This window comes from Poecilia mexicana, unplaced genomic scaffold (assembly GCF_051168715.1).
Source record: "Poecilia mexicana isolate PSO_F unplaced genomic scaffold, ASM5116871v1 scaffold_6, whole genome shotgun sequence".
Lineage (NCBI taxonomy): Eukaryota > Metazoa > Chordata > Actinopteri > Cyprinodontiformes > Poeciliidae > Poecilia > Poecilia mexicana.
This window is the reverse complement of record NW_028263375.1, coordinates 33,638,480-33,893,757: the sequence shown is the minus strand read 5'-3', so window position 1 is coordinate 33,893,757 and position 255,278 is coordinate 33,638,480. Positions and strand designations below refer to the sequence as shown.

General features: G+C 39.5%; 5 protein-coding genes and 3 long non-coding RNA genes across 23 annotated transcripts; 6 read left to right on the top strand and 2 right to left on the bottom strand.

The window, feature by feature from the left end:
* Window positions 1-22,987: 22,987 nt before the first annotated feature.
* LOC148159541 (uncharacterized) lies at window positions 22,988-23,588 on the top strand. The gene is made up of 2 exons (XR_015763159.1): window positions 22,988-23,099; window positions 23,488-23,588. It is a non-coding gene; the product is annotated as an uncharacterized LOC148159541 (long non-coding RNA).
* Window positions 23,589-35,048: 11,460 nt separating this feature from the next.
* Window positions 35,049-35,715, top strand: LOC148159540 (uncharacterized). The gene is made up of 2 exons (XR_015763158.1): window positions 35,049-35,419; window positions 35,510-35,715. It is a non-coding gene; the product is annotated as an uncharacterized LOC148159540 (long non-coding RNA).
* A 3,472-nt stretch (window positions 35,716-39,187) lies between these two features.
* ripor1 (RHO family interacting cell polarization regulator 1) lies at window positions 39,188-105,599 on the top strand. Of its 5 annotated transcripts, none has more exons than XM_088006665.1 (25): window positions 39,188-39,435; window positions 67,241-67,364; window positions 68,254-68,406; window positions 70,187-70,265; window positions 70,370-70,393; window positions 70,506-70,559; window positions 72,357-72,506; window positions 72,638-72,701; window positions 73,352-73,395; window positions 75,432-75,557; window positions 75,678-75,826; window positions 75,964-76,072; window positions 76,663-76,776; window positions 79,009-79,131; window positions 81,016-81,167; window positions 81,301-81,940; window positions 85,589-85,719; window positions 87,910-88,027; window positions 89,269-89,404; window positions 90,668-90,817; window positions 90,908-91,063; window positions 91,471-91,667; window positions 92,034-92,117; window positions 101,855-101,945; window positions 102,543-105,599. In XM_088006665.1, exons 2-25 carry the CDS (start codon window positions 67,267-67,269, stop codon window positions 102,638-102,640), a joined length of 3,240 nt encoding a protein of 1,079 aa, XP_087862791.1. In that variant the 5' UTR covers window positions 39,188-39,435; window positions 67,241-67,266; the 3' UTR covers window positions 102,641-105,599. The 5 variants fall into 5 exon arrangements, 4 of the variants coding, with proteins under 4 accessions (XP_087862791.1, XP_087862792.1, XP_087862790.1 ...); XM_088006666.1 differs by lacking the exon at window positions 39,188-39,435 and adding an exon at window positions 50,234-50,445; XM_088006664.1 differs by lacking the exon at window positions 39,188-39,435 and adding an exon at window positions 61,001-61,621.
* A 125-nt stretch (window positions 105,600-105,724) lies between these two features.
* LOC148159539 (uncharacterized) lies at window positions 105,725-109,734 on the bottom strand. The gene is made up of 2 exons (XR_015763116.1): window positions 108,666-109,734; window positions 105,725-106,262 (listed from the first exon to the last, which is right to left on the bottom strand). It is a non-coding gene; the product is annotated as an uncharacterized LOC148159539 (long non-coding RNA).
* A 1,260-nt stretch (window positions 109,735-110,994) lies between these two features.
* Window positions 110,995-124,856, top strand: LOC106905205 (transcriptional repressor CTCF-like). Of its 4 annotated transcripts, XM_088006663.1 has the most exons (17): window positions 110,995-111,261; window positions 113,032-113,035; window positions 114,060-114,236; window positions 114,313-114,455; window positions 114,561-114,671; window positions 114,761-114,940; window positions 116,845-117,057; window positions 117,126-117,288; window positions 117,659-117,829; window positions 119,316-119,449; window positions 119,530-119,650; window positions 119,886-120,035; window positions 120,110-120,270; window positions 121,232-121,414; window positions 121,497-121,629; window positions 121,706-121,924; window positions 122,436-124,856. In XM_088006663.1, the coding sequence occupies exons 1-17, from the start codon at window positions 111,010-111,012 to the stop codon at window positions 122,678-122,680; spliced, it is 2,760 nt and encodes a 919-aa protein (XP_087862789.1). In that variant the 5' UTR covers window positions 110,995-111,009; the 3' UTR covers window positions 122,681-124,856. The 4 variants fall into 4 exon arrangements, with proteins under 4 accessions (XP_087862789.1, XP_087862788.1, XP_087862786.1 ...); XM_088006662.1 differs by lacking the exon at window positions 113,032-113,035 and having other exon boundaries at window positions 111,122-111,261; window positions 121,709-121,924; XM_088006660.1 differs by lacking the exon at window positions 113,032-113,035 and having other exon boundaries at window positions 111,122-111,261; window positions 122,439-124,856.
* Window positions 124,857-128,358: 3,502 nt separating this feature from the next.
* carmil2 (capping protein regulator and myosin 1 linker 2) lies at window positions 128,359-189,649 on the top strand. 2 transcript variants are annotated; one of them, XM_088006658.1, is made up of 41 exons: window positions 128,359-128,627; window positions 131,985-132,088; window positions 136,871-136,921; window positions 137,825-137,884; window positions 138,459-138,580; window positions 139,214-139,311; window positions 139,553-139,623; window positions 139,727-139,800; window positions 139,877-139,952; window positions 140,842-140,930; window positions 141,520-141,614; window positions 141,806-141,892; window positions 142,136-142,245; window positions 142,563-142,640; window positions 145,139-145,215; window positions 149,381-149,485; window positions 150,474-150,543; window positions 150,656-150,737; window positions 151,885-151,981; window positions 153,441-153,495; window positions 154,226-154,398; window positions 155,573-155,641; window positions 157,724-157,817; window positions 157,984-158,070; window positions 158,713-158,841; window positions 159,054-159,170; window positions 159,384-159,559; window positions 160,470-160,557; window positions 161,176-161,265; window positions 161,383-161,449; window positions 162,712-163,232; window positions 171,834-171,937; window positions 174,828-175,668; window positions 176,490-176,594; window positions 177,848-177,884; window positions 182,636-182,704; window positions 182,881-183,119; window positions 184,819-184,954; window positions 185,669-185,758; window positions 185,856-185,942; window positions 186,031-189,649. In XM_088006658.1, exons 1-41 carry the CDS (start codon window positions 128,600-128,602, stop codon window positions 186,495-186,497), a joined length of 5,415 nt encoding a protein of 1,804 aa, XP_087862784.1. In that variant the 5' UTR covers window positions 128,359-128,599; the 3' UTR covers window positions 186,498-189,649. The 2 variants fall into 2 exon arrangements, with proteins under 2 accessions (XP_087862784.1, XP_087862783.1); XM_088006657.1 differs by having other exon boundaries at window positions 176,490-176,603.
* Window positions 189,650-192,169: 2,520 nt separating this feature from the next.
* On the bottom strand, window positions 192,170-221,655 carry ric8a (RIC8 guanine nucleotide exchange factor A). The gene is made up of 14 exons (XM_014971970.2): window positions 221,518-221,655; window positions 211,825-211,872; window positions 209,976-210,183; window positions 208,420-208,574; window positions 208,259-208,339; window positions 207,704-207,803; window positions 205,739-205,926; window positions 205,325-205,419; window positions 205,086-205,236; window positions 199,692-199,787; window positions 199,458-199,602; window positions 198,481-198,625; window positions 194,393-194,512; window positions 192,170-192,913 (listed from the first exon to the last, which is right to left on the bottom strand). Exons 1-14 carry the CDS (start codon window positions 221,599-221,601, stop codon window positions 192,772-192,774), a joined length of 1,758 nt encoding a protein of 585 aa, XP_014827456.2. The 5' UTR covers window positions 221,602-221,655; the 3' UTR covers window positions 192,170-192,771.
* Window positions 221,656-223,348: 1,693 nt separating this feature from the next.
* On the top strand, window positions 223,349-253,969 carry ppp6r3 (protein phosphatase 6, regulatory subunit 3). 8 transcript variants are annotated; one of them, XM_088006653.1, is made up of 25 exons: window positions 223,349-223,567; window positions 224,757-224,882; window positions 227,485-227,718; window positions 227,958-228,144; window positions 229,711-229,848; window positions 230,010-230,075; window positions 230,155-230,267; window positions 230,897-231,010; window positions 231,102-231,228; window positions 231,329-231,481; window positions 232,215-232,364; window positions 234,437-234,501; window positions 234,592-234,707; window positions 235,495-235,580; window positions 235,681-235,767; window positions 237,629-237,708; window positions 239,249-239,303; window positions 242,406-242,536; window positions 242,766-242,881; window positions 243,042-243,252; window positions 243,352-243,449; window positions 243,540-243,735; window positions 252,259-252,357; window positions 252,987-253,058; window positions 253,623-253,969. In XM_088006653.1, the coding sequence occupies exons 3-25, from the start codon at window positions 227,492-227,494 to the stop codon at window positions 253,672-253,674; spliced, it is 2,739 nt and encodes a 912-aa protein (XP_087862779.1). In that variant the 5' UTR covers window positions 223,349-223,567; window positions 224,757-224,882; window positions 227,485-227,491; the 3' UTR covers window positions 253,675-253,969. The 8 variants fall into 8 exon arrangements, with proteins under 8 accessions (XP_087862779.1, XP_087862781.1, XP_087862782.1 ...); XM_088006655.1 differs by having other exon boundaries at window positions 237,611-237,708; window positions 243,597-243,735; XM_088006656.1 differs by having other exon boundaries at window positions 237,569-237,708; window positions 243,156-243,252.
* The last annotated feature ends 1,309 nt before the right edge of the window (window positions 253,970-255,278 follow it).

Genomic DNA, 255,278 nt, shown 5'->3' with positions numbered 1-255,278 from the left:
AAAATTCAAGTATAAAACTTAACATTCAAAGGCAAAAACAGGTTCCATTACAATAAACAATCCAGAGTTACTGAATCAAAACTTCCTGTTAGCATGGCGGCTAGCTGATTACTGCTAGCTCTGAGTGGCTGTTTCTGACTGAGTGGAGTAATTATGCTGAACAGGGAGGAGATCGATTATTTTTTTCAGAGATTATCTGTCTCATGTTAGGACAGCGAAAGTTTTAATACGTATATAAACTTTATTTTTTTAAGTTATATGCTGCAGCTTTAAGCAGAGGTTCGGTGTGAGAGTCACTAGGTGGAGCAGAAGCGGCGCTCCGTCTGAAATATTACTACCTGTAGCGTAGCTATGCTAGCACTTCTTCATGCTAATAGCATCAGGCTAGTGTCTTTCCACATAGCTGAATTTCTTGTGATTAAGGTAACTGTTTGACAACCTGAGTTTGTAGCCCCTTGCAGCGGCAGCAGCTCAGGCTTTTGTGTAATTATTGTCCCAGAAGCTGTTCTAGGCCCCAAGATAATAATAGCCTTCTTATATTATGAATTGTTAAAAAGCCCAGGTCCTCAAATGATAAATTATTATAGCAATGTAATAATTAATTTAAGTCGCACTTTTCAGAAACACAAAGTAATTTTTTTTTTACCTGTACTACAAGGCTGGAATGGAAGAGGTGGGTTAGCAGCAGGATACACAGCGTGGATGGTGTGAAATCACATTAAGCTTTGATGCTGCTTCTAATGAAGTCAAAACTTCATTGAGGAGCATCTTGTTAAAAGCTCATCAATTCTGAAATTATTCAAATTTTTGGGATTACTGTAAAACTTTAATTGTTGATTCATGTTCAATATTTGGATTAAGTTTGATGCAGGAGGAACAATTAAAGAAAAAAAAATAACAGCAAAGAGAGCCAACAATCTGTCCTTGGGTGCGTTCACACTGCAGCCTGAAGTGACTCAATTCCGATTTTTTGGCATTTCCGATTTTTTTGCCGGGCCGTTCACACTGCCAGTAAATGCGACCTGCATGCGTTCTGCAGTGTAAACGGGCAAACGACCTGAAAGTGTCCCGCATGCGCAGTAGAGGGCGCAATATCATCAGCATTCTCAGTGTTCTGCCAACTGCCATAAAAAGAAGAAGTGCTCAGTGTTTGCGGAAGTAAACATGGAGGCTAATGGTGGAGCTTAGCTTACATATTTGAAGTTGTTATCCAGCTGGAGCAGCATATTAACAACTTAATCCCTATATAGTCCGTCATGGTTGTTGTTTTTCTTCCCACTTGTGCTCATCAGGACGCAGAATAGTGAGATTTGTTGAGAAACAGTGACGTTCAGTTCGGATGAAGGCGACCTGGACGTTAGGTCGCATTTGAATTGGATACGTATCGGATATGGGTCAGATTCGAAAAAGAATCCGACCTGTGCTGTTCACACTGCCATGAAAAGATCGGATACAGGTCGCATTACGTCAAAAAAATTGGAATTGAGTCACTTCAGGCTGCAGTGTGAACGCACCCTTTGATAGGATCTTCATGTCCAAATTTTAAGCACAATCATTTGGAAATACTCAAGAGAAGAATAGTTCATCAGATTTTGGTTAGTATAAGATGTAACTACATGTATGTCCATGCATGGATAGTGTGTGTCTGCGTGTGCGTGCGTGTGTGTACTGTTTCACACTCATATGTAGAGCAGCTGGTCATTAGAAATGTGTGAACTGAAGAAACAACACAGATGATAATAACGGCACAAGCTGGCTCATTAAAGATCGAAAAGAACAACAGGCACAGACAATACACATATTGTCTCATCTACCTGTTTGTGATCATAAAGCTGGTGTGAAATTACAAAAGACAATTAAACCTGATAAGCTGAATGATGTAAGCACCTACAAAATCTCTGTCAAAATCACTGACCCTCACATCACATTCTTTTTCTGCAGTTGATCGGACAGCACAGGTAGACTGAAGGATACGTGTAGCAAGTAGTGAACAGATGTTCATTAGAAAGGTGTTATCAAAAATAATAGTAATCAACTTCTTTGAACAATTACCACATTAAGAGTTTTTTAATTAACTGAATTGTTACAGATGATGGATTTTAAAACAAACCATAAGTTTCATTTTATCTATTACCATGTTGAACATAAAGGTGCATCTTTATTTTCACAGAAAAAGCACCAAGCCACTAAATAAACAAAAGTAAACTGACCAATGCCTTTTAGATTTAGGATGGGCATGTGCCCACCCCCACACATGTCAGGATAAAATATGACAACAAAAGCAGCAACACTTCAGTCATAGCAGGATTAGTGTATGGAAAGAGATGAGTCAGACTTTATTTTTCTGTGTTTTCTGAATGCCATTCTCATGCTGGTGTTTTACAAAACAAACATTAAAGTTATCCTGTCACTCTGCCTTTCAGATCTTCTGCAGTAAGCCTAAAATATTGTAAAAACTCTACATTCCTATGGCACTAATTAACACGCTATTATTACATATTTAGCTGCACAGTTTGGTCTTTTTTTGGAATAAACACACACAACACACACCTACAAAAAAACCCTATCCTTTAGATGTGAGGAGAGGTTTAAAAGGATGACCCCTGCCCTGAGGTGAAACACCCGGGCTGGCACTGAGCTGGGATGTCCCTTCTTCAACCTCAGCACCAGGGAAAAAACTACAAACCCCATCATCTCTCTAACTGGAATTCCACTAAAACAGTTTGCTGAACTTCAACAGGAATCTATGAGGGAAACCTCACTTTCAAACATCAAAGAGGGGTAGGAGGCAAGATCCAAACGATTACCTCCTAAAGTGACCCAGAAAACTAAAAACATGCCAAAAGTTCTTATTGTCGATGATGGGGCAGTAAATGGAAGCAGAAATTTCTGCAACACCAAGAGGTTGAAGGTAATCTGTTTCCGCCATAACATGGTGACTGATACCACAGTTACTGGTCATCTGACGGCTTAGTCTTATAATTCGTGTTGGAGCTCATGATATTGCCAAACAAACCTGCTGGACACGATCAGAAATCTCAAAATAAAGGTATTTTTCAGTGAACCGTGACAGTTGTACGTGGAGAGGAGAGGTAGAACAGACCACAGGCATAAAGAGTAGACCCAAAATTGGCTGCTTGGGTGCAGGACATACGGCGGCCATCTTGGATTGGTCGTCCCTCCTATTTGGCTAATCCGAAACAGCAGAAGATGCGTCAGCACTGTGAGATATTTTTGATCAAATCGACGGACTATTGACGTTAGGGTTCGGGGGATAACTTTTTACAAGTAACAAATGTATTATTATTTATATTTCATGAATAGAATATTACTATACTGTACAATTATCTGTAGTGCTTGGCCTACTTTCAGGGTTCAGCTCCTGCTATGAAGGTTAGCCAAGATTTTGTAAATCTTAAAAGGTTTTAATTATTCCCTAACAATGACTTAGATTATCTGACACAAGAGAGCCACCTTAGAAATAAAACATTATATATATTGTTATAAGTAAGTAAACTTTATTTATATTGCACCTTTCACAGACATAAAAATCACAAAGTGCTTTACAAAAATGGAAATAATAAAAGAATCTAAAATCAATTAACAAAATTAACCGAAAGCCAGTCCGAAGAGATAAGTCTTGAGACTTTTTTTAAATGCGTCAGTTGACTCGGAGCAGCGCATTGATAGAGGGAGATGTTCCAGAGCCTCGGGGCCTCCACCTGAAATGCTCTGTCACCATGAGTTTTAAAATGAGTTCTGGGAACCGACAGAAGCATCTGATTAGAAGACCTCAGAGTCCTAGACGGACAGAGAGGCTTCAAAAGGTCTGTCGCTTTGACCGGCGGAGGCTCTGCGTTCAGGAAGGAGGCGAGGCAAGAGAATGTAGTTGAGGTAGGTTTATTTAGGAGCTCCAGGTCACAGTTACACCAACACCCTTTTTCCAGTGAAAACAAAGAAGCTGAGGCAAGTTCCAACACTTAACCAGGTAAAGGGGTGATCAAAAAAAGACAAACAAGAAACAAACACTACTTACACAAACCTAGCAAACAATAAATGATCCAACAAATATTTACATGCATGCAAATTATTAAAACTAAACTAATCTAAGGTCAATCAAAAGTAAATATAACTAAATATAAATCCTCAGAGTATTACCCCTCTTAATGGAAGATGGTATGCTCCAGGAGCATTTGTCTCCCTTTCTGCTCCACCTTCCTGAGACACACCCAGAAAGGCAAGTACTCAAACAATTAACTCAAATTGAACCAATCTAAATCAGAAACAAACTGACATCTTCCCCCATATTCTCTGAACAGGAAAGATCGCCAGTCTCCCTACCCAAAAAGAATGTTCACTAAATGTCACAATGTAACAGAAATAAAGAACTGATACAAAACACATTTAGACTGTAAATAAATAACATAATATCAATAATCAATATGGGATGGAACCAGTGGTCTCCATCACAAGGTCCAATATATATTTGGGAGCCTCACCATGAAGTGCTTTAAAAGTTAAAACCAAAATTTTAAAATGAATCCTACAATACACCGGGAGTCAATGCAGAGAGGCCGGAACAGGAGTTATGTGATCTGTTCTGTGGGTTCTAGTTAAAAATCTGGCTGCAGCGTTTTGCACAGACTGAAGGGAAGCCATGGAGGACTTACCTATCCCTACTAAAAGGCCGTTACAGTAGTCTAAACGAGAAGAAATTAAAGTATGGAAAATCATTTCCAATTCCTTCTGTGATAAAATAGCCCGCAGCTTCAAAATATTCCTTAAATGGTAAAAACAGTTGTGAACTAACAATTTGCAATGATTGTCCAATGACAGAGAACTGTCAAAGAGAACACCCAGATTTCTCAGGCTATTTTTGTTCGAACAATTTAAAAACTTAAGATGCTTCCAGATTTCCATGATTTTATCATCAGGAGCTACGATAAGTGTCTCAGTCTTACCTGCATTTAACTGCAGGTGGTTGTCATTCAGCCAGATTTTAAAGTCAGACAGGCAGTTACTGAGTTTAGTCAATTTATAAAATTCAGAAGATCGAAATGAACAATATATTTGAATATCATCAGCATACACATGGTATGAGACGTTACTGTAGCGATTTAAAATAAAGCCCAAAAACTAAACCTTGAGGCATCCCACAGGACAGCTGAGCAACATCAGAGTGAACACTGTTCATAAAAACAGTAAAAGACCTATCAGATAAATAAGAGTTAAACCAGTTTAAAACAGTGCCAGAAATATCCAAAAGATCTCTTAATCTGTTAAGAACAGTGTGATCCACAGTGTCAAAAGCTGAAGTCAGGTCCAGAATCAGCTCCCATCAACACTTTACTAGAAACTTTTAATCATGCTGTTTCTGTGGAATGCAGTCTACGAAAACCAGATTGAAAATTGTCCATAAGGTCATTTTCCTCAAGAAAAAAGTTCAGTTGTTGCGCCACAACCTTGTCAGGAATCTTTGACATAAAAGGAAGTTTAGAGATAGGTCTGTAGTTTTCAGGCAGAGAGGAATCCAAGTTGGGCTTTTTTAGCAGAGGACAGATAGTAGCAGTTTGTAAACATTGAGGAACAAATCCGGAACAAAGAGACGAATTTATCAAGCTGACTACACTGGGACCAATGCAATTAAAAAAGAGATGTTGGGAAAACATCCAGTGGACTCGATGACAGTGTCATATGCTTCAAAAGATCAGTGATATCATTAATGGACACTGAGTAAAAGAGGACCGTCTCAGAGGTCAGAGGTCGAGGCTCCAGACAGTGGGAAAGTGACAGCGAGATACTGGCTCTGATGTTGGCAACTTTATCCATAAAAAATTTTACAAACCGCTTACAATCAGCATATGTAAAAGCACTTTGAAATGAACACAGTGGAGAAACAATGTTCTTAATTGTGTCGAATAAGATTTTTTTATAATTATATTATTATATTACAGTAGTATTATAGCAAAGTTTATACAGTTGGCAAAGACTACACACAGAATGGCAAAGTAGGTAGCAGCTTTAACAGAGCTAGTCCAATAAGCAGCAGCTTTATTCTGTGAAATTCAAGATATTCCATGTCCATGGTAGTTGCTGGACAGTCTTAAGTGTTCTTCTAAGAAAATAAAACCATCTTATATTATTATCATCTCTCCAAAAACATATTTGACCACATCTGATTGGTGTGTGCCTGTCATGCTGTCCAAGACAATCCTTGGCAACATACATAGTGATACATCGTCTTTAAATTATAAAGTTTTATGTATTTTTTTTTTTTTTTTTTTACAATGTGGTGTCTTCCCATTGTGCTTTCAGCTTTGTTAAATTGTTTCTTTTATTCATTTTCCTTTGGGATTATAAAAGTATTTTTGAATGTATTTCTCAAAATTGACACAATTGTACATGATCAGAGAGGTGACAGTTGAATTTGAATCATTATGAAGAAATAGCACCACAGCAGTGGCCCATCTGGGACCATTAGTGTGTCTAAACTGTTCCACTTTAGCTCTGAAACATTGCTGAGAACATGCTACATTTAAAGGATAATAATTAACAGGCAAAGTTGTATGCAGATATTTTGGTAACACTTTATTTGAAGGGGGTTGAATAAGACTGTCATGACACTGTCATAAACATGACATAACACCTGTCATGAACATGAATAAGTCTTCATGAATATTTATGACTGTTGTCATAAAGCGTCATTCTGTAAATTATGACACTTTTAATACAAAGTTGACATTATTCAAAATGTCTTTGTTATGACAACTTGACAGAACCAAGAAATCATTACTGATATAATTTTTTTATAAAAGTATTGCTGATTGCACTTTAAAAATGAGGTAACTTTATGTTATTAAAGGTAAAGTTTAAACAGTAATGATTTCTTGGGTAATGTCAAGTTGTCATATCAAAGACATTTTGAATAATGTCAACTTTGTATTAAAAGTGTCATAATTTACCGAATGACGCTTTATGACAACAGTCATAAATATTCATGAAGGCTTATTTATGTTCATGACAGGTGTTATGTCATGTTTATGACAGTGTCATGACAGTCTTATTCAACCCCCTTCAAATAAAGTGTTACCGATATTTTTACAGTTTCTTTCTGCTCTATGGAAGTACAATATCTATACCCAATTGTGTACCTGTTTTACTGTTTCAGGTAGATTACTTTGCAGTGGATCAGAAATCTTGCCAGGACTTTCTGCTTTTCTCCCCTTAACTGGACCCTTCATCCCAACAGTCTGTGCTAAATACAAAATTTGTGTCCTGCGTACAGCTGTTTTTCTCTCAAAAAAAAAAGAAAAACAAGATTTTTGATTTAACAAACAGTAACAGAAACAAACTAAATTACATTTTTAGATTACTTTTTTATCTTTTCAGCTAAAGATGTTCACATCTGAGCAATGATTGTTAAAACTTGTAGTATCTGAATTGGCAGCAATGAGGGATGTTTTGTATGATCTTACATCTGCAATCTCTAGTACGGTTTTACATCTAACTGGATGATTTGAACAATGATTAAAGGAGAGCTTCAGCCTTTAACTAAAACCACAGGATGACCTGTCACTGCCTCTGATACTATTTCTCCACAAACAAAGCCTTGACATATTTCCAGTAATATCACACTATATTTCTGAGTTGACACTGTACGCCAGTGAGCACACAAGTCCAACTTGATTATGTGTGCTGCCATGAAAGTGTTAGCAGTGGACTGGGTGTCATGGATGTGTCAATGCGTGTGCTGAAGCAGAAATGTGTGCCGTGTGTATGTATTCATGCATGCAATGAATTAATTTCTAAGTGTGTGTGTATTCAAGCATATACTGTGTTAACGTAAGTGTGTGTGAAGTCAAGTGTAGATGAAGTTCATACAAACTTAGCTGAGAAAGGACAACTTAAGCTCCTCAGATCAGCAGCAGCAGCAAGAAAACTTAATATTAGATGCCCATATTAAGAAATATCTTGACTGTTGAAATGACTGTATAAAGTCTACACTTGAAATATTGTCAAGGTATTAGTACAATAATAGCATGCATATTGCTCAAACTTTTTTTATATTATTTTACATCACAGCTACAAGCTCCAGTGTATTTTATTGGGATTTAATGTCTTAGATAGACGGTGGCATTTAATGTATGCACAAGTTAATATGCTGAGGTGTAAAATACAGTATCAACTCCATACTATACTCCTCCTTCAGGAAGTCATCACAACACCGCTCCTCTTTTTGACAACATTTGTACCTAACTCACTGCCGGCAGTCTTAGGTGAGAGTTAGACACCGTCCAGACTGGGCTTTGCCACCAATTTTGTTCATTACCTTTACAGTTAGAATTTCAAGGTGCAGCCAAGGTGTTGAGGGAATCCATTTTGGTGGCCTTAGAATCGCGTCTCTGCTTTTTGCAGATGCTGTGGTCCTACTGGCTTCATGTAATGAACTTATCTGTACATCACAGTGGTCAAAGCTCTCCATGTCAAACAAAAAAAATGTTTCAGATAATGCTCAGTGATTAAAAATTATTATAAAATACATGCCTTGTGTCCAGTGATCTGACTGCTTTGGAAATGAAGCAGCAATGAGAAATGGATGAATGGTATACTAGCTGTTTATTGATTGCATTACATCAAGATTGCATCTGTCATCAAACTAAGCAGGTTGGATTGATAGATTATTAATCATGTCTCCCATTCCATCCCCGTTAGAGGTCAGTCCCACAACCAGGTGGCCAGGCACCCACCCCCAGAACTGCCCAGCACTAAGGAAGGAGGAGCCCCCCAAAAAAGACTCCCAATTAATTATGGATTCTAAATGAAATTTGTAGGTATCAAAGTATCTGAACATATCAAGAGCACAAAAGTGCTCTGTTGCCTTCTGACACTGTATTTCTCCCTATTGTCTTGACCTTGGTAGGTGGAGTCAACCTGAGTTTCAACATTATTTTTTTTATTTCATGAGAATGTGTTCACAAAAAGAGCTCCAGAGTGGCATAATTTGATTAGCCACAGCTAATCTGTTACAGCAAGAAGGTTCTGCTCCATGTCTTTCTGCATGGAGTTTACTTGCATGTTCTCCCTGCATGTGTGGGTTTTCTCCAGGTAGTCTGGCTTCCTCCTACAGTCCAAAACATGACTGTCAGGTTTATTGGTCTCTCTAAATTCTCCTTAGGTGTTAGAGTTTGTGTGTGCACATGACTGTCTGTCCTGTCTGTCTCTGTGTTGCCTGATGACCTGTCCAGAGTGATCCCACCACTTCCCTGCTGACCGCTGGAAATAGGCACCAGCTCCCCTTGAGGCCCCACAGGGGATGAGTGTGTAGAATGATGGAACAGTGTCAGATTTAATTTTCTCATGAGGTCAGTTACATTGGAATTCATGAGAGCAGCTATCCATTTTTGACTTCAGTGACTACAAGCATCAGCTCACAGCTAGGCTCAGTGAAGTTTAGTTTTAAAGACTTGAAGGAGGAGTAACTTCCCACACATCACTTACATTCAACATCTCAAAAGTAGACAATACACTGAAGGGAGTGTCCTCTAAAGCAGGACTGGTGGTAGAGCTGGTTTTAACTGACTTCATAAAAAAGAAGAGGGAAAAAATATGTTGTCACATCACTTCATCAGTAAAAGTAAATGTTTGATCTGCTTCTCTTTATGACTGTGATACATGGAGCTACAGTAGCTTACCTTCATATCACATCCATTATTTCAGTGGTCTTGATGTCTAAAGCATATTGATACCATTTTAAATTTATAGCATTGTTTTGCTACCATGAGTAAATGTGTTGATAACTGAGCTTGTGGTTTCCTAAAGTTAAGGGCCTATTTTTTAGTTTTTTTAGTTTTTTTGTTATTTTGAGCCCCTAAAGCTCTGTAGAAAATAATACAGATCAAGCTACATCTTACAGAGAAACATAAGTTCTTACTGGCTGGTCTAATTGGTTTACTACATCTGAAAGATGGTTATGAGCTGCAATTATAAACCACCAGAGTCTAATTTGGTTGGCAGCTTGTTATTGTGAGTCCTCTAGGAATTAGTGGTGAGCATAATACTCATCAGAAACCACAAATTTAAAGAGACTCATTTTCTTCATCTAAGCCACAAGAGAACTCCCAAAAAAAGTGAAAATAGGTATCCAAAACATTTATTTCCATTCATCAGTTTAATCATAAACATGTTAGGAACAAATGCTATTTAATATCCCAGGTTCAAGAGGAGTAACAATGGGGAATGTCTGAGGATTGCTGATTTTTTTCCAGGACTACATAGACACTTTGATGAGAAGGTGCATGTTCACAAACAAAGCTATATTTGCACATTTGTTTAATTGAGGCCAAGCACTCATCATTTGATTGGTCCTGGTCAAGTGTGGTAGTTACAGTGTAGAAGGTAATTTCACTATAAGAAAAACTACTATAATGCTACAAGAACAATGAACTTCAGCATCACTTAGTATATGCCTAAACTGAGATCATTTCTGATTTCAGTTATGTTTTTGGTAAAAGTCAAAATGTAGGTAATCGTCCAAATTTTTTGAATGAGGGGGAAAAAAAAGAATTAAATATTCTGTGGAATCTTTGGATTTGAGATCACAGAGATTTATTTTTCATCTGCAGGGAAAAAATTTAATTGATAACCAAGAGATGCTTCAAAAGGAGACAGACCAGTGGATGCAGAGATGTGGGAATTGTGTGGGCGCAGTTCCCCACCAGAATCAATCAATCAATCAATCAAATTTTATTTGTATAGCACATTTCAGCAGCAAGGCATTTCAAAGTGCTTTACATAATTAAAATAAAAACAGCATGTAATAAACAGTGAGAAAGAGAAAGAGATTTAAAAACATAATTAAAACGTAAACAGTGAGAAAGAGAAATAAAAAGCTGTAGAACTTTAGTTGAGACGCCGTCAACTGGGACTCCAACCCTTTGGACTTTAGTCAAAACGCCGTTTGACAAGGACTCCAACCTCTAACCAGAAGTGGCAGCTTTAATTCTAAAATCAATAGCAAAGTCCATGACTGTTCTTGCCCCCCGTCTTAGCATCCAGAGATAGTATCAGATTCTTGACTGAATGTATAAATTCAAGCAAAATTCTTTAAAAGAGAATGGAAATGGGCTTGACCCACTCCAAGGCTTTGCCTGAGAGAAGTCCAATTATACATAAGAATCTTAGAACCATCATGATGGAAACAATGAATGACGGCACAGGAGATAGAGACAATCTGGGAGTCTGGAGCAGGAGCTGGTGGTGGAGAAAGTTGATCTGGTTGGAGATTTTGTAAAAGGTGAGTTAACTGATCCAAACCTGATACTTGTTGATCAGAAAGATGTTCATGTGACTGGATGAGGGAGTTTTGTTCTGAAAGAACCCTCCCAAGAGTGTCTGCTAGGTCAGATTGGCTTGACTGTTAGGAGGCCCAAATTAACTCTGTCAGACTTGATTTTAACACTTTTAAAGTGTCTAAATGGGTCCACACGAGAAAGTGTTAATTTAACTCTTTTTGAAGAGTTATTACCTTAACTCTTATGTCTGAATGTTAACCGGCTTGATTTCCCCCTGACCCTCTGGTAACATTCAGCATGCTAAGCTAAATATGCTAACACCGAGTCGTGTGGCAAACATCCAAACGTGACGTCTATCTTACAGGTTGATCTCAACTCAAAATAATAGTCATATAAACCATCTCAGAAAAAAAAAATTACTTACCAAGCGTGGTAAACACCTCAGACATGTGGAAAGTAAATAGTCATGAAATTACTTGGCTTCTGTCGCTTCGCTTCGGTGGGAATCTGTGATTCTGGGGCGGAGTCAGTGAATTAACTCCTTCAGTGTTAGAGCCGCTGGTGGAGTTCAGAGTTAATAAGTCAAGAGTTATTGATTTTATTTTAACACCTCTAGATTTGATACGGAAACACTTTGTTTTAACACTGGATTTTAACTACTAATAATATACACCCCAGAGTTACATGAACAGAATGTGACTCTATAAGTGTAACATTAACTCTGCTTTTGCACAAAGTCTATTAACACCAAAACATTTAACACTTTTGAATTGGCTGTGAGGATGCAGTTTTGGGAAGTTGGGGGGCGCGAGAGTTAAAGTTTATTGAACAAACAATGAATATCTGTCCAGATCCAGATATTCACTTTCCCCTGTCCAAGGGAAGGGGAAAGTAGAAACACTGGAAGCAGAGTAGCTAAATGGTGAGAAATCAGAAGCCGGAAGTTGAATGTAAATTTGAGTGTAGATCTGATGAGTCCATCATGGAGTGGTGAGTGGAATCCAGGGTTTGAGTCTTTGTATGTGGAATATCTGAGCAAATGCTGAAGCAGGGAGCAGAGGGATGTCAGAATGATCAGGTGGGAGCTGTTAGATGGTGAGATTGTTGGAGGGCTTCACAGAATAGAATGGAGGAAGAGGAGCGGGGCTTTGCCAGTCCTTGGAACTGAACCAGAGATCTTTATAGAGAGTCTTGGAGGCACAAGGAGAAACCAAACCAAAGGCAGCACAAGGAGATCAACCAGGAAGCAGCTGACACATCCTTAAAGAAGACCACAAAAGGTAAGCTACAGGTCATCAAAAAAAAACTCAGCAAGTACAGAACCCAGTGGCTCAGAGTACCATTGAAGACAAACTCTCAGACATCAGAGAACTGGCAACTGGATCCCCTTAAGCTCTCGCTGATGAATCTGATGAATTGCAGGTGCATATGATTTCACAGCAGGTCCACCATCCGGTGAGCAGCAGCTCCCTGGCTCCCTCTGGTGAGAAACTGTGAGAAGTGGAAAGAAGACTGGAAACCCCACACAGGACAAAACCCCAGCACTTAAAGCAAGTTAAGTCGACATTCGACATTCATTGCGTTTTTCAAAATATATTTTTTTATTCGTCTGGTTTATTTATATGTCATGTTTTCAATAACTGTAAGTAGAAATCATCAAAATTAACAAATAACCATTTTCAGACATCCTTCTGAGTGTACTTAATCTATATAACATGTTTAACTTAGTGATAAAGTGAAACACATTCTGTATAAATGGGGTTCAATAATATTCTAATTTACTGAATGAGTCTGTATATAACATGGGTGTTTCCTGTATATTTGTATTTCTGCTCCTACTCTGATTTAAATCCTAAATAGCCTCAGGTTACCATATAGGTCTGCAGAGGCATGCTAATGAAACATTCATTTGATTGTGGGGTTACATCAGGAAAAAATCTGAAAATGGAGTTAGTGTCATCATCCTGAGAAATAAATCCAGCAACTAAATCAACTGTTCTCACTGAAACTGTTTTGTTAAACAAAAATGACAAATTTTCTGTTGCTCGGTGATTAAAAAATCTAACAGCCAAGCATGCTGAGAATGATTGACACAATGTGTCTGAGTCTCTACCTACATCGAAACACAGCTAATGAAGTGTAAACAATCATCTTTCCAGACCTTTACTATAAAAATGGAATTTGCACTTTATGAATTGTGTGACACAGATGCGCACACACCTCACATCTTCAGAAGGTGTAATTTGTCTGCTTCAGTAGTCAGGATGAATATTCACCATGACAGCTCCAAGAAAAGATACAAAGCAGAGCAGAGACAAATCGCTGTCATTACAGAAAGAAAGATCTGGTGTGTGGTCCTGCCTGCTTCACTTTTACCTGGTTCTGTCTTTTGGTCATCGTGATTTCTTAAAAAGGAGTGTTCAGTTTAAGTGACAGAAAAACTCACAATTTGGTTTGAGTCAAATTTGGTTCTCACGTCAACATAAAACAACATTTAGCTCTTGGGGTATCAAGAGCATATAAAATGATTAAATAAAGGTCTTAACATGGAGGTAAGCCACAAAATTAAAAATAGTAAGAATTCTAGACTTGGAATATATCACTCTGTGTGATGATTCTATACAATGAGCTTCCGTTTCTGAAATGACTGTCAAGAAAGATTACACTTTCACACAATATTCAAATTGTGTCACACAATTTGAATATTGTGTGAAAGATTATAAACACAGTTTGGCGCGTTAATGTCATTTTGAAACAGTTCCTGTATCGGTCACGTGACTTGCTGAAACCAATACGCACACCGACACAGTTTTGGTCTATGGGCTTCGGACCCATCACTAGACTAAAGCCTGTTATGATGACTTCAACACATTTCTTCAGACAGGTTGGTACGACTTTTAATGCTGTCCAAAAAATTTTCTATAAGCTGACTAATTTCTTTAGTAATTATTTCTGACTTTTTTATGCTTTATCTTGTAAACCAGGTGGGCAGAGTAATTTGAATGAATATGATGGTGACACACACAGGTGAGTCTGATTAGTTTTGCTCACACTACTTTTTAAAATATTTATTTATTATCCTAATGTTTCTGCTATATTTCTTATTTTTACTTCCAGGCTGGAAGTCTTCCTCCTTTATGTTGGAGAAAACAAGAGTAGCACCAAAGACACTTCACCATCAGGGATCACAATACCATCCATGGCCGCTTCCAATGAACTTTCAAAGCACACTTCACCTTCAGTGCAAAGTACCATGAATGTATGGCCTTTGTTGTATATTGCTATCAGTGTTGTTTGATATTTTGAAATAAAAGTAGATTACATACTGCAACTGGTGCTGGTGTTTTTGTAGATTCAAGTGGCATCTAATGTCTTTTAAAATGAATTTGGGGATTATTGATGGCCAATAGTTTCTGGGAAAAAAAATGTTTTAATTGCTCTAGTGGCTTTTATTTGGTAGTAAATTGACAAAAAAAAAGTGAGTAATGAGAAAAGGGGAAGACCGGGAAGTGAACCCACAACAGCCACATTGAAAACTAGAGCCTTCATATGTGGGTTGTGCTTAACCCCTGCGCCACCACAGCACACCCTGCCAGTAGTATTTTAAAACTCAGATTTCTATGTTGATACTTGACACCAGAGGTCTCATTCTTGCGGCCCACGGGCCAGTTGCAGCCCCCAGGACGATGTCTTGTGGCCCCCACCGTGATATCAAAGTATAATAGTGCGGCCCACAGGGTGAGCAGACCTCTGAAGGAAGTCCCGCCCGCCGTTCCTCATCATGGCTGACATTCGGTGTTAGGCTAAGCTACACTGACTTCAAGCACATGACGCTTGTAACAATAGTGCAGCGGATGATGGAACAGTCCAGTACTAGTTGCCCTTCCCTGCAGTCGCCATTCCGGTACTTTCTACTAGTGATGGGACATCTGAATCCAGGCTTCGAGGCTTGTACCGAGTATAAAGGGGGCATGTCCGATGAAGCCCCGCTTCGAGGCTTGTGTTGTTATAATATGTAGCCAAAATATAAGGGTTCAAAGCCAATTAGAAATCCAAGAAAAAGCGAATGCCCCAACAATGATACCACATGTGGTATCTTGCACTCCCAAGACACTAAAACAGGTGTCCCCAAACTTTTTCCTGCGAGGGCCACATAACTGTTCCCTTTTCTGGTCGGGGGCCGGTCTTAGTTTTTCGAGAAAGAAACCTTAGAAAACTTTTGTTGAGGGGGTGGGGGTGACTGGTACTTACTAGTATATATTTCATTGAGGGAAACTAAGTTTCATATCTGCTCAAGAGCCCCCCTGGTGGTTGAAGAAAAATCCACATATATATGAAAAAAAAAAACAACACTGAATGCTCTCTGGTATTGTTCAGGGGGCCGGACCAAATGAGGAGGCGGGCCAGATCCGGCATTGTTCAGGGGGCCGGACCAAATGAGGAGGCGGGCCGGATCCGGCCTGCGGGCCGTAGTTTGGGGACCCCTGCACTAAAACATCAAATGTCTTTATTGTCAAATCTGTCTATGACATAAAAGAAATCCCAACACAACACTGATGTTAAAAATATACCAGGATTAGATTGGCTACAAATCATTTTAATTATTAAAACATATGACATATTAAATATGGTTTCATTGATTCTCCTGTTACTAAACATGAGTTTGATGAAAACTTTGTGACAATATTGCATTTAGTAATTTTTGGAAGTATGATCCAACTGAGTGACAAGGCTGTTACAGTTTCACCAGCAGATGTCACTAGTGAGTAATGAATGAAGCATCGAGTAATGAACCTTTTTGCAAACCAAAGGGTTGGAAAGCTTCATTGCTTCATGAGGCTTAATTTGCCCATCACTACTTTCTGCCATTAACAAATGCCACAATCAAATGCAGAGAAAGGCGACTGCTAACCAGGCTGCTCGTCTTTTGCCGTGTGTTATGTCTTGTTATTGCATGATAAGGACAGCAGGGGGAGCTCTGACTATGTATATGATAAAATACGCGGTATGAAGAAGAAGAAGAAGAAGAGAGTATAGAGAGAACTGAAGCTGAGCTACGTGTGATGCCTGCTTATTTCACTATTTCAACATAGCATACCACAACACCGTGCTGTTGTGACAAGTAGAAGCGGTAATGACGTCACACGTCGAGACGTTCTCCATACATTGCTAGCTGGCTAATGACTTCTATAAAATGTAGAACAAGAGCGATGCCAAGTGGGATGCCAAGTGGAATAAGCTTAGGGTGCATTCACACTGCAGCCTAAAGTGACCCAATTCCGACTTTTTTTTTTTTTTACGTAATGCGACCTGTATCTGATCTTTTCATGACAGACTGAACAGCACAGGTCGGATTCTTTTCGAATCCGACCCATATCCGATACGTATCCGATTCAAATGCGATCTAACGTCCAGGCCGCATTCATCCGAACGGAACGTCACTGATACTCAACAAATTCTGCGTCCTGATACACGCAAGTGGGAAGTGGGAAGAACACTGAAAACGCTGACGCTATTGTGCCCTTTACTGCGCATGCGGGACACTTTCAGGTCGTTTGTCCGTTCAGACTGCAGAACACATACAGGTTGCACATGTGTGCCAGTGTGAACGGTCCGGCAAAAAGAATCCGATTTGACAAAAAATCGGAATTGGGTCACTTCAGGCTGCAGTGTGAACGCACCCTAAATTTTGTCACACCCTCATCAGGTCTTTGTCAAAGCCAAAGCCTGCAGTTCATGTATTGGAGAAATAATTAAATGTTGATGACATTTAAGGATATTTTTTAAATGTTACAAATGCCACAGTTATTTGGCCTCCATTAGCCTGATTACAGTAAAAAAAATCCCCATCACTATATGAATGATTCAATGTGTTTAAAAACTTTGTTTAAATCCTCAAGACTAGTCCTGCAGTTAAACTGGTGCCACAATGAAAGGCTTCCCCGAGAAAAGCAGCTGAAGCAAAGAAAGAAACTCATGATAGACATAACAGCATTTCTATTTCTATGCCACTTAAACTTTTAGTGAACAGCATGATGTGGATGTGAATATAACTAATACATATATAATGTATAATACATCCTCCTTAGCAGAGTGGTGTGTGTCTTCACTGTCAGGTGACACACTGAGGTTCAATGCCAGGCAGGTGATAAGCACACACAACTTTGTTTTGGTTAAATTTTATTTTAAAACAGAACGTTTTAGACAGCATCCCTCCAGATTGTAGATGATTGTGTCTTGAACATTTCTAAGCATCTCACTGTCTGAAAAATGTGGGCGTCCCTGCTGCACAGATTAGGTTCCATATATTCACAGAACCACAAGACTAATAAGAGAAGAACTCCACAGAATTGCAGGTATCACTGAAAGCAAAAATGTAGTTTGCATCACAGTTTGACACTTTAAGCACGATTCATTAACATATCTTTAGGTTCCCAGACATTGTCTGCATAGATGGTAGTCACATTCACTTCATTAATTAAAGGAGATGTTTTTTTTTTGTTTTGTTTTGTTTGTTTGTCTATGTTTTATATAGTGGTGGGATTATATTAAAAGTTTTCATTGAGCTAATTGCATGATGTGTAGTAAATTAACTGAAATCAATCATGTTTTAATTGTAAACCATGAATCAAAAATAAACATTTTCAATTGAAAATCTCTTTTTTTCTGATAAATTATTAAACGAATTGGCATTTGAGCTCAACAACAAGCAAATTTAACTGTTTTTATTCTACTATGTATGTTAAGTGAGTTTGAAGGAAATAAGGGGAGTGGGGTTAGGATTAGGGTTAGGTATGTGATGGTTAGGGTTAGGAAAATGGTAAAGGTAAGGTTTAGGCTGTAGAAATGAATGGAAGTCAATGGAAAGTCCCCACAAAGATAGCCACGTGTGTGTGTGTGTGTGTGTGTGTGTGTGTGTGTGTGTGTGTGTGTGTGTGTGTGTGCGTTTGTTTGTAATACCTTGTGGGGACGATTTTCCTGACATATACTACGTTGTGGGGACCAATTGATCCTTGTGGGGACCGGAGCCTGGTCCCCACAAGGGGAAACCCTGTTTTTGGGTCAGGGGTCAGAGTTAGGACTAAGGTATGAATTGAGTTTTGGTTAGGGTTAGGGTTAGGTATGTGATGGTTAGGGTTAGGAAAAGGGTAAAGGTCAGGTTTAGGCTGTAGAAATGAATGGAAGTCAATGGAAAGTCCCCACAAAGATAGCAACACAAATGTGTGTGTGTGTGTGTGTGTGTGTGTGTGCGCGCGCATGTATGCGTGCGCGTGTGTATGTGCCTCAAAGTTCAAGCAGCACATCACTGAGTGTTTAGAGTTTAGTCTTGCCTATAAAAAAAACAATCAAGATTACAACGCTGTCTTACAACAGCTACGTGTTTCCTTCACTTGAGATGATGGTGCCTTCAGGGACCTTTTCTTGTTGAGCTTTTTATCATGCTAACATTCATGTTCATGTGCTAACTGTGAATGCAAATACAAATGAGAAATAATTATCAAAAGACAACAGCCTTAGGACTTTTGTTTATTTATTTTGAACAGACAAAAAGTAAGAACAGCTATGAAAAAAATAAAACTAATTATCACACCTATTCATATGTAATTTTACACGATTTGGTCTAAAAGGAGCAGGTAGAAGATACAAGATCTTATCATTTCCTGCCCCTTTCATTCTCATAACCTACAAACTTTTAAATCTCCCACACCAGATAAACGCTTAAATTATTATTATTGAATGACACTTAAATGTCACATTCTCATTATTAAATGTACAATTATTTATACATTTCTAACATCAGCAATGGCATTTTTGGTCATTGAGGCACCCATCCTATACAACATATTTTCCAGTAAGCTAATTTTAAAACAGTTTTTTAAAAAAGGTTTATGGTTATAGATGAGCAAAGCAATATAAAAAATGAAGATCAACCTTGTTAGCTAACTGAGCATGAAACTGAGATTACAACTGGGGAAAAGTGCGTGAAGAAGAGGAGGAGTTTATAATTGTGTTTCTGACAGAAGGAGGGAGAGAGAGGAGAGTCAGAGTTGCTAATAGTGTGTGTGATGTTGGTATTGATCAGTCACACAGACGGAGAGGCAGGACGTGACATCATGACCTGTCACTGTTGCTAATCGAAACCTAATTCCCCGTCTCCCCATCTCATCATCATCATCACTATCACTATCATCACTTCAATTGTTATCAGGCACACACAAAAACACAGCTGTGATCAAAGTCCAGCAGCTGTTCTTTGTCTTGGTTTAATCATTGGAGGCAGTATTAACAGAGTATCAGAACTCTCCTATAGAAGACTACTAAGTTATTCTTTCAAGACAAATTTTTATCACTAACTGTTCTTCTGAACATGGTTCATTTTTGTTTTTGATCAGCTGCAACACCTTAAATGTCAGTTGAACATCAAAGAAGTTAAAGGTGCAGAACGTAACTTTTATAAGGAATATGTTTGTTTTTTTTAACATATTTATTAAAACTGTCACTATGTCATGACAGTTTATGAGACAGCTCATCTATGAAATGATTGATCTCCTCCACCTCCTCCCTGAGCTGATGTGGCCTTCTGAATTAAAACACCGCTCCCGACCAAAAACAACCAATCAGAGCCAGGAGGGTCTTAGGCTGTCACTCAATGTCATGTACTCACTGCTATATTTGCTAATGGTGGAGAAACAGTTATTGTTACAGGAAAACCACTTGTTCGCCATCACTGGTCGCTATGCTAATTAGCCTGAATATTCATAACAGGCTCTGCTGACAGGGAAAAGTTGCAGGTAGCAGAGAGCAAGACTGGTAAAGCAGAGGAACAAATGGTGCCACACAGGGGCGCGGTATAGGGGGGGGGAAGTGATGACAATTCTAGGAGCCCTGACCAACAGGGGCCCTCCACAATTTATTTATTTATTGTTCATAGAAATAAAAAAATTGGGGCCCTGTCAATTGCAAAATTAATCATATTGTATTTTTGAAGATTGTTTTTAGCAGTAAAAATTTAATGTTCCCACTCCCAGACCAAATAACACACATCCATATTTGCCCTGAACCCCCCTAGCTGCGTTAAATGGTTCGTTCCTGCTTGGAGCACTTCACCGTGACGCTGTTCAGCTGCAGTCAGTTGAAGACACGAACAACTGTGGCAGCTACTATGCTGCTAAGAAAAGTGATAAAGTCAAGTTTTCAAAAAAAAAAAAAAGACAAGAGTGTCAATTTATAACTCAGCTTTTCTCCGAGAGGTGGGTAGACTATATGAGATTATCAACCATTTAGCATAGTTGGCTTAGCTACAGACCACTGATTACCTCAATTTCACTAGCATTTAATGAATTAAGGGAAAAAAATACCAACATATTCATATATTTAACTTGTCCCTGTACCTTTTACCACTTAACAGATGAGTCAGTCAGCAGCAGCTCTAACCCATGTCCCTCCTGACCTGCCCTCTCCTAAGTGAAATTAAAGCTGCAGTATGTAACTTTTATAAAAATAATTTATTTTTCTCCACATATTTGTTAAAACTGTCATTATGTTGTAACATTATGGTATGAGAGGTAATCTGTGAAAAATTTATTTCCTCTGCCTTCTCCCAGTGCTAGAAACAACCAGTCAGTGGCAGGAGAGTTTTAGTGCTGTCAATCACAATCTCATGTGGCTCATCCTTCCTCCCTCTTGCTCTGTGCTATTCTGCAGCTAGCATAGCCTGTTGTAAATGCTTAGTCTAGTAAGCATAGCTACCAGTGATATCCTCCTGATTACCGGGAAAAAAAATATTGTCCAATCACCAACTTTTTAAAATCCCACAGTCTTTGTAAGGTAATAAAATATTTTATGCACTTACTTTGTCTCTTCCCATAAAATGTGTTATTACTGATGAACACCATTTTTATGAATTAGAAAAGGTACGTACAAAAGTCCCGCTCCTTCACATGTGGTATCATTGAAAAGCCCTAAATGTCCTCTCCAGATACCAAAAGGAATTAATTCAGTAGAATGCAGGGGGTGGGAGATATTCAAGTTTAGAAATGTCCTCTACAGAGGACAAAAATGAACTACTGGTAGTCAGGAGGATAGCAGATAAACAATTTTCCTGTAACAATAAGTTGTTTCTCCACCATTAGCACATTTAGCAGTGAGTGAATGAGGTTGATTGACAGCACTAAGAGTGTCCTACTGGTTCTGATTGTTTTTTTTGGTCAGAACGATGCATTTCTTTAGCTAGTAGTGGTAGTTCAGGGACGAGGTGGAGGAGATTGATTGTTTTCACAGACAAGACATGTCACGACATGGTGACAACTTTAACAAATATGGAGAAAACATTTTTTTATTAAAGTTATGTACTGCAGCTTAAATAAAATGCAACTACATAGCATTTTTTAGAAGTCTGGATTGCTTCATGTATATTTTGCACGTTGCTTTTGACTGTTGCTCATGGGGAGACATTTCATTAATCTAAAACTAATAGAAAAAGATTTAAGCAACCTACTTGCATACTGGATATGGACTGTATGCATACTGAATTTTACTCTTGCATGTAAAATTCATGTTCATGAGCAGTAAATATTGTACTAGTTATCAGTATTGTACCAAAGAAAGCAAGATAGTTGCAAGCCTTTGAAATTTTGATGCTTTTGATGGGTCAGATAGACTCAAATTGTAACAGCAGCTGAGTGAGGGGGGGTCCAATTTAATTTTTTGTCAGGGGGCCCAAGATTCCTGGCAGCACCCCTGGCATCACATGAGACTGTGGTTAGAACTGGGAGAAGGCAGAAGAGCTCGATTTTTTCACAGATTTTCTGTCTCATTCCACTCAACATGGTGACAGACTCAACAAATATGCAAAAAAATATTTTCTATAAAAATTACATTCTGCAGCTTTAATGAAGAAACAAAATATCATCAGAAAACACATGAGGTGAACACTACCAGCAGGTCAGTAGAGTTACAGAGAAAAAGTTGAAGTAGCACAGCAGAAGGGAAACAGCAACTAAATATGTCCAAATGAGAGGGATGGTTTAGAGAAGTATCTGCCTTACAAGACAAGAGAAGTACAGGCCAAGAGTTCAACCTCTCCATTACATGGCCACCAAATTCCTAATGCCATAAAAGCAGTGAATGAGTCAATCGGCACTTAGACGTACTGAAGACAAATTGCTGAAGTTAAAACCAAGCACCAGAATTCTCTTATCCCATAGAAATTAAAATGGATTCTCTCATCTTCTTTTTCCCTCCTAGGGTTTGTGTTAAGAATGATACAGATGAGAGATAAAATAGGAGTTCAGAGACAACTGTTCATTTAACCAGACTAACAGGATCAATCCCAATCTTGTTCTCAGAACAAAACTCTCCTTCTGGGATTATGTTGTCATACAAATTGATTGTTACTTTTAAGGGGCGTAGCCCATAAGTTATCAGCACTCACATTCACAATATGCATAAAATGTGTTGTCCATTTCCCTAATGACCGAGTATTTCTGTCTGTCTCTATGTTCTCACAGGGACTGTCAAAATGCATCGATTGCTTCAAATACAAACAAGGTCTTGAGTGCCATCTTCATGTTAATGGTTTAATCTGTATCAGATTCTAGATAAAAACATGTTTCATAGGTTGATACTAAAGTTGCGCTGCTCTTGTTCATCTTGCTGTTATGCATCTGTGACTATCATCTGACCATGTGTGGCCTATGCGGTTCTGGTGGCTTCTATTGGTGTGGCAATGAATGACAAGGAGCTGCTCAAGTTGGCATCAGCTGTTTCTTTAATTCTCCATCTGCATTTCACACAACGGGCATGGAGGTAAAGTCAGTCTCTGGCATAAAACAAGCTCCTCATCGGTGATCTTCATGGCTCTGAGGATTACCTATAATACAATAACCACAATAAAATAATTTAAAATTACAGTGATCGCATAGTGGATTTTGTTTTACAGTAAAAGAACAACCAGTGAGTGTCTTTTTCAGAGAAAATAAAGTAACTAATTCAAATGTTCTGAAAAATAAAATAAAATGCTGACATTTTATTTACTGGATGCCATTTTTATATTTTAGTTTATATAACATTGCATTTTAGAACAATGCAGAAACATAAATTAACCATATCATTGTATAAAACTCAGTCTCATGTTAACCATCTGCTACAGGAGATTTGGCAAAACATACCTGCATTTCACACAACTGGCATGGAGGTAAAGTCAGTCTGGGATAAACCAGCTCCTGCAAGGAGGAGCCAAAATGTTACCGCGTGGGAAATTCCCACTGCACTTTCCCACGAACTAAACATTCTCAAGCACGACAAAAACGACATAACAGAACTAGCGTGGCCCAGACCGAACATATTTCAACAATATGCAAAAACGAAAACCACAAACACACTTCACAAAATGCATAAATAATATTTCTTTATCACATGGCGGAGACACGTTACCTCGTCGGTGATCCTCATGGCTCTGAGGATTACCCATAATGCCCCGGTCTTTCTAGGGTGAATGCAATACAACTTTTTACCAGCAGATGGCAGCAGGGCCGAGCGCAAATCGTGACACCGCACCTACTAATGGCACTTCCGGTGGCAGGTGTCATTACGCGCCACAAGCATAGACATAATATAAGCATAGACGCCTCATGGACCACTCCGGCGCAGGAAATACGGCGGCCATCTTGGAGCGGTATACCCTCCTACTTTGCTCAATCAAAACAGCAGAAGATGCCTCAGCACTGAGGGATATTGTTGTTCTGGTCGATGGATTATTGATGCGAGGGCTCCACAGACAACATTTCACAAGTAAGATGGACATATTATTGTGTATATATTGTGATTAGAATATTACTTCACTGTATTTATGTCCACCGGCGAGATACCAGCTAATATTAGCTACAGTGCTTGGTGTAATACGGGTTCAGCCCCGCTATGAAGGCTAACTGAGATTCCGTAAATCTAAAAAAATGAATTATTCTCTAACATTGACTTAGATTATCTGACACAAGGGCCTAGAAATGAAACAATATAACACATATTATAAAACTTATATTATGTGTTATAACATTCACCGGCAAAGTCTACACAGGTGGTAAAGACTATTATTTATATTCTTTCACTCTGTCAAAAGTAAGATACATCCTAAATCTTCCGTTTTTGTTTTGAAGGTTTCCTAAAGACACGATGTGAGGAAGAAGAGAGAAAAATCTATAAAGAGAGACGGATTCACTGCAGCATGGATGAATCTCACATCGGATTTTGGACTCGTCGGCTGAAAAACACACACACACACACACACACTATATATATATATATATATATATATATATATATATATATATATATAAAAATTCCCTTCTCACCCTCCGTGGGTGGTCTCTTTCATCCTCTGAGCTCGGGTCCTCTACCAGAGGCCTGAGAGCTTGAGGGTTCTCCTCCAGTATCTTGGCTGTGCCTAGAACTGCACATTTCTGGACTGAGATGTCTGATGTTGTTCCTGGGATCTGTTTGAGCCACTGCTCCAGTTTGGGGGTGACTGCCCCGAGGGCCCCGATGACCACAGGCACCACTGTGGTCTTCACCTTCCAGGCCTTCTCCAGTTCCTCTCTGAGGCCCTGGTATTTCTCCAGTTTCTCATGCTCCTTTTTCCTGATGTTGTGGTCACTTGGTATTGCTACATCCACCACAACGGCTTTCCTCTGTTCTTTATCCACCTCCACAATGTCCGGTTGGTTCGCCATTACCATCTTGTCTGTCTGGATCTGGAAGTCCCACAGGATCTTAGCTCGGTCATTCTCCACCACCTTTGGGGGTGTTCCCCACTTTGACCTCGGGGCTTCCAGTCCATATTCGGCACAGATGTTCCTGTACACTATGCCCGCCACTTGGTTATGTCGTTCCATGTACGCTTTCCCTGCCAGCATCTTGCACCCTGCTGTTATGTGCTGGACTGTCTCAGAGGCCTCCTTGCACAACCTACACCTTGGGTCTTGTCTGGTGTGGTAGATCTGAGCCTCTATTGCTGTGGTGTTTAGGGCCTGTTCCTGGGCGGCCAGGATGAGGGCCTCTGTGCTGTCCTTGAGTCCAGCTTTCTCCAGCCATTGGTAGGATTTCCTGATATCAGCCACTTCAGTTATTTGTCGGTGGTACATCCCATGTAGGGGCTTGTCTTCCCATGATGGTTCCTCCAGCACCTCGTCCTCTGTTCCCCATTGTCTGAGACATTCGCTGAGCACATCGTCCATTGAGGCTTTGTCCTTGATGTATTTATGGATCTTGGATGTTTCATCCTGGACAGTGGCTCTCACACTCACTAGTCCTCTGCCTCCTTCCTTACGGCTTGTGTACAGTCTCAGGGTGCTGGATTTGGGGTGGAACCCTCCATGCATGGTTAGTAGCTTCCGAGTCTTAACGTCCGTGGCCTTTATCTCTTCCATTGGCCAGCTAATTATTCCGGCAGGGTATCTGATTACTGGTAAGGCATAGCTGTTTATTGCACGGATCTTGTTCTTGCCATTGAGCTGGCTTCTCAGGACTTGCCTTATTCGTTGGAGGTATTTGGCTGTGGCTCCTTTCCTTGTGACCTCATCGAGGTTGCCATTTGCTTGTGGTATTCCCAGGTACTTGTATTTGTGCTCTATGTCTGCTATCGTTCCCTCTGGGAGTGAGACCCCTTCTGTGCGGACGACCTTCCCTCTCTTTGTAACCATCCGGCCACACTTCTCTAGTCCGAATGACATCCCAATGTCAGTGCTGTAGATCCTGGTGGTGTGGATCAGTGAGTCGATTGTGGCCCCATTCTTGAGTTGGTATCCGTAGCCAGTCTTGTTGATGATTTGGCTAAGGGGGTTCAGGCCTATGCAGAACAGCAGTGGGGACAGAGCATCTCCTTGGTATATGCCACATTTGATGGACACTTGTGCAAGTGGTTTGCAGTTGGCTTCAAGGGTGGTTTTCCACAGCCCCATCGAGTCTGCAATGAAGGCTCTTAGAGTCCTGTTGATGTTGTACATCTTGTAATCAATCCAAGCGGTGCACAGGTTGGTGTGTCGGGTTTTGCAGTCTCGGGCGACTGTGTGGTCTACAAGGAGTTGGTGTTTGGCTCCTCTGCTATTTATGCCGATGCCCTTCTGTGCCGTGCTCATGTATTTATCCATGTGCCTGCTTATCTTAGCTGCTATGATGCCTGACATGAGCTTCCATGTTGTAGAGAGACAGGTTATCGGCCGATAGTTGGATGGGACTGAACCCTTTGAGAGATCCTTCTGGATCAGGATTGTGCGCCCTTCAGTTAGCCATTCAGGGTGAGTCCCATTCTGTAGCAGCTGGTTCAGTTGAGCTGCCAGTCGCTCATGGAGGGCAGTGAGTTTCTTTAGCCAGTAGGCATGGATCATGTCATCTGCCACAGTGATGGTTACCGGGGCTTGTTCAATGCCGGTTAATCCTCCTGGCTTCATTCTCTCTTGTGTATCTCTTTAGGCGGTTGGCCAAGGCTTGGAGCCTTTGTTTGGCAGTTTCGAGTGCTTCAGGTATGGGCATCTGGCTGTACTTCTTAGGTACTGGTCTTTTCATTGCACCTCTTTGGAGCTCTGACAGTTGGCTCACTTCCCTCCTTGTTATCTTGATCTTAGCCTCTAACCGTCTTTTCCATGATGGATATTGGCCCTCTTAGTTACAGACATCCAATCACATACCTTATTACTATCATGTGAACTATGACCCCTCGCATTGTACTGGAGGCTGTTTGTGTGCATGTGCGTCTATGAGTGCATGGCAGACAGAGAACAGTGAGTAATTATGCTGTCAATAAATGGTTTTATATTCCATCTGTGTGAAGGAGCTTTTCTTGGAGTTGAAAGCACTTTGTTGTGAGGTGGAGCACAGACAAACACTGTAATAAGATCGCTGACTGGAGAACAATGTGCAGTCAGAATAATGAGAAGAAATGACAGGGTAAAACCCCTCAACACACAATCGATAAGACTGCTGGCCAAGACACAGAGAGAAACAGATTATGACCTTTCTGTCTCCAGCCAGGCTGAGTGAGTACAGCACAGTGAAAAAGTATTAGCCCCCTGCAGATTTATGTTGTTTTGTGATTTCTTTTTCACTGAATGTGTCAGATTATTTAACAAATGTTAATATTACACAAAGATAACCTGAAAAATACTAAAAGTGGTTTTAAATAATTATTTCATGTACTAAGGATAAGGCTGTCCAAAACAATTTGCAGTATTTGAAAACAGTAATTGCCCCCCTTGTTGAATCATAAATAAACCATGATTAATCACTTTTTTGGAGAGCAAATCTTACTACTGACATACAGGCCAGATTAATTCTAATTGTTTAGAATGAAGATAGAACAAGTATTTTGTATCAAACCTCATTCAGGCCACGAGGTGTAAAAATATTGCTTATTATCAGTTTCAAAATAGTGGCCGAAAATAATCTGGCATAAAAACAAAAGAAAACAGTTAGAAGAGATCACTGATCACTTGACCACGAAGTTCTGACTTAGTGTTTAAAAAGTTTTTGACCTCTTGTTTGTTATTTATTTGTTTAGAGAAAGACGCTTGCTTCATTTTCTAAATTAACAAACCACTAGATGGCACTTAAGTATGACAATAAAATTATGATGCTTTAGTTTGTCTAAAGAAAAATATAATAAAATAAAAAAGACCTTACATAAAAATCTCCATTGATCTGAAATTGCCTCACTATTGGAAACAGTTTGTCAAGCAGATGCTCGCTACAGTCAATTTCCCTGTAGTTGTGTTTGGCTGCCATCTGCTGGCAAATCTACAGAAAACAATTAGAGAACCTGTGTGCAGTTCATCAATCCAGGGAGTATACCAGCAGATATTGTCTCTGTGCCAAAATAACTCATTGATAGAGAGAAAATGATGGAATAATTTTAAAGCAGTCTTCATATTTGTTAAAGCTGTCACCATGTTATGACTGTTTGCTATGAGACAGATAATCTGTGAAAAAAATCAATCTCCTCCACCTCCTCCCTGAAATACTATTGCTAGCTAAAGTAATGCGCCGTTCTGACCAAAAACAACCAATCAGAACCAGGAGGAGGGTCTTGGTGTTGTTAATCAACTTAATTCACTCACTTATAACTGTGTTAATGGTGGAGAAATAACTTATTGTTACAGGAAAACTGTCTATCTGCCATCATTGGTAGCTATGCTAACTAAACTGAGAATTCATGGTTTGAATCTGCAAGGCTCTGTGCTATTATGCAGCTAGCATAGCACAGAAAGAGGGGGAAGGAGGATGTGGAGCCACATGCGATTGTGATTGACAGTACTAAAACCCGCCTCCTGCCCCTGATTGTTTTTTTCTAGATAGCACTGGGAGAAGGCGAAGGAAATACTTTTCAACCATAACTGACTTTATAAATGTTAATTGGCTAGAGATGGATGGTTATTTTATAGTTGATCCACTGTCAGTTGTTGCCCAAGTGAAAAAAAAGCATACTTTAGTATATTTCAAACATACTTAAATTTGTGAAAGTACACTTTAAGTATACTAAGTATTAAGTGTACTACCTATAAGCAGTGTTGTGTTCAAGACCACCTAACCCGAGACCAAGACAAGACCTAGACCGAGGGGAGTCGAGACCGAGACAAGACCAAGACTTTTGGGGTCCGAGACCAAGTCAAGACCAAGACCGAGGGAAGTTGAGACCGAGTCAAGACCAGCTACAGCTACATGACACAATGAAATGTAAAATATGATCGAAATTGCTTCTCAAAATAATCTGAAAGATCCATATTCCCATAAAAACACCTAGATGTTAAATACTTAATACATTTTACCAATATTAAATATTCCATATCTGTGCTAAAATGTGTGATGGTCTCGTGCCATCCCTAAAAACATAACACCCTGGACATTTGCCCATATTGCTCATATAAGAAACCACCACTGTGCTGCATCATTAAACATAGCAATTGAGGCAATGCCCTGACGGTAAATAACGCTCAACTACGAACACTGACCAAGGAGCAACAAGTAAGAAGTAACCAAACAGAAGGCGCTCATCATGACTGTTTTCACTCTCTATCCCAGTACATGAAGACAGGTAGTCTGACACCATGGCAGACATTACAGCTGCCACTTTGAACAAAAACAATCAAAGAGCAATGTGCATGCTCTGCGTGCTCTTTCGTTCTTGTGCTTTAGTTATTTGTTAATTTAAATATCAACGTACATAATTAAATAAAATAATTATGCAGTGTACACAGAGCATTACAAGAACAAAGAACGGGTGTTCTGTCAGGTCAGATCGTCATACGCTTAGCACAAACTCACGGTGTTCTGTCAGATCAGCATAGATTGTCAGATAGTCGTATGCTTAGCTCAGACATTCATACGCTGTCATTATCATTTGATTTTATTTAATCAGCAACATAGAATCATGACGTAGATCATTATTAACAGTTGTATGGCATCCAGCTGCAGCCAGACCTGCTTTAAACACACTTTGAAACCACAACAACGCATGTATATCTATCTAGTTATCATATTATGTCATATTATAAACAATTTAAGGACTTATTTTCGTCATAACTTGTTGCGTATACTGAACTGACAACTCCACTGACGGTCGGACTTCTTAATGCGCATGCGCTGGCATGGTACTCACTGCATGTATGCTATCCTGACAGCGTATGGTAATCTGATAGAACAACGGCTATATCTGTCAGACACGTCATTACCATAAGATTTCATTTAATCAGCAACACAGAATCATGACGTAGATCGTCATACACTTTGTTATTAACAGTTGTATGGCATCCTGACTAAGCGTTTAAGTGAGTTTTACACGGGCGTGTGTTGTAGCTGACTGCAGCTGCAGCCAGACCTGCTTTAAATACACTTTGAAACCATGACAACACATGTATCTATATAGTTATCATTGAAAACAAGTTAATGACTTATTTTCGTCATAACTTGCTGCGTATGGTGAACTGACAACTCCTCTGACGGTCGGACTTCTTAATGCGCATGCGCGGGCATGCGTACTAACTGCATGTATGCTATTCTGACAGTGTATGGCTATCTGATAGAACAACGGCTCTCAGCGACACTCCAGTCCTATCTAATAAGTAAAGAGACGAGCAGATGAATCGTACTGTTCCTGAATGTCACCTCACTATATTGCAGACTTTTGGACACAGCACCGTTGTCCCATATATGCGACAAGTCAGTCAACACCTCCGCACAATAATTAAGCGCAGTGAGTGACAACTTCACAATGATTATGTGTCTTTGTACACAGCTAGCTGTACAGTGTACAGCTAGCTTTGCTAACATCACGTCAACGGATCTTACCTTCTTTGAGCTACTTTTCTAAGTGACGAAAAAAGTTAGACGTTGTTCCCACCGTCTGTGAAAGCGAAGCGATGCTGAGTTAGCTGTGGCCATCGGATTTCTTATGATTTATGCAGCGCTGTTATATTACTGACGATTAGACAAACATTTTCTGCCGCTGAGAGAAAACCACTGCGCATGTCTCAGAGCGCCGCGTGCGAGTGAAAGGTGGGGATGGGAGGGGGAGAGGGGAGAAACACGTAGTTGCTTGGATTTTAATCGGTGCGTTTTGCATCCACTGAAAACAAAGATGTTAACAAATAAACTGGACAGTATGCTGTACGTTTAGTGATATTTTCACAGCTGCGGTCTCGACTGGTCTTGAAATAAAATGCCGAGTCCTCAGCACCCGAGACCGAGACAAGACCGAGACCAAATGCGGTCGAGTCCGAGACGAGACCGAGACCATCAAAAAATGGTCTTAAGACCGGCCTCGAGACCAAGACCAATTTCGAGTACCACAACACTGCCTATAAGTATATCTTAAGTAAACTAAAAGTATACTTGTACCAATTTCGAAATTAGAACTTTAAACACACATAAGCATAATTGTACTAAAATACACTTTTAATATATTAAATAAAAGTATACTTTAAGTGAAGAAAATATATATTTGCCCAAGTCTAAATATACACTTGCTCAAGTATATTTAAAATATATTTTGTGTATATTTTAAAATATATGCTCAAAATAGAATTTTTTAAAATTCACTTAACACTACTTTAGATTGTTATTTTCAGTATGTTTTAAATTACATTTCAGTGTAAATTTTAGGCTAACAAAGTATGCCTTTTTTGATTTCCTTTATTTAACCAGGTGAACCCCGTTGAGATCCAGATCTCATTTTCAAGAGGGACCTGGGCAGAAGTCTGCAACACGCAGCAACCTGATTACAACTTAAAACGATAAGTACTGAACAATTAAAGATGGAAAGAACTACAGCGAAGAGGTCGCTAACTTGGCTAATCAATAACATAACTCGAACGCATGAAGACATGACTGAAGAGGAATTAAAGGACAGTTTCCACAAGATCAACAAAGAGGCTGAAAGAGTAATGGCAGCAAATGATGATCTGGAAGCAAGTCTCATTGCAGAAATGGATTCCGGGTGAAGATGAAGAAGCTGCATTGACTGAACAGCAGAAATCTGACATGGACAAAACTGCAAATGAATGTGAAGCAAAAGTGAAAGAAGTCAAAAGTTTAATCCAGGAGACCCTGTGGAGAACTTTTGGGAAAACTGAACTGTTAATTGCACTTCAAGTAGCAGAATCAGAATGTGAACATGTTGCCACTATTGCACCAGGAGTGGAAAAAGAGGCATATGACTTCACCCTCAGTTATCTGAAGGAACTTTTAAAGGCAGCAAAAGAAGTTCATTGTCGCTGGAAAAGATGGATTCCTCATGACTATCGGGATGAAATTCAAGATCGGCTGAGAGGATTGGAACTTAGTGTCCCAAAGTCCAGGACAGCAGAGTTCATTAATGCAAGATTAAAAGAAGGTGAAGAAAAAAAGGAGCAAATTGTAATGTCCCAAAATTATTCTTTACCCACCATCAAGTTAAAACCAACATCTCTCCCAAAGTTTCATGGAAATAAACGTGATTTTTACAGATGGAAAAGAGACTGGGAGGCACTTCAAAAACAAGGAGAACCAACTGGTTCACAGGAGGTGAAGAAAGTGCAATTACTGGACAGCCTAGATGATAAAATCACGAGAGACCTTCTCTTAACCTCTTACAGCTCTGCAGAAGATATTTTTCAAGTCCTTGAGAACCGCTATGGAAATCAGACAGCCATTGCGATTGAAATTGTGGAGGAGCTACAGAGAATTCCTGCAGTTAGGTCACCAGCCAAGAAGAATCGTGGAGTTGATTCAAGCTGTTGAAAAGGCTCTTAAGGATTTAAGTGACCTTGGAAATACTGGCGCCATCAAAAACCCTCTGGTGACAAAGCCAGTTGAGGCAAGCTTCCTGAAGCTTTAAAGAAGGAGTGGCTCATTTATGCAGCTGATAAAAGAAATGCTGTGGTACCAGAAAATCGGTTTGATCATCCTTGCATTTCTGAAGGATCAAGAAAACATTTATGAGCAACTAGAACAACTGAGAGAGGAGGAGTCAAGTAGATGAGAGACCCGAATGGAGCAAAGACACGCCGGAACTAAGTCAGTCAAAGAAGGTGATGACTTTGCAAGTTGTGTTGTCTGCAGTGATGGAAAGCACAGAAAAAGACTCTATTTCTGCAAACAATTCAGAACATTGACATTAACTGAGAAAAGAGCTGCTGTCAAGAAGGTGGGAGCATGCACCAAGTGTTTGGAAACACATGATAAATTATACTGCTTTTTTTCATAGTTAACATTTTTAACTGAATAAACATAAACATATATAATAATGACCTTTACATATAATCATAAACATTTCCACATATTGATAGGTACTTTTTCTCGAACCTACATAAAAAGACCACAGACAACGTATATGAATTTCATAGACAAGCTTTTGCAAAAGGAAAACTCTCCATCAACAACCTCATCAGCCGTTCACAGAGAGTTCTGATCTGCTTTCACGTGAGCTCCTTCTTTTATTGTCAAAGCAGAACAGCCAAAAGGGGCAGTCAGGAAGAACAACAAAGGTCGTAAAACATTTAACCTAAACAAACCAGCCAGGTGTGATATCTGATCTACGGTCTGAGCCCAGTTCAGCTCTAGGTCAAACTAACAATAAAGATGTAGATTAACATCTTAAGTTAGGAGGTATTCTGGTTGTTAAGGTCTGAGAAACACAGAGTTAACTGTTTCACATGGAGATGAAACAGACAGTTGCGACCTCCAGGTCAGTTTATACACACATAAGGAAGAGAGAACTTTAAACTCAAAATCACAATAATACTGATTAACATTAGACTGAATATGAACTAAAGTAATAATGATAATACCAAAAAATATCTAACACATATCATCTCCGATATCCACCGGACTCACAGTTGCGTGAATCAGCTGCTTGGGATTCCCCTCTGTTCCTACGTCACCGCGCTTTCTGATTGGCTACCTGTCACATTCAACAGGTTGTGTTCTCGTTCCCAGTCAGGGTAAACCCCACAGGCTGCGATAAAAAGGCCAAGACAACCCAAATTGGGTATATTCAGGATTTAGCGGGAACACCAACATGCAGAAGCCTTATCTGACGGTTCACGACCCCCCGGGCCGCAGCAAAATTTTCCAAGTCTTGACCAGTCCGTGGTAATAAAAAGGTTGGGGACCACTGCATATACAGAAGTATGTCTTTTAGTGCGTTTAATGTAATATGTAGGCATACTTTTTAAGTACCTAAAAAGTATGAATTGTTAAGTGCCTTAATAATCTTTCAATATTTATTAAAATTACATACAATAAAAAATTATAATCATGATGTAATGTTTAAAAAAGTACCCAATTAATTTTCAGATGTATGATTTAAGATCTATAATCAACTGCATTAGCTCCAGTTCACACTCCAGACCAGATGGTGGCGGTATTGCACACTTTCATTTTTTTTTTTAAACGCCATAAAGAGAAGAAAAAATTTGAACGCAGGGAACAGACGCTGTTCAATTTTGCCATTTTTACTTGCATAATATTGCCTGAAAAGTCGAGGGCCTTGACAGTAGTTACTAATTTTGGTAAATTCAAGCTGGTGACGTCCTAGTCCGAGTTAGACGACAACACAACTAGACAACAGCTGATGGAAATGAAATTGTGTCCCAAAAGGAGCCCGGAGAGACGAAGGATGCTAACGTGTTGCTAGCTAGCGGTAAGTTTGCTTATTAATTATCTTCATCTAATTATAAACAGTGCAGTAAAGATATATGTTGGTTTCATAAATAATTATTTTATCAATTTTATTGTGACTTTTATGATTATTACTATAGCAATCATTCAACTTCGTGTTATAAATGCATGGAGGCTCTGTTTGTTGCGACTTATATTTTTATTCATAAACTTAACCTGGTTTTAATTAAGCTCCGTATGACAGAGAGACTTTGATATTGTGAGGTTGTTGTTATAACTTGTTCATCAATGTTTTAATCTTCAACATATGTTTGCAGTCTAAGTAAATGAAAATGAAAGATGAAGCCAGAGAGATCAGGTGTTAGAAAACTTAAAGACTTTCCTGTCTCAGAAGAAGCTCTGGCTCCACCAGATCAACAACCAGCTCTGAGGATGAACCTCCACATCGTCTTCATGATGCAAGTTTGTTTTTGTTTTTTCAATGAGGAGCTAGCTACATTTTCAACAACAAAAACTGCTGTGTTACCAACACCAAGTGCTTAATAAACATGATTTGATTTAAAGACAACTGGACAGAATTTTTCTCCTTGTTAATCTAACATTTCTCCTTCATACATTTTATTTGTTGTTGGCTTTCAGGGCCTTGTGATGGACTGGTGACCTGTCCATGGTGAACCCTGCCTCTCATCTGATGGCTGCTGGAGATGGGCACCACCAGCCCCCCTCACCACCCTGCAAGGATCAGCGTGTTCAGATCATGGATGGAAAGATGTTAAGGTAGTTTGTCTCCTTAAGTCCACACTTAAAGCAGCTTCATAGTTAATGCCAACATCAGCTGAATTTATGATACTGCTGATTATTTATCTACTTCTAACATAAACAGGCAAAGACATCCAGAAATGTTTTTACCCCCCAGGCATCGGGTCCCAATCATCATCAGTTCTGATGATGTCACATACATGGCGAGTCCATAACGTCTTAAAATTGTAAGTATTATTTTTTTATTTGCCATTTTTCTGTACATGTTAAATACAAATGCTTTCTGTTTAATTGCTCTATTGTTCTTTTTTTTGTAGGTTTCTTTTTTGTAGGTGCAGTGAACGGGAATGTTCTGTCGTTGATCCTCACTTTCATTTTTTATTGTCACACTTAAGTTTTCATGTTCATTGTGTTCACTTTAGATGTGTAAACTGATCATTTATGTAAAGTTCATAAAGTTTTTAGTAAAATTGGACAATTTTAAAATGTCATTAATAAAACAAAATATTTGAATTACCTTGAACATCTTGTGTAATTAATCTTTCTATGTAATTGTAGCATAAAACAATGTAAGTACTGTAGTGTAATTATGTATGTAATGTACAAAGTAAAGACTTATGAGTAATTAAAATTGTACTTTATTAGCAATAGCAGTAAATCAAAAATAAAAATTAAGTATAATTTAAATACATTACTTATATATTAGTAGTAAAAAATATACTTTTAATATATATTATATTTAAAATATATTTTTTTATATAATTCTATGACAGAATTAGTACACTCAATATAAAAATGAAGCTGTTGAATACTACATTTAAAAGTATACTTTAAGTATACCAAGTACAACTTGAAGTTGTTCCAAAAAAGTATGGTGAAGTATACTAAGTATACTAAAAGTTGTAATTTTATACAACTTAAGTACTACTAAAGTATACGAAGTATAAAATTAGTTGTTCCAAAATAGTACAGTTCAGGTACATCAATCAAAGTATGCTAAAGTATGTCAAAATTTAGCATATTGTTTTTTTTTACTTGGGCGACCTCAACCATATGCAACCTTTGTGATAATAATTCAACATTGAATTAACATCTTTTGCCAACAGCGAAGCAGATGTGTGGTTGGGACATCCCACTCATGTAAATGGTGGGGGTGGACCGCTCCACTCCTTTTAGTACGTTGTAGATGTTTTCGTGTCAATATATCACACACACAGTCAGTGAGAATTGTTATGAACAAGTAAGAAAATGTACAGAAAGGAATCACCACCCACTAAACTCTACAGTGCTTAATTTAAATGTGACAGTAATAAAATGCTCTGACCCAGAGCTCTGATGAGGAGGAGAGGAGGGGAAGGGGTGCGGCAAAACAGCTGACATTGATTCAACATCGATCAGATGTTGATCAGACATCGGCATTTCAGTCATCAGATTTCAACCACAGAACAATGTTGATTCAGTGACAGTTTCAACGGTTTGATTGGATGGTTGTTTGATGGTTGATCCACCGTCATTTGTCGACTTCAACCAAAAATCAACAATTCTAACTATAATTTAACGTTGATATAACGTCGTGTTTTATCTGGGTTTATGCTGGTATGGTGGTTAGAGCTGCTGCTGACTGACTCGCCTGTTGTCAAGTGTGGTAAAAGGTACAGGGACAAGTTCAATATATGAATATCTCGGTATTTCTTTTCCTTAATTCATTAAATGCTACATTGGGAAACACTAGTCTGTAGCTAAGCTATCTATACTGAATGGTCGATAATCTCACATAGTCTACTCACCTCTTTTGGAGAAAAACTGGGTTACAAATTCACACTCTTGTCTTTTTCTCTTATCTATTTTTTTTCTTTTTTTTTTTGAAAACTTGACTTCATTATTTTTCTAGGCAGCATAGTAACTGCCACAGTCGTTCTTGTCTTGTACTGACTGCTACTGAAAACTTCACAGTCAAGTGCACCAAGCAGGAACGAACCATTTCATGCAGGTCTTCAGTGCAAATATAGATGTGTGCTTTTTGGTCTGGGAGGGGTAACATTCAATTTTTACTGCTAAAAACAATTTTAAAAAACACAGTAACAGTAATTGTAATGGCCCTGTTTTTTTTTTTTTGTTTTTTTTTTTTTTTTTGTGGAGGGCCCCCTGTCGCCAAGGGCCCTTAGAATTGTCATAACTTTCCCCACCCTATACCACACCCCTGCTTCCTGTTACAAGAAACATCTTATTAAAACTAAGAGTTTTCTTTAAACATGAATCTGTCAGGGATATCATTAATGTTGGGTTTAATTATCTGGTTTTTATCAGGTTTTAGGTTCTAAAATGATTCTAATGTAACTTTGAACGTATAAAAGTAGGGATTATACAAGAAGATAATAAAATGGAAAAGTCATGTAAGAATGAATGAATGAATGCTTTATTGTTGTTATTGTACCAAAGCACAACAACATATGTTTCAGTACAGCCCATCCAGAAGATGGGTGCCAGTGGCTGCCCTTTAGAAGAACTAGTTCTCCTCATGATTTGACGTCTGTGTCAGAAATAACATGAAAATGCTGTTTTCTGTATGAATCCTTCAGTCTCACATTGTTAACAAAAGTCCTGCTTACAATTTCCCACCAGTCATCTAGGGGACACAGCAGGAGCTGGTAAGATGATATTCTTGTATATTTTTTTGGGTTTTTATAATATGCCTCTGTGGGATGCATAAAGGACAACTCTGTAAAATAGCTGACTTAAATAAGTAAATACATTTATTAAGCAATAAATACATAATACAGATTAAACAAGCCCAAAAATTAAAGATTGATATTAGTCAATCTCAAAATTTTGAGACAAAGTCAATAAATATAATAAAGGTGATCACATGTTTTCCATTCCAACATAAGCATGTCATCACATACATGTTCTACATTGACATCTCATTTAGGTTCTTGGCCATATTGTCTCCCTGTGCCTCTGCAGTCCTTCTTGTCCCTTCAGGAGGACTGGATACATTGATAAACTTGTTTTTTGAAATCAGTGTCTTTTGTCCTGTGACCTGTTTCCTCATCATTCCAAAAAGTCCTTTGTGTGTCCAGACACTACATCACTCAAGGCACGAAAGCCTCAGCTTTGGTGTGTTACAAAGACATAAACATATAACCTGTTTTCAGATACTACAACATCAAAGCATTCAAAGGGTTATGGTGGCAGCATTATGCTGTGGGGATGCTTCCCTTCAACAGAGACAGACATGCTTAATGAAGATTATTGGACGGTGGATGGAGATAAAAACAGGATGATTCTGGGGAAGGCAAACTATTTGAGGCTCTCAAAGACTGAGCCTGAGGTGGAGGAGGAGGTCTACCTTCCAGCAGAACAACCATAAACATACACTACAGTGGAATGTTTTACATCAAACAATATTCATGTGCTAAAATGGCCTAGTCAAAGTCTAAACCCAACTGAACTGTTATGGCAAGACTTGAAAGCTATTGTTCAGAGATGCTTTCCATCAATAATCTGACAGAGCTTCAGCTGACTTGCAACAAGGAATAGTCAGACATTTCAGGCATTAGTAGAAGATGCAAAACTGGTAGAGACAGAGAAGAGAAGCTGGAGAAAGTGGTGTTTATTTAGTTCAGGATTTCATACTTTAATAATTCAACTAGATTAAAAAAAACAGTTTTTCATAAGTTTACAAGGATGCTTTTAATAAAATGTTTTATTTATTTATTTATTTATTTATTTATTTATTTATTTATTTTTAATTAAGTGACCACTTTAAATCAACTTAACTTTTTTCCATTCCACTGATGAATTTCAATGATCAAACTAACTGACCAGCTTTTGTTCGGATGTTTTTAGGTGAAGCTGATTGTTGGCTTTACAGGGCAGTGACGGTCACCTCATGTACCATTGAATAACTGAGCACCCGACAACCCTTGAAGCTGTTTTATTTTGAAAGAGCCTAAAGGAAGTTGATATGATGGGCGTGCTCTTTACTTTGTTTTAAATTCAGCGGTAATTGCGTGGAAGCGAGTATTTAGTCAGTGGAACTTGTAAAGCGGCAGACAGAAGAGGAGCGATCTGAAGCATCAGGACAGATCCGGGACAGCGGGGACAGATCCGGGACAGCGGGGACAGATCCGGGACAGCGGGGACAGATCCGGGACAGCGGGGACAGATCCGGGACAGCGGGGACAGATCCGGGACAGCGGGGACCGGACAGGAGGAGACAGCAGGTCATCGCTGCAGACATGTATGTTCCACCTTTCATTGTCATGGCAGTGTTTATATGAAAGCTGCCTGCTCCAGCTCTCTGTCAGGTCTGACGGACCGGATCTGCTGTTCTGTCTGTTTCTGGACGGAGCGGCTCCACCTGTTGTCCCGAACCGGGAGCCCAACATGTGCAGTCCTGCAGGGACAGCTCAGCCCATCATGTGGCTGTTTAAACCAAAGGAACAGCTGGTGTTTTACAGAACTGTGCTTCAGTTTGAAATTCTGTTTAACTTAAATATTCTTATTTATACATATAATGATGTTTATTTATTTAAATATATATCCAATTGTTTATAGTAATCAAACTTTTGAGATGTCCCTTAATGTCACACATGAATAGTCATACCACAGCTATTATTAGTCTGGCAGCATAATAACCTATTATGATTTATGGAGTGTCACAAGTTTTAAATCAGAAATGTTGTCATTACTGGAACATTTACAGAATGGTGACACACCAGTTTACTCACACTGGTATTCTAGTCATTCCAGATCCAGCTGGCTGTATGAATATGGCTCTGTGATTCTTGAGATAAGAGACAAGATGGGTTAAAATTTTCCCAAGAAATAATGTAATTATTCCTCAAGCTTATGTATTCAGATATGACAATTAATGTTTTGGAAATGTAAAGATGCTAAGGTGCAGGTTCCCAGCTGTAACATTTTTTTTAAAATTACATTTTTAATGGACCTGACCCAGAACTTTGTCAACACCATCTGAAAAAAATAAATATAAAATTATTTTTAATGAACCTATTAGTGATCGTTCTTCTCAGTTTTACAAACAAATGCTTCTCAAAAAACAAAAGAAATATTATTTAAAACAAAAAACAACATAAAATCCATCTGACGGAGTTGATACAGAACTGACAGTGGCAACACACTAGTGAGTAAAAAGAAATACTTGATACATGTAGAGTAATGCCATTTATGTAAAATACATTCAAATGAAGTAACTGCACACACTGCAAGAACCCGGGGTGAGGGGGGTGGGAATTTGACTAAGACTGAGACTAATAATGTCCTGTATCAGAACAATAATAGTGCTGCATCTTCAAACATAAGGAGTTTCACAGAAGGGTCTGCAGAGGAGCGACCATTTGGATACAGGGAGAATAAGATTTGGGGGAGAACTCAGCCTTTGAGAGTGCCAGAAAATGCTGCCCAGCCACACCCTCTGCTGCCATTCAGTCAGGAAGCTGGTGATCTGCTGACAGGTGGAGGCTGGCACTGTGAGCTCGGTGACCTTCTGGTTCAGGATGTCTGGGTTGCTGGTGTAGAAGACCACCAGCAACCCAGGATCCTGGTGTAAGTCTCATGGTGGTCGAGGATGAACTGCAGTCCCAAATTGACTGAATTATCCACCAACCTGTTTGCCTGGTAAGCAAACTGCAGGGGTCCTAGCAGGGGAACATATTTTTCAAGTTAACTGGACTTTCTCTGTCATTTAAACCAATCCTTATTATAGACTCTATGGGTCAGGGACAGTGGTGGGGACATCATGATAATTGAAAGAGTGAGGAGTGAGCAAAATATGGGTTAATCATAATTGCTGTTATAATATTTAACAAGGGTGTCCACATGTGCACTTGGCACCAGGACACCCTGGGCCACAGTTCAATGATCGGCTTTGTTGTTGTTTCATCGGATCTGCAGCCACATGTCTTGGACACTCGGGTGAAGAGAGGTGCAGAGTTGTCCACCCTATGGAGGAAACCGGATATCTGGGCTTTCCCTTAGAGATATGGTGAGAAGCTCAGTCAGCTGGAAGGGACTCAGAGTAGAGCCGTTGCTCCTTCATGTCAAGAGGAGCCAGTTGAGGTGGCTTGGGCATCTGGTTAAGATGCCTCCTGGAGCACCTGGTGAGGTGTTCCATGCACATCCCACCGGAAGGAGACCCCGGGGAAGACCCAGGACATGCTGGAGGGACTATGTTCCTTGGCTGGCCTGGGAATGCCTTGGGATTCCCCCGGAGGAGCTGCAACAAATGTCTGGGGAGAGGGAAGTCTGGGCCTACCTTCTTAGGCCCCGTTTACACGACAATGATCCAACGAAAATGGAAGTTTTGTTTAGTTTCTGTTCACACATTTACATGAAGACATTCTAATTACAATCTTTGTTTACACACGGTACACATCGAAAAGGTGTAATGCTCTTGCCACGCCACTAGTTGGTGCTAGATTCTTTGAATCTAAGTGCGCATGTGTTAAAAAAAAAAAAAAGATCTACTTGAAAGCGCTTGCGTTTCCCCATCAGGTACCGTTCCACCAGATATTGGGGAAAAACATGCACTGTGTGTGTCTGATTAGGGCGCACTTGAAAAAAAGTGGGATAACTTAGCTGAAACACGATGTTTGAGCTTTCGCGGTGTCCGTAGTTCTCTAGATAAGAGGCTGAACCTGTTATGATCGCTGAACAAGTACACGTGTATTTTGCCACCTGGGCTGTACGGAGCGGTGAAGAGACACTGAGGGAACCATATCTGATGAGGAGACACGAATTGCAGTAACACCAGCATTGTCAGTAGTTTCTTTTTCTTCTGTGGATTGTCGGAAGCAGTTTTGTGTCATACTATGCATGAGCTGGGGATTCTCTGACAGAAAAGATCCATTTATTCTATTTACAAGACATCGGAGACCAGTACGTTTTAGAAACATTGCACTCTGGAACCCGTTTTAAAACTGTGCCGTTGTCAGAGAAAACATTTGCCATTTTTGCATGAAATGGCAAATGTTTTGTTGTGTTTCGTACAAACACAATGAAACTCTTCAGTTTTCACCCGAAATTGTTGTTGTGTAAATGGGGCCTTAGGTTGCTGCCCCCACAACCCGGCCCCGGATAAGTGGAAGAAGATGGATGGATGGATGGATGGATGGATGGATGGATGGATGGATGGATGGATGGATATTCAACAACAATATGGCAACAATGCCATGTTGTCTAAAATATTGTCAATTCCTAAAAGGGAAGCAAAGCAGTCCTGACCAGATGATAATCTTGATTTCAGTGCAGAAGAGCAGCAACTCAACTCTAAACCCCTTTGGATGACAGAGCTTCTCATCCTCTCTAAGGCTGGATGCAGTCATCTTAGGAAGTTCATTTCAATCAAATGTATTCAGGATGTTGATCTTTCAGTCATGATCAACAAGGAATGACCTCCGGCTAAAATTAGGTTTGCAAAGTGTGGACAGTAGGTCCTCTGCATGGTGGAAATATGGACAGTCAGTACACACTGTTGATGCAGAAAGACAGTTTATAGAAAATATCAGCTACAACATGTCATTAAATACTCATGTTTATGCTTTCATTTTAATTTTATCGTAAACAAGACCACAAACATCCAGCAACTTTATTCAAAACCAGATTGGACCCTCCTATTGACTTACTTTGACTAAACAAAACAAGTGATTTTGAAGAAAGAGTCATTTGTCTCAGTCTTCTATTGCTGAGGACAGACAAACCCTGTTTTAGGATTAAGAAAGATGGAAATAACTAAGAAAATGTAGAAAATTGTTTGCCTTTCTTTTAATGAGGCAGATGTATGAGTTTCTGTTTGTGTTTCAGATTGTTTGCTTTGGTGATATATTGCACATTTTGTTTATCCTTGAGGAAGCAAAAAAAGATCGTCATATTATTTTAGTATTTTGATTTATGAAAACATTTAGATTGTAGTGGTCTTTCTTGTAAGTGAAATATAACTACTTGGTTTCCATGATAGGGTTTAATTTATTTAGAAATAGTTGGATTGTAGGACTCATGACTGTAGCCCTGTATCTAACACAACAATATAGAGATGCACAAACAGAATATCTTAACTAATTAAATTTTTTGAAGCGATTAATTTGTACCTCACAATAGCACAAAGCCCATTGGCCTAAAGCACCTTTTTAAATTTGCAAGTGTTTCATAACTTTTCAGTGACTCAAAGTGTCAGTCAACACTTCCTGACAATCTGGAAAAGATTTCTGAAATGTCAACATATTGCAACAGAAAAAAATGACCTCAACACATGTTTGAAATACTTTACATGCCAGTTTATTCAGACTTTTGAAAAGTTGGAGTAAGTCATTGTTCTTTGCTGCTGGGATTCCTACATGTGGCTCTGCAGTATGGAACCTACTTTATCTAAGCTCAAACTCATGTTATTCTGGTGGACAAAGGCAGACAGTTCTCCCTAAATAACGCCGTTGCTCATTACTCCAAGATGTCATGAGTCCAATAGTAGTGTCCTGATGGCAGGTGCAGATGTCATGTGATTGTGTAATGAGCTACAAGAAACCCACCATTTGTGTTTTAAAGCTGCAGTATGTAACTTGTGTTAAGCTATATTTGTTCAGACTGTCTGAACAAATATCTCCATGTTGTCCATAACTTGAGACAAATAATATGTGAAAAGATTTACCTCTTCCACCTCCTCTCTGATCTAGTGCTGTCTGAAAAAGCACTGCTCCAGACCAAAAACAACCAATCAGGGCCAGGTGGAGGGTCAATCTCATGTACACGCTGCTGAATGTGCTAAAGGTGGAGAAACAACTTGCCGGTACAGGAAAACTGTTTATCCTCTGTCCTGGCAGGATTTGCGGTGGGGAACCAGCTGCAGAGTAGCAGGGAGAAAGGGGGAGGGTCTGAATTGCGCATACACAAGTTTGACTGACAGCACTAAGGCCCTCCTCCTGGCTCTGATTGGTTGTTTCTGAATGACCTGTGTATTTGCACAGATGACAGCAGGTCCATAAGGAGAAGGCAGAGAAGTTTGATTCTTTTCACATATTGTCTGTCTCATGCAATACTGTCATGAAATAGCTATGATAGTTTTAACAAATTTACATAAATAATAATAATAATAATAATAATAATAATGTGTGTAGTTTTTTTTTTTTTTTACATGTGTTGCATACTGCAGCTTTGATGTGATCTCTGTAATTTTTTTTTTGAGCCCTGACCTACCCACCTCTTCCAAACTCAGTATAGACAGCTAGCCATGGCAACCAAGTGATATGACCAGCCAGCTTCAAGTGTGAAATCAGCTTGTCAGCTTCAGGTGTGGTTGTTTGAAGGCTTGTGATTGGCTGACATATGTTTTAGCTTTGCCCTACACTGCCCTCTATGGGTGTGACATGTTTAAAACAATGTTGAGTAATGTAATTCAGTCTGTGTGGATGAGTTTAGTTTATAGAAATTAATGTCTTCGCTACATTGTTTTAAAAAGATCCGGCTATGTGAGGACAAGGCTTCAGTCTGCTGAAGTCAGTCACTGTCAGATGCTTCAGCAGCTGCCTGGAACACCATCACTGACATTATATCAATGTTGATTCAACCATCATCTGTATGTCAACTTACATACATATTTGTGTTGATATTACATTGAATCAGTTAGGAATCAACGTTGATTCAACCATCATCTGAATGTGGATCTACATGCAGATTTGGGTTGATTTTATATTGAATGAAAGGTAAGGATTTATGTACATTTTTAGGTCTGATAGGTCTACATCAGACCTGTTATGACATGCCATTAAAAGTTTCTTCACTGGTGTTAAACACACTATGTTATTGGCAGATGATGGGTGTGTACAAAAGGTTAAAAATAACAACATGGGTTTGATATAACATTTTATTTAAGAGGGACAGATCTTTAAACATATTTGACTCCTTTTTGACTGTCAAAACAACAGTCTGCTGTCCACAGAAGAACAGAGTCCATGAGGTTAAGCTTTGTACTGTATGAACTAAGGAAACAGTACAAGTTGTGGTAACCCCAGTTTGACTCTGGTTGGCGTCACTTTGATTCCTTGCGATGTCTTCCTCTTGTTCTGGTGCATAATGAAGCCGCTTCTTGACAGTTTCATTGCAGTCCTCAAGAGGCAGCTTTTGGTCAAACTGCAGAGCAACAGCTGAAAAAAATAAAAGTGAGGAAGGTGCCGGTTAGAAATATGATAAACATTTGAAAAGTTCTGAAAGACATTGAAAAATTAAACAGTGTACTGGTTACAGGTCTGAGAACAAATACAAGCCATATAGTTCCCCATGTACACTCACTGTTAAATTAATATTTATTTTAATCTTTAATATTTATCTTAATGTTTACGTATACAACTACATTTACCCATCAAGCTGCAGTATAGTGTAGGATTTATGATATTGATATTAAAACAATATTTAAAATAAAGGGCTGTTTATCAGAAAACCTAACTGTAAAACTCAGGGAGGATCAGGTTTATTTAACACACCAGAGACAAATAAATAGAGCAAAGGGTGGTTTATACTCAAGTTGGAAAAATTATTTATAATTTATACAGAATAAACTTCCATCAAATAGCTGGTTCAATCTTCCATCAACTACAAATATTTCCAAATAAGTTGATTAAATTCCTTAAAAAGTGTCTATATGCTGATAAAGATCCCACACAAGCAATAATAGTCCAGTTCAGCTTAGTTACCAATCCAAGAATCAACAGACTGAATCAGTCATTAGCAGGTTTAGTTCAGTGTTTCACCTGCCTTACATGTTTTAAGTGTTTCCTTTCTGCCACACCTGGATTGAATCTGTGGATGATTAACAACCTTCTGCACTTCTTGATGGCTGCAGATGGTCATGCAGTCATCTAACTCAGCTGTCCTGGAACAGAGGCTCATCTAAGCATGTCCCTAAGCACATCATAATAAAAAGTCCACCACATGTTCTCCCAGACCAAACAATAGGCCCCGCCCTATTTTAAAAATTCAAATCCCACAAAATCTCGCAGGATTTCATACTTAGGCCAAGAGTGGTGGGTAGGATGAAAATAATACAAAAGGAGACATGACCTCAATTATTAAAAATATCTGTTTTGCCCCAAAATAACCAGGATTACTATGGGCACAAAACAATGCCCTTATTTTTCAATAAACACATTTAAGATCAAAGTAATATTGAAAAATTTACCATAGAATTGCTCAGAGTAGAATTCAATTCAGAAGCTGGTTGCAAACAAGCCAGCAGCAAAGTGGCTGTTTGGTTGGGACAAACCACTAGTATAAAAACGGGGGGGGGGTGGACAACTCCTAGTAGAGACTTGTAGATATTTTTGTGTTAACACATTATGCAGTCAGTAATATTTACAGACAAGTAAGAAAATGTACAGAAAGGAATCACAACCCACTGTTCTCAACATGTAGTGCTTAATTTGAAACATGATTAACCCCCACCTAGTAATAAAATGTTCTGACTAGGGCTGTTGTAAACGAATATTTTAGTAATCGAGTAATCTATCGATTATTCTTACGATTAATCGAGTAATCGGATAAAAAAAATTATAAAATGAAATATTGGTAAATCTGGCATAATACCGGTGTTACTATCAGATATCAATATCAGTCCAATTTTCCATATTTGAGCATCCCTAACAGTTGCTTTTTTGTAGTTTAGAAAACTAACCTGTAACAATAATAGCTCACTTTCTAAGTTAACCAGAAGAAAAGTTATAGAAAAATCTGAAATTATATTGAATTTAATAACAAATAGGCAGGCTCACAAATATGCTTATAAAAAATGTCTACAATCCAGCTTTTAGTTTATATATTCATCTTCAGTGAGTTTAATAGATTAATTAAACTCACCTTGCCACCTAACCTGTCACGCTTTGGGTTTGAAAATACGGGAAATGCCGCCTGGAGTGGGAGGAGAGGGCCAATGAACGAACGTAAGATGGGGTGGAGGGGAGGAAATAGACCAGCGGACTGACGAACCGTTAGACCGGGGGACGAACACGGGGGGGGAAGCAATACGGGATATTTACGACACCTTCACTGGTCACACTCAGAAACTCATCTACCAGCCATGTACGATGCGCTCCGCCACCCGTTTCTTCAGACCGGGATATGAAATTTATTGTGCGGTTCGTCGGTAAAGCTACATTTACACGGTAAGCATCAGCTACTCAGCCGCCCGCCCTGTTCAGGCTATCCGCTCACCTCAGCGCTCTTCCCGCCGTTCGCTTTCAACCAGCAGCCCCGGAGGAGAAATGCTGTCGTACTCCAGGCATTCCCCAGTCATTTTAAGAATGCTTATTGGTTCCCCAAAAACGATAAAAAAGTCGGGCATTATCATCAATCAATAAAATCCCCACGGGCCAATCTTGAAGATTGGACTTTATGCCGCTGAGACTTAGCTTTTGTCAACAACTCAGAGGCGGAAGTGAGAGCTCCGCGCAACGCAAATGAAATCCCGGCCGGAACACGGTGCGCTAACTAATAAAACATAAATTAACGAAGCTTCGAGGCAGGTAAATTTTCCTCGAGGAATTTTAGTAATCGAGGTACTCGAATCATTCGAGGAATCGTTTCAGCCCTAGTTCTGACCCAGAGCTCAAGGAGGGGGGGAGGGAAGAAGGGATGAGAGAGGGTAAAGAGGGGAAGGTTGGGAGGAGCGGCTGGGTGGGGGAGAGGTTTGGGAGGGAGTAGGGGGAGATGAGGAGATGAGGAGATGATGAGGGATCCAACAAACTGCCCATATTGCACACAATGGTAAATCAACGTTGAATTATAGTCAGAATGGTTGATATTTGGTTGAGGTTGACAACTGACGGTGGATCAACCATCAAACAACCATCCACCTCTAGCCAAGTAACCAATGTTGAAACTGTGTCATTGAATCAATGTTGTTTTGTGGTGGAAATCTAATGACTGAAATGCTGCATGCTTTCAGTTCAGCAAAACCCTGTTAATCAGATGTCAATTAAAATCATGTGTGCTGAATTAGGGACATGCCTAAAACTTGCAGGGCAGTGTGCCTGGTGGACCGGTGCTGAAAAACACTGGATTCGATATTTCAATCAATGGATGTTAATTGGCTAGAATTGAATGGTTGTTTGATGGTTGATTCAGCTTCTGTTGTTGATCTTAACCATAAATTCAACCTTTGTGATCATAATTCAACATTGAATTAACATCTTTTGGAAACAAGCCAACAGCGAAGTGGCTGTGTTTGGGCCATCCCATTCATGTAAACGGTAGGGGTGGACCACTCCACTCCTTGTAGTAAGTTGTAGATGTTTTCGTATCAATATATCACAGACAAACAGTCAGTAAGAATTTTTATTAACAAGTAAAAAAATTTACAGAAAGGAATCACCACTCACTATCCTCTACAGTGTTATTAAAAATGTGATAACCCCTGCTCAGTAATAAAATGCTCTGACCCAGAGCTCTGATGAGGAGAAGAGGAGGGGAAGAAGATGTGTGGCAAAACAGATGACATTGATCAGACTTCAGCATTTCATTCATTAGATTTCAACCACATAACAACACTGATTCATTGACACAGTTTCAACGGTTAGAATTGGATGGTTGTTTTATGGTTGATCCACCGTCAGTTGTCGACCTCAACCATACATGCAATCTTTGTGATAATAATTCAACATTGAGTTAACATCATGTGCTATCTGGGTAGTTCTTCCCCAAACCTTGTCCTCAATCAAACTGACCTGCGTATTTTCAGTTCAGCAAAACCCTGTTAATCAGACGTCAATTAATATCATGTGTGCTGAATTGGGGAAATGTCTAAAACTTGTAGGGTCTGGAGGACCAGTGCTGAAACACGCTGGATTCGACGTTGGCATTTCATTTATTTGATGTCAACCACAAAACAACATTGATTCAATGACACAGTTTCAACGTTAGTTAATTGGCGAGAGTTGGATGGTTGTTTGATGGTTGATTCACCGTCAGTTGTCGACCTCAACCAAAAATCAACAATTCTAACTATAATTCAACGTTGATTTAACGTCGTGTTTTATCTGGGATGTTTTGATCCAGGATGTGTATAGTATCAGTTCATCTTATCAAACTGGATGTTTGAGTCTCTGAGTGGCTGGTCACCTGTCAAAGCTGTTCAACCTGTTGCATCTCACCTCTAAATCAGCTTTTCAAGCTGTCCTGTTTAACGTTGCTGCAATAAAGATGAATGTTGTGTGGGCATTCTCACACTTGGGCAGAGTGTGAGAATTCTCCCCCACACCCTCCTGCATGCTGTTGCTTTCTCTGTGAAATGAACAGGAAGCCCATTTTTCTTTTTGGAAGGTCACAATGTCTGATTACCTATTTTTGCTAATGATCAAACCTGAGCTAACAAGCTGCCTGAATCAGATCCAGATGTGGATCAGGGGTCCCCAAGCTGCAGCCTGCGGGCTGGATCCGGCCCACCTCCTCATTTGGTCCGGCCCCCTGAACAATACCAGAGAGCATTCAGTGTTTTTTTTCATATATATGTGGATTTTTCTTCAACCACCAGGGGGGCTCTTGAGCAGATATGAAACTTAGTTTCCCTCAATGGAATATACAGTATACTAGTCAGTACCAGTCACTGTTTCGCTCACGGTTTTTTTTCCATTTGCATTCTGGGGAAAAATCTATCTACAAACGCGAATATGTCGTCTGCAGTAATCCAGCCCCCACCCGGTCCACAGTTTCACTCCCCCCCCTCCACCTCAACAAAAGTTTTCTAAGATTTCTTTCTCGAAAAACTAAGACCGGCCCTCGCAGGAAAAAGTTTGGGGACCTCTGATGTAGATCAAGTGGAACATGGACGGTTCGCTCCCAGGTGTGCAGACTTCATGCTACATGTGAACTGATTAGCTGTTTATTAGGATCAGAACCAAATGCTCAGCCTGTAGGACCACTTTGTTTTCCAGTTTTCTCTCTCTCTCTCTCTCTCTAGCAAATATTTACCAGTCTGACTAAGGTAATATTTGCTCTGCCAGTCAGCAGGTTGTGAGATTAAAGGACCCTTTCCAAAAGCATTTCAACCTGAATCATGGATTTTGCTGACATATAAGCTGTTACCAGCTCTATTTTGTACACATCTTCTGTGCTGGGCGTTTTTGCTGGTTGTACATGTGAAACCTTTAGGACACTGTTAGTTCACATGTGTAGCTTGTTGCCTGGGAGTGAGAGCAGCTGCTGGGAAAGAACGTTCTGGTCTGGAAAGAGTCTTCATTATAAAGTAGTTCAGGTAATCACAGAGTTTTACTACCTGCATGATTTTTAATCCCTTTTTATTTCCCATCCAGAGCATTGATGTTGCTTTCGGTTGTGTTCAGGATTCTAAGTGAGAAAAATCAGTTTTGCAGCTTCAGTGTCAGTGGATTTATTTTTAGCCTTTTCTTGTTAGGCTGAATAGTTGAAAACATATTTCAAAATCCTTTACTGACCTAGAAACACATCTTTGAAAACAATATTTTCAGATTTGAGCCTTCTTCTTAACTCCTCCAGCTCAGCGAATGGAGCTGGTAACAGTTTGACTTTTTACTCACTTTTTGGCAACTGTCTCAGTGGGGAGAAGATCTTAGGAGTTTCCTGCTTTGGATAAAAAAAATTAATGTTAAAATTTTCAGCAATCATGTAAAATACACAGTAATGAACAGGAAAATATTGCCTTTTGAAGTATGTTTGATTCCACTCTATCAGTTGAAGGGGATTTTGATCCTTTGTTGTCCATGCTTGTCCTTCCTTGATAATTTTTTGTTTTTCCTTGATTTGTTCCCTGGACAGAAGTGACCAAATGCTGCCTGTAATGAAGAGGTCTTCATTAATGGGACTGTTTTTATTTAAGTCACTCGTACAGTACTTTAAGGGCACCTTTTGCACTTTATTTACCACTGCACTTTAAGCATAATTTTGCACAGCAATAACCATTTGCACACAAGAAGTTTATCTATTTAATATTTTTTGAGTATTTTAATAATTAGCATGTAGCCTTTTGTTCCAGGTTAGGGTTGTAACAAGGCAGCATTTTGCAGCTGGATTTTCAGTGAGTAAAGCACTAAAGGTATATTCACCTCTAGAACAGCATCAGGAACATCTCCAAAGACACAACTGCAGCCTTAAACAGTCTCAGCTGTGAAAGACCAAACCACCTTTAATTCACAGCGGACTTCACCAATTTACAATTTACACCGATTTGAATAAAATGCATTTTCCAAATACAAACACACATTCTTATTTACTTTTTATAAATATTTTATGTTTTATCCTTACACCATAAGTACCATTATGAAACACCACAAAAACCACCACAAACAAACCATCCCCTCCCCCCCACCCGCTTTTCCTCTTTGCCTCCCCCTGATCCTAAATGGTGGAGAGGACACAGTACAGACAGGTGAGCTATTCTATCTTAGCTATCTTAGCACCTTCATACTTTAAACATTTGCTTAGGTTTTACTAAACAGTTTGCTCTGAGTAATGATTATCCTCCCTTCACAGACAACCACCTCACCTCTCAGTGTGGAGCAGCTGCACAGGATCCTGAACAATAGGCTACATGCTAATCATTAAAATACTCAATAAATATTCAATAAATAGTTAAAATATCTTTTGTACAAATTGCCTATTGATGTGTAAATCTATGCTTAAAGTGCAGTGCTAAATAAAGTGATAGTTGAAGTGCTAGTTTTAATAAAGAGCAAAAGGTGCTCTTAAAGTGCTATAGAAGTGACTTAATAGTCCCAGTAATAAGACCTCTTCATTACACTGCCACTTAGCCAAAAATAATATGGAAATTATTATTGTCAACCTGAATTTATGTTTAAAATCTCTTCTTTCAAGTCTAAATAGTAAATCTGCTCGATGGTGCCTCATCAATTCTAACATCATGAATGGAGATCAGTGTAATGAGTGAACATGGTGGTTGCAGTGAAGTATTAAAAAGTACCTACTGGCCATCTTGTAAGACAAACGAGTATAACACATGCAGGAGTATCTGTAAAAGCAAGTATGAAAAACAGTTGTTGAAGGACAGTAGAGTGGCTTTCAAAGAAAAGACATGATGTTATGTTGAATAGCAGACACTCAGTTGCTCTTTTAGAATGTTAAGAGAATAAAATCATTAACTTCTGGCTCATTATATTCTCTTGTGCTCCCAGATTCAATGATTCCATGATTTATGTTCTTAACAATAACCAGATCATCTTTGTTCTAATAATTTCTCTGTTTACTCATTTTCCTTTGTGATTAGGACTGCTGATCAAATATTTCTTCTCACTGCCATTATCTGATTGTCACAGTTTAAACAGCTCAGAAATTAAATTTGCATAAAATAAAAACTGTGTTAGTGCCTCATTAGCAGTGTTCTGGTCCTTGCTCTGTTCTGCATGTCCTTTTGAGTGGAAGTTAGCTAAGGTACTGTTGTAAAGAGACAACGTGTTTATATTTTTGAATGATCTGAACAGGAAGTGATTTTATCTTGACAAACTGAAGTAGCCCTTTTTGTAGTTGGGCAAGAGGTGAAGATTTTGGGAGAAGTTATTTTGTTCTATAATGAGCTGTCATTTAACAGTGTTAAGTTGTAGAGACATTGATTGGTCATTATAATGAAGCAAAAGCTAATATGGACATATTGTTAAAAGGCATTAGGAGTTCAAAGTTTGAAAATGACATTGGCTAATAGATCATGTGCTCCTCTCATGATCTATCCATGATCCATCAGAGCTTGAGTCAAGTCTCCAGTCTTTAGAGTGAAACTGAAGTCAAGTCTTTAAAGTACATCTTCTACTTTAAACACATGCTGAAGCTGTTGTATCATAACAGGTCTGAAATTCACATTTTTGGTGCAAAAATGGCCGATATTTCAAAATAAATGGTATTAGTACCTCCTCTACCTAGTCTGGTTACTGCTCCATTAATGATGTAGACAGAGGAAATCTTATGGACTGTGCAGTTAAAAACATTGAATCACCGATTTCCCAACCAAAGTGTGTTCATAAACCTGATCAGTAAAGCAGACACTGATTCTATGTTGTGTTGCCAATAACACACGTTTAACCTTCTGGTTGTCCCAACACATATGACAAGTTCAACACATTTGCATGTTACTGTACTAAACTCTGTAGTTTTATGTAAGAAAATGTAGCAAAGAGGGAGACACCTTGGAAGACTTTTACATTGAAAAATACTTACAGGAAATACTGATCTGTGTTACCTGGAAGGTTACATAATGACCAGAATTTTTTCATAGACAGTTAGGCTGGTTCCACCGCATTGTTCTCAGCAGAGCTGTTTTACCGTATCTGAATCACTCTGCCTGAGCATTGGCTAACAGGAAACACCTTGCTCATCTGGTCTCTTCTTCCTCCTTCATTTAGTCTCCTCTGCCTGTTTTGTTTTTCTTATAATTACAGTTCATCATTGGCAGTCGAGAAATGCATTTTCCTCTGATGTTTTTAGGCAGATGATTCTGGTTGGTAAGATTATGAGGAAAGATGAGGCTTTAGCTGGCCAATGCTAGTTCCTGGTTTCTTTTAGCTCAGTTCTGACTTCTTTTTAAGGAATACAAATAAAGTAAATTTTATGTATATAGCGCCTTTTGCAAATAAAAATTACAAAGTGCTTCACAGATAAAACAAGCTGAAAAACAAAGATAAACAGATAAAATGCAATGATACAAAATAAAACATCAAGTTACTTAGCTAAAAGTTTTTATTCATAATAATTTCTTCAAATGCTTTTTGAAAGAGTCAGTGAAGTCAGACCAACATAAAACCAGCAAGAGATTCTGCAACTGCCTGAAATGCCAGATCCCCACAATCTGACATATCAGATTGTGAAATGCCAAACTGCATTTGGAGTTTTAATCCAAATTCCTGGATGAAAACACCCTGCATTTGGATATAATACATGGTTCATGTTTACATTTCTAAGTGAAAGCACAAATCCCATTCCTATCTTTGATTTTTATTAAGCTTAAAAGAAGAAGCATCAAAATTCTGGTTGTCGATGTATTTACAGATGGAAAAGTTTTAAGATTTATGCAATTTCATGACGACAGAAAAGTAACTGTCCAGATCAAGCTGATCAAGGGAAAAGAGCATCACTTAGATTGAGGAAAAATTTGTTTCTGCAGCTGTAGCTTAATGGTGGACAACCGAAAAATGGGCTCTATAGTCTACTGTAGAGACTGTTGTTTGTCTTTGTCTTTGAAAATAACCATATTGTCACATAAAAACATGTGGTTTTTATGTGAGCATGCAGAGTTAATACTTAAAAATATGGCAGGTGAAGCTGATTAACTTTTGGTGAATAGCTAACAAACTCCAATCTACATGTTCCTGAAGAGATTAACTTTCTGCAAGTAGTAGAGTTGCCCTTGGTTGGTTGGTTCATTTAGAGCAGGGGCCTGGAACTCCAGTCCTCCAGGGCCAGTGTCCTGCAACGTTTACACTTCCCCTGTCCAACACTCCTCAAATGGCTGAATTACCTCCTGAGTATGGAGTCAAGTTCTCCAGAGTCCCGCTAATGACCTGAACATTTGACTCAGGAGTACTGAAGCAAACACATCTCCACTCCAGCCTCAAGGGCTGGAGTTGCCCACCCTTGGTTTAGAGCCAAACTGGTGTTTGTGTTGCATGTAGATCATATTGTGCTACTTTTCAGATTCTGGGAGTGCCCAACTAAGTGATGACCTCACCCACTAGAGCTTCAACTCAGCTGTAATGGAAAACCACCCAAACTGCTTAGAGTAGAATTGAACCAGGTCAAGCTATTACTAGATGCATTGGAAAAGAGCAATGGAGATCCTTGTTAGTACTTATAGATGTTGATGTGTGCTGCTGTAGAGACTGTTGTTTGTCTTTTGTCTTTGAAAATAACCATATTGTCTCTCTTTGTGGATTGATTGACATAATGTAGTACCAGGAATAAGACGGGTACTCAGGCTACAATAGATAAGCCAAGCAGTGTCCTGTTGTAGTGTTTAGAAGAAGCTTTATCAGGCTCGGGTCCAGGGCTAGGAGTGTGGAATGTTATAGAGAATTCCTCCTCTGTGGAGTTTCTCTCCCCCACAGGGAGAGCTGCTGTTATCTCTGAGGCCTGTTCTACCGACAGAAAGCTGTCCACTGCACACAGTTAATGCCTGTCCATCTATGTAGAAATCAGGGCCATGCAGAGACCTTTGGAGGGACAGGGGCTTAAAATTTAAAACGGACACAGAATAAGATCGAAAAACACAGTACAAAAACATAACAACAACCCATATTAAAGAAGATTCTAATATTTAATCAGATCATACTATGTCACTGCCATCATGTGGGAGGAATTCAAAGCAAATATAGTCTATATTTTCCCCGACAGGTATAAAGTTGCTGTTTCTGCTGCTGACAGAGCTGGAGGGCTGTGCTAATCTGAAACTGTAGTTATTAAAAAGACCAGAGGACAGAAGGTCACTCTTAATAACACGGTTATTAAGCATGTTATGAAATAAGAAAATTTGCTGCTATTTTACGAAATAAACTCTAATCTCCATAGCACCTTGGCTGCAGACTACTTTAAAGATCAAAAAATCTCAGAGGAGTTAACTTCATAATTTTTCAATGTTAGCACCTCTGAAATCTAAAATTGTAAGGTTAAGAGAGAAATTATTTTCATTAGATTTTGGCATCAACGAGATGTTGAGAAACATCCTTGCATTTAAGTTTAGTCAACTACTGTGACAGTGTCTTCACAGGTCTGCCTAAGAGAATCTTTCAGAGGTCTACTGAAGGTCAAGGGCTCCTATAAATGAGTGAATTGTAACACAGACCATAGATCTAAAACTTTAGCATTTGTTTATTGAGAATGACGATAAGCAAATGTCATTTAAATTTGATTTAATGGTTTCAACAGAAATAAAAAAAAAGAATTATACATTTAGGATTTAATTGGGAAGTTTACTTTGTAAAAATGCACAGAATCATCTTGATAGTTTGATTATTGTGTTATCATGGTTACAATCTGATGCTGTTACACTCAGCGAACTGTACCCTATAAGCGTCCGGGCGGGGTGGCGTGCACTTACACCGCTCAGTTCCCCACTGTCTGATCGTGACATCTGCCACACTCTTCCTAAGCGTCATGCTAAGACCCGGGAGGTTAAACCTGAACCAGGTCCAGATCATTTATGTTTTGCACCTGCCTTCTTAATGAGCTCCTCCCTCGTGCTCTCAGCCGTGTTGCTTCCCGCAAGCTCTGTTTTGATGCTGCCAGTTACATCATCAACAAACATTACCACAGTTAGCTGGTAGACTGCAGATTTTTATTGTGGGCCAAATTTCTATTGTTTCTAGCGTATTCTGCTTGCATCGTGCATTCCTAGTAGAGAGTGAAAAGGAATGGTGAGAGATCCCACACTGTAAAAAATTAAACATAGATTTTACGGTAAAATGCCGGTAGCTGGGGTTGCCGAAATTCCACCGTAAAACAAAAAACAGATTTTACCCATAATTATTTTTTACGGTTGAATTTCGGCAACCCCATCTGCCGGCGTTTTACCGTAAAACAAGAAAACAGATTTTACACGTAATTGTTTTTTACGGTTGAATTTCAGCAACCCCAACTGCCGGCGTTTTACCGTAAAACAAACCAAAAAAAATAAATACAAAATGTACCTGTATGTCATAATAGAGTCTAATTTCTTAACCCACCAAGCGGATAACAGAAATCAGTTACATAATTTTATTGTAAACACAAAACAATGACCAACAATCGTGTTCTGGGGAAAGTCTGCATTCTGGATCACCGAGCACTGGAATGTAAAAAAAGAGAGATGGTGAATTCAGGGGTCGTGGAAAATGACAGTGTCAGAATAAACGGACTGGTCTTACTTGGGTGGAGGAAGGTCTTGTCCGGGGGGAAGAATCACTGTGGTTACCGGGGTTTGGTTCAAGTGGAGGGTTGCTGCTTCACTGACGAAGAGGCTGTGGTGGAGGGTGAACAGGTAAGCTTTGGAGCACAGGAGGCGAGGAGTGAGTGAGACTGATGACAGGGTATCCAAGGAGGTTTGGTTTACTGCGGATGTGTCAGTGGAACTCTGGCAACCACAACGTCACGAGGAATAACCTGAGCAAGAGGCACAAGGAGATATCACTTGAGGTCCACAACAGGAGATCACAGTGAGAAGCACGAAGGGCTGGAGTACCACATCCTGGCTAACACTCTGGATCTGAAGTATCGGCAGCTCCATCCTCATACACTCCTCCAGATGATCTGATTAATTGCAGCTGTGCAGGAATCCAGGAGCCACCACAGGCCCTCAGGAGGGAACCGCTTCTTGGCACCCTCTGGTGGTAAAAGAGGGGGAAAGCAGCAAAAAGGAACCACTCCAACAACCCCGGTTCCCAACACCGTAAATTGTTTTTATCCCAGCTGCCGGCGTTTTACCATACAATCTGTGTTTTTTTTTTTTGTTTTGTTTTTTTTTACATTGTGGGGTTGCCAGAATTCCACCATAAAATGACAGTAAAATACTGGTTGTCAGTATTTTTACCGTATTTTGTAAAATATGGTAAAGTTCTGTTGACCAAAACTTCCAGTATTTTACTGTATTTTCTAAAATAAGTAAATGTCTGTCAACTACACCTGCCGGTATTTTACCATATTTCCTAAAATACGGTAAGATACCGGTAGCTGTGGTTTTGCTTTAGTAAAATTGACCATGTCCTTTTGGTAAATTAAAGATGCTGACGGTAGTGAAAAATTAGGTGGCATCGCCCTTTAGCCAACTTCACCTTCTTCCAAGCAGCAGGGCCTACCATACAGTCCTCTAAATGTATGACAAATCTATGTTCGACCTAAAATTAAACAATCCCAAATACATCATTTAATCAAACAATCTCATAATGATGGTGGCGTCGGTTGTAGGAGTTTGCCCTGCAATTGGTGGATTGCCAGTTTGATACCTGGTCTACCTTTGAGATTTTAGTTTGATATGTTAAAGTCATTATAGATTTAATTATTAAAAAACAAAGCAAAGTATCACACCAGCATTCTAATCTAATTACTTTTGCAATCTAGTTTATGGTTTTACATCATAGATATAAACATCAGCAAGGGGTGCTGTAGTGGCGCAGGGGTGAAGCACAACCCATTAATTGAGGCCTTAGTACTCATGCTGGTGGTCACAGGTTCAATTCCCAGTCTGGCAACATTTGCCACATGTCATCCCCCTCTCTCATAACCCTCTTTCCTTTTCAAATAAAGGCTACTATAGCCAACAAAACCTTTAAAAACTGACTAATTCTATTAATTTTAAGGTAATTAGCTGCAGGCAGTATTACAATATTTTTTTAATGAATTTTACAATTACTTAGATTTTTACAATAGATTTCTCTGTTTTCTACATTTCAAAATCACTTACAATATATGTTTATGGAGTTATTGTAATTCCATGGATTTTCTACAGTAATTAAGTGCTTTTTATATTACAGTCAGTAACCGTAACTATTTTACCATTTTTTGCCGTAAATTTACGGACTTATTTTACAGTGTTGACTGATGGTGATTCTATGTATATACGGTAATAAAATGTTTAGGATTTTACGGTCAGAAACTGTTGTATTTTACAATTTTTTACCGTGAAATTTATGGACTTTTTTTTACAGTACAGGGACCCTGCAGGAGAGAGTGACCTTTCACTATTATGAAAACTTATAAGAGACTTTGCAGTAAGCTTTTGTTTTACAGTTTTGTTACTTATAGATGTTGTTCTGAGCAGATTAAACTCCTTACTACAGCTTCTGATTTGTGTTCCTGTTTCACATGGAGCAGCTTAACATGTAGGGCTGACCTAATGGCACAGCTGCTTTGCATGCACTACCTGCTCAGCATAGGGCCAAGAACCAGTCAAACTGTAACTTCCACTTACAGTTTGACATATAAAATGATGCTGAATACAACCTGTCAGTTTGAGCTCTTTGAAATGAGTACATTGCAAACTACATGTTTATTACTGAATACCGGTACTGAAGTACAAAATGAAACATGATAATCATGTTTCATTTTCTACTTTACTTCAGGTGGTGTGTGGCTCTATCTGACCATGTTATAGTGACAACATGTTAGTAAGTAGCCTAGAGCACTCCAGTGACAGCTAAGCCGCTTACTGGCCAGCTGGAGATTAACTGGAAAGTCCCCATTTCATAGGGGTCCACAAACAGACACAACACATGCACACTCGCACAGAACCAGTCATGTAGGGCTTAGTAAGGCAGGAACAATCTGCCAGCTCAGTATCAAGCTTTTTGTACTCCTCTAGAATAAATAAAGTGATTGAATGGATCAGGGGTCTGCAACCTGGGGCCCCACAACCTCATTTGGCTTTTTGGGCCCTTTACAGAGGCTCCTAGCTTTGCATAAAAATATGTACAGAAAAATAATAAAAAATAGTTTATCACAAAAATATAATCTATTGTACAAATCATGGCCACAAATAGTACTGGGGTATTATTTATTTAATTAAATCAATTACTCTTTCTTGTTTCATTGGTTTAAAACAATCTCAAGTGACCTTATTCTGTTAAAATATTTTTTCTGTTCAAAACTTAGAAAGAGAAATGAAAATTATAGTTAGTTTAATCAAGCAAACTTTTTTAGATTTCAAATGTCAGAGGCTGCAGCATGTTTCTTCTAGGGGTCATGGATGTTTTGTGCCTCCATACAAACCCTACCAAACGTTTAACTCTTCCTGATGACAGAGTCAAAGGAAAGCCCAACAGATCTATATTAACATAATTTTGTTTTTGTTGTTAAACACTTTGATGCTTATTAACCACTGCCTGCAGGTATTTTATAGAGAGAAATGAGGAGACGAAACAGGAGGAGGTGATAAGGTACATACTTATAAGGTTGGCAACTTTTGTCAAACACAAATGTTTCTCCATAATTTTACTTCTCAAGCTGAATCTATGTTTAATGTTTAAAAATCGCATGACTTGTTGCCTCATCACTGGAAGGTAGTCAGTTCGATTATAGGCTGTGTGAAATTTGCATGTTGATGATGTGAGAGATAGTGAGGCAGGGTAGGGCTGTGGGGTGTATAAGCAGAAAAGCAATGTCCACAGTGTGGTCATTTTAAAAGTCCATAAAGTATGTATTATCAGCCATAACTGCAATATTAATATTAGATATCAATATTAGCTTGAATTTTATATTGGTGTACCAATGTTTTTAATAGAGGGCTTAGTTAAAAGTATGTTTAATACCTGCCTAGAGACTGTTACTTAAAAGTAGTTTATATTTATTAGATATTTTACAAAAACTGTTTCTAGAGGAAAAGAGCTGGTAGAGACATACACCAAAACACATAGCTGCAAATAAAGTGGAGGATAGTTTTCAAAGTGTTGATTCAGGTGGACTGAACATAAATACATGCCACACTTTTCAGGTTTATGATTGTTAAACACTATGTATCATTTTCTTTCCATTTCACCAATTCACAACAAAATTCACTTTTGTTGAACTCTAAGTGTTTATCCTGAATGACTATTTCTACCTTGATTTGGAGAGCTATTGTGTGTTGTCCATAAAACACACAACCAGTGTCCATCCAGTTGGATAAGAACTGACCTTTCTGTGGGCCACCATCCAGTCCTCCACAGAAAGGAAAATACAGCTCTTTATTTTAACATATTTTCTGTTATTTCTTTTAAACTTTTTACTCACCTCAAACATTTGATGTCAAAACCCCCAAATCATCTTTAAGCAACTCTGCACTGAACCTAATTTCAACATCTACCTACACAAAAACAGTTACTGTTATTGTCTATTTTTTTAATGCATATTTGTAAATTAGCATATTACAAAGCTCTCTCCAGAATTGTTCATTATATTTATCTTTCATTCTATTCTACTTTGTGTCCACAGTGTGTTTTAGCATTTCTATCAAAGGCAGAAATATAAGGGAATATGTCATTATATTGAAAACAATACATCCAGTTGAGAGAGGGAGGGACAGGAAAAAAAGAGTGATGTCAGCAGGGAAGAAGAGAAGGGAGGACTGCCTTGCTTTTTCCTGTCTCCAGCCCCCTCCTCCCTCCTCCTCTTATCAGCGTGCCAGAGAGAGAAAGGCGATCAGTAGGAGAAGGAGACGGATTAACAACTAGCACTGAAGCCATGGGACAAGATGAAATGAAAAAAAGCTGGGATTGACTGCAAAGAAGTGAAGGAAACAACACTTGTTTACTGACCAATACTTAAAGTCAGCAGATGCCAAGACGAGGGAAGAAGAAACCAAAAAAGGAAAGTAAAATTAGAGAAGAAGTTCAGGCATAAGGGTCAGTGCTAGCAGAGAGGAACTGGCGCTTGATCAGGAAACAGGTGGAGCCATTACAGAGAGACACCGGTATCCAGCATCACAACTACCATGTACAGTGGATATGGAGGTATGACCAACTCACTGAGACTGTCTGAAATGTCTAACTGTGTCTGCAGGTGTGTCTGTTGATGGCTTACAGGTCTGTATCTTATGAAGTGAGTTCCTTCCAAAAAGCTGAAATTCTAATTATTCAGAGGCCTGAAATGTCTTCTCATGGGACATTAAGAAGACATTTTATTGACTCAGTTGAATAGGTTGTCCCACTCTGGTCACATGGCTGTAAATGACGGTGCCACTGCCAGTACAAAGTCACAGCCTGGTTCTGTTCAGATCCAGATATACAGAATCTAAACAGATTTTATAATCTGTTTAGATTACAGATTGTGGTAATCTCACCACAACAGTGAGATATGATTCATCCAGTAACAACACTGACATGTAGAGAGCAGTAAAAGATTTTTGTCCCTCTATAAACACTGTGAAGATGGGGTCTAAAACTACTGACTGCAGGAAGGACAAGGGACACGGTGCAACGTCTCAACCTCATTTTGTTGTTCAGGAGAAGTTGGCTTTAGACTCAGATGTCCTCATGACAGAACAGTCCCAGACTTGTAGTTGTGTCCTGTGGACTAGGAGCTAGCATAATAATGATGTTGAAGACAGTTTCCAACATTTGAAGCTAATTTTCATTCTGATTTAAATAGCTTGTTAAATTTTGGCAGCAGAACAATTGAGCCGACTGTCGGGTAGCTTCTGTACACGTATAAAAAGAATCGAGTTTAAGGATCTGAACTTTAGGCCACTGAACTTTAGTCACTCACTCCATCGAAGTCGGCCCTCAGCCTGGACAAAGTTTAATTTCTGGTGTTTGATGATGATGGTATTTCTTGACTTGTTGGCTACGTTTGTCAGATCATTGTTTTCCTCCCTGGTAACTGATCAACCACCAGAACATCCAGCTGCTTCTCTGTCACCTGTTTGTCAGTCTGGATTTGAAAATCCAAACTTTTCATTTTGTTTCTAAATTATGGTGTCTTGTTTTGGCTTTGGACCCTCCAACAGATGTTACTGTATACCATAGCAACTTTTGTGTTTCCTGTAGATTTTTCCAGCCTCTATCATGCAGCTTCCAGCTTCAGGGCCTCCTGGACGGCCTGATCTGGGGTCCGGGATGCTGTGGTAGACCTTGATATGCTGCACTTCACTATGCTGTAGCTGCTACTCTGCTCATGTTGGAATTTTTCTTTTTTTGTCCTTTTCTTCCACATGCTATTAAATGAACCCCCTCCACACTTTCTCCATGTTCTTAGATAGATTATTTTTTATCACAGTATTTTTTTACCAGTGTATTTTTTTATACAGTTTCATAAAGAAAGCACAGTTTCTTTATGAAACTGTGTTCATAAGGAAAATACATTTTCTTTATGAAAACTGTATTTATATTTTAGTTATTTGGTTAGTGATGTGTTTGATCATTAAGCAATGAAATGATCTGTTTGATGTACTGATACACAAACAAAGCTTACTCTTCTTGTATTTCCTAATCTGGTTGTTTCATTTTCTGAAAATGCTGCAGGTTTTGTCTCTGTGACTCAGTTTAGCCAGAACTGAACTGAACTAATCTTTTTCCGGGCCCTGCCCCTCACAGGATGTTACTCCCCCTGGGATTTCCTTCTCCTAAAGGCAGTGACGTGAAGTGTTCCTTTTTTCAGCCAGTAGGTTTGGTCATTTGATGAAAGCTCTCCAGGTTGTTGTTTTTTTTTCAGTGGGTTATGCAGTAAATTTTTTTGGGAGGAGGGGAAGGTGGCATACCAGAATTGGCTGAGTTTTACGGTTGTCTGAAATTCTTTCGGTTTAATTCTGAGATTCAAAGCTACAAACAGCTGCTTATTTTAAACAACTTGTTCAGAAGATCTGATGGTTCCAGATCTATCAGAAAGGGTCTATATAGAACAAGATAGCTGTCAATAAAAGAAAGCAGAGGTTGTAACAGGTTTTTGTGTTTTTTGTGCAAAGACAACAACTTTGGATAGACACAGTCGACTAAGTGGATGGAAACCGTAGACCTGGGTGGGTCATTATTGTGCTGGCTAACACTGTGAGGGGTAGGAAGGTGTGTATATGTGTGTGTGATCAGAGGGGAGGAATGGTTATCCAGAAAAGTCTGGGAGAGAAAGGTCAGACTGTTCAAACAAAAGCTGTAGTGTCACATGCTCCATGAGCTCAGAGGCCTTCAGTGTGGCACATCCAGTGGTGATGTGGGATCATCAGGAGCTGTGACTGGAATCTGTTATCAATGGATAGAACTGATCAGGTATGTAACTCTGCAGTCTGTAACATATTTCACCTGAGATGACTTTACTCAGCTCTTAATGAAGTTGATAGGATTTGATTATTAACTGATTATTAACTGAAGTAAAACCACGCTCTGACCTAACTTTTTATTCTAATATTCTCATACAGCAGGCAAACAGTTTTTATGACACATAACTATGAGGAGATAAAGGAGGGAAGAGCCTAGTGTGACCAGCTCTTCTATCAACACTTCTTGCTGGTTCAGTTCATTCCACTTAAATGTGTTCACCTTGATAAACTTCCACTCCTCCTCTGTCACTTTGGTAGTTAAAATAGTCAACAAATAATTTTGTCCATCTTAAACATGTAATATTATTTCCAAGTTGGGAAGTGCAGCACGCATTGCTGTGTATATGTTAGGATTAGGTAGAAAGTTTGTTCTGATTGTCTCCTTAATGCAAACTACTTTTCTAAAAGGATCAGACGAACATTATGGTCCTGCTATAAAGAAGGTTTTTCCTTTAGTTTGAGCAGAGCAGAGCTGACCTTTTCTTGTCAGCCTTTTGGGCTATCTTCCTATGCTAGGTTTCCTGTCAAAGGAAGCAGTAACATCTGACTTCCTGTAGAGTTCTGACGTTTCCTGTGCTGTTAGTCAGCGTGTAAAGGCCCTCTGAGCACTTTAAGAGAACAGGACACCGGATAGTGGAAAGGACAAGGTCAGAAAACAGTGCTAGCTCTGAGAAAAAATATTTGCTGACTTAACGATTAAAAACGGAGAAATGTTCCACATGAAGAGTTTCAACCATGGTAGAACATCAACAAAAATACATTAAGGATTACCAGCTAGACGAAATGTAAGCAAAACACTTATTGAACCTTTTAAGGTTCCTTTAGGTCGTCATATTAAGACATTCTAGAATATAGATCACCTACATTGTTTTCTAATCAGTTATGTTTATGTACAACAACATATGCTACCATACAGTGCCTCAGAAGTACTCATACCTCTTGAACCTTTTCACATTTTGCCACATTACAACCAAAACATTTTGGGGGGATGCATGCGATAGGCTGTGCAAGATAAAAGCATAAGAAGTCCCATTTTAGTATACTATGTAGGAAACAGAGCAAAAATTGGAAAGAAGGCTCTGCAGGGCTTCCCCCAGAAAACCTGCTTAGCAGGTCCACCAGCGGCCCACGGTGTGTTTGTGTTAAGAATGATTAAAGTTACAGAAATCCGAAGGTGCACGAGCAGGCAGCATAATTTGGAAATAATAGCTTGCGAAACCAACAGGCTGGTACAGTTCTATATCGAGCTGGGACATTAGTCCTCTAATCCTGGAAATGTTCTTCAGGTGATAGAAGGTTGACTTTGTAACTGCCTTTATGTGACTCTGAAGGTTCAGGTCAGAGTCCATCTCTACACCCAGATTTCAGCCTGATCTATAGTTTCCAGCTGTAATAACTGAAACTCTGCATTGACTCAAGATCAGGAGTGTCAAACTCCAGTCCTCAAGGGCCACTGTCCTGCAGTTTTTAGATGTGCCACAGGTACAAAACACTGGAATGAAATGGCTTAATTACTTCCTTCTTGTGTAGATAACTTCTCCAGAGCCTTGCTAATGACCTAATTTTTCTATTCAGGTGGTGCAGCAGAGGATCATCTAAAGGTTGCAGGGCAGTGGCCCTCCAGGACTGGAGTTTGACACCTGTGCTCTAGATCGCTCCTCTTTAGGTCCAAAGACAATAACTCTAGTTTTCTTTCTGTTCAGCTGGAGAAAGTTGTGGGACATCCACACATTTAACTGTTCTACGCACCTGTTAGAATGTCAGATGCTTAGAAACCTTGAATGGGTTTGGAGTCACCTGGTGACATCGTAATGTAGAGCTGTGTATCACTTGCATAGCTATGGCAGCTAATCTTATTTCCCGCTATAACCTGAGCCAGTGGGATCTTACAGATATTAAATAAGAGAGGTCCAAGAATTGAGCCTTGGGGTTTCCCACATGTGACTTCTGTCCTTTCCTTTGGCGTTTTGACTAAAGTCCAAAGGGTTGGAGTCCCAGTTGACGGCGTCTCAACTAAAGTTCTACAGCTTTTTATTTCTCTTTCTCACTGTTTATTACATGCTGTTTTTATTTTAATTATGTAAAGCACTTTGAAATGCCTTGCTGCTGAAATGTGCTATAAAAATAAAATTTGATTGATTGATTCGATGAGAATTTTCCCATTGAAACAAATAAATCCTGTTCTTTATGTAAGATTCGAACCAGTCGAGTTCTGGACTGGAGAGTCTGACCCAACTCTCCAGTGGATCCAGTAATATGTCATGACCAACACTGAGGTCCAACAGAACCAGCACTGTGGTTCTTCCACAGTCTGTGTTTATATGAATGTCACTGAACACTTTGACGAGGGCAGTCTGTGGTAACCATGGAAACAAGACTGAAAGACGTCAAAGCGATTGGTTATAGTTAGAAAGCTATTTAACTGTTTAACATCCAGACAGCAGGAACTTGAGCTTAATTAATTTCTAATTTCTTGGTTATGTAGTTGAAAGTGAATCATTTTTTCTGCATTTGTTATGTTTGGGCATAGCATTGATACTGGGATAAGTGTGGATGTGCATATTAGGACCCGACAGTGAAACAAAGACACAGGTGATGTTAAATACATAGAGGTTAATTAAGGGGTAACGAGACAGCAGGAGACAATCAAAGGGAGACGGGACAACACAGACTCAATTAACCAGAAACATATGCATAAAAATCAAATCCTTACATAATGAGTTTTACAACATTTACGTTCAGCCCTATGGCTGAGTTGTCTTGCAGATCTAACTGTTTGTGCATTTCTCCATGGAGACTTCTTACCAGAACAAATCTCCATGTTGAGACTTATGTTGATATCATGCAAAACACTTTGAATTTCCTTGTTGCTGAAATGTGATATGCAGAAATTTTGCCTTGCCTTTTTTACTTTACACTTAGCGTTTTATATTATTTCTGTATTTTTTATACACTGCTCAAAAAAAATTAAAGGGAACACTCAAATAACACATCCTAGATCTGAATGAATGAAATATTCTCATTGAATACTTTGTTCTGTACAAAGTTTAATGTGCTGACAACAAAATCACCAATGGAAATCAAATTTATTAACCAATGGAGGCCTGGATTTGGAGCCACACACAAAATTAAAGTGAAATGTTCCCTTTATTTTTTTGAGCAGTATATATTTATGCAATAATCTCAGTTCATTATATTAAAAAGGGAAATGCATTTAAGTCATGTTTGAACGGATTAAAACTCTTCACTAAGTGCATGCAAAGAACTGATATCAAATGAAAATGGTGTGTAATTGTTTTTGTGTTTTGTCTGTTTAATGCAGGGAGTCCATCGCGAACTCTGTCCACCATGTCTCTGTCTGTCCGTCCAGTCAGACGCATCACATCCAGGTCCATCACTAGGAGCCAGAGCTTCACTGGAGTTAACACCCAGGAGAAGCCTTACAGGTACACACACACACACACACACACACACACACACACACACACACACACACACATGTTTGTGTTGCTATCTTTGTGGGGACTTTCCATTGACTTCCATTCATTTCTACAGCCTAAACCTTACCTTTACCCTTTTCCTAACCCTAACCATCACATACCTAACCCTAACCCTAACCAAAACTCAATTCATACCTTAGCCTTGACCCAAAAACAGGGTTTCCCCTCGTGGGGACCAGGCTCCGGTCCCCACAAGGAGCAATTGGTCCCCACAACATAGTATATGTCAGGAAAATCGTCCCCACAAGGTATTACAAACAAACGCACACACACACGTTTGCGTGGCTATCTTTGTGGGGACTTTCCATTGACTTCCATTCATTTCTACAGCATAAACCTTACCTTTACCCTTTTTCTAACCCTTACCATCACATACCTAACCCTAACCAAAACTCAATTCACACCTTAGTCCTAACTCTGACCCCTGACTCTAAAACAGGGTTTCCCCTTGTGGAGACCAGGCTTAGGTCCCCACAAAGAGCAATTGGTCCCCACAATGTAGTATGTGTCAGGAAAATCGTCCCCACAAGGTATTACAAATAAACGCACCTGCACAGTATTCAAATACAAGGCCACACACACATCTTGTTATCCTAACATTCCAAGACATGATGATGTTTATGACAAGATCAAAAGATGTTTTCTATCATTAAGCTGGGATTATGTTGGCATCCACTTGTATACTTGGCATATACTTGTATATTTTTACAAGTATGTTGTAAAAATATCAGAGATGTTTAATCTGCATATGAATTTATAATGGCAGGTTACTGATACTAGTTGATGGATTTAAAGATTAGGACATTCATCAGTTGTGTTTTTTCTGATGCTACAGGAACCTCTCGGTGTTCAGCACTCCTGGTATCTGCAGGAAGTCCAGCCGAGCAAGTGGACTCTTCACTATGTCTACCAAAGCCAACCCACCACCGAAAGTTCCTCAACCAGAGCGGCTGGATGAGGTCTACAATGCCCTGAAAAAAGGCCTCCAGTGAGTAGCTGTCATGATTTGGTGGTTTGAGAGGTGGTGAGGATTAATGCTGAGACCCAGGTTATGGTGATGATGATGAATTTAATAAAGAGAGCTCAAACACAGTCCAACACAGGCGCCACGGCAGAGAGTTAGCACACAGCTAATTACCGGTAGCAACTGAAAGAGAGGACTGAAAACGAGAGCTGAACCAACACAGGACTTTACAGTTCCACTGTGGTGGCAAGCAGACAAATGACATACGACGAGGATCCGACAAGAGACAAAGACAACAGGTGGGACTAAATACACAGGGAGGGTAATCAAGGAATGAGACACACCTGGGAAGCAATCAACGGGGAAGACGCAGAAACAGAGACTCAGGACAGAAACTGAACACAGAAAAACCTTACAATAAATACACAGAAATACGGATCATGACAGTAGCTGCTCCTGTAGAAGTATCAAACTGCAAAACTGTCTGTCAACATACCTGTTAAGGAATTAGAAAAATATTTTAAATCTCGTGGTTTTATCTTCAGGAGCATCACATCACTTTGCAAAATATAAACAAATTCCATCTTTCAATCTCATATTGATAAAATATAATTTTTAACAAAATCACTGGTGACACATTACATGTACCCCCTTACTGTTATCAGAGAGACCGTTATTAAACTTTAGAAATCAGTTGCTTTTTTTCTGTACATGGAATGAAGCCCCAAATTATTCCTTCCTGTGACAGATTTAGGTTTAAAGCAATATTTTGATTTGACCAACAAGTTGCTTCTGACTGGGAGTAATAATAATGTCCAGAGTTCAGATCTGAATCTGACAGAAATCTTGGGCAAAAGGTTACAGCATTGAAATTGAGCTATCCAGTGTGGGTCCTTAGGCAAGACCCTTTGAGTTATATAGCCTATGCATAACATGCCAGCTCAGACGTCGCCCGGCCAAACAAGGTCTGCATCAGGTGCTGGGGAACCAGAACACCTTTATGAAAAATGGGCTACTGGAACAAGACGGAAATGGGCGAGAGGTGAAAACCTGGATCTGTTGGAATGCTACTACTCAAGTAACCCTAGCCAGAGGGGCTACATGCAAAGACTGAGGGATGAATGGTTAGTTCGACATCCCCAGTCGACACTAACTGCCAAACAACTAGTAGCTCAGTGTTCCAACATCCGCAAACAGCAACTGCTGTCACAACTTGAGATTGACGAGGTACAACACAAATGCTACGGCAAGGGGAAGGAGCCTGGACGCCAGGTTAGAGGGGAGGTAAATACAACTACCTGCCCAGAGACTGGGTATATAGCCACAGTAATGAACGAACCATCAAAACTGAACGAGGCAGCAACTGACCTGAGAGAGAGAATCATGGCCCGAATGAACACCAGACAACCCCGACGCCAATTACAACGGCTGAGTGAAGTACCATCAGAAAGTCTCATTGAAGATGTGAATGCAGCATTGAGAACGATCCCTACCAACACCATAACAGAAACCAATGAGCTGATATACAACTCAGCATCAGTGATCCTTGAGATGCTTGGCTACAAGAGCAAACATGAGACCCAATACCCACCATGGAAAAGACGGTTAGAGGCTAAAATCAAGACAACAAGGAGGGAAGTGAGCCAACTGTCAGAGCTCCAAAGGGATGCAATGAAAAGACAATCAAACAATCAGCTGATTTTCATGAGGCTTGTTCCCATCAAATTAAACGCACAAAGCACATTTCAATAAACCTTTCTGTACTAGAGTTTATTTTCATTCTGATGGATTGTGTGTATTAAAGGTCTTACCTGCATGTTTATCAAATGGATTTGGAAAACATCAACAGACAGATTAGAGTGTCTAAGAGAAACTCCAGACTGGTATGTTCTGATCATTCTGCACACAAACTGACAATTCACTCTTCATGTCTTTAAATACAGCTCTGATGATTTCTGATGACTTGATGTTTTATTCTTTTCTTTAGGGTTTCCTTTATGAATTAGACAAGGTGAGCTAACAATATTTTCTTCTCCTGTTTCTAAACTGCATTATGTAATATGGTGATAAAATGGTTCAGTCAGTAAAGTGGTATGAATTTGCCTTTGCTTTTTCCCTGACAGCAAGTTAAGGTGATTGAGCGGTACATCACAAAGTTGGAGTTTCATCTCAGTAAGGTAAGAGCCACAAAATCCATCCTTTGTTGACCGGATACTCTTTGTTAATCCAGTCTGATTAGTCTCAGGTTAAAGCTCCTTTTGAAGGTGCTATAGGTGGAACGAATTCTGAAACTAAATGCTTCTGGCTAGTGTACTGTTGCACACTAACCAGAAGCACAGATATCTGGAAGGTTAATACAACAACAGCAGAGATATAATGTATCGTGGTGCTAAACCGTTCAGTGATTTATAAACTAACAGTATTTTAAAGTCTATTCTTTGAGCTAGAGGGAGCCAGTGTAGGGACTTTAAAACTGGTGTTATGTGCTCTATCTTCCTGGTTTTAGTGAGAACGCGAGCAGCAGCGTTCTGGATCAGCTGCAGCTGTTTGATTTTGTTAGTCAGACCTGTGAAGATACTGTTGCAGTAATCAATGCGAGTAAAGATAAACACATAGATGAGTTTCTCTAGATCTCGTTGAGACATCAGTCCTCTAATCCTGGAGATGTTCTTCAGATGGTAGAAGGCCGACTTTGTGACTATCTTAATGTGGCTCTGAAGGTTCAGGTCAGAGTCCATCACTACTCCCAGGTTTCGGGCTGATTGCTGGTTTTCAGTTGTAATAACTGAAGCTGAGCATTGATTCTAGTTTGTTCCTCTTTAGGTCCAAAGATAATAACTTCAGTTTTGTTTCTGTTCAGCCGGAGAAAGTTTTGGCACATCCACACATTTATCTGTTCTAAGCATCTATTCAGTGAACAGATGGGTTCAGGGTCACCTGGTGACATCGTGATGTAGAGCTGCGTATCATCTGCACAGTTATGGTAGCTGATCTTATTTCCTGTTATAACCTGAGCCAGTGGTAGCATATAGATATTAAATAGGAGGGGTCCTAGGATTGAACCTTGGGGTTCCCCACATGTGACCTTTGACCTCTTTGATGAGAAGTTTCCAATTGAAACAAAGAAATCCCTGTTCTTTATGTAAGATTCAAACTAGTTGAGCACTGGACCGGAGAGTCCGACCCTACTCTCCAGTCGATTCAGTAAAATTCAGTAAAATCAACAGTGTCAAAAGCTGCACTGAGGTCCAACAGAACCAGCACTGTGGTTCTCCATCTCTATAGATCTATTCCTTTAACTTGGGTAACTGGTTTTGTCAGTTAATCTATAGTTTTTTTTCTTGTAACATTGCATCATTTGTCATCATGAGTTGAAATTATAGTGTTTCCTTTTTAGATCATGTCTTACAAATGCTGAGTGTGGTTTTTTCTGGTCAGGCTCCTCTTGATGATGGTGTGATGATGTTGCAGGAAAAAGACTCTACATGCTGCAGACTTTGGTTGAACAGCAAAGCTTTTATTACAATATTGCAGCCTAAGTCTTGACCCAATCACAGTGAAGTCCCCCCCAATCATTGGACAGCACCCCATTTATAGGGTTCTGGCCAACACACTCTCTCCCCAAAGTTTACACTATCACATGCGTGTCTTCCTGATACAGGCACGTTCAGGTCACAGTGGCGGTATGCCTGCTAATGCATCTGGAGTCCATATATGAAACCTGTTTTTTAACTCATCGTCTCTTTTCTTGGCTGGTCCTCTTGCACATTGCCAAAAAAATTTCTCATGTGTGATCAGATACTACATGTATCTTTTATTTGTGATCACATGTCTATATACACACAGTTCTACCAGTTATAAATTCCCAAAATGAGCAACACTGAATGAATCTCTTGCTCTCCAAAGCCTCTTGATTGTTAATGTTTCTGCCAGAACAGAGCTTCTCTTCTGAGATTTGGGTATTCTCTTCTCAGGTTGAGGAGTTTTATGAAACCTACTGCCTGCACAGGAAACTGAGAGATGGAGCCCACAAGATAATGAAGGCATACACAGCCAACCCAGGAAGCAAGGAGGCTAAGGAAAGCCTGGGAGAGGCTTCTAAAGGATACAAGGAATGCACAGAGGTAAGATAAACTGAGTTTATTGCATATGAGGAGTCAGATATGACCTATATTATCAATGATGATGTTTTAAAGATAGCAGTTGTACTGTTCAAATAGTGCAGAAGTGAATAGATTATGCATTCTTTCTGCAGATTATGTGTGTGATGGAAAATGACTTTGAGAACCAGCTTGGAGAATTCCACATCAGATTGAAAGGTAATAAAATCTTCACCACCCTGTTGCATACCTACCTACATTTCTCTGGTCCACTCAGGTAAATAACACTGCAACATGACCTTCCTGCAGATCTGATACTGTAGTACACGGATCCTCCAGAGCGACCATCCTGCAGCTTTCAGATGCTTCCCTGCTCCAACACACCTGAATTAAATGAATGTTTCATTACCAGGCCTGTTCAGAGCTGATCCTGTCTGATGGAGTAAGGATGCATCTAACAGTTGCAGGACGGTAGCTCTCCAGGACTGGACTTGAGCAGCCCTGCTGTAGCATATGAACTTTGAGCTCCAGCTAAGCCAGATCTTCTTAAACATGTCAAAATCCTTTACCTCAAGAGCATCAAAACAATAGGAAAACTTATATGCCACATACATGCACCTCTGCTATATAAGTTACTAGAGTGCTTATTACTGATGAAGGCATTGCAGAAGCCTGAAGTGGCCCTAATGGCTGTGCTTTCATTCATTCAGATGAGTGCTATTTAATGACTTTGGGTGTGTGGTGGGGGCTCACAGAGTTTGTGTAGAAATATTCAGGTGATATTCTTTTTTTTAATGATGACAGTAATTCATAGATATGCTTTGGGTTTGGGGAATTTCTTTCAAGTTCTATGTCTTCTTGCTTTTCAGGTCTTGCAGGATTTGCCAGGTTGTGTGCAGGGGATCAGTATGAGGTTAGTCTGCACCTTCGTCTGTTTCAGCTAAATAACTTAATGTTTAAACTGGGGAAGATAAACAGAGTAATAGTTATATCACTGCAAGGAAAATAAAAAAATCTCTGACTTTAGCTGGTAATGTTTTAGGAGTGTAAGAAAGGATTTATTTTGCCAAGTTTTTAAGGAAGGACCAGCAGTGTGGACATTTTTGTTTTAGATGAAGCCAAAATTCATTGACTGTTTCTGGAAACTTACTGTTGTTGGAAATCTGCCTAGTGTTATTGCTGCTGAGTCATAATGGGTGGTTTTCCTGTACACGGAAAGCATTTTCCTTTAGCTCTGCATTGTGAACAGGGCAGCTGGTAAACAGCTTGGTTCTTTAGGGTTACTGCTGTTTTGTGAGTTTATCAGAAAATTTGCACACATTCTTTACATACATTTATTCTGTAGTTGACATGATATCGTTTACATGCAGATAGAATAGAATTAGAAAACATGTTTTAGGTTCTTTATATGTATAGATTTATTCACTGACATTACAGTTAAGCCAAAGGAACGGTTCAAACTAGACATCACATAGAAACTATGTGTGCTTGTAAAAATCTTCATAGTGGCTGACGACAAATAGCTTCTCCTCAAGTTCAGCAGTGAGTCTCATCTGTGCTACATCATGGCTGACTGCTGTATGGCAGCACCACTGGCTAAACATCAGAGCTGCTTCTGGAAGTGCTGTGGCAGGAGGTGTTAGCTTCTAGGAGTGGCTGAGGAGATCCTGATGCCACAGTGTGATGTCACTTCCTGCATCAGTGTGTCTAACCACACCTGAAACAGCACCTTGGAACAGTATGTTAAGAAGAAAAAATACATCCAAAGACAGCATATGGACCTTTGGATCACCTGCATCACGTTGACCAGCCAGCAGTCCAAACTTTCACATTAAGTCAACTTGGCCCAGAGTTGATGGAGCAGGTCCTGGAGCCGGTCTGCTACAGGAGAAGATGGAGTCACTGCATCCAGCTCTGCAGGGCTGTCTGACCTTACTGACATGAGGCCAGCAGCGTTTCCTGACATGCGTTTCAGCTGATGTTATAATCAGTGCAGTCACATGACCCTGAGACACATAGAATTTCTCTTCATTTCCACCAACCCAGCCTTAATACTTCCAGTGGGTGTGTAAACGTGGAAGACACTGAATGCTTTTGGTTTGATTTCTGTTTGGGGTTTTTAGACCAGTTTAGAGATATGTACATGACCTGGATTCCACTTCTGAAATGATGGGAACCTCTTTACAATGCTCTGAAACATTTGATCCAAGGTTTGTCATTACATCAGAACATCAGCTCTGCCTTGTTTGTATTTCTTCTGTTATCTCTGTTGTGGGTATAATTAGTTCTTATGTTTTCCAAGATGTAGCAAGTGTTTAAGGGAACATAAAACCATTTGATTGAATGACAGGAAAAACATTCAGTTTTGTTTTATTCAATTAAGTATTGAATAAATTAAGTAACTTTACAGGACAAAACAATCCAAGCCCATCTGCAGTCCAATAGAGACCAAGAAATCCCACTATAATTCTACTTAATATAGTTAAGTTCAAATTCAGTTTTCACAATTCAATCCCATCCATTCAGATGACAATACATTCTTTCATAAAAAGCCAGTCAGTAAAAAGAGTTCAGTTTGCTATAAAATTAGAACAAGCTTGGAGCAACGGTGGGGATAAAAATCTCCAAGGAGGAACCTGCACCAGAACCAGGCTCAGGATAACCAGCTGCCTTGTTTCACTAAAGGGAGACAAAGAGTAAAAAACATCTCAAGGGTCAGGAGAACATTCTATGATAGCTCAAAGTTAATGGTAGAAAGAGCTGGATATAAACATAAGCCTATAATAGCATAATTACAAAGAGAGCTCTGGATAATTTAAGCCAAATTTAACTATAAACTTGATCAAAAAGGAAAGCGTGTAAGCCAAGTCTTAAAAGTAGATAGGGTGACTGGCTAAAATAAAGTCTGCTTTTATGTGACATATGGAATGTTTCTGTGTGTGCCTTTAGATCTTTATGAAGTATGGCCGACAGCGCTGGAAACTACGGGGAAGGATAGAAATCAACGCCAAGCAGGTGTGGGACAGTGAAGAGACGGTGTTTCTCCCTCTCATTAACGAGTTCCTCTCTGTGAAGGTTGGTGACCGGAAATTAATGTTGCAACTCTGGGTAGCAGTGGTATTAGCTGCTCTAATCTTACAGTATCTACATCTAGACCTGAATGATTAACCCTGAATCATCTCTTTTGTTTCCTAGGTGACAGAACTGAAGAGCTTAGCCAATCACGTGGTCGTAGGGACTGTTTCCTGTGAAATGAAAGACCTGTTTGCTCCACTCACCCAGGTGGTAGCTGTGGATATAAATGATCTTGGCACTCTTAAACTTAGCCTTGAAGTCACCTGGAAGTAAGTTGAAAAAGTGAAAAAAACTACTGATGTATTCGGTAATTCATTTGAATCAGTTATTAATCTCTTTAACAAGGTCGTCTTCTTGGTTTTATATGTTTTGTTTGTCTCTCTAATTCTCATGATGTTCTCCTCAGTCCATTTGATAAAGATGACCAGGCCGCTCTTGTCAACAAAACACCAACAGTTTCATCAAACATCCTGAGACAACCAGGGACACCGCCTGCACGCAGTCAACCCTTCCCTGTAGGTTTTTCCCTTTTTTTAAATCGTTAGTCTCAAAATATTGTCTGGAACAGTTTATAGAAAATTATGAGGAAGAAGTGTCATAATGAAAACAACATTTTAAGAACATCCGGGGGCTTAAATCTCTATTTGGTTTGGTTCTGGTCCTCATTTCATCTAGACAAACTTGCTGAAGCGTTGATAGCAGAGCCATGTTGATCACATGGCTCTGACTTCCTGAAGGTGGAGTTTCAGAAAGAGCAGAGTTTCTTAAAGAGACAGAGGCCCAATTCCAAGATGTTTAATTACAAGATGTTTAATTAGACAAAAATGCTGAATACATTTGATATATTCAACATTTTTATAACAACTGAAGGTAACATAGTTACTTGATTTGGATATAAAAAAATTTGCTATGTGACTGGAAAATACATAATACTGCCCCTTTAAATAGGTTAAAGAAGCACCAACATGATTGTTAGTTAAATCATTTTTGCCAGCAGAAGTAAGACTCAAAGCAACGTCAGACAGACGTTGCTTTGAGTAAACAGCTGCTGACTGCTAACTGTTCCAACACTCTTTGCTCCACCTGCTGCATCTTGGATGTGCAGTCTCTGCCACGGTGTCCACCAAGGCAGCAGCACTGGCCTCTCATGGACATCTTCAGGGGAACACTTACCCAGAGCTGCCCCTGTCGGGACAATTCACCAGAAACACTCAGTGCAGTAAGTCCATAGAAAGCCCACCCTCAGAGCAGACACTAGTAGCCTTGTAGTATAGACTGAAGCTGCCAGTAACTGTAGTTATGATTGTTCAGCCCTTTATGGAGAGATGATAAATGGATAGGACATCCAGCTCCAGAGGGCTGCTTGTGACATATAACACTGAGTCAACAAAAACAAAAATGAAGAGATTTTTACTGAACAATTGTGCCTGGACATTGAGAGAATTGTAAGCGACAAGAAGAATTTAAACTAGCGGTTCTCAACGTGGGCGGTACCGCCCCCCAGGGGGCGTTCAGAGTACGGCAGGGGGCGCTGGCGGACATTTTTACAAAAGAGGGGCGCTGGGATGCCTTTGGTCGAAGGTAAACTTTACACCTTAAATGCACAACAATGCCAGTTTAGACTTTGAGCAACTTGGTAAAACTGTATTGTGTAACATTAAACCATGCTTGGCTGCAACTGTATTCTATTCAGTGTTTGTTAGCTTCTGTTAGCTTCTTGGCGCAGCTCCGTTCTCCTGCTACTGGTAGCTAAAATCACGATACCCTCGCTGTGTATCCCTCTGAAAAATGAACCCATTCAAATAAAGAAATCCCTCCATAGTGATACCACGATAGAGAGCGTTCATTTTATAGCGTTAACAACGGTGCTGTAAGTGGTCCGGTATGAAACGGGGGTAGAACAACACGGCACTTTTAAATTTCAATAATCAGAATGCAGAAATTGTTTCCGTTGTTTAAAAGGTTTATGTCAGTCTGCCTTTTCCCCATCGATACGCTTCCCGACCGCCCTGCACCTTAAGGGCTTAAAAAAAAAGACGCACACATTGCGCAAAACTCTGAAACAGGAGAAGCGGGACATAAAACGGAGCGACGAACTAGATGTGAATTATGGCATAAAAACAGAGAATCCGACGGTGAACAGTGAAAAATCAACACATGATGTGAAACATGACGATTAGGAGGCGCAGCAGGTGATGAGTGAAGATTAATGATGGTCAATAAATGATAAAATAAATCTAGCAACAGGAAAGAAACTAAAGTGGACATAGCAATAAACCAAGAGAGGATAATACTAATCAGATGAAAATGGAAATAAATGAAGAACAAAATGCAAGAATAAACTAAGAAACTAAAGTAAATGCAGAGGAATAAACTGGTATGGCAAGACCTTTCGATCAATAATTAATACAGAGGACTGTATGGCAAGAATAAACACACTATTTCCAGATAAAAAGTAAAATAATATTGTTGAAATGTCATGGGTTTGTTGAGACCACATCTAGTACTGAGAATAAATATATCTGACAGATCATAACAGTAAATAACTTATCACTTATTTATGTTTTTAATTAGATTTGATTAAGAACCAGATTTGTTCTTTGTAATTTCTGTCCAGTAAAACTATTAATCTATAAATCAATAGACAGGTCTATATGAAGATATAATCCATGTTTCTGTCTCATATTTGTATGGCATTAAAAGGAACTTTTGTTTTTCCACTGAAAGCTCTGGATTGCACAATAAATGCCATGTGGGTGAAGTTTTCTGGATGATGCTCTGATGTCCCATTCTCCTGAAGGCAGCACAGAGCTGCACCACCAGAAACCGACAGAAACACTGAAGAGAAGAAGAGCTATGATTAATGTAGTTACAGTTCTATCCATGTTTTAATGCTGCAGAGCTCAGTCGGTTTGCACATAGTTCAAAGTTTAAACTGGCATGTTGAACATCTTTTATCTGATCATTTTGTGGAAGATTTAACAACTAGAAAATGGCACAAAATAAGAATATTTTTCCACTCTGATTGGCTGCTGTTAGACCTACCGATTTTAACTGAATGTTCATTGCATTTTTTGTAGACGCCTGTGAAAATAATTTCTATTCCCATGGCTTTTTTGTTTTCTGGGAAATTATTTTTGATGATAAATACAAGCATAAAAATCAAAACATCTACAATAGTGATAGTAATATTAATGATGAAATAATGGTCAGTGCAAAGTAGCCTGCAAATTTTTTGGTAGGGGGCGGTGAGGGACTTGGATAAGGGCTAGGGGGGCGCTGTCCCAAAAAAGGTTGAGAAACACTGATTTAAACAGAAATATAAACCTAGTAGGAGCTGGTTGATAAAGGTGAGAACATGTGCTCCATCTCTGCAGAACTACTCAGTCCAGCTATACAGATGAAGCTGCACACATCAGACCAGCTTTCCAGCTCTGCTCTTCTCTTTCAGATCCGTGATGACAGTCCAGATGGGGAAGTACAAGAGCCACCCTGGTCAACCTCAGACTCATCTGATGACTCCTCTGGCCGTCAGTCGTCTGTGCCGGTGGAAACCAGCTCTCCACCTCTCACGGTAACACACCGAAGATTTTTATTGAAGTTTTCCAGGTCATGCTAGCTTTCACAGCAGTGTTAGGTTTAACATTTCTTTTACTAAAGAATTCATTATTATCATTAATTAATTTAGTTTTGAATCGTTTAAAAGTTGTTTTGTAACATAATGAAATGTACTGCACTATTTTAATTCTGTTTTCTATGATGAAACTAACTATAACTGAGAAAAGCAGGAAGAAATACCAAAGAACCAATCAGATTTAAGGCATGCAGATTCCTAATCTCTGGTTTATCTGGAGCTTTGACCTGTTGATGGTGGTTTTAGCTGAATTTGGCTTCTTTTAAGAACTGTAATGTGAGAATACAGACGTACAGATTATTTTTTCCTAACTTTCCTACCTAATAAGTTATTAGTTATTTCTATTAGAAGGAGAGATGTTAACAAAGGGAAAAATTGTCATGGTGTCTTAATTATAAAGGACTCAAATGCAGAGTGGCATTGAGGAAATGAAAAAATATGAACAAAGACAAAGACAACTCAAGATCCTAATAAAACAAATAACTATTGTGGTAGTCCCCCCCATTGTTGAAAAGGGGTGCTGTCATGCTGGATTTTAGTTTCTTGACCCACATGCAAGTTCACACATAAAACCAGAGAATACTGATCAGTGAAAGTTTAATGGAGGTTCTTTCCAAAAAATAAAATCTGATTGTGCTCCAGAGAACGGGTAGGCAGGTCAGCTCGGGTTCTGTTCGGAGAAGGGAGATATTAGTAGGGACCGGAGTTTGAGAGATCTTGATTGGTTTTGAGGGATAAGCTTACTGTCTCTTGGATGGTAGTTGCACGGAGGGAAAAGTCTAGGATCCGGGAGTGTACTGAAGACCAATGATGGAGCAGGGAGGAGAGCGGCAGGTAGAGATGTTCGGTCTTGGCAGGAAGCGATCTCTAAGTCCGGACTTAGTTCCTGGCTTGATTCCAACAGCTCGTCGGATTCAACAAGTGGGACCATCGAGCGATGAATGACTGCTCCAATGCTTCTTATAAGTCCACCAGCCAATTACTCGGAATCAGCTGCCGGTGCACCAGCCTGTCAGAACTCTCCCCCAAAGATCCTTTATAGGAAAGAGCACTCACACTAACCCAAATCCTAACAGGTGCAGGTTGGAGCGCCCCTGTGTTTTTTGGGGGGTTTTTTGTTGTTGTTTTTTCTGCCGATTCGAAGGGCATAACTTTGACTTGGCAGGAAATTTAATGTTTTTGATTGTTTATTCAATGTTGCATGACTCTGTGTTTTTGTGTTTAATGATGTAAAGCACTTTGAAATGCCTTGCTGCTGAAATGTGCTATACAAATAAAATTTGATTAATTGATTGATAGGCTGCAAAGCTGTATTGCATTAGTGATAAGTAGTATTATTTATCACTTATTGTAAACATCAATAAGTAATAATTATTGATGCTATTGGGAATCTTAGAGTTCAGAAGCTGAACTAATCAGCTAGTTGCCACTATAGTCAGAAGCCTAGCTACTTTACTGTAATCTATGTAGCCTTCCTGCTAGCTGCTGGAGGTCTAGCTCTCTCTTACTCTAGGCCCATCTAAATAAATAGCAGACAATTATCAGATAATAGCCTACTGGTTCTTTTAGAATAGCTTCTTGCATTTCTGTGATTCTTCTGAATTATTTAAACAGCTCTCTAATAGTGAAAATTGCTAACTTAGCTAGGGTGTATGCACTGTGGAGTATTATTGTTAAGTGCTGTCGTTTAGTTATGTGTTCACTGACCAGAAAAAGTTTCTGACTGGCTGGTAACCTGCAGGACCAATTCCGGCCAACAGCCCATTTCTATGAAGAACTGGTATTGACACTGACTGGTAACCACATGTCTGTTTGTTGCTCCAGGGTGTGTTAAGGACCTCAGGAATCGAACCTGCATCCTTTTCGTCTCCACAGCCCGAGGTTCACTATTCTCCTCCTCCAACTGAGATTCCCAATGGCAGTTCCACTTTAAAGGCTTCAGGCATCCAATTCCCATATGTAGCCCACAGCCCAAGGCATGTTTGATGTTTTTTTTGTTTGTTTGTTTGTTAGTATGTTTATTACTTGAACTTACATAAACCAGTCATTTAGGTAATGTGATGTGATCTTTGAATAATAATAAAAACTGACATAGTAACTACTTTGCAGTATGATGGAAGAGGAACCAGTAACAAATGGCCTTCTTGAGGAGCTGGATTTGGTGGGAACCATCAGCCCCAGCCCAGGACATGGGCAGTCTTACTCTCGCTCTCTGAGTCACATCAGTGAGAGTAGCACCGATGGGTTTGTGGATTCATCAGTTGGTGATTCAGGAGATTTAACCTCTCTGATGTCTGGGATCTCTATAAATGACATAGAGATCCCCTGTAGAAGATCGGAGCCAGCAAGCCCCTCCCTCATGCACACTGACATTCCACCAAGCCTCTGTGTTGTGGAGGAAATCCCAGATGTCAGTCCCATTCCTGACCCACTCATTCATCCACATGAAGAATCCTTTTTTCCCCAGTCTGAGAGGGATGAGCTAAGCAGATTTTATCCTGACTTAGAGTACACAAACCCATCCACAACCAGCAGAAATGGGACCTACAGAGCTCAAAAAGTGCTGGTGGAAGAGGACAGGCCATGTGTGGGAGCAAGCTGGTTACTTGGAGGGAGTGACAGTGTAGTGGACAGTGAGCTGGAGGATGCCCTGGAAATTCTTCTTTCCTCTCTGGATGATTATAGAGGACAGTTTCCTGAGTTGCAAACACTTGAACAAAACCTAAGGCTCCTGCAGGTAACTCTGAAGGTAAGCATGGAAAACTTGAACATGTCTGTAGAAATGAATAGGATACTGTAGCTGAGAACTGTATGCAGCAAAAAGTTTTAGTTTTTTCATCTAATTACACTTCCCTTTATTTAAAAATCTACACGACTTTTACTGCTCAAGTCTTCTTGGTTTCTTGTAAAAAGGTTTAAAAGGAAAACATGAATAAAGAAATAGAACAGAATCATTGATGATGAGTAGGCTTGGTCATAACAAACTAAATTACAATTTAAAATGTGCTTTCATTTTATTTATGGCGTTCCTTTGATCATTTCTCTTTTTACTGGGACCTTTTTACTGCTCCCATTGAAGTTATGGTGGAAGTTGACCAGAACCCACCAGCTGTTCTGGTGGGAGCTGATCATCAGAACTGGAGCAGAAGGAGTTCACAATGGAGACGGAAAGGTCCATTGAGCTCAATGTCTTCTGGACACTGAGCTCCAGGTTGTCACTGCTGCACCAGACCACCAGTCAATCCACCTCCGTCCAGTAATCAGACTCATCTCTGTCCAAGAAAAGCCGGATAAGGGTGGTGTTTTCTGCAAACTTGATCTGTTTCACAGACTGATGGCTGGAGGTGCAGCAGTTGGTATACAGAGCAGAGGTGAAAGTGCACAGCTTTGAGGGGAACCGAGTCTCTGAGATGTCCTTCCCCACCCGCATGTACTGCCTCCAATCCGACAGGAAGTTGGTGATCCACCTGCAGATGGAGTCAGGGAACACTGAGCTGAGCTTGACTTGGAGCAGATCTGGCCAGATTGTATTGAATGCAGAGCTGAAGTCCATCAACAGGATCCTGGGTTGGGCTCCTGGGGAGTCCAGATATTGCGAAATGAAATGAGAGGCCAAAGTGATAGCATCATCTGCAGACCTGCTGGCTCTCTAGGTGAACTCCAAAGGAGGAGGGCGATGATAGTTTTAAGATGGAAGAAGTCCAGTCCCTCCAGTATCTTCATGACTACAGATGTCAATGCCACCATGATCAACTGTAGTGGTTAAAACTTAAGTACTGCATTCACAACAGTTTGTTACAATCTCAAAACAATTCCAACTCAAAATTTAGAGCAGCTGAACTGACAATAATGTTTATCAGTTTTAAACCACTGTCATGTCTGAGTTGGGCATTGATTTACAAAAAAAGTTGATAGTTATTTATAACAATACAGACTCATGAGATGTTGAGACCGGAGATTTTTGCAGCACAAATGAAACATTTTATTTAGAAAAATCTGTAATCATTGTACAGTAACTTATTTCAGTCCAAGTTTGAATAGTCCATGTGTTGACATTTTAATGCTTTTCTAATGAGGTGCTGAAAACACTAGTATTCAAAATGATGTTTGAGGTTTTATAAATAGAACAAAATCCTTCAACTGTTTAGTTCACATTTGAGTAGAAATTGCAATTTTAACTACAAAGTAGTCTGGAGTATAGAGTAGCTGAAATGTTGCCACACAAGCAATTTATAGTTGTTGCAGAGAAGTTTTATCAGTTTTTCAGGGCAATCCATATAATGAATTATACTGTTCAGTCAGGTTTATTTGTATGGCACATTTCAGTAACAAGGCGGTCCAAAGTGCTTTACACCATAAAAATCATGGTAATCAATTATGAAGCCATCAATGGACGTTATATTTTGTCAAATGCCACCATTAAAATCATCAAGCAAATATTAGACTTAGACTTAGTCTTAGACTTATTTTATTGTCATTGCACAAAGAAACATAAGTAAAATTGGCAATGAAATGTCATCACTTGGCCACCGGAGCACACACAAAAACACAAGTGTGCCTATAATTAAATTATATGCAAATAATAATTACTATTTTCAAACAGTCTCAGAGAGTCTTCATGATGTGATTGTTGAACAATCTGATGGCCAGTCAGAGACAACTATTTCTGAGTCTGTCTGTTCTGCAGCGGATGCTACAGACTCTCCTCCCAGACGGTAACCGGATGAACAGACCATGGAGAGGATGGATGGAATCAGAGAGGATCTGGTTTGCTCTGGCTAAGCAGTGTTTGTGTGCAATAATCTGGATGGGGGGAGTGGAGCCCCAACGATCCTCTCTGCTGTCTTCACCACGCTTTGCAGAGACTTCCAGTCTTAGGCCTTTCAGCTCCCAGACCAGATGGAGATACTGCTGGTCAGCAGGCTCTCAACGGTTCCTCTGTAGAAGGTGGAGAGGATGGGAGGCGGGAGAGCAGCCCTTCTCACTCATCTCAGAAAGTGCAGGCGCTGCTGTGCCTTTTTCACCAGTGAAGCGATGTGAGGTGTCCAGCTGAGGTTGTGTGTAATGTGCACCTAATGTGCAAACCTGGGACAACAGTCGTGGGGCATCAGGGTAAACAGCAGGGGGCTCAGGTCACAGCTCTGTGGGGAGCCAGTGTTTAAAGAAATTATATCGGAGGTGTTATTACCCATATGGACAGACTGAGTTCTGTCTGTGAGGAAGTCCAGCAGCCAGTTGCACAGTGGAGTATTGAACCCCAGGGGGACCAGTTTGCATACCAAGTCCTGGGGGATGATCGTATTGAATAATGAGCTGAAGTCCAAAAATAGCATCCGTACGTGGGTGTTTCTTTTCTCCAGGTGTACCAGGCTCAGATGAAGAGCAGTGGAGATGGCATCCTCAGTAGAGCAGTTAGATTTGTATGCAATATAGCTTTATATATAGATTTATACACTATACAAATATACATCAAATATATTGATCAAATTCCAGTTATGGTTCTAAAACAACTCTAAGTAGGTGGATTTTAAACCTTTTAAGCCTTGATTTAAAGGAACTAAGTATTTCAGCAGTTTTCTGGAAGTTTGTTTCAGATTTCTGGTGCGTAGAAGCTGAATGCTGCTTCTCCATGTCTGGTTGTGGTTCTGGACATGCAGTGTAGTGCAGATGACTGAAGCTGCATGCTGACTTTAGATTTTTCCTCTAGGTTTTGTTTCTGTTCAGGTTGAGAAAATTATGGTACACATTTGTCAGTTCTAAGCATCTGTTCAGTGCTTAAATGGTTCAGTGTCACCTGGTGACATAATATAGAACTGTGTACCATCTATGTCATCATGGTAGCTAATTTTAATACTTATAACCTGAGTTAGGGGGAGCATGTATATGTTAAATACATGCTCTCCCTTCAGTTACCCCGCATGTGGCTTCTCTCAGCACCGATGAGAAGTTACCTGTTGACACAAAGAAATCTCTGTTCCTTTGGTAAGATTAGAATCAGTTAAGTCCTGGATCATAGAGTCCTACCCAACTCTCCAGTTGCTTCAATAGTATATCATGATCAACAGTGTTAAAAACTGCACTGAGGTCCAACAGAACCAGGACGTGGATCAATCCACTAATGCATTTTCCTTATAAACGCAGCACAATCTAAAGGGAACTAAAGAGGCTTTCAGAAACCACACATTTTCCTTTTGCTTTGCTTCAAGTTTTAAAATAAGTGAGCATTTGTCAATGCTATCACACATTTTGTCTGGGATTTTTGTGTTGTTAATTATTACTGAACTGACTGTTAAATTAAAATCAGAAGCTGTGTTGTTGATCAACTAACTGAAACATGGAAGCTTGTGTCATGATTCTGACTCTCTATGTGTGCATGTGTGTGTGTGTGTGTGTGTAGGGGAACAGTCACAGCCGTTCAGCCAGCTTGGCCAGCCTCTCAGTAGAATCAGCTTTGGGCAGCTTTGACTTTCTGTCTGACTGTGAGGAAGAGGAGGAGAAGATGAGTAGCAGGAAGATGAGGAATGGCAGGTCAGTAGACACATCACAATGTGACAACAACTCTGATTACGCTGGGTGATGCATAATGTTGCCAGAATCAATCTGCCACCTAGTGGATCTCAGGTATTTTATAACTGAAGCAGGTGTGGCATTAGTTTAAACATGAAAGCAGTTTATTTTAGAAGTACTTTGGAAATGTTTAGCAAATTCTGTCTTCAGTTTGCAGACTCTTCAAGTTAGTTCCATATTATTGTGCTCTGTTCAGTTCCTGGTACTGAACTGAACTTATGACGTCCTTATAATCAGTTCCATACTAATGGCTCCTTCCTAAAGAAAAACATTTCAGTGCCAAATCTTTGTAGCAGTGTGCTATAAAAGATGCAGTTATGTAGATTAATTTTCTGTCTTTTTGTGTTAATAATGGTCACAACTAAAGAAGAAAAGAGTTCAGCCATGATTCCTTTGCATTAAAATTGCCCCAGTTGCAAGAAAATCGCTGCTAAGAATGTTGCAGTGAAAGAACAATGTTTTGGATCGTCTGAACATGAGTGTCAAATTCACTTTCATTTCGGGCCACATCAAGATCACGAGTGTTCTAAAGCAGCTGGTTGTGGAAGAATGTATGGATAAAACTACCCATTAACAAACTATTAAAACGTTAATATCTATCTCTGCATTCGATGAGTATTTCTTAAAAATAAATATTGAGCATCCTTTCACATAAGTTATGGCAGGTCACTTTTGTGGCCCAGGCCTTGAGTTTGACACATGTGACCTAGAACTTTAGTATGAGACTTCAGGTCCTTGCAGAATCTGCAAGGACTTCAATAAAAGCTTCAGGATGTGTTGTTTCTACAGAGTTTCCTGATATTCAGGTTAAGGTCACCTTTGCTGTCCTGGCAGATGGAGTCTTGAACAAGAATGATTAAATGAAACCATGCTAATTTTGCAACCAAGTGCACAGCTGAATATAACCATAGTAGGATTATTTTGTGCAAATTATAAGATTGAAAAAAATCTCCTGAAACTATTGCTTATAATATCAGAGTTGCACTTAACTCTTTGTAGCTCCACCTAGTGTTTAAAAATAGAACTACAGGAGATAGTGCGTCTGAAGTGACGGCATAAAAGTCAAAATGTTGATATCAGAGCTTATTTGCAAAAAGATATCAAGCACAAATGCATGTTGGTATGAATTGTTCTGGAAGCATTGTGAGGTAAAGACATTTGGAAAACTGCCTTCTTAAAACAAGGGCCTTCTGTCCAAGACAAACTTGTGTGGGCAGCAGAAGGCTGGTGCAAACAATTTGTGTAGTTTTCCTGTTATTTGGGATATCTCCAAAATTATCTGGAAGAAATAATGCCAGAGTTACAAATGTAGCCTTCTACTCTGTCCCAGAACAGTGCAGTGATTAAAGCAATATAAAAACTTCCTTCTTCCTGTTCAGGCTCCATTTGGTCTTTTTCTATTTACCAGCATGGCAGCATGAGTCACAGGGTAGACATAGCTGACATATTAGATTACTAATATGTTGAACCTCCATACATTGGATGGTGAGGGTAACAGGTACAGGTGTAAAATCCAGACATCATTCTTACCTGCACCACTCATTCATAAAGATCAAATACGTTTTCAGGCTCCAAAGGTTACACACTCACTGCAGTGGTTTCTGGGTCTGCCAGGGGTCTCCTTTCAGTAGGAAATCTCTGGAAATCCTCTAAAGGAGCCATCCTGATCAGATTTCCAAAACACCTCAACTGACTTGTTTCAGTGAGGATGAGCAACAGCTCGACTCTGAGCCCCTCCATAAGGACTGTTTCAGCCCCTTGTATCCAGGATTTCTTCTATGGATCAGAATCCATAACTCCTGACCAGAGCCAGAAAGTAGATGTTCTGGTGCATTGAGAGCTCTTACCTTTTTAACTCAATTCTTTCCTTAATGACACACCAGAACAGTGGTTTGTCAATTTATATCAGGACATGTGGAACCTACTCCAGCTTTAAAACTCTCTGGAACATTGGTTGAAAACTAACCAAAGGTGTATTCATGTGCCGATTACTTTGTTTTGTTAGGGCTTCTTATTTTTATTGTACCATTGAGCTTAACAAAGAAGCGCAAAAATACTCAATATATGAGATTTGACCTATAGTAAACTATATCTCTTTAGTACTATAAAAACCATCTCACTTAGAATGTTCTGTGCTTTCTGTTCATATAGACGAGAGCATGGGGGCTGGGACAGTCCTCCCCTCCTCCATTCACCTCTCACCACCAGCTGTGCCACTCTGGACTCCTCCCTAGTGATCCATCTGAAGAACTGCACGACACAGCTTTTGGTATGTGTTCTGGACCTTTCACATTCCATTTTTACTGTATTTAGATGTTCAGGGCTTTGCTCTAGAAAGAGTGTTCCTGTAGATCAGGGGTCCCCAAACTACGGCCCGCAGGCCGGATCTGGCCCGCCACGTCATTTGGTCCGGCCCCGTGAACAATGCCGGATCCGGCCCGCCTCCTCATACCAGAGAGCATTCAGTGTTTTTTTTCAACCAACTCTTGAGCAGATGTGAAACTAACTTTCCCTCAATGGAATATATACTAGTCAGTCCCAGTCACCGTTTCACTCACGGTTTTTTCCATTTGCATTCTGGGTAAAAATCTATCTAAAAGCGCGAATGTGTCGTCGACCCCCACAATACCCCACCCCCCGCTCGACAGTTTCGAAGACAGAGCAGGGCACCCTCATCCCCCCCCCATCCCCCCGTCGACAAGAATTTTCTAAGGTTTCTTTCTCCAAAAACTAAGACCGGCCCCCGACCAGAGAAAGGAACAGCTATGTGGCCCTTGCAGGAAAACGTTTGGGGACCCCTGCTGTAGATACTACAGTATCGGTAACCATTAAAGATACTTTTGTCCTTATTACATCATGCAGAGTAAGACGGATTGCTTTGTTTATACACCATTACTAAATCAAGTAAAGCAGTCAAAAGACATGGTTTTAATTGGACAGAATGTGGATGGAACTCATACCTCAGATGTTTGTAAGGATCTGCAAGGAACTGCTAACTGTAAAACAGGCACTAAAGAGTTCAAGTGGTGGCCCGATGAGTGCAGCGATGGTGTTGCAGCCCTTGTGCTCCAGTGTTGGACTCAGTCAAACTGGTGAATAAAAATCAAAGATGCATAAAACAGCAGTTTCATATGAGTTTTCTTGTGGGTTTGTATGTGGCCAGGTACTGTCGAGTTTCGCCCTGCTTCATGCTATCGGATAATGAGACCACTATCAAACTCTGTACCCACTGGTGTGTCTTTAACATGAGGTCATGTTCCTGTTTAAACTGGATAAGTGTCTGTACCACCGTCCCCACACTGATGAGGCCGGTCAGATCAAATCATTCCTTCTGGGCTGAACTGTTTATGTTTGGATTTGTTATTTTAGAACATAAAGGTGATCAAGCATGCTCATTAGTCACTGTGTTAGTAAAAATAGATTCAGTTCAAACACCCCAGAGGGTTTTGCTTCTAAGATAATGTAATACCTGTTTTGCTCCTGGTTGGTCTTGGTGCGCTGTGTATTTAGCGTCTTGGCATGTTTGGTCCCCTGCGCTGTGGAGAGATGTACGCCTTAGACAAACTGCTGAGAGAGACACGTGTCTTTGAAATCATCCTTCGAATCGTCAGGGACAACCCCAACCGGCCCAGGCAGCCTGCTGAAGGTAAGTTATGGTGCGACCTTATGGGTTATAGCATCTGAACCAGGTTTAATTTTAAAGTTCCACACAGCAACTTCATGCCATGTGATCCGCCTCAAACCTGAGGCAAACTGTACTGATATCTATGAGTTGAGTCCATTTTTCCAGCTGCTAATGGGCTAACTGACAAATCCAAATCTGAAATACAGTAACACACAAACATTTTTAACAATGTATTTTTTTGTTTGTTTAATCATCTTAAAGATTGAAGTTGTTAATTGATGGTCAGTTTATATGCTTAATTCCTGATCCTGCAATTTTTCCCAAGACCTCTGTCCCCAAAGAGAACCATTGCTAGAATGGCTAGAACATCTCAGACAGGTGGGGAAAAATGATTGAGTGATAAACCATCAATTAGAATTTAGGTTGTTATTCAGTCTAAGGTTGAAGGTAATCAGCCAGGGAAGTCAATTCCCTCCAAAGCAGGTAAAATTTGCTTAGTGACCTCAAACCACAATTTAAACCAGCTGGTTTATTTTTCCTTGATACAAAAATCACTGCTAGGCACAGATGTCTAGCAAACACAAAACAAATTTCACTTTGTTTTATCACAGACAAGCTTTGATAATAAAGCATTCAGTCATATATTAAAATTCACTGATATTTATTGGTCATAATGAGTGTTTAAAGTGGACCCAAATGCAGCAGGCACTGCAAAACAAAGTGTTGCAATGGCCCAGTCAAAGTACAGCATCTCTGAATTAAATGCTGTAGTGGGACTTTCACAGAGCTATTTACAAACCTTAAAGCACTGAAGCAACAGTGAAAATAAGGGTGAGTTGAAATCTGCCTGCAGTGATCCGAGTGACTGCTAAAGTCAGTCAGAGAGCAACTGCTGATGGTTCTGCTGATAAAAATGGTTCTACAAGATTTTGAGTCACGGGTGTAAGACGTTTTGTGCCTGCCTTTTTATTATTTTTTTATTTTTTATATTTTTGGCTTTATCTTTTTTGACTGAATAATTGCTGGAATCTGTTGTCTATGGTGTTCCACCTGAAGACCCCTGGGAAAGACCAGGCTTTAAACCTTCAATTTGAAAGAGGGTGTACTTTCTTTTTTCAGTGTGTGCATGCTCTCTACATCTACATGAAGAACAAATATTTTGCATCTGGTTACATATACAATATCTAACCAGAACTTCCAGAGGACTAGCCTGGGTTCCTAATGGTTCCTTATTGTATTAAATTGGTCAGCTGACCTGCTGCTGTCTTGCTTCCTCTGTTCCAGTGATACCAGAGCTGGGCCACTGCTTCGGTGCCCTGTCCCTCTGGGAGCAGAGTACAGAGTGCGGCACTGTGTACTGTGTCTCTGTTGAGAACTTTCTCTCCACTCTGTCTACATCATACTCCAGCATGCCTCATGGAGGGTCAGATGCAGGTACAACATAATGCATGCAGAAAAGTCTATTTCAGTGTCTCTGTGCATGTTCTTACTGTGCTAAAAGCTGTTTTTTGGGGGGCGGGTTAGTGTTCTTGTACCTCGTTGAGCAAATTTTGGATCAGAGGTTACTACGACGAGGCAACACAGGCAAAGGAATTATCACAATGTTCCAGCTGTGGAGTTATTTGGAGTCTAACGGGATCACTGACATGGAGACACACATCTCTGAGCTAGCAGAAGAGGGTATGCGCACACACATACACACGCAGACATGCATGCTTGCTGACAAACAGACGATAAGTTAATAAGAGCAGCTTCATTGAATGTATAGTGATGGTATGTGAAATTGAATCTGAAAGGTCAACTAGTTTCTGAAAAAAGTGTTTACTTTATGCTATTGTTCCTCTCTAGATGTGTGGTAAGAAGACATTTGTCTTGGGCTGAGGCAAGTTAATTCTTGCCACAGTAAACTGAGATAACACCTACTTACCTAAAGCTCATAAAATAAAGTATCTGCCTGCTATCTTCTGAGATCTTGTTCATTCTGTGTGAAGCTCAGAGGAACCAGTAACTTTATCAAACACATTGACAAAGTTACATTCTGTATTAGAATAAAATTTCACAGTAAAATTGTATAACACTTTCCACAGTGTTCCTGGTGCAGAGCCTCAGATCCACTGACCTGAATGTGATTATGAATACTTTGAGACGGCCTCCTGAGCGCAGCCTGAGGAGAGGAGAGCTCCATGCTGTTGCCAACTTATTGAAAGATCCACGAGGCAAAGTGTCAACATCTGCCAGCACTTTACTGAGAGGCCTGACTGCTCAGCCCACACAGAGAGAACAGGTCTGTCTGTCTGTCTGTATGTAGTGGATGGATGGTCTGTAATGATTTTAGTGTATTTACTTCATGACCAGATTGTCAGAGAGACAGCAACCATTCTAACCACTGATAAATGATGCAGAAGATCATTTTAAATGTTAACTCAAATCATTTTGTGTTTGCTTTAAAATAATAGTTAATAATTAATGGCAGATAATGGAAGGACATCTAGTTTTTACTTCTTTTCACAATATACTGTAGAACTTAAAGAGAAAGTCAAAATTTGACAGAAATATACCACAAACTCTAATGGGTGAATGTCTAAATAAATACATACTGTAGACAGCATTGCCCAAACTGAACTCTCACTTTTGTGCTTTCTGTCCTCAGGCTTTGGTTCACTGCTTGGAGCTGCTGGAAGATGAAAACATAGACACCAGAGTGTGTGGATGTAAAGCTTTGGCATGTCTCAAGGTACAAGCATCGTGACCCTGACATGTAGAAGTCTTTGTTTCTAACCAAAAGACTCTACTGCACCCACTGCTTCTGCAAATGACTAGCAGTACACTGTGAAAAAAAAACTGCCTCAATTTATGGTAAAAAACTGGCAGCTGTGGTTGCCAGAATTTTACCGTCTTTATATGGTAAAATTCTGGCAACCAAAACTGCCAGTATTTTACTGTATATTAAAAATACGGTAAAATTCTGTTTCACCTTTGCTGACTTGCATATGGAGACTGGTACTTCAACCAGGCAGTGTGATCATTTCTGACTGAATATTCAATAATTCTTAAACCTTTGTTTGTTGTCAACAGGTGTGATCCTCTCTGCAACCAGACAAAATACATAAACAAAAGACATAAATAAAAACAAGACCTGGTGTTAGATAGATGACACAAGAACAACAACTCAATGCAGACAGTCAAACAGAAAAATTCCCCAAAAATTCAAAAACAAAGGGTTGATAAATTAAAGTGAAGATCCCTTATTTGGTGTGTATATCACCATCAATTGTTTAGATTTTAGCTTTATATCTTGTTATAATTCCATGTTCATGAGGAGTCATTTCCTCATGAAAACATGTTTGCGACAACCTCGAATCTCCATGGCAACCATTCAGTAGCGCTTCAATGCTTCCTCATGCAATGCGCCTCCCATTTATACAAAGCTCCGTTTGGAGCAGCAGTCCCCTGCTGAGCACCCCTCCCTTGCGCCTCCCCATCAGACTAAATATTAATTTGTCAAACCTGGGTCCATTACATGCATCTGACCTACTAGGCCATGAGCTCAGTTAGAAAATACCAGGCTTTGCCAGTAGGTGGCCCTTTACAAATGAAACTGAGTTATAAACACCAAATAATGTGGAAAAACATTGCACAAATCAGGACATGAAATAAAGGTAAACGTAAGTATTTCTATGGATGTTTTGATGGTGCCTGGAGCCCTTCTATGTTGTCTGGATTTCATTCCACAAATATGTTGCATTTTATGAATGAAATGTACACCTTCATTGTTTGGCAAGAGCATCTTTGGTTTTTTCTTCTTTTTTCAAATTCATATTTACGCTTTTGCTGTAATTTATTGACAGACCATGCCATGGTGATTCAGAAAGAAAAAGACAGAAATGGAGAGAACAAAAAAAAGTACCAAAGGAACCACAGGACAATCTCCTCATGGAAAACTGTATAGTGCTGTAGAAATTACATTACATTTTAATTTCCATCGTCATGCTGACAAAGGTTCCTCAGTGGGGTTAAGGAATGAAAAGTCGGGTGGGAGAACCTCGATGAGCATCGTGTTGTGGGTGGCAAACCATGTCCTGACGTTGGACTGATGGAAACTGGCAGATGTCCTCAGCCTCTTCTGACTCTTCTTCTCTCTGGCTGTTCACTCTGTCCAGATACTTGTTCATCAGTTCTCAGAAATGTAACATTGTGTTGTGTTCTGACTATATAGAGCATAATGTTGTCAACTGATGGTTCACAAGATGCACCTTCAATCTGTTTCAGAAAACTGGTTGATCGTTGGTTGAGCTAATGGTTCATACACTGACCTGTTAGAGAAACTCAGGACTCACTTGGGAGCAATTTACCAATTCAGGACAGATTTAGGAAAAATATCTAATATAAATTAATTAAAATATGATTGACATTATGACAACTTTAAGACTTATGCATGTTAAGACTTACACAATGAACTTATGCTGTTTGGGAAGTTGAGAATTCAACACAGACACGTTTAACATATTTTGATCAACACGATTAAAGCAAATTACAATGGGGGAAAAGCAGAGAAGTGCACATAATCAGTTACATGATGTACCAAAACTTGCAAAAGGAATGAGAAACTCATTTTTTGATGTGCAGAAGTGACAGTAATTTGAAGATTGAACAGGTAGTTTTAAGAATTTCAATTCTGTTCTGAGAAATGCACCCAAACTGAGAAAAACTGTAAAATATTAATATTTAAATTCTCTTATCTTAAAACCCTTCAACTGTCATGGACCCAGTGACTTTAGTGCAAGTATTTTTGGGGTGAGAGTCAAGAGGTCAAAAGAAAATATTAAATATTAGCTCTGATGCCAAGCTTTATACTTCCAAGTATTACCAAAGTATTGAAACAAAAGCTAACATGTTCTTCACAGATTTAACTTGCATGCATGAACATTTCACTCTCAAAGTAATTCAAATTAATTACTGAACCAAATTTCAAAAAGTTGCTTCTGCCATTAACAATAACTTTAAGCACATGTAGTCTAAAGTAGACCAGAAATATAATCTATGCAGCCGTTCCTACAGAAACATTAATGGAAGTGTTGCGTCTGGGAAAATTAAATGTTCCATATAGTAAAAATATCTAGCTGCAGTGCATATACATAAACAGCATGGCTCAGAAACTACACATTTCATTATCAGTTGGTAAACAGTTAGCTAACTTCAGTTAAAACCATGAAAGGGACTCACCTGTGATGCAGAGATGTGTTTCCTCCTCCTCCTCCTTCTGAACGCGCAGAAATAACAGAAACTTGATTTCAAAGACAGCAGCCGCATCCTGACAAGGACCAGGCCTACTGGGCTCTCAGCACCCTGAGCTAGCACCTGCTAGTTAGCAGCCTTAGCTAGCGCACAAAGGCTGCTAACCTGCTAGTTAGCAGCCTTAGCTAGCGCACTGTGACTTTACTGTGTTGAGTTCAGGACACCACAGTATCCTGAGCCACGCTCAACTACAGGAACAGAGTTAAAAGAATCTTGCTGCTGATGCTGAAGGATCAAGCAGCAATACAAACTAGATAATTGTTTGTTTACATGACAAATAACAGTCTCCATTTACTGTAAACCCTGCTATTTATCACAATAACAAAAATGAAAAACTCTCTGGACTATTCTCTACTAATAGCACAATATTTAAAACCAAGTGTGGGATTTGTGAAACTTCAATGAAGGGCGACTTCACAACTTTTATGATTTTGGATAACACTAGAATTGTTCTTTATTGAAGTTTCACAAATCAGATAAAGGTTTCACAAATCCCACACTTGGTTTTAAATATTCTGATATGAGTTGAGAATAATCTAGTCCAGATTTGAAGAGTCTAGGTGTTGCAGTTTTTTAGCTAAAGTAAATTAAAGATGCTGATGATAGTGAAGAATTAGGTGGAATTGCCCTTTAGCCATTTCCCAAATTGGAAGCAGCAATTGGAAACCAACTTCAGCTTCATCCAAGCAAGAGGGGCTAACATACAGTCCTCTTAATGTATAAGAAATCCATGGTTGGCATAAAATTAATCTCAAATGCATCATTTAATCAAATACTCTCATAAATGATGGTGGTGTTGGCTGTAGGAGTTTGCTTTGCAGTTGGTGGTTTGCCAGATTGATGCCTGGTCTACTGTTGAGATTTCAGTTTGGTGTATTAAAGGCATTGTTAAAAAAGAAACCAAAATATCACACTAGCATTCTGTTCTTTGTAAAAATTACTTTTGCAGCTTGTTTACAGTTTTACATTGTAGATATAAATATCAGCAAAATTTGTAATTTTGGCTGATTAGTACTGTTAAGTTTAGGGTAATTAACTGCTGGTAATATTACAATATTGTAAATATTTACAATATTTACAATATTTACTTTACAATTACTTATATTTTTACAATATATCTCTGTATGTTCTACATTCATGACTGTCAAAATTACTTAGGATATATGTTTATTGAGTTATGATAATTCCATGCATTTTCTACGGTAACAAAATGTTTTGGATATTACGGTCAGTAACTGTTGGTATTTCACAATTTTCTACCGTAAATTTACTGACTTTCTTTGCAGTTTCGACTTACGGTAGTCCATGTAATTTCTACAGTAATGAAATTGATAGGTACTTTTTCTCGACCACAGACAACGTATATGAATTTATTAGACAAAGCTTTTGCAAAAGGAGAACTCTCCATCAACAACTTCATCAGCCGTTCACAGAGAATTCTGATCTGCTTCTGCGTGAGCCCCTGTTTTATTGTCAAAGCAGAACAGCCAAAAGGGGCAGTCAGGAAGAACAACAAAGGTTGTAAAACTTCTAACCTAAACAAACCAGCCAGGTGTGATATCTGATCTACGGTCTGAGCCCAGTTCAAATCTCGGTCAAACTGTCAACAAAGAGGGAGGATAAACAAGAGACAAAATACGACTGCTCACAGGCAGTTAGGAGGTATTCTGGTTGATAAGAATTAAGGTCTGGGAAACACAGAGTTAACTGTTACACATGAAGATGAAACAGTCAGTCGTAACCTCCAGGTCAGTTTATACACACATAAGGAAGAGAACACTTTAAACTAAAAATCACAATAATACTGATTAACATTAGACTGAATATGAACTAAAGTAATAACAAAATGATAATACCAAAAATCTCTATCATTTCCCCCCTTTTTATCATTTTACTATGTGTGTAAACTTTATGCAAAAGCCAAGCATAGAAAAGAAAAGAAAAGAAAGAACCAATAAATGCAAGATTTTTTTTTTCTTCTAATCTAAACACAGAAAATACACAATGAATAAATGTAATATAATGAAATAAATGAAAAATAAAAGAAACAACAAAAAATCAAATGCAGGTTACTCATCTCTACAACCACTTGTTGTAGGAGTCATTCAGCAAATGAATTCATCTGTTTATTGATTACAGAACTTCACTGTTCAGAAAACCATCAGAACTCGAAACAAGTCATCTTCAGTTGTCTCATAAGATGCCTTTGCCAGCTGATAGTTGATAACAGTTGTGTTAATTGTTTTAAACATCATGCTTCGAAGGCATGGAAAAATGCAACCTATGAACAGGCAAAAAAGAATCAAAACACCCAGAATAGGTGTTTCAAGCTTCACCAGTAAATTCCACCATGGTCTGGAAGTGAGCCAAGAAAGAAAATCAAAAGGAGATGATCCTTGTGTTCCATTTTCTATGTAATGTTTAAGTTTCTCCAGTTCCTGTTTCATCAGGCACAAAAGTTCAGCACGTTTGGGCCAATGATTTTGCAGACCCCTCCCTGAGAGGCTGTGAGGAAGTCCAGTACAACACGGTTTTGCAGAACCATCTTTCTCAGTTCAGTCAGCTCTCTCACGGTGCCGTTGGCTGTGTACTGTTGATGAGTCGCAGTAATTCCTATCTGTTGATCTCAACGTGGCTTCGAATCTCACCTACTCCGACCCATAGAAAGATGCCTTGCATAAATTTTCCTCCTGAAGCAAGTTGTCACAGTCTGGGTTGTCCTTCCAGACTTTGCAGCCGGGGGTTGCCCTCTGACCCCTGCAGGCGATGCAATCGATGTAATCCGGTGTCGTGTCGTAGTAGGTGTAAACTTTGTTACACAAGTTCCAAGGTAGCATCCCAAGAGAAACGTGTCCGTTGTTGTAAACACAGCTCCTCAGAGATCCTGGTTTAGCTCCTGCTAAAGAAATGGTCTCTGGTATTTTCCATGTGGCTTGTGGAAAAGGTGGAAACGGAAGTACGTCATCCTCAAATGAACAGTTCATCGATCCAAAAAGTCCTTTTGTGGCATCTCCTGTCCGAAGTAGAACAGAAAAATCCTTTTTGCACCATTTGCATTTTCTTCTTTTCACGGGGACGCTGAGTCGTGGTTGTGTGCTCAGGCCATAGAGACACATCTGTTTGTCATCAGTGATGCTCTCTGGGTGCAGACCTGAGTTGTGTGTGGCGATTGGCAGCTGCGCACACACATAGCAGTTCACCTTGTTCTCCTCATGAGCAGTCCTGTTCATCAGCTGCCACTACAGGTTGGTTCTGTAGTCATGTGGGTGGAACTCAGGCTCGCTTCCTTCTCCAAACATCAGACATGCTGCAGTCACAGTGCAGTAGAAGATCCATCTATTTTATATTTCTTTTTCCATTATTTAAAATCAATTTTAGCTTCGAAAATTTTTATTTATTTAAATTTAGACCAGATTCATTGACTCCTAGGGAGTCCTATGAACTGGAGATCTTTTCAGTAGGCCAGCAATAAAAAATACCTTGTTGTGGTATTCTCCACTTCAACTCTTTCGAGTGGGAGAATCTTGCCTTTGCATCCACAAGAGGTTTGCTGTTTAGCCCCACTGTTTTATATGAGGTAAAATACTGAGCAGTATTTAAACCTCCAATCACTCTTTCACGCGCACACACACACATCAAAGCAGCAAGCAAACAGCAATATCAGCACAGTAATAACAGAACAGTAATAATAAGCTTCCTATCTACGTGAGGACTTACCCTTAAGAGGTGTCCTCTAAGTAAGGAGGCTCTCTAAGAGCCTTTCCTTTTGCCTTTAGTTGAAACTCTGTCAACTGGGACTCTAACCCTTATAACTTCTTTAGTCAAGCTGGTATCTGACAAGGACTCAAACCTTTTTTTTTTTTTTTTTTGAATACAGATTTTTAGTCAAAACGCTGTTTAACAAGGATTCTTAAACCTCAGAGTTTTAGTTAAAACGCTGTTTAACAAGGATACTCTAACCCCAGAGTTTTAGTTAAAACGCTGTTTAACAAGGATACTCCAACCCCAGAGTTTTAGTTAAAACGCTGTTTAACAAGGATTCTTAAACCTCAGAGTTTTAGTTAAAACGCTGTTTAACAAGGATACTCAAACCCCAGAGTTTTAGTCAAAACGCTGTTTAACAAGGATTCTTAAACCTCAGTTTTAGTTAAAACGCTGTTTAACAAGGATACTCCAACCCCAGAGTTTTAGTTAAAACGCTGTTTAACAAGGATTCTCAAACCTCTAAAATACTCATTTTAAAATTCACCTACGTTTCTGTAGTTTTCGGGTTGTCCAGTCGGATCTCGTCACTCCGCCGCTGGCAGACAAAGTCGGACCTACGTCGCTGGCCCAGCAAAGAATTTTGCTTCATGGGTCTTTCTTTCCAGGTCCAGTTGACTCTGGCCGTGCACGGATTCAGCGCGTCTTCCTCTGCCTGTCAGCGGGGGGTTGAGAGATCCCGGGCTTTCGGCACCAAATGATAGGTACTTTTTCTCGAACCTATATAAAAAGACCACAGACAACGTATATGAATTTTATAGACAAAGCTTTTGCAAAAGGAGAACTCTCCATCAACAACTTCATCAGCCGTTCACAGAGAATTCTGATCTGCTTCTGCGTGAGCCCCTGTTTTATTGTCAAAGCAGAACAGCCAAAAGGGGCAGTCAGGAAGAACAACAAAGGTCGTAAAACTTCTAACCTAAACAAACCAGCCAGGTGTGATATCTGATCTACGGTCTGAGCCCAGTTCAAATCTCGGTCAAACTGTCAACAAAGAGGGAGGATAAACAAGAGACAAAATACGACTGCTCACAGGCAGTTAGGAGGTATTCTGGTTGATAAGAATTAAGGTCTGGGAAACACAGAGTTAACTGTTACACATGAAGATGAAACAGTCAGTCGTAACCTCCAGGTCAGTTTATACACACATAAGGAAGAGAACACTTTAAACTAAAAATCACAATAATACTGATTAACATTAGACTGAATATGAACTAAAGTAATAACAAAATGATAATACCAAAAATCTCTATCAGAAATGTTTTTGAATATGACAGTTAAAAACTGTTGGTCTTTTACCGTAAATTTACTGACTTTTTTTTACAGTGTAGTCAGAATGAAGGAAACAAATTTCTGTTTATATTGCAGAATCTGAAAATACTCAGTAACTCTAATCAAGTTGAATGGCAAATGGCTTTGTACTCTTATAGCACCTTATATGTAGCAGCTGCCACGCACCAGCTCCACAGCGCCCTTTGACCCCCACTAGCAGGTAAAGTGGGTGGAGTATCTTTCCCAGCGACACAACAATAGAGGCAGGTGGAGCGGGGTTCGAACCAGCAACCCATCAATTGCAAGGCAAACTCCTACCACTGTTGCCCTAGCTCAACTATCAGACAATACAGCTTACAGCTTACAAAACATGATGAAATAAAACACATTTTGTGCAACATTAAACCCCGTCATATCTATGAAGTACAAGTATTCTATAGAATTGTGTTTTCGTCAACATAGCTGCACAATTTAGAAGAGTATGAAGTGTAAAGCCTTTGGTTTTCCTACAAAGAGACATCCTGAATATAACTGGATCTGGATCTGGATGGATGGACTAACCAGAACATCCCAATTACAAAGTCGAGTTACAAATTCGTCATCATCTTCCAGCTTTTATGTCTATTTATTGCTTTAGTTACCAACAAAAATGCTTTGAATTTTAAAACTTTTCTTATTGTGCTGGTATTTGATTTGAAAATATGTGATCAACTGCTATTGATTAATTACAGACCACAATAAATTAGATGTTTATTGGGGAGGTTTTTCCCATCCCACCCCTAATTTAAGTATGATGGGTGGATAAGTACTTTTCCACAGCACTGAAGGGTTTGGTCAAGTTCAAAGGTCAGTTGCACCTAGCAAGGTTACTAATAGCTGTCTCACTCCTGCAACACACATTTGCCTTTTTCACAAAACATTTCCATCATAAAGCTTCAGAGATGATTGTCTATATTGTGCCTCCTGCTATTTATAAATCATTTGAGCATGCTCACTATGGCGATGAGAGTTATTATGGATCCAGCTGGGTTGACTGAAGTGAACCTCAACTGGGTCAACACTGAACATTAAAGGAGTTTAAAACACCTCCCATTCTAAAGTAAAGCAAAACCTATCAGAGGCATGTGAATCTTATGTTTTCTGAGAACAAGCCACATCAGAACACCACTGGTGAAACATCCTGCCTCAGGCCAGCCTGTCCAGTCTCACAGCCCACAAAGTCTCGGTTTGGTTTTGTCTTTAGTTTCATAGCCAGTTGGTCTTATACACTGAAAAAACAATCATAGTACTAACTTAAGTGAATTGCTTCAATTAGTAACAAATAATTCCATTAAGTTTATTCAACTTAATTTAACTTGACAAATTTAAGTCAGTCTTACACAAATCATTTAGTTTAGTTCAGATAAAGAAGTAAACTAATTAAAGATATTTTTAAGGTGTTTTTGGCTCAGGTGGCCTTTATTTGAGAGTAGTTAGACAGGTAAGTGGGTAATGAAGGAGAGGGAAGACATGCAGCAAAGGTCATCTTGCCAGGAATCGAACCAACAATGGCCACATCAAGGACCAAGGCCTCGTCTGTTTGTTGTGCTCTGCCCCTGCCCACCACAGCACCCTGGTTGATACAGGATCTGTCCCTAGTGAAGTTTGCATCATGACGTCAGACGTAGGATATGAACTTAAATGTTTCAATTAAAGTCAAAGTAAAAAGTTCCTTCAAGTTCAAAATTTGTGACTTTTAAGTTAATTAAACACAAAAAAGTAAGCTGTCACCACTAAACCAGAAGAATTAAGTGAGATTAATGTATATAAGCTCAAAACTTGAGCTGCAGCCCAAATAAATGTTTTAGAATGTAGACCAGCTATAATCACTACATCTCAAAGCCAGCTTCCTGTTCTATAAGTCAATTGTTGTGGTGCTGTCACTCTCACTGGGTGTCTCAGATGAGTTGCATCAGCAAGTTGACATCAACCTGCTTTTCAGAATGACACAAAGACAACCAGCAGCTAAGTCCTGGCTTGAATTATTTTGTGAAACAGGCTTTTCTCTTGAACTTTAAACCTCACTGTCCCCACTCATTCCACTCATCCTCCATTACCACTCCTTTTCTTCCCAGTCATCCTTCTCTTTCTTTTTCCCTCCAGGCCAAAGAAAGCATTGAGCAGCTGGTGTATATTTGTCAGACAGACAAGGAAGATGTCCGAGATGCTGCCAAACAAGCACTGCTGACGCTGGGTAATTTGAACTATTATATACCCTGGAAGAAAGTTGTTTTGTTCCTACATGATTGCCTCAAGAGGCTTGTCAACTCTATAGATGAACATGAGGGAAAGATGAGCTGTTGAGCGCAAGAAGGATTCGAGTTACGTACAATCATAAAGAAAGAGTAGCTAACTTAAAAAATTAGATGATGTCCCTTTTCTGATAACTGTTTTCTCTCTCCCATATCAAATGATAGTGATTCTCTTTAATGGATAACAGGTTTCAAGATTTCTGAATCTCAATACTGGATCAGATCAAATAAGTCTTAGAATTTACAATGAGCTTTTATATTGTTGTAGTTTACCCATTTAGTTTTTTATTTGAACCATACATGGTATGCTGTGTGTCATACTTAAGGTGGAAAAAACTTGAAAATATCTGTCAAAATTTTACATAAGAAGAATTTGCCAGTTTGCCAAAGTTCCTACACATGTCTGCATCTTTCAGCACAGCTTTTGTTTGCTGTCTTTTAACTTTAACAGGAAATCTTCATAAGGATAACACAATAATTACGTCATAAATTCTTTACTTTGCTGTTCATTGTTGTATGTTATTTATTGTGTGAAACAGGTGAGGAAGGAAAGATGGCCTACAGACACGTGGAGATATCTCAGGACAGCTTGCCGAGACTCTTTGCTCCAGGAAGCATGGCCAGCACAGCCTTCTGACCAGACACAACCACTGACAGTCACAGCACACCAACAACATGCAACACTGTATCCACTGTGTCCATCTGCTAAAGTGGAGGACCAGTCGTAACTTAAACCTTTCTTTAGCAATCATCTATAGTTAGGAGTACTTCAAACAAATTTGCCACAAATGATGACATTTCTGAAGTATAAGTTAAATTAACAAAGAAATGAAGTTCAACATTCATTATTATACAGTATGAAGAACTTTAGAAAGTGTTACTCAAACAGACAGTTCCAGCACTGGCTGAAGAGCAAACATTCCCAAAATGCTGTATTAACTGTTCATATATCACTTTGTACTGGTCCAGTAAAGGCTCCATTCAGTAAGTTGTTGCTGCTCCTCTTGTCACCAAACGATCCACATCTGTAGGAAACCAGTTGTGGCCACAGAAGGCTGCAGATTTTTGACTGTTGCCTACAGACAGGACGTAACCATGACGAGAACTGACTCTACTCTTATGCCTTCTCCATGGAACCTGCATCATCTACTATCTGGAGTGAACATTTGAAACAGAACTGCTGTAGTCTGCAGAAAACAGCAGGCCTTCATTCCACTACTGGTGGTGTTAAAGTCAAACTACAGCCATTTCTGACGGAAAATACACACAAAATAATTACTGGGTATTAAAGCAGCTATTGAGAAATACTTTTTATACTGTTTCTTGTGGGGTTGCCTTAATTTTTGCTATAACTTCTCAGGAAAAGATGATTAGGACTGGTAGAAAGCTTTAGTGCAGCATTTTAGAAATGTATACCAACCGGCATGTACAACATCAGAATGTCTGAGTCACAGTTGGTGTTTAAGATCTGACTGACATCTGTCAGCTAGCAGGCAGTAAACGAGATAAGAGCAAAGACACAAGACTCACGATCAGCAGCCATATTTTGTTCAGTAGGAGCCAGGACTGAGGACTAGACTGTGGAGTAAAACACCTCCACAGAGTGGGGACCAGTGGTTGACCCGCTATAATGGCTATAAATATATTTATTTAATTCTTAAGATGCAGATAATTAAACAAATACAATTCAATTATGCTTTTTAACTGCACATATAAAATATTCCAAATATTCACAGGTCAGTAGTGGCCTACAGCAGAATGTTTAAAATGAAACTGGTGAGTTAACCAAGCTCAGGTTATGTCATCAGTAGTCACCCCTGCTCCCCTCCACAATTCTTTGTTCTGTTTATGAATATTTTTATCTCACTTATCCTGCTTTTGTTTCCACTCATCCACCTAATCTTTCTTCATGACCCCATTTGACCCCTTTCATTTTCCTCCTCCTCTTCCTTTCTGAAGGAAAGGAAGAGGAAAATCATCACAGAGACTGTGATGATTTTCTTCATCACAGTCTCTTATTCACACATACCATCCTCATCATCCTAGCCCATCATCCATACTTATGATCACACACATCCTCTTCATCCCTCTTTTAACCTCTCCTTCACAGCCACCTGTCATTATGACCCCTTTTAATCCAACTCCTCTTCCTCACCATTTTTTATATTCCTTTCTTCACATCCATCTTCCTCTACTCTCTTTATGACTAGATTTTTTTATGTGACTCCCCCAACCACTATTTGTGACCCATTTTAATTTGACTGGTTAACATCATCCAGCTTCAGGTTTGCCCAGCAAATAAACTGAATGTATAATGTGTTTTCATCCAGACATGTGATGTGTGGCTTATAATGATGTGAATTATTCTCCTTTTCAGAATTGTAATAAAAATAACTCATTCTGCCAAGGAGGCCTTTATGTTGAATGTTGCTATATTTGAAACAAATTGAAGGAGAGAATGCAGTAGATTCTGCTGTTGCAAAGTAGAGGATATTTTAAACAAGTGCCATAAAGTTTTAAATTATGCTTTTAAATGAAGCTACAATAGAAGTTTATGTTGAAGTTTATTGTTCTGTGAATACATGTTTTTGATTTGAGTTGAGCTTTATTTGACCAATTTCCTGTAAATGGTCTACTGAATAATAACTGTCCCAGATTACCGCCATTTGCAAACAGGGCAGGGCTTCAAAGAAAAGCTTCTATGTTGCTTCCTGTTACCTAACTGTTATAGGAATAATTATAATGAAGGAGCCTACTGAAACAGTCCAAAGCTGTATTACTGGTCCACACCAGTGTTTTACAAACCGTTTTAAAGTTTTGTGTGAAAATTATATATTTAGCTTTTATCATTTATAAATCTGACATTTATAAATTCTGACATTTTCTAAAGTGCGTTCATTAAATTAAGCAAATAAAAAAAGACATATCAGTCATTACATGAGTAATGAATGACATATAATCAGAATAACTGCAAAAATATAAGGGTGCTTCTTTCCTGTGAGGTGTTTTTATCTAAGCATTTGTAGATGTTTTTCCTATTCTCAGTAAATGATAAGGAATCGTTTCTTTTTATTTTGGAAGCTGGGATTTCTTTCCATTCTGAATGTTGACAAATTGCTGTAAGTTACAGAGTAATGATTGTTTTCTTTTAAGTCTGTATGTTGTATCTGTCACACACTGTCAGACTGACTGTATATGAACTGGATTGGGCCACACAGATTATTGCATCTTGACGAACTTTGTAACAACAGACTCACTAAAAATGCCAAACTGTGGAGCACCAGTCAACTCAGTTGCTTATCCTAAGTGCAATTTGTTTTGTTAATCTAATAGTAGCATTACTCTGCCTTTTCCTCTGCAATATCACTGCACTGTAAAGTATATTATTAATATTTTTGATAAATTATATAAGAAAAGACTGTTCTCACTTTGCCTGTTTTGTTTCTACTGAAATGGTTCTGATAACATAAAAACATTTATAGATTATAGAATTCCCTCATTTTATGCGCACTTTCATCAAGTTCATAACTGAATATATTCACACAGTAAAACTGCTTCCATGAAGTCATCAATAAATTATTTCAAAACATGATAAATGCAGTTCTTTTGTACTGTTCACCTGTTCAGTTTTGCTACTTAAAGTACTTGGTGTATTGATGCTGGCCTACAATCTGTTGCCAAAACATACTGCAATTTATTTTCAATCTCTTTTTTTTCCCCCTTTTTATCATTACTGCAACAAAATAACATGAAACAGTGTCCCAAATATTTTTTGTGCTAATTGCTCATTATTGTTACCACCATAGTTTTGTTAACAACTGAATCAGAAGAGTGCTGTGCGTTGCTTTCACGTCTTCCTAATTGTCAGAGTCTCTCAGTGGGAAAAATCTACTGGAACAATCCTACAGCTTATGGTCAGTGTCATGATCCGTAGTTTTCTGTGTTTATTTTTGAGTTGTTTCTGTGTTTATTGTTATCCTGTTTCCCTGTGAGTCTCTGTCTCTGCGTCTTCCCCATTGATTGTTCCCAGGTGTGTCTCGTTCCCTTGATTACCCTCCCTGTGTATTTAAACCCACCTGTTGTCTTTGTCTCTAGTCGGGTCCTTGTCGTTTGTACGTCCGTCTTACACTAGTTGTTGTTTGCCGTCGATGCGCTCCAGTTGAATTGTGAAGTCCTGGATGGCGTTAGCTCTCGTTTCCAGTCCTGTGTATCAGTTGCTACCGGTATTTAGCTGTGTGCTAATCTCTCTGCCGTGCTGCCTGTGTTACGTCAATCCGCGTTTCCCCATCAGATACGGTTCCCCCTTCGTCTTCTTGCCGCTCCGCCCCGCCCACGCGGCAAAATAGGCGCGTGCTCGTGATGAGCACTGAGAAAGCACGCGCGTGGCAAGCACGCGCTTGTTCGGCGCGCTTGTCTGAGGAACTACGGACACCGTGAAAGCTCAAACAACATGTTTCGGCAAACTTGTCACACTTTCTTCACGTTTTTGCGGGAAACTAATAGTAATAATACTAATAATTATAATAAATATAATAAATATAATAAATATATATGTTATACATATTATGATTATAATAAATAATATATATTTTATACATATATTATAATTATAATACATAATATATGTTATATATATATATATATATATATATATATATATATATATAATAATTATAATGCATAATATATGTTATAGTTATAATTATAATATATATATGTTGTATATATTATAATTATAATATGTTGTATATATTATAATTATAATAGATAGATAGATAGCATAATGCTATATGAATTAAAAACAGGGCAATGCAATTTAATGCTCAATATTACCCATCAGATACCGTTTTCCCTGTTTTACAGTGTGGGAACGCTATCTGATGGCCATAAATCTCCCTTCAGATACCGTTTCCTCTGTCTTAAAGTGGGGGAACGCTATCTGATGGCCATATTTCACCCATCAGATACCGTTTCCCCTGTTTTAAAGTGGGGGAACGCTATCTGATGGCCATAAATTTCACATCAGATAACGTTCCCCCTGTTTTACAGTGGGGGAACGGTATCTGATGGAGACATTTCACCCATCAGATAGCGTTCCCCCTATGTTAAAATCACCCATCAGATAGCGTTCCCCCTGTTTTACAGTGGGGGAACACTATCTGATGGAGACATTTCACCCATCAGATAGCGTTCCCCCTATGTTAAAATCACCCATCAGATAGCGTTCCCCCTGTTTTACAGTGGGGGAACACTATCTGATGGAGACATTTCACCCATCAGATAGCGTTCTCTAAAATCACCCATCAGATAGTGTTCACCCTGTTTTACAGTGGGGGAACACTATCTGATGGAGACATTTCACCCATCAGATATCGTTCCCCCTGTTTTACAGTGGGGGAACGCTATCTGATGGCCATATTTCACCCATCAGATAGCGTTCCCCCTGTTTTACAGTGGGGGAACGGTATCTGATGGAGACATTTCACCCATCAGATAGCGTTCCCCCTATGTTAAAATCACCCGTCAGATAGCGTTCCCCCTGTTTTACAGTGGGGGAACACTATCTGATGGAGACATTTCACCCATCAGATAGCGTTCCCCCACTTTAAAACAGGGGAAACGGTATCTGATGGGAGATTTATGGCCATCAGATACCGTTCCCCCATTGTAAAACAGGGGGAACGTTATCTGATGTGAAATTTATGGCCATCAGATACCGTTCCCCCACTTTAAAACAGGGGAAACGGTATCTGATGGGAGATTTATGGCCATCAGATAGCGTTCCCCCACTGTAAAACAGGGGGAACGCTATCTGATGGGTGATTTTAACATAGGGGGAACGCTATCTGATGGGTGAAATGTCTCCATCAGATACCGTTCCCCCACTGTAAAACAGGGGGAACGTTATCTGATGTGAAATTTATGGCCATCAGATACCGTTCCCCCACTTTAAAACAGGGGAAACGGTATCTGATGGGAGATTTATGGCCATCAGATAGCGTTCCCCCACTTTAAAACAGGGGAAACGGTATCTGATGGGTGAAATATGGCCATCAGATAGCGTTCCCCCACTTTAAGACAGAGGAAACGGTATCTGAAGGGAGATTTATGGCCATCAGATAGCGTTCCCCCACTGTAAAACAGGGAAAACGGTATCTGATGGGTAATATTGAGCATTAAATTGCATTGCCCTGTTTTTAATTCATATAGCATTATGCTATCTATCTATCTATTATAATTATAATATATACAACATATTATAATTATAATATATACAACATATATATATTATAATTATAACTATAACATATATTATGTATTATAATTATAATATATGTATAAAATATATATTATTTATTATAATCATAATATGTATAACATATATATTTATTATATTTATTATAATTATTAGTATTATTACTATTAGTTTCCCGCAAAAACGTGAAGAAAGTGTGACAAGTTTGCCGAAACTTGTTGTTTGAGCTTTCACGGTGTCCGTAGTTCCTCAGACAAGCGCGCCGAACAAGCGCGTGCTTGCCACGCGCGTGCTTTCTCAGTGCTCATCACGAGCACGCGCCTATTTTGCCGCGTGGGCGGGGCGGAGCGGCAAGAAGACGAAGGGGGAACCGTATCTGATGGGGAAACGCGGATTGACGTAACACCTGCATTGGACTGTTGAGCTTCCGTCATTAAATATCACAATTTTCATCATAACCTGGGTCTGAGCGTCTCTCCTCACCACCACCAACCACACCACATGACAGTCAGTAAAGCTGAAGGGTCCTCACACATCTCAAAATCCGATATGTCTGCTACCCAAATACTGTAAAACAGACTGAAATAAAGCAGTTATCTCCACTTGGGGATTTTTACTTCAATAAAGCAGCATATGATCATTTGATTTATAAAATGTATAGAAAATAAATCAAATTGATTATAGTATACAGTTGGGTCACTGAACAAAACTGTCAGTTAATCCTGCTGGCAACTGGACACTGTTTAGGCTAGGGGTTCATGAATGCTTTAGCAATAGTTTCTCATCAGAACCAGTAATCTCTCAACCAGTAGTAAAAAAAAAAAAAAAAGAATTTTGTTTTAAAATGCTAAATTGAGAAATGATTCGGTTTCTTTTTAATGGTCAAAAATTTGCAAGAACATTGAATTTGGTGTGATTAAGAGCAAATGAAAACCTAATTTTTCATATTCCTCTGTATGTTTTGACTAAAGATAATAATCACGTCTACCGTTTATGGGCAGTGACATCACAGAATGAAACAATTACTTTCGTGTATGCTGAATTGTGGAAGGTGTCAAAATATTAGACAATTCTCTATTTTATGGTTTTACTATGCTTTTACTAATTAAAATATGAAAAGAAAATCATGGGGTTGCAGGCTGATGCAGTAGGTAGCACTGTTGTCTTGCAGTAAGAAGGTTGTAAGTTCAAATCCTGGCCTGGGGTCTTTCTGGACTTTGTGTTTTCTCCTTGTCCACAGGGGTCTCCCTGGGTACTCCAGCTTTCTCCCAGAGGCCATTTAACTGCTAGGTTAAATGGCCTCTGTAACTTGCCCTTAGGTTTGAGTGTGTTCGTCCATGCATGCATGTGTGAGTGAGTGTGTGTTTATGCATGGCTGTTCGTCCTGTATATCTCTGGCTGGCTGGATGGAAATCAAACTTAAATTTGTGGCGCCATGTCATCTGCTGGGGCTGGACCACTGAGTTTTTCTCAGGTACTCCTGCATCTTGAAACATGAGCGTTTCATGTTTTTTTTCTGACATTTTGCTGGCAAATTTAAGATACTGATTCATTTTCCAGTAGGACTCTACCTCCCCCGTACCCTCTCCCCCCACACACTTCCAAATGCACCAATACCATGTTAATCACCATGGCAACATCAGCAAGGTGGCTTGGCCTAAACCATGGACTGTTGTCAAGAGGAAGAGGAACTAACAATGCAAGTGACCTGAAGGCTACTATTAAAATAACTTGAGCTTTGTGAATTCTTCATCTGAACCCCAGGCTGGTTTCATCCATGCCATGCTGCATTGATGCTGTAATTCCAGAAAAGAAAGTACTTGGTTCTCATGTCTGTATGTTTTAGTAGGGCCACATTTCTACATTAGAAATATTTTCTATTGCTATTAATTGATATTCTAACCAGACTTTGGGGTGTTCATTTACAAAAAGTAAATGAAAAGCCCATGTAGGAGCAGCATATATTCTGGATAGGTTGCCAGTCCATAAACCATGCACACACACTCATACCAGCTCCAGGCGTCAAGGGCCGGTGTCCTGCAGCTGTCAAATGTGTCTCTGCTTCAACACATCTGAGTCAAATAATGAGGTCATTAAAGGACTTTGAAGAACTTGCCTGTATACTCAGGAGGTAATTCAGCCATTTGATTCAAATATGTTCAACCAGGGAAGCGTCTAAAAGTTGCCAAACCTGAAGGCCTGGGTTTAAAATCCCATGATTTAGAGAGAGCATCAGTTAACCTAAGAGTCATGTTTTTGGACTGGGAGTGAGGAAGTCTTTTCTTTTCTGGAATCAACCAAATAAGCTGAAATATGATCTTAACACTCTGTGAGGAATAAATATATTTGAGGTATATTCCTTGAATTAAGTTCCTAAAACACAGTTGCTAATATTCTAACTTTTTGAGACATTCGGATTTGATGGATTAGATGCCAATCTAAGTTCAGATATTTGGGTGCAACTGCAATCAAAAGTCTGTCCACTTTCTTATTTCAATAAGGAAGTCTAACCTTTGAATTGCTACTTTAAAAATAAGGGTAATGACAGAGATGGTAACAAATATATAGTAATATAGTCAAATCAATCCAAAGCTATAAAGTGATATTTATTGGGTTATTTTTTTCTTACATTGTCTCTTAAAATGTATATTCTATGCCTATTTGTGGCTAAAAACTGGATTTTTTTCTGAGAGAATAACTTATCTCAGGAAAAAAGCCTTCATTCTCCTCACATTGGGAAATGAGCTTCAATGTGTTTTAACGTTGCGCCCCTCCTGGCCAATCAGGGTGCTGCATCAGTTCCGACACCACCCCCCAGCGGCCGCACAGGCGCACTGAGCGCTCAACTGCCATTTTGTGGCAGAAGCTACTCTGCCAAAGCGGGTGAGGAATTAAAACTAACTGCGAAGAAGCGTGTAGTTTATTCCGACCTGGTTAAACTTTTTAGCGCTGCCTCTCTGCTTCCAGGCGGGACCACAGGGAGGAGAAACACTCAGAAACAGGTAGAGTACCACTACTTTTCAGACAAGGGGGGGAGTTTGCAGGATCTTTAACCGGCCTCTAGGTGTCACGATGGGGCTCTGGATCCTGGCAACTCGTGGAATGGTGTTTGTCTCCCTCTATCGTTTTTAAAAGATCTGGCGAAATATGGTAAAACGCCCATGGATGTTATAATTGTACAAACGATCAAATCTATACTATGTATAGTTGTATTTTTTCAGCACGAGAAAGCGGATAATTTGTCGAGTTCATTGGAGAGTTCAGGCCAGGGCGTCCATTTTCTAGCCTCTTTGTCTCGGCAGCTGTACAGATCTCCAACGACGTTGAAGCTAGTGTCCTAATTGAAGCTACGGATTTGCCACTGCTGCAAAAGGGCTATTACCTTCTTTATGTTATCGTCTGATCACTTCTATTTTACGATTTAAAATACTTAGGATGACCAGACACTGGCTTAGTAATTCTAAAGCAGTTACAGATTAAACACATTAAATCAAACTCACAGGTTTTTGACATCATTATTCTATTTTTGTAACAAGGTCATTTATATGACATATGTTATGTATTTAATTTATATTATGAGCATATAATATTTCTAGTAAGGGTGAGAATTGATAAGGTGGACAAAGGTTTGACCCATCAAAAATTGGATTTTAGTTTTTCTTGATAATTGTAGAATTATTCAGTTTAGGACCCCTTGTGTATATGCCAAATAAACATCACACCCACGCTTTGTGTGTGTGTGTGTGTGTGTTTAAACAAATAGCTTTAAAGAAATCACAAATTGTATTGGGACGAAACTGTTAGTTGGTTCAGAGTAAATCCGTTCAGGTTTAGTCACTAGTTGGGCCAGTTCATAAAAGCGAGGAAAGGGCCGAATCAGACGCTAACTTCGGTGTCTTTAGCTGCCATTAGCTTGTTGTGTTAGCTCAGAGTGAAGGCCCTCCTCGCCCTTCCGAGTTTTAAAATATGCAAGAACTCCCAGTGAGCCAAAACACTTTAATGTGATCGAACATGTCATTTTAAAATGGAGCAATGTTGAAGTTACGCCCAGTTTAGCGCGCCTCCCAGACCACAGCATCCGCTCACGGTCACGGCGAGATCCGAGCGGAGCACAGAATGGCGACGCTCTCGCTGCTGGAGAATCCTCCCACTGTTACTCCGATCGATTGCACAACTTAGCGTTTCCTGAAATCTTCCTGCATCCAGACTTGGACCCCTGGTTGTTCTCTGCCCATGTGTGACGACCTCTGTCTGCCTCGATTGCTAACGCACCAGCCGCCCACTTGTCTCTTATTCTGAGCCCACCTAGAGCCTCATGGCCACAGATCTCTGTTACAGCAGAGAGCTCCCTCTACGACTCGGCTCGGAGAGCTACAAAAATACCGCTTTTTAAAAGCAGCACTTGGAGGCAACAGCTGTCCCAGCCTGGATCAGTGTCGTTTTGGGCTAAATTTCTACCTGCAATCAAAGCAACTGTGAAGGCCCACACACCTGAACCAGAAACAGAACCTGAACCAGAACCTGTCCAGCCTGCAGCTCTAAGGCAGCATCCTCACAGATGGCCATGAAGTTTACATAAACTCACATGTTTGTGCAGTTTTACTACTCTGACTGTGCAACAGTCATAGAAAATTAATATATTTGTATTTATTAAAATCAGACAAATATATGCTTTTTGTTCGTGTTCAGAATGAATAATGTGTGTTTTATATATTTTTGTATGGTATTTTTTCAGTGTTCTGAGGTCTGACTTGCCACATGGTTTTCTTTAGTTGTGTGTTTGTTGCCAGCAGATTTGTTGTCTGTTGATGTTGACTCCTCTCACATGGGCCTCAATAAAGGACTTTCTCACCAACCGACCCCAGACTCTCCTCCACCCGCGCACTGAGCATCACCTCCCCACAGGGCTGTGTGCTGAGCCCCCTCCTGTATTGTCTCTACAGTCTGGCCACAACAGCAACCACATCGTCAAGTTTGCTGACAATGTCACAGTGGTCAGACTGATCTCACAGGGTGATGAGGAAGTTCTGAAGCCATCCTCACTCTGAACACCAAGAAAACCAAGGAGGTCATCATGGACTTCAGGAAGCTCAACACCGACCCTCATCCAAGCAGAGCCTGCTGACATACTGCGTCACATATAGTACAGCAGCTGGACTGTTACAGACAGGTGAGGCAGCAGAGGGTCATTGGCTGTACTCTCCCCTCTAGTGGACATTTACATCTCCTGCTGCCTCAGCAGAGCCAAAGTCAACACTAAGGACAGAACCCACCCTGGCTTCAACCTGATGGACCTGCTGCCCTCTGGGAGGCGCTACAGGTGCATCAAAACAAAAACAGCTTCTTCCCAACTAACACCCTGAGCTCTCACATACACTAATTATAAAGTGGTTATATGTGTATATCCATGTGTATATGTGTGTCCATATATATGTATATATATCATTGTAAATATCATTATATTCATGTTTATATTGTATATATTTCTGATGTTGCACTGTTTTTTTCTAAATTCTGAATGTGAAAATCTTTGTGATGTCACATATAGTTACTGTCAGAAATGCACTTCCTCTCCTGTTGATTGGTTCATCTTCCCAGGCTGGACATGGTGAACTTTATGCTGATAGATGTTATAGTTAATAGTGATGCTGCTATCAACAGGAGCAGATGAACATCAGGATTCTTGCATCCACTAACCCCGCGGCCCCTGGCCCCCAGCACAGATGTTCTTCTTTGGTGTTTTTAGAAACCTGTGTTGCAGCCATCTCCAATTAGTTTTCCTCTCTTCTCTGTGTTTTAGTTGTTGTCATGGACGGCAGCTCAGCAGAAGCTGTGGGGGAGGTGGACGCCCCCCCTAAAGACTTCCCATCCATCCAGGCTGTCCACAGCCAGGAGGCCCTGGTGGTGGATCTCCTCCAGCAGGCGGCGGAGGCCGGGGGTGTGGTGCAGGGACCGGCAGCTGTCGTACTGGAGCAAGGTTCTGTCTGGGCTTGTTCTGCCAGGAGTTTAAACATGGTTGATGTTAGAAGTGACTGCCTCTCTGGTGTCTCCAGGTCATGTGGAAGGAATGGTAGCAGCTGCCCAATCCCAGCAGGCGCTGCTGGAAGCTGGGGTCGGGGTGAGCGTGCAACGTGGAGAAGTAGAAATGATGGTCATGGATACCCTGGATCCCACCCTGATGCAGATGAAGACTGAGGTAGCAGCAGGACAAGAGGACATGTCATATATTTTATCTGATTGTGACACTGGAAGTATCAAAGAAGCTTCTACGAAAACCCCAATATAAGTGTTTATTTTTCAGGTGATCGATGCTGCAGTTGGGGAATCATCAGAAACAGTTGGCATGGTTGCAGGAGCAGCTCATCAGGCTGCCGTGGCAACAGTGGACCAGACTCAGATCATCACCCTGCAGGTGCCTCTTCACCTTCTGTTTTCTCCTAAAGTGTTCATCCGGTGTCGGCCGGGGACGCTCATATCCCTCCGTCTTATGCCGGGCTGCAGGTGGTCAACATGGAGGAGCAGGCAGCTCTGGGTCTGGGAGAGCTGCAGCTGGTCCAGGTGCCGGTTTCTGCAGCCGCCGTGGACGCTCTGCAGCAAGGCGCATTTGTGGACACCACAGCAATGTCGAAGACTGGAGACCCTGTCATCTGTCACACACTTCCTCTGCCTGAGGGCTTTCAGGTACACTCGCACACACGCACACACACACATGCATGCACACAACAAAGGCACCGATGTGGAACTACAGTAGTTAATAATACTCTCCACAATTTACATATTCTATATATAACATAGGGCTGCACAGTGGTGCAGTTTGATTAGCACTTTTGCAGAAAGAAGTTCCTGGGTTCGATTCCCGGCCCAGGGTCTTTCTGCGTGGAGTTTACATGTTCTCCCTGTTCATGTGTGGGTTCTCTGCAGATTCTCGGCTTCCACCCACAGTCCAAAACATGACTGTTAGGTTGAGTGGTCTCTCTAAATTCTCCTTAGGTGTGTGTGTGTATGGTTGCTTGTCCTGTCTGTCTCTGTGATGGGCTGGTGACCTGTCCAAGATGACCCCTCGCCCGTTTCTCGCCCACTAGGGATTGACAGACTCCATCTATCCATGATGCACTCTGTCATATGAAGTGTATCAAAGTACAGACTGCTGATGTTTTCATGGACAGAAAATGTTGGAAATTCTTAGATTTTACTTACTTTAACTAAAAATGATGGTAACACTTTATTTAACTGGTGTGCATAAGACTGACATGACACTGTCATAAACATGACATAACACCTGTCATGAAGCAGGCTTCATAAATGTTTACGACTGTTGTCGTGAAGTCTATTGGGTAAATAATGACACTTTTAATGGAAAGTTCCATTAAAACTTGCCTTAAAAGTCTTTAAAAGTGTCAACTTTATGTCATTATTTACCAAATGACACTTCAAGACAACAGTCCTAAACATTCATGAAGACTCCTTCATATTCATAACAGGTGTTAAGTAGGGATGCTCCGATCAGGTTTTTTACTGCCGATACCGATCACCAATGAGGCCGATCTCTGCCGATCACCTGGATTGACTGTTAATTTTTTGCTTTAGGTATAAATGCTACTATGTGTTCTGACAAAATTTAAAAATGATCTGGCAATAAATTCACATAATTTAGGCATAAAACATGCAAAATACTTGTAGGTACAATACAGCAGCTATTCAGTCAAAAGGACAACTGAAAAACCTGCAACCAGTAAAATAATATTTAATAGTAAGGCTCTCAGTACCATAAATGATACGAGTCAAATAAATCTGCCTATATATCAAATAATGTCAAGTAAAAAAGGAAACATTCACTCAGAGTAAAACACAGGTTGCTTCAAAATAAACGATCCTTCCTGATAGCTTGGCTAGTTGATTAATGCTGGTTCTGATTGGTTGTTTCTGACCGAGCAGAGTAATTCTGCAGAACACAGGAGGAGGCAGAGGAGATCGATTATTTTTCAGGGATTATCTGTCTTGTGTTGGGACGGCAAAAGTTTTAGGACATATCTAAAATCTTTTCTTTTTTTAAGTTACGTGCTGCAGCTTTAAGCACCGCAACACCCACACTTCCCCATTAACTCTCAGAGCATTAAAGTTCCTCACCACATTGCTTAGGATTTACTGCTGTGCGCTTGCAGCAGTGTGAAGGAAAGAGGAGATCAGCTGCACACAGGCTGCAGATGAGATACAGGTGATCGGCAACAAGAGACAGTGATCAACGATCATACACCTTTTCACGGAAATCAGCTGATTATGATCGATGGCCAATCGATCGGCACACCTCTAGAGTTAAGTCATACATATGACAATCTCATGTCAGTCCTATGCACAACCCTTGAAATTAAGTGTTACCAAAATGATTTCTGCTAATCAGAACATTTACTGATTCAAATCTCTGGCAGATTGATTGGTGCATCTGTTAAACACCAGACTAGCCTTATGGGACTACGTCAGCTAGTGGTCTTTTGGTCAGGCCCTGAGCAGTCAGTTTAAGGAAATAATCAGTGTCTAGGATATTCGCATAAAATGGTTAAAATTTTACTTAGTTCAATGTTTTCTAGGTGGTCAAAGTTGGTGCTAATGGGGAGGTGGAGACTGTGGAACAAGAAGAGGGAGTAGAAGCCCACTCTGAGGAGGACGAGGAGGATGCGGAGGTGGGACAGCAGCTCCTGGAGGAAGGAGAGGAGGCTGCCCAGCCTCCAAACCATCACCATAACTGGGCTAAAGACCCAGACTACCAGCCTCCATCTGGGGGGGTCAAAAAGGCCAAGAAGGTAAAGCATTCCCATGCTAAAAGACCAAAAAGTCCCCATGTGCCTAAACTAAAGCTGCTGCTGTGCAGGGGAAGAAGAGTCGCCTGCGCTACGCTGAAGGAGACAAGGACATGGACGTCAGCGTGTACGACTTTGAAGAGGAGCAGCAGGAGGGCCTTCTGTCTGAGGTCAATGCAGAGAAAGTAGTTGGCAACATGAAGCCTCCAAAGCCCACAAAGATCAAGAAGAAAGGTACCTGACATTTTTGTTTCTGATGTCAAAGGACTGGTCCTTTAATGTCCTTTCATTGTTCTCTTCCAGCACAGCTCTAGTAGCTTTCAGCTGTTTTAGAAGTGGAACATGACTTCTTTTTCAAATATCGCATAGTAAACGTTAACAGTTTATAATGTGCTTTACAGCTAATAGACAGCTTGTTGTTCAGAGTTGTGCTGCAGATGCTGAACTCAGCATTTTCTGAAAGCTTTGGGAAGATGGTTTCCCTGAAAGCTGTGTGTGTGTGTGTGTGTGTGTGTGTGTGTGTGTGTGTGTGTGTGTGTGTGTGTGTGTGTGTGTGTGTGTGTGTGTGTGTGTGTGTGTGTGTGTGTGTGTGTGTGTGTGTTAGGGGTGAAGAAGACTTTCCAGTGCGAGCTGTGCAGCTACACATGTCCTCGTCGCTCCAACCTGGACCGGCACATGAAAAGCCACACCGATGAGAGACCCCACAAATGTCACCTGTGTGGAAGAGCCTTCAGGACAGTGACACTGCTGAGAAATCATCTCAACACACACACAGGTTGTAAACACACTCCAGAAATGGATTTAACTATTGTTGTTTTTTTTGCCTGTCCAATGAAGCGGTCCAGTCAAAGCTTCACCTGCCTGAGCCCGCCCTGCTCCACCAGCCAGCACACATTCCACAGCCTGCTGCTAGCATCACCAGCTCAACCTGGCTCAGCTATCACTTCTTCACTGGAAGCAGTCATTGCTTCTTTAAAAAAATATCAATTGGATTAATATTTCAGTGTTAAAGTGTTTTAGAAAACATTTGATGCTTCCATGGAAGCAGCATCAGACAGTGACCACACTGAGACATAGGAAGAGTCCAGTCTGGACTGGCCACCAGTCACCATACAAATATAGCTGCTGTTTATTAAATGCTCATTCTTAAGCAACAACTAAAACTAAGTCTAACAACTGCTTTTAGCATGTAAGAAAATCCTTAAAAAACCACTAGAGATGGCTAGACAGAAGCAAAACAAGCTGGGAATTCAGCTCAACTTAAGGCACTTTACAAAAAATATAATTTCTGTCTAATCACACATCCATTCCAACTAATTCTAGTTATCAAGCTATAGATCAAGTTCAGCTTATTATTCAAATTAGTTTGAAAAGTTTCCTGTCTAAGGAAACCCAGCAGGTTGCAGCCAGTCATTGACTTGCAGCATTCTCTCCTCCTGGACCAGCATGTAGCGACAGTGGAGAGGAAAAGTTCCCCTTTAAGCCAGAAGAAACCTGCAGCAGAACAGAACCAGAACTTGGCTCAGTACCAGCAGCTATCTGCCACCATCTACTGGGAGTTTGAGGAGATGGAGGAAAGACACAAAAAGAAAGAAAGAACTGATCCAGGAATATTTTATCTGTTAAAGAAAAGTAAAATGTTAACAGCAGGAGACACTCAAACACAGCAGTTAGTAATAATTATTTCCTAAACCATAGCCAGCATTAGAAAGTTTTTCCTATTTCTGCCACCTAGTGGTAGCAGTAAGATATTACAGTCAAGAGGATATAAAGTTGAAATGATCAGAAATCATGTTGACGGGCATTTCAGATTTTGACATTCAGCTTTCGTTTTATTTAGTGACACTGAAAGCAGACAGGAACAGGAAGCTGTGTGGTCCTTCTCTTCCAAACAGACATTTTCCTTCAGGTTTAGCTCCCGTTGCTATTAGCAATATGTTTCTTGCCCCTGCCAAAACAAGTGATCAAACTTCTGGATTAACTCCAACACTGAATGTGTTGTTTCAGACCTGGGCAGGATGGAGCTGCTAGTCATGTTTATGCACTCAACCACAAAAACTTCTTCTGGGACCATTTTGTTTTGCTCTCTTTTTTTCTTTCGTATTTCATTTTGATTGACGTCGTTTTCTAACAGTATTTGTTTGTCTGTTGGCTGTTTTTGTTTAAATTTATGACAGTAAATATAAATCATTGCCTCAACAGGTGATGATAATGTCTGAGTGGAGGTTTAACACTCACATGTTCTCTGCATGTTGATGCAGGGACTCGACCACACAAGTGCACAGACTGTGACATGGCCTTCGTGACCAGTGGAGAACTGGTTCGTCACCGTCGCTACAAACACACACATGAGAAGCCATTCAAATGCTCCATGTGTGACTACGCCAGTGTGGAGGTAGGACCAGCTGCTGTCTACTGGACATGCATAGGGAGGGAAACAAATACACACTGTGTGTATGTGTGTATGTTTTCTAGGTGAGCAAACTGAAGCGGCACATTCGCTCCCATACTGGGGAACGTCCCTTCCAGTGCAGTCTGTGCAGCTACGCCAGCAGAGACACATACAAGCTGAAGAGACACATGAGGACACACTCAGGTAAATCTGACTCACCTATCAAGATGATGGAGGAAACATCTGGAAGGGGTTTTAGTTGCTGTCATTGTACAACATAGTTTTCTGTCTTTATTTCTAATAATAAATATTTAGTCTAATGAAGAATGTTAGAAAATCCTCCCTAGTTTATTATGTGAACCAAATGCAGCACTTGATCTGTGCTGAGCTCCATTAGGTGACAGTACTCAGGAGTGAACCTGCTGCTTGTCGTTGTCAGGAGAAAAACCTTATGAGTGCTACATCTGCCACGCCCGATTCACCCAGAGCGGAACCATGAAGATGCACATCCTGCAGAAACACACAGAGAACGTGGCCAAGTTCCACTGTCCACACTGTGACACGGTCATCGCACGCAAGAGTGACCTGGGTAAGAACAGCCAGCGTGAAGGAGCCAGACCCGCTTCTCTTCCCTGGGCTCACTGTCTGTCTGTCTGCATGCAGGGGTTCATCTGCGGAAGCAGCACTCGTTTATTGAGACCGGGAAGAAGTGTCGATATTGTGATGCTGTTTTCCATGAGCGCTACGCTCTAATCCAGCATCAAAAGTCCCACAAGAATGAGAAGAGGTTCAAGTGTGACCTGTGTGATTACTGCTGCCGTCAGGTTGGTCTGTTCTGCTGCTGGCTTGTTTCCAGGTTGGAAGCTGGAGCAAAACAAAGCCATTATATGTTATTTTCATTTAGTTTCAGTTTACTGTAGATGTTTACTTCTTGCTACATGTAGTCTCATCCTTTAGAAGCATTCCTGTTTCTTAGACCAAAAATCCTTAATAAGATCCTAAATCAGGGGTGTTTAGCTCCATGTGTGCTGTAGCCTTTACATGTATGCTAGAATGTGTTGTCTTACATGTATAGTTTTGTTTCCTGCTGAACATGTAAGTCCATAGATTTTTGCAACTTAAATTATTAGCAATCTTAGTCCAAATAATTCTCTTAACAGTACTTATTATATTCTAGAGCTGCAGCTAATAATTACTTAGTTGTCAGTAAATCAGCCTAAATGTAGCATTTTCTGTTCTGAATTTACTAAGATGCCTATGTTGTTACACAAACTCCCACAAATTAAAATAATTCTTCAAATGTAAGTTTGATGCTTAAAACATATAAAATGTGGAGAACCAGAGATTAGGTAACCCAACTCATACCCCCGTCATGAGACAGTCTTACGTGGAGAATACTTTTTATGGACTAATAACTTTAAGTGTAACTAACCCCCAAATCAACTTTTTTTTGTTGATTAAGTGTCTAAATCTTGGGTTCTATCTTTATGTTTCTATGTGAATTTTGACATTTTTGTGTAAATTTGTGTAGGTCCATAATATTTTGTCTAAAACTGACTCAGTGCTGCCCCCCTTTGGTCAAACAATGCCTACGATGTTTGACCAAAAACATCGAAGCTACTGCTTCTATTAGTCAGAGTTAGTTATGTTTTATGTATTTATGGTTTTGTCAGTCTTTGACCTCCATGTTGTGAGTCTGATGACTCGGAGTAGGCCACGCCCCCTTTGAATGCCAGCCGGCTCCCTGTAAAGCTGTGATGTGTAACTGTGCTGCTGTGGTTTCAGGAGCGCCACATGGTCATGCACCGGCGGACCCACACAGGAGAGAAGCCGTTCGCGTGCAGCCAGTGTGAAAAGACCTTCAGGCAGAAGCAGCTGCTGGACATGCACTTCAAACGTTACCACGACCCCAACTTTGTTCCCACAGCTTTTGTTTGCCCTAAGTGTAGCAAGACGTTCACCCGCAGGGTGAGACTGCTCCTCCTCATCCTCTCCTGCTCACTGACTGAAGATAAAGAACATCCTGATCACATGTTCTCTTCTTCTGTAGAACACCATGGCTCGTCATTCTGAGAACTGTGGCGGGGAGGTGGAGGAGTTTGAGAACGGAGCTGCCACTCCAAAGAAAGGCAGGAGAGGAAGGAAGAGGAAGATGAGAAGCAGAAGGGATGAGGATGATAGCGGTGAGTCATTTTCAAAGTTGCATGTAAGTAGCAGCAAGATGCTGTGTTCACTCCTCTGATTCCTGTGTGTCTTCAGAAGATGACATCCCCGAACAAGACGAGGGTGAGGATGAGGGTGAAGAAGAAGCAGCACTGCTGCAGGAGGAGGAGGACCTGGAGGGCATGGAGCTAGATCAGGCTCCTGCTGTTATCCCAGTTGTGGCCCCAGATGAGCCTCCAGTGAAGAGAAAACGAGGCCGACCCCCCAAGAACCCCAAACCTCAGACCCCCAGCAGAGTCGGGGCTGCTTCTTCTGGTGAGCAACACACACTGAAATGACTCCATGGTAAAAACTGGGAATGATGTCAGCAACATGGAGACAGTAGGACTGGGCCATATAATTGGCCACCAATCACAATTGACCAATTTTTGTGAAAAAGTATATGATTGTGATCTCCGATCACTGTCACTATCTTTTGTTGCCAATCACAAAGACCGATCACATGTATCTCAGACTTTGCAGCCTGCAGAAGTCAGTAGCCAAACTCCACCAAGTGTTTGTTTTTTAAATGTCACATTAAATTTGTTGTGTTGACGCATTTTGACACGCTTATTGTTCTGTCGCAAGACACAAACTTCACCATTCACTCATGTGGAGCATTAAAGTTCCACATGACATGGCTTAGATGCTGCGCGGTGAGAATAGCTTATTATTTGCTTACATTACTGGCCCTACCACTGGGTTCAGCAGTTTTCTGGGGGAAATGCTGCTTCTACTGGCCTGTGTGACCACATGTCTTCAAACTCACTCTCTGTGTGTTTTTCAGTAGCTGCCACGATTCAGGTGGAGGACGAGCTGACGGGCGCAGTAGAGAACATCATAGTGAAAAAGGAGGGGGGCGACGCAGCGCCTTCTGTGAAGCAGGGAGCGGACCTGACAGTGGAAGGAGGGGTGGGTGGTGGTGAGGGGGTGGAGGAGGTGGAGCTGACTGTGAACCAGGAAACAACAGCAGCTACTGCTGCTAATGGAGATCTCACACCAGAGATGATCCTCAGCATGATGGACCGCTGAGCAGCAGAGGGTGGAGGCCCCACCCTGTGCTCCACCTGCACCCCTCCAGCTCCACTCTGGTCCAGGCTGAGCTGCTCTCTGACCGTTAAGACTTTTCTCCACTGAATGAATCTGCATGTTTTGCTACTTTGTCCTACTCAAAGCCACATCCTGTCTGCCTGTGCCCACACACATTTCAGTTCATGTGCACACACAATCCCCCTGTGTGTGTGTGTGTGTGTGTGCGTGTGTGTGCGTGTGTGTGTGTGTGTGTGTGTGTGTGGGCGCGTGCATGCGTGCACTAACATCTGAAAACACCTAGTAACAGAATTAGAGTTTCTGTTGCGCTCGCTGTTTCTCCAGCCTGTCATTAACATCTGACTCTTTTTGAAGGCGGCCATCTTGTGCTGTGACCCTAAAGAGCAGAACCAGAAGCCATGCTATGGTTCTCTGTGCTGCTCTGACGTCTCTTTCAGGGTGTGATAAAACATAGCAACACTTTTCCAGTCATTCAAACAGTTTTTGCCTGAAATCCAGAGTTTGTCATTTCTTATCCGTTCCTTCGCTGTGGTCTTTAGGGTCTTCATGGCTGGTGGCTCGTTGCTGCTGTTGGTCTGTTAGTTTGGTCCATTTCATTTACTCAGAGACAAACAAGGCTGGGGGACCTGAAATAGACTGCTTCTTTATCCTTTATGTTTAGCTCTCCTGTAAGCAGTGTGTGTGTCAGCTTACACACTGCTGACACACACACCCTGGTCCTTAGAGCTACTGGAACCACAGCGTTCTCTGCTGCCTCACAGGCGGGGCCATGCACCAGTTGGTGAAGCATTTACTCCAAATTGGAGGAAGAAAAGAAAAGAAAAAAAGATTTAAGGCCAGAAAGTTTCAGAAATCATTGGAACAAGCTTCTCCCAAAACGTTTTCTCCTGTTTCAAAAGTGTGTTTGCCGCCACCATCATTCAGAGTCCTGATGTTCCCTGGCGGACTGTGATGTCACAGTGTGTGAAGTTGATGTTTTCCCTGATCGAAGCAATCCATCATGTTAGGAAGGTTCTTCCACATCGTGCTCTGCAGTGTGAAGAACCCACTGGGCCTGAGCAACCAGTACCAGCATGGTGGTGTTTGTGAACATTCCACATGTTTTTAGGTGATGAGGTTTTCTAACTTCTAATTTTTCAGTCTCACTTCCTGCTCTGCTGCCAGCAGTCATCACCCAGACCTGGACATAAAACTGGACCCAGACCCAGACCTGGACATAAAACTGGACCCAGACCCAGACCTGGACATAAAACTGGACCCAGACCCAGACCTGGACATAAAACTGGACCCAGACCCAGACCTGGACATAAAACTGGACCCAGACCTGTCTGCTGGCTTCCATGTACATAAATGTTTTAAACCTTCCTGGAAGAAAGCCTTTCCTTTCTGATTTTGATAATGTTTTAAAAAGCGACTGAACTTTGTTTCCTGATTCAGTAAACGTCTTTCTGGTGCTCTGACTGGATCCTGGTGATCACTTGTGATTTCCAGCCAAAGATCAGCCCAAACTAAACCAGATGAGCCACTTTGTCATTTCCTGTGTGTTATTTTATTGCTTTACACTTTTTATTTTCTAGTTGCCTCTTCACTGTTTCTCCTTTGATTTGGTTATTCTTCCATCTGTAAAACAGTGTCCGGACTGCAGCACCTGTTTGGGTGGTGAAGCCCTGTTTGAGTTTTCCTGTTTTTCAAAGGTTCTGTTTGCCATGAGCTGTTTCTTGATTGGTTAGCTGTCCTGTGGTGAGATGAAGCCTTATTGGATGTGTTTGCATGTCAACTTCATGCAAATCAAAAACTCAAAAATCTCTGTTAATAGGCTTCCCTAATGTCATCATCTGCTGTATCTCCAGGAATGTTAGTTGTATGAATCGCTTCAGATATCTGTCCTGTCCTGCAGCTGTTCAGTTCCAGCTACGTCTGGAACCTGTTTCCTACCATCTCTGTTTTCTGCTGTAATCTGAGATCTGCTCCTATAAAATGAAAGCTAATGTGCTGTGTTGCTGTTGGACATCTGGACACAGCTCTGATTTATTTGATCATGTCCTTGGCAGAGAACCTGCCTGTTCTAAATCCAACAGAACCAGAAACGTTGACCATGCCATTTCTTTAGTTACCTCTCTGTACAGATAATACTGAACAATAAAATCACTGTAATGGACTTTTGGCTGCTGCACACTTCTGTCCCATCATGCATTTGCTTGGATTCATGTCATATTTATTGATTGATTGATTTAGAACCTAAAGAAGCAAAGTTCTATTTAGCACTGACTAAATGAAATCAGAAACCCGCCCAGTGGTTGGGAGAAGGGCTCCCTCTGTTGTCCAACTTCAATGCTTCAAGTTATTGAAATGTTAGAACAGAATATACAGGTGCTGGTCATAAAATTAGAATATTGTGATAAAGTTCATTATTTTCCATAATGTCATGATAAAAATTAAATTGTCATATATTTTAGATTCATTGCACACCAACTGAAATATTTCAGGTCTTTTATTGTTTTAATTTTGATGATTTTGGCAAACAGCTCATGAAAACCCAAAATCCCTGTCTCAAAAAATTAGAATATTATGAAAAGGTTCTCTGAACGAGCAATAAAAATAATCATCTGAATCAACAAAGTAACTCTAAACACCTGAAAAAGATTCCTGAGGCCTTTAAAAACTCCCAGCCTGGTTCATCACTCAAAACCGCAGTCATGGGTCAGATTGCTGACCTGACTGCTGTCCAGAAGGCCATCACTGACATCCTCAAGCAAGAGGGTGAGAAACGGAAAGAAATTTCTGAACGAATCGGCTGTTTGCAGAGTGTTATATCAAGGCACCTCAGTGGGAAGTCAGTAGGAAGGAAAAAGTGTGGCAGAAAACGCTACACAACGAGAAGAGGTGACCGGACCCTGAGGAAGATTGTGGAGAAGGGCCGATTCCAGACCTTGGGGGAAGCAGTGGACTGAGTCTGGAGTAGAAACATCCAGAGCCACTGTGCACAGGCGTGTGCAGGAAATGGGCTACAGGTGCCGCATTCCCCAGGTCAAAGGTCAAGCCACTTTTGAACCAGAAACAGCGGCAGAAGCGCCTGACCTGGGCTACAGAGAAGCAGCACTTTGGACCACTGTTGTTCAGTGGTCCAAAGTACTTTTTTCGGATGAAAGCAAACTTTGCATGTCATTCGGAAATCAAAGTGCCAGACTCTGGAGGAAGACTGGGGAGAAGGAAATGCCAAAATGCCAGAAGTCCAGTGTCAAGTACCCACAGTCAGTGATGGTCTGGGTGCCATGTCAGCTGCTGGTGTTGGTCCACTGGGTTTTATCAAGGGCAGGATCAATGCAGCAGCTATCAGAAGATTTTGGAGCACTTCATGCTTCCATCTGCTGAAAAGTTTTATGGAGATGAAAATTTAATTTGGTCTGGAATCGGCCCTTCTCCACAATCTTCCTCAGGGTCCGGTCACCTCTTCTCGTTGTGCAGCGTTTTCTGCCACACTTTTTCCTTCCTACTGACTTCCCACTGAGGTGCCTTGATATAACACTCTGCAAACAGCCGATTCGTTCAGAAATTTCTTTCCGTTTCTCACCCTCTTGCTTGAGGATGTCAGTGATGGCCTTCTGGACAGCAGTCAGGTCAGCAATCTGATCCATGATTGTGGTTTTGAGTAATGAACCCGGCTGGGAGTTTTTAAAGGCCTCAGGAATCTTTTTCAGGTGTTTAGAGTTACTTTGTTGATTCAGATGATTATTTTTATTGCTCGTTCAGAGAACCTTTTCATAATATTCTAATTTTTTGAGACAGGGATTTTGGGTTTTCATGAGCTGTTTGCCAAAATCATCAAAATTAAAACAATAAAAGACCTGAAATATTTCAGTTGGTGTGCAATGAATCTAAAATATATGACAATTTAATTTTTATCATGACATTATGGAAAATAATGAACTTTATCACAATATTCTAATTTTATGACCAGCACCTGTATTTTATTGATCCCAGAGGGGAAAATGCTAATTTGTTGACAAGCTACTCCAAAGTGTTAAATATTAGTAAATACACATATTACCAACATAGCCAAGGGATATAAAATTGATAAAAAATAGATGTATAAATTATATCACATATGTGTGATATTTTAATTTAAATATGACCAGAATCTTTTAATAGATAAAATTACAATATGTTTTAAAATTATAGCATGTTTTATCCTATAAATAAATCTATAAATGAGTGTAGACTACATTTAGAGTTAAATACATTAAGAGCTGTAGTGAAGTCTGATGACTTCAGGCAGGAATGATTTTGCTGAGCTGAGTTTTGGTGTCGTCAGCCTCAGGCTGAAAGTTCTTCATCCGTCCATCATGTCATGGAGTGGATGTCTGAATGATATTAATAAAATTAATAATATCTCCCCTCTTAGTAGCTGAAGACGCTGTCATCTAGCTGCTGCACCTGGATGGTGGAGGGAGTACTGTCAGTAGACCATAAATGTGGAAGTGGATGAGTATTATTAGTGCAAAAACTTCACTTAAAGGGACAGTTTTTTTCCAGTGGCATGATGCTATTTTATAACACAATCAAATAACTGTTAACTTCAGTTATAAAATTGCTGTATATATCAAATAGAACTTAAAAGAAATTTGACTTGCAGTTTATCACCTTAAAATTGGATATCTGCTTCTAAAAACTTCTGCTCTTTGTGACACTCACGGCTCCTCTATAAACCCTTTAGCAAAGTTTTTACCAGCGTTTCACAGACAAGTAGCTCCTATAACAATAATGAGCTCATCAGGTGCGCCATTCCACCAGGTGTTTGCTATTTGCTGCTGGCTAGTCTGAAGGAGCTGAATGGGGCAGTGGTAGGGGGAGGTCTGCTCTGAGAGGGGGGAAGCTTGGAAAATGAAACTCCAAGGAGTTTTGTCATCGAAGGTGCTGCTTGGTTGGCCCCGGCGTTCTGCACAGCTGAATGGTTGCTATGGGAGATGAAAGGATTTCTCAAACATGCATGTAATACTTGAGTCAACACTCCAGGTATGTTTTTGATGACGGAATAATATAACATAATGCAAACCTAAAAAGAAAGTCAATTTCACATAAAACTGCCCCATTATTAAACAAATAAAGGACATTAAAACTCAGCAACAATTCAAGAGGAATGTCAAAATATGCACAATATTCAGTAATAATGAACTTTTTAGATAATACCAACATAGATGGATAAAATCTTGAATCTATCTGCATTCCAGAGTAAGAAAACCAGTGGACTGTGCTGCCACACACTTCCAACTTGTCACATGATCTGTAAGGTCATATAATGTAGCTCTAATATAGAAAATCTGTGTGAAGCCCAACGCTCTGCAGCCTCCACAGAACCACAGTGTTACAGATGACTCCATATGCAGATGGATTCAAGATTTATTTACATCATTCCTACTCATGAAAATTTCTTGACTTTACTCTTTACTCTTGGCTCCCATTGACTTTTGGATCATATTTATGTTACAATGTTATCCAAAGAAGCTTGAAACTTCCCTCATCTTTTTACAGTTTTCTATACCTGTACGAAAGTGCACATTTCCTGATTGTGGTTTACTGCTTGCTAAATGGAACAGGATGTGTGTCTAAGTTCATGTGCAAAAAGTGCCTGCATGCTGAGCAAAATGTGAAGTACGTTTGTCGTGATGCAGGGTGAGAAACAGAAAGCAGCTCTTCTTCAGATGGCCGTCTCAGGCAGAGAGCAGATCCGCGATCCTCCAGTCCAGGACTGGATCGTTCTTGTACTCTGATCTGATTCTCATCTGGGCGGATGCTAAGCTCAGATCAACACCCAGTTGTTCTGCATTCTGGACTCCTTATGTGGCTCAAGAGAGAAGCTTGGACATTTCTGCTTGAATTCATCACATCTCAGAGCTTGACAGCATGGACTCCATCTCTCAGACTTTGCGAGGTAACATCTAGCACTATTCATTGTTGTTCTACAGTAGGACACAAACTGGATGGAAAATACTTTTTTTGTTCTCTCTGTACAATCATGCATGCTTTTACTCCTCAAAATTGACATTACTGGGGACAAAGTAAATGTTAAACAGACGATGATCTCTGGCTTTGCAGTGTACGTCTTTGTAATCATGTCTAAGGTTATTTCAACTACACGCACAAAAAGGCTTCATGTGAGTAAAACAAAGTTTGTGAAGTAGGACAGGTTCTGCTTATCTGGAAAATATGCATACATGATGTACCACTCATTACACGCATATGTGATGCATCAGTTGAACTTCAGAGTTGAGTCAGCCTTTAGTGTTTTGTTAAAGGACGGTTGCTTCTATGTGCCTCCAGCTTTAATTTCACCTCAACACTGACAGCAACTGCCTGAAAAAACAGGACTCAGCATAGCTGGTGGAAAAATGTCAGGACTACTGAGACCAAACAGGTATTTTGATTGTAATTATTATTTCACCAAGACTCACAGACAGATGGATACAAACAGGGAAGAAATGCTGAGGTATCTTTTTTGAAACTTGTTGTGAGGAAGGATCTTATTTGTTGGGTACGATGAAACATCAAAATATGAAACACCTGAAAACACATTCTGCAATTTTTCCATTCTAACAGTTTTTTCAATTTTTCAGAATAAATTTTGGATTATATATGGAAAATGTTAAATAATATTTATGAAATATAAAAGTAATTTTATAGCATGACCTAAATTTTCATACATCACAAATTCTGACATTACAAGATGGGGGCATAAACATATGAGAGCTTGTATCTGCAGGATGTGATTTGACTTATATTTCTTGCCTTACTCTGGTTCATAATGAATTTATTCAGGCTTCATTGTGAACCTGTAGCACACACACTAATGTTAGCATGTTTGCTCTTTGTTTTGATATGACAGGTTGATAACTGTGACGTTCTACTTCAGCTTTGTGCGGACAACACTTGTTCTCCTGCTTCCTAAACTTAGAGCTTTGCTTTGAACATCTGTAAATGTAATAACTGGTGAGCATAGCTCTGATCCCCATGAGAAACAATTCATGTAGAGTTGTTTCTCCATGGGTTGAGCTATTCTCAGAGCAGATCACAACAATACTAGAACCGTTTTGGGAGCAAAAATCTATCTGTTTTTGTCTGGCTTGACCGAAGTTCCTGCAGCAGAAACACACATTGGACATAACAAGCCCAGAAAACTTGCCTGGTTCCTGAAAAAGGTCCTGCAGAGGAAACACACCTAAAATGGAGAACAAGGGTCGGAGCCTTGTGGTGAGCCATTTGAAGGGAACACGGAAAAACTGTCCTGTAAAGTTGAAATTTAGTTTCAAATGTTCTTTTTTTTATTTTTTTTTTTATTTTTTTTTTTTTAGTTATTTTTAATTCATTCATTTATTTTCAATTATTATTTGATCAAGTCATTTGGCTGAATTGTGTTGAAACCAGAGAAAGTCAAATAAGGGCTGTTCTCCTGTTGTTTAGGAATCAGGTTCAGTAATCTGAGGTAAACTGCATTTGGTCAAGAGTCAGTGCAGTACAACATGAGCACAATTATTAAACCAGTGAGTATTTTGATTTTGATCATTTTTGGGCAGATTTTCTAGCTCCAAGCTGGTTACACTTCAATGCTTAATGGATTTAATTATAGAAGGTGATGTATGTATGTGTAATGAAAGAGCTGAGAGGCATGGCCGAGGTTAGGAAGGATGAGACCAGAGACCCACTGGACTGAGCCAAGAGACACCTGCTGACAGATCCTTCAGAGGTTTTCTGGACTGATGAACTGAGTGACTCTGGGTGGACCAGGTGGATGGTCCTGTGGTGGATCAGTAAGAGGCACAGAGCTCCACCTTGAGTCTGATGCCAGCAAGGTGGAGGTGAGTATACTAGTATACTAGTAGGGCTGGTGTTACGAATGATAAGCTGGTTGGACCTTTTAAGGTTGAAGATGGATTTATAATCCACTGAACTCCTTCTGGACTTTAGAAGACAGGAAGATGTCTGCATCTTTCAAAAATTATTTTATGCTCCATCACTTGCATCCAAATACCCCTCTGTGTAGTAAAGGCATTAAAGATGAAAAACCTATGGCATGGCCCTTCAACTCACCTGATCTGAACCCAGCTGGGAGCTTGTATGCGGTTCAGCCATCCAGCTCTCTGACCAGTGTCTGGGAGGCTGTGGATGCTGCTGCACAGAAAGTTGATCATCAACACATCAAGAAACTAATAAACTCCATTAATGAAAGGCTAATAATTGTTAATGAAAAGAAGGGTAGCTCTACTGGTTACTGATTTTATCTTTTTTTTTTTTAATTAAATTTCAGAAATGTTTATTGGAAAGAGATTTTTTCTAGCAGTTTGTTTATAATTCTCCCTTAAACAAATCTAAATAAAATAGTGAGTTGAGAAAATGTGTGTTTTTCAGTTAGTGTGTAATAATGCTGCACAATAATAGTTACTAATAATAGAGACAAGAAGTAAATTATCATAATTTACAAAATCATGCAAAGTTGGCACTTTTAATGGACTTTCAATGCAACTTTTAGAGCAACTTTGCATTGAAATTGTCATTATTTACCAAATGACACTTAATGACAACTGTCATAAACATTCATAAAGACTCCTTTATGTTTATGACAGTGTCATGTCAGTCTTATGCACACCCCTTCAAATAAAATGTTACAGAATAATCAAACCTTAACAGCAACTCAAAATAACCCAGGACATAACAACTGGTTTGTCAGCATCACTTCTGATATTCCAGAGATGTAAAGCAGCCTAAGGCTGTTCCCATGACACCTACAAGACTTCTTCTTCTCTTGTTTCTCCAGTCAAAAGATAAGATGATTGGGATAACTTTAGTAGGATTCATTTTGCTCCAGTCTGTAACATCCCCAATACTAAACCCAGCCGAGGTTTCAATAAAATCTTATACAGTTTGTTGTTTAACAAGTTTTTCTGTGAAGTTGCTTTCCCAAAACTTTCACAGCTGACTTTTACAGTAACATTTCTAAGCATAGACTTTTCTTACAGTACTTGAGATTTTGTTTGAATCCTGTTAAAAGAAGAGTAGGATGAATTATCTTTTAAAGTTATTTGTTCAACATTCGCCAACTCCCATAATGAAGTGTGTAAATGGTAGAAGGAAGATGTGGGTTGACTGAGTGGGCAGAGAACAGTTAGTGTTAACTGTCTCTGCTCTGAGACTGAAACAGAGCCCATGACTGCAGGATCCACACATTTATCTTACCTCTGCTTAGAAAGGAATCTGCCAGCCTGTCTCTAACATGGCATGTTGTATGTGTTTGCAGATCAGGTCTCTGAGCTGCTGAAGCCTCATAGAGCCTGCCTGGTGACACCAGTTCTTCTGCACCAGTCAAACCAGTCATGTGGGAGATCAGGGAGCAAGTTTGTGGTAAGTGGCATATAAACTTCATACTGAGTGTAAAAGGGCTTTTATTTATTATGAACGCATTATAGCGAAGACAGAGAATGTTGCTGAGATTGTTGAGAAAATATTTGAATATTTGTTAAAAAAATAAATAAAAAAGTCATTCCTGGAAAAAGGCTGCATACAGCCAAGGTTTGGTACCATCAGTTCATCTGTGGTTTTCATAAACATTATTTACTTCAGATTAAAAACAAAAGAAAGTGTGTGTTGAAAAGGTATGTAAGTATGAAACCATTAGATTTAAAGCATGAAATCTAATTGATAAACTGGAAACTTAGTTGTTATTGTTAAAAAACTACAACTTCAGGCAAATTACTTTAAAAACCAAAGGATGCTAGTCCCAACCAAACACTGTCTCCTCTGGACAGAAGATGAGTGGAGATGAGAGTGATGATGATGATTATGATGAGGAGGAGGAGGAGGAGGAGGAGGAGAAAGAGAAGGAGGAGAAAGAGGAGGAGGAGGAGAAGGAGGGTTGAGAAGACTGTGGTTTTCATTATCACAGAAAACAACCGACACTCCAAACAGATTACACAGTCTGATAAATTAAAACTTTTACTTAAGTTACCTCATTAAAAACACTGACAACTGAAAGCATCCATCCATCCATCCATCCATCCATCCATCCATCCATCCATCCATCCATCCATCCATCCATCCATCCATCCATCCATCCATCCATCCATCCATCCATCCATCCATCCATCCATCCATCCATCCATCCATCCATCCATCCATCTGTCTTCCTCCTCTTATCCAGGGTCGGAGGTCACAGGGGTAGCAGTCTAAGTAAGGAGGTCTAGACTTCCTTCTCCTCATGTCAAAAATAAAACCGCAGATGTCACACTCACTGTTGAACCTTCGGAAATTAATGTTGTAGGAGAAACCTGTGAAGATACACCTTTAAATCACAACGGAAAAACTTACATCATAGTTATAGCTTTAACAATATAGACACGACTACATTGGTAGTTGACAGAGACATCGGGCAAATCTAAACTCACCAGAAAACATTGCTTTGCTGCTTAACTGATGTTGGAAAATGAACTAAGTTAATGATCAATTAGCCTCACTATTCAGTATATGCATGCACAGACAGCATCTTGGTTTTACACATACTGTTAGAAAAGGGTTCAAAATAAATGATCAAACACACATTAATAAATATTTGCTTAGCGTAGCTAAAAATCAGAAAACTGAAGTGATTTGCTAATGGTTATGGTGCTATTAGCAATATGAGCCAATGGCATATTTCTCCCTATGTTATGTATTCTCACACACTAAACACATAGTAGCTTGCTACACTTAAAATTTTCAGCTTGTTAAACAAAGCTGGAATACTTTGAAACATTGTCCTGTCAAATAATCTCAGTTTCCTTGGGCTTCAGGTCACAAACTGAAGCCCAACTGAAAATCCAGATGGAGAATCCAGATTATCTGTCTGCATTTTCTCATGCAGGTGTAAGGAGTCCAGAAGTTACGGAAAAATATTCTACGTTACAGAGGAGGAAATCAGTATCAAGCCATCACACACAATGTTTAATGTCTACATAAAGTTCTTTTCCTGAAATGATGTCAGTTTTACAGCAGTTGTAGCTGACCAAGCAACTTCCAACAAACAACAAAGTTCCTCCTTAGTTCCGTCAATCCACAGAATATTTTCTCAAACATCTTGGGGCTCATCAGAATGTTTTTGAGGAAATAAGAGAATCCTGTTTAGAAACTGTGCCATAATGGCCATATTTGCCCAGTTGCATGTTGAATCATAAACCTTTTTGTTTTTCAAAGATATGAGGTCAAGTAGTGAATAAATTTCTAGGCAACAAAACATTTTATCAAGAACATGTTGGTGTTTTTAATAAAACATTAAGGAAACAAATTAGAAATAAAGGGAACTGCAGTGGAGCTGTGCATGAAGAACAGAAACATAAGAATATAATGAAGGGATGAAGAGTTTCTCCATGGTTTGTTATATATTTTATAATCCATATCAATGTAGTAACTCATAACAGGGCCCACTAGCAGGGAGGAGAGGAAGCCGGAGCTCAACTATATGAAATACCAACCTGTTTGTAAATTGTTAAAGATCCCTCAAACATGTTAAAAAATAAACTATAGAAAACTTTTATGTCAAGCAGGACTAATATGCACAGCACCAACACGCTCCCAGTAAATTAAAAGACTTTAGCAGCTGATGAGTTAGATGAGTAAGACTGTGATGAAGACTTTGAGGAGAAGAGCATGATTGACTGTACCAGACGCAGCAGATGCATTAACCAGGAGGGGGACACACAGGAAGCTGTCAGTGTCTCACCTGTTCTGTCTCTATAATGACGGCAAAACGGAAACCTAACTGCAGTTTTCTAAAACCTCCTTCTGTTGGAGGCGGCCCTAAAGGCTGGCTGCTTTTCCCAGAGTTCCAGATATGAGTGGGACATTGGAGACCAGCTTGAAGTGTGGTCAGATATCTGGGTCATGAGTTGGTTTTTGAGCAGATGTCTTATTATTCCACATTTTGTGACAATAATTAGAACATAAACAGAAACATGGCCAGCATGGAGAGAATGACTCACCAGATAGATCAGGGGCCTTAATGCAGAGATGTGTGTACTTTGTTGGAGTAGTTGAAAATGGATGGGAAGCAGAGGTTGACACTTTCCTGCTTTTTCCTTCTAGCTTAAGTTTTCTTAATGTTCCACATAAAAATGTGCAATAGGAACATAAAATATTATTTATTTTTCCAAAGTTTTCTAAATTATTTCACCTTTATTTCTAATCTTTAGTTCTATACTAACAAAAAATGACTAATCAGCATGACTAATCTCGGCGTTTCCATAAACAGGAGTGCATTCACACAGCAGAGCATCAGAACAAGCCTCCATATATCATTTTATCTTAAGCTAGGCCAGTGGTTCCCAAACCTTTTCTCCTGGGGCCCCCCAGTGGTTTCCAAACTATTTCTGGGCCCCCCCTATGGCTTACAAATGTCTGGTTGAACGACGTGTGTGAGCGAAGGAGGGTTGGGGAGGCGGGTGGATTCTTAGAGACTCCATGTTATACTCAGCCCCGGCTCCAGACGAACAAGGGGGGGGGGGGAATCAACTTTTTTGGGGGCAAAATAAATCGTAGCTGAACACAGACAACACCAGCAGCCTACAAGCTACTTGTTAACAAGCTTAAGGTGACCGCTGTATTGATATTAGCTAGTCATCTTTTAGCTGACATTACCTGCATCCAACAGCTTTACTCAACAGTCTGTTAGTTTGGGGGAAAAACTGTGAAAAGTTCTTTGCGTTTTGCTGGTTTGCTGCCGTGATTCTAACACACCTGTAGCTCCGCCCAGCAGCAGCAGGTCTCCTTCACAGGTGGAAACCCAGCGCGAGCGTCGTAGCACTCATGTTGCGTTTAAAGGCGGCTCGGAAAAACAGGTTACGACACGTTAACAACGGATTAAACAGTTTTAACTGCTGATAAAAGTGACAGAGGACACAGATATGGGAAGTGAGGAAGAGAGTTGGACATTCTAAGATAAAAAAAAACCCAGCGCATACAGCGTTCATGTTTTTTTTTTGTTTTTTTTTTTTGGGAGGGGGGGAGGGGGGCACTGGGGGTTCATCCAGACGGCTTCCCGCGGACCCCTGCGCGCATCACAGTTTGGGAATCTCAGCACTATGCTAACTTTAGTTGCCATCAATAACAGTCTGTGCTTGTCAAAGACAGGACTGCCACTGTTTGTCAACCTACGATTAGGGATATCACCAAAGTCAACTAACTTAATGTTATTTTTGACTTTTTAGTGGGGCCATAAGGTAATTAATTGGATATTTTTCATGCAAAATCCCAAGCTGGAACCTTTGTTTTGTGTTTCTGGTAATCCTGTAAATCTGACACAAAAGAGACGCTTGCAATGTTCTATCAGACAGAATGTTTTTTGTATGCATTATGTATTTCATATATTTGGTGTAATTAGTAATTCTGTGAGGTGGGAAAGAGGGGTAAAGCACAACCGGCTGTCACAGGTTCGAGTCCTGGCCTGATGATTTTTGCCACGTCTTCTCTCTGTTTCTTTACCCACTTTTCTGTCTGACCTCTTACAGATAAAGAGCCAACAAAACATGAAATAAAACATTTAATTTAATTTAATAATTTTAGTAGAAAAATTGAAGTGGGAGGAAGAGCGAGAGGATGGTCTTCTCGTTCTTCAACAAAATGTGTTTGTTTAATTTATGTGAACTTGAAAAATTATTAAGTATAAGTAGTATGTTGTAAGTATTTAGTAATTTCAAGTGGGGTTAAATTTTTATCAAGCAGTCTACATACACTAAAAAAATTAAGTAAATGCATGACAAATAAGTTACATTAACTTATTTTTTTTTGTGTGTTACTGGATTTAATACTGTTTCCTAAAATAAATGAAGTTTTCTTTCTTAATCTTAAGCTAACTTTGCTTAATGTTTTTGAGTTTGTAAAATTTTTTTACATAAGGTGAACTAATTAGTGCAGCTCATTTTTCATATGTTTCTGCCATTTTAAATTGGCACTTAGAGAAGTATTCATTCTGTGCTGGCACCCAGGACAGCACTGACACTTCTCAACATCTTGATCTTGTCCAGTTGAGTTCAGGTCCTGTCAGAAATCAGGCCAGGCTTCAGCCACTATGTGATTCTAGAATCTAGCTCATTCCTTTGTGTTTAATCTAGACTTAGTTAGACTTCATCAAATCTGTTTTTCATGTTTCTGTCTCAGGTGCTGAGTCTGTGGAGAGGCTATGTGGTCACGAACAAGCAGCCACTCAAGGTGAAGCAAAGCTCACAAAAATCTGTTTCAACAATGTAGACTAAGAAAGAGAAATGAAGAAGGAATGTATTCTCTTCCTTGACTTGATTTTTAGTGTGATGACTTATTCTTTGCATCTTAGGGTATGTAGTTACTAGTTTACAAACGTAATGTTATCCAACATGATTGGATTGGGTGAAAGCTAAAAAGCTGCAGAGTGAATGTGGTTCAATTGTGTAACAATGTCAGATTTGTAGCCTCAAATCCAGCTTCCTTGTTCCATATGGGTGATGGTGGTGACGGTGGTAGGGGTTTGCCCTGCAGTCGGTGGCCTTCTGGTTCGATTCCTGGTCCACCTGACCTCGTCATTTGTGTTCCTGGGCAAGACACTTCACTTCACACACCTTGTTGGTCAGAAGGGCTGATGGTGCAAAATTTGCAGCTTTGCTTCTGTCTATCTTTTCTTTTGAGATTTAAATTTACTTTATAAATAGATTATTATTATTATTATTATTATTATTATTATTATTATTATTATTATTATTATTATTATTATTATTATTATTATTATTATTATTATTATATGTTGACACAATCCTGGACCAGGCTCTTTATCTCATGTTGGCTGTTGATTTGTGAGTTAGTTTATGAATAAGTGTGACTGAGTGAAAGTGCTTTGAGTGGTCAGCATGACTAATCAACAGCTATATCAATTCAGCCCATTTTCTTTATGCATGTAATTTTATCTATAAACTGCAGTTTTTCAAAATATTACAAATTTTCCTTTCAGTTTGAGTTTGATTTTTAATAATATGACCCCAAATTCTTATCTAAAGACACTTTAAACACTGGTCCAATTCATGTGCAGCTCAGTTTTCTCATTACAGTTTGCAGTGCCAATGATTGAACTGTTGTTGTGCCCAGGTGGAGAGCACGTTTAGCTACCTGGAGATTTCGTCCATCAACATTCACAGTCTCACTCAGGTACACCAGCCTTTTCAGTTTTAACTTTCTTATATTTCAGTTCCTTTATCATTTTTTCTTAGATTTAAATGTTGTTTTTTTGTTTTGTTTTTTTTCAATAAATGGAAATGTAAAATAAAATGCACAATACCTATGCCAAGAATACACTGTTAACATAATTCAAGTTGAATGTTAGTTGCATTTTTCTTGTACACCTGTACAAATTATTTCTATTCACTTGGCTTTTTTGATCTCTGGGAATCTAATAATTCAGTGATGTGTTTTTTAAAGTTTTTCAATAGTAGAGGCATAAACAACAATAATAATTACAACAGCAACAAAAATGACATCAATCATAGTAATATTAATAATAAAATAATACTCAGTGCATGTAGCCTATCTTATTTGATGGTTTTAAAGCTGCAGTGCACCTGTTCATTTAATTAATACAAAAGCAGAAGACAGGGATTAATAATAATGATCTGTGCTTCCTAACTGACCTGAGCAAGATCCTCATTGCAAGAGTGTTAAAGATGTAATAATTCATTGTTAACTTGTACAGACATTCATCACTCATGACATACATGGTTTACAGATTGAGTTGGAGACAGACAGGCAGAGCTTGTCTTTCAGTGTCTTGCATGATGAAGATCTTGTTGCCATGATCAGCCACATGACCGCGTCACTAAAGAGGATCTTCCCAGATTCTTCTCCAGGGTGAGTCCACTTCTACAACATGTGTATCATAAAAGTAGAACATGCTGATAACCAGACTAATACACTGTGAGCACAATTATCAGGCGAGTGAGTGTTTTGACCATATCATTTCTAGGCACAAATTTTTTAACTCAAAGTTGGATAAACTTAAATGCTTAATGTATTTAAGCATAGCAAGTGATGTATGTGTAATCTTAAACATTAAAAAACATGTATTTGAACAACCAAAAAGTTTTGTATATCAGAGTGTGAGGTAGATTTATGGAATGGATTAAATGAAGAGCTCAAACAAAGTAAAACTATAAACCTGCTGACATTATGACTACTTAAAAATGATGCTTGTTGATTATTTAGAGCCAGGCCAAAAACTACAATGAAAATGGCTTTTTGCTTCAAGGTAAACTTCTCAAGCTAATGAAGCTTCATAATATGTACTTGACCACTCATAAAACAATCTTATATCAGGTTCAGGTTGTGCTTAGCATTAGCATATATGCAAAAACATCACCTGCCTTATGTGGCATTTAGTTTGTCCTTGATGTAACCTCAGAGTCACTACACTGAGAATCTGCAGCCTACTTGTTCTTGATACATCGCTTGTTTGTGGCTTATTTCTGATTCTGTCAACTTCAGAAAGCTGTTGAAGACAGTTCCCCAGGACCTCCAGGAAAGGCTGCTCACTCTGACTGCTGTCATAGAGGAGCAGCTGAACAGCCAACCAGGCCCCTGTGGTAGGTTTCTGTCATTATTCCATTATGTGACCGGTTCAAAAGACATTGGACTCGTTTCACTCCGACAACACTGAGGATTGTTGTATTCCTTGTTCCTTATCATCATTTCTCTATATTTTGTGATGTGAACATTTTTCAAGGTGATTGGTTTGGTTTCATTTATAAATAGTACGTTACATACAGTATAAGATCTTTGGTATATGAGCACCAGTTATGGATAGTGTGTTTTAATGTTTTTCAGGAGGATTCTCTGATACCTATGCTGCTCTTTGTGATTGGAATGAAATGCCATTCAGAGAAGAAATTCAGTGGGTAAGTGATGTAACTTAGTGAAGTAAGTCTGTCTACAGACAGCTGATTTTGTCCTAAACAAAGCCGAGCTTAACATCTAAATGAAGCCCAGTTGTCTGTGCAGGACGTGGACAATATCTACTACATACATAACTGGAGAAGGTTCAACCTGCTGGACTTTAGCCATTTAGAAAGCAAGTAAGAAAGTGGGCAACTTTTTCAAGGCCAGTTTTACTGTATCTTTGTTAAATTTCACTGTTTCTTCTTTCCACAGAGACTTGGCATTGGCAGTAGCAGCTTTGTCTTTCAACCAATGGTTTACTAAGATCTTCTGCAAAGAATTCAAACTGGTACCGTCTGTCATTTGTCTCTTTTTATCTCCATTTTAAAAGACGAGCATGTACAAGAAATCTAGTGGAGTGGTGTTTCACCTTTCATCACCTTTGAGTCGTTGGCAGCCTAATCAGCTGATTTGTGCTGAATTTAGGAGCATTCTCATGAGTTCAACAAATAAATTGCATAGGTCTTCGTGCACATCCCTGTGATCCCCAACATATTTAGGAGAAAGTCTTTACATCCAATAAGCAACTTTAGGCTCTAAGCTCAGGGAGTACTGGGTCAGCACTGAAATATATGATACAAAGATCAAGTCTATGGTTTTGATGTCTGAACACTGTTATTCAGAAACATCTCACGTCATGCTAAGTTTTCTGAAAAGAAATAATAGCTTTAGACTGTCTTTTGGTTAAAGTTTTTTTAATTGTTATCTAGAAGGAACATGATTGGTCATCAGATGCACTTAAATATAAATACAAAATCCTTCAGAGATAAACTCTTGTTACTTACTGTAGTGCACATTCATGCACATGTATTTGTTTCCCAGAATAACTAAGTCAGTTGCTCTCAGTGGTTTTACACCTGATACTAACTACAGGAAATGGGAGGCAAACTTTACTGATGCATTGATATTTTTTCAAAAGTCTTATTTTGATTATTATGATCGAAATAGCAATATAATAGTTAGATCAGGAGTATTGTCCTAAGATGCAACTATCAAGGAAATAATTTTCTACATTGGCAAAAGGTTTGTATTAATGGTTGTTTCAAACTCATTATGTCTATTCCACAGGGTAAACAGAAGGGGGGGAAACTACATTTATGGCACTAAGCATGAGAAAACAATCATTGTCTTCTAAAATACTTTGTTGGAACTTGACAATGAATCCTTCTTTCCCCCAGTCAGCTGACATCCAGCAGCAGCTCACTTTCCTGATGTCCAAATCTTCAAGTCTGGAGGAACTCTTGCTGGAGGACTGTGGATTGAAAGTGTGAGTTTTTTGTATAAATGGGTGCTCTGAAGGAAACATGAATCTGTTGTCTTTCAGCAAATGTTGAAGATGAAATAGAAAACGGCTGCATTAGTTGGTGCCTTAAACTGGTGCATTAGGCCAACACTGACATGACATGATCATAGCCTGTAGTTCTGTAGTGCAGCAGCATTTTGCACAGCTTGCGGCCTCTGAATAAACAATTTATGAAGACCAGCAGTCCCTTGACAGGTTGCAAAACAGATATACTGTTTGATACAATAACAGAACAGGGAATAGTTCGATATGACATCACCCAGACAAACATACAGATGAAGTATTTAATGAACCAAAAGCACCAGCAACCAATATGGTTCACTTCAGGTTCCAGAAATTGTTTCTGGATTTTGCTTTACAAGATAAATTATGAACTTTATTCAATACTTCATCTGCTGTTTTTCAGCTTAAGATGTGTCTCAATTAATGATGGGCCACATGCTGTTTTTACTTTCTACATTATACTTTAAAGGTGGAAAGTAAAAGTACTGCTGCTGGTATTGACAGAACACAAGAAGTGATATATTGACAAGTGACATTTATTCTGCTGCAGAGACTTTGCTGTGAAAATGGCTGCTGCCCTCCAAGAGCACACATCTTCTGCCCTGAAAGCCATCAATCTGTCAGGCAACTCCATTGAAGATAAAGGTGGTCCTTTATCATTTCATTTATTCATCTAAGATATAAAATAGAATTGTTGGTGTGACCTAAATACACAAAATGTAATATTTTGCCCGTCAGATATTATTTTACTTTATATTTACAGTCAATGTTTCTTTGTTTTTCTTTTGCATTAGTTCTGCATTTGAATATGTTCAAATTGATCATTTTCTATATAGGTGTAATCGCCCTCAGTCATGAGATAAAGCATCTAAATGAGGGCCTGAGGTTCCTCTCCCTGAGTCGTGTATCAATGAGCGCCAAAGGTACAAAAATGTATATATTACACTCAGTGAACAGAGAGCAGGAGATCAGAACCAACCATGTATTTTATGGGACATGCACCTAGAAGAGACAAAACATTGCCTCTTGGTGTCTTTGAAAAACAGTGTTTAAATTGATCAAGAGCTATATGAGGGATCCATGACCTGAAATGATTAATACCGTTTAACTTGTGATGCTTTTAAATAATAAACTTGCCGACACTGCAGTATTTCCTGTATTTGTAGGTGTTGGCTGTCTGGGTCAGGTGATGTCCTCCTGTCAGCAGTTTTCTACCTCTCTGACTCATCTTAACCTGTCTTGCAACCCAGGAAGTCTGGTGACTGAGGATGCCACGGTAACCTCTGCTCTTTGTCTGCCTGCCATGCCAAACAATCTTACCTGAGTGTTGACTGTTTCATTACAAAACAATATGCTTGAATATACTTTTAAACTTTGTCCCTTTCCAGGATTTTTCTGTGTCAGTTTTGATTATACAGAACATTTTAAACAATAGCACCAAAAAGTGTTCCTTCTCATATTTTGGGCATGTAGCCCAAGAGAAAAAAATTGTTTTTTGAGAAAATGTTTATGGTTCTATGTAAATATTTTGCAACTGCAGATAAGTAAATGCATACTGAATAGTTTTATTGTGTTTTTTTTTTTTTTTTGCAGTTTCTCTTCAAGTTCTTGTCTGGTACAAACTCCCTGTCACATTTGGACCTCAGTGACACCAACTGCCCTCTGGACACAGTGAGGGGAAATCTTTTCCTTTAATGTTATTTGCTTTAGAAGACACATAGATGTTTGTGCAATCAGCTTGAATCTCCTGAACAGAAAATCCCAAAATCTTTAGGTTTTAAGACAAATGCTGCAATCTTGTTTTATGCTCTTGTGCTCATGGACATCAGTAAACATTTTTTCATTTCCTTTATTTAACCATGTAAACCCCGTTGAGATCTAGATCTCATTTTCAAGAGATACCTGGGCAGAAGTCTGCAATACACAGCAACATGGTCACAAAATAAAATTAATTAATACATATGCACAAGCAGGGGTGCTGCCAGAAATATTGGGCCCCCTGACAAAAAATTTGTTTGGGCCCCCCTGCGCAGCTGCTGTTACAATTTTTTGAGTCTATTTGACCCATAAAAAGCGTCACAATTTAAAGGCCTGCATCTGCCTTGCTTTCTGTGGTTCAATACTGATAATTAGCACAATATTTACTGCTCATGAATTTTACATCCAACAGTCCACATCCAGTATGCAAGTAGGTTGCTTACATTTTTTTCTATTGTGTCTCCCCATGAGCAACAGTCAAAAGCAACATGCAAAATATACATAAAGCAATCCAGACTTCTCAAAAATTCTATGTAGTTGCATTTTATTCAATCTGCAGTACATAACTAATAAAAATATGTTTTCTCCATATTTGTTAAAGCTGTCACGATGTAGCAGTTTGTTATGAGACAGATAATCTGTGAAAACCATCAATCTCCTCCATCTCCTTCCTGAATTACTGGTTAAAGTAATGCACCGTTCTGACCAAAACAACCAATCAGAACTAGTAGGACGCTCTTAGCGCTGTCAATTAGCCTCATTCAGTCACTGCTAAATGTGGTAATGGTGGAGAAACAACTTATTACAAGAAACTGTTTATCTGCCGTCATTGGTAGCTATGCTAACTAAACTGAGCATTCACAGTTTGAATCTGCGCAGCTCTGTGCTATGCTAGGTGCAGCACAGCACAAATCATGGGGAAGGAAGGATGAGCAGCACCACATGAGATTGTGATTGACAGCACTGAAACTCTCCTGCCACTCACTGGTTGTTTCTAGAGAACCCTGGGAGAAAGCAGAGGACATAGATTTTTCACAGATTACCTCTCATACCATACTGTCACAACATAATGACAGTTTTAAAAAATGTGAAAAAATATTTATAAACAAGTTGCAGTTTTAATTTCACTCAGGAGAGGACGGGTCAGGAGGGACGTGGGTAATAACTGCTGCTGACTGACTCACCTGTTAAGTGGTAAAAGGTACAGGGAACAAGTTAAATACATGAATATGTTGGTAATTTTTTTCCTTAATTCATTAAATGCTAGTGAAATGGAGGTAAACAGTAGTCTGTAGCTAAGCTAATTATACTAAATGGTTGATAATGTCACACAGTCTACCCACCTCTCGGAGAAAAACTGGGTTATAAATTGACACTCTTGCCTTTTTCTCTCTCTCCCTCTTTTTTGCTTTTGAAAACCCGATTTTATAACTTTTCTTAGCAGCATAGTAACTGCCACAGTCGCCGCTGTATTCAGCTGCAGCTTCTACTGACTGCAGCTGCAAACAGCATCACTGTTAAGTGCTCCAAGCAGGAACGAACCATTTCATGCAGGGGGGGGAGGGGGTTCAGGATGCGTGTTTTTTGGTCTGGGAGGGGTAACATTAAAATTTTACTGCTGAAAACAATCTTTGAAAATACAATATGATTAATTTTGTATTTTACAGGATCCCAATTTTTTTTTATTTTATTTCTATGAACAAAATACAAATAATTAAATTGTGGAGGGCCCCCTGCTGGTCAGGGCCCCTAGAATTGTCATCACTTTTCCCCCCCTTTACCACGCCCCTGTGCACAAGTGTAAAACAGTAGAAAACTATTTAAAAACAGTGACACTGTTTAGTAGAATCTCATTGCCTGTTTTTAAGAATCGCTCGAAATAAATCCAGTGAAATCAATTCTGACATCTTGATTCCAGGCTGAAGGAGCATCACACTGAACGCTTGCTTCCCTTTTTCAGTTCGGAAACATGGAACATGCAAATGAAAAATGCTGTTAGAATGTAAAGAATGGGAATTAACAGATCTATGTAAAATAGTTTAAGTATGCTGGACCCAAGCCAAGTAGAGTTTTATAAATCAGGATCATCAGGTGATTGTTTCTCCGTACGCTTAAAGGAGGCCATTCAGCTTTTGCATACAACTCACAATGACGTGCGAGATCTCTGCTACCAGTTACAAACCTTAAAGCACAATGATAAACAGTATTTAGTGATTGAAGGCATTTGGTCGAAGCATTCATATATAAACCACCGCCATAATCTAGGAGTGGCAGAAATATTGCAGCTACCAATTTACTTCTAGCTTTAAGAGAAAAACAAGCAACATATTCTGCCATTTTTTAGTTTGTCTTGAAATGTTTCTGCATCCTCTTCTTTCAGTAACAACTGTTCATTCTAATGTGTCGTGCAGCTATTTGTTTCACTGTCTGCTGGATGTTGTTACAAGCTGACTCACCTGAACCTGGCCAGAAACCCCTTCAGCCACAGGTCAGTTCCACTCTCCAGGAACTGCAGGAATCCATCAGTCTTTTACTTTTCTCAGAAGAAAGAACTTTGCGTATGAGCTCCTCTGAACATTACTGAAACACATCATTGCTACACTATATGAACGATGACCACAGAAATCCGAAAAATATACCCAACTGCACCAGCAGTGCAGGAATACAGATAATCTGCAGTTAGGTACCAGGTTCCGTTTCAGACACTTTCCAGCAACAGATCTTAGACCTGATGCTGACTGATCCACTAATAAATATTGTAGGCTTACAAAGAGACATTTTGATAATTTTACTATAGACCAGTGTTTCTCAACCTTTTTTGGGCCAGCGCCCCCCCTAGCCCTGATCCAGTTCCCTCACCGCCCCCCACCAAAGAATTTGCAGGCTACTTTGCACTGACCATTATTTTATCATTAATATTACTATCACTATTGTAGATGTTTTGATTTTTATGCTTGTTTCTGTATTTATCATCAAAAATAATTTCCCAGAGAACAAAAAAGCCATGGGAATAGAAATTATTTTCACAGGTGTCTAGGAAAATGCAATGAACATTCAGTTAAAATCGGTAGGTCTAACAGCAGCCAATCAGAGTGGAAAAATATTCTTATTTTGTGCCATTTTCTAGTTGTTAAATCTTCCACAAAATGATCAGATAAAAGATTAACATGCCAGTTTAAACTTTGAACTATGTGCAAACCGACTGAGCTCTGCAGCATTAAAACATGGATAGAACTGTAACTACATTAATCATAGCTCTTCTTCTCTTCAGTGTTTCTGTCGGTTTCTGGTGGTGCAGCTCTGTGCTGCCTTCAGGAGAATGGGACATCAGAGCATCATCCAGAAAACTTCACCCACATGGGCTTTAGTGTGCAATCCAGAGCTTTCAGTGGAAAAACAAAAGTTCCTTTTAATGCCATACAAATATGAGACAGAAACATTGATTATATCTTTATATAGACCTGTCTATGATTTATAGATTAATAGTTTTACTGGACCAAATCTGGTTCTTAATCAAATCTAATTAAAAACATAAATAAGTGATAAGTTATTTACTGTTATGGTCTGTAAGATATATTTATTCTCAGTATCAGATATGGTGTCAACAAACCCATGACATTTCAACAATATTATTTTACTTTTTATCTGGAAATAGTGTGTTTATTCTTGCCATACAGTCCTCTGTATTAATTATTGATCGAAAGGTCTTGCCATACCAGTTTATTCCTCTGCATTTACTTTAGTTTCTTAGTTTATTCTTGCATTTTGTTATTCATTCATTTCCATTTAGTTTCCTTTGATTAGTATTATCCTCTCTTGGTTTATTGCTATGTCCACTTTAGTTTCTTTCCTGTTGCTAGATTTATTTTATCATTTATTGACCATCGTTAATCTTCACTCATCACCTGCTGCGCCTCCTAATCGTCATGTTTCACATCATGTGTTGATTTTTCACTGTTCACCGTCGGATTCTCTGTTTTTATGCCATAATTCACATCTAGTTCGTCGCTCCGTTTTATGTCCCGCTTCTCCTGTTTCAGAGTTTTGCGCAATGTGTGCGTCTTTTTTTTTTAAGCCCTTAAGGTGCAGGGCGGTCGGGAAGCGTATCGATGGGGAAAAGGCAGACTGACATAAACCTTTTAAACAACGGAAACAATTTCTGCATTCTGATTATTGAAATTTAAAAGTGCCGTGTTGTTCTACCCCCGTTTCATACCGGACCACTTACAGCACCGTTGTTAACGCTATAAAATGAACGCTCTCTATCGTGGTATCACTATGGAGGGATTTCTTTATTTGAATGGGTTCATTTTTCAGAGGGATACACAGCGAGGGTATCGTGATTTTAGCTACCAGTAGCAGGAGAACGGAGCTGCGCCAAGAAGCTAACAGAAGCTAACAAACACTGAATAGAAGAAGAGCTGCCATCGATACAGTTGCAGCCAAGCATGGTTTAATGTTACACAATACAGTTTTACCAAGTTGCTCAAAGTCTAAACTGGCATTGTTGTGCATTTAAGGTGTAAAGTTCGACCAAACGCCCCCCAAAGGCATCCCAGCGCCCCCCCTTTTGTAAAGATGTCCGCCAGCGCCCCCTGCCGTACTCTGAACGCCCCCTGGGGGGCGGTACCGCCCACGTTGAGAACCGCTACTATAGACAATTTAATTATGATGGTACCCAGGTACTATTTTTATTTGAAAGCAGTAAATGCTGTGTAATTTTTGAGTTTAATGTAAAAATGATCTTGTATTTACAATGTTAAAAATTATTGCAAATTTTATCTCAAGTGCAAAGTCATTTGCCATAGATTTATAAGATTTATGATTTATAAATAAAGTGGAATTCTACATGGAAGAGATTGTGACAACCTTAAACTGGAGGTTCTCAATCCTGGTCCTCAGGGCCGACCATGGGCGTAGGTTTGGGTAGGGACGGTAGGGACATGTCCCGACCAATATTCACGGGATATGAAAAAGTCCCGACCAATTTTTGCCATATTGGCTCAAAGAACGTGGATCTACGATCTTTGATTAGCAGCAACAGGCGGTGCGCGGAACGGAAGCTTCTTAGTTTGACATTTATTATGAGCCTCCGAGACCGAGTCGGAACGGTGCTGTCGGGGGCTGGGGAGAGGGGGAGTCAGTTGAATCGTCGGACGTTCTTTGATTAGCTGCAAAAGGCGGCGGCTAGCTGGGCACACGCGTCTCCTTCTGAGTCTCGAGACCATGTCGCCACCAAAAAAGAAAAGGACAGACATTAGAAGTTATTTCGCTACGTCGGCTGTAAGTACAGTGAGTGGACCCATAAGTTAGATATCTATCACGCAACGCATTTGTTGTAAAGTCCGGTGTTTAGTAAGGTCAGCACTGAATGTGAGGTAGAATAGGTCTGTTAATTATGTAATATTTTTTCTTTTTTATTTTATTATTGATTTATTCTTATCTGCAATTGTGTTTGCTGTATCCAGAGGATATTTCTTTTGATCTTACTTGTAACGTTTGCTGAATTTTGTAAAGGAAAAAGTAAAGTGTTCTTGAACTGATCTGCTGAGTATGACTGTATCTGGTTGTATACACAAGATGTATGATATGGTTATGGTTGGGGGGAGGGGGATATTAAGCCAATGTGGTTTCCCCCTCCTTCTCAAAAATGTTCGGTGCTCTTGGGCATTTCACTGTGCTGCCGGGGGGGGGGGGGGGGGTGTCAAGGTCCCCACCAAAACTTAGACCGAACCTACGCCCTTGGGGCCGACTGTCCTTCAGGTATAGGGCTTCCCCTGCCAACACACATCTGACTTAAATTAGGTGATTAAGAGGCTTCTGCAGATGATGACATGCTGAGGAGGTAATAATGTAATTTAAATCTGGTGTGCTAGAACAGAAACGCATCTAAAACATGAGGGACGCCCTGAGGACCAGGGGTAAGAACCTTAAACACCAAATTGTTTAAAGGCTTGTATGTTTTTCCCAAATTGTATGTATCTATGAGTTTAATCAAGGTATAGGCTATTTCTTTCCTGTAAACATCACAAACTGAGTAAATATGCAATACTTAACAAATCCAACAGAGGGCAGTCTCAGTTTTCACACAGGTCAAAATTATTTTAAATGGGAGGACAACTGCATCTAGTGCAGTGTTTCTCAACCCTGGTCCTCACTGCCCCCCTGCTCTGCATGTTTTAGATGTGCCTCTATTCCAGAACAGCTGATTCAAATGACTGCATGACCATCAAGTGCTGCAGAAGCCTGTTAATCACCCAGAGATACAATTCAGGTGTGTGGCAGAAGGGAAACACCTAAAACATGTAGGACGGGGGGGGGCGGTGAGGACCAGGGTGGAGAAACACTGATCTAGTGTGTTGTTGCCATCTTCTACAACCCAGCATGTATAGTTGGGATTAATGGACGGATGACTAAAACATCACCTTGTTTTTTACTGTAGTGAAATGTTTATAATGTTTCCTATTCACCCATGACAACAATATGAACAATATGGCTTTTCCAAACTGATGATGATATGACCAAAATAACTATAAGACAAAAATAAATGTAACAAAATAATATATGTGGACATTAAATGTGTTTTGTGCCTCAGTCCATTGTCAGAATAAGTGTTAGAGTAATGAGGTAATCAACTTTCTACATGTGTGTAGGAAAGTGCGGGAGGTGACCAGGAGTATCCAGGAGTTCTTCAGTCAGAGCTGTGAGCTCAGATACGTTGGCCTGTCTGCAACCAAACTACCTCCACAAGCTCTCAGGTGTGTTTCACTCCCTGCTAAAACTACAATTCTACACTTTGTTACACTCTTTATCGGAACCTATTTAATTTGACAAATAATTCATAAACATCTGAACACAGAATTCTGAATTCACAAAACCAAGAATAAACTTTTATAAAAAAAAAAAAAGAAAAACAAGAGGAACAACAAAACGTGAACTGAAGGTGCACAGATTCAAGTGGTGCACTGAGAGGTGAGGTGTACTGCCCTATATCTTCATGGAACTGATACAGAATAGAACCACTCTTAAAAACAAAGCTACAATGAATAACATGATCCCCAATTACCTGAACATGTTTTCGGAGTGTGGATCCTCCCACAGAGAAACCCTGAAGGCTCAGAGGGAATATGGAGACCCCAAACAGAAAGGGCCAGGGCATCATCCAGACAGCAAGGACTGCCGTTAAGGACTGGGACAGATGTCTAGTTTTTATTTGATCTTTTTTTAACTGCTCTCATTCTTATGTAGTTGATCTATGTTAACAAGCTCTGGGGACAAGCAGCCAAAATGGTTTCCTCTGCAGGGTGTCTGGGCTCTCCCTTACCCCTGTAGGGTGAGAAGCTCGGACTTCTGGTAGGGACTCGTAGTAGATCTGCTGCTTCACCACATCCAGAGGAGCCACATGAAAAGGCTCAGCATCTGGTTAGGATGGATGCCTCCCTGGTGAGGTGTTATAGGATATACAGTGGGAGGAGAGCGGATGGATGGATGGATGGATGGATGGATGGATGGATGCTGGCAGGGGTGTTTTTAATGTTGGGCATGAGGAAGAAAACCCAATAAAGAAATTAACACAAATCAATACAGTTGAATTTGTGTGTAAAAAAAATGACCTATCAAGTTATATTCCAAATCTGGAAATTCCTTTTGATCATAGTAAGTCAGTTATTGAGGTATTTTTGCTTGTAAGGTTTGTCTGAAGCACATTTAACTAACATATGGATCATTTTCTTGTTTTGCAAACAGGTTATTGCTGCAAGGTCTTGCCACCAACACTCGTCTCTTTGGTTTGGAGTTAGATCTCAGTAGTTGTGAGGTAGACACCACACTAACACACTGTTATGCAAATTTCATGGTTTTTAAGTTATAATCTTAAGCAGCAGTAATAAACATAAAGAGTTTTTTTATTTTTGTATATGTGTGTGTAGCTGTGTTCAGCAGGGGCCCAGGTGATACAGGAGCACATCTCTGAGGCGAAAGCGATCAGAAGTTTGGATATTTCTGACAACAGTATGCAAAACCACACTGTGTGCACCACACACTGCTCTGGATGGGGTGAAGCCGAGTGGACACAGAGGCAGACTCCCTTTCTGGGAATCACTCAACAAAAGAAAAATATTTTTAAAACAAAAATTGCTTCCATGTTCAGGGTTCAAATAAATAAGACAATGAGAAATTGTTGAATTTGGAGTGTAACAATTTCTTTATACTTTCTGATTAAAAAATAACAACAATGCACTCCAGTGATGTAGCCACATTTATTTTCAATTTAATGCACTTCACTTTACTTAAATAAATCTGATTGAACAATAAAAGTAATGCATTAGCATATTGCATTATACACCGATTCAATTTATAATCAAACATATCTAATTAAATAGAAATAATTCCAAAACACTTCAATTATATTTAGACTGACGTTCACAGTCAGTTACAAACAGTTCAACTGCAGCCAGTTATAGAACAACACAGTGAGATTCAGTTGATCATCAATTGCCAATTAGTACAAATCTATATATGAAACCAGCAGATTGAAACAAAGGTTCACTTCACTCCAATCCCCTGTTATTTGAAAGCACAGGATGACAGTGGGGGGGAACAGCTTCCTTGTAACAGGAAGAAACTTCTAGCAAAACCATGTCAAGAAAAGAGGGTTGACTGAATGACTCATTAATATTAAGAAAGCTAATGATGATATGACACCTTTCTACCAAAGGTAAGGAAACTATTGCCAGTAATAACTTCACAACTGTGTGTTTTTACAAGCTAAAAAAACTCATTTTTCCTTTCAGGGACAGTAAAAGTACCTGAAATGATTTAGAAGCTCACCCGGGGGGCAAGGTCCGTGTATTTCAGGCAGTTCGTTTTTTCGTTTGAAATGAAAAATGAGAAAACGGAAATAGATTTGTTTTTTCATTTTTTGTTTACTAAACCAAAATCGGAAAGGTTAGGGTCTGTGTAGGTCCACAAATCCGATTTCCGATTTTGGTGTTCTAAACAGAAAACGAAAAAACAAGTCTATTTCCGTTTTCTCATTTTCCATTTAAAACAAAAAAAACAAACTGCCTGAAAATATATGGACCAAAAATCCATCTGATTAGTTATCAGCTTTGTGACAGTGTCTCCTGTGTTTCACCAACTGATTGTGTAATTACAGGTTTTGAGAATGACATGGTGACTCTGGTTCTGTCTGTTGGTCGATGCCAGTCTCTTCATCACCTTGCTCTTGGAAGGAACTTTGCCATGAAGTCCAGGTCTTGTGAAGAAGACACATAAATTATTTTACTCTGAAGCTGTTAGATCTGCTGCTAATTTAGTTTAAGCAACTGAGATAAGCAAATCATCTATACAATTATGTATCCCATGTTGCCAAACAGCTCTGACTGATTAAGGGTTTAGTTGGATCAGACACTGAGACATTTGTGACCTGCTGGTTGCTGTCGGCTACAGCCCCTTTATATCAGAGTATGCTGTCATCATCTGGAAATGATTCACAACGCTTCCGTTTTTTTTTCAAATGTAGCTATGATACAGCCTTATTGTACTGTGCTAAATTAATATTTTTCCTCAATTCTACACACAAATACCTCATTATGACATTGTTGAAAATCTTTTTTTTAGTTTTGTAAATTTACTAAAATAAGAAAATATGTATGTAAACATAATTTTTAAAAATGTCTTTATCTTTAATGAGATTGCAAAAACACTCAACACATCGTCACATACCTCACACCCCACCAACAACTTCAAAATAAATTCATTTACGTTTGTCACACTTGCAATAAGAACTTTTGAAATCAGCTAATAGTTTGGGTGAGTACATTTCCAAGTCTATGAGAAAAGCATCACATAAGTATGCTTGTGTTACTAAGGTTGCTCCATGGTACGCTTCAGCAGTGAGTGTGGAGACCACAGCCCCATCCCTCAGCACCTGATGGAGGCAGAGATGGAACCTGGGTCACAGACATCCAGAGACTTTTTTAAAGTTAACTAAATCAATGCTGCTTATATGATTGAAAACCTAGATTTGCAGTAAAATAATACTAAGTGTGATGTGGATCACAACAAAACGATGATGTTCTGCATGCTCTCCTATTCCAAATGTTGGCAGCAGTAATAGATACTTTGTCTCAAATTGACTTTTTGCAGTTCAGTTTTAAAATCCTCCTCTGACACTGGCGAACAAGGTTAAAAGAAACAAGCAGTAATATCAGGACACATATTAACTAAGACACTCATATTGTTCCTTCATGTTTCTGACAGTATATCAGACTCAACACATACAAACACATTTATGTTTACGCTCTGTTTTAATAGCACTTGTTGATAATTAGTTTGGAGCAAATTTCACCGGTTCTCCAGTTAACAAAACTATTGCTCCTGCTTCACAGATGTGCTTTGTTTTAAATTACAGAAAACATAATACTGCTATTTGAGCTGCACTCTGGGCAGCTCCCTCACCTGCATCACAAGAATCCAATTTATATGTTACTTATTACAGTTTACCAAGCCAAAAACAACTGAAAGTGCTAAATAATGGGTGCAGCTTAAATTATCAGGCCTGCAGCAGGTATCAAAGCTCAATTAGATTTGGGCTCTGGGAATAGATTTCTTATATTTTCCAAACATACTAGTAAAATATTGTCAAATTATTGTCAAATGTTCCTGACATGTTGCTATGTGTTTGCATGCTTTTGTCTTAATTCGGATCAGAGCTCTCACCGACCTTCTTCATCGTATAGCGCAGCTCATTCAGGATGAAGAGTGTGTGAGTGATATTATTTTCCTCTCATTTATTTACTGTAAGTTATTAACATTATTCCCTCATTTCAGCACAGTTTTATAAAATGTTAGATTGACTTGCCTTCTTGAGTCATAATTCATATTTAGAACCATATTCAGATTCATGCCACCAAAGTGTGGAAAGCTGCTTTCACATAGGAAGCAGCTTGCTTATTACAGGGCAGAAAAAGTCGCAAAAATGTTTTACGGGATATCAGTTGTTGAACAAAGATGTGTCAGTCACTCTGTTACCTGACAGCAAGAAAAGACAATGTTTTAAGCATAAAATATAAAAATCTCATTTCTGTCGCGTTTTAATCTCACTTTTGAGTCCAAAATTGTTAGACAGTGTTGATCTATATGTCTTTAATCTTGTGTCAAAACCTCCTGAGACATTGCTTGCTTCATGTGCGTATCAGTTTTTGTAGACATGCATCAGGTTGTCTCTGATTCGAGGCACTCTGTGCATCGCAAAGCTCTGCTCTGCCATCAAGCAACACATTCACAAAAGCAATGCTCAGAACTTCAACGTGAAAACATCTGTAAACCCTCACCAGACTGTAGTATTTAATATTATTGTTAATATACATGTAATTAATACTTAGTGGAGGGCTTTCTGAGGCCTCTACTAATGTAATGCAATGTAAAGGGCTCTAGATGATTTTTAATTCCATGTTTATTTCTTCTTCTTACCAATCCTGTGTGAATGTCTGCAGCCCCTGCAGTCTCTCTCAGTGTCTGACTCTAAGTTGAAAACAGGGATGCACATTCTGCTCAGCGCTCTAGGGGGTCATGCTACTCTAACTGAGCTGGACATCAGTGGAAACAATATTGGAGACACTGGAGCCAAAATGCTGGCAAAAGCCCTGATGACCAACACCATGCTGAGGTACAGAAAGAAGCAGAAACACTTGATCTGATGTCATGTTGTTTCCTGTCTGACTGAGTACTCCAGTGTGTCAGATAATGCATGTGACATGGGTCTAAACATGAGAAATGTGACCATAATGTTAAAGCTTTCATAATATTTTTTCTGTCTTTAAGGATCAATTGGCGGTCAGGAGACAAAACTTAAATGCTCTCTAAATTGTTCTCTTGGTCAAACAGTTATTAGCTGAATTAATCAGAAAGTCGGTTGAACTTCTCTGAGTAGAGTCATGCCATGTATTCAGCATCCAGTCCCTGTGCTGCATATGAGATGAAATAATGTTGATATTGTGTCACCGCTGCGATATTAGGATGGCATTTATGCCATGTTCAAAGCAGTAGCACCATATAGTATACTTGTATAACTACATGGTGTTTTTATGGTGTCCAAAGTTGTCAAGGTCATACATTCAGTCATGATTTGTTGCAGCCTGACCTGGCTGGTGTTTGAAAGATGTTGGAGCATTATTACCTAAGACAACATATCTTCCTATGACAATTAGAGCCAAGATATGCAACAGCATGAGAGAGGGATTGTTAGCCGAGGTATTGGGAGCCAAAAAATCTGTAAATCGTCAAATTTGTTTCATTTTGTAATATTGTGTATTGAAGTCGGGCACTGAAACAATTGTGGTCAAATTGTGTTTAAATAAAGTAACGCTTAGTTTTACTTTATTTAGAAAAACAGAAAATGACCCAAGCTAAAACAAAAAAAACTTGAGTCATCAACAAGTGCTGACATCATGTAAAAAAACCCAAACATTTATTTATTTAACCTTCATTTTAATCAGGAGAACCAGTTCTCAACTGCAAACATGACCTAACATGTTTATATCAGTTCTACCTTGGAATCTAAGATATCAATGTGAGTAGCTGCCAGGTGCTCCCAACCAGCAGCAGATTTTTTATATTTGTTATTCTTAATTCATCAGGTTTCTACTGAGAAGAGCCAAACTGTTTCTTCAATTGTTATCCTAACAGTGACAATAAAAACAAAGTCAAATTCATATAATTCAACAAATAAAGACAATAAAAATCGTGACATGATTGTGACGAGAGCACTTTACAAACTTATTGACAACTGCTTTTTCTTTCTGGGGGTTGCAGCAGCTAGACCTTTGTCTTTGTCCTTCTAGGTCTCTAACATGGGACAGAAACAACGTCACTGCCAGGGGTTTCCAGGATGTGGCAGATGCCTTGGAAAGGTATTGCTCTTACACACACACTTACTATATCTTTCTATATTCACAAGGACGCCTCACCCATACCCCAAGCCTAACCATTGCCAGTATATGCCAGACCTAACCAGCCAGCTGCTAGCAGGAGCAGGCAAAAGCAAAAGTAGATTTCAGTCATTTTCAGTGTTAGATGTGTTCTCTGTTATATGAACCTCTTCCACAGTCCATCCTGGACCAACACACGTTTACAGACTTCAGGAAATACAAGCTCATCAATTGGGGGGACATTTGCCATTAGCAACATAAAGTATGAAGGTGGAAGATTCATAGAAAAAAATCTGAGATAATTTTTGTCATTTTTATTTTGGGTCTACAAACACAGAACATTAATTTTTAATCAGCCTCTTTGTGCCCCTTAGCCTCTAATCATATTCAGATTGTGCAGTAAATAAAATGTGTCATCATGAACAAAGAATACATTTTGCACCTGATTAGTGTATTTATACTGACATCTAATGTTAACACTTTATTTGAAGGGGGTTGAATAAGACTGACATGACACTGTCATAAACATGACATAACACCTGTCATGAACATAAATAAGCCTTCATGAATATTTATGACTGTTGTCATAAAGCGTCATTCTGTAAATTATGACACTTTTAATACAAAGTTGACATTATTCAAAATGTCTTCGTTATGACAACTTGTCATTAACTAAGAAATCATTACTGTTTAAACTTTACCTTTAATAACATAAAGTTACCTCATTTTTAAAGTGCAATCAATAATACTTTTATAAAAAAATTATATCAGTAATGATTTCTTGGTTAATGTCAAGTTGTCATAACAAAGACATTTTGAATAATGTCAACTTTGTATTAAAAGTGTCATAATTTATCATATGATGCTTTATGACAACAGTCATAAATATTCATGAAGGCTTATTGATGTTTATGACGGGTGTCATGTCAGTCTTATTCACCCACCTTCAAATAAAGTGTTACCCATCTAATTAGTGTCACTTGCTTTTTCGGATAATGGGATCAGACAATAAAGATAGAGGAGATAAGTAATGCATGAAGTTTGGAAATTTCCAAAAGTTACATACTAGTATTTGATCATCAATAGGTAATCAAACAAACATGAATTATGAATTTATATGTAGCCAGAGGTAGAACTAAAAATAAATAAATACCATCTATCTTTTAGAGGCATTATGAGGATTGAAAAGGCAAACTGACAGAACTAAATATTTCAATACAAGATTTTTACTGTGTGAATTTAAGTAAATATACAGTGTATCCCCAATACTTACAAAACTTACAAAAAAATTTAACACAAGTGTGATTAAGATTGGAAATCATTCCTCTGCTTCTAATTTAAAATATTGATTATGATTTTGTATTGTTTTGATTTTATCTCCCTCATTTAGCTAAAGATCAGGCTTCACTGATGACTCCATTGCAAGGGCCCACAAGACAGAAACTTGCTGGCTTATTGGAAAATGGAACAAAAGCTGAAAATCTTTCAAAATATATTTTTATAACTAGATAAGCCAGACAAAAACTCACTTTTGTTGGCACACCTTCTATGCCAGGTGGGGTTATTTTGAAAGTAATGTAAATGAACAGTCATTATTGGCACACCTGGTTATATCTCTATATGGCTAAAATAAATTAATGAGAAAAAATGTTTCATATTTAATTCCAAGAAGTCCTCATGGAATGGAACGACAGCTATTTATTCATATTCTAAAAGTTTGTTAGTAGGAAGTTTTATCTGTACATTTTGCCACAGTTCTTCATTCATGATCTTCAAATGGCCTGAAGTGAAGATGAGTTTGACACCCTTGTTTTAGATGCTGAATTGCATGGTACATCTTCATTAAACCTAAAATTAACCCATAGGAAAACTTTTGGCATCAAGACTTAACAGGGCTAATAACTTCAGTAATCTGTAAGTGGGGAGAAATTGCTTTTTAGGAATGTATTTGTAAACCTTTACCTCACATTTCTGAATAGACCAGGTTTCTATATAACCTATAATAAACAACTTTTTGTGTTCAGTTGTAAATGCACGTTGATGGAGGTTTTCTGTGTTTTGTAGGAACTTTACTCTACAGAAGATGTCTCCTCCCTTGGCTGATATCACACAGAGTTACCGCAGCAACCCAGAGCAAACAAAAGAAGCCCTGAGCAAGGTTGTTTATTCATTTAAGTGTGTTTGCATGTGAGTGTGCATAAAAATATATAATTAAACAAGGTTGGAATATAGGAAATGGACTGACTGTTTTTCAGTGTTGTAGGATTTATTCTGGAAATTAAGGAAAAAGTTGTGGTTTTCATTTTAATCATTTTTTTGTCCAGATTCAGCAGTGTCTGTCCAGAAACAACATGAGAAATCCTGGCAGTGTGGAGCTCCAGCAGGTGTTCAGGAGCCAACAGTCTGAGAAGGTATGAACCAGATACTGTAACCATGGCTGTGCTTACAGCTGAATTTTCCACATAACTGGAACACTGCATTAGGTCCTACACACACAAATTGACTGTTTTTAGAACTAAAACATTTTCTCAACAACGAAAATGTATGTGCACAAAATGTCTTGGATTCTAATCAAAATTTATTACATTCTCTTTCTCGGGATGTGGCGAAAATAGAGATTAGGAATGTTCTACTTCTTATTTTCAGCATAGCATGAATGTTCCTGAACAGAGACTGATAAAATGGACAAATGAAACGTCATTATATACTGAGTAAACAGATCTATGAAGATGTGAGGGGTTCTCACTTGAAAAGCAAGTTGGCCTAAAACCATTTAGAGCTTTATATATCTACAGCAGAATTGCCATATAACTCTGTGGGGGGCTGCGGCAGCAAGGCGTGACAGTGTGAGCAGTTTTTTTTATTCATCAGAGACTTCTTTAGCTTAAAATGAGTCTTCACTGGAAACAGCCAGGAAAAAGCAAGACACATTTTGAATAATTATTTTAAAATGATTTGATTTTTATTGCAGTTCTCAGCTCAGCTCAGCTCAGGCCAGGCTCCCCAGTTTTAATATGTTTTTCTCCATTTTTCCCTTTTGTCCTTAATTTCAGATGATCCAAGGTATGTGTCGACAGCTGGAAGACACCCTGCAGCGTGTAAGCCACTGTAATACCCAGGCAGTCCAGAATGATATCATGGCTGCACATGAAGTGCTCCAAAATGCCAGAGAGTCTCTGAAGGTAAATGTTTCAGTTTCATTTTTGGAAAAATAAGAAATTATGTTGTTGTGAGTCTAAGATTTCACAATCTCTGTGTATTTTAAGCTGATATTTTATTGTAACTTACAAAAAAACATTTTTAAAATATTCTGTATGGAGAATAATCAAGTTTCAACTTTCTGTCAGTCATCCTCACTTTTGCTTTCTTGTCTTTCGGGGATTTTCATATGCAGCTGCTTCCATCTCTGTGTGATGAGAGCAGGAAGTGTTCACCTGATGGAGACTGGGTGATGGATATCTTATCTGATGCTGCCTCGGTACTAACTCAGGAAATCAAAAAAGACTTTCAGGTACACATATATTAAATTATCTGATAGTCACAGATTTGATATGTATAGACTAGTTTTGTAAAATTTGGTTCATTAAAGTGCTGGACTTACAACATGTTTTTTAGCACAGTGACTCATCAAAGATACATTACAGGTTTAGTTGTGAAAGAGGTCTTTGTGTTTCCTGTCATACTCTGGACTCTTGATCTAAACTTATGATCTTGATTGTTTTAGGAGCTGGGTCAAGACTTGATGGGTTATGCGGAAACGGTGTGTCCAAAGGTGGTGCAGCGCTCCAGTGTCTGCAAGAGCCTATCAGAGTGCATATCTAAAAGAAGCAAGCAGGCAGGAATATTCCTAAGAAGCACCCTGGTGGAAACCGCAGGGCAAATCATCAGCACCAGATTGAGGTAAAAACAAGGGCACTTTGTTTTTGAACTAAGCTCATGTGCGTGTTACTTAAATGCATTTTTTTTTGTTGTTGTCATTTTCATAATAATTCACTAGCTTTAATTTCCCACTTGTGGGGCCAATAAATGATTATCTTATCTTATCTGGTCTGGTCTTGTCTAGCATATAACCAGTTATTTCATTCTAAGTTATCTATACTTTGTAAATGTTTGCACATACTTCATATTGTTGAAGTCACAGTGAACCTAACCAGCTGCAGTTTCTAAATCTGCCTAGGACTTTTCCATTGAAAGAACTCTAGTTCTTAAACTGATTCAGTTCAGGCCTTCAAACTTCACTGTTCTGCTGAACAACAACCTTTCCCTCCAGTTTGGGGAGCCAACCATTCACTGTTAACAGGGTTTGTTACACTGAGCGTTAAGAGAATAAAGTAGTAAGATAGCTGAGCTGTGCACATTACTTATTTGTTTATATTGCTTTCATCCTTACTGTACATATCAGAAAGACTGCTATCATTAACCAACAGAGAAGCTGTTACCTTTGTACAGCGGTGCTCTTAACAGGTGATAGTGAAGATGGTGTGCCATCTGCTATCCAGCAGAAGACACAAAATAAAAATCAAATGCAGTGTTTTCACAACAGCCCACTGCACATGCTTTGCTGTTTTGCTTGTTTGTTTCTTTAAGTTGATTGGCTTTTTTCCTGTTGGTGACTTCCTGGGTGATAGAGCACTGTGTGTCTGAGTTTTCTCACTGTTTGAGCTGTGGAACCTTTTAATCTGTGAAAACACATGATACTGGTACAGTATCCAGAATGGGCTTCAAAATATGTTGGTAAAAAATGCTTATATGAGTGCTGTAAAACATGGGCTACATCACACTGCAACTTCTCTGTTTTGTATCTTTCCAGTGAATTGAGACAAACACTGGCTGTGACTCTGGTTGAAAGCATGATAGAACAGATTCTACAAGATCTGACTGAAGCACAGGACAAGATGGTAACTCTGACTGGTTTTGCACTAAACATTATGTTTGAAACTAAGATTGTCTAATTTAGTACAGCTGACACAATGTAACCCCTGATAAACAATCATTAACTCTCCACTGAGAATAAAACTACAAATGTCCAAAAATGGATCTTTCAGCTGCTAAGCCATTACTGGTCAAAACAAAGCACTCTTATCAAGCAACTAAACACTCTCATTTTGTTAAACATGAGAATTGTGTTGCATACAATACTGAAATTGTTGCAACTCTTAAATTTTTCAGATCCTGTACAACAAAAATCATCAAATAATCAGGAAAACGTGGGGATTACCCTGTATTCTGCATTACTAAAGCCGTAGCAAGCAACAGCTATCAAAACGTCATCAGGAAAGCCTGAGCAGAAGTCTGTGTGCTTTACATTTAACCCTGCTGCAGTAGACATGACTCAAGCAACTGAGAATATGCAAAGCACAAAATCGTTAGCAGTTATTTACCTCCTAGCAGTCCCACTGTTCATTGGATGATGAACACGATTATATATTCAGCATTGTGTTGATCTGGACTGAAAAATCCTGCTGTGTGTAAATATTCAGTTGTAAACATTGACATTTCTCTCACTTCATGTTTAGGACTCCCTAATAAGCGAAAATCCTTCCAGTGGTCAAAGAATCAATATCCCAGAGCTTCGACTGACTGACAGTGATTTCCCAACTGATGATGTAAGAGACACACACTAGTTCTTCCTCATATGTATTGTGCTGTTTAGAAAACATAAACATATATTTATGAGGTGAACTTTTAACTTTGTTCCTTGTTATTCTCCTCTATATCTGCAGTACAGTCCAGCATTCTGGAGGAGCAGTTTGCTTTCTAAGAGCCTAAGGCCTGCTGCTTCAATCAAAAGTAAGACAAAGCAACTGTTAGCAACATCTGACATGGGAAGGGTGAGAACCAACAGCTCACTGAGATGCAGTTGTTGCATTCCCAGATAATAATTGGTCACTTTGAAATGTTCCATATTTGCGGCCTGTTTACCTTTACTGCATGTCTTCCCCTTTCTTTACCCACTTTCCTGTCTGACAGCTGCTAAATAAACTCCTCTAGAGCTGCCAAAACCTATAACAAAATGGTGATATTCTGAACACTAGCTCAGAACATCACTATCAGTGTTTTCATGTGTCAGTCCTACATGGGCCACACCTTCAATATGCCACATTTGCAAGGAAAATGCATCAGTGGGATGAGCAGCAGGCTTTAATATGAGTAACTCCCATGAGTACCCTGGTAAATCCTCTATACTAGTGTAATATGATCAGATGTTTAATTCAGTAATGAAATTTTAAGTCAACTAACCAGTTCAAACCGTTTTCCTACCAAACTCAACATGATAGTCTGTTTACCAGGATAGTTTGTGGTCCCCTGCTGTTGTCTTCTTGTATCTTGTGCCATGTGTAACCAATCTGTGGCTTATACTCAGCATTGTCTGACTAATTGGAGCATGGCTTGCTTACTTACTTTCACACCACTGACTTTCAGCTGTGGAGAGAAAAGAGAGACCAGAAAATGGAGGAGGGAGTGTTGAAGGAAAGTGAAGGAAACATGGGCAGATTTTGGACACAGCTCTCAGTTCCCACTTCTGTTTTGTGAAAGCCTCATTACTGTAAAAGTTAAAGTAATACTCATTTTTATGTGGATTTTATTAATAATATTCCTGGTTTTACTGATTTAGTTAATGAACTGGAGGTAGATATTTAAGTGTTATTCAATTTAGACGTTTTGTTTTTGACAGAGTGAAAGTAAAGGATTGATAGTGTTGGAGCCTGCTATGTTATCTCTTGGCTCTATGCTAAAACTGTGTTGTTCTCTTTCGTACAGTATGACCACAACATCCATCTGCTGCTGTTTACTCCCTTTCTGTTCTCAACTCCCTACACTCATCCTCCCACCCTCTTTATATCCACACTAACCCCTCCTCCTCCTTTTTCTGTTTTTCTTGCTGCACTGTTTTCCACATTCCCTCTGTATGCAGTTTTTTCAGGTTGAAACATATATATAGGATATCAAATGCTTAGGCTAATGCTAAGGCGCCAGTCTTTCCTTCTTTCCTTTCTTCTTACATCCATTCCTCTGTGTGCCTCTCCTCAGTGATGTTGCTTAATTTTCAGGTCTCTTGGATGCAGACTGTGAGCAACACACCGGAGAGAGAAGAACAGAGAGAGAGAGGGGAGGAGCTGCCAGAGAGGATGATGGAGGAGGAAGGTGTGCGCTCCCACAGTTGCCACTCTCAGCCTCAAGTCCCTCCCTTTCCCCTTCTACTTCCTTGTCCCCCTCCCCCCAACTACAGAGGAGGAGGAGATTGATGGAGGGGGAGGTGGCATCAGTGGATACTGCAGAAGCAGTATCAGGAGATAGTGGAGCATCGCTCAGCCCTCCTCCAAGCCGCCCCACTATCTACTCCATCCCTTATAAAGCTCCAAAACAGGAGACAGCTGGTGGTGGAGGCCTAAACGGACGACAGGCTCGCTTCCCTGGCTGCAGCCCGAGCACAGGCCCCCACCCTGGCTCCGGATTCTCTGTTTCTCCCATGGAGCCTCTACCAAGTCAGGGACAGACTCTAAGGCACTACACTGCCTCCCGACCACGGCCACGGCGCACACACACGCAACCCCCCACCTCCAGGCCTCAGGTGAGATCACAGGCATCTGCACATCAAAAACACACAAATTAGCACATACAGCAGCATGATTCTATCTATCTATCTATCTATCTATCTATCTATCTATCTATCTATCTATCTATCTATCTATCTATCTATCTATCTATCTATCTATCTATCTATCTATCTATCTATCTATCTATCTATCTATCTATCTATCTATCTATCTATCTATCTATCTATCGTATGATCGTGTATATAGGTGTTTGCCTGTACTAAGACTCTCATACGTTCCAACTGTTCTCAAGCCACTCTTCCTCGATTTCTCTCTTGAAAATGCATCCTTTATTTCAATTATTCATGTTTTCATATTACTGGAAGTCTGTGTGTCTGCACTTCCCAACAAGCCATGTCTCTACACCCATTTACAGCTCTGGAAAAAATTAAGAGACCTCTTAAAATTATCAGTTTCTCTGATTTTACTTTTCAAAGATGCATGTTTGAGTAAAATGAACATTGTTCTTTTATCCTATGAACTACTGACAACACGTCTCTGAAATTCCAAGCAAAAATGTAGTGTTTATTTGCAATTTGCAAAAAAGGAGAAATGGTCAAAAAAAATGCAGTGCTTTCAGATCTCAAATAATGCAAAGAAAACAAGTTCATATTTGTTTAGAAACAACAATACTAATGTAATGCCCTGGTGCTAAACCCTTTAGTGACTTATGAACTAACGTTAAAGTCTATTTTCTGACCTACACAGGGTCAGGAGAAGGACTTCAGAACTACCTGGTGAACTCATGTGAACTCACTGCTGTTCACATTCTAAGTGAGAATGTGAACAGCAGTGTTCTGGATCAGCTGCAGCTGTTTGATTGGCTTTTTAGGTAGACCTGCGAAGACACTGTTATCAACCTGACAAAAGATTGATAACAGGATACGTTTCTCTAGAATAGATCTTGCTGGGACATTAATCCTTTAAACCTAGAAATATTTTTCATATGATCGAAGGCAAACTTTCTAATTGTCTTTATGTGTCTCTGAAGGTTCAGGTCTGAGTCCATCGCTACACCCAGATTTCGGGCCTGATTGCCAGTTTGTCAGTTTGTAGCTGTAATAACAAAAGCTGCATGATGATTATAGATCATTCTGCTTTTGGTCCAAAGATAACTTCAGTTTTGTTTCTGTTCAGCTGGAGAAAGCTGTATGTATACAAACACTGATTTGTTCTAAGTATCTGTTCAATGCCTGGATGGATCTCCTGTCCAGAGGACAGGGCCGGCCCAACCCTCCATGGGGCCCTAAACAAAATGTGGTTTTGGGGCCTTCTAGTTCTGCTAACAATGCGGACTGGCTGCAGTCAACAGTCCGATCATTAGATCATTCACACACCTGCTATAAACCTACTGCATCTCTGGCAGTGCTGTTTACATTATAGACATGCATAATATAGGTTACATTTATTGGCCAACTGATATGTCAACCAGCTGATTTCTGGGATTTCCTTAATTTTGGGGGATTGTGATTGGCCGATACTTGCACGTGAATCTGATCTTATCCCCTAATCTTATCTTTGTCAGCAAAGGTTTATAAATCAGCCTCTGTCCTCTTCTGCTCTGCAGTGAGAGGTGTGACTGACAGACTGGCCCACCAGGAATATTGTTAATGTTTGCAGTTAACAATATTCTCCCCACTGTTGCCAACTCAGTGACTTTCTTGCTATATTTAGCAACATTTCAGACAAAAAAAATTTATATCAGCCAGAATCAAAATTGGCAGGTCAGGCTTTTTAAAGATTGGTAACCAGGGATCGGCCAGAAAACTGCAATCTGTGCAGCCAAACTTTAGATGGAATACATACACACATATTCATGACATTCTTTAATTAAATACATTTCTCTTAAGCGTTACTCCAATAGCTAAAAATTTTATTTATACCAGGTGAGTCTGTCTCCCTGAGAATGTGGACCGATACCGGTACTGGACTGATTCTGAGCCTTCAAATGATTTTAACAGAAGTTTTACATAACTTAGAAGTTGATGTAAAATAATGTTTGTTTTAGCCACAAAATGATTCTGCTCAGCAGCAAACAACATATCTCCAACTACAGCACAGAGCAGCTCATCGATGTAGCCTGACATAAAACCATTTTGCTAGACAATGTCAAACATTGAGAAGTTTTGATTATTGTTATCAAACGTTATCAAGCACAGTGATTTGAAGCCAAAAATACCTCAGAAATATACATATGGAGTTAGATTTGTTTCACAATTATTCAATCAAAAAAAAAAAAAAAAAATCATGTCAAACAAAAACATAGAGTTGTGATCAAAACTTTTGGATTTTCAAAAAAAAAATTGTTTCAAACGAAAAAAAATATTTCAATCAAATTGTAAGACTTTTTTTTAAAACAAAAAAATAAATTGCTTAAATTCCTGGGCGGGGCTTAAGGACGAGCAATGTAAGACGTGTTCCGATTGGTTAGCGCTGACTAAAGCGGATGACTCCCTGAGATCTCAGAACTCCGTCCCGAACTGCAGGGCTTCGGTGACGGGACACAGAATGTGAATGGTAAGTAATCTTCACAAAATTACACCGTTTAGCAGCTTCTAAAGTGTCCACCCTGTTTCAAAGAAGAAATCTTACACAACTTATGACGACAGTCACATATTTTGTCTGCCACGATCCCCGGTAGCATATTGTGCTAGCTAATGTTAGCACTAGGTAAAGTTCATAAACTAGGCTTGTGTAATATTCGCCTGTCTTTATGTTGAATTCGTTAACCAGCGCACCTCTGTCGAGTGGCATTAAGCGTGGAAAATACCAAATATATCTGGAGGAAATATGTGTTAAAAACTGTTGTGTAATCCTCCGCGCGTGTGTGTGTGTGTGTGTGTGTGTGTGTGTGTGTGTGTTAGCCAAACGCAGCTGGCCCTTAAAAGCAACACTTATTTCCCTACCTGACCTTCTCTGACTCAACACTTGCTGGTCTCTCCATCCTCATGCTCTGATCCTCTCTAGCAGCTGGAGGAATCAGTAAGACCTACAAGCAGCTGCTCTCTGCTGGTCATACTAGAATGGGGAATTAGGAGAACACCAATTTAATTTAATATCATAACACAGCAAAAGGCATATTACATCTAATTTGAAATAAAACCAAGTACAAGACACATACACACCAAATAATAAAAAACAGAAATTATGTGAATATCCTCCTTCGACCTGTGACCTACCAGCTTAGTTTTACATTTTACATCTGGAAGAAAATATATATTTAAGAGTTACGTTGCCTCCCCTCGTCCACAGCACTGATTATGTGCTTGGTAAATAAATCATCTGCACAGTCACTTGACGTGTGGTGCAGATTAACGTGGACCTGATAACATTGGAGCAACGATCTGCTGTTTTCCCATTTTAGCTTCAATGCTAGTTAATACACACACACACACACACACACACACACACAGAGGATTGCGCAACAGTTTTTAACACATATTTCCTCCAGATATATTTGGTATTTTCCACGCTTAATGCCACTCGACAGAGGTGCGCTGGTTAACGAGTTCAACATAAAGACAGGCGAATATTACACAAGCCTAGTTTATGAACTTTACCCAGTGCTAACATTAGCTAGCACAATATGCTACCGGGGATCGCGGCAGACAAAATATGTGACTGTCGTCATAAGTTGTGTAAGATTTCTTCTTTGAAACAGGGTGGACACTTTAGAAGCTGCTAAACGGAGTAGTTTTGTGAAGATTACTTACCATTCACATTCTGTGTCCCGTCACCGAAGGGACACAGAACCCTGCAGTTCGGGACGGAGTTCAGTATAAAAGTAAAACCAAAACATGCAGGGTCATGTCTACAAAAAAAATAAAATCTGGAAGTGATAATGAGTTCAATAAAAAAAAAAGTGAATTTTAGAACATGCCCGTGTGTGTGTTATTTCAAATTGAAGCTATCCTTGGATGTTTTTTATCATCTTATGAATGTGCTTTGTCTAAATATCTGCATTGAAGTGTCTCTACTATAAAACTACCTGCACCTTGTAAATTCCAGACATAAAATAAAGTGATGTGTGTCTTAATTAGCCACTGAACCAACAGCTTACAAACATTTCACTGATTTATCTAAAACTTATGAGGCAGTCATGTATATAATTCACACCAAATCTACTGCCAACCACAGTTAGTCTGAGACAAAACTGGAACCTGGTGAAAAAAACAAGCTTCCAAATAGAATATCATAAACACAACAATCACTATAAAGATACCTTACATTTGCTTTCCATACTTAATCAAAATTAAATTTTTATTCATTGAATGTAAAACTTGCTCCAGTTTTTCCTGATAATTCTTCTCAAGTAATAAATGAGGACATAGGATTATAGAGGTCAAGGTAATATTACACATTCTAGAAATGCATGCAAACTCAGCATAAAAGAACAAAATCACCACAATCTAAATTGCAATAAAAGGTTCCTAGCAGTGTCTGAACTGGTAACTTATTTACATATTATAAATAAATAATTTCATAAGTAAATCATTGGTTTACTTATGAAATAATTAACAAATATGTGGGGATTTATTGACCACAGCTTTATTTTTATAATACTATCATTTTATTGACACTTATGTCACATGAAAGATAAGAGTACCGTCTTTGTGCTGACAAGAAAACAACCTACTCAATAATATTAATCAATCATTAATCTTTGTCTAGATTAATGTCAAGTTGTCAAAACAAAGACATTTTGAATAATGTCAACTTTGTATTAAAAGTGTCATGATTTACCGAATGACGCTTTATGACAACAGTCATAAATATTTATGAAGACTTATTCATGTTCATGACAGGTGTTTATGATGGTGTCATGTCAGTCTTATTCACCCGCCTTCAAATAAAGTGTTACCGGCTGGGTTTATGTAGCATTTGATTTTTAACAAAATATTTATACCTGTATTTCATAAAAATAATGGTTGACCTTCGGCATTTATGTTGAAGTTTGTTGGTGCTGTTTACAACTATGATTTTCATGTTCAAAAGCAATTTTTTTATGTTCCATCTTATAGTAATAACTTAACAAAATTGTTTCTTTGACTTCAAAGACTAGAGTCAAGACTGCTTTACATTTAATTTATACGTTGAAAATTTGTATAGTAAAATGCAATAAATTAGTTGTGATGTACAGAAGATAAACATTAGCAAGCTCAAGAATATGTTGAGCTCTTAATATATAATAGTAAAGGTTAGTTATAAAAACTAGATGACATGTCAATTTATGGTCTTAAATTACAAAATAAAGTCTGCAAATTGATTGTAGAATGGTTTCATTTTTACATTACTTTGCATGAGCTACTTTCAAATCAAGTGTTTTGTGTTCTACAACTACATTTCCTGTGGACTTAGAATTAAATTTTGTTTCAAAATTATGTTAAGAATATATTAAATACATTAACTTTAATATATTTTACACTATAATTAACATATGGTATAGAATACAGACTTCAATGGTTTGGAGGAAAAAGTATTTGGAAATGTCCAAGGTTTTTTTTTTTTTTAAAGTTTGTTAATAAATCACAAAAGACAGAGTAAAAAGAGAGAGAATTTCAGTTTTGGGTTAACAAAATATTGGTAAATTTTACATAAAAACTGTTAAATTATGGAACATATTTTGATGGAAATTCTGAAAAAAAAAAAAATACAGTAAATGTCCTGGTAATTCTCTGCCAGGATATTTTCAGTGTTTTTTGCAGAATTTCCGTCAGAAGTTTCCCGTAATTTAACAGTATTTTATTTCAATTTTTTCCATTAAAAAAAGGGGGAAATGTCCTGGTAATTTTCTGCCAATACATTTTATCATTTTTTACGGAATTTCAGCAGAATTTTTCCGTAATTTAACAGTTTTTTTCCCCGTAATTTAACACTGTTTTTCAAATTTTTTTGAGCCAAGGTACATTGTTTTAATTGAAAAAATCACGAGGCACACCACCAACCAAAAATGTAAACAAAGATACTCTGTAGCCACCTATATTACATATATAGTCATTCTTATCAAAGTGTCTTGAATAGGAATCAAATAAACACAAACATTTATTTTTATCATATTTTACATTTCTTATTTCAAATTGCACTTAACATGTCCACTTCAAAAGTACACTTGAACAGTGCCACAACACTGTCGTGTGTGATGCCTGAATGTAGTAACATTCATGCATCACTAATTATCTTGTTTTGATGTAAAATGTTCTGAACTTACTGCCATCTAGTGATAATAAAATTACATGATTACGCCGCTAGTCACTACTACAGCAAAGACACTCAAAGATGGCATTATTTGCAGATAATTAATTAGTTTTCAAAAAATCTTTTAAGATCAATTACCGTATTGCTAAGGGTAAAAATAGCATGCAGTGAGCATGGGCTATGAAAAAAAAATATCTGTGTGCACTACATGCATTATTCCCGCAAGTCTGAACTGGCAGTGATTTGCGCAGCTTAACAGGAGGGGTCCGGGAACCATTGGACCCTCCACTTTACCGCCCTACCCATTTTTATTTGTTATTTGGGTTCCATCTCCTACAGGCATAGGGCAAAGTGTCAATGGAACAACTACATGACCTGGTGGGCCGGTCTATCAGTCAAACCTCTTGTGATGCCCACTGGTGTGTGCCCACAAAAGTGAAAAAAAGAGCATGCGTTTCTTTAAATGTTTATGGGGTTATGATAAGAAGATATTTTATTTGTTAACAGGGATTAAAGATGATGGGTGCAGTAACGGTGTTTCACCGTTAGGTTGTGTGGGAGGAGTTCAGAGAGACCATGGAGAAAGACTTCCACACAGCTTAGGGGAACTCTGGTCCACCATCCAGCATCTCAGGAGGGGGAAGCAGTAGATCACCAACACTGTTTATAGTGAGGATGGTGTGCTGCTGACCTTTTACTTGGGATGTTGTGGGCCAGTGGGCAGAATACTTCCAAGACCTCCTCAATCCCACCAACATGCCTTCCATTGAGAAGCGGAGCCTGGGGACTCTGGATCGAGTTCTCCAATCTCTGGCGATGAGGTCACTGAGGTGGTTAAAGAACTCCTCGGTGGCCTGGTATGGGGTGCCCTTAGTCACCAATTCTGTTCATTAGTTTTATGGATATAATTTCTAGGTGCAGCCAAGGTGTTGAGAGGATTGGTTTTGGTGGCCTTAGGATTGCATCTCTGCTTTTTGTGGATGATGTGGTCCTACTGGCTTCATCGGGTTGTGATCTACAGCTCTGACTGAAACGGACTGCAACTGAGTGTGAAGCGGCTGGGATGAAGATCTGTGCCTACAAAGCTGAGGCCATGATCTTGAGCCGGATAAGGGGAGAGGGCCTTCTCTGGGTCGAGGAGGATGTCCTGCCCCAAGAGGAGGAGCTTAAGTATGTCGTGATCTTGTTCAGGAATGAGGGAAAAATGGGGCGGGAGATTGACAGGCGAATTGGTGCAGCGTCTGTAATGAAGTGGGCACTGTACCGGTCTGTCGTTTGAAGGAGAGAGCTGAGTCAAAGAGCGAAGCTCTTAATTTACAGGTCGATCTACGTTCCTACCCTTTCTACCCTCATCTATGGTCATGAGCTTTGGGTCATCATGATCAAAATAATCCTTGACCAAAAGTCATGGATGCAAGCTACCAAAATGAGTTTTCTCTGTAGGGTGTCTGGGATCTCCCTTAGAGATAGGGTGAGAAGCTCAGTCATCACTTGCATTTCTCGAAGTTGATAATATTGATAATAAATATTCTTAAATTTATATATAGATATCTCATAGGTTATCAAATTTATTTGTGGGATTATATGTGTGAGAGACAATGAAATGCAGAGCCGCAGTGGTGTGACCAAAAAGCATGTTGGCATGAGGCACAGAGAGACAGGTGGCTGTCAGACAGGAGGCACGAAACAAAACAGAAGCAGAGTCATTTCATTAGACAATAAAGAAAAATGGAAATACACCCAAATCTTAGAACTTTGTGAACCTGAAAACATGACATATAGTAGCATTTTGATCATTCAAACACTGGTATATATTTTAGTCACTTAATTTACTTGAGTGTTTTCAGTGGCCTGTGGTGGGAACATCACAGAGCTCTACAACACCCCCAGTTAAAGCACAGCTGTTACTCTTGGCTACTTCCTAGTAAGTGAGAAATGGCATATTTAAAATACATTGTTCCAGAAATCTTTGCTGCATTACATTTCCCTACAAAGTTGGGAATGCAATTATAAGCAAATTAATTGTGATCAAGTTAAAAAAAAAAAAAACAATGTTGTGCTCACATATCAGGCTAAGTCCTGGTAGAAATACAAAGCAGTAAGAATGTATTTCTCTGTATCTTATGCATTCAAACACTAAGCGTATGTTTAGCAATAAGTGTGACACAGAACTAAATGTACCAATGACATATTGAGATGTAAACATTCAGAAATGCAAGTAGGCGGTTTATTACCACAAACTATATAATGGCAATCACATCAGACATTATGACTGGAATTAAATGCTAGGAGGCTGGTCACTGATTTAATCTTTAGAATGGTACTTCAATACTGACCACACAGATTTTTGTCGCTGTTTATATGATGTTTTTTCTTCACAGGAACCAGTGTCCGAGGAAAAGAAGGAAGATAATGAGGCAATGGGCAGAGTGGATGAGGGAGTAGAAGAGTTTTTCGCCAAGAAAATCATTCCTGACTGTGCATTGTGAGTTATTATACAACAGCAGAAAACACACAATGTTACTATATCAGTTAAAGCAACAGTGTGTTACAAAAGAAGTGTTAAATTCTAAAACAAGTGACATAGCAAGAAGAAAAAAAAGTTGCCTCATAATTATGCACACCTTCATACAGGAAGTTTATTTCTGTAGGCCCCTCCCTCATTAAACAAATACACATCAGCTAATATGGTTACATCCAGTAAGCATTCGAGTTTATGCAGCTTGGAGTTGGAGAATGTGCATAAAAATGATGATATGGTCAAAACTAAAACTTGCGCAGCAATTATGTATGCAGTGTATGAGAGACTGGTAGATGGTTGTCTTAAGCAAAAAGGGGAAAGACGAGCAATTTAGAGTGCAGGGTGTCCTAACTTCTCAGTTTAGAGAGACACATTTTCGTAGTAATCTTTTTTTAGTGAGTAATACAAGATTTGTTTTAATGTGCACCTGTAATTAATCACTTTCTTCTTCAGAGATAAATAAAAGTAGAATAGACATTGATATGATTTTTTTTTTTTTTGAAGACCTGAACATTTAATGGGTATGTCCTATTTTTGACATGTATTTTTCCACATCTTGTTACTTTGAAACTATTAATCATGGTGGGTGACTGAGATGAGAGACAGTGATAGAGCTCTAAACAGAAGTTGTTGGTGAAGTGGGAGAAATGTTGACTTTCCAATCTTTACCTATTAGCTACTTGCTCAGGTTTTTAGCACATGGACCAAACTATCTGAATTGTTTTCGGTTTAAGCATTCTGATGCATTTTAGAAATAATGAGCCCCCTTTTTTAAACTCAATTGCATTTATTTACAATATCAAACTTTGTGTATTTGCATGATTGCATTTTAAAACAACTCTGTTGAATTCCTTTATTAACATTGTATAAGAAAGCATAATGACATATTTATATTTGTTGTATATGACAATAATGGATACAAGCAATGCCTCTCTATGTTCAGGTACTTTCCCAACTCTGAAACTCTGCATTAAACACAAAAGAGGGGCACTTTATTTCAGGAGTGCAGTTTATTGCAGAGTTTTTGCTGTGACATAAATACTGTGTTTTGATAACTTTGTGGCTTTACTTACCATTTTTGTTTCATTCTAGAACACTATGTAGAAACAAGGTGAATTTTTATTTCATGCAGATAGGTTATTTGCCTCTTTGGGCAAATTTTTGCCCAGACTCAAATTAACTTGCACTAGAACTGTCTCCTATTGAGGACTTTAAACTCATGTTGCCACTAGGGGCATCGGTTGCTTGGCATGGGCAGTAGGAGAGTGTAAGTGCAACTGCACATATAGTCTGCCCAAGACTTTTGACAAAGGGCAAGAAAGACAACAAAGGATGTACTTCTCTACAAGAAAAACATATGGGTTGTTTTAAATTGTTCTTTTGTGGAATGTGGGTCAAAAGTTGAAACCACAAAGTTGCATTCAATAAATATGTGACTTTGACTTTGATATAAAGGAGTCATACTCATTATTCAGTATAACATATATCAGACTTATCTGTAGTTTTTAAGTGTGAATGCAGTCAATTAGTTGATCATTTCTAGTTGATGCTCCAACTGTGTTAATGATGTTTGCATAGTTCATTCCAAAATGCCTAAGCAAGTTCCTCAGTGGGATATTTAGGGTTTCTGAATGTGGATATTACTGTCATGACCCGGAAGGATGTTTGAAGTGAACATGTGACAGGTGGCTGCTTGTTGATTAGCTCCCCTTCTGTTGATCTGAATGTCCTCCATTGTCCTCCTGTCATCCCCTAACCCCTGGTCACTACCCTCTAATCTCCTCTCACAGGACTTTGTCATTGATTTCAGTCATTGATCACATTTGATGTTTGTGATGTGAATGTCCCTGTGTTAAAGGATTCTAGTTTTTTAAAACTTACTAAATGTAGTGTCATGATTTCATGCGTCATGAAATCATGACATGGCAGTGCTCACAGCATGAATACATGAATTAAAAGCCTAGAAAAATATAACAAGTTTTGCAAAAATGAATATTGGAGATGGATATAATATTGATAAATTCTTTCAATGAAAGAAGTAACACATTAATCTAGTTTTTAGATAACAAACCTAGAGATGCACTGACTTCCAAAAACAGCCTAATGCTGAGGTTGAAAAGTCAAAAAGGGAAAGCAGCAGTTTTACTGTGCTACAATCAGCCCTCCTGTTATTAACTGCAAGTCTTGCTCTCTCTCACTCCCTCACAGCTTGAATGAATAGCAGACTAGTGTTTGTTTTGACATCATCTTTGAATACCTCCATGACAATGAAAACAGTTAAACTGAATCTTCATCCATCAGCAACAGGCTCCACACCAAAGAGCTTTTTCTGCTTGATGTGGTGGAGCTTATATATGGTGTGTTCAGTGATCGGAAAAAGGCTGGATTTGTTTCATTTCCAACTGTCCAGTCATCAGTTAGTGTTGACCAACCGAAGTCACAGTATATTTCTAAATGACACCTAGTCAGAATATCCTTACTCGTGATTATACTATGGACCACATATGTGATCTGTTCTTTCCACTAATGTGTACATGCTGTAGTCATGCACAGTTGGTTTTATTCAAGAAAGCAGGTAAATTTAAACTCCTTACATGTGATACCAAGAACAGTAACTAATTGGTCCAAATGGCCAATCTGCTGTGTGGCTTCTAGACGTGACACACTACAAGTCTTGCTTCTCCTGAGACAAAACATTCTGATCTCTGAGAGTTGATTTTGCTTTGTCTGCCATTTGCATGAGTATTAGTTTTGTGAACCGGAGTAGAGCATGTTACTTGGTTCTTGAACCAGTAGTTGTAGTACTGAGTGTCTCCTTTCTTCTGTTGCTCTTTCTGCTGTCTCCCCACTGCAGAAAAGGCCGATGGGAGGAGTCAAACCCTGCCCAAATCCTTCCCACAGTGCCAAGTTCCACCCCTTTTTCCACTCCGTCTGACATCACTCCATCTACCACCACTCCCATCATCTCTCCCTCTGCCACATCTACTGACACCTCCCTTCCATCCATTAATGTTCACTCCCTTTCCTCATCTACCACCTTCCCATCCACAACTTGTTCCTCCACCACCACAATTCCTACAAAAAATATAAAGAAAAAGTTTGGTGATTTCTTCGCCTTCAAGAGGGCTCGAGCAGGCCGTGCTGCCAAGACAGGCAGTGGAGATGGAGGACATGGAGCTGAAGGGGTCAAGGTCAAAAGGACCTCCATTGCAGATCTCATTCGACCCCTCCGAGAGGCTAAAGACAGGGACAGAGACAGGGAAAGAAACAAGGAGAGGGAGAAGGAAAGAGAGAAGGAGACAGAGGAGGATGCTAACATTTATAATGATGCCACTACTACAGAAGGAACTGCCGCCCCCGGTCGCTATCTTGCAGACGTTGTGAGGGAAACGGTAAACCCCGCTGAGTCATTAAGCACAACACAATCCAGTGAGATGACTCCTTCCTACCCCACCATCACAACAAACCCCAAACTCACCACCTTTGTGCTTTCTGAACCGGAGCAAGCAGCAGTTCCTGTACCACCACACCTCAGCACCACTCCTGCAGTCATTACAACACCACCTGAGCCAGAAGCTCCATCATATGTGGAGAGGAGACACAAGGTGACCAAAAGACTGAGAGAAAACAAGAGCCAGAGTCTCATACTGCTGACAGGAATAGAGCCAGATGACAAGGATAATACACCCAATAAGGTCAGTCTGACAACACACTAAGGTCACCAATGTCATGTATATTTATTGGAGTACAAAGATGATGGTTCACATTATAACAGATGCACAACACTGGTTCAAAAAAAACAAAAACAAGGGTAATTTAAATCAATGGAAATGATGTTGAAGTGGAATTTCACCCTTTAACTTGGACATCAATGAATATTTTTCATGAATTTATCTGTTTTATTGCTGCAGCAATACTGCAGCCAGGAGTCTGTTAGTGTGTGCATGTCCAAGATGTTTTAGTTGTGTTCAGTTCCACTTATCAGCAGACGTGGCAGATTAAATCTGGCTTGTAAACAGTTTCATACTCATTAGGGTTGCAAGGCTCCAGAAACTTCCACTATTATTTAACTTAAGTGCAATAAAGTGAGGTAAGAAGCTCACTGTTAGCATCAGGGAATCTGTGATCAACCATGTGGTCTACCAAGGGAGGTGAGCATGCACTTGGCAAGGATTAGTTAAACTTGGCTTGACTGTACTTCATTTAGATTTCTTAAAACCAAACTAGGCTTGATGATGATTAGCTTTCTTTTCACATTCTCAATTACTTAATTTTTCTCCAATGTTAACCCTACGTTCTACTCTACTTTATACTGCAGAGCTAGAGGGGATCTCAATGATGGTGCAGCAAATAAGAAGTGCAAGAACATCTAAACATGTGTTGGCTTTACGCAATGAATCTACTTAAGTCAGATGCTACATTTTAAGCACCTCTGCAGTGTGTTGCCAGTTTGATGCATGTGATGCTTTTGTGGAATAACATTCATATGAACATATTTGTGCTCTCTGCTTTTCAGAAACATGCATCTGATGGTGCACCTGGCTTTGAACAGAGGCTTCAGGTGATGCTGCACAGAATGGGAGTGTCCAAAACTCCACCTGCTGAAACCAAGATGTGCCAGGTAGACAGGGTAGGAGTGTGTGTCAGTGTGTGTGTCAGTGTGTGTGTGTGCATGCGTGTATGTGCGTGTGTGTGTGTGTGTGTTTGTTTGTAATACCTTGTGGGGACGATTTTCCTGACATATACTACGTTGTGGGGACCAATTGCTCCTTGTGGGGACCAGAGCCTGGTCCCCACGAGGGGAAACCCTGTTTTTGGGTCAGGGGTCAGATTTAGGGCTAAGGTATGAATTGAGTTTTGGTTAGGGTTAGGTATGTGATGGTTAGGGTTAGGAAAAGGGTAAAGGTCAGGTTTAGGTTGTAGAAATGAATGGAAGTCAATGGAAAGTCCCCACAAAGATAGCAACACAAACATGTGCGTGCGTGCGTGTATGTGTGTGTAGACTAGGAGTATGCCATATCATCTTATTTACGGGAATACCATTAGATTTTTTGACACTGGTGAAAAAATTAATATTGCATTAAAACAAAGAAGTTAGTCAGCTGGTTATCTGGTCAACAGTCTGAACTGGACTGAATCTTGTTGATATCTACAATAAGGGAAGGACTAGCCTGGTAAAAACCAGCCCTTTGTCATACACTATTTGCTTCATACAGAGGGTCTGGGCTCTTGGTTATTGTACAGGTAAGGCTCGATTAAATGGCATCATCATTTGATATCGCAATATAAATTTTTTCACCAGGGTCAAAAAAGTCACTGGTATTACCATAAACAAGGCGATATGGCGCACCCCTAGTGTGGACACAACCTCTGGCACGTTTTTTTTTTTTTCTTTTATGCACATTTTCCCAAACCTTAATTTACCTTAAATTAAATGGTTCTTCTTATTTCAATCTTCCAGTTATATGTCAGACTATAACAACTTTATTTGCATGATGCTTGTGATTATTTGGCCTGAAGTTGTCATTTAAATGTTGAGAAGAGCTGTCAGTTCCACAAGTTCTAAAGAAACACTCATTACACTGTTCCTGTGATTATTTTTGACCCCCAGAGAGTACCCACAGATTTCTTGATTAAAATTTCTGGTTCACATGCCCTTGAAAGAATGTTCAGTTCTTTAAGCTAATTAACACTCTCCATCTAAAATTGTGCACAGTGGAAAAGCAGGGCTCCTTCATCAGCTCCTGCAGTTGTACAGTGAGAGAAGCAGACTTTTTCCTAATTTAGTATCTTACAGATTGCAGGGTTCTGATGAGAGTGTTCTGTAGAGTAGTCCTAGTGTTAAAATGATGTTGTTTAATGTGTCTGTTACAGAATAAAGACGAAGAGCTGAGAAAAGCCACCTCTGAAGGTAAGTTTACACATTACTGGCAGATTCCATTTCTGATGGAAAATCATATTCAGAAGATAAAAGTATTTAAATGGAGCATCAGTTTTGTTAAAAGAAAAACAAATATTTTTACATATTTATATTTTAAGAAAAAATATCACTTCAAAAATTCACTGCCTGCTTTTTGCATGTTTACAATCGTATCTAGGTGATTTCTCTTTGGCTATGAGCTCCAGACTAAACTGCCCTTCGGAGTCATTACTTGTTGAGCTACCTTTCTTTTACTGTATTTCTTACCAGTGTTGGACATTTAGGCCCTGTTTACATCGAGCTGGGTTTCAGTGGAACCGTAACATTTTATTTATTTATTTATTTTATCAAAATGATCGGATTTGCACTATTTCAGACCAGGTCTCTTATAGCAAAATAGTTTGGGAATTTTAGATGGAGAGTGTTAATGAACAGTAATTTTCCCTCATATTCAGAATTGGATCTCGAACTTGACTTTGACTAGGCTATTCTAACACATTACTCTGCTTTATCTATCCTAAGGGTCTTCTGTGTTTCATGTTTTAGCTGTGACTGTGTGTCAGTACACCTAGTTTACTTTCCACAGTGTAAAGTTTCAGGTCTTATCCCACTACTTTCAACATGGATGAAACTGGACAGCTTCAGCTTCTGTGAGCAGATAAATTGAAATAGCCTCATGTACTATTTTAATTTGTTCACCCTTCTTTATTGCTGTCTGACTGTGAATAGAGTGATTTTATTTATAAGCAACATAAGCATTACATATAGTGGCTATGAGCTCCAGACTAAACTGCCCTTTGGAGTCATTACACTGAATGACAGTAACTTAGAAGCTACAGATTTAGGTTAGATGAATTGTTTCTCAATGTCATGTTTAGATCAGTGTTTTTCAACCACTGTGCCGCGGCACACTAGTGTACCATGAGTGATCGTCAGGTGTGCTGTGGAAATTATCCAATTTCACCTACGGTATTTTCCGGACTATAAACTACTACTTTTTTCCTACACTTTGAACATGTGGATTTTTCTTCAACCACCAGGGGGCTCTTTAGCAGGAAGTGAATCATTGGAAGTCAAAATTGGAAATCAAAGAAGAACATGCTAATTTTGATTTGGAACAAGCACATGCTAGCAGCAGGCACGACGGAGAAATGTTTTCAAACTCATATTATGCAGCTTCTAAGTTGAGGAGTGTTGATCTGGCAGTACAGGAGGGAAATAAAGCCGCTGCACGTAAACTCGGCGTGAACAAAACCGGATTTGGAGACGGAGAACTGCGTACTTAATATATCCAGCAGTTATTAGGACGCAGCTCTCTGCTGCCCTCTGCTGGCTCCTTATGAGAAACCGAGAGCGGCAGAGATACCAGCGGCCTGTAGCCCGGTGCGGCTGATACCATACCATACCATACCAACTTTATTTATAAAGCACTTTAAAACAACCACAGCTGATACAAAGTGCTGTACATCAAAACACAACATAACAATAAAAAAAACATAAAATACAGTTTAAAAACAAAAACATACAATTTAAAACTAGATCCCGCTGGAGTTGTAAGCCAAGTAAAATAGATGGGTTTTAAGACGAGCTTTAAAAGTGGACAGTGAAGGGGCCTCTCTGACCTGCAAAGGCAAGTTGTTCCATAATTTGGGGCCCCTGACAGAGAAAGCCCTGTCCCCTCTGAGCTTCCTTCTTGGTCTCGGCACCTCCAAGAGCAGCTGATCTGCGGACCTGAGAGACCGATAAGGTATGTAGGGGTGAAGAAGCTCAGAGAGGTAAGCCGGGGCAAGATTATGTAGTGATTTAAAATCAAACATAAGAATTTTAAAATGAATCCTAAAATATACAGGCAGCCAGTGAAGTGAGGCCAGGACAGGGGTCACATGTTCCCTCTTTCGAGTTCCTGTCAACAGTTGTACAGCAGCATCTGAACCAGCTGCAAAAGTGAGACCAGCGACTGACTGACTCCCAGATAAAGTGAGTTACAGTAATCCAGTCGAGTCGAAATAAAAGCGTGGATCACTGTTTCAAAATGCTGCCTGGAAAGAAAAGATTTCACTGATGCCAATCGCCTTAAATGATAAAAGCTGGACTTAACCACGGCTCTGATTTGGCTGTCCAATTTAAAATCACTGTCCACCTTAAAACCAAAATCTGTAATAACAGGTTTAAAATATACCTCCAAGGGTCCCAGGTCAACAGAGGAGGACTCACAGGAGCCTCTGGGTCCAAACACCATCACCTGTTTTCTTTTCATTAAAATTTAAAAAGTTCAAGGCCAACCAAGCTTTTATATCACCTAGACATGCCAGGAGTTGTTTGATAGAATGTACATCCTTCTGCTTCAGAGGCAAATAAATCTGGCAATCGTCAGCATAACGATGAAATTAAATCCCATGTTTCCTGAGGATAGAACCCAGAGGCAGTAAATAAAGAAAGAAAAGCAGTGGGCCCAGAACTGAGCCCTGCGGGACACCATAAGGCATTGAAGCAGCAGATGATTCAGAGTCACTAATTTTGACTGAAATTGGTCTCTCCTCCAGGTAAGACCTGAACCATTTAAGAACATTGCCACCAATACCTACAATATGCTGTAATCGCGATATTAAAATGTTGTGGTCTACTGTATCAAAGGCAGCAGTTAGGTCAAGTAAAATCAGAACAACATAATTACCAGAATCACATGCAAGAAGGATGTCATTAAAAACTCTTATTAAAGCAGATTCTGTGCTATGAAGAGTTTTAAAACCTGACTGAAAAACCTCCAGAATGCCATTCTCATCTAAAAACTGTTTCAGCTGACAGTACACAATTTTTTCTAAAACCTTAGGCAGCTTCGAAATAGGCCGATAATTAGCCAGAACAGTTTGATCAAGGCCAGGTTTTTTAAGCAGTGGCTGCACTACTGCATGTTTAAAACTAGCAGGGACCACACCTGAGGACAGACTGCTATTTATATTTGCAAGAACATTTTATCTATGCTAGATAAAATATCTTTAAAAAGCTGTGGAGGGACGTGATCACGGGGGGAACCTGATGGTTTAATATGGCCAACCGCGTCCTCTAAAAGTGAGACAGTCACAGGCTCAAACTGAGTGAAAGCAGCAGAGCAAGGGACCGAAACAGAGGGGTCAGGAGCTGTAATACGAGCCCTGGTACTACCAACCTTTTTAATAAAAAAAACACAGAAAATTATCACACATTTCAGGAGAAGCTTCCAAACAGGCATTCTGTGGAATATTAAGCACAGAGTCATTGGTGTTAAATAAAACACGTGGGTTATGGCTGTTTGAGAAAATGATATTTGCCAAATATTCCCTTTTTGCCTCTTTAACTGTGCTCTGGTAGAGATGCCAACAGTATTTTAAAATTTGAAAAGTAACCTGTAATTTATCCTTTTTCCACCTGCGTTCAACACGGCGACATTCCTTCCTGACAGCACGAGTTCTGTCATTAAACCAAGGCTCAGGTTTAACCTTTGGCTGCCTGGTTTTTAATGGAGCAACCGAGTCCAGGATGGTTTGGGAGGAAGAATAGAACCAGGACCAGAGCTCTTCTGTATCAGAGTAGAGGAAGTCAGATGATCCACAGAGCTGAAGAAAAGCAGTAGAGAACTGAGTGGCAGTGGAAGCATTAATAATCTGACAGCGCCGAACAGCAGCACGAGTTTTAACTGCAGTAGGTGTCAAACTGACACTGAATAAAACAGGCAGGTGATCCAAGAACACAGAGCCACAGCTTTCCAGGTTAGTCACAGGCAGACCTCAGGAAATAACCAGGTCCAGTGTGTGTCTGTGCTCATGTGTTGGGCTGGATACGGCCTGCACCAGATTAAGAGTCCAGAAGGCTTAAAAAGTCCTTTACCAGAGGTTTATCAGGACAACACACGTGTATATTGAAGTCTCCAACAATAAGAACATGTTCATAGTTAGTTATAATCCCAGATAAAAAGTCAGAGAAGTCGCTTATAAAATCCTTATTATATTTGGGGGGCCGGTAAACGACAGCACAGAAAACTGGGTTTACGTGTCTCATCTCAAATGCCGTAAACTCAAAGCTGGGGAAAGACGTCTGTAGAAAACACTGCTTACATCTGTAGTCCTGTTTGTAAACAGTCGCTGTGCCTCCCCCTCTCCCCGAAGCCCGTGGTAAGTTTCCAGGAGGATAGGGGGATTCAAAAAATTTGAAGGTACGGTTTATAGTATGGTGCGCTCATAGTCCGGAAAGTACGGTAATTGGTCTTAAAAGATTTTTTGAAAACTAATTAATTATCTGCAAATAATGCCATCTTTGAGTGTCTTTGCTGTAGTAGTGACTAGCGGCGTAATCATGTAATTTTATTATCACTAGATGGCAGTAAGTACAGAACATTTTACATCAAAACAAGATAATTAGTGATGCATGAATGTTACTACATTCAGGCATCACACACGACAGTGTTGTGGCACTGTTCAAGTGTACTTTTGAAGTGGACATGTTAAGTGCAATTTGAAATAAGAAATGTAAAATATGATAAAAATAAATGTTTGTGTTTATTTGATTCCTATTCAAGACACTTTGATAAGAATGACTATATATGTAATATAGGTGGCTACAGAGTATCTTTGTTTACATTTTTGGTTGGTGGTGTGCCTCGTGATTTTTTCAATTAAAACAATGTACCTTGGCTCAAAAAAGGCTGAAAAACACTGGTTTAGATGACCTTGTCATATGTTGCATTGTCTTCTGTTTCTGTCCCTAAGGTGCTATCCTAAACAAACCAGAACTACCTCCCAAAGACATCAAGTCCAGAATAATGTCCACTTCAAGAGGTACAAATGCCAGAGTCTAATCAGTTTCATTCTGTTTGGAGACTTTTTGTTGCGCTGGAGAGTCAGGGTAAAAATCCTGAGCAGGTTTACTGCTGTCCTTTAGCAGTCACAATGGCTGCTAAACATTTATACATTCAGTGATTCTGTATCATTTCACTTTCAACTTTTGTTTATAGCTGAGTCCAGACATCCTCTGAGAGTGCAAGACTCCAACCGACCAGAACTGCTTTACCCAAAGCCTGCCCTTCCTGAGTGCATCATGGGTCCCCTGCCCCCCAAACCTTCCTTAGCAGCCAAACTCCCCCCACCCATCCCAGCTGCTCGCCCCTCCTCTGCTCCTGCTTTCACCAGCTCAACAGAGCAGGTCCATCTTACAGCCCACACACATGATGGCAGGCCAATGGAAACTGAGCAGGTAACGCACCAATCAGAACGGACAATTCTTATCATTACAAAAATAGAACAAATGGAAACCTATATTCAATCAATTCAATCAAAATTCAAGATCCTCACAAAAGACCGAGGTTGATGAGTTATGGGTTGCAGATGTGAGGGAAGAGAGAGAGAAAAAGAGAGAGAGAGGGGGTAAGTGACACAGGGGAAGTGACAGAGAGTCTGCAGAACATCACAGGACATTAAGTAATGTCATTGTCTCATTGCTGCAACATCTGAGTAGCATTCGTATAACTATGTGTAAGGCTGGGTCAAAGTTTCACATGTTCTCTAGCCTTATTTACCAAAAGCAGCACTACTATATAAGGCAGATGCACAGTGATGTGACTGAGTTAGCATTTGTTTTATCACTTAATGAAAAGGGAAATACAAGTTTGTACGGACGTTGACTGATATTGTTTTTACAATTATAGAAAAAAATATTTTTGTTGTCAAACAGATTCTAAATTAGACAGAAATTGTTCGTTAGCACATAGAATAGATATACAATAAATGATAAAATGGTCTGTACTTGTGTAGCTCTTTATCAAGTCCAGAGGACCACAAAGAGCTTCACACTACATGCACCCATTCAGACACACACTGATGGTGGCAAGCTACTGGACAGTAGCTACCACTACCCTGAGGCAGTCTGACGGAGGTGAGGCTACCATGCACCGGTGCCAGCGACAAGCAGGCAGGGTGGGTGAAGTGTCTTGCCCAATACACAATGACTGAGACAGAGGGAGGGACTGGAACCTGGTGTAATTGACAGGTGGTCTGGAGGTGTGGACCGTCAATGGGATTAAGAATGCCAAACAGCAAAACAGCTTTTGGTTCTATTACTATCATGGTTTGAGATAATATCTCCTTCAATGAAAAAAACAAGGCTTGTGCTATTTGGAGACAATCTGGAATGTACTCAAGATGAGATCCTGCAACCAATGGTAATCACTCTCACTACAAGATGTCAGAACTCTTTCCCATGGACCAGGCTTTATTAGAATATGGGAGTAGAAAGGCTAACTGTAGACCTGACCTGTAGATAACCTCTCTCATTCCTTTCTGGCTGGTTAAGGAGTGGGATGCCATCTCAAACCAGAATGTGGTCAAGTACCTAAGCTGGTGGCAAGGTGAGGAGCAGGTGCCAAGCTGTTGTGGTTGTCTCTGGTTTGTGAACATTTACTGTGTACAAATTTAATAATTAGTAACACAAAATGAATGAGTGATGCAGAACTCAGGGGCTAACATGAAATTTGACAAGGAACATGGGAAGCAGAAGATAAGGATGTATATGCAAATGGGAGGCAAGTAGCAGAGAGAGTGGAGAGAGGGTCCTGATACAAGGCAGCAGAAATGACAGGAATAAACAACTAGAACTAACTAAAAAAACTAACAATTTTTCATTGTTCTTACATTGTACAAGTTCAAACAAGACAACAAGTTCACACAACTGGTCTCAGTGTTTTCTCAATCTTGTAAACATGTTTAAACAATAGTGACCCCACCTGCCTGTTAGGCCTGTATTGTGTATATGTACAAATCCCATTAAATTTTATCAATATTATTATTGATATTTTCTGAACATAAAAAAATGATTTAAATTGTTTTATTCCCCTGCAACTCCTTCAAACTGTTGTCTAAATGTATTACAGTCCACTTATTCTGACCCTCATTTCTAGAATGGCAGCAGGGACGGTGTGCAGGGTGAAATCCCCCCCCTGTCTCCAAGGAAGGAACTTCATTCTTCAGCCCCAAAATCTCACAGAGAAGACAGCGCATCAGATCGCAACGAGAAAGTACAATCTGTCACTGAGGGTATGCTTAAATACACACAGAGTATAAAATAAAGTTTCAAAATATCAACGTTTTTTTTATGGTAAACATATTACTTATGTTACTGATGATGTACTAGTCACATCAAATATTGAAACAACTCAAGCAATTCACACATGCAGGAAAATCAAAGCGTAATAGTCCACAAATGAAATTACGGGTTCTGAATTGGAGGAACAAAGAGAATCAGTACTGAACATACCAACAGAAATTTGTCAGTTTTATTTTGTTTATAATGGCTGCATGTTTGGGCCAATTGTCTTGCTTAGAAATTCACACTAGTTTCACCTTCAGATTCCTAACATAGATGCCCATCTACATTTCTCCTTTCATTTTTCTTTCAATATTCCCCCAAACATGGTCTGTCCATCGGCAACCAAAGAATTCAACTTTGACCTCATCTGACAAGACTTTATACTTCTAGCATTTCATTTGGTTATCCAAGTGCTCTGCTGCAAATATTAAACAAGCATCAATGTGCTTTTTCTTCAGTACTGGAGTCCTGCTCAGTGACTGTACATAAAAGCCATTGTGGTTGAGTGGATTATTCATTTTCTCATGGGAAAACTGTACCTGCTATTTCCTAGACTGCTGTGAGAGCTCGTTGGTTCACCTCCAGCTCTTTCGTTTATTCTTTTGACTCCTCTATCAGAGAGAAAGATCATTTTTGGATGGTTTTTATTGTTGTTCTTTCAGAGAGTCTTCCTAAGCTACGCCAACACTTGAAGCCCCTCCCACAGCGTAGAGCTGTATCTGTCCATGAGGAGGCACTGACCATGACGCAAGGTAGAGTTATGGTTTTCATAACATAAATATTATATCCTTGTTTTACATTCCATGGTAATTACATCAAAAATTAACTTTGAATTTTGATGTCTTTTAGAACTCAAGGCTGTATTACAGAAGTCACCCATCCGTTTCCGGGGCAACCGCTGGGATCTGCCCTCCTGCAAAGAAGATGAAACACATGGTACAGTTGATGAGCCGTTTTTGTTTGTTTTTTCTTCTCATCAGTCATTTAATGTTTTCATCTGTGTGCCTGGTGTTCATCCCCACAGCAAACAAGCCAGATGATGAAAAGAAGGTCAAGAGTCAGATAGATGAACAGGAGGCAGAGAGAGGACAAGCAAGCTGTGGAGATACAGTGCCTCCAACCAAGCAGCTACTTTCACAAGAGGTAGAAGTACCCAGATGCAGTGCATCTGACAAGACTTTTACTGTGATAGAGAGACCTCCCATACTACCCAGGAAAGTGGAAAAGTTACCTGTAAACCTTGCATCTGAGAGAAAGAGTCCAACCAGAATCTCAGCTTCCTCACCATTGCAAGAAAAAGTCCACAACACGTTGCCAGTTGGCTCTAAATCCACAGAGATATCCCGCATAAGCCCGTCCTCCCAGAAAAACAGATTTGTCGCATTGGATCAGGGTAATAACCCACAAGGGAAAGGAGAGGCACTTTCCCCACAGCACACAAAGATGGCCGAGCCAGCAGAGCTCAGAACTGAGCCCTGTCTGTTTGACTGATGCACACAACAGTCTGACCTAGAAGAGCTCTGTCACATCACTGACGTCAGGAAGTACGCAGGTAGGAATCTCATGTAATGTGAATGTCCTACTCTTTTGTTTTTGTTTTTCAACAGCATCATTGTGTTTCCCATCATAGTGTGGGCAAGTTAATTCGTGGGGTGAATAAACTTCTTGCATGTTTTTGGCTGGAGGGATGAATCTAACATAGATTATGTTCATTTCTGTTATTGAAATCCAGTTTCTGCTGATTTGATTTGTGCGGTCTTTGCTTGTTCTCACCAAAAGGCCAAACTGTTAGCTGGAGTTAGCTAGCATGCACCAATGAGTGTCTACTGAATGGGTTGGTGCTGCTGACAGGTTGTCTTCTGACATAAGATAATTTTTTTATTATTACTATGTTGTTATCAAACTAGTTTTTAACCACTAGCATGTTGGGTTTTATGTCACCTGACCTTTAACAACATTAAATATGGATTTTTACTGAGTTAAGACTCATTCAACATATTTGTGTTTCAACATTTCAGCACATGTCAAAAATATTTATTTACACATTTTACCCACACTTTCTTGTTGTACATTTAAAAGTAAGCTTCAGTGCCTATGGTGAACTTGATGGTTATATTATTTTGTTTGCTTTTAGTTTTTAATCTTCTGGAAATGAGCAGGTTGCTGTACTAGCTGCATTTAACCAGGAATCCTATAAAACTAAAGTGCTGAAGAACTGCCTTTGTTATGCAAATTTTTTTTCAATGGAATAGTTCAGGGAATTATGATTATGACTCATCAGAATATTGGCTGCAGTAAATAACTCCTTATTATCTCAGATGAAACAAAAAATAGTTTTCAAACTATTGCTACTGTTTTTATTTATTTATTTTTCATTATTATTATTTTTATTTTGTCTTATTTTGCTATGTTAAAACAACTCCAGTCTCAACAATGTTAATAAACTAGAGATTCAGGCATTTTTTTCTCAATGTTTTGAACCAGCATTTAGTATGGAATAGTCTTCTACGAAGCTTTCTAAAAATAAACTACATATATTTTTGATACGACAGCCTGTATGAAGAACTAAGAAACAGTGAGGGCAAGTTTAACAATAATCTTGTAAAACTATTAATTGGAGAAAGAAAAGTTTAAAATAATGAATGTTCTGAACACAGAATAGCTACATTCCACCTGCCGTTTCACAGTTCTGTGTTTGTATAAAAGGTCTTTGTCAGCAGACCTGAACATTGACAGTCGTGCGGAAATTCATCCTTCATGAGAATTAGTTCCAAGTTCACTTCACATTGATTAGAACAGAAATTATTCATGTACATTGCTTACTACCAATATATTCTGAACAAATAACAGTCCTAAGATGAAGTGAACAATGAACATTTGTGTTCATAATTCTTTTTGATACAAAGATGTTTATTTGACTTTGTGTTATTATTCTAATGTGCCATTTGACTTCTTCAGTATTTGTTGTATAGACTCTGCATCAAGTCCATGTTGCAGAGTAAATCTCACTTTCACCTGTTTTATTGCTTTAGTTGTGAAAAAGAAACTTTCTTACTAAAAGAAGCAAAATGTAAGATAATTGTTTTGATTATGACTTCAATAGCACTTTATTCCTGATAAGCTTATTTAATCATGGTTCTGTTAAACATAATAGTCAAAGAGGAAAGGTAAAAGTGACAGAGTACATTAAGCTGAAGCCTTATTACTCAGTTGGTGTTTTGTAAATGCAAACCTACATTCTGTGTGCATGCTAATCACAGAGTTGAACTGAAAACACAACACAGTGTGGCTGGAGCATGAGCCTGCAGCTGCTGGTGCTGTAGTCAATGTAAGAGTGAAGGGAAAGGCAGACATTATCCATAGTGGCTCCGGCTGAAGACTGATGTGTTGTTTAACTGCCTAAAGTCACCAAGAGTTTGCCTATGAAGGAATGTTGCAACTCTTTTCTACATGAAGTATCAAACATTGGTTTGAAATGTCTCTCGGTTTTCTCTTAATAGATTTCATATCGCAAAAAGAGCAATGCTCACCATTCATCTTCATCTTGGAAGAAAACAGCATTGTTAAATTCAAAGATCCCCAAAACAAAAAATGAATTCACAAGAACATGCTCACAACATGCTCACACAGAACGCATAGACATGTAGAGAATGGAGATGTTTTAAAATTTCTTTTTTTATTTAGCTGTTAGCTCTAAAACAAGACATTGAGACAGTTACCTTTTCGAATGTAGGGCTTCTTATGTCTGCACAGCAGAACCATACATGAAAAGCTAAAGGCTAAGTTCAGGCAAACACTTATAAAATATTGTTTTAAACAAATAAAACTCTATTTTTAAAACATGTGAGCATTTCAAAACTTATTAATACAATTATGCTCCAGCACTTGCACAACAGATTCATAATGGACAAAAAAATGCTCGAAGTTTGATAGTGATCATTGGGACACTGCTAGAAACTCTTCAAGTCCTCCTTTGCCTTCTGTTGATTTTCTTGAATACGTCTCTCCTCAGAGACCCACAAGTAAGCAATACAAGTCTCTATGTTTATGATTCATAATATTACATTAGAATGGTCAAGTTTAGGGCATCAGGAGACACATGACTTATGAGGAACAAAGACTGATTAAAGGTCAGGCACAAGGAACAAATTAGTTGTAGAGATGACCAGGTTTGATATGTGCCATCAATTTTTGATTGAATCATCAGTCTCAAGAGAAGGCATTAAATCGCTTGCAACAGTTGTTAAAAGTTGATTACATTATGTAATTTCCTTCAAAGTCAAAAGGATCTAAGAAAGTTCCTGGTACAGTTCCTATATGGGAATGGTGTCAGATTTGTGATTTATTTTTGTCACCAGTCATATTGTCATTATTTTATGAGGGGGGATTTTTCACCAGCTCAGTAGTTCACCAGGTCTTTATGTGTCATCTGATGCTATGTGAGATACCAACACCACATTGTGATTTAGCTTTGAAACTCTCAGGGCGGCTGTGAGGAACGACGTGGGATTTTTCTAAACTGTTATGTTCTCTTTAACTTGCACGTACAGAATATTTACAAAACTGCATAAATCAAATTAGTTTGAACAGAGTGTAAATCTATGCCTATACTTGTTATCAAATAATAAAAAAAAAAGTATTGACATGTGTTCCACTTCATTTTATTGCCATTATTCTGGTGTTTCTGCCATTTTTTGTTACCAATAATCTAATGAGAAGCTAAAGCAGTGGTCCCCAAACTATGGCCTGTAGGCCGGATCCAGCCCGCCTCCACATTTGGTCCGGCCCCCTGAACAATACCAGAGAGCATTTAGATTTTTTTTTTCATATACCATATCTTCTGGACTATAAGCCGCTACTTTCTTCCTAAGCTTTGAACCTTGAGGCTTATATGTGGATTTTTCTTCAACCACCAGGGGGCTCTTTAGCAGGAAGTGAATCATTGGAAGTCAAAACTGGAAATAAAAGAAGAAAGTGCCCATTAAAACGGAATTAGGTTTTAGTAGGGAATTGAAATTTGAGAATGTTGTTGATCAATTAAATAGCATTGAGGGGAAAAAGAAGATATTTCATTTTTTAAATAATACTGGGATCATTATGAGAATTTGAGGAATAGATATTAGGATCCAATAGATGGCAGTAGTGCAACAATAATGGATGCAAGCTGGAGTTGAAATCTAAAGAAGAAGAAGAAGGCGTCCATTTTCATTTAGCACATGCTAGTAGCAGACACGAAGGATCAGCACTTTTACTGTTACAGTTACCGTTTGGAAACTACCGTAATCAGTTCAGTTAAATCTAAACTTGGCAACTTTTTCTTTTTCAACCGTAATAAATGTGATATTCAATTGACCTGTTGTGACTCAAATGTTGGGTGTCCGCCCCCCTCTGCTGCTGCTGCATCGTTATGGAAAACCTGGAGCAGCAGAGATATCAGAGGCTTATATGTATATGTTTACTGTTTTTTAAAAACACTTTGGGGTGCGGCTTATAGTCCAGAAAATACGGTATTTATTTAATAAATAGTGTTATTTCATAAATAGTGTTATTTTAGTTTATCCAGAGTCATGATTCCCCAGTTTGACCCTGATGCAGGCCACAATTACAGCCACGTGGATGAGGTAAGTGAAAATAGCTCATATTGAACCTAGAACTGTGGAGCAGCAGCAGGCAAGCGAAACCGGTGTGGGGGAAGAGGTGAGTGATTAATTCAGGTATGCAGAATTATAACAATTATGTGAGCAGAGGAAGGAGATGAGTTGCTCACACTGCTGATGGTGAATATGGTGATCTGGAGAGAAGTGAAGATGAGAACGGGTGAGGGGTTCTGATGGTGTTGGTTTCATTTCCAGCAGCTTGTCACAGTGGAACAGTGTTGCAAGATGGAATCCAGAGCAACAGAACCAGGGGCACCAGGAAGGAGCTGCATGGTGCAATCTTGGGGACAATGAGGTGGTAAAGAGACAGAGTTAGCTTTTTGTTGAAATCTCGCTTGAGATTAACTCAGTATTCTGTGAGAATAGTGGACAACTTAATTGTCAGGCTCTGGGGGAAGTTCCAGGGGACTTTTAGGAATGGTGGCATGTAGCATTTCTTGTGATAGTGCTCCCGGACATAATAAGATAGGCTGACAAATTAATGACTAGAGCAAGTTGGCCCACGCTCTGGGTTATCAACCCAGTGAGACAGAAAACACAGCAGTTTAAAATAAGTATGAGATTTGAGTAAAACCACTGTGACAGAAGGGAGGAAACTATGTAAAACCACTGGCATGATCTCCAATAGCTTCCTGACCCACATGTGGAAATCAGGCTCAGAAACAAAATTTAAATATTAAGGTAAGAATGTGAAGATCCTCTGTCAGGAGACGCCACATATTCACACACCAAAACAAAAACACTCACATGGATCCAAGGACTATCATTTATAAGCCATATTGAGCTAAGCATGTTTGTGTGAATATATTCATAGATAAAATATTTAAATAAATAAAACTGTGGAGGTTGTTTTTCTAAAGCTTAGAGTTAAAGAATTACCACTGGAGAAATTACCTCTAATTACAGGAGTAACAGCACAAATAATCATGGTTTGGCACATTTTCTGTTTGCTTCAATCAAGAGAAACAAATAAAAAGTGGCCATTAAAGAACTTCTGCTCGAGGTTGTTTAAGGTGAGTAGTTCAGCATAGCGCAAAACAAGCTACGTGGCATACTGATGGTGAAAAATCCCTACCCTGACAAAGTTCTGTTTTTGTCCACTTGCTTTCTCTGCTGTAGCGGGATGAGGAGCCTCAATGTTCCCAAATGTCAGAGTTTAGTGATCATTAAAACACCTCTCTGTTTTGGTGTCACTTTTTAAAGTTGGTTCTGAACATAAACATTCTGCAGGTGTTCAGGTATAAGACAACAATGAAGTCATTTGGTATATTGTTGCACCAAGCCAACAGGGTTGTACTGGGTAATTTTGGTAAAAAATATATGTACTGTTAATCTCTAAGTCACTATGCTCTGGGCTAAGATCATCTGTATATTTCCATCCATAGTTGTTCTGGCAACCTTAGGCTTGGAGGATACTTCATAAATCCAACATCATGTCTTCTTTGTATCCCAGTTTCACTTTCAGACAACTAATGAACATTTAAGGGAAAAACCAGCAGCTTCTAAATACCAGTGACAGAGAGTTTATTGAGATGCATTAAGTGTACTTTACAGTCCAAAATTCAACTACAATACAAAGAAGCAAACAGAGATTTTCTTGGACTATATTCATAGCTTAATATGTCAATTGAAGTCTAACACAGAAACATATTAATCAGTAAATGGTCTTTCATTTCTGAAAATAAAACATTTATGGGGCGTCATGAAAAATAACATCCACCTATTTTTATTAAATTCCATTTCAAAAATAAAGCTGACTCTCACATCAAAAACTAAATAGCATTTTTTTAAATACATTTTCTCTAAAAGTAAGATCATACATTGTCTGGTAAAAAGAATTGCATTGTGTACAATGCTTCTCTGTGAGCAAGAGATTTCATCAAGATCAAAGCATTTTCCAGAAGCAGGATTATCCTGATGTACAGTCACTTCCTCTTGTACACTCCATGCTGCATTCTTATGTTTGCTAAATTAATGCCAAATGTTTTTATCTGTCTTCCAATCAAATTAAGTGGACCAGCATGGTAAACGTTGTATGATATCATTTTCTGCAGTGTTGTCACAAAGGTTGAAAGCTGGTTCAACCTGCTGTCATGTTTGTGTGTTAACTAGGTTTCATCCTCGCTGTCTGGATCAGCTGGCTCTTGTGACTGGAACAATGGATTGGTGGCCAGTTTATTCAGATCCTCCGTGGTCATCTCTCTCATCTTCCCATCTGAATTAAGCTGCATGGGCTGGATCAAATTGGTCCTATACAAAGCAGGACACGTGTGTTAGCATAGACCTAACACACTTTTAATGTGTGTTAGCACATGTGTTAGCTGTTCAAAAATGGTAGCTGTTCAAGACAGTATCTCAGTTTTGTGTACTTTCTCATTTATCTTTTCTAGTGTAAATAGTTTATGGCTATTAACAGAACAATGCTCCATAGAAATGCACCCACCACTTTAAGTACACAATTAATTGTTTGTTGATACAAAGAGCGATTCAGCCAATTACATGGTTACTAGCCATCTAGACAAAGTGAATATGGCTTTCTGAAGTTCCAAGTGATCATCAGATGGAGGAAGAAAGTGAATTTAAGTGACTTTGGACATGGCACGGCTGTTGGTGCCTAACAGGCTGGTTTCCGGACTCAGAAACTATTGATCTGGTCATTGGGAAGAGATGACAGAAAGATAACAGGAGATCAAATAACAACTTGCTACAACCAGGGTATGCACAACACAGAGCACATCAGACCCAGAAGCAGATGGACAAGACCGTGCAGAATGCCACTCTTCTTCTAAACATGTCCTCCCCTAACCCATAAAAGCCTGGATCCATCGCTCCCTGTATTCACAATTCAACCTGGTGGTAGTGGTGTAATGGTGTGGGGGATTTATTCTTGGAAAAGAATATTAAGTCTCTTAGTACCAAGAGCATTGCTGATAAACATCACAGCCTACCTGAGTAGTGTTGCTGACCATATCCATCCCTGTATGACCACAGAGAACCCTACTCTGTTGCCCAATTCAAACAGGATACCACACCATGTGTCAAAGCGCAAATCGCTTCAAGCTGGTTTCTGGAACATGACGATGAGGTCACTACTCCAACAGTAAACAGATCTAAAGCCAGCCAATGCCACTAAGGCAGTTCTGAAGGCAAAAGGGTCCAAGCAGGAATTTGGTTCATTCTAGACCCAGTTTACCAGGGAGCCCTCTGATAAATTAGGTCTAGAATGGACCAAAGGTGGGATCAATGTTTTCTGATGATGACACAAAACAAACAAAGGAATGAAACAAAAAAATAAATAGAGAAAGGGCAATATTTCTTTGTTTAATATATTAGGTGAGCCACAAAGCTAAAGAGCCACTTGTAGCTCTGGAGCTGCAGGTTTCTGACCTCTGACCTAACAGATGAAAACTGTAATCCTAAACTTGTTCATCAAATGTCTCAATATGGCTGAAGCTAAAAACTACAGCACCTTCATTGTTAAAGTAAAACTGTGAAGGTAAGAAGTGGTTTGAAAGTGATCCAAAATTAATTGATTGGACTAATGAATTATGGTTTGTTTGCCAGCACATTTTATCATAGGAAACTGATTAAGCATTATGTCTTCATAACAGGAATACTGGCACCTGTTAGCCACTGTGTAGAACCACCCATGAGCAAGGTGTACCTAATAATATGACTAGTGAGATTATCTGATAGATACAAATGTTCTGAAGAGTAGCGGTGTGTGACCTTGACAGTCTGTCAAACATGTTGACCAGCTTCATGGCCTCGTATTCCTTCTGCTCATCTGTCATTCCCTCCATTGGGTTGGGCTGCTCCTCTTCAAGAACACCTGTGATCAGGTTTATACTGGAAACAAGAACGCAGGGGTAAAACAGGAATAACACAAGAAAAACACTGAAAACTGTCATTTAAAAATTATCCACTTAATGAATAAAAAATTCATCCATCTAAGTAATTTCTACATTTTTAAAATCATAATAAGGAATGTGGAGGGGTGGTGCCGATCTCCAGAAGTCATTTGTTGTTAATCTATGGTATTGTCAATACCATAGATTATTTTACTATGATACCTCAGTGATATTTCTCAGACTGTTACCTTCACATCTAAAAATAGGTGACTTTTTAATCTGTGTAGGGAGGAAATTTTACATTCTGCCTTCAACATTAAAATATTCCAACTATAGAAAACTTTTAAGTTTACTGCTGAAGCTCGGCTACAAACAAACAATATGTCTCCTGTTTCACTTGATAAATACTTAGTCTGAGAAATAAATTCCATTTAAAACTCATAATGTGAGAACTGTGTATCTAGGAAAAGGTGGTCAGATGTTTTCTTTGTGACCTTTTGAAATTCTATAAAGTAGTCTTGTTAAAAACATTTTACAAACAGAAAGTTTTCTTCATGGTCACACACACACCTCTCAGGATGATTTATTTGGGAGGTTGAAAAAGCAATATGAATGAATGAATGAATGAATGAATGAATCCCCAAGGGGGAGATGTGGTCACATTCACTGTGAATGTGACCACATCTCCCCCCTGTGGGAGAGTCAGTAAATACCAGCCTGTAGATTGAAGGTCTTGACTTATGTTTGAGCCGACAGGCCCAGTGATAAACCAGAGATAGACCAGAGATAGACCAGGGATAGACCAGAGATAGACTAGAGTTAGACTAGAGTTAGACCAGAGATTAGGGCTGAAACGATTTCTCGATTGAGTACCTTGATTATTAAAATTCCACAAGGAAAATGTACCTGCCTCGAAACTTCGTTAATTTATGTTTTATTATTTAGTGCACCGTGTTCTGGCCGGAACATTATTTGCATTACGCGTAGCTCTGACTTCCGCCTCTGAGTTGTTGACGAATACTAAGTGTTAGCCGCAAAGCGTTCAATTCTCAAGTTCGGCCGTGAGGATTTTATTGATTGATGATAATGCCCGGGTTTTCATCATTTTTGGGGGACCAATAAGCATCATTAAAATGACTGGTGTGATGCCTGGAGTTCGGCAGCCTTTCTCTTCTGGGAGCTGCTGGTTCAAACTGAATGGCGGGAAGAGCGCTGCAGGAGTATTTATAGAGGTAAGCGGATAGGCTGAACACGGCGGGCAGCTGAGTAGTTGATGCTTATAGTGTAAGTGCAGCTTTACGGATGAACCGCACAATAAATTTCATATCACCCCGGTCTCAACAAACGAGTGGCGGAAATCATCGTGGTGGTACATGGCTGGTAGAAGAGTTTCTGAGTGTGACGAATGAAGGTGCCGTAAATATCCCCCCCAATCCTCCATTATTACTTTCATCACCTGGTCTACCGGTCCCCGGACTTAAGTTCATCTGACCCCTGGCCTATTTCCTCCCCTCCAACTCCATCTTACGTTTTTTGGCTCGCCTGCCCCTCCACCCCAACCGATTTCAGATTTTTGTATAACTTTTTGTCAGGTTAACTTAGAAAGTCAGATATTATTGTTACAGGTTAATTTTCCAAACTACAAAAAAATAACTGTTAGGGAAGCTCAGATTTGAAAAATTGGATGATAATGATATCCAATACTAACACTGGTGTTTTACCAATATTTTATTCTATCATTTTTTTTATCCGATAACTAGACTAATCGTAAGAATGATCGATAGATTACTCGACTACTAAAATATTAGCTTACAACAGCCCTACCAGAGATAGACTAGAGTCAGACCAGTGATAGACCAGTGATAGACCAGAGAGAGACCAGTGATAGACCAGAGAGAGACCAGTGGTAGACCAGAGATAGACCAGAGAGAGACCAGTGATAGACCAGAGATTGACCAGTGATAGATCAGCGATAGACCAGAGGTAGACTAGAGACAGACCAGAGATAGACCAGTGATGGATCAGAGATAGACCAGAGATGGACCAGACATAGACCAGTGATAGACCAGAGATAGACCAGAGATAGACTAGCAATAGACCAGAGAGAGACCAGTGATAGACCAGAGATAGACTAGAGTTAGAAGAGAGACAGGCCAGAGATAGACCAGAGATAGACTAGAATTAGAACAGAGATATACCAGAGATAGATCAGTAGTAGTCCAGAGATATACCAGTAATACACTAGCGATAGACCAGAGAGAGACCAGTGATAGACCAGAGCTTGACCGGTGATAGACCAGTGATAGACCAGTGATAGAGTAGAGACAGACCATAGATAGACCAGTGATAGATCAGTGGTAGACCAGAGATAGACCAGTGATAGACCAGAGAGAGACCAGTGATAGACCAGAGATAGACCAGAGATTGACCAGAGAGAGACCAGTGGTAGACCAGAGATAGACCAGAGAGAGACCAGTGATAGACCAGAGATAGACCAGAGAGAGACCAGTGATAGACCAGAGATTGACCAGAGATAGACCAGTGATGGACCAGCGATGGATCAGAGATAGACAAGAGAGAGACCAGTGATAGACCAGTGATAGACCAGAGAGAGACCAGTGATAGAGTAGAGACAGACCATAGATAGACCAGTGATAGATCAGTGGTAGACCAGAGATAGACCAGTGATAGACCAGAGAGAGACCAGTGATAGACCAGAGAGAGACCAGTGATAGACCAGAGATAGACCAGAGATTGACCAGAGAGAGACCAGTGGTAGACCAGAGATAGACCAGAGAGAGACCAGTGATAGACCAGAGATAGACCAGAGAGAGACCAGTGATAGACCAGAGAGAGACCAGTGATAGAGTAGAGACAGACCATAGATAGACCAGTGATAGATCAGTGGTAGACCAGAGATAGACCAGTGATAGACCAGAGAGAGACCAGTGATAGACCAGAGATAGACCAGAGATTGACCAGAGAGAGACCAGTGGTAGACCAGAGATAGACCAGAGAGAGACCAGTGATAGACCAGAGATAGACCAGAGAGAGACCAGTGATAGACCAGAGATTGACCAGAGATAGACCAGTGATGGACCAGCGATGGATCAGAGATAGACCAGAGATGGACCAGACATAGACCAGAGATAGACCAGTGATAGACCAGAGATAGACCAGTTATAGACCAGAGATAGACCAGTGATAGACCAGAGATAGACCAGAGATAGACCAGAGATAGACTAGAGTTAGAACAGAGATAGACTAGAATTAGAACAGAGATATACCAGAGATAGATCAGTAGTAGTCCAGAGATAGACCAGTAATACACTAGCGATAGACCAGCGATAGACCAGTGATGGACCAGCGATAGACCAGTGATGGATCAGAGATAGACCAGTGATAGACCAGAGATAGATCAGTAATAGACCAGAGATAGACCAGTAATACACTAGCGATAGACCAGCGATAGACCAGTAATACACTAGCGATAGACCAGTGATAGACCAGAGATAGACCAGTAATAGACCAGAGATAGATCAGTGATAGACCAGAGATAGATCAGTAATAGACCAGAGATAGACCAGTAATACACTAGCGATAGACCAGTGATAGACCAGAGATAGACCAGTAATAGACCAGAGATAGACCAGAGATAGATCAGTAATAGACCAGAGATAGACCAGTAATGCACTAGCGATAGACCAGTGATAGACCAGTTGTAGACTAGTAATAAACTAGTCTATTCATGACTGGAGTCAGCGTTACAGGGATGAAGACCTTCACAACTTGAACATAAGGTAGACTTTAAACCAATCTAGTAATTTTACAGGTAGATGCTATCTGACATTGTTTTACAGTTCTGCAGTGTTTCTTGTCTGATTTTTAATGTTTGTAAGGATTTCACTGCTTGTGTGTGAGCTACTCTTCTGACTCAGCTACACTGACTGTATTTAAAGTACTGACTGTGGCTTTGCCTCTCTGTACTCTTCAGTCTCCGAGTCTTCATCTTCAGAGTAGATCCCAGAGTCTCGGCCCCCTCTGAGCAGGCCCCTGGCAGCCAGCAGACCTGCAGCGTTACCGTATCCAGTGTACTTGATGAACCTTGAAACTGGACACAGAAATATCAAAATTAAAATGGTTGTTTCCCATGATGAACGAGAAGGTGTTAGTACTGACTTAAGCTAGAAACAAACCACATTACCTGTTTGCCCAATTTTCCCAGATTCCCAATAGAATTCTAAAAATATCTTCTATTACTTCCACCTACTGGAATGTTTGTTCCTTCAACCTGCATTAAACTCATACATTAAACTCTTGAGAGTTGGCTTTAGCTGGTCTGAAAGATCCTGTAGTCTTTGATCTTCAAGCAGTTAATGTGATCTTTAGTCTTTCAATTGGTGCGTTCTGGTTCTGATTTGTCTTTGTGTGTCTTGGTTTCTAAATTAGTAGTAGTAGTAGATTCGCTGCTCCTTCACATTGAGAGGAGCCAGTTGAGGTGGCTTGGGCATCTAGTCAGGATGCCTCCTGGACCCCTCCCTGGTGAGGTGGTCCAGGCACGTCCCACCGGGAGGAGACCCCGGGGAAGACCCAGGACACTGTGGAGGGATTTTGTTTCTCGTCTGGCCTGGGAAAGCCTTGCGATTCCCCCAGAGGAGCTGGCAGAAGTGGCTGGGGAGAGGGAAGTCTGGGCCTCCCTTCTGAAGCTGCTAACCCCGCGACCCGATCCCGGATAAGCGGAAGAAAATGGATGGATGGGTTTCTAAATTGAACTCATTTTGCTTAGCTTCACAAGTTCTTCTGCAAAACCTGCAGGTTCATGTCAGCCTTGGTAATCTTTGTTGTGTACCACTGTTTAACGTCAGCTTTTGTTAACCATTAGACATGAGTTATATATTTTTGCATTGCTATAAATCATTGCAGCCAATGGATATTTCTCTCACCACTTTCTTTGCAGAGCACAAAGAGGAATTCAGCAGCGCAGTCTTTGACATCGGTGTCGATGTGAGTCATGAGACGGACTAATTTGTTCCTGAGAGCACTGCCGATTTCTGGCCTGTTTTTCACATCGCGAAGTGGGGGCAGCACCTTAACAAAGCAAAAGCAGAAGACAGTTCTGAAGCCATCGGCAGCAAACATGCTCATCTATCAGCTTTGTGGCTCCGCTCCATACAGACTTTTGACCTGAGGAATTTCCTGGTCTCTCGGTGGATGCGGGAACTCTCAGTCAGTAAGTTTAGAGATGGGAGAAGAGTCTCTTTCAGCTTATGGCCCTGGTAAAATGACAAATATTTATCTATTAATCAGCTGTCAGTCTGACTTGTAACAGAAGTATATGTAACAGAAATGATCTACAGTCAACGTGGTTTCATGTAATCATAAAAAATTGTACTACTTATCCCTTGAGTATTCTAAGGCTTCTAAGGCTTAATTACACAGCAGAAGCTCAGTTCCACCAGGTGTTTGCTAATTGCTGCTGCTGCTAGTCTAAAAGAAATGAATGAGGAAGGTGTGAGCAAAGTTCTACCTTGTGCACCCTGAATGGTTGCCATGGGAGATTAACGGATTTTTCAAACATGCAAAAAAGAATCAAAACAACACTCCAGGTATGTGCTTGTGACGGGGTTCTCTTATGCTTGGACAAACAAAAAATGACTGCCCAAGGCCAGAGATCCTTTAGTGAAATTTATTCAATTCTTCAAGTGAGCAAAAAGGTGGCAGGTGAAGAATATATATACAGGGACGTCCAGGCAGGTTAAAACAAACAGCAAGTACCTTCAAGAAAAGAGTCCATCACCTTCACTGTGATATGGCAGGAGTCTAGCCACAGACTGCCTCCCTGTGGCAGAGCCCTGCTTTTAAAGCCACAGGCTCCGCCCACAGAAAGACCAATCAAGCAAACAAAACAATTAAACAATTACTTCTAACTCAAATGAACTCTTAAAGGATACAAAACAAATCATAATAATAAGGAAAATAAATAAACTTGTAATCAAAAATACAATAATCAATTTAATAGAGAACACTCTGTATGTTCCGATGACGTCATCACCTGACTCCTGGCGCGCCACAACTGGAAATAACCCTGTTTGAAAACAAAAACTGGGAAAGTGTTTGGAAATGAAAACAAGTTAGGATGGATGCAAACTGAAGCAGGAACACCGCGTGTGCACCCACGATGAGCCGCATCAGTTTAACAGAAGTAAGTAAGCGATTGTGAGTATGTATGTGCGCATATTAACACGGACTCCTAATTAAGTCCCGGCTCGTGACGGCTCCTCCGTCACAGTGCTTTATGAGGGAATAGCATTATAAAGCTGAAAAAGTTGATTTTACATAATACCCCCCTTTAAAGCCTGCACAGCATTAATGTTCTTATTTTGTAAATGTGTTCTTCCAGTACAATCCTTTTATCTTATTTAAATATATTTTTCATCTTTGTTGCTGCTGTGACATCTGAATTTCCCCAAAGTAGAGCAATAAAGGATATTTCTCTTCTTCCTATTCTATCTAGACTCAGTGAGTGTTGGGTTCCTGGGTGTTTTTTTGTTGTTGGGGTTGCTGTTTCTCCGTCCATCCTTCAGGGGGCGCCTGGCGGTTATTCCTGAAGGGTGTGGGCCAGCTGATGCGAATCACCTGCTCTGCATGATCTCATCTAGAGGGGTATAAGAAGAGGAGGCAGCCTACACACCAGTGTCAGAGTATTTTTGCCAGTTTTGGTATTACAGGCCACCTGAATTCTTCCAGTGATCGCTCTTTGTGAACTCCTAGTGATTTTGTTTTTTGTGCCTCCACAGGGACTCTCCTTGTAGAAGCTGTGAAACCCTTTTGTAGAGTTCCAGCGCAGAACCTCTCCTCCTACAACCTTTCCTCTCCTTGTGACACCGGTGGAATATACCCACCAGATGCCCAAGTCCCTGTTCCCCACCATTGTGACCAGATCTCCACGCAGGCTGCCCTCCTCTCTCCTGCCGTCAAGAAACTTGACCTGACCTCGTCCGCCCTCCAGTGCTGCCCCCGCCGCCTTTAAGCTTAGCAGCAACACCCAACTTAAAGATATCCGGCCAGAAACCATCAGATTCCCCTCAGTCCAGATTATCTCAGCTAAAAGTAAGAATGTTCAGTTTTTCCCCTGCAGTTTGCTATTCCCTCCGGTCATTGAACTCACCATACTCTCTCACCTTCTAGTTCCAACCCAGAAGCACCGATTCCACTCCGGACCAGTTTCTTCCCCTTTTTTTCTGACTGTGGTTTTTTTTTCTGCAATAAATATCATTTTACCAGGGCCGTGCAGAGACTACTGAAAGGGCAGGTGCTCAACAACAAAAAAAGGGCACATCTAACCGCATTGTAGGACAGAATATTAACAAAGCCTCTCAGCTTTCAGAGTTTAATAAACAATGACAAATTACAAAATTGTGAGATATACAAAGCTAAGGAAAATCTCTATATAGAGCATAACACATATGTAAGATATTTTATTAGTAATTTCTTTCTGCAGGTCTATTTTGTTATAGGAAAGTATTGCAATATTCAAACCCGCAATTTAGCAAGATATGTAAATCAGAGCTAGACCACCAGACATATTTTGTCTTTACAGAATTACACTATTAAAAATATAAACAAGGGCACAATGCAACATTTTAGTGGACTGTAATCTATAAAAAAGAGCTGCCTGTTTCCTACTGCAGTGGAGATGAAGATGGTCCATTCAGGAAAGCAGAGCTGCATCAAACTTTAACGTGGAACTGCAGAAAAAAAACAAAAGCAAAATGTGAATTGTTAATGCATGTCACCATGAGAAAAGCCTACTGAGTTTTGCTTAAATTTTCTTTTTTAATTTAAATCACACATTTTTGACTCATGAAGTTAACTTTCTTTTTTGCAAAACAAACTTATTTGTGCATGTCAGAAATCTTTTCTTGCTATTCTAAGTTTTTGTTTGTGACTCAAAGTTTTGCTTGTGATTCTCACATGACGTCATAGGCAGGGCCCAAAATCACAACAAAAGATGTATGATGTGTGCAAATAAATGTTTATGTTTGGTAAAAATGAGTTATTTAATTAACAAAAAGTCTTTTAAACAACGTTTTTTAAAGGAATCATTGCAATTCCAAAAGTTTTGATTACAATTTTATTTTACTTAACTGAGGTTAGTTTTTTTTGTTTTTTTTTCCATTGAATAATTGGGAAACAAATTTAACTTTATACTCTGTGAATCAGACCCTAAACTTAAAGTCTGGGTTGAGTTTTCTCCCCTTCATTAATGACACACATTATATCTATCATGGTAATTCAGGGTGTGTTATTTTAAATTCTAAACGAATATCTTTGTTGGTTTTTTATGTAAGTGCTATTCTCCTTCAAGATACATTTACCTAACGCCAGAATAAATGCAATGTACATTATGCAGCAAAGGAAATTAGACGATCGAACATATATTCATTATGGAGATGATCGGTTTTGGACGGGCGATGTGCCTCGTACACGGGGAAGAAGCTTTTTTGTTATCTTGTTTTGCTAACAAAGTCGTTAGCTAATAGCACAACAACAACAACAACAACAGCCTAATGTCTGTATGATAAAAATACTGAATCGATAGATAAGAACAGTTTTTCCTCACCTGGCTGTCTCCTCCCCTCAGTAGTTCTTCAGAGAAAGGCGGACGCAGAGGCCTGTCAGTGTCTGCTGTATTTCATTACCTCTCTGCTTAAACCGCTGAAGCAGAAACGATACTTCAACGGTTTCCGTCATCTGACAAGCAGCAAGTCTACTCCACTTTATTCACCAAAAACTTTTTTTTTTTTTTTTTAATTCACCAAAAACTGATCTGTAATCTGGAATGTTCGTTGAGCATAGACATCAATACTATGACGTTGAGCTCCAGTAAGCCGCCTTTTCTCACTGCCCGAGAGGTAACTGCGTCATGCGTCACGGGCAAAAGGTCAAAGGTAACAAGGTGACCGGAGGGCTTAGTATGTTGTACAAAAAAGAAACAAAAAAAGCAAATAATTTTAGTACATGTTTTTATGTGTCAGAAGAGGGCTTAGGAAATAATAATAGCAAAAATAAATAAATAAATAAAAATGAATTTGACTAAAAGGGCACTTGGGGGCAAGGAGCAAAAAGGGCAGGTGCTCAAGCACCCCCAGCTCCCCCTTCTGCACGTGCCTGCATTTTACTGATTTCCCTTGTACCGTGGGTGTTCTTGCATGTGGGTCAAACGATTAAAACCCGACATGACGGTGAGTGAGTATACCTAAATTTGATTGGTGATTCAAATCTCAAGTTAGGGCAGCAGTATAATCATGGTTTTAAAATAATGACAAAGCTCACAAATTTGAAATATCTTGAAATACATTTCAAGATCGAACCATATTCTGTCATGTTTAAAACTTTGCTTTTTTCCATCACTACACAAATTATCTTCAAATTTCTAAAGCTTTCCAAGCAACGTGGAAAAATCCACCCTGGTAAAGCAAGCAGAACATACCAGATGGCAACTGTGAAAGCTCCTTGTTTAGGTGACTTATTGAGAGTGTGAAGGCTGTTCAGAAAAAGCCCATTACTATCATGCATTAGAGCAGAGGTTCCCAAACTGTGGGGCGCGCCCGCAGTGTCATTGCAGGGGGGGCGCGGGAAGCCGTCTGGATGAAAAAAGAAAAAAAAACATGAACACTGTATGCGCTGGGTTTTTACCTTAGAATGACCAAACTCTCTGTTATTCCTATGTCAATTTGATATAGTAGAGGCTTCCACACTTCCCATATCTGTGTCCTCTGTCACTTTTATCAGCAGTTAAAACTGTTTAATCCGTTGTTAACATGTTGTAACCTGTTTTTCCGAGCCACCTTTAAACGCAACATGAGCACTGCGACCATAGACATAATATAATATAATTATAATATAATTATATTATGTCTATGGCTACGACGCTCACGCTGGGTTTCCACCTGTGAAGGAGACCTGCTGCTGCTGTGCGGAGCTACGAAGGTTTGTGTTAGAATCACGGCAGCAAACCAGCAAAACGCAAAGAACTTTTCACAGTTTTTCCTTCCAAACTAACCGACTGAGTTGAGTAAAGCTGTTGGATGCAGGTAATGTTAGCTAAAAGATGACTAGCTAATATCAATACAGAACCTTAAGCTTAACAAGGACCTTTTAGGCTACCGATGTTGGTGTCTATTTTCAGCTACGTACATTCATTTTGCCCCCAAAAAAGTCGATGCCCCCCCATCCCCCTCCCGTCACACGCGTTGTTTCAACCAGACAGCCATTTGTAATCCATAGGGGGGGCGCAGAAAAAGTTTGGGAACCACTGCATTAGAGCATCCTGGAGCATTCAGATTGATTATCCAGTGGTTGAGGAAAGGTAATCCAACAAAATTGCTTACTTCTGTTGTTGAAGCAGCTTCCCTTTGTGAAACCATATGATCTGAAATGAATAAGTATTCATATCGATGGTTGCCTTTCTTTGAGCTAACTTGGACAAGCTTTTGTTTTAATCAGTCCTTTGAAACAATTGTACTACAGGCTAAGAGAGAACTTCTATATCTACAGAGTTATCCTACACGATCAAGTTTTTTCTCCATGAATTCCAGCAGCATGTTCACAGCATCCATGTTGACCCCCATGTACTCGATGGAGCCATGTTCCACCTTGGGCAATAACAGTACATCCAAACAAGGCAGCGGCAGATTCCCCAGTAAATTCACAGTATGGCTGAAAATACAAGGAGAAATGCTTTAAGAGGTTGGCCTCAAAGGGAAGCCATGTGTATATAAATGAAGTGAAGAGTGTATTATCAAACCTGTGGAACTCCTCAGTCCGCTCTTCTCCGTCTGCTCGGCTCATCAAACAGTGTCTCAAGAGAGCGCCCAAGTATCTGTACTCTACTGCCTCTTCCTTCTCACACACACATACAGACACACACACACAACGAGTTTTCAGAAGAGTGCGCTCATCTCATTAGGTTCAGTGTTTCTGTAGCAACAGAAGGCTGCTCTCTGGCAGCCCAAGTTTAACACAAAGCAACTTGACAATGTGAATCAATGGAATAGATGCTCTCCTGATAGCCATCATTTCCTTTTCTGTCCAGTAACTCATCAGAGAAGCGACGACAAACAGGAGGAACAATAAGGCTGAGACGCATCCTAACTTCTCTAGTGATCAAACTGACCAATTAACAGCAAACTGAAATGCCACATGAAAAGTTTCTTCTTACCTCATCGACCTTGCGTCGGTTTGTGTCAAATGTGATATTGAAAAGTATTTTCAGTATTTCAATAGCCAACTCTGTCTGCTGCCTGCTCAGTTGGGGAAGTTCCTCAGGTGGAAAACCTTCATATCCCATTCTGGCTGTCACCAGGGGATCTGGCCAACACAGACAGAGGGTGGCTTCCAACTGGCTTCCTAGGACAAGCAAAGGACAGCAAGTGATCTCTTCATCAACTGTTTCATTACAAATTATTCTCAGCAGTACAGTCATGGATGAAAGTATTGTCAGTCACACAAATAAGTCTCATGGTTTCAGGATAAGTAGATATTTTATTTTATTTTTGATTTGAAACATTTTTACAGATTTCCTGAGACTTTTATTAGTGAACATACTCAACATCAACATCTGAGTTTAATTTTGAGGGATCATGAGCCATTCTTGTCTTCTCTGTTTATGGAGTTGATCCTAGTTTGTTATCTTCTGCTTTTTGACAAGTGAGAATAGGTTCATAGTGAGGTTAATATCTGGAGAATTTCATGACCATAGGGACAAAGATTTTATGTTTAGATCTTGCTTCTGTGACACCTAAATTTCCCCATTCGACATACTGGAAAATACAGTCTGGCATCAAATTGTGCTTGCACTCCTGGAAGAAGTTTCTCTTGGAGGTCATCTTGATCTCACTCTTCATAAATGGCAGTGTTCTTGCAGGAATTGTGACTAATCTCACTAAGTTGAGAAGCTATATAACCTAAAACATGAACTGACTTGAGACAAAAATCTTTTCTTCTCAAGATCAGTGATGTTTCAGATGTCCTCAACAACAGGAAGCAGAATTCATCTGTGAGGACAATGTAGGATGGACATCCTTCTTCTTGTGTCTATTGTACTTGGCATCATATTTGTCAGTTCTTTGTGTTTTTGTCCTAAGGCATCATATTTTATGATGCCTTAGGACAAAAGTTTTTATCTCCCTGTGCTTCTAAAAAAATCTCAGCATTTGCGCTTGTGGCAACATGACTCTGTTCTATGTACTCCTTAGTCCAGTAAATGTCTTTGCTGCAGCTGAACCTCCTGCAGTTGTTGAGGATATAGGAATTTGCTCTTTTCATCTGCAATATTCTTGGCAGTATTTCCTTCATGTGACATTTAATGTATACTGATGAAGACTGAACACTTTTCTGTGGAGGTAACCATTTCTAATACAAACAGATCTACTGCTCTTTATTTACATAATCAGTCAGCTTCCAAATATGCTCTCAATATGACTATATTTGAATAAAGTCAGCTGGTTGTTTTTTGTCAGGGTAAACTTTTAAACCCTGTAAGATGAAGTGATTTAATATGAGTCTGCTCAATAATCCAACAACATTAGCACAAAAACTTCTACCAATGTATTCAATGTCTCTCCTCTGTAAATGTCCAAACCATCTCAATCTGGTTTCTTGGACTTTATCTCCTACACATCTGTTATGAGCTGTTCCTCTGATGTATTAATTTCTGATTTCATCCATCCCTGTCACTCCCAAAGAGAACCTCAACATCTTCATCTCTACTACCTCCAGCTCTACCTGCCTCTTTGTCATTGCCACTGTCTCTAAATTGAACAGCGTTGCTGGTCTCACTACCATCTTGTACACCTTTTCCTTCATTCTTGCTGATACTCTTTTATCACACATCACACCTAACAAAAACTGAAACCATAAAGCTTGCAAAAAACAATATTTCATAATAGATCAAATCGCATTACTTCATCTTTCACCTCACCTTTATACAGTGTTAGGGGGTCACAAATAGGGGATTTAAAAGGCACGCCACTCTTAAAGAATTATCTTGTTCAAGTACAATTTCCTTAATTATACTGAAACTGGAACTCATCTCCTGAAACCTTTGAAACTGATGTAGGTAATGGTACAAAAATAGGAGTTTGAATGAGAGGATAAAAATACACTTGTTTTCCAAAGCAGTTACCTAGGAGTTTGATTCCATGGAGCTCCTGGGCCAGCTGTGCCCTGACATCCACCCTCAGGGCAGTCAGCAGGAAGGTCAGTCGCAGGTCAAAGAAACGGACCTGGGCAGAAAAACACAACTCACTAAACTTGTTTTCTTCTTAGTATAGAGCTGGTTGTGAAACTGGAAAAACGCTTAAGTCATGTCAAGTTTTCATATGAGACATTGTAGAAACAAGGCAGTTTAAAGGGTTTTACAGCATGACAACATAATACAGTAATTATGAAACAACAAATGAACATTACATTTTGTCAAATGACATAATCAAAATCTTGAATAATCATCATCGAATATATGTCAAATGTATTAATCAATGTTCAATTTATTATCAATCAAAAACTACAAGCCTTGAGTTAAAGGAACTCAGTGTTTTGGCTGTTTTGCAGAGGAGAACCAGAACCAGTCAGGAGTTTACAGGTTTAAAATGATCATATATTATATGACCTAAAAGCTAAATATTTTTGTTCAATACATATTACATTAAAATTGAAGCATGTATGTAATTTACTCCCTTACCTCATGGTTCCAGGTGGGATGATTACATTGCTTCAGTCTCTCTGCTACACCATCAATAAAGTGCAGATCAGCTGCTATGACCTACCATCCATTCAACAAATGATAGTGAGCTTTTACAGGTTAAAATAAATAAAACATCATTAAAAGTGCTGCAGGCTGACCTGTGCTGTCAGACTGTGGAGCAGGATGTTACAGATGGACTTGAGAGCCTCTATAATCACTTCTTGATCAGGGTTTTCTGAAGGAGGGGAGGACTCCTTTACCGTCACACTGGAGTCCTCTGCTGCCTCTTTTCCATCCTTCTCCACAACAACCTCTTCCAGAAAAAAATAGGTCATAGGTACAGAAAAGGTACCACAAAAACATAAAAACATAATTAACTTCAGTTCTTTATCAGACTGTCACAGTTTTGTTCTTTTTAAAATTTTCAATCACAAAAAAAAATTTAATTTGTAGTGACTGAAGAATCACTAAAAACTAATAGTGATTTTTTTTAATAAAAATAAATCATGTCCATGAAAACCTTACTTGTTCAGTTACCACAAGTGAATAATCCCAGAGTTTCTTTAATGATATACCAATCTTTTAGTCGTTTATGTTTTTGTGGTTACGTGGACAGAATGCATGTTCCTTACAAAACTCCTACTTACACCATTTCCTTGGTCACGTCTCAATTAGAACACAGGCAAATAAGATGTGCTTATAGAAACATTATATTTATTTAAGATAATGTGAAGCTTCTTTAATGGTTTAGTCAACTACCCACAATATTCATTGTCAGTCTTTGCCTTAAGGCTGAAGCAGAGGACTTCAAGAATCTGGGTGTCTTGTTCATAAGTGACGGTGGGATGGAGCAGGAGAAGGATAGATGGATTGTGGCTTTGTCTGCAGTAATGCATGTGCTGCTCCAGTCTGTTGGAGTGAAGAAAGTGTTGTGACTTTTTTACACTTATGTTGTTCAGTATATTTGCATGATAAGTGACTGATTACAATTATATGTTAAGCATAATTTACATGATGATTATTATTATTATATTGAATATGATTGTATACAATTACAAAGGCGAAGTGAAATATATTTCAGTGTAAGACATGATTTATTTGAATAGAGGAAGTCTTTTATTTTGAAGAATGCTTAAGGATCTGTTACTGTTTAGTCACTATCTTGCTTTGTTGATTTATTTGCTTGGTTACGAGCAGTTGTTGTTGCTGTTGTTCTGTTTTTATCGGCTGAAGCCCTTTTTTTCCTCTTCAATAAATACTGAACAAAAGGGTTCAGTAAAGGAAATACGAGCCTCCGTCTTGTTTGAGAAGAAGCTTTACTCCGCTACAGAAAGAGCTGAGCCAAAAAGCTATGAAAAAAAAAAGATTGTGACCAAAACAAAGGAAGGAGAAAAAGCCTTTTTCAAATCCCCACCCGGGGTCTTTCTGCATGGAGTTTGCATGTTCTCCCTGTGCATTTGTGGGTTCTCTGGCTTCCTTCCATGGTCAGGTTCACTTATCTCCCTAATTCTCATTATGTGTGAGTGTGTGAATGTCCTTGGGATAAACTGGTGACCTGTCCAGGGTGACCCCACCTATCGCCTGTTTACCACTCGAGATAGGCACCAGCACCCCTTGAACCCTCCTAAGCGTGTAAGATGATGGATGGATGGAGGTATTATTCTGGTTTGCTGAAACACAAGGGAGACAATTACCACTAAATAACAATAGTTACCTTTGCTCTCCTCCAATAGGCCTTGGGAAGGTGCAGCAAGATGGGCAATACCAGAATAGTGGGCAAGTGTGAGCATAGCTGAGCGGCTGATGAATGGATCCAAACATTCTTTGTCTCTGGTCAAGATTCGAACCGTCTCTAGACATGCCAGCAGACAGGATGGTTGCAACTCCTTGCTGAGGAAACTGAGCACCAGCTCACCCAGACGCTGTTTCACAGACACAGTTAATAAAATTTGATGTTAGGAGCAATAATTGGCCACAGAGATTTCATTCTTGTAGGTCAAAAGAAAAAATGGAAATGTAATCCTCATTGCAATGTAAACATTAAAAAAAAGAAAAAAACAAAGTTAAACAAAATGCTGCAGTACTGTGAAAAAGTAATTAGCTGTCATGTTACTACACATTGATTCAAGTTTTCACTTTTTAAATCACACTAATCACATGCTAAGCAATATGAAGAAAAATATAATCAATATTTTTTCTTATATTTAAAATCTAGTTCTGTTCTAATATTAATAAAAAAAAAAACAATTAAAGCAGCAGCATGTAACTTTTATGAAAAATATGTGAAAAACAATCAATAAGAGCCAGGAGGAATGCCTTAGCACTGTCAATCAACCTCACGTAAGCGCTGCTCAATATGCTAATGGCAGAGAAACAACTTATCATTCCAAGAAAAGTATTTATCTGCTGTCATCAGTGCCATGTTAACTAGCGTGAGTATTCTTGGCAGGTACCATTGTGGTGAACCAGCTGTAGCGTAGCAAAGAGAAAGGGCCAAGGTTGGGAGCAGCACATACACTATCTTGACTGACAGTGCTAAGACACTCCTCCTGGCTCTAATTGGTTGTGTATATCTGCAGAGCACTGGGAGCACTGGTAGGAGGCACAGGAGTCAGATTTTTCCATGGATTATCGGTCTCATACCAAACTGATAGGGGCAGTTTAAACAAATATGTAAAACAATAGATGATGCAATGAGTTCAATTTCACTAGTCACACCTAGGCGTGATTATTGTCACACCTATAGGATCAATAAGTAACTCAACGAGAACCTGTCTGACAAACTGGAGTAGGACAAAATATCTCAAAAACCTGCACACGATGCTGCAATCTAAGGAACTCTAAAAACAGTCATGGACATCTATTTAGATGTCATGGACATAAATGAACAGTCCATGACTGTTTTTATCTGTTCTTAGAGTTCCTTAGATTGCAGCATCGTGTGTAGCTTTTTGAGATATTTTGTCCTGATATCAGAGACCCTCAGTGAATATGCTCCAGATAAAGGAAATATTTGGGCATATTGGGAAAAGCAGAATATAAATATTTGCATTTGTGGGAAGATATAAAGGTTGCTATGCACAACAGATTTTTGTCTATTGGTTTGGACAAATGGTCCAAAATTGTATCAATAAGACTTTTTAGCCTGGTACATTTGCAGCCAGTGCATGTTTAAAAAGGTTATTTTCTTTGCACAAACATAGGCTGCTCTGAAAACTAATTGCAAAGTGTTAACAAATGTTAACAGATAGGTGACACTAATTTACTCACAAACTGACTGATTACTACGTAGGTGACTTCTGAAGGCAGTCACCTACGTGACTTATGGACAGTTAGTGTCCATAAGTTTGTAGGTAACTTATGGACACTATCTTTTCTTAATACCTTTTGTTGTTTTGCTTCCTAATTCACCAGCCAAGCAAACAAGAAAGAAAAAAGCGAATAAAGACATAAAGTTGGGTTGTTTTTGTAGGTTACGTCCAGAAAACTTTGAATCCATGTTGGACTTTTTTAAACCGAAAAGCAAATAAATATGGAATCTAAATTGGAAATCTTACAAGTACCTTTCTCTCCTGTTCCTCTTCTCTGTTGAATGTGAAGCACTGGCTCATCTGCAAAAAAGAAATAGAGCTGAAGGCACAGGACAATTAACCATTGCTGAAGGAAGATGGTAAATAGAAATCGATAATTTATTAGAAACAAAGTCTCCAGTACCACTTGAGCCTTAAATATTATTTTAATATTTGCCTCATGTTTCATATATCATGTTTTTCTTTTTCTTTATTGGCTTCATGAAACAATAATGATGCTGCACTGATTTCATTTCAAATCTTCTTTTCCTTGTACAATTATAAAATAAAAACAAACAAAACAAAAATCATATCTGGGGCTCCTCAGAGCTCCACTGTTCTTCATACAGAATGTCCAACCATCTATAGCTCAGGTTACAGAGAATTACATTATATTTATCTGTACTTATATATTGTCTCATAATATACTGTGAGACAGTATATAATGAGATTTGAAATGTATTTTATGGAATTCTTTTTCTTAAACTAATGTAAGCTTTACAAGTATTGTCTTACAATAAAGTGGTTTAAATTGCCTGCTATCAATGGTGCTATTAGAAAATGCAATTTGAAGGAAACAGAAGAAAAACTGAACCTAACACACAGTTTAACTAATTTGACAGAAGTTTCTTCATCTTTAAGCCCTTCAAACCTAAGAGCTCATTATTGGAGTGGGATTTGGCTTGGCTGTGTGACTCTATTTGTGTAACTGTGAGTCTAATCCATTTGCTGTCAAGATCAACTCCCACACAGACGTTGGCTTATAGAACAGCACCAAATAGCTCTCCTGGCTGATCAGCTGCACAGATCCAGTGGAGTGTGCACCAACTTTGAAACTATCGATTTAGTCCAACAGGTAAAATATACTGTATCCATGTAACCCACAGCAACTAAAACTCTGCTTACTTTTGACTTTAAAGAGAACATCTGCTTAGTTGGGAGTCTGTGATTATTTGTCTCGATTAAAACGCAGGCAGAAGAAGCAGAGCTTCCAGACACTGCTGAACAGATATGAAGACATGACTAATAGGCAGCACAGTTGTTAGCATTGCTGCTCTGCAACAAAAAGGTCTTGGTTCAAATCTCAGCATGGGCTCTTTTTGCATGAAGTTTTCACATTCTCTCTAACAGGCTTAGAGTGTTATTGGCCACTTTAAATTGCCCTCAGTTGAGTTGTGTGTGCATTACTCATTGTCCTCTGTGTCTCTGAGTTGCACTGTGATAAACTGGTGACCTGTCTGAGGGGCATCCCACCTCTTGCTCAAAGGCTGAGGAAGAGAGAGAGGGATTAGCAACAACCCCCTGCGCCCCAACCCTCCAAACCTGAAAACATCTGAAGTGGGTGGGAAATGGATACATGGATCTCTTTAGAGCAGTGTTTTTCAACCACTGTGCCACGGCACACTAGTGTACCGTGAGTAATCATAAGGTGTGCCGTGGAAATTATTCAATTTCACCTACCGTATTTTCCAGACTATAAGCTGCTACTTTTTTCCTACACTTTGAACATGCAGCTTTTCTGTGGATTTTTCTTCAACCACCAGGGGGCTCTTTAGCAGGAAGTGAATCATTGGAAGTCAAAATTGGAAATCAAAGAAGAATGCGCTTTTTTGTGTGTTTATTTGATTCCTATTCAAGACACTTTGATAAGAATGACTATATATGTAATCAATCAATCAAATCAATCAAATTTTATTTGTATAGCACATTTCAGCAGCAAGGCATTTCAAAGTGCTTTACATAATTTTAAACAATGAGAAAGAAAAAGAAAGTAATAAAAAGATAAAAAGAAAAGATAAAATCACAGCCTAACAGGACAAGGCCTCCAGCCTTGCAGCACCAGGCTCCGTCCGCCTGTTTCGCGAAAATTTTGCGCTAGGACTTTCGCTGTCCTACGCGGATTTTGTACATTAATTGGTTACCTGTTAGTCTAGAATTTACAGGGTTAAACAGTGAGAAAGAAAAAGAAAGTAATAAAAAGATAAAAAGAAAAGATAAAATCACAGCCTAACAGGACAAGGCCTCCAGCCTTGCAGCACCAGGCTCCGTCCGCCTGTTTCGCGAAAATTTTGCGCTAGGACTTTCGCTGTCCTACGCGGATTTTGTGCATTAATTGGTTACCTGTTAGTCTAGAATTTACAGGGTTTTATATACGCGCAATGACTCCCAGTCACTCGCAAATACATTGAAGGCATCAATTGCCATAAGCAACTGTAAACAGGTGGGTTTTAAGTTGAGATTTAAAGGCACCCAGTGTTTCAGCTGTTTTACAGTTTTCTGGAAGTTTGTTCCAAATCCGTGGTGCATAGAAACTGAATGCTGCTTCTCCTCGTTTGGTTCTGGTTCTGGGGATGCAGAGCAGACCAGAACCAGAAGATCTAAGGTGTCTAGACGGTTGGTACAGCAATAACAGATCTTTAATGTATTGTGGTGCTAAACCGTTCAGTGATTTATAAACTAACAACAGTATTTTAAAGTCTATTCTTTGAGCTACAGGGAGCCAGTGTAGGGACTTTAGAACTGGTGTTATGTGCTCTATCTTCCTGGTTCTAGTGAGAACGCGAGCAGCAGCGTTCTGGATCAGCTGCAGCTGTTTGATTGATTTATTAGTCAGACCTGTGAAGATGCTGTTGCAGTAATCAATACGGCTAAAGATAAACGCATGGATGAGTTTCTCTAGATCCTGCTGAGACATTAGTCCTCTAATCCTGGAGATGTTCTTCAGGTGATAGAAGGCCGACTTTGTGACTGTCTTTATGTGGCTCTGAAGGTTCAGGTCAGAGTCCATCACTACTCCCAGGTTTCGGGCCTGATCCCTGGTTTTCAGTTGTAATAACTGAAGCTGAGCATTGACTCTAGTTCGCTCCTCTTTAGGTCCAAAGATAATAACTTCAGTTTTGTTTCTGTTCAGCTGGAGAAAGTTTTGGCACATCCACACATTTATCTGATCTAAGCATCTGTTCAGTGATTGGATGGGTTCAGAGTCACCTGGTGACATCGTGATGTAGAGCTGTGTATCATCCGCGTAGTTATGGTAGCTAATCTTATTTCCTGCTATAACCTGAGCCAGCGGGAGCATATAAATATTGAAAAGAAGGGGTCCTAGGATTGAGCCTTGGGGTACCCCACATGTGACCTTTGACCTCTCTGATGAGAAGTTTCCGATTGAAACAAAGAAATTCCTGTTCTTTATGTAAGATTCAAACCAGTTGAGCACTGGACCAGAGAGTCCGACCCAACTCTCCAGTCGATTCAGTAAAATGTCATGGTCAACAGTGTCGAAAGCTGCACTGAGGTCCAACAGAACCAGCACTGTGGTTCTCCCACAGTCTGTGTTTATATGGATGTCATTGAACACTTTTACAAGGGCCGTCTCCGTGCTGTGGTGAGCACGAAAACCAGACTGGAAGGAGTCAAAGCGATTCATTATTGTTAAGAAGTTATTTAATTGTTTAAAAACTGCTTTTTCAATAACTTTGCTGATGAATGGGAGGTTGGAGATCGGCCTGTAATTCTGCAGTAGTGATTTGTCTAGATTGTTCTTTTTTATCAGTGGTTTGATAACTGCTGTTTTCAAAGTCTGGGGGAAAACACCTGAAGACAACGATGTGTTTACTATATGGAGCAGATCATTAGCAACGACAGGCAGGACTTTCTTAAAGAAATGTGTGGGTAGGACATCCAGACAGCAGGAACTGGAGCTTAATTGACTTATAATTTCTTCTAGGGTTTTATAATGAAGTAGTTGAAATTGGGTCATTTTTACTGCTTTTGTTTTGTTTGGGCACAGCATTGGTACTGGCTTTGGAGTGGATGTGCAGATTAATCCTCTGATCTTTTGAATTTTCTCTGAAAAGAAACTGGAAAACTTGTTGCAGGCGGCATTAGATTGAAGTTCAGGTGGCAGCATCACAGGAGGATTTGTGAGCCTGTCAACAGTAGCAAATAAAGCTCGGGCGTTGTTAGTGTTTTTGTTTATGACATCTGCAAAGAAAGCCTCTCTTGCAAGTTTTAGTGTTGTGTGATAGTTACGTAGTCTTTCCTTGTAGATGTCATAATAAACGTGTAGTTGAGTTTTACGCCATTTCCGTTCGGCTCTACGGCAGAGTTGTCTTGTAGATTGAACTGTTTGTGCATTTCTCCATGGAGATTTCTTCCTACCAGACACAACCTTCACTTTAATGGGTGCAATGTAATCAATGATATCTGAAAGTTTGCACTGAAAATCATCTACCAACTTATCTACGTTATTATAGTTTAAGGGCGAGGAAGCAGAGTAGATTTGATTAAATGTTTCTGCTGTGTTTTCTGTGAAAGTACGTTTTGTGATAGTAGCTGTTTGTCCAAGTGGGTTAATGGATAAAGAACATTCAAAGATAACAGCAAAGTGGTCCGACAGGGCGACATCAGTTACAGAGACATTGGAAATATTCACACCCTTACTGATAACCAGATCCAGTGTGTGTCCATGAGTGTGTGTTGCTTGTTTGACATGTTGTGTTAAACCAAAACTCTCTAATATATCAAATAGCTTTTTTGCCCCTCGGTCTTGGGGGTTGTCAACATGAATGTTGAAATCACCGACAATTATCAAACAATCGTAGTCAATGCATATGAGAGATAGAAGTTCATTGAAGTCCATAAAGAAATTTTCCTCATATGTTGGGGTTTTGTATAAGGTTAGTATCAAAGTTCTTTTGTGGCCTTTTACCTCAATTCCAAGATACTCAAAAGACATAAAATGACCCAGAGAGATTTTAATACAGTTCATGGTATTTGTAAATATTGAAGCCACGCCTCCTCCTTTTTTATGTTTTCTATTCTCACTTAAAAAATTGTATGTAGGAGGCGCTGATTCAATTAGTATGATTGCTTCATTATTGTCATTCAGCCATGTTTCTGTCAGAAATAAAACATCAATATTATGCTCGGTGATGAAATCATTAATTAATAGAGCTTTAGCACAAAGAGATCTGGTGTTTAAAAGAGCCAGTTTAAGTGACTTGGAGGCTGAAAGTTCTTCAGTCTGAGGTTCCTGTATGCAGGGGATCAGTTTGAGGTTTGAATTAAGACCGCTGCTTTTTGTATTTCTGTTTTTTCTAACTTTTCTTCTAGTGATCCGGACAGGTAATGTCCTGCTATGAAATGTCGGGGGGCCAGACACATTCTGGTGGAAGACTGTTGTAAAAATAATATCTGGACCCCGGTCTCAGACCTCAGAAACGCAGAGTGCTGGATCCTCAGGGAGGTCAGAGGCAGGTGGCTTAGATGAAGTGAGGTCTGCTATGTTAGCGCTAAGGAGAGTCGTGCCGAGGCGAACCTGTTGATCTATTCCAGCCTGCTGAGAGGAGAAAGAGTCCGTCCGCCTTCCTTTCTGACCCGTGTCCTCCACCAGCATCTTCAGGCGGCTCAGGTGCAGCCCGACTCTCTTTAGTGATTGACTTCCTGGGAGACTTTGTTCTTGTGAGTGAGTAAAGGAGCAGAGAGGAATGGGGGATGGAGGAGGGGAACCGGTCAATCTGTCACCAGTCGATGTTTTATCAGTTTGTATTGGAATAGTTTGTTCTTGATAAGCGGAGGGTTCCATCCTAGTCAGACATCCTTGAGCCAGTTCTTCTGAAGCGATGGTCACATTGCTGTTCTTGTTGATAAAATGAAAAATGTTTGCAGTGAGCAGCCTTATCCCATGTTTGTTAAGATTGCGTCCTCCTCTTCCAAAGAGGTGAAAGCGCTGCCAGTAGATCCAGAGGTTATCAATGAAGGTCACTGAGCTGGCTGAGCAGGTTTTAATCAGCCATTTGTTTATCATGCCCAGCCTGGAATGTTTTTCGTCTCCCCATTGAGGCGATGGAATTGGACCGCTGAGAAATAACTTCATTTTTAATTTTCCCATAGTGTCCAGAAGAATATTAAAGTCCTTTTTTAGAATCTCCGATTTTTGCTTTGCCAGATCGTTAGCTCCAACATGCACAACTAAAGTCTCCATGTTTGGCTGATCAGCGGTTAGAGAGTGCACTTTGCGAGTCAAATCAGATACAGTGTCACCAAGAAAAGAAACCACTCTGGTTTTCTTGGGATTGCAAACATGACTGATTCCATTTACTGTCTCATCTCCAACAATAAGCACTCTTTGCATACCTTTTGCTTTCCCGGTGTTCATTTTGTCCTTCGGAGCTTTGTAGGGTGGATGTGCTGGTCTCGCCTCATTGTTGATGTTTGAAGATGAGTTTTCACTCAGAGGCTCAGGCTGGAGTGCAGAAAATCTGTTTTTCAGTGGAATTCCCACGGAGTCGGAATATTTTGAGGCTTGGGCTGGTCGCTTTGTCCTTGGGAGCGGGGTCGGTGGGGCCGTTTTTGTTCCAGCTGCTTGTTTGCAGTTCTTTGGCGGAGCAGGTGTTGAAGTTGAAGGTGGGTTTCGGCTCAGAGTTGGCCACTCTGTTTCGTCCAGGTGAGGTGTTCTCCCTGTTAGTCGTCTCATGGGATCTGCAGTGTGAGACTTTTGTTTTGGTTTGGCACCCTGAGCGATCCAGGGCGAGCTGGTTGGTGCAGGGTGTACGACCTCACCGCTGATTTGAGGAAGAGTAGTTTCATTTCCACAGGTAGCGTTGATCTCAAAGTTCACCTCCAGCCGTTGAATCTTCGTTTCTAAAAACTGAAGTCGTTGTAGAATACTGTTAATGTCCTTGGGGTCGGACGGGGGCATTTTGCTCTAGCTCAACTTGGAGATGAAGAAAAGTAAGGTAAAAATAAAAGTGAAAAAATATTTCCCAGTCCTTAAGTCTGAAGTAATCCAGTTATTATGTAAAAATTGTGACTGTAAAAATAATTCACAGGCAAAGTTATCAGTAAGGACGGGAGAGAGCAGGATAAGCTGTTCCTCCTTCAGCTGCAAGGACTAAAAAAAAGTAATATAGGCGGCTACAGAGTATCTTTGTTTACATTTTTGGTTGGTGGTGTGCCTCGTGATTTTTTCAATTAAAACAATGTACCTTGGCTCAAAAAAGGCTGAAAAACACTGGTTTAGAGAAAGGTTTTAGAAAACTCTCTCAAAACTATAAAAATCTCACACCTAAAAAAACTTGAAATAAATAACATTAAAACATTTAAATAAGCACCACTCTCATTTTTCAAATAAAGACACTTTGTCTTGAAGTTTAATGCTCTTCTTAACATAAATCTAAATCCTAACGGCTACATAATGAATTATTTCTCAAATGCGTTTCCAACTCTGTAGAACCACAACTGAGTAGGAAATCTGTTCTCACCTTTGAATTACTTTAATCCAAAAACATTTGTAGAATGCATTTTAAATTCTTTAAGAACATATTTTCCAAACTTAAAAGCATAAAGGTGCATCTCAATGAATTAGAATATCATTGAAAAGTTTATTTATTTCGGTAACTCTGAAATAAATAAACTATAATATAAACTAATTCCACATGGACTGGTGTTTTCAAGCCTTTATTCCTGTTAACCATGATTTTTCATTTACAGCTAAGAAAAAAATTTAGGAGATTTAAATATATCAAATTGACAATAAAAAAAAGTACAAAAATGTGGGCTTAAGGAAATGCATGTTTATTACCTTCTTAAAAGTTATTTTTAATGGCCCTTTTAATCTGACAAATAAGCCTCATCTGAACATGTATTCTAATTTACTGAAATGTAATAATACTATACAAATTTGTATGCTGGTTAAATTAATAAGCCATTTTCCCACGGGTTTTTGTCTTCTTTGTGATATGTGCTTTGTTCTTCAAGGACCAAAGTTTAATTAATTTAAATAATAGCACTGACACTGACACTAAAGTTTACATCATGCGCATGGCTTAGAACTCATTTAAGCATCCAGAAAAAAAGGTTTGATTTAAATGTAATTTGGTACACATGCAAAGATATCTATGATTCAACTAGAAAGGATCTGGGATTTCTAAAATAAGGAGCAGAGGGAATGCTCCTTATTCCCTCTGGAATAGGGTTAGGGTTAGGGTTCAGAAAGGAAAACCACAAATCTGGGATTTAACGAGTAGAACACGCTATTGCATGATACTGTTAGGATTCTGAGTTATTTTCAGGTTTATTATTTTGTATTCCTTACTCTCTTTCTTTGATTAGATCAGTCTTGTTTCTGTTCTTAGTTCAGCTCTTCTTAGAGATTCTAGTTTGTTTCTTGTCTCTATTTATTCTAGTTTAATCATGTTTCTTATCTAGTTATTCTTTAGTGCTAGATTTATTTTCCAGTCCCCTGTGTACTCTCTCTCGCCCCCTGTGTCACCACCTCTTTCTCTCTCTCCCCTCATACCTGCAACCTGTTAGCTCATCAGCCCAGGTCTTTTGTTCCCTCATTCATTCTGAAAGTATTTAAAACCTTTTCCTGCTTACATCCCTTGCTGGTTTCTCCTGTTACCTCCTTATTGTTCCTGTTATTTTTGTTCTATTTTGGCTCCATGTATTGCATGTTTTTTCTTTTTCTTCATTTTTTTAAGCAATGCATCTTTTTCCATGCAGGAACAGCTTGTTCCACTAACATCATGTTACTTCTTTAAGCTTCCTCGTGCCAAAAGACCCCACAAATGTGACTTTTGTTAATGCTTCTTATCAAAGTGGGGTAATAACTACCGTAGTAGCATTTACTTGAGTAACTTTTTGCTTAGTATAAGGGTATTTTCTCTAGGCACTTTGAATTGCCTTGTTGCTGAAAATGCACTATGTAAATAAAATTACCTTATCTTATGCTGTAGTTTTTACTTGAGTAATTTTATTATGAAGTACTGCTACTTTCACTTGAGTAAAATTTCTGGGTCATCTACCTTCACTAAATGAAGAACAAACATAATTTAACTAAAAATTCACCAGACACACACCTCCAGTTTTTGTTTCAGAAATTTCATATTGAAAGAAACTGATAAGGAAAAATGTTTTTTTTGTTGTTGTTGTTGTTTGATTTTCCTATTATGTAATTGTGTTATTCATATTAATCATTCTTGTCATAAAATACCAAAATTTACACTTAACTTTACAATTTTGGTCTGGCTGATGAGATTGTTTTAAAATATTAAATGATTGATATTTTTATCATTTACTCAGTACTTGAGTTGCCTTTTTACCACCAAATACTTTTTTTACTCTTGAGTAATTTTTTGGACTTTTTACTTTTACTTCAATAAAAGTAAAATACTTTTTACTTTGACAAATGTAAAAAGTATTCAAGTACTCTATTACTGAGTACAATTTTTGGGTACTCTGCCCATCTCAGCTCCTTATTAACAACTGTGAAACAGTCCTAGGGCCTGTGTCTTACTGCTTGTTAAATAATAGAACAATATATATGAGGACAAGCCCACGAAGGAAGTAAAGGACTGCTGAACAAACTGGTCCTAGAACCTTCTACCTCATGTAAAACAAAATTTAAAAAAGCAGCTGATTACAATCCAAGTTGTGCTAAGTTTATAAAGTTGATTTTATGGGCTGTGGTTTGTTTCCTGCGATTGTCAGAAATTATCATTAGTGGAACTTTCGAAACTAGCTCAGAATTGGGAAAGGAAAGGCAACTGCCCAGTCAAAAAGCCCCAAACTAGCAAGCAAACATTGGAAATGAATAAACCATGATCATCTGAACAGACAGAAAAGCAGACGGTCTGACATACTGCTGGGTGATGCCCTGCTGCCAGCTGTAGTTGTGTTTACCTCTTTATTGAAGCTCTGTAACACCGCCAGCGCCTTGTCTTGCTCTTCCGTCTCCATTTGCTCTATAATAACACGTAAATCCATGACGGTGTTGAGATGGGGAAAACGGCCGCTCGCTGCTTTGTCCTGGTCTCGCCGTCAGAGGAAGATACAGTCTGGCTTGATCTGTGAGGCTGAAGGTTATATTCCACCCTACAGTCTGTCACTGCTGACCAATGACAGAATGATGTCAGTATCCCCGTATCGGATCCCTCAGAGCCGTGCAGAGACGATTATAATAGGATTTGTCCAAGTCAAGTGTTACGTTTAATGTGCCTGGGAAAAAAAACAACCAACATGGCAATTTCAGCAATATTTAAGGTCCACCTTACATAAAAAGATTAATAAATCAAATGTCAATCACTTCACCATATTCATGCGCTATGTTGGTCTTAAATATCAGTCTCTCTTAATTTTCACTAAACATAAAAAATTTCATCAACAAGTAAGTATATTTATTGTTGGACATATTTTGAAAAATACATATATAAACACTAGACATAGAAGGGTCAAATGTTCAAAAATATTCTTTCTACAAAGACTTTTTAAAAGATTTACATTCTTCTTGAACGAATTGTAAAAAGTAGGTTTGTACTTTATGTTACGAAAGTCGTCATTTAGTTGATGCTTACGTGATTATTTACTCAAGCAAACAGATTTTTTTCATAAACACTTCAAGTTACTCAAATACATATCAGTCCTAGTTACTAACCTTGTTCCCTCATGGACTTAAATGAGGTTAATTTCTATCTTTTTTTTCTGTTTTGATGTTAACCTTTTCTGTGTATTGCGGTTAACATTTCCAGGTAGAACTGCGTTCCGTTACCATAGATACGTTCACAAGAAAATTACCAAAATAAAAGCATAAACTCAGCGGTAGTTAATCAACAGAAGTAGCTACTCAGTTCACCTCCGACCAAATTATTTTATGTTTAACATATAAAACACAAATAACTTCTTCAAGATACTTAACCAGGGCAATAATAATCTTAGAAATAAACATAATGGTGTAACTTGTACGGAAGAGGATCAGGGCCACTGAAAAAAAAATCTGGCCTTTCAAAGTCGATATGAGCTCGACGTTCTACTAGAAATTTTATTCACCCGTTGATTTCATTTGGTAAGATTTCTGTCCGCAAACCCTATTTTAATCTTTTTGACAAGACTTTATAATATAATATAATATAATATAATATAATATAATATAATATAATATAATATAATATAATATATAATATTAGCAGTTATATATATATAGATAGATAGATAGATAGATAGATAGATAGATAGATAGATAGATAGATAGATAGATAGATAGATAGATAGATAGATAGATAGATAGATAGATAGATAGATAGATAGATAGATAGATAGATAGATAGATAGATGACTTTAAATTGCTTAAGAAGCCATTTTATATCACTTATTTATTTTATTTACAAGGGGATTTTAACCTAGAAGCTCTGGCGTGCAGTTTGGTTGTAAATTCAAAACAAACCTATGGGCGGAGCCATTATTTATATAAAAACGCACCTGTCCAAATAATGATCATCAAGCATGAAATACGCGCATAATCTATTTTTTTTTTACTTCTGTTTTTTCATTACTTCTGCTATTCAGAAAACAGTAGCTTTACAAACCGATTTTCATGGCCACCGAATCTAAATACTGCGATAAAATGACGCCCGGAAGCAACGAGATTCACGTCCAATGAAAGCTCGGGACCTTCTTTGAGCGATGAGGCATGTGGCCAATCGTGTCGCTGTATTGGTTGACATACTGACAAACGTTGCAGCTGTAGTGGGGGAGGGGGTCGTCGAAGTTGGCGGAACCGCCATCTTGAAAAGTACAGTCCGAAGATCTACCTTTTGGCGCCTGCTAGAATCACTTTTGAACACATTATTTTCCTTTCTGGAATATAATATTGTTTCCAGATTCGTACTGGTAAGGTCAAAGGCTAATGGCGGGATAAGCTACATGCTCAAGATTTGTCGTTTCCAGCTGCCAGTCGGTAGGTGTACTCTCTGCCTTACAGACGATTAGCCAGCAGCCTTCATAAAACCGGCTATCGTTGGCTGGCTAACACAAAACATGTTTTGCAGTCTTATCACCTTATGGATTAGATCAGGTTTCACAGCTCTAACAAATGCAGGTGCACCGTCATCACATAGTAATAGTAACATGCATACGGAAAACGTAATTAGATGAAATGTTTTAACTTGGAAGCTCCATAGCTCGCTGACATCGGCTAACTGGACATTCTTCCTCTACCTTATTTAGGAGAGGCTAGCATACTGTAGTCTGTTTCACTAGCTTGTTAGCACGAGCCGGTTTTACTTTCACTGTACCGACTGGGTTCATTTAGCTTTACAAGAAGTTACTCTGCCATTAGCACCGTATACTAGATGTCGGAAATATGTAGCAAAACTAATAGGAAGTATAAACTCTTTGCTATGACTGGCTGCTCTTCCTACTGCGTTAGCGGCAGCGAAGTGTAAGTAATGGTCTTCAATTGTGACTGCTGTTGCCTGTATGTACATATCGGCGTTATCATCCTGCTGATTCTTTAACTCGGGGTTGAAAAAGGAAATGAGATGATCCGTTTAGGTGTAAGTAATTAACGTGAAGCGGATGTTGTTCGCTTCAGGTCAGATTGAGAACATGTACGCCGGTAAACAGGGTTGGTTAAAATTTGATTAGAGCACGGTCAAGAAGTCTGGGTTTGCTTTGGTTCACTTCATAAAACCATTGAAAGAATTGTCTGAGAGGTTTTGTTCTGTTGAGTACTTTGGACCCGGTAAAATCTTTTATTTTACTGATTCCAAGAGTACCAAGTAAGATATATTTGTGGGATATAAGATATCAGAAATGTGGACTTTTGTGTTGGCTGTTATTGTCCTGCTGTGTGGTGTTTTGTTTACAGCCTGTTGTAGCCCAATGACCATAGTGGTTGAGAGAACATGGGGTGTTATATTTATTGTGAACATGTTTACATTCCATTTAATTTAAAGACTGTGGAGATGGATCCTTGTATTTTTAAGATTTCCAGATGCTGTAGATGGCGGAGAAAATTAATGATCAATTTCCATTACTATTTAATAGTATATGATTAATAAAAACCAATTTATCATGTTGTTGAAGTAACAGAGTCTATCATCTGACTCTGATTCCATATCTTCTTTTCTGAATTGCTTTGTTAGGCCTGTCCAGCATCTGTCCTTCTGCCCATCCAGCTGTCTCTCCTGGAATGGGACACAACTTCCAAAGACTAGGACAAATCTCTTTTTAACCTGAGCTCCGTAGTCTGGACTCTGATATATTTACAGGTAGGCAGAACTGCTTACCGTTACGTGACCTCTGTGCTAGTTAACACTTCTTAAAGATGCACCAGTCAGAATTTTGTTCCTTTTTTGCCTATTAATTTAACAAATATTGCATGTTATTTGTGTTGCACTTTGTATATATAGAAGCAGCTGCATTCAGTAACTTTAAAATGTGGGGAAGCTTTAATATGAAGATAGTTTTTAGCAAATTCTGGTGTTATCTAGTAGTTATAATTTAGGAATTATAAAAATAGCAGTCAAATGTATTTTCTACCCTTTGTTTTATGCGTGGCTGCTGTTTGTTTCTGGGTGCAGAGGTATTGTCACACCATGTGTATTAAAGAGTAGTCACTGTAAAACAGGTCTTTGCTATTATTTTAAAACAGAAAATGTTTTATGGCGTTGATATTTTAAACCGGCTTTAGCCTCTAATGTTGGGGATAAGCTTGGCTAGCATTAAAGAAACAGCAGTCAGTGTGGATTGGTTAGCATCTCCACTGGTCGCTGGGTCGGAAGAGGGCAGTGCACTGGACAGGTGGCCACTCCATCACCGGGCAACACAGGACAGACAGCTTCATGCATGCGCTGATACCTGAAGGCACTTTAGAGTGGCTGATTGCCTCAGAAGCAGGAGACCTGATGAGAACTGTCATGCACCAGGAGAACAAAAAGACCACAGGGTGGGATTCAAACCCAAGACCTACTAAAAAAGCAGTTCTAATAGTTGTTTACTGCTACATGTAAATCATGTGGTAGAAAACAGAAATATCTGTTAAACAGCTTCTTCTGACTGCCTGCATTTGAACATGGCTTACCTCACAGTAAGGGCATCCACACCATAAGGTCTTGTTGTTACCATGGGACCTGCTAGCTTACTAGGGTACATGCGCTTGTAAAGCTGCTCAGATTTATTTACGATCATTCTCTTGGTGGATGTGGGATGGTATAGTCAAGCTAACAGGCTCTTCAATTTCTGCTGTGTTTCACATAGTTACAGACAAGAGTTAGACCAAAGCTTTATATTGATGATGAGTGAGTAGCAGCTGTACATGCACTGTCAGTGTCACATCTTAGACTGAAACAAGACTCAGTCTAAGATGTTACTCAGTGAAGACAAACCATTGCACATCAGTATAGTGACAGTCACCAAGGTTTGTAGTCAGCTCAGACTGTCTGACTTTTCTGACCTGACACACAGCAGGTCAGTAAAAGGGGTTGTTGCAAAGTTTTTGAGCTGAAGATGAGTTAAATATTGTTTTATAGATGCTTTCCTTGAAGGATGAAGGTAACAGCTCAATTCAATGCTATGAAGACTGAAGCAGATTTACGTCATTCTCTATATCTTTTAGTTAGTTATGAGAACCTGACTAACTTAAAGTGGCTTCTTTATTTTGGATAAGCTGGCACCAAAAAACAAAATTGACATGAACTACAAGGAGACTGTCAGAATTCATATATGTCCAAAAGCTTTTAAGAATTAGAAATTGAAGTACAGAGGCAACTTTGTAGAAACAGTAAAGTGATGTTCCCTTGGACATAATCACTCAGACTTCTGGAAGGAAACATTATGGGTTGACTGAAGTACAAACCTGGAGAAAGGTCATACCGAGGGCCAAAAAGTAAGACAAAGTGTCATGTGTTTCCATGGAAATTGGGTATTTCTTATTTCCCTTTAAAGGAGTGTGGATGTTCCATCACAGAAGCCATGCAACTGTTTTCTGCGACAGCTTCCCCTGCTTTCTGTCAGATGCAGTCTGAAGTAAATCTGCTCAGGAGAAAGATGACAGAAGTTTAAGATCATCAAAGGAAGAGCCTTTTTTTCTCAGGAGGGCCAAGCTCAGTTATAATATCATTCTTCTGTTCAGTATAGGCTGTTGTAGATGATTATTTTAGTAATCTATTGATTATTCTCATAATCAGGTAATTTAATAAAAAGTATAATAAAATAAAACATTGGTAAATTCTTCCATAACATCAATATATTTGTGAATCCCTAACAATTTTCAGTAACACTTTATTTGAAGTGAAATTTTGCGTTAATTGGCAAGTAACACTGACACAGACTGGTAAATGACACTTTAATGCAAAGGTGGCACTTTTAATTGACTTTTAAAGCAACTTTGCATTAAAAGTGTAGAATGATACTTCCTGCCAACAGTCATAAACATTCATGAAGACTTCTTTGTGTTCATGACAGCTGCTGTCATGTCATATTTATCAGTGTTGTGTCAGTCTTATGCACATCTCTTCAAATAAAGTGTTACTCAATTTCAATTTTCTGCAGCTTAGAAAATTATCCTGTAACAAAAATAGCAAGTTTTTAAGGCAGCCTGGAAAAATAATCACACAAAAATCTGAAATGATATTAAATTTAATAGTAAAGATGATAAAGCAGCAGACTGACATAGATACTTAAAATACTCTTGTCTTCAGTTTCCATAATCATTTTCAGTCAACTTAATACATGATTACATCCTTTGTAAGGCCATTTATAGTTTTTGTGCTGTTCCTGGAGTGGCAGATCTTTGGCACCTTCGTCACACACAGAAACACACCTGCCAGCTATGTAGACGTTTTCAGCTAATTCAGTCTGGTCTGTCTTTAGATCCACCATGTTTTGGAAATTTGACCTCCACACCACATCCCACATTGACACACTCCTGGAGAAGGAGGACGTGACCCTGACAGAAGTCATGGATGAGGATGACGTCCTGCAGGAGTGCAAGGCTCAGAACCACAAGCTGGTGGATTTCCTCCTGAGAGCGCAGTGCATGGAGGACCTGGTCACCTTCATCACACAGGAGCCCAATGCTGATGTAGAGGAAAAGGTTAAATACAAGTAAGAGCATGGTTCAGAACTGCCTTCTGGAAAAAGAATAACACTGTTTTTGATGTTTTTTAATCTTTCTGTTGAAAACATTGAAGAGTTTATAATGTAGAAGACATAATTTGAAACAAGTGAGTGAAGTCATCAATAGAGATTGTGGGTTGCTGTTCCTGGAGTGAAATACTGTCGGCATGAATCGATCAGTAAAGAAAACTTTGTCATGAGTCTAAAGGGCAACATTTGTCTCATAGGTATCCCAACATATCATGCGAGCTGCTGACATCAGACGTGAGCCAAATCAATGACAGACTGGGAGAAGATGAGATGTTGCTGATGAAACTGTATGGTTTCCTGAAGAACGATCCACCGCTGAACCCCCTCCTAGCCAGTTTTTTCTCCAAAGTGCTGTCTATTCTTATAGGACGCAAGCCTGAACAGGTACGTCTGGGAAAATACTCAGTGGAAATTAGTAGTAGCAGTTGTTAGGGGTGTGCCAATCAGTCGGCCGTTGATCATTGCCGGCGGATCTCCATGAAAAAGTATATGTTGGGTGTTTGCCAATCACTGTCTTTTGTTACCGACCACATGCATGTCCTGCTTGGCGGCCTGCAGATGCCCATTCTGCAGCAGATCTCCTTTTTCCTTCAAGCTGTGTAAGAGTGGCAGCAAATCCTAAGCAAAGTTGTGTGGAACGTTTGTGCTGCCCGTGAGAGTGATGTGAAGCTGTGAGATGGAAAAATACCTCGATTTCAAAATGCATCAGCACAACAAATTTAATACGATATTTAAAAAACAAATATTTAACATAGTGTGGTAAATTAAAGACAGAGGAGTTAAAGTGCCTCACAATCACCAATGTGAACATGTCAATCAGTAGGCTGAGCAAAATGATCATTAAGTTTATGTGACTGGATGACCAACCCGTGTCACTGTTGGACGGCCTCTACTGAGACACAACCACCATTTAAGCTCCACAGACAGCGGATCCTTAAAGCTGCAGCATGTCACTAATATTTTTTTCAAATAAAAAGCTTTTTTTTTTTTCTTTTTTTTTTTTTTTTTTTACATATGACATAGTGACATTTTTAATACCCAACATGAGACAGTTAATTTGTTCATGCACAAAACAATTGGCCATGTTTTCATTTGGGGGATTTATGATAGTTTATTTTAATGTAACCTGCATTTTTCTTTTTTCTTTACATTATTTGGTATAGGCAGTGTTGTGAGATTTATTTGACTTTCTGTATAATTCAGGTCGTTGAGCCTGACTGTTTTCAGTCTGTTAAATATTGTAACTGATATAAGGTTTTTCAGTCGTCCTTTTCACTGCATGGCTGTTGCATTGTGCCTGCAAGATTTTTTTTTTCACGTTTTTGTATAAATTAGTTGATTTATTTATTTTTTTAATGGTTCCTTTTGCTAGATCACATAACCAATTGTGTTTTTAACAAAATGAAACAATGAATAGCCAATACATGTGATTGGTATCGGTGATCAGTATCTCTTTTGGCAGCATAAAACCTGACTGAAGCATCTCTAGTAGTACCAGTTGTACCAGTAGTACTAGTTAGTAAAAGGAAGCTCTGCTGATTGCATCGAGTCACTGGCTGTCAGCAGTCCCTCGTTCTGAACAAGCATGTGGTGAGAGTGGAAAGAACTCAGTCATTTCTATCAGGAAGTGAGATCCAGCAGAACCAGACCATGTGATGTAATCGACCGGGCCTTTGAGAGGTCAGAGCGTACACACACAGTAACTCTGGACCTGGAGTACTTTCTATGTTAAAGAGAAGTCCCAGTTTTAGCAGTGGCCCCAATGCTCTCTGAGAGAAACACCTGGACTCTGAGTCAGGATGAAATACTCTACCTCGTTACAGCAGTGGCTATTCTAGAAGCAACGCTAAGATGTGAATAACTGAAAGAAATCCTCTGAATGTCTTTTTTCTGTTTAGAGTTCCAGACTCCTGATGGTATCGTTGTGAATTTCTCTTCTGTTTTTAACAGATAGTGAATTTTCTAAGGAAGAGGGATGACTTTGTTGATCTGATGATAAAACACATCGGGACGTCTGCCATCATGGACCTGCTGCTCAGAATGCTCACATGCATTGAACCCCAGCAGCTACGGCATGATGTTCTTAATGTGGGTAACGGCACTATGCTCACCAAGCTTTGCTGACATTCATCACTGTCTTTCTCATTCAAATGTCAGAAATCTGTAACAGATAATCTGTTTCTCTGAAGGCAACTCTTAAGATTTTTTGTGTAATAATGCAACACCCTGTTTACCGTCTTGCCTTCCAGTGGCTGAATGAGGAGAAAGTGATTCAGAGGTTGGTTGACATGGTCCAGCCTTCTCAAGATGAAGATGTGAGTGTTTTAAGAGTAATTTGGCCTTGCCTTTACTTGACCTCTTCTTCACACTGACCAGATTTTGTTGTCGACACAGAGACACTCCAACGCCTCCCAGTCTTTATGTGAAATCATCAGATTGAGCAGAGACCAGATGTTTCAGGTCCAGGGCTGCTCTGAGCCCGATCCTCTTCTGGCTACGCTAGAGAAGTATACTGCTACATTTGCATCTTATAAAACTAAACTTGTTTTGTTGGTTGATAACTCTTTATGAATCTGTGAATATGACATTAAAGGCTGAAGTGAAACTTGAATAACTCGGTTGCCAGTTTCACTCCTAATGAAAGTTGATGTTCAGACCCCAGATCATCAGAACCAGAGTTTGCTCAGTGGTTTTTATCATTTCCTTCTAATTCATGGATCTAACCTTTTAATGTTTAAATATGTTGAGCTCATCCCTGGAGAAGTTCCCAGCAGGGTAAGGCTAGCTGTAAGCCACGCCCCTCTGATGATGTCATCATGGCGGGGCCTTTGCTCTCAGTAGTTTCTAAAATGATGAAGTGACTCATTCTGGGAGTTTGTAGCTGCTTGTTTGTTTCACTATGATGTGAAAAGAGTTTTAGGTTGCTAGGGAAACCCAGATTGGTTCCATTTCATCCTTATATTGTTTATATCATCATGTAAAGTTTTAAGACCTAAAATTCATTTATGTGCTTCTTGGTAGATGTTTTCTTCTTTGTTCTTATTTCAGTCTGTTTTAGACTTTCAGTTCCTTGTGATGTTTCTGGTGAGCTCAAGACCTCCTCTCACATCTCCCTGTTGGTCCTCTTCTTTCTCAGGCAGGAAACGGTGGAGCAGCTGCTCTCAAATATTTTTGAGAAGGACAAAAATGAGTCTGCTATAGTTAGTGTCATCCAGATCCTCCTCACATTGTTTGAGACCAGGAGACCAGCGTATGTTCTGTTCAATATCTTCAAGTTGACTTTGTGTTGGTGATGGTCGTGTGACAACCAGTTGAATAAAATCTGCCGCTGCACTTCGTAGGTTCGAGGGTCATATGGAATGCCCTCCTGGGATGTCCCACCCCTCATTCTCAGTCAACCACAGCATCCTGGAGGCTGTGAGACCCCGCCTCAAAGATTTCCACCAGCTGCTGCTCGAACCCCCAAAGGTAAAACCTTTTCCTCACCCTGAAGGGTTTGGACTATCAAGTTGATCATGCTGTTGAGTGTAGTTGTACATGCTGAACAGTGTTTGCTCTCCATCATTAGAAGAATGTGCTGAAGACAACGTGGGGGGTCCTGGACCCACCAGTGGGCAACACCAGGCTCAATGTGGTCAGACTGGTGGCCAGTCTGCTGCAGTGCAACACTCACAGCATCATTGCAGAACTCATAAACCTCAACACGCTGGGAGTCATATTAGTGAGTACCAGCTACTACACCGAGGCATGTCTCGATATCAAATTTTGCCAGACGATAAATTGTCCCAGAACTTATTGCGATAAACGATAATATTGTTTTGAGGCAATTTTCAAGTAGTACAGTAATAATAATAACAGAAGAACAATGCAAGAACACTTTCTCAAAGATCAATAAACTAAAATTCTAATGAGCTTTTAAACATTGAAACTGAATCCAAAATATCCAAAATAAAACAAAACAGAAACAACAACAAAAAAATAATAATTAAGAAGTCTCTGTGGACAGAATTGTCTGTCAAAAAAGGGATAGTTGAGACCAAAGCAGAAAACTGAAGACCAGTTTTGGTAGAAAGAGAGAAAAAAGAGAGGGTATCCTAACCCTAACAATAAATCAAGCAAATGAAAATTATTGAGTTTGTTTTGGTTTATCATGTGATTAATTTATTCATTGTTTATTGTGACAGGCCTAACTACACCATTCCATTCTGTTACTTTATTTTAATGCACTGATTATTATGAAACTCCCTCCAGATGGAATCTTGCATGAGTACAGACTACAACAGTTGACTGTAGAGTGCAGGTGTTAAGCTCTCAGTTTTAGGAGAGCTTACCCAGCAGCAGCTTTGTTGTCTTCAGTAAAGTTTCCATCACTTCGTTTAGTGCTTTATAAAACAGTGGCCTCATATCATTCATTGCTGAACAGCTTGTCTGTTTCTTTCTGTTCTTTTTAACAGGATATGTATTTCAAATACATTTGGAACAACTTCCTCCATATTCAGGTGGAAATCTGCACAGCAATGATTCTGGCTATGCCTCCAGCTCCGGCAGAGCCGCAGCCAGACGGGGAGCAGGGCGGCGCAGCAGAGAGCGCCCTCATCAGACATGTAAGGCTCACTTACTGACAGGGAGCCTTCAGCTGATTACTATCCTGAATACTAGAGGTGTGCCGATCGATCGGTCACCGATCACAATCGGGCCGATTTTCGTGAAAAAGTGCATGATCGGTGATCGGCGATCATTGTCTATTTTACCGATACCGATCACCTACTTCTCATTTCGCAGCCTGCTTGCGCAGCTGGTCTCCTCTTTCCTTCACACTGCGCAAACGCGCAACAACAAATCTTAAGTGATGTGGAACTATAACGCACTGAGTGAATGGGGAAGTTTGCGTGCTGCGGCGGAAAATTGAAGCAGGTCAAAATGCATCAACACAACGAAGCTAATACGACATAAAAACAATGCCATACTTGACGGAGTTTGGCTACATCGAGGCTCACTGCAGTAAAAAAGACATACGGAGGATCAGATAGCAGGTAAAGCAGCGCACAGCTACAAACACTCACCCGGATTAGCATGACGGCCAGAAAGCTAAACAAAGAACCCGCAAAATTATTTGTCTTTGTGCTGCGATGTCAGACGCTGGTTCTGCTCTCCTGTTGAACTGCTGCTACGCTACAGGTAGTAATATTTCACAGACGGAGCTTCGCTTCTGCTCCACCTGGTAGTGACTCTCACACCGAACCTGCTTAAAGCTGCAGCATCTAACTTAAAAAAAAATACATTTTACCTAAGTATTAAAACTTTCGCTGCCCTAACATGAGACAGATAATCTCTGAAAAAATAATCGATCTCCTCCCTGTTCTGCATAATTACTCCGCTCAGTCAGAAACAGCCAATCAGAGCTAGCAGTAATCAGCTAGCCGCCATGCTAACAGGAAGTTTTCATTCAGTAACTCTGGATTGTTTATTGTAATGGATCCTGTATTTGCCTTTGAATGTTAAGTTTTATACTTGAACTTTTTGGCAATGTTGAGAGGTTTTATGCCTTCATATGTTATCAGTCTGTTAAAGATAGCACTACCAATAGCAGTACAATTTGCACAATGCCTGTTTTGTTTAGTTTTCTTCTTGGAAAAAGTTATTAAAAACAAGTTTTTGTCTAAATTAAGGTGAATTCATGGTTCCTTTTTCCACATAATGTAACCGGTAGTGTTTATGATAAAAAATAAATAAATAATAATTATGTGATCGGTATCGGTGATCGGTATCGGTGTATCGGCCATCATGGGTGATCGGTATCGGTATCGGCAGGAAAAAACCTGATCGGCACATCTCTACTGAATACACTTGTTTTCTCCTATTGTTCCACATTAAATGTCTTAATTAAGGAAAACATAAGCAGAGATTTTACATGTTCACAGCTGTGTGTAGATCTGCCCAATTAATTTTTATTGGGTTTAGTTTCTTTCGACATCTTCCACCAAACTAATGGGTCAGTTCTTATTAGAAACAGTGAAACTAATGTTTCAGATCTTTTAATAATAAATTAAGTAAAGTAGTGATGCGTAATATATCGGCATCACTATCAGCCGATGTTAGTCATGTTTTAACAAATCGGTCTTTTTAACAAATTGGCCAGGTCATGTGACAGATGGTGATGCCACTCAGACGCTCTAAATGAAATCACTACAGGATTGTGGCCAACACCAGCAGGCTGGTGGTGGGCAGGTGGAGCTGGAATTGAACCAAAGACCCACTGATTCCGGGACAAACTCCTGCCACCGTCATCCCAGTGATAATTATGGGATGTTTACCTGAAGCAGAAAAGCAATGTAGACGGTGTGATCACTTTTACATGTCTAGAAAGTCTAGAAAAAAAAATACAATATCAGTAAATATCTCATTGGTTTAACAGCAGTATTAATATCAGATATCTGCCCATTTTGTGTCCTTAATATAAACATACTGTTGAAACTGGCATCCCATATCCGAACAGTAAAAGTTCTGTGTTTTTTCAGACAGGCTACTTTTAACAATTTGATTAGACTTGTAACTAGGAATAGAGTCCTAGTTCAGGACTCTATTCCTGGGGTTTTCCTGCTTGTTGGACGCACTCTTTGTGTTTGTTGTTGTTTTTCATAATTTCTTCTCAATGTCTGTTTTTTTCCTCCTCCAGCTGTTTCAAGCCTGTCAGCTGATCCAAAGAATCGTAGATGCCTGGCGCTCCAATGAGAAAGAGCAGTAGGTTTTTCCTGTTTGATGCTACAGACGTTCTGCTTAAACGATGGTCTGTTGGTGTTGGATAACTCTGTTGCTGTTGGTGTATTTCAGATCAGAGGGCGGTCGACGACGAGGTTACATGGGCCATCTGACCAGAATAGCCAATTCCATTGTTCATAACAGTGACAAAGGTCCTAATGGCCCACAGATACAGGGGCTCATCTCTGGTAAGGAGTGGTTTTAGTTGTGGTGTTTATGACTAGCATTGATGTTATATTTAAATATGACTGTATAGTCTTCATACAGCTGAAACTTCTCAGTTTTACTTGCTAAATTGAGCAAAAATTACATAATTTTTACTTGAAGAGTAAAAATTATGAAGAGTTACTTGATGTCTTGTGAGCAAATGTAGCTTACAGCTGGACCAGGACTTTACTTTGTGCTCTTAGGTTCATCTGGAGATTTTTAAAGAATTTTTTGGCACTCGAGCTTTAATTGATGGCTAGCAGAGGGAGAAGGACAAAGATGGCCAGTAAATGTCTCGGGACTGTCATGTGGAGGACCATTACCTCCATATATGGGGTGCTGCTGTACTACTACACCACACTACACAGACATTTGGTGTTATTGGTGTCCTGTGGTGGTGCAGGGGTTAAGCACAACTCGCATAAGGAGGCCTTAGTCCTCAATGAAGCTGTCGCAAGTTCAATTCCCAGCCTGGTGACCTTTGCCACATGTTTCCCCCCTTCTCCCATTACCCACTTTCCTGTCAATTCACTATTAAATAAAGGCCACTTGAGCAAATAAAACCCTTAAAAAATGTGGTGTTATTAAATGTGTTTGGCAGTAAATATTGACTTTTTATTGAAAACAGGCTTTACAATGTGATTTTATTTTGAAGTTCTCAGACATCATGAGAATTAGATGAAATTTTTAAAATCTGACAGCCTTATGGTTGCTGATGGAGGTGATGGGATTGACTTTACTTTGTATTGCTTATGATGTGTGTTCCAGAGCTTCCCACAGAGGACAGAGAGAACTGGGAGGCCTTCATTTCTGGGCAGCTTGCTGACACAAACAAAAGAAACACTGTTGACCTGGTGAGTTACTAGATAAATTCTGCCTCTCTGAGGGATTTTACTTCAACCTTCATGTCTCCAGTCATAAAGTGACCAGAGCCTTATTGTTTTATGTTTTTAGGTGAACACTCATCACATCCATTCTTCCAGTGATGATGAGGTAGACTTTAAAGATGGTGGCTTTCACCAGGACTCTTCACTTCAACAAGTAAGACACTCAAATGTAGCCACTATGCAGACCTGGGTGATTGAATTCTTCAGAAATAGTTTAAAATCATTTATAACAATAACAATTCAATCACTACTAGCTTTGCTTTAAATTGGTTAGAACTGAATGAAACTAAGCTTCCACTAATTGTGTGAATGTGACCTCTTCAGCTGAGTGAAACAGATTTGTGAACAGTTTCAGCCAGGTGAGCCGGTGACAATCCCTGCAGCACAGCGTCGCCTCCGACCGCTTGGCTCCATGTGAGAGGCAGGATCATAGAGGGAAACCGTGGGAACCGTTTTTCACATTTCATTTAGAAATGATTTATTGTCAAATAAATGCATGTGCCTCATTGTTTAATCACAACAGTGACGTTCCTGCCTGAAATATTCTCAGATCACATCGTGTTTTATCGACAGGGTTTTCTTCCAGTACTGTTGATCAGACTTGTGGTGCCGACACAGGCCTGCATGTTGCATAACCTCACCACTGGATGGAGGTTCAGACCATGTTTGATGTGAAAATGACAGCTTTTGCTTATTATGAACTCCCATAAAAATGATTTCGCATCTTCATCTAATTCACAAGGGAATTTAGTTTTTCTTAATCTTCCTGAAATAAAGATGCACGAACGTGGTCAGTCCTATGAATAAAACTGTTTCCTTCTTGTTGCCATTTGTTTCTGGAGAGAGGAGCGTGGCCATGTGATAATGATGCAGCAAAAGATTGTGGGAAGTTTACCTGAAGCAGAGAAGCCGCAGTGAAGTCAGCATTGTGAACGTTTTTTTTTTTTTCCAATTTGTTGAAAGAGTACTGAAATATATTATAATGATAAATATTGATTGTCTGCCATCACATTAATATGAATATCAGATATCGATGTTGGAACAAGGCTGTTGGAAACCGTTTTTCTATCTCAGCCGGGTTGTTACAGCCCAGCTCTGAACGCTCAGCGGTGCCGCTGCTTGCTCAGGTCGTTGGTGTTTGTTTTTTATCTGATTATTCCTGATCTGTTCATCAGGCTAATGTTCTTTTTCCAAGTGAAACAGCTGGAATGAAGCTAGGCTCTTGTTGAGCTTTGGTTTTAGATCAAAAGTCGCTTCCACTGTTGAAAGGACAGTAGTGAAGTTCGAAGCTCTTGTCCTGCTGTTGAAAGATGCTGCAGGAAAGGATGAAACAGAATCCTGGTGATCAGGAAGAGATTTTAAACTTTCTGATATTTCAGACGTATTGAGATGAAGCCCAGGCTGGTGATGTTTTCCAGAAGTCCTTCACTTCTATGTGGATTGTCACATGCTCACCTGTTTGGGACTGTGTGTAATGTCTAACAGAAAACACAAGGTGATGCTCTCTGTTGTGAAATCATCTAAGCTCTGACTGGCTAAACATGGTAAACACTGACCCTTCACTTACATGGAAATTAGACCCCATTTATTTCTAGTCCATCCTAAACTCACACAGCATGAAGAGCTGCTGACCTTTCTACATTTAGAAAGGTCAGTATCATGCAGCCTAAAGCCTCAAACATCAGAGCCTTTTTTAAATCTTTTTTTTTTTTTAGATCTATTTGGAAGCAAGTTGTCATTCTTGAGGTTTGATCAGAACCTCACACTGCAGCATCAGGAAGCCCCTGCTTGCAGAGCTGAGATGATTTCCAAAGCATCACCTGCCTTTCCAGTCACTTCACTCAGAGTAACAGCTTCAGGTGGAATAGATAGTTGAATTGTGCATTTGTGTTTTAACCAGAATTGTGATACATTTGTAACGTTTTGTACTGCAACTAATGCCTAGCTGTGTGTAGAGCCAAGACTATATCATTATCGTTGGTCCTGGGTCTTGCCAGGCCTTTTCTGATTATCAGATGCAACAAATGACGTCCAATTTTATTGAGCAGTTCGGCTTCAATGACGAAGAGTTTGCTGACCAGGATGATGTTGTGGAGTAAGTATGCATCTTGCATTAATATAACTGTCTATGACACAAAAGGCAATATAAAGCTGGTGGATTACATATATTCCTGCACTGTTGACTATTGCATTCATTTATTTGTCACAAGTACAAAACATTTTAACTTATTTTGGATTTGAATTAGGAAAATGGAGGTTGAAATTCATCCATTTCTCCTTCCTCTGTAACAAGGCCGCAGCTTCAGCGGTTCATGGAAAACCAATCATATCCACCTCAGCTTGTTGTCTTTTGCCGACTGTAGCCTGATTTTCCCGTTTCAGGGGAAGTTGCTTTGGGTCCATGTAATCCTAAGCAGTGGTATAAATGCTTGTGGGGAGAGCTGGCAGCTGATTGGTGCTTTAAGAACACTTGCTTCTCTTCAGATGGGGAATATCTGCCTGAAGTCTGTTTCTGTCTTCTGCTCGGCATAATCAACAGTTCAAAAGCTGGTGGGGGTTTTAGAAATGAGTGACGATTTGGTGAAATGCTCTCCAAATTAATAGAAATATGTCAGAAACAAAGTTCAGATCTTGTGTCTTTTTCATAGAAATATTGCTCAATATATTTGCAAGCTTCTAAAAAGTGAGTTCCTGTGGAAACAAACATCCAGCTGTAAAAACTCCAGTGTTTGGAGGAAGCAGTTTGTTACCGTACCGTTCATGGCATTCATGTTTTAGTGAATTTAGTTTCTGACTTAAGTTGATTCTTACTGGCTGATTTTTCCACCGATCCAACTCAATCATGTCAGTTTGTCACTTTAATAAATATTGGGTCATCTTTTCTGCTTAATTCAGAATCTCTGTGGAGAGATACAAACATTATTTATTTCTGTATTCCATCAAACATGAATGTCCATGAATGAATATAACCAGCCTAACATCACAGGATGTTCTGACAATCCAGATCAGCTGATTTCTGATCGGTATCAGAAGCTCTGGAAACCACGACCCCCACACAGTCTGAAGCAGATTTTATCCAAATAAGTGTTTGAGAACAGTCAGACATGTTGCTTATAGGTTCCACAGAACCTGAATCCTGACTGTACACATCGGTACAAAGTCTCCATTCCAGGCAGTTGAAACCTGTTAACTTTACGCCTCTGCTTTTACTGCAGGACTCTTTCCACTGCAGTTTTAAAAAGTTTAATCTCTAGTTTATTAAATTACCGCTTCAGTTATGGAGTTTTTGCAGCTTTGTTTCTGCCATAACTTGCAACCTTAATCACTGTTATTATTTAAATCTCCATGTAAAGTGATTTTTCTCTCCCTTCCATTGTGGAGTAGCCAGAGGTTCATGTTTCTGTGAGACTGATTGGTTATCAGTGATCAGTGGAAGCAGCAGTAGTTCTGTAGTTGCTGCTGCCTGGTTCAGACACTTGTGTGATTGAGGAAGTTTCTTCGTCTGGTGGTGTTCTGCACGAAACAAGTTTATCCACATATGTTGAACCTGAACTTCTGTTTACACACTTTGTAATGTGTTACCATGGCGATGCCTAAAAACTATAGCTAAACTCATGTTTTTCTTCATCTTGCAGTATTCCATTTGATAGAATATCAGACATCAACTTTTCCCTGAATACAAATGAAAGTGTAAGTACTAAATATTGATCCTAAATATGTAAAATCTATAATGAGTCTAAGAGAAAAAGGCTTTTGTTTTCGTTTTTTCTACATGTCTTATTCTGTTTACACCACAGGTCCATATGTGACCCATATCTGTCCGCAGTGTTCAGACCATGTGTATGGCCTGAATAGCAAAAACAGTTTTTTCTAAAATTAGGGTTCCAAATGACAGACATATGTCATGTTTCAGAGCAGCCGGAGACTTAGCAGTGTTTTCTCTCTGTGTGAGACAGAAACCAGCACGACTGATGACTGGAATGCTGCTCTATTTAATAACAGCATGCTCACCTTATTGCATGCGTGTCATGTTAACATTAGTGTGCTGCTTCCAGTCACTGGAGTCTCTCCTTTCAGTCAAGTGTTGCTTCACTATAGGGCTGTTGTAAACGAATATTTTAGTAATCGAGTAATCTATCGATTATTCTTACGATTAATCGAGTAATCGGATTAAAAAAAAATATAAAATGAAATATTGGTAAATCTGGCATAATACCGGTGTTACTATCAGATGTCAATATCAGTCCAATTTTTCATATTTGAGCATCCCTAACAGTTGCTTTTTTGTAGTTTAGAAAACTAACCTGTAACAATAATAGCTCACTTTCTAAGTTAACCAGAAGAAAAGTTATAGAAAAATCTGAAATTATATTGAATTTAATAACAAAGAGGCAGGCTCACAAATATGCTTATAAAAAATGTCTACAATCCAGCTTTTAGTTTATGTATTCATCTTCAGTGAGTTTAATAGATTAATTAAACTCACCTTGCCACCTAACCTGTCACGCTTTGGGTTTGAAAATACGGGAAATGCCGCCTGGAGTGGGAGGAGAGGGCGAATGAACGAACATGGGGTGGAGGGGAGGAAATAGACCAGCGGACTGACGAACCGTTAGACCGGGGGACGAACACGGGGGGGAAGCAATACGGGATATTTACGACACCTTCACTGGTCACACTCAGAAACTCATCTACCAGCCATGTACGATGCGCTCCGCCACCCGTTTCTTCAGACCGGGATATGAAATTTATTGTGCGGTTCGTCGGTAAAGCTACATTTACACGGTAAGCATCAGCTACTCAGCCGCCCGCCCTGTTCAGGCTATCCGCTCACCTCAGCGCTCTTCCCGCCGTTCGCTTTCAACCAGCAGCCCCGGAGGAGAAATGCTGCCGTACTCCAGGCATTCCCCAGTCATTTTAAGGATGCTTATTGGTTCCCCAAAAACGATAAAAAGTCGGGCATTATCATCAATCAATAAAATCCCCACAGGCCAATCTTGAAGATTGGACTTTATGCCGCTGAGACTTAGCTTTTGTCAACAACTCAGAGGCGGAAGTGAGAGCTCCGCGCAACGCAAATGAAATCCCGGCCGGAACACGGTGCGCTAACTAATAAAACATAAATTAACGAAGCTTCGAGGCAGGTAAATTTTCCTCGAGGAATTTTAGTAATCGAGGTACTCGAATCATTCGAGGAATCGTTTCAGCCCTACTTCACTACAGTAAATACTGTTGCTGGCAATTTTACTAAAACAAATTTATTTGTAAAGCACTTAAAAAAACACCAACACAAAATGCTGCACATCATGTAACACAGGAAAACACTTCTGTAAATGCATACACACTTCATATTAATCTCACACCAGGTCAAAGGCCAAGGAATACAAATGTTTTTGATTACATCACCTGAAAATTAATGCATACACTGAGGTGTGCAGCGTCTGCACTTACTTCCACAGGCAGCAGCCCGTGTGTTGTCGTGACAACTTCTGTACTTCACGGCTGCAGATTGGTTGTGCTGGAGTCTGATCTCAAGTTATGAATGAAAACCATTAAAGCAATATTGTTGTCAGGAAAAGATCTGAGTCAAGCTTTCAGAACTGCTTGTGGTTCATTCACGAAACGCCTCTAGCCCGCCTGAGTTTGTTCCAGTTAAAGAAAACTAAAGTACAGCAGCCCAGTAACAGTCATCATCTTTAACCCCCGATGCTGTTCTGCTGCTAAAGCTTTCTGAACATGTGCAGTGGTTCTAACTAGGGCTGTTGTAAACAAATATTTTAGTAATCGAGTAATCTATCGATTATTCTTACAATTAATCGGGTAATCGGATAAAATCAAGATAAAATAAAACATTGGGAAATCTAACACAACGGCAGTATTATCGCATATCAATATCAGTCCAATTTTCCACATTTGAGCTTCTCTAACAATTACTTTTCTGTAGTTTAGAAAATTAATTTGTAAAAATAATAGCTCACTTTAAGTTATCCTGAAGAAAAGCTATACAAAAATCTGTTTACATATTCAATGTAATAATAAAGAGGCAGACTCACAAATAGCCTGCCTATATGTGAGGAGGTTATTATAAAAAAAAGTCTATTCTCCAGCTTTTGGTTTATGTATTCATCTTCTGTCAGTTTAATAGATGAACTCTCACCTTGCCCAGCCATTTATAGCCATTTATTGTGTTCATGTTAGCGATGGGATTTGACACGGTCTGCTTTCGTCACACACAGAAACACATCTCCCAGGTATGTAACAACACGATGCTCTTCGCCACCCATTTGTTGCGACTGGGATGAAATTTATTTTCTGGTATTTTCAGTAAAGCTACGCATCTAAAGCAAAGCTGCCCGCAGTGTTCAGTCTATCCGCTCACCGTGTAAATAATCTCGCCATTCGCTCTGAACCAGCAGCTCAGTGAGGAGAAAAGCTGCCATATTCCAAGCATTGCTCCCGTCATTTTAAGGATGTTTATTGGTCCCCCGAAAAACAACAAAAACCCGGACGTTATCATGAATCAGTAAAATCCTCCAAGGCTGAACATGAAAACTGGACGTTATGCTGCTAACACTTAGCTTTCATCAACAACACAGGCAGAAGAGAGAGCACGGCGGAACGCAAATGACGGCCTGGCCGGAACACGGTGTGCTAAATAATAAAACATAATTTATCGAGGCTTCGAGGCAAATAAATTTTCCTCGAGGAATTTTAATAATTGAGGTACTCTAGTCACTCGAGGAATCGTTTCAGCCCTAGTTCTAACCCTGCAGTGTGTGTGTGTTTCCCCAGGCTAATATAGCCTTGTTTGAGGCGCGCTGTAAGGAGAAAATCCAGCAGTTTGAAGATGCTGGTTCAGATGAAGAGGACATCTGGAATGAAAAAGATGTCACCTTTGCTCCAGAGGCACAGAGACGACCGAGGTGAGTCAGCGGCTGGAGGGAGGGCATTGGTCTGAAAATAGTTTTAGCTAAGCTTCAAAAGCAACAACTCTATGATTAAACAGAGGGAAAGAGTGAGTGATCTCGTCACAATGTGATGGCTGAAGCATTAATCAGCTCACCTCCAGATGATCAAGCAAAAAGTGGCCTGTAAGCCTGTGTGTGCAGCTTCAGTGGTTTTCTGACTCTGCGTGTGTGCGCATGTGTTCAGGAGTTCAGGCAGCACCGACAGTGAGGAGAGCACAGACTCAGAGGAAGAGGACTCAAAGAGAGATCCGTTTGAACCCTGTAACCCCGGCTCTGATGACCGTATGGAGGTGGACACAGGTTGGTGTAGCAGCACACACACACATAGAGTCGGGTGGTTTGGCTCTGTTCCCTTCGTTGATGCTAAAATGTAAACTGTAATTTCCTGACGGTTTTAGGTAGCATCATTGCTACACAGACACATTCTGCTCTGTCTGACTGATTGTGTTTCCGTCTGAAGCGCCAGTGTGGACGGCCAGCTTTGACGACGTTCCCATGGAGACGGGTTCAGGTGCAGCTGCAGCCTCCAGCCCCAGCACCCCTGATGCATCCTCTCCTTTGTCTTCTACCACAGCAGCTCCCCCAGAGGCGGCCTGGAACTCGTCTCCTGCCGCAGCAGTGCCCGGCACTGAGACGGGCTGGGCAGACTTCTCCAGCTTCTCTCCTGTCTGGTATGGCAGCCTGACAGCTGTGCTCCACATCTGGCTGCAGCACTCACTTTACCACCTGCAAATATGGAAGAGTTCTTAACAGAAATGTCTGTTTTTCAGTCCCAAAGACCCTCTAAGGTGCAACTCTCCCGTTGCTATGGAAACCAGCGTGGAAACGATAGACCCTCTGGGGGTCAATGCGCCGATGCGTCCTGACGGTGAGTTGTGGATGTCAGAGAGTGTTTGCTCCTGCTTCGTTAACTGATATTAGAACCAGCCAAGCTGATTGGCTCCTGCTGCGTCTCCAGAATGTGATGGTTGGTTGGGCGCTGACGTGGCTCCGCCCTCGTCCTCCTCGTCTACAGACTGTGGCAGGGCGGTGGCGGCAGACGAGTCATCGTGCTTGGAGCAGCGCAGCATCACAGAGACGGTCATCAATGGCTCCATGAAGGAAACCGTCAGCCTCACTGTTGATGCCAAGACTGAGACAGCCGTTTTCAAGAGGTCCGCCTTCCAGGCACACACACATACACACAACCATTACATCTTCTAATACAGTGTTTCTCAACCTTTTTTGTGCCAGCGCCCCCCTTAGCCCTTATCCAAGTCCCTCACCGCCCCCCACCAAAGAATTTGCAGGCTACTTTGCACTGACCATTATTTTATCATTAATATTACTATCACTATTGTAGATGTTTTGATTTTTATGCTTGTTTCTGTATTTATCAAAAATAATTTCCCATAAACAAAAAAGCCATGGGAATAGAAATTATTTTCACAGGTGTTTACAAAAAATGCAATGAACATTCAGTTAAAATCGGTAGGTCTAACAGCAGCCAATCAGAGTGGAAAAATATTCTTATTTTGTGCCATTTTCTAGTTGTTAAATCTTCCACAAAATGATCAGATAAAAGATGTTCAACATGCCAGTTTAAACTTTGAACTATGTGCAAACAACTGAGCTCTGCAGCATTAAAACATGGATAGAACTGTAACTACATTAATCATAGCTCTTCTTCTCTTCAGTGTTTCTGTCGGTTTCTGGTGGTGCAGCTCTGTGCTGCCTTCAGGAGAATGGGACATCAGAGCATCATCCAGAAAACTTCACCCACATGGGCTTTAGTGTGCAATCCAGAGCTTTCAGTGGAAAAACAAAAGTTCCTTTTAATGCCATACAAATATGAGACAGAAACATGGATTATATCTTCATATAGACCTGTCTATTGATTTATAGATTAATAGTTTTACTGGACAGAAATTACAAAGAACAAATTTGGTTCTTAATGAGTCAAATTGAAAGTGTCATGGAGTCGTCAGCCTCATGACATTAACACTGACATGGAAAATAATATTGAAGAAATAAATATATCAAATCTAATTAAAAACATAAATAAGTGATAAGTTATTTACTGTTATGGTCTGTAAGATATATTTATTCTCAGTATCAGATATGGTGTCAACAAACCCATGACATTTCAACAATATTATTTTACTTTTTATCTGGAAATAGTGTGTTTATTCTTGCCATACAGTCCTCTGTATTAATTATTGATCGAAAGGTCTTGCCATACCAGTTTATTCCTCTGCATTTACTTTAGTTTCTTAGTTTATTCTTGCATTTTGTTCTTCATTTATTTCCATTTTCATCTGATTAGTATTATCCTCTCTTGGTTTATTGCTATGTCCACTTTAGTTTCTTTCCTGTTGCTAGATTTATTTTATCATTTATTGACCATCGTTAATCTTCACTCATCACCTGCTGCGCCTCCTAATCGTCATGTTTCACATCATGTGTTGATTTTTCACTGTTCACCGTCGGATTCTCTGTTTTTATGCCATAATTCACATCTAGTTCGTCGCTCCGTTTTATGTCCCGCTTCTCCTGTTTCAGAGTTTTGCGCAATGTGTGCGTCTTTTTTTTTTAAGCCCTTAAGGTGCAGGGCGGTCGGGAAGCGTATCGATGGGGAAAAGGCAGACTGACATAAACCTTTTAAACAACGGAAACAATTTCTGCATTCTGATTATTGAAATTTAAAAGTGCCGTGTTGTTCTACCCCCGTTTCATACCGGACCACTTACAGCACCGTTGTTAACGCTATAAAATGAACGCTCTCTATCGTGGTATCACTATGGAGGGATTTCTTTATTTGAATGGGTTCATTTTTCAGAGGGATACACAGAGAGGGTATCGTGATTTTAGCTACCAGTAGCAGGAGAACGGAGCTGCGCCAAGAAGCTAACAGAAGCTAACAAACACTGAATAGAAGAAGAGCTGCCATCGATACAGTTGCAGCCAAGCATGGTTTAATGTTACACAATACAGTTTTACCAAGTTGCTCAAAGTCTAAACTGGCATTGTTGTGCATTTAAGGTGTAAAGTTTACCTTCGACCAAAGGCATCCCAGCGCCCCTCTTTTGTTGTAGGGCGTCCTAATTGTCCTCTGAACGCCCACGTTGAGAACCGCTATTCTAATACCTGACAGAATGGCAGAGAGAACATTCTCAACAGTAGTTATTTTGTGGATGCTTGTCAGACAAGTCCAACATGTTGCTGACAGAAGTTTCCAGAAACACTGCAGCAGCTTCCTCTGGTGATGGAGGCTGAACTGATGGGATGTCATGTTATCAGCCTCCTCATCAAGAAAAATCAAGCCTCTTTAAATATATTGACCCACTACAACACACTAATACTGCTCAGCTAGTGTGGCTACATATCCTTTTGAATTATAAAACCCCTCATATCAATGTTTTCACTTTTTATTGAATACAGGGAAAATGTAACTACTGTGCCTGTACATATAATTTTAACTGCATTTCCCAGTTCTTCTTGATAAGTACAGTGATCCCTCGCTATAACGCGGTTCACCTTTTGTGGTCTCGCTGCTTCGTGGAATTTTTTTCTTTTTTGTGCAGTTTTTTTCACAGTGCATTGTGTTCTGCGTCCTGATTGGCTAAACAGTCTCCGAGCTCTTTCTCTACCTGTGTGCCAATAACATCAAGGTATTTAAATATAATACAGATTGGCCATTCAGGAGACGAAAGCTGAAAACTTTGAATGCCTGCTGGACAAAACTGTGGCCAGAGGCAGAGCAAAACCCGACCGGAGGCTCGCTTGATGAGATCCATCGCTCTGCCGTAGATACAGCTGTGAATCTCTTGGGGCAGCTTGGAGGAGACGCTTTAATGACGTGACTCCGGATCACATTAAGGCCCGATTGATGAACACGCACATCCGCAGACCTGAAAACAGATTTTGTTCTTTGGTTTCAGTGTAGAGTATTTAATTATGCTGTATAATAATTGTAAAAACTAAAGATAGCTACTTTGCGGATTTCACTTATCGCGGGTTATTTTTGGAACGCAACCCCCACGAAAAACGAGGGATCACTGTATCAGGATTATGTTGTCATTAAGCAGAGTCTGAAAAGAGGTTATTATTTAAGAATGCATCTGGTGTTTGAATTTCTTCCACCATGAACACATTTTATTTTTCCAATCCATCTAAATTAATAGAGATGCACCAATCAGAGATTTTGTGACGGATTTCCTCTCTTCAGTTATTAAACTACGCCCCACAGACATTGATTCCATTGAAAATATATTTTCTTTCTGAAAAAATTCTAAATTAAATTGTAATTACAAAATTTTTATTGGAAAGCAAAACAAGTTCCTCAAAGGTGTTGCAAAAGGTTACAGAGATGTGCTTCTGTGTGTTCATAGACCATAAAAGAATTACAAAAATACATTTACATCATGGAAACACCAATTTTGGAAAAACTCGCATTTTTTTTGCTACAAAGTTTTTTTGCGCTGGGATGAGGTGGCTTTTTCAGCCGTACCAAAATAGATGTATTTCACAAAACACTTTTTTCACATCACACGAGTCACATGACCCACAGCCAGATGTTACTACTGGCAAAAACATTGAAGTAGATGACAGGAGTAGGAGGATGATGGTTGTTTGTTCATTTTTTCCAGACTATGAGCAGCTGGCTCCACCAAAGCTCTCACAGCATCACACAGTTCATAAAAAGTTTTCTTTTGAATGTGTTCAATCTATAACTGTTGTATAAAAAATGCGTTCCATTTCATATGGTACTCCAGATTTTTCTGCTGAATTCATTCATTCATAACAGCTGTGTCAGCTTAATATTTGAGATGACAAAGCTTATACGACACTTGTATTACAGTGATTCTTGAGAACAGGGACAAAATGGGTTTTAATTTTCCCATAAATTTTTTTGTTATTTCTCAACCTTATGTATGCAAATATGACAAATAATAATGTTTAGGAAATGTAAAGATGCTGAGGTACAGGCTCCCAGTTGCAACATTTTTTTTTAAAATTACATTTTTAATCGACCTGACCTAGAATGTTGTCATCACCATCTGACAAAAATAAATAAAAATAATTTTTAATGACTCTATTAGAGATATTTTTACTCATTTTACAGACAAATGCTTCTCAAGAAACAAAAGAAAGATTATTTAAAACTAAAAGTCCATCTGATGGAGTTGACACAGAATTGAAGGTGGTGACAAACTAGTGAATAAAATGAAAAACTTGGTACATGTGAAGTAATGCAATTCATGTAAAATACATAAAAATTAATTAATTGCACATTTAAGTGAGATTTGTCAACAATTTCACTGAAAGAGTCAGAAAAACTCCGACGGAGTTGACATCTGATGGAGGTGACAAAATGCCAAACTACCTCAATTTATATGATTTTATTCTGAAGGAGGCCATATTGTAGCTCGTCAGGTCCATTAAATCTTCACATTATACCAGAATTAAGCTTTTATTTCACAAAATTTCATCAAAGTTTTGAAAATTGTCAGTTATGGTGTTGACACATCATGGTTGTAACAAGCAACTTAGGAATAAAAGAGAAGAAAAAACTAAAGAATAACTTAAGCTAACCAGAGCTAACTAGCCCTCCTAGCAAAGGAAGAGAAAGGAAGTGGTCATGGGGTCCTCAGAAGTTCTGGTGCCCCCCAATAATGCCTGATTTTTTTTACATTCTTTTAATTTCTGACGGTGTTGACAAAAACTAAGGACAAATTTCAATGGAGTTGGAAAATGTATAAAAATGATTTATAATTCAATTTATTGATACCTCTATAATTATTTATATGACTACTTATACTTATACACAATATATAATTTTAGCATTTCTTTAATTGTTTTAAACTAGAGGTGTGCCGATCGATCGGTCACCGATCACAATCGGGCCGATTTTCGTGAAAAAGTGCATGATCGGTGATCGGCGATCATTGTCTCTTTTACCGATACCGATCACCTGCTTCTCAATTCGCAGCCTGCCTGTGCAGCTGGTCTCCTCTTTCTTTCACTCTGCGCAAACGCGCAGCAACAAATCCTAAGCGATGTGTAACTATAACGCACTGAGTGAATGGGGAAGTTTGCGTGTTGCGGCGGAAAATTGAAGCAGGTCAAAACGCATCAACACGACGAATCTAGTATGGAATAAAAACAATGCCATACTTGACGGAGTTTGGCTACATCGAGGCTCACTGCAGTAAAAAAGACATACGGAGGATCAGATAGCAGGTAAAGCAGCGCACAGCTACAAACACTCACCCGGATTAGCATGACGGTCAGAAAGCTAAACAAATAACCTGGAAAATTATTTAAGTCTTCGAGCTGCGATGTAAGACGCTGGTTCTGCTCTCCTGTTGAACCGCTGCTACGCTACAGGTAATATTTGACAGACGGAGCGCCGCTTCTGCTCCACCTAGTGACTCTCATACCAAATCTCTGCTTAAAGCTGCAGCATCTAACTTAAAAAATACATTTTACATACGTATTAAAACTTTCGCTGCCCTAAAATGAGACAGATAATCTCTAAAAAAAATAATCGATCTCCTCCCTGTTCTGCATAATTACTCCGCTCAGTCAGAAACAGCCAATCAGAGCTAGCAGTAATCAGCTAGCCGCCATGCTAACAGGAAGTTTTCATTCAGTAACTCTGGATTGTTTATTGTAATGGATCCTGTTTTTGCCTTTGAATGTTAAGTTTTATACTTGAACTTCTTGGCAATATTGAGAGGTTTTATTTTGGCTCTTTGTATTATTTAGCCTCTTCAGAGCCTTCATATGTTATCAGTCTGTTAAAGGTAGTATATCAATAGCAGTACAATTTGCACAATGCCTGTTTTGTTTAGTTTTCTTCTTGGAAAAAGTTATTAAAAACAAGTTTTTGTCTAAATTAAGGTGAATTCATGGTTCCTTTTTCCACATAATGTAACCAGTAGTGTTTATGATAATAATAATTACGTGATCGGTATCGGTGTATCGGCCCTCATGGGTGATCGGTATCGGTATCGGGAGGAAAAAACCTGATCGGCACATCCCTATTTTAAACTATTATTGAGTTCTGCTCCTGGACGAGGGATTTTACAGGCATCATCCACTGACTACAATGTTTAAAATAAAAAAAATATTCAGCAAATACCTGGAAAATATACATTGTTGTGCTCACATGACCCAGGTTAGTTGAGTCAGATATTTGAAAAAATTATATTTTGTGTATATTTTATTCAAATTTTGTGCTTTATTTATAGGACCTGTTTTGTCCCTATTCTCAAGAATCACTGATTAGACCGTTCATTTACTGAAGCTAAATTTTGAAGTGTTGATTGATCATTCATATGAGAAGCAGAGGTGATGTGACAGCATGCGCATTACACAGCTCTGCAGGTCATCTTACTTTTATTTTGAGCTAAAGACAAAATAATTAAGAACTGAAACCGCCTTTAGCATCCCACATAATCATGATTAGCAGTTAGCATTACTAAAGTAGGTAGTTCCAATTCTCAGATTTCCTAAAGGCTGTATGTGTCTCCTAACCTGCATGTTCCCTGACACATGACCTTTGACTCTTTGTGTTGGTAAGCAAGTTCAGTCTGCTGGTCCTTCCTGCTGAGGTTCAGTGACTGTAGGAGGAATAACAACTTCCTGTTCTACAAACTTCCTGTCATTTTTGAAACATCTCGCCATTACTGAAGAGAGCTCCGTGTTTTTCCCCACAGTGACAACATCCACACTGAAGAGTAGTGTGGGGGTGTCACTGTGGGCCATCCTGAAATCGGAAAGAAGTTTATCTTTCCAGTGAGGGCCTGTCATCTGGGTGCATCTCTAGTAATTAGAAATGGAAGCAGATTATCAAAACACACTCTGGTAGGGGAAAGCCTGCTGCACACGGATGAGGGTCAGTTAGTAGTTATCCAGCTGCCAGTCCTCTGTCCCACTGTCCTGTTATTGAAGCTGTCTTCTGTCTCAGTAAACCACAGTGTAATGTAATTTAATGAACAACACTCACAGTCTGAGCTTCCCCTCTCTCTCTTGCTGTGCGTTGTGGGTGTGGTCTTCAGAGTGTTGAAATCTTATCGGTATGTACAGCCAATCAGAGACGAGCCTGCAGCCGTAATGTAGTCTTGTTGTCACGTCAACCACCAACTTGTCTTTCCCAGTCTTTATTTTTGCTTTGAACTCTGTTTTCTCATGATCTCCATTCTGCATGTGTTTCTACCAAAGCTGTGTCCAAGTGTTTTGGTTCTTTTTCTTTAGTTGGCTTTTCGTTCAGCAGCAGAGGCCAGCAGGAGCACCAGTATCTAGTGCTGATAGGTGGAAGTCCTTTAACTTGGTTTCTCCCGTTCTGGGTGTGTCTGCTCTGCAGCTGGTGAGCCATGCTGACACTGTGACCTTGTTAGTTAAAGAGGTAGCTGTAGGTCTGCTGATGGTCAGTCACTGTCCACATGTGAAAACATTGTGAAGTTACGTAGGCTTCGTTTACACTGCAGGCCGAAGTGACCTTTCTTTTTTTCTTTTTTTTTTTTTTTTTTGTCAAATCAGATTTTTTTGGTTTGGTTGTTTACACTTCCAGATATATACGACCTGTATGTGATCTCCAGTGTGAACTGCAAACAACCTGAAAGTGTCCCACATGTGCAGTAAAGGGCGCAACAACATCACACATGGAGAGCCTGAGTGTTTTGCCAACCACCACAAAAAGAAGTGCTAGGTGTTTGCAGAAGTAAACATGGACGCTATCGATGGAGCATAGCTTGTTGTTTTTCTTCCTGCTTGCGCGTATCAGGGCACAGAATAGAGACATTTGTCGGGTATCACTGACGATCAAGTCAGATGAATGCAACCTGGTCGTTGGGTCACATTTGAAAAGGTCCGATAGGTATCAGATACCCAAGTGGCCTGGGTCACATTCAGAAAAAAATCTGGCCTGTGTTGTTCAGACTGTCATGAAAAGATCAGATACAGGTCACGTTAAGGCAAAAAAAAAAAAAAAAATCAGAATTGGGTCACTTCAGGCTACAGCAGCCTAATAGCCATTGTAGAAGGTCCAAATAGACACTTCTGGGTCTGGAGATGCAGGTTGTCATGGTTACCATCACATTAAATAAACAGTTGTTGAAGTTGGCAGAGAAGCATAAATTTAGGTTTTAGAAATGATTTTTGCGCATGTTATAAATATCTATTCCCATATGTTGAAGCTCAGTGTGGCTGTAAGCAGAGGGATGGATGAACTTGTGGTTCTATGTGGAACATTCCTGCTTCAGCCTGGTGCTCCGCCCGCCCAGCACTGCTCATCTTCTACCAATAGCTCTGCTTTAGATCTGGATGTTTGTTAGTGTTTTGCTTTGATTGAGTCCTCATCAAGATCTTTGGTGGTTCTCTGAGATAAAGCAAGACTGACGGCTGATCCAACCTGTTTCGGTCCAATCCGTGTCTAAAACGATCTCCATGTGTGCTGTTTGCTATGGAGTTTCACAAGTGAACAAAGTATCAGAACCAAACGTTTCAAAACGACCTACTTTCTCCATTTGCTGTACATTTGAATGTCCCTAGAGTCTTTCCATTTCCATTCATCATCCTTTGTTTTACTGTGTTCTGTCAGTTCAGCATGCATCTGGTTTCACATGTGGCTGTATTGTGTGTTTCTGTGCTGGAGCTGCCTGGTGACTTGTGCTGCTACCCGTCTATTTCAGTGATGAAGAGAAGCTGGGTCCTTCAGAGGCCTTCCTGCTGCTGGAGTGCACCGAGTCGACCGGGAACAGCTTAACTTCAGCCAGCTCTCCAAACACAGGGTCAGGCCACACAGACAGACACACACACAGAATGTCTTTCTATCTTCACAAGGACTTTGCATTGACTTCCAATCATTTCTTTAGCCTTACCCTATCCATTACCAGTGCATGCCTGTAGATGGTGATGGCTGTGAGCAGGAAGGCTCTCCTGCAGCAGTTTTTATTACACCTCTGGCTGCAGACACTTTGTTGTTGTGTAACACTCTGATGAAGAGGATTCCGGGTTTGTCATTTAATGAAGAATCTTTTTTGTCCAGAACTTCCAATTGTAGAGCAGAACCAGCATTTTTATCCTGTTTATGCATCAGAGCGAACCAAAAGGAAAAAACTCTGAGCAAAAATCCATCCAGCTGCACAGCATCCCAACCACAGGGGACAACTGTCCAAAAAGCAATGTTTCAGAATGAAATGAAGAGAGCTACTCCAACCTGCTACCAATTAGAAAGTTGTTTGTCCCTGCAGTTCTCCACCATAAGTAGAATATTGCCTGCTAACAACATCCTAACTGAACCTCTAAAGTCGTTGGGCTCTTTTCAGCAGCTATCGTTTGACTCGACCATGAGGTGTTCACATTCAGATTCAGCACAGTCGTTTAATGCCACTGACTTCACTTGTGCTTTTGTCGTCAGTGAGAAGTGTCGGCCCGCGGCGGAGCTACCCAATGGACCTCTAAAAGAAATGTCCAACATGGAGGACGCCAAGTAAGACTGACCTCACGATCTGGATGGTTTTAGCTGCTCTGCTTGATGGACAATTAGGACGCCCTACAACTGCCTGAGTGTTTTTCTGACATTTTTGGGCATTTTATATTATGTAACATTAATTTTAACAGTGAGAGATTCAAGTGATGGAACTATACAAAACCAAAGAAAAGACTTTTTGAAAATTGTCAATTCAAAAAGGATATTTCTGGTGAACAATAAGTCAGAGCTAAGCTCACATAGGTTTATGGCATCAGGTGCAGATAGTGACACATCATTACTCAGCTTGGTTCTGGTTCGGGTTTGGGTTCTGTGCTCTGACTGTTGGAGTCAGAGTGAACCCCATGGTGAGAATCAGGCTGTAGCATATTACTCTGTTCAAGGTTGACCATAAAGGATTTTAACAAATACTAATAATGTGGAAAAAATTGAATATTTAATAGGGCTTTTTGTTTTTGTTTTTTTGTTTTGTTTTGTTTTTTTCCATTGCTGCAACCAGTAGTAGTGAACTGTCAGTGTTGTGAACCAAGTTGTCCAGGTAACTGATGTGTGTCCTCCTCCTAGGCTAGACAGGAACTCTGTCTCTTCGGAGCAAGCTGTGAACGGGCCGGCATGAGGACCGACCGGCTGCTGCTCAGAGCTCAACCAATCACACGTCCCGACAGGACCAGCAATACTCCCATTGGCTCATTATTGATGGAAAGGCCGACGAGGTGTACAGAATGATCCCAGATGACAAAATGAGAGACGGACTCAGGCGCATAGAGAATAATTTTGTTTCTGCATTTGTTTATATACCGTTGTTCCTATGAGGTGATGTGTGACTGATATCTTGACACTCAAAATGAAATAGTAATGTTGCTATAGTTAAAGACATGATTGTATGAATAAAATATTTTATGAAAAGAAAATGTATCCTGAACCATGCTGAATCACAGGGCAATCAGAAGAGACGCTGCACCGACTCTTTTGTACACTTGTTCCTAATTATTTTATTGGTGAGTTTTTTTTTTTGTAAGATTAGCAGGATTGTGTTGTTGCCAAAGAATTGGTTTTTATCCAAGGAAGCTGGATTCACAGTAGGAGTTCTTGAAATGAACAGAATCATTCAGTTGGTTGTGTGTTTAATACACACTTTGACACCTCAGTCCTGAACTCTTCAGGTCTTTGTTCTCGTGCTTTATGATGGCATCATTGTGACCTTATTTCAACCAACTGACCAGCAGTGTGCAACAACAGCTGGGGAGGGGTAGTACTGCTATAACCTACGATCCAGGTAGTGTGAGAAAACTTCGGTTTCCCAATTCAGTTTAAAAATATTTATTCTAAAGAGAAACATTTTTACTCCAGTCATCCAGGTATCTTAAGAGTTCTGATTGTGTGAGTAAGAAAGATCTGATAGCCGTCTGCCATGCAACTAATCTGAAGAAGCCTCTGACTAAAGACTGTTACTGTATGACATGCTAACAGCTAACATCTGGTCAGCAGAGACAATATTCCACAGTAACGTCCTGGATTACACCAAATTCTGCTAATCCAGCTCATTTGATCTTGCTGCTCCTCTATATTTCTATCATGCTGTATTGTGAAGCTAGGCAAAGAGATGTTGGAGTTGGGGATTTGATCTTTGTCTTGTATGATGGATGAAAGAGATGGTTTGAACTTCCTCCTCTCTGCTCCATGAAGTCTCTTTTGCAACTCATCTGGGATCTGGGCTCATAGTTCAGGTATTTGAACTACTGTGATTCTAATCATCTGCTCCCAGTTGTAAAATAATATATATATTGCCATGGTTACACATCACTGTTCAAAAACCCTTCTAGCTTCACAGCGTCCAAAATCAGAAACGTCCGGAAGACGTTCAAGAACGTTCAAACATTCTGAAGTATGCACTTTGTATAAGAAGGGAAAAAATAAAAATTTGATTTAAAAAACAGTCATAAAGGTGTTAAATATATAAAACTAAATCAAGTTAAATGACAGCAAAAAAAAAGGAAAATTAATCGGGAACGAATGTGAAGAGTGAATGTTAAGACAACGTTTGCTGAACGTCAGGTCCAAACATTCGCATACACATTCAAACTACGTTCACGGACGTCGTGCGAACATTTTTTTGCGCGGTGCGGTACCGGTGTTATGCCCAGAAACGCATGCCTGCCCAAAATTGCATCCCCTCTCGCGGGAGCGCGCATCGGTCTAAAGTCTCGCATATTGACAAGA

What these genes read in the sequence shown, in the direction of transcription:
- ppp6r3 (XM_088006650.1), top strand. Translation starts at nt 227,492, where the DNA reads ATGTTTTGGAAATTTGACCTCCACACCACATCCCACATTGACACACTC. An exon ending in AGAGCGCCCTCATCAGACAT is followed by an intron (nt 232,365 to 234,436) that starts GTAAGGCTCACT and finishes TTCCTCCTCCAG; the next exon opens with CTGTTTCAAGCCTGTCAGCT. An exon ending in CGCTCCAATGAGAAAGAGCA is followed by an intron (nt 234,502 to 234,591) that starts GTAGGTTTTTCC and finishes GGTGTATTTCAG; the next exon opens with ATCAGAGGGCGGTCGACGAC.
- LOC106905205 (XM_088006663.1), top strand. Translation starts at nt 111,010, where the DNA reads ATGTGTTTTAACGTTGCGCCCCTCCTGGCCAATCAGGGTGCTGCATCA. An exon ending in CACAAAGATCAAGAAGAAAG is followed by an intron (nt 117,289 to 117,658) that starts GTACCTGACATT and finishes TGTGTGTGTTAG; the next exon opens with GGGTGAAGAAGACTTTCCAG. An exon ending in TCATCTCAACACACACACAG is followed by an intron (nt 117,830 to 119,315) that starts GTTGTAAACACA and finishes ATGTTGATGCAG; the next exon opens with GGACTCGACCACACAAGTGC.
- ric8a (XM_014971970.2), bottom strand. Translation starts at nt 221,601, where the DNA reads ATGGATTTACGTGTTATTATAGAGCAAATGGAGACGGAAGAGCAAGAC. An exon ending in AAGAGGAACAGGAGAGAAAG is followed by an intron (nt 210,184 to 211,824) that starts GTACTTGTAAGA and finishes TCTGTGAAACAG; the next exon opens with CGTCTGGGTGAGCTGGTGCT. An exon ending in CCTATTGGAGGAGAGCAAAG is followed by an intron (nt 208,575 to 209,975) that starts GTAACTATTGTT and finishes TTTTTCTGGAAG; the next exon opens with AGGTTGTTGTGGAGAAGGAT.
- ripor1 (XM_088006664.1), top strand. An exon ending in AGGAAGATGAGGAATGGCAG is followed by an intron (nt 85,720 to 87,909) that starts GTCAGTAGACAC and finishes CTGTTCATATAG; the next exon opens with ACGAGAGCATGGGGGCTGGG. An exon ending in GCCCAGGCAGCCTGCTGAAG is followed by an intron (nt 89,405 to 90,667) that starts GTAAGTTATGGT and finishes CCTCTGTTCCAG; the next exon opens with TGATACCAGAGCTGGGCCAC.
- carmil2 (XM_088006657.1), top strand. Translation starts at nt 128,600, where the DNA reads ATGGACTCCATCTCTCAGACTTTGCGAG. An exon ending in GATCAGGGAGCAAGTTTGTG is followed by an intron (nt 132,089 to 136,870) that starts GTAAGTGGCATA and finishes TTTCTGTCTCAG; the next exon opens with GTGCTGAGTCTGTGGAGAGG. An exon ending in TCAGAGAAGAAATTCAGTGG is followed by an intron (nt 139,624 to 139,726) that starts GTAAGTGATGTA and finishes TTGTCTGTGCAG; the next exon opens with GACGTGGACAATATCTACTA.